Genomic DNA, 271,853 nt, shown 5'->3' with positions numbered 1-271,853 from the left:
GTGAGGTAATGCCATTGGTGAGTGTCCCCACCACATGGTCTCCCTGCAGCACAGGCCACCAGGTCAGCCTCTGCACGGGATTCCAGAGGCAGCTCCCCCTGGCCTGGGCCTGGCCTGAGAATCGTGTGTGTGTCCATCACACGAGACCACGTGTGGCAGCTCCACGGGCAACCACAGATCCACAGCTTCTGCCTTGATGGCCGGGGGTTAAACACTCTGTGCAGTGGGCAGGGTGGTTGTGGATGAGCTGTGAGTCCCTCCATGAGTCCCATAGCTGGGTCCCCAGTCCAGCTCAGGCTCATGTCCCCAGCAGCCTGGGCCTACTTGGGATGCCTGGACAAAGCCGCTCAAGTCTCCCCCATCCCCAGCAACCACTGCCTGTACTGGCTCAGCTCTCTGGGTACACTGGGGGTATCCCCCATTCTGGCCTCCTGAGCCCCCCACCCACTCACTTTGTGGAAAGGGGCTTCTTCCCCAGCAGAGGAGCACAGTCTGGGGCTGTCTCTGGTCCTCCCCACACTCTGACACCTCCTCACTCGCCCCATCGGTAATCATGAACCCCAGGATCTACAGGAGGGAGGCAGAGCCCTGCCTGGAGCCTGGGGTGGGGCAGGAGGTGGGGCTCGGCTCCTCTTCTCAGCACGGAAGTGGGGTCCACTCCCCTCCCAAGTCCATCTCCACTATTGACCTGCCAGGCTCCAGGACAAAGGCTAAGTCACTGTTCCTTGGAGTCTCAGTGTCCCCATCCACATAACGAGGTGCCTTCCCCTAGAACCTCCCTGCTTCCTGGGGCTTTTCAGATACATGAAGTCACCATCCCGAATGAGCCATCTGCAGCCCAGGGCTGGTTCTTCTGGTTGCCGCAGGATGTGAGAGAGAGCTGAGGCAGTGGCTGCCAGGGGGTGGCAGGATGTGTGGTGGGGCCTGGTGTGAACAGTGCCTCCCTCCTGCCCTCCATGGCGCCACATTTGGTGCCAGGCAGCCGGGGGACGTCAGCCTCTGACGGAGCACAGCCTGCCCTTGCTTTGAGTCGTGCAGATGCCGCTACAGGCACGAGTCCCCGACTCCAGGCAGCCGTCTCCCCTGCAGAGAGAAATATTCTCCTGGCATGTCTTAGCTCCAAGGTTCAGGGAGGGCCTGTGACCAGCCCAAAGTCACCCATACCCCAGTGGTCAGTACCCACCCCCATCACTGCCCTCTGCCAGTCCCAAACGCCCCACCACCCAGGCTCAGAGGGCTCTGGCTGCTCCCATTCTCCTCAGGCCTGGGTCCCACCCCCAGCCTCCAGGCACCAGGAGAGAGAGGGTGTTTGGGGGCCCTGGTCTGATTCCACAGCAACAGAGACACCCCAGGTCCAGTGACGGGGTGGAGGCACCCTCCTCCCACTAACCCTCTCCTTGAAGAAAACCAGGAAAGCAGCCCAAGCCGCCCAGCAGTTTCCGGATTTACTAGAAGGAAGATTTCCAGGTGTCAGGCTCACCTCCCACACACTGTTACCCATAGCCATCCTTGCCGCCACCAGCAAGAGCTGGGGCTGGTGCTCAGAGGGTGTGCTGGGAGCCGCTGGAGCAGGACTGTTCCTCCTCCTTTTCCTAGGAGACAGTTTCTACCCCCCCCCACCAGTTGTCCCTAGGTGGGGAACTAAAGAGGGTCCAGACCACCAAGGACAGTGGCACTGCTCCCTGGGCACAGCCGCCCCATCTGCAGTGCCCCCCACCCCACCCCATCCCCATCCTGAGCACCAGCTGACCCCTGAGAGAGGCCCCTCCCTTTCTCCCACAACTGCCTGGGGTCCGACACCTTCCCTGAAAACGCCAGCCTCCTGCTCAGGTTCCTGGGGTGGGGCAATGGGAGCCCCTCTTAGGGATTTCCTGAAACTCACACAGGAGTCTGGGCCCCAACCACCCAGCCTGCCTTCCCCCACACACACCCCTTCATGTTTATCCCAGCCCTTGCCCACTTCCTGCCCGATGGGGGTAGGGCACAGCCCACAGAATGGGGAGGAGCAATTGACTGAGTGAGTCATCTCTGAGGATTCAGGCTCCCACACCTGAGATCTTCCCATCCATTTATGGATGAGAAAGCAAGGCTCAGTGAGGGGAAGTGACTGCCTAACTTCCCAGGGTCACAGAGCTATTCACAGCGCAATCAGAGGCCACCTAGGACCACTCCACCCCGAGTCTAGCGAAACCTGGACCACCCCCTGAAAATCACCAGCCCCTGGGAGATGCAAGCATCTTTATGCTGATCTAAGCTGACCCCTGACCTCCAAGTCAACAACAGCAGGTGTCCAAGCACCGCCTCCCCTCACCCTCACTCCTTCCCAGTTCACCCTTCTGTCCCTAGTGCCCACTTCAGGGTCCAGAACAAGGACACATTTCATAGCTGGGTCAACAAGTTTTATTGGTATCAGGCAGAGAGGCAAGGGGAAGGGACTGAAGTCGGGGGCTGAGGCTGGAGAGGCCGGAGACTGCAGGGCAGATGGGGCAGCTTCCTCCCTGCCTCCTGGGGAGCTGCCGGAAGGAGCTGAGTCCTCAGTGGGTGGTCTGGTGGACCTGCTCCCGGGAGGAGATGACCTTGCCGTCCTGGACCTCTTCCACAATAGTACGCACCTGGCGGGTGGTCACCGCTGCAAAAAAAGCAGGGGCTTGAAAGTGGGTAGGGGCTAGGAGACCCTTGCTTACCCCCAAGCCCCCATGGACGGGAGCTGGCTCTCTCCCTAGGCCTCCCACAGCTGCTATGAGAGCCTCCACTGGCGCCTCGACATCACACTGCACGCACCTCCCCCCTGCCCCTGCCACCGCCTCCCTGCCATCCCATCCCTCTGCTGGTGGCCCTGTGTGTCTTGCCTCCCCAGATGGGTTATTTGATCATGACCCACTGTGTCCTGCCAGAGAGGATCCTACATGAAACCCATCTCCATTTCGCTGCAGGCTCCAGGACATAGATTTGCTCCCATCTCCCTCATCAGACTAGGATCTCCAAGATAAAAACCAGGTCCCTGTCTCCTCCATTAGACTAGGAACCCTGGGGCCAGGATTGTATCTTCTCCATCAGACTGGAATCTGGGGGACAGGGACCATGACCCTGTCTCCCATCAGGCTGGAGTCCCCAGAGACAGGGCTGCTTTTGCTCATCTGAAAGCTGCCAGCAGCAAAGAGCATGAGACCATGTTCCTATCTTCCCATCAGTTGACAATCTGCAGAGCTAGGACCTGTCTCATCCATCAGATTAGGATCTCCAAGGTAAGGACCAGTTCCCTGCCCCACCCCGATCAGACCAGACAGTGTCTCTCTCAGTTAATCCTTTCCTGAGCATCAACCCTCAGTGCTAATGGGTCACTTCTCCCACCCCTGCTGAGGGCCAGCCCTCAACTCCTGGAGCTGCTGGGGACCCTGCTCCAGCCATGTGCAGGTGGGCTGCCTGTCCCATGCACCCAACCCCCAGGGCCTCAGCCACCAAGATGCTTACGTTCTTTCTTGTACTGAGTCAGGCTGAAAAAAAAAACACAGACAGGAGATTAGATGTGGGTCTGAGAGCCCCATCCCTGCCAAAAGGCCCCCCAGCCCTGGCCCCAGGCGCCCCCACTCACTGGGCATCCTCGCCCTCCAGCAGGCGGCGGTAGGTGGCGATCTCCTGCTCCAGCCGCGTCTTCACATCCAGCAGGATCTTGTACTCCTGGTTCTGCTGCTCCATCTCACAGCGTAGCTGGGCCAGCTGCTCCTCCACGCTGCCGATCAGCCCCTGGATCTGGGACAGCTGCACACAGTAGCGGTTCTCTGTCTCTGCCAGGCTGCCCTCCAGGGATGCTTTCTGCAGGAGGGCAGGAAGACCAGGGTCAGTGAGGATGGTAAGTGCCCTCCTCTGGGCCCACCCCCATGCATAGTACTGTTCCCACCATGCTGAGCTGGGACTGCAGCTCGATCTCCAATGCCTGCACGGTGCGCCGGAGCTCTGAGATCTCGCTCTTGCCGCTCTGCACCAGCTCGCTGTTGGTGGCCACCTCGTGGTTCAGCTCTTCTGTCTGCAGACAGGACACAGGAGAGGACAGTGTGAGCCTGGATCCCTCTCCCAAGTCAGACCTCCTCCCAAATCTGACTGTGGAGAGAGTGGTTCCTTCTCAGCTTCCCACATCCCAAACCCAGAAACATGTCATTTGAAATGTTAGTTTTGTATGGTTAATCCCTTTGTATGCATGTGGGAGGCACAGACCAGAAACTTGAGAACCAGCCAGAACGTGCAGCCTAGCTCTTGGTGCTAGCTCCTGACTTCTTGAGGGAGAGGTGGGAACTCCCAAGGTCTTTATCCCCTGCCTTTATTCTGTGGGGACTCCCTATCTCCCTGCCCATCCTCCAGATCCCAGCTTGAGCTCAGCTCCAGGTCTGTGGATGCAGCAGGTAACTCTGCGGTCCATACAGCTTGCTGAGGAGGGGGCACCTCCGAGACGTCTGGCGGTGGGCTTACTGCCAGTGCCAAGGTCCCTGAACCCCAGCCCCTAAGAGAGACCTCTGGCCTGCAACAGCCCTCACCTTGCTGAAGAACCAATCCTCGGCATCCTTGCGGTTCTTCTCTGCCATCTTCTCATACTGATCACGCATCTCATTGAGGATGCGGCTCAGGTCCACGCCTGGGGCAGCGTCCATCTCCACATTGATCTCACCGCCCACCTGGCCTCGCAGGGCATTCATCTCCTATGGAAAAAGGGGGTGTGGGTGTGAGCATCTGGGCCCGTCCTGACCTCTCACTCCCAAGCCTTCCCACACAAGGGAATCACACTCCCCACAAAGACCCCTCCTTTCTTCTGCCTCTGCTCTATCTGACCCTCTAAATGACTTTTATTCATCTGCTCTGTATCGGCCCTGGCTCTGCCATCGGACTCTATCTCCCCCATTAGACCAAGGACTCTCCAAAATAAAATCTAAGTTTTAGGCCTATGCCCCAAAAAGTTCCCCTCTAATTTCCAGGCTTCTGGGTAGGTGTCCAGATTTGAGAGTTTGAAATGGGACAAGAAGGAGACTTCCTTACTTATCCCCTGCCCTGATGAGAGAGGCCAGAGCAGGTAGGGGACACTTCTGTGGGCCTGGGGAGGTTCCTTGGATGCAGAGGAGCAGTGTAGTGTAAAGAGGAGTCTGCCCAGCACGCTGGACCCCAGGAATGAGGACTCTGCAGACAGGGTGGCACTCTGAGGTGACTAATCCCAGTGCGCCTGCTCTGCTCTCTCCCACAGCCTCAGCCATGACCCAGCCCCAGGGCTCCACCACCCACTCCTCAGCCTCTTTGACCTTCTGCCCCAGCCACCTCACCTCCTCGTGGTTCTTCTTCAGATACACCAGCTCCTCCTTGAGGTTCTCGATCTGCATCTCCAGGTCAGCTCTGGCCAGGGTCAGCTCATCCAGCACCCTGCGCAGGCCATTGATGTCAGCCTCCACACTCAGGCGCAGGGCCTGCTCTGTCTCAAACCTGCCATGGGAACCAGAGACTTCAGCCCAGACTGCTGGGACCTGCAGGTCCAGGTCCTGGCCACTCACCTGCCTTCACTTTGCCAGGACTCTAAGGGTTTCGGAGGGTTGATGAGAGGGTGGATTGGAGATGAATTCCAGCCCTGGAGTCCTGGGACCACCACAGGGCCAGATCCCACGCCCACCGGCTTCCTTACTTCTCTCTGCCTTCTCTCCCTCTCTTATATTCCCTGCCTAAGCCCAGCAACCTTCAGAACTGGCTGCCTTTGCTGCATCCTGGACTAAGGAGTGGGGTTTCTAGGACTGCCTCACCCTGAGCTCCTGCACCTTCCCACAAGCAACCCAGGAGCCCTGAGATCCTCCCCGAGCTGGTCCAGGCTGCCCACTGGCCAGGACTCACTTGGTGCGGAAGTCATCAGCAGCCAGGCGGGCGTTGTCGATTTGCAGCAGGATGTTGGCATTGTCCACAGAGGCTGTGAGGATCTGAGGAGACGGGAGACAGTTGGGCCATCGGATGGGGGTGGCTGAGTCCACACCAGGGTTCTTAGCAATCTTCCTGCCTGGGGGCCTCTCTTCCCGCCCAGCCTCTCCCTTGCCCCATGCTGTCTTATTGGCAGAGGAGGGGCAAGCAAGAGTCTGAAGGGCCAAAAGATGCCTCTACTCCACCCCCCACGCTACTCTCAGTACCTGCCTCCTCCACCAGACCCCTATGCCAGGCTCAGCCTTAAAGGAGAAGAGACAGCTGGCCGGCAGTATGAGGCAACCAGAAAAGAATGGGAAAGTGTCCCCAGGGCAGAAGCTGCCCCAGAATCTAGGAACCTGGGAGGAGATGTGGGCAACCCCTCGTTTTACAGTCGGTGAGCGGGTACCCCTGAGAGGCTCCCCACAAAAGGAGGTGAAAGGAATCCTCACCAAAGAGTGGTTCCAAATCAGAAGTCAGGACCCCTCCTAATCCTTAACCCTGGGCTCCAGCCAGCAGCCCTGCCCCTGGGGTTTGCTGATCCCATCTTAAGGGACGGCAGGAGAAAGGAGAAGCCAGAAAAATCCCCAAATAAGGCACACCAGAGGGCTTCCCCACTTAAGGTCTCGCCCCTTCCTTTCTGCCTCCCCCAGCAGCAGGTGCTATCAGGAGCTCACTCAGACACACCCACTCCGCATCGCCCCAAACGCCCTCCTGCTGACCCCTGCTCCAAAGGAGCAAGACACCACACAGCCAGCGGCCATGCGCCCAGCCCTGCATCTGCGTCTCCCACCTCATCCTACAACCTCACCAAGTGGAGAAGCTCCACGAGGAAGCGACTCAGGCTCTGAGGGACTCCACGAGGCCTGTTTGTTCGTGACTCAGAAAAGGGGGATGTGGGCCACACAGGATCCCCAAGGCAGGTTCCCAGAAGCTAAGCCACAGCCAAACCACCCCTGGCTCCCTGAGACCCTGTGGCTGGATGCCAGGCCTTCAGCCAGGGCAGGAGATGGGGAGAAGTCCTGCCCCAGAGAGCCCTCCCACCAGCAGGCCTTACCTTGTTCTGCAGCTCCTCGATTGTCTTGTAGTAGTGGCTGTAGTCACGGGCGGGCCCCGGGGCCTGCCTCTGGTACCAGTCACGGATCTTCACCTCCAGCTCAGTGTTGGCCTCCTCCAGGGCACGTACCTTGTCCAGGTAGGAGGCCAGGCGGTCATTGAGGTTCTGCATAGTGGCCTTCTCACCTCCAGCCAGCAGCCCATCAAAGCTGCTGCCGTAGCCGCCCCCAGAACCAAAGCTGTAGCAGCTGGAGTAGCTGCTGCCCCCGAGGGCGCTGCCCAGGCCACCGGCAGACGCCAGCCTGCAGGAGCCGCCACCCAAGCCACCAGACAGCCGGCAGGAGGTGCGGGACGAGCCGCCACCCAGGCCAGAGGAGCCTTTGATGGAGCTGGAGGAGGTGAACTGGCGGATGGTGGTGGTCATGGCGGCGGCAGGAGGCAGGCACACAGCAGGAGTGCTGGAGAGGAGAGGGGACCCAAGGTGTGTATGGCCGGGGTTCACCTCCTTCCTTTATAGGCACCAGTGGGCGTAGCGATTACAACAGGCTTGCTCCTCTGTTTCCATTCCCCTGGGCTTTCATCACCACTGGCCGCCCGCCAGCTCCCAGGTGGCTGGGGGCCCCTCTCCCCGCCCATCATCGGGAATTTGCCTCATTTCTCAAATCCTCGTGCTGGATGCTGTGCGCGTGCATGTGGGTGCCTCTGGTCTCAGGTCTGTCACCTGTGATTCAGGCGGGCCCTCCAGCTATGCTTTCCCATGACCTAATACGGAGAAGAACAGAAGGCAGGACGTCACCGTCCCCAGGCCCTCCCAGGCAGCCACCACCCCAGCCCAGCCTGCCTCAACCACGTCTGGTAGAAAAATGGGTTGCGGAGTCAGGTGGCCCCCTAAGTTACTGTCTTTCATCCCACACTGCTCTATCCACAGTGCTGGCCTGGGGCTGGGTGTGGGGGAGGCAGAGGGGACCAAGAGCCTATCCTGCCTTGGAAACTGAACCCAAGCCCACCATGTCCACCTCACAGCACAAAAATGCCATCAAGCCTCAGAAACCAACCCACATCGCAGATAAAGAAACGGGTGCCACTTAACATCCCGGCTAAGCTGGCTAACATCCTTCCCGCTTATCTTGCCACAGCACCCATCCCCCGGGAACCCCAGCCTCGCTGGCCCCTTCTGCAGAGCCTGACACCCAGAGATGTGCTCCAGGGGCCGCAGTTCCATCCGGTCAGTTTCTGACCCCGCCCCATCCCTAGAGCCCTTGGTAACCCAGTCTCCTCTTGTAACCCTTTCCCTGGGTTGGGGGTCCTGGGCTGGAGCAGGCAAAGAGGGGCTCAGCTATAGGATGGAGATGTGGTGGGCTGTGGGGGAGTGCTGTGCTAAGAGATGCTCTAAACCAGCTGAGGGGGGATGCCCTTTCCACTCCCCTCATCAGTGTGTACCCCAAGAGACCTCAGGGTAAGGTGAGGGTCATTTATCTCAGGTCTCAGCCCACTGAAAACCTGAAGGACACTGCCCAAGAAGAGGCTCTTATTGAGACTCCAGTCAGCCCCCTCCCCACTCCAGGCTCCTCAGGTGGGCCATATGCCCCACCCCACAGCCCCACCCTGCCCTGCCCACCACCCCAAGCCCGGCCCTGGGTCCCAGGGTCCCGCCAGGCCAGCTGGGTGGAATGTGGTCATGCTTCAGACTGCCGATGGCTTCCAGGTCCCAGACAGGCCCAGACAGCCCCACCAGCAGCCGAGAGAGATTCCTCAATAGCCCAGTGGCTGCCAAGCCACCAAAGCAAACAGGACGCCCCCTACGCGCACACGCACGGCAGCCACCCCGCCCCACACACACCCCGATCTGGGCAGAGCCGGTCTGGTTTCCTGGGCTGTGTCGCTGCCACCCCCTCTCACTCATCAGTGCCATGGACCACTCCTTCAGAAGCCCTCTCCCACTGAGCCCCTCTCCTTCTGCTCTTGAACCCTGCTGAGGCAGGGAGTGCTCCCTAACAGGTGTGGTCCCTGGAAAGTCTGTGTGCCCCCCGCTGAGGGACCATCCACAGGTGACAGGAACTCAGGGGCTAGTTCTTAGAAATGTTTCCCAGTAAGAGGAACTGTCTCATCTCTCCACCTTTAATCCTCCTCCTCCTCCCTGCTCATCTTCCCAGGAACTCCAGACCTGAATGGAGTGGGTAGAACAGATTGGCAGGTGACAAGCCGATACCCAAACACTCAATAAACCCTCCACCTCTCCCAGTCCCTCAGCCCACACTGCCCCAAACCAATGAACAGACCAGATCACATGAGGCATTGAACTTGGAGCAAAGCTTTAATAGCAGGCACTGGACAAACCCAGGAGGCCTCCTCAGTGACGGGCTGCAGAAAGGAGATGCAGAAAGGCAACAGGTCATGGACCAGGGCCCAGATGGGCACTCGGGGCATGGCAGTAGCATGCTGGGAGCTGGAGCTGATGGCTCTGCTGTGGCCCTCGAGGTGGGGCTGCCCACAGAAGAAGACCACCTCTCCAACCTGCACTTCCTCCACGATGGCACACCTGGTGGCTGGTCACCGTGGCTGCAGGTGATGGAGGAGGAGGGCACAGGGAACAACAGGCAGGAGTTCTTCCCCCTTCCTGCCCCCCAGCCTGTGGTCCCCCCAGTCTCCCACACAGAAGGGTCCTCAGCCTCTCCCCTGCCTTGGGGTCCAGACAGCAGGACAGGGCAGCTTCTTACCTTCCCAGGTGAGCTGCAAGGAGCACGGGAACCAGGGATGCCAGCCAGCCAGGCCCCTGCAATCACTGCGGGGGGGAAGCAGGCCCTGGCAGAGGAGGTGCCTCCAAAATGGTGAGAAATCACATCTGGGAATGCACAGAAACTAGCACAGGCCCAAGAATCAAAGGGCACAGGTTCAGTACAGCAGGAAGAAGAAAAAGAAACAGCACAGCGGCAGACCCAGCGGCAGACGCAGCAGCAGGCCCAGTGGCACTCTGTGGCTACTCACCAGGATTTACAAGGAGAAGCTGAGCAAGTGGTTTTCCATATCCCAGAAGGCCCAACGAACAGACCCAATTAAAGCAGGAGAGACTGTGGTTAGACTATAGATGAACTTCACCATTTTAGGGGAGCAAAAGCTGCAATGTGTGACTAAGCATGGAGACTCCAGGACACTCTCGACTGGGCGCCGGATAGACCTTCCCAACTGCAAAGCCGAGCACCACCCCCTGTGTGCCTCACCCTGTGCTGATGGTATCACCACCCACACAGTCACCGGAAGCAGAAACCCAGGGCCATCAAAGCCCCCTCCTTCACGTGTTCACCTGACACTATTGAGTCCTGACTGTGAGCCCCGCTCACCCCGAGATCCAGGCATCCGGCCCTGCTGTCTTGAGCTATAGCCTCTTCTGCATGCACCACCTTCCTTCCCCTGCCCTCCGTAGGACTTCTCCGTAGGGACCCCTGCTCCAGCACCCTGACACATCTCTCCAGCCCCACCCTGGCCCCTCTGCTCCATTTCTCCCTCTGCAGCCAGAGTGAATGTTCTAAGATACCTTGATGTTCATTCCCCTCCTCTGCTCCAAATCCCCCTGTGGCTCCCCATTGCCTACGTGATCCAATCCAGGTGCTTTAAATTGGCATTCGGGGCTCCTCAGTCAGACCCCAGCCTGCACCCTCAGTTTCACCTCCTGGAAACCCCCAAAGGTTCCCACATTCATACCTCCTGGACTTCGCTGGTGCTCAAACACCAACTTCTCCCTGGGTGAAGCAGGCCCCCAGCCCACCCCAGCAGGTACCCAGGTGCACACTCACTGGGCATCCTCAGCCTCCAGCAAGCAGTGGTAGGTGGCAATCTCCTGCTCCAGCCACGTCTTCAAGTCCAGAAGGACCTGGTGCTCATGGTCCCAGTGCTCCATGTCGCAGCAGGGCTCACACAGCTGCTGCTCCATGCTTCTGATGAGCCCCTGAAGCTGGACCAGCTGGGTCCTGTATCACACCTCTGTCCCCACCAGGCTCCCCTCCAGCAATGCTTCCTGTGGGCCAAGAGATAGGTGGTGGGGTGAGACAGAGCTGGAACACTTCCCCCACGGCAGAGCATTAGAGAGAGGCCCCCTGTGTGGGGCTGTGGGTGCTGCCAGCACAGTGCGGTGGTAATGCACCCAGCCACTGAGTGTGAAGGGACAGGCTGGGCGGGGACTCTGGTTCTCCAAGCAGGGGTCTACGAAGTTGGGCTCACCCTGGGGTGACAGGTACAGGGCAGGGAGGGGACAGAGGCCCTCCCTTGCTGAGTTGGGATGGCTCAGCTTCTGCGCAGAGCTGTGGCGCTCCATATCGCTATCCTGCCACTCTGCAGGGCCTCTGTGTGGCCCCCTTGAAGTTCAGCCACTCTCTCTGGAAGGCAGAGTAGGCCACACGGGTTTAAGGAGGCTTTCAGAAGTGGGGCACAGGAAAGGAGCTGCTCCTGAACCCTCACCTTCCAGAACCTCTCCTAGCCCCTCCCTGGCCTCTATGGGACCCCAAAGGCACCTGCACACAGAGACCCTCTGCACCCATGCTGGAACTTGGAGAATTCGCCCTGCTCTGCGGTCATTTGCCTTAGTTATTCCTACCAAACTGCAGCACCTCAAACACAGGCACTGGGTGTTATGTAGTCTTTTTGCGCCTATTGCTGTCCGTGGGACACCAGAGACACACAGTCTGTGCTTGCCAAGGGTATGTGTATGTATTCAGATACACACGTCCTGCAAACAGCTGTGGCGGAAGCCCGAGACCAGGCTTGCAGAGACCTGGATCTCTTTTGCAGGCCACAGTGAAGGGCTGTGTGAGCTTGAGTCCTCTCTGAGCCTCACATTTTGCATCAAAAACATGAGCAGCTGGTCCAACTGGTTTCCAAAAGTCCTTCCAACTGGGATGGCCTGTGGCTCTGCTAGGGTTCCAGCTGCACCAGCATGCAGCACATGTGTGCACACCTGCTTACACACGGCCACCCACCACGCTGCAGAACCCGTGCTCGGCATCCTTGCAGCTCCTCTCCACCAATTCCTTGTCCTGGTCACATGTCTCATTCAGGATGCAGCTCAGGTTCACTCCAGGCACAGTGTCCGTCTTCGAACCAACCTCCTCGTCCACCTGACCTCGAAGGGCACTCATTTCCTGGGCAGAGAGGACAGCAAGAGGTCATCCAAGGCCATCCTGGGGAAGACCCTGGGGCCTGCCTTCTCTGCCTTGGAGAGAGAGGTACAGGTAACAGACAGACAGACAGACAGACAGACACAGGCCAACGGCTCCTCACCCTGAAGTTGAGGGCGGATGTCGCCATTTCTCAAACATACAGGGCTGTGAATATCAACAACCTCCCCCAACACTTACTGAGACTTGGGAGTGGACTTCACCCTCCGCAACGTGTGCTAAACCTCACGAGATGACAACCCCCTGGCACGGACGACCTCTCTCACTGCCCTGACCTTACTCCCACCACTGCCTTTACCCACCATCAACCCCACAGCACAAGCATGGGGAAAGCAACCCTATGCTGTGCCAGGTCCGTTGGGAAATGTTAATCTGCTGCAGGAAAGCAATTGTATCATGAGCCTCAAAGCCAGGGGGAAATACCTCCCGGGTGTGCTGCTACTCTGGGAATAGGCTCCCCCGGCTCAGAACAGCACAGCACTCGGCCGAGAAGGAGCCACTGGACAGGGCCATGGAAGGTCTCATGGCTGCCCCAGCAGGAGCTAGGATCTCTACCCTTGGATTAAGTCTTGGAGTCCCTGGGGGCTAGAGCCCTCTACAAGAGAGGCAGGAGAGGGGGCAGAGAGGTGGGGTGGATATGAGTCAGATAGACCCTGTGCAGCCGTGGATAAATCCCTTCCCTTCTCTGAGTCTCAGTTTCTTCACAGGTCAAAAGGAGGAAAGAGTATCTTTCTCCCAGCTGTTGCATTGGCTGAGATTGTGGCCGTGAGTCATGTGTAGTGCTGGGCAGAAGTTCTTTGTTTTAATGACTATCACTGTCATAATTGATTATAATTAACATTGTGTGATCTTACACTGAATTACTCATTCGTTAGTTAACTGCGGTGAGCTGAGCCTCAAGGGACAAATGAAGTGTATTTGGGAAGAGGGGCTCCTCCAGGCCTCACCCAGGGTTCTCTGAGGGTCAGGGCTAGGAGTCCACAGGAGATGGGAACTGGGCTGAAAGCATGGCCTGGCCCAGGGAGGTTCTGGGGCCCCGGCCTCACTTGCTTCCAGGTGAATTTCTGCTGCGTTCCCTGGGCGGGCCTCACCTCATGGTTCTTCTTCAGGTAGTCCAGGTCCTCCTTGAGACTCTCCATCTGCATCTCCAGGTTGGCCCCAGCCAGGGTCAGCTTGTTCAGCCTCTGGGGCAGCTCCAGAGACCCAGACTCACTTGGTGCAGAAGTCATCGGTAGCCAGGTGGGCATCGTCCTGCTGCAGCCAGCACGAAGCTGGAATTACCAATCATAGCCGCCAGGATCTGAGAGAGATGTGGGCTCCATGAGCAAACATGCCCTTGGCAGCCTCCAGGACGCCCTGCAACACCCTTCTTGCAGCCTTTTTGGTAGTGAGCCAGGGTGAGGGTAATGAGAGTCCCCGTGGTCTTCTCTGAGCACCCTCCTGGGAATTTCATGGCCTAAACTGCATAGGCCTCGCTCCCTCTTCCCCAACTAAATTCACCTCTAGGCTCAGCTGCCACCTCCTCCAGAAAGCCCTCCTGGAGTCCCTTTCCGCGTTTCTTTTCTGGGCCATATCTACTCCCTATTCCAGATTGTGAATGTATACCTATTTCTAAGACTTGTTTGGTTATTTCCTCCCCTACTGGACTCTGAGCTCCAGGGTAACAAGACCATGTCTGTTTCATTCTCTTTGGAATCCCCAGCCCTGGGCACAGTGCCCTGGCCCAGAGTTGGCCCCCAGTGTTTGTTAGTTTAATTAAGTGATTTGTTAATTAATTAATGAGGTTATGACTGGCCCCACCTCAAACCCAGGGCAAAGCTTTCTTTTCCTCCAAGGTCATCTGGGTGGTTTCAGTTCAAACACGGAGGGAGGGGCCCAGAAGGAGCAGAAGGTTGTGCTCTGGTTTCAGCTGCTATGGTTGGCATGGTTGGAAATGCCCAAGAGGGGTTCCAGTTGAGGCCACGGGCATGCCAAAAAGAGCGAGCCCCTCCAATCACCCAGAGGTTGAAGCTGGGTGAAGACGCACGTGAGTGTGTGGAATCTGGACTTCAGTGATGCTCAGGACTGACCGCTCAGGACCTAAGAGGGAGAAGTCCCAGCACACTAGGACCCCGCCAGGCTCATCCTGCACACCCGCTCCCAGACCCCACCCAAGGCCCTAAGTTCTGTGACCCGGGGTCAGGCTGAGCCAAGGCCAGTGTGTTACCAGCATCCCCTCCTCTGCCTCAGTGGGCCCACCTGCATCCGGCCAAGACCCACCCAGCCCCCACCTCCTTGCTCAGGAGGCTTTGGTGGCACAGCAAGGGTCGGCTGTGAAACCCGGGAGAGTGTGTGTAGGGTGACTCGAGGCAGATCCCCAGTGCATGCTACGCTGCGGGGGTTGATGATGAGGCGCTGGCTGACCCCAAAGATCAGGAGCACTGACTCACCGGGGCTCCCCTAGCTTCCCCGCTGCCAAGACCAACCCCAATATCTGATTTGGCACCTCCAGTATCTCTGATTCCAAGGGGAAATTGCAGGCATTCCCACCTAGTGGAGGTTCTGGGCAGGAGCAGGCAAAGCCCCTCGTAGGCAGCACCAGGCCTGGCTCTCCACCCAGGAAACTGGGCAGGCCTAACCGCTAGGGCCAGCTGGGCCTAACCTGGCTCCCACCTAGCTCCCCTGGTTCCCCTGGCTCCCCTGGCCCCCCTGGTTCCTCTGCCTCCCCAGGACCCCCTGCCTCCCCTGCCTTCCCTGGCACCCCCCGACCCCCCGGCCACTGTACTCATCACTTGCACCCCTCACCTGCCACTGGGGGCTTTGCTCTATAGGACCCTCCAGAGCAGGGTTTGTGCAGAGGATACTAGTGGTCATGTTTACAGCATGCCAAAGCTATGTTCTTAGAGGTCATGACGGAGAGTGTATGTGGAGGAGTGATATGTGTGGTGTTTATGTGTGTGTGGTGTGTATATATATATGTGTATGTGGTGTGTGGTACGTGGGTGGTTGTGGGTATATATGTATGGTGTGTGTGTAGTATGTATGTGTGTGGTGTGTGTACCGTGTACGTGCATGTGTATGTGATGTGTGTGGGGTCTGTGTGTGGTGTGGGGGGTTGTATGTGTGGTGTGTATGTGTACATGTGTGTGTGGTGTGTGTGCCTGTGGTGTGTGGTGTATGGTGTGTGGGGGGGGGTGTATGTGGTGTGGCGTGTGTGGTGCGTGGTGTGATGTGTGTGTGGTGCATGTATGTGTGTGTGATGTGTGTCGTGCATGTATGTGTGTGTGGTGTGTGTGTGATGTGTGTGTGGTGCATGTGTGTGTATGGTATGTGTGTGTGGTGTGTGGTGTGTGTGGTGTGTGGTGTGTGGTGTGTATGGTGTGTGTGTGTGATGTGTGTGGTGTGTGGTGTGTGTGTGGTGTGTGGTGCATGTGGTGTGTGGTGTATGGTGTGTGTGTGTGGTGCGTGTGTGTGGTGTGTGTATGCTGTGTGTGTGTGGTGTGTGTGGTGTGTGGTGTGTGTGAGATGTGTATGTGATGTATGTGTGGTGTGTGTGGTGCATGTATGTGTGTGTGTGATGTGTGGGGGTGTGGGGTCTGTGTGTGGTGTGGGGGTTGTATGTGTGGTGTGTATGTGTACATGTGTGTGTGGTGTGTGTGGTGTGTGTGCAGTGTGTGTGATGTGTGTGTGGTGTGTGTTCCTGTGGTGTGTGGTGTATGGTGTGTGTGTGGGGTGTATGTGGTGTGTGTGGTATGTGGTGTGTGTGTGGTGTGTGTGATGTGTGTGTGGTGTGTGTGCCTGTGGTGTGTGGTGTATGGTGTGTGGGGGGGTGTACTTGGTGTGTGAGTGTGGTGTGTGTGGTGGTGTGATGTGTGTATGGTGCATGTATGTGTCTGTGATGTGTGTGGTGCATGTATATGTACGTGAGATGTGTGTGCAGTGTGTGTGTGATGTGTGTGTGGTGCATGTGTGTGTATGGTATGTGTGTATGGTGTGTGGTGTGTATGGTATGTGTGTGTGATGTGTGGTATGTGTGGTGTGTGGTGCGTATGGTGTGTGGTGTATGGTGTGTGTATGGTGTGTGTGTGGTGCGTGTGTGTGGTGTGTGTATGGTGTGTGTGTGGTGTGTGGTGTGTGTGTGAGATGCATATGTGACGTGTGTGTGGTGTGTGTGGTGCATGTATGTGTGTGTGTGATGTGTGTGGTGTGTCTGTGTATGTGATGTGTGTGTGGTGTGTGTGTGGTCAGTGAAGTTGGTCATGGTCTCCTGTTCACCCCCCTCCACAGCAGGGCATGTGCCATGTCAACGCTGGAGCCAAACCCCCACCCAGGTTGCAGGTGTAGCCACCCCTGTAGCCACCCCACAAGCCCACCAAAAAGCAGGAGGAGGTGATCAACATGTTGCCGCAGCTGCTGGCTCCCAGGAGGCTGGGGGCCCAAAAGGCACCCCCAAACACTGACAGGTGACATCCAGGAGGAACCCCCCCAGGTGTACACAGGCCCTTGACAGAGCCAGAGGTGGAAAGCCGGCAGATGCTGGTGCTGGTGACAGCCAGGGTGTCCATGGGTCAGGTAAAGGGTCTGGGCTGAATGGAGCCCCTGGGTATCCATGTATAGCCAGGCTGAAGTGGGGCTGGGACCCTGGCCCTTGAAGTTTGGGTCAAAACCCTAGAAGTGTACTTTGCCTCCATCCTAGCCACGCAGGGCCTGGGGTGGGCTGGGCACATTGAGTGCCTCCCCAGGAGCCCCTCTATAGCCAGAGCCCAGCCTGAGCACCAGAGCCTCTCAGTGGTCCACTGTCTGTTCAGAAACACAGGTGGTGGCCAGGCGCAATGGTTCACACCTATAATCCCAGCACTTTGAGAGGCTGAGGCAGGTGAACCACCTGAGGTCAGGAGTTCAAGACCAGCCTGGCCAACATGGCGAAAGCCGTCTCTATTAAAAATACAAAAATTATCTGGGCATGGTGGCAAGTACCTATAATCCCAACTACTCAGGAGGCTGAGGCAGGAGAATAGCTTGAACCTGGGAGGCGGAGGTTGCGGTGAGCCGAGATCGCACCATTGCACTCCAGCCTGGGCAACAGTGTGAGACTCTGTCTCAAAAAAAAAAAAAAAACAAAATGGTGGTACTGGGATTGCAGCCTGGGGTAGGGTGATCCTCCATCCTCAGCCAGTTAGGAGGCTGAGCTCATTCTTGTGGGGAGTCCAGAGAACCCACCCCTGGGAGCCAGCACAGGCACGGGACAGGGCTGCACAGGCCCGGAGTGGGAAGCTGGCCGGGCCCCCCACCCAGCATTCCAGGGCCCAGGGTGAGGGTGGAGAGATTGGGGCCTGACATCATCCCCCAGGTACAACATGGCCATGGTGGAGACCCCCAGTCAGAGGAGGCAGAATTAGCCTCTGACCTGTGGAGCCCCACTTCTTGGGATTCTTCCAATTCCGCAGAAGAGACACAGCCCACAGGTTCACGGAGCCCTGTGTCTGAGGGAAACAGATGCGGCCTCCGAACTAAGGGAGCTCTGGACCCAAGCCTTTCAGTAAGTCAATTCCACGGCCTCTGTTCGTTCCCTCATTTGTACAAAGGGGTCAGTCTTGCCTTCTAAAGTCTTTGAGGGAATCTGGAGAGATAGTGACATCAGTTAGGCTCTAAAAAACAGGAAGCAGGGGTGGGGCTGGGAGCAGGGGTCTGAGACCAGAGGGTTAGGGCAGCCTCCCTGCCCACGCGAACCTGAGGAATGTCAGTCCAGAAGGGTCCTGGAGGAGGGGAGGGCAGCCCAGGAAGAGCACAGAGGAGCAGGACCTTGCAGGAGCCACCCTGAGGAACGGCCCCTGCAGGAGAGCCGCATGATCCGCAGCCTGGCGGCTGGTACTGCTCCAGCAACAAGGAGATTACCAGCCTAATCTCCCCAGCGCTAATGATTTAGGCACTGCCAGGACACCAGCGTCTGCACCGGGCCTGTCTGAATGTGGAGCTTCCCAGGGCGGCCAGGGCCCCAGGAACAGGAGAGGGGAGGGAAGCGCATGGGTGGCCTGGGCTCTCTGCCCACACGTGGGGACAGGGAGGGAGTTGGGTTTTCCATGTGGCCCAGAGCTCCTAGATGAGGCCACACTGATGGAAAGACTTCCTGCTCAGCTAGTGGGTGGTCTCTCACGGAAAGTGCCAGCTGGGAGTGGCAGGAGGTATCTGGAAGAGAGTAGTTGAGTCCTGACTTTATCTACTGCTCCCGCCCAGCCTGTGAAGGTACTGGGAGGGGAGAGGGGAGGGCTGGAGGTTCAAAACCAAGGCTAGAGAGCAAGGTCGACCAAGGACGGAAGCTCACACCTGTAATACCAGCACTTTGGGAGGCCAAAGTGGGCAGATCACCTGAGGTCGGGAGTTCGAGACCAGCCTGACCAACATGGAGAAACCCCATCTCTACTAAAAATACAAAATTAGACAGGCGTGGGGGCACATGCCTGTAATCCTAGCTACTCAGGAGGCTGAGGCAGGAGAATTGCTTGAACCCGGAAGGTGGAGGATACAGTGAGCCAAGATTGCACCATTGCACTCCAGCCTGGGTAACAAGAGCAAAACGCCATCTCAAAAAAAAAAAAAAGAGAGAGAGAGCGAGCAAGGTGAGACCACCATGAGCATGAGGTTAGACGTCTGGAAGGACTTCCTAGCAATCCAGGACTGTCTTCCCGGAGGAGAGAGACCCAGTAAAACTTGTGCTCACCTGAGTGGCCAGTCAGGGCTGCCCAGCAGGCACTCACATGTGAAGAGACGTGAACAACAACACGAAACAAAGGCCCTCCCCACCCCCTGCTAGAGCTGCTCCTACGAGCCCCTCCCTTCCCAGGCCCTGTCCTCGGCCTCACTCTGGGCTCAGAAAAGAGACTGCCCTGCCTGCCTACAGCAAATCTGGGGCAGAGCCAGGGCCCCAGGGAGGGGACCAGGCTGGGAGAAGGGTGCCGCCGCCCCTCTGCCTCCCAGCCCTAGATCCCAGCCCTCACCCTGCCTGGGAACCCCACTTCCAGGGTACCCAGACCTTAGTCTTGAGGCCTGATTTGAAGGGGCAGAGAAGTTTATTAACCTTCCTTCTGCCTCCAAAATCACCAAGGGCTCCAACCCCCACTACCACCATTTGGCCCCGACAGGCTTCCTCACCCCAACAGGCTTTCTGCTGCGGACCTGCTCCTCTTCCTCTCTGGGCCTCGGTTTCCTCATGCCACTGACTCCCAGGCCACTTTGCCTCTCTGCTCATTAGAGGCTCTACTGCCTGTGACTCCCCCTCAAGCCCCCAACCCAGAGAAGCCTGGTATGCTGAGGACAGGACAGGCCAGCCACACAGGAGGGCACAGCTCAGATCTCAGCACAGAGATAGAAGTGGGACCCCAGGAAGGCCTCCCCAGCTCTCCAGAGCACGGGGCCAACCCCTGGCCAGGGCTAGGAAAATGCGGACCTTCCTCCTGAGACCCAGAGCAGAGTACCTCGAGGACACCCAAGCGCAGGGCACTTGAGCAGCGGGCAGAGGCCGGTGTTGGCATCAGAGCCGGGCCTGGAGCCAGGGCCTCAGCAGCTCCCACCCTCCCAGCCGGAAGGCCTGGCAGGGGCCGGCTAGAGGGCCACACAGAGGTCCTCTGAGCTGTGGCGAATCCTGTCTGGGCCTGTCCTCCACCCCCGGCAGGGAGAGGTCTCTGGCAGCCCAGCAGCATCAGCAGCTTGGCCCGCATGGAAGAGGAAGAGGAGGAGAGGTCCAATGGCTCTTGCAGCCCCAGAGGCTGCTGGAGTCACGCGCAGGTGGGAGTGGTGGAGGCCCAGAGAGGTGGCTGGAAGAACTCGAAGCTTCCCCCCACTGCCCCAGGTGCCAGCCCAGCCTTGACTCCCCCTCAGTCTCTGCAGAGAGTGCAGAAAAGCCACCATGCTGGAGAGCACAGCACAAACCGGACCTGCCTGGAATTTGAGCAGGGGTAGGGTTTAGGGACAGTGTCCCCTGATATCGCCCCTATTATGTTGTGGGGAGGCAGAGGGTGTAGAATGAACTGGGGCCTTGTGAACAGATGATCTTCAATAGATGCTTTCTTTTTTTAATAGAGATGGGGTCTCACTATATTACCCAGGCTGGTCTCAAGCTCCTGGGTTCAAGCATCAACCTATCGCCTGGCCAATAGGTTGATACATCAATACACCAATAGGTGTATTGATGTTGACAAGATCTGGCCAGGCTTGGTGGTTCACACCTATAATCCCAACTGGGAGGCCGAGACAGGCAGATTACTTGAGATCAGAAATTTGAGACCAGACTGGCCAACCTGATGAAACCCCGACTCTACAGCCAGCATGGTGGCAGGTGCCTGTAATCCCAGGTGATTACAACCTCCAGTCAGGAGGCTGAGGCAGGAGAATCGCTTGAACCCCGGAGGCGGAGATTGCAGTGAGCCAAGATCGAGCCACTGCACTCCAGCCTGGGTGACAGAGCAAGACTCCATCTCAAAAAAATAAACACAAAAACAAAAAGACAAGGTCGTGCCTCGTCTGCCCAGCTGGCCTCAGCTCCTACAGACCCCCTAAGCATTAACTGTCGACCCTTAGGATGATGCCCACCCCACAGCCCTGCCCAGAACCAGGCCAGGCTGTATGCAGCAGGTGCTATGTAAGTGCTTGCTGACTTGTTAGGATCAAGGAGCCTGGGCGGTGACTGCGGTGGAGACAAGGTCCCAAGAAAGGGACATGGCCACTTACCCTTTCCCCCAAGGAAAAAGGTCAGTGGCAGGTGGTCAGGGGAAGTGAGAGGCCCAGGAGCCCGGAACGGGCTGCCAGCTGAGACCTTGGCTTGGCTGATGAGGAGAGACCTCAGAGACCCTCATTCCATCCCTGGTCTCCTGTCACTAGGGCCTGGTGGGCTCCTTTCCCTTCAGCCCTCAGATACAGAGCCCCTGTCTCCTGCAGGAACTTGGACGCTCACAGATCTCCTACCCCTGGCCCAGAATCCCCTGAGACGCGCACCCTCACCCAGCCACACCTGCTGCCTCCGCCTCCACAGGCGGAATCCCGCTTCCTCTATTCTGTTTCCTGCCTCTATCCTGAGGCCCCAGGCAGCCCCACCCAGATCCGCCCACTAATGGTTTGTGTCTGACTGCAAAGGGCCCCGCCCTCCACCTTCCCAGGGCCCTGGGAGATTCGGGACATTGCTGGGTGCCCTGAGTCTCCGCCCCAGTTTGAAGAGATAGGGGCAAGGGGATCCCCCAGCACCCCCTGCACACGCAGAGCTTGTCCAGGGGCTCCCCTATCTATGGGCGAGTGGACCCAGCCTTTCTTCCCCTCTACGCCTCCCAGTCGCCTCTGACTGGTTTCCAGGAACCCTTGGCCTGCGGCGGATCAAAGACACAGGATACGGACACCCAGAAGCACCCCACCCTTCCAGGCAGAGTCCTTCCCAAAAGAGGTCCTAGAGGACTGGATGCCCCAGATGAGGCCGGCAGTGGGGCGGCAGGAAACAGCGAGGGATGGAGGGAGGGAAATCTGGGGACAGTGGGAATGGGTGGAGAGGAACTTGTGGACAGGAAACCCAGGTCTGGGGGTCACCTGTGGGACCCCTCACTGCCTCTCACCAGCTGAAGACTCCAGCTTGACCAGATGGCTTGGTCCCTCTGCCTTTCCCTCCATCTTTTCCCTTCCCCACACGGCTCCCTTGGCCTGAGAGATGCATGGGGGTGGGTGAGAGGTAGAAACTCCCGTGGGTTCCCCTTGCAGGCCTGGGGCTCACACCCCCTCTTCACTCTGCCTTGCAGCCTGGCGTGGGAGCCTTGAGAGCCTGGGGGAACGGGAAGTCAGAGACACCGAGGGGGCTCCGGACTCCTTCCCACCCTGCAGACCCCAATGTCCCTACCACACTTCCCTCCCTCACCCACCTGCCCGCTGGCTCCTCCCTCCCCAGCCTGGGGAGGCCAGTTTCTCCCTGCTGATTGGCACTCATTTGCACCTGCTCTGCAATGCTCTTAAGTGGCTTTCTCCAGGAGCAGATGCAGCCAGTCTCCCCAAAACAGACTCTGTGTCTCTCCCCTCAAATTGGACGCTTCCTCAAGGTAACAACCGTGTCCCCCCTCAAACTGGGGGCTCCCTTGACATGGGGGCTCTTTCTCCCCAATGTGAAGGGGGTCTCTCAGCTCCTTGTCCAGGTGCTGACCACCCAGCCCACCACAGGCACACATGACTGACTGACAAGGGAGGAGAAGCAAGGCAGGGAGGACTGGGAAAGGAGGACCAGGGAAGGGAGGACTAGCTAGGCAGGACCAGCAGAAGGAGGCCTAGGGGAGGAGGATCAGGGAGAGGACTAGGTGAGTAGGACCAGTGGAAGGACGAGGGAGAGCGATCAAGGGGGAAAGGACTAGGGGAGGGAGGACCAGGGGAGGAGGACTAGGGGAGGGAGGACCAAGGGAGGAGGACTAGGGGAGGGAGGAGCAGAGGAGGAAGACTAGGAGAGGGAGGACTGGGGAGAGAGGACTAGGGGAGAGAGGACCAGGTGAGGAGGATGGGGGAGAAAGGACCAGGTAAGGAGGATAAGGGGAGGGAGGAGCAGAGGAGGAGGACTGGGAGAGAGAGGAGCAGAGGAGGAGGACTGGGAGAGGGAGGACCAGGGGAGGAGGACTGGGGGAGGGAGGACCAGGGGAGGAGGACTAGGTGAGGGAGGAGCAGAGGAGGAGGACTAGGAGAGGGAAGACCAGGGGAAGAGGACTACAGGAGGGAGGACCAGGGGAGAAGGACTAGGGGAGGGAGGAGCAGAGGGGGAGGACCGGAGCAGAGGGGGAGGACCAGAGCAGGTCGTCCTCTATCCTTTCCAAGAGCAAAACAGGAGGACAGGGCAGGAGCATTCCTTTGCAGAGGCCTGGGCTCCGGGGAGTGCTCTGCCTCAGCCCCAGCCAGCCATCAATGCTGCTTCCTCCTTCCATGAAGCTGAGCTGCCCTCCAGGCAGCCAGGGCCAAGCTCCTCCACTACACTCCTGCAGTTCTGTGATCCATGCTGTCTCTGCCTCAGAACCCAGGGGCCCTAGGAGCCTTGTTATTTAGCATTTCCAGATGACACGCTTTTTTTCAGCAAGGTTTCGTGGGGAGGAACCAGAGCTCCTAATCTTCACAACCTGCAGGGGCAGGCACTGTGTTAGCTACAATCACACTCTATGACATCATGAAAAGAGCTCCAAGCTCCAAGAACCTGGGGTCAAATCTGAGCTCTTGCCCCAGTGTGGTCTTAGGCAAGTCATTTTACTTCCCTTAGCTTCAAATCCTGCTTCTCTGCAAAATGAGGGGACTAGACTTTCTTTTTTTTTTTTTTCGAGATGGAGTTTCACTCCTGTTGCCCAAGCTGGATTACAGTGGTGCAGTCTCAGCTCACTCCAACCTCCGCCTCCCAGGTTCAAGCCATTCTCCTGCCTCAGTCTCCAGTGTAGCTGCGATTGCAGGTACACACCACTGTGCATAGCTAATTTTTTCTATTTTTAGTAGTGACAAGGTTTCACCATGTTGGCCAGGCTGGTCTCGAACTCCTGACCTCCAGCAATCTGCCAGCCTCAGCCTCCCAAAGTGCTGGGATTACAGGTGTGAGCCACTGCACCTGGCCGGGACTAGACTTTTGTGACAAATTCTTCATGGGATTCAATTAATCAATATGTAAAAGTAGCTAGCACAGGCCTTGTGGTAACTAGCGGTTTAATAAAGCTTCTATGACTTCAAAGGCTGGCTGGGCAAAGGCTCCATGCCATGAGAAGTCATCCCACCCTGCCTGCAGAAGGCAGAATAACAAACCCCAAATATGTCCATCTCTCAACCCCCAGAACCTGGAAATATGCACCTTATAGAACAGAAAGGACTCTGTGGATGTGAGGCCAATGGTTCAGGAGGGATCTTTTTTTTTTTTTTTTTTTTTTTTGAGACAGAGTTTCCCTCGTGTCACCCAGACTAGAGTGCAGTGTCTCAATCTCAGCTCACTGCAACTTCTGGCTCCCGGGTTCAAGGGATTCTTCTGCCTCAGCCTCCCGAGTAGCAGGGATTAGAGGTGCCCACTACCACATCCAGCTAATTTTTTGCCTTTTTAGTAGACATGGGGATTCACTGTGAAGACCAGGCTGGTCTCAAACTCTTGACCTCAAGTGATCCATCTGCCTCAGCCTCCCAAAGTGCTGGGATTACAGGTGTTAGCCACCGCATTCGGCCACAAGGGATCTTAACAGGAAGGAGATGGGAGGTCAGGGCCCCAGATGGAGATGTAACCAGAGAAGCAGAGGTCGGGCTGATGCTCGGCCTGGAGCCAAGGAGTGCAGCAGCCTCCAGAAGCCGAAAAGACAAGGAACAGTCTACCCTGAAGCCCGCAGAAGAAACACAGCCCTGCTAACACCTCAGTCTTAGCCCCCTAAGACCCATTTTGGACCTCTGGCTTCAGAATTATAAGAGAATGAATGTGCGTTGCTTTACACCCCAAGTTTGTGGTAATTGCTACAGCAGTAAAGGGAAATGAATGCGCTCCCCTAGCCCATTGTAGCACCAGGGTGCTAGCCTCTCACACTCTTGTTAGAATTATTGGGAGGCAGGGCCAAGCATGGTGGCTCATGCCTATTATCCCAGCACTTTGGGAGGCAGGGGTAGGCAGATCACCTGAGATCAGGAGTTCAAGACCAGCCTGGCCAACATGGTGAAACCCCGTCTCTACTGAAAATACAAAAATTAGCCAAGCGCCTATAGTCCCAGCTACTCAGGAGGCTGAGGCAGGAGAATCACTTGAACCCAGGAGGCAGAGGTTACAGTGAGCCAAGATCGCGCCATTGCACTCCAGCCTGGGCAACAGGAGCAAAACTCTGTCTCAAAAAAAAAAACATTAATCCTTTTATTTAATGTAATAATTAATGTAATCCTTTACAGCCAAAAGATGGTTTTCTGTTCCTCTTTGGACATACTACAAGGTCTGACTCAGTGCTTTATACACAGTGGTTGTTCTATTGATGCTTGCTGAGTGGATGCAGGCAGTAAGAGCCCAGAATTGGACCTCATTCAGCACCTAATTGTTGTGTTCATTGTGTGCAGTCACTGACGGGGCTGGGTGCTCAGAATTCAGTACTGAGTCAGCCGAACCCTGCCCTTAATGAGAGCAGGCCGTGAGTGAGACAGACACAAAACAGTGCAGCGCAGCGCAATGTTACTCGCGCAGTGACAAAGGTAGGTGTGTACAGGCACCTTGGGAGGCCCAGGGAGGGAGCAACCCATTCAGACCAAGCCACCAAGGATAGTTTCTCAGGGAGGGACAGCACAACTGTGTTTCGAAGCCAGGGCAGCACTTTGCCAGGCTGAGAAGACGTGGTGGAAAATTGTCCAGGTAGAGTCGGAAATGCACCTGGTATATTAGGGGAACACCCAGAGACCCACGGCTGCATCAGCGTTTCTAGGGGAATGCAGTAGGAGTGCTATGGAAAATGGATCCTGGGCTGGGCACAGTGGCTCACGTCTATAATCCCAGCACTTTGGGAGGCTGAGGCGGGCAAATCATGAGGTCAGGAGTTTAAGACCAGCCTGACCAACATAATGAAACCCCATCTCTACTAAAAATACAAAAATTAGCCAGGCATGGTGGTGCTCACCTGTAATCCCAGCTACTTGGGAGGCTGAGGCAGGAGAATCACTTGAACCCGGAAGGCAGAGGTTATAGTGAGACGAGGTTGTGCCACTGCACTCCAGCTTAGGCAAAAGAGAGAGATTCCTTCTCAAAAAAAAGAAAATGGATCTTGCAAAGAAACGCATTTCTTTATCTCCTGTTTGTTGAGCGCTGTCCCAGGCTCTGGGAATAAACACCACACACTGCATTTTTGCTCTCGTGGAGCTGACATTCTAGCAGGAGAAATGGACAATCAACAAACCAGTGTATGATCCATTGTCCAAGGAAATGCAAAGGGGACGATGAGTGCTTTGGGAGGCTAGAGAAGGCCTCTTCTAGGTGACAGTTAGGCAGGAACTGAACTGTGGGAAGAGCCAGCCATGTGCAGGGAAGGACACCCCAGGCCAAGTAACAGCTGGTCCAAGGGCCCTGAGGCTGGACTAAGGTATCCCTTTTGGGGACCAGAAAGAAGGGCCAGTGTGGCTGGGGCTGAGCAAAGGGACAGAGTCAAGCCACATCAGGTCAGAAATGGGCAGTGCTGAGCAGAGGGTCCAATCCCTGATGTACAGAGCTGGCCCCTGGGGTACTCTTGAGATCAGAACTAAGTAGTGTGGTGACCTCCAGCCCCATGGGCCTGGGAGCCTCACATCCTCAACAGACAGCTTTTGTTTGCTTATTTCACTGCAAACTTCTCAGAGCCTGGAACAAGCCAGTGCACACCATGACTCTCCATGACACAGTGTTTCCCAAACTCATACGGACATGGAGCCACTTTCAAGAGAAGCTGGTGGAGCTAGGGTTCCTGGGAACCCATTTTGGGAATCTCTGGGCCAATTCATAGGTCGTACAAGTGGAAGAAACGACTGGGACAAAGGTTGAAAGGAAGACACCATGACAGGGAGCCGAAGAGTCCAGACTTGCTCCTCCGAGCACGGCTGTTTTCTCAATGTGTCTATTTGTATAGACTTTAATCAAACAAAAGGGATATTATCAATATCTCCAATGCCTCAGTCTCCCGGATAATAATATCCCTTGGAGAGCCACCTCATTCTTTCTAATCCATCATGACCATGAGCTACAATTTATTCATTTACTTCATCCCTGACAACCCCCTCTCTGGTCTCCAAGGCTTTTTGCTCTTCCAAGCGATGGTGTCATCAGCCTCCCTGAACATAAAGCATGGTGAATTTTTGCAAATATATCTTCAGGGGAAATTTTAGCAGTGGGATGACTGGGTTAAAGGGTAAATCCTTTTTCACTTCGAGCGCTATTGCCAAATTTCCTTCCAGAGTAAAATGAAATGATAAATGGAGTTTGCTGTAAAATACTCTTACTTTGGCCGGGCGTGATGGCTCACATCTGTAATTCCAGCACGTTGCGAGGCCAAGGCAGGCGTATCAGAAAATCAGTAGTTCAAAACCATCCTGGTCAAGATGGTGAAACCCTGTCTCTACTAAAAATACAAAATATTAGTCAGGCATGGTGACACGCGCCTGTAATCCCAGGTACTTGGGAGGATGACGCAGAGAATTGCTTGAACCCAGGATGTGGAGGTTGTAGTGAGCCAAGATCACGCCACTGCACTCCAGCCTGGGCCACAGAGCGAGACTCTGTCTTAAAATATATATATACATATATATATGTATACATATATATACACATATGCAATGGTGGGATCACTGTTCATGGCTCACTGCAGCCTTGATCTCCTAGCCCCAAGCGATCCTCCCATCTCAACCTCCTGAGTAGCTGGGACTACACACATGTGCCACCTTACCTGGCTAATTATTGTATTTTTTGTAGAAACAGGGTCTCACAATGTTGCCCAAGCTGGTCTTAAACTGCCAGGCTCAAGCCGACCCTCCTGCCTTAGCCTCCAAAGTGCTGGGATTATAGTCTCTCCCTCTCCCTCTCTCTCTCTCTCTCTCTCTCTCTCTCTCTCTCTCTCTCTGCTCTCTCTCTTTCTCTCTCTCTCTCTCCTTACTCCCCTCTCTATCCTTCCACCTACTGCCATGGGATGACGAAGCATGAGGGCCCTTGCCAGACGCAGCCCCATAACCCTGGACTACCCAGTCTCAAAGTAAATCTCTGTCCTCTGTTAAATCACCCAGTCTCAGGCAGGCACGGTGACTCATGCCTGTAATCCCAGCACTTTAGGAGGCCAAGGTGGGCAGATCATGAGGAAAGGAGTTCGGGACCAGCCTGGCCAACATGGTGAAACCCCGTCTATACTAAAAATACAAAAATTAGCTGGGGGTGGTAGCGCACTCCTGTAATCCCAGCTACTCAGGAGGCTGAGGCAGGAGAATCACTGGAATCCGGGAGGCGGAGGTTGCAGTGGGCCAAGATCCCACCACTGCACTCCAGGCTGAGCTGCAGAGTGAGACTCCTTCTCAAAAAAAAATCACCCAGTCTCAGGTGTCCCATTAGAGCAGCACAGAACAGGCAAAGACCACATCCTTCCCTATATTTTGTGGTTGCTTCTTGTTCTCCTTCCTGTTTCTTAAGAACTGGCTTTTCCTATCCTTTGCCTGTTTTTTTCTGGAGTCTTGTCCTTCCTGGCTTATGTGAGCTTTTCATGAACGTAGGAAGAGCCCTTGGCAAGGTGTTGTAAATGCATTTTCCCAGTTACTTCTTCATTTTCCAACTTTGTTGATAGGTCTTTCTCCATACAAACAATTCCCTCAGGCCAAATTCATTCCTTCTTTTTGCTTCTCTGGGCATTGAGTAGTTTGAAGAAGGAGCTCCCTTTGGTGGCAGTGTGAACGCTGGATAGGGCAGAGCCAGCCCCAGGGCTGAAGGGGTGGCCTGGGAGAGGGATGTGAGGTGAGGATGGGACCTATGGCCGACAGGGAGCCAGGCCTGAGCGGGGATCAGCAGGATGACTCTGTGTTTTCTGGGTGGGTGGGTGACATCACTGAGTAGGACGGGAAGCTAGGACAAGCAGAGTTCACAGAAACACAGCAGTTCCTCTCTCTGAAGCACGTCTCACCCTACGTGGTCACACCTGTTTTTATAGCTGACTCCCCTTCTAGATGTGAGGCAGGGACCACGCCTCCTTTTCTCTGTCCCCGGAAATGTCCATGGTAAATAGTGCCCAATAACTGCAGGCACGAACACATGAATGAACAAATTAATAAATGAATGACTCCAGCACTTTGGGAGGCAGAGGAGGGCAAATCACCTGAGGTCAGGAGTTTGAGACCAGCCTGGCCAACAGGGCGAAACCCTGACTCTACTAAAAATATAAAAATTTGCCAGGTGTGATGGCACACGCCTGTAATCCCAGCCACTCAGGAGGCCGAGGCAGGAGAATAGCTTAAACCCGGGAGGTGGAGGTTGCAGCGAGCCAAGATCATGCTGCTTTACTCCAGCCTGGGGGACAGAGCGAGCCTCTTTCTCAAAAAATACTATTAATTTTAAAAAAGTAAATGACTCGAGTATGTGGTTCCTCTGTCCAGGTAGAGATGCTACAAGGTGGAAGGCAGAATTCACAACCAAAGGGACTTTCTCCTCCCCAGTCGCCTCCCCCAGTAGTTGATGGGGCTGCCACACCTCAAGCCAAGCAGGGGACCTGGCAGTGTTCACCCGCCAGCTGCGTGGACGCCCATGTCTCTTTACGGCAGAAGAGCAAGGGTGCATCTGGCCCTCAGAACTGCAGGATGCACCAGCAGCGATGGAGAAGGCTCCTTGGATGCGGCAAGGTGAGGAAGGAGACCAGACAAGCAAGTCCTCCTCCCAGAGGCAGGGAAGCAGGAGCATGGAGTCACCAGGGAGGCAGGAGGGGCAGAGCCCTGAGCTAGGACCCAGGAAACTTCTAGAAAGGCTGGTTGGCATTAGGGTCCTGGCCTGGAGGAAGACCTCCAGGGCAGGTTAGGAGGGCCAGTCACATCTCCCGGGGTGATTTCACAGTCCCACCTGGGGACAAAAGGATGGAAGCATTGAGCAGACAGATGCCTGACCCGGCAGCAGGAGAAACGGATACATGGAACCCTGTGGGGCTCCCACCTCATGAGGCCACTTCTCCTCACCCCTGTGGTCAGTGCCTCCCAAGGGGCAGGCACCAGTGCTCCCCATGGAGACCCCAGGCCCAGCCACCTTCCGAGGCTCATGCCCTGTTAAACAGGGACACGCTCCGGCCGCCCGAGAGCCCCAAATCTGTAGCAGGAGCGCCCTCTGCTGGCCACCCTGGGTAGCCCCCACCTCTGCGCTGCAGTCTCGGAAGGAGCCCGCGAGGCTGGGGGAGGAAGGGAGGGCCCCTGGAGACCCATCCTACACCTGCGCTGTTCAAACCGCTCCTTCTCCCCCAGGGTCCTGACTCCTCTTCGTCATCTTCAGCTCCACCGTCTCTAGTCCCTTGACCGCCGCAGCACCAAGCCCCGGCTCGGCTGTGTCCATGCCTCTGCCTCCAGGCGCTTGGACCCAAGATTCCCTTCTGAAGCTGACCCGCGCTGTGTATCTTCCCCCAAACCCCCACCTCCATCTCAAAAAAGCCCTTCCCTGCCTTTGGCACCTCTCCCTCCCCCACGCCCACCCGCTCAGGTCCCCCTGTTAAATATTAGCCCAAAAGACAAACTTCCTTCCAGCCTGGCCGGCCCCGAGTCCGAGGGTCCCTGGATCAGACACGCTCCACCTGCGGGGACCTCTCCCTCCTGCCAACTCCTGAGGAGCGGCAGCGGCTTCTGGGCTTCCCACGCGGGATGTGACATCCACAAGGGACACAATACAAACGAACGAGGGGAGAGTCCGTGTGGCACCTGTGCATGCCCACAGGTGGATGTGCGTCCAGGCGAGTCCTGCAGGTGTGTGCACAATGACTGCGCCCACCCCTCTGTGGGGTCTCGCCACGGTAAACTGGGTGGGCTCCATCTCACCCAGGCTAGGGCTGAGCAGGAGGAAGCCGCGGCCTCGCCCCCAGAGGGCAGCACTGAGCTGATCTGGCACGACTGAGTTTCCCATCCAGGGCCTGGAGGGGAGGACTTCAGATCTGAAAAGGAATGCCAGGAATCGAATCCCAAATCCAGGCTAGCGGTTACACTGCGGGCAGAGCGCGAGGCGTACCTCGAAGCCAAAGTGTCTAAAATTGGGCAGTGGATTCACAGATGTTTGTGGTGCCTTCATTCTTAAATCCTACTCATAGTTTGTAAATATTATTTCGAATCTATTCGGTATTACACTTTTTATAAAAGAAAGGCCTCTGAGCTCTCTCTAGAAAGACACTCATCGCTTGGTAAACTCTCCTGGAGCAAAGTGAGCCTCCAAGCCCCCAGATCTCCCCCAGAGCCCCCAGAATGCAGAAGGCTCTGAGTGTCTCTGGGGTTGACTGTGGCTTTGGGGAAGGGGAGAGCCTGGACCCAAGTATCTCTACTGCCCTGAGCGCCAAGTCAGCACTCCTGCAGGATCACTCGCATGTCAACACGCAGCTCACACACTCACACTCCCAGATTCACACACAGGCCCATGCCCACAGATCGATACATACACACTCATACACACACGTTCACTCACAGCTCACAGGCACACTCATAATCTCAGATTCACACACAGGCCCATGCTCACAGGTTCACACACACACATGCTCAAAGACATATACACACATTCACACATAGCTCACATGCACATTCACACACACGTTGACACTCAGACACACACAGACTCATACACGCACGTTCACACACAGCTCATATGCACATTTACACTCCCAGATTCGCGCCTGGGCTCATGCTCAGATTAATACACACATTCACCCATAGCTCACATGCACATATACACACACATTGACACTCTCAGACACGCACAGACTGATACACACACGTTTGCACACAGCTCATACGCTCCCAGATTCACAGCCAGGCACATGATCACAGGCTGACACACACTCATACCTATTCAAACGCAGCTCACATGCACATTCACACACACATTGACACTCCCAGATGCACACACACACCAGCACATGCTCACAGACTTCCCCATACACTCACACTCACAGGCTCACATCCACACTGTCACCCACTCATGGACACACTTGTGCAAACTTTCACACACACCACCTCTCACGTGTTCACACCTTACACATTCACACAAAGACGCCATTGCCACGCTGACCTGTTCATCTTACATCCTCACCAGAAGAGAGGAGGGGCTTGTATCCTCCCTGATAACAAGAGAGATTTCTAGACTCTTCCCAGGAGACCGCAGCCCCAAGGTAGAGGAATGTTCCTCCCAACCTGGAGGAAGCAAAGTCGGGGCCAGGACTGGGCCTCAGAGGAGCTCCCGGGCCTTCCTGCACCCACTCGCTGGCTCATCCTCTCACTCCCCGGCTGGCCGTACAAAGGAGGGCCTGGCCTAGGGATGTGGCAGAGGACACACAGCAGGCCCTGATTCTGGGGAGTCCCCGACCTCACAAGGCATGGTGGAGGCCTGAGGAAGCCTCCCTGTGGGAGGGCCCATGTGGGGTCCCTGACCCGGCCCAGGAGGTGGGACAGCTGGGGAAGGGATCCAGGAGGGTCTGGCACAGCAGCAGACACAGGAGCTGCTGGCCTTCCAGGCAGGGTGATGGGCACATGCCACGGCAGGGGGCACCCTCAGGAAAACTTGAGATTCCGGGCCAGGGGAGCTGGCCGAGTAGGCAGGGGGTGGGGCTGGGCCTGGCGAGATGGTCAGGGGCCTGCCTGAGGCCCTGCGTACCACACGAGGGAGCTGGCCCTTGTTCCTGAAAGCCACGAGCAGCCCAGATTGACTGCACAGGACAGGAGACGACACAGCTGCTCTGCAGAGGCGCCCAGCCTGTACCCAAAACCTGCAGAACGGGCAGGTGCTCCTCAGCCTCCATTCCAGGAGCAGAGCAGGCCAGGAGCCCACCACTGGCTCAGGGAAGCCCCCCAGGTACAGCCATGTTCCTCCCTGACTCAGGACAAGGTCGCTGTAAGTGACAGAGGGTCAGTCTGTGCAGACCCGGAAGCACAGGGCACTGAGACCCGGTATCCTGAGGAAACACTGCCAGCTTCTCCCAAAGATCCCTCCCCAGCCAGCCTGCTGGCCCCAGCCCAGCCAGGAGTGAGGGCAGTGGGGGTGCCCCACAGGAGGGAGCAGGGGCTGGGGAAGCCTGGTGGGGCAGAGCTGGGACAGCTGGGCAAAGGGCTGGGCCCCGGTTCCAAAACGAGGGCCCGTTCCTGTGTGAGGGAGGGTGGGGCCACTGCAGTCTATACATTCCAGGTGCTGCGGCTCCCACCCAGCCAGTGCCAGCCTGTTCTCGCCTGTTCCCATGAGGTCCCAGGCTGCCCTGGGCCCAGCTCTCAGGGCCAGCTCCCAAAATCCTTCAGGGTTCAGACTCTAACTACAGGGACCCCAGTGCAAACGTCCAGAAGCCCACCCCACAGAGACAAGTGCCTTCCCCACCAACACACATGCACTCACACACCCACCAACACACACACTCCACCACCAACACACACACACCCCACCAACACACACCAACACATACACACCACACCAACACACACACCACCAACACACACCAACACACACACCCCACCAACACACACACTCCACCAACACACCCATATACACTAACACACACACCACTAACACACACTACCACCAACACACACACCCCAACACACACCCCTCCAACACACACCACCAACACACACACCCTACCACCAACACACACTACCATCAACACACACACCCCACCACCAACACACTACCACCAATACACACACCCACCACCAATACACACTACCACCAACACACTACCAACACACACCAACACACTCCACCACCAACACACACACACCACCAACACACTCCACCACCAACACACTCCACCACCAACACACTCCACCACCAACACACACACACCACCAACACACTCCACCACCAACACACTCCACCACCAACACACACACACCAACACACTCCACCACCAACACACACACACCAACACACTACCACCAATACACATACCCACCACCAATACACATACTACAACCAACACACACACCTCACCACCAACACACACTACCACCAACACACACACCCCACCACCAACACACTACCAACACACACACCAACACACTCCACCACCAACACACACACACCACCAACACACTCCACCACCAACACACTACCACCAATACACATACCCACCACCAATACACATACTACAACCAACACACACACCTCACCACCAACACACACTACCACAACACACCCCCACCACCAACACACTACCAACACACACACCAACACACTCCACCACCAACACACACACACCACCAACACACTCCACACCACACACACACACACCACCAACACACTCCACCACCAACACACACACACCAACACACTCCACCACCAACACACACACACCAACACACTACCAATACACATACCCACCACCAATACACATACTACAACCAACACACACACCTCACCACCAACACACACTACCACCAACACACACACCCCACCACCACACACTACCAACACACACACCAACACACTCCACCACCAACACACACACACCAACACACTCCACCACCAACACACACACACCACCAACACACTCCACCACCAACACACACACACCACCAACACACTCCACCACCAACACACACACACCACCAACACACACTACCACCAACACACACTACCACCAACACACACACTCCAACACACTCCACCACCAACACACACACACCACCAACACACTCCACCAACACACACCCCTCCAACACACACCACCCACACACTCCAACACACACACCTCACCACCAACACACACTACCACCAACACACACACCCCACCACCAACACACTACCAACACACACACCAACACACTCCACCACCAACACACACACACCAACACACTCCACCACCAACACACACACACCACCAACACACTCCACCACCAACACACACACACCACCAACACACTCCACCACCAACACACACACACCACCAACACACACTACCACCAACACACACACTCCAACACACTCCACCACCAACACACACACACCACCAACACACTCCACCAACACACACACCCCTCCAACACACACCACCCACACACTCCAACACATACACTCCACCAACACACATACACACTACCACTAACACACACACCCCACCAACACACACTACCAACACACACACACCCCACCAACACACACCTCTCTAACACACCAACACACACTCCAACACACACCAACAACACACATACACACTACCACCAACACACACACCCCACCACCAACACACCTACCACCAACACACCTACCACCAACACACACTACCACCAACACACACACTACCACCAACACACACACCCCTCCAACACACACCACCCACACACTCCAACACACACACTCCACCACCAACACACATACACACTACCACTAACACACACACCCACCAACACACACTACCACCAACACACACACCCCACCACCAACATACCTACCACCAACACACACCCCACCACCAACACACCTACCACCAACACACACCCCACCACCAACACACACTCCACCACCAACACATACTACCATCAACACACACACCCCACCACTAACACACATACACACTACCACCAATACACACACCCCACCACCAACACACATACCCCACCACCAACACACACTACCACCAACACACACACACCACCAATACACACACACCCCACCAACACACGCTACCAACACACACACCACCACCAACACACAATCACCACCAACACACACTCCACCACCAACACACACATACACACCACCAACACATATGTGTGTACACACTACCACCAACCAACACACAATCACCAACAACATACACACCCCACCAACACACACTCCACCACCAACACACACATACATACCACCAACACATATGTGTACACACTACCACCAACAACACACATGCACAGACACACAAACCTCAACACACACACACATCACCAACATACATGCACTTACATACACAAACACACCCCACCAACATACACACACATGCATGGACAGATACATACACTACACACACCCCACCAACACACATGCACACACACACCAACACATATGCACACACACTATTAACACACACACCAACACATATGCACACACACTATTAACACACATGCACACACACACACTGAGCCATCCTCAACCACAGGACACAGGCAGAGCGGGGTTTTCAGGAGCTGGGGCACTTCCTTCCACTGCAGGCAGCACCAACCGTCAGGACAAAGTGCTACCCTCTTGCCACAGGCCCTGGACAGAGGAGCCGGGAAGGCAGCCCAAGTCCCTAGAGATTCCTGGGAATGGCACACCCCAGGGCTCAGCCAAAGAAAAGCTGGGGAAGTGGGGAGCTGCCCCCAGAAAGAGAGGCCAAGGGGTCTCTGCCCAGCCTAGGAGGGCTTGTCCACTACTGCTCTGCAAGGAGCTAGGTGGGGCCAGGGGACAGCACCTACTCTGGTCCGCACTCCCCAGTCCTGCTGCCTGGAGCCTGCTGCCCTCAGCATGGAGGCTGTGCTAGATGCCCAGGCCCGGCGTCCTGCCTCATCCCTCAGCCTCTGCTCCCACAGCCCTGCTGTCACTCGTCCTGACCATGCAGGACAGAATTCCCACGCCCACCCTGGGCAAGGGGCCAGGAACTGCTGGTTCCCACCAAGGCTTGGGAAGTGATTTTGGCAGACCAAGCCACCCTGGGCCCGCCCTGGGCCCATCACAGGTTCCCAGGAAACAGCTGGGCCCTCCCTGCTTTGAGGCATGACAGAGGGGACAGCCCTGGGCTGTGCTCATAAAACGCTGAGGCCTCAGAACTGGGCAACAGGGAGGCAAGGGCCCCCCAGGGGCGGCCGCTGGTGTGATTGCAACCCTGGCCCTGCCAGCAGCCCTCCAGGAAGAGGCTGGAGGGAGCAAGGTTCCCAGATCCCAAACTCGAAGTTTCCTTCCTCAGCCACCAGCCAGGAGCCGGGCCAGACCACGGAGTGGTGGGGAAGCTGCAGCCCTAAGCTGGGGGGTCCTGTGGTGGAAAGACCCGGTCCCAGCACAGCTCAGCTCAGGTCCCAGCACACATCTCAGGCTCAAGGTCACAGTCCATCCACCAAGAATCCAGAGCTATTCAGCTGGATTTGGTGGTGCGCACCTGTGATTCCAGATGGAATCACAACCCAAGAGGCTGGGCTGGGAGAATCGCTGGAGCCCAGGAGGGCTGCATGAGCTGTGATGGCGTCACTGCACTCCAGCCTGGGTGACAGATGAGACCCTATCTCAAACATTAAAAATTTTTCTTAATTAAATGAAAAAAAGAACCCAGGGACACTGGGAAAGGGAGCTCCTACTCCACTTCACAGTAAAGAAAACAGAGGCCCAAAGAGAGGGAGCAGCTGGGGGAAGGAATTTCACTGCGGTAAGTGGCGAGGACTGACCTTGACCAACCCCACACAGACCCCTTCCAGCCCCAGGTGCCAGCGAGACAGCCCAGCTGGGGTGTGGGGGAGGCAGGGCCGAATGACAAGGTATCAGCAGCAGCCTCCAGAGATGGGGACCCCAAAGGCACAAGGTCCCACTCAGAGCCTCTGCCCCAGGGCCCCACCTGGCACCGAGCTCCAAGCTGCTTAAGACAAAGGCCTCCCTTAGAGGCTGGAGGCCGCAAACAGAACATGCACCCCTGCCGCCCTGGCCACTGCAGGCCCTCGCCACCACCTCGGCTCTCAGAACCTTTCATTCTGCCCCCAGCATCACTGAGCAATGACCATGACCACAGCTCCAAACCACAGGCTGTCCAGGGCCTCGGCCTCCAGCAATCCAACTGCAGAGGCGAGAGCGGGCTGTGAGGAGGGGTAAGGAGTGGGCACCCCAATTTCCCTGGCCATGTAGGAGCTGGGGCTCTAGCAGGCTGACCCCACCACCACCACCAGCCTGCACCCTACCCAGCAAGGACATGCAAGGCAAGCAGTTCCCACAGCTCGTTCCTGGCCGCTGCCAGAAGCTTCCTTACAAGGCGTGAGCATTAAGCTGGCTCAGGGCAGGCGGGGGCCTGGGTGGGGCACAGCACACCTGGCTCAGCCAAGCCCAGACGCACCCTGCGAGTGAGGAATGCAGACGCCGCCCGGGCTGGCCCTGGGAAAGTGGCCGCCCTCGGCTCCGGCCCAGCCCTGACTCAGCCTAGGTGGGCCGGGAAAGCTGCAGCCTCAGCAGGAGCCGATCTCCCACCCCACCCTCCCTGCTGGCCTGCCTAGGATGGAACCAGGGGACAGGTCCTGAGAGGGGACTGAGTAGAGGCCAAACCCCCTTGTCTGAGGACTTGGGAGAACAGCAGGCACCGAGTGAGGACTGCCCTTCTCCTGACTATCCAGGGGTCCACCCACAGCACGTCTCCCCAGAGGCCTGAGCCTCAGTTTCCTCATCTGTAAAAGAGGGCTAGTGATGTCCCTGCCCACAGCACAGGGCTGCGGTGGTGGAGGAGGTCCCCAGGAAGCATTTGACAAGCAGACAGACCCTCCAGTCCCCGCTGTGCCTGAGAAAGAGGAGTGTCTGCCAAACCCCGTGAAGCCAGGTGACCCCATGCTCTAGCCTGAGCAGATGACTCCATCATCCTCTGTTCCTGTCTTTGCATACGGCCTGTTCCCATACGGCTGTTCCGAACTCCCCAGGACAAGGGCTGTTCCTCCCCCTCTGACTAGTGGCCTGTTTCCCCTCAGACAAGAGGCTCCACAGGGACCAAAACTCTTTCCTCCTTGCTCTCTTGCCCCACAGTCCCATGCCCTGCATGGCAGAAACCACAGGCCAGTGAAGGCCAGAAAGACTGCCTGTCCCCTCCTGGTGCCACCTTACCTCAGCCTCCCAGGCCCTGACATTCACCTCCTTGCCCACCCAGCCAACACCCAAACAGGATAATGGAGTGCCTCACAGGGCCACCCAGACCCTCAGGATCGGAGGCAGAGCCCCCCCAGGGCTGGCGCTGGAAGAATCTCTCATCCCTCCCTGACTGCAAAGAAAGGGCCCACAGGCCTCCCTCCCTGAGCCCTCCCTGAAGCCCCCTCTGGTCAGAGAGGACATTCTCCCCCTGCCCTCCCTTCTCTGCTGTAGTTCAAACACAGACCCTCTCACCCCAGCCAGCCCTTCCCCACCCTCCAGGCACACAGCCTTCCGGCTAGAGCAAGGGCTGAGGTTGGGGCCTCACAGCCAGAGGTGCTGAGACAACAGCCCTGGCTTCCCTGTGCTCACTCGGAAGCTCCTGGGGGGTTGGAGTGGAGGAAAGGGTCCCTGGGTCCCCAGGCCCACAAGTGGAGGCTGCCCCTGCCATGTCCCCTCCCCCAGCCAGGCTTCTCCCAGCAGGCGCAGGGCATGCAGGCTCCGGCTGGGGCGCAGCGTTGGCAGGACAAACAGTCTCCAGTGCTGGGTGTTTGCCTCGGTTGCCAAGCGGGGGGGCGCGAGGGGCCTGGCTCCCTGCCATGTTTGGGCCCCGGGCTAAAGGCGTGGGTGGCAGGGAAGGCGGAGGATTTGGGGTGGGGAGGCTCACTTCCCGCTCCCAGGGCCGGAGGGCAGGGCGGGCAGCTGCAGATCCCTGGGCGGATTCAGACCTGCACCGCCTGGCCTTTCTGCTGGCTCTGGGAAACTCAGTCAGGCCAGGTAGACACGCTGGGGGCAGGGCAGGCTCCCTTACTGCTCATAGGGGGCTGGGGAGTCAGGCACTGCTGTGGGTGTCCCAACCTTCGGGACTGATGGGTGCCATGGCCTAACTCAGGCCACCTGGGCCCATGAATTTGGGCAAGTCACTGCCTCTCTCTGGGCCTCAGTTTCCCCATCTGTATAGTGTCAGTCCCACAACAGCCTCCTTTGTTTCCTCCTCCAGTCATGAGCTAGGCGGGTGGATGCTGAGTGGTAGAGAAGCTGGGCACTGAGCCGGGAGTCAGGACCAGCCTCGGAGCCATGGCTGGAAGGGCTCAGTACACATCCGGACGGCCCTACTGCCCTGCTTGGGGCTGGCACGCAGCAAGTGCCCGGCTGAGTGCAGGAGCCCAGGCTGTGGTCAGGAATGGCCAGGCCCTTTCTCCCTCCCCCAGCAATGATGAGAGCCATAGCCCAGGGAAGCCCCTGCCGCCTTCTGCTCCCAGGTCCCCACCACAGCCTCAGCGTGACTGGCTGTGGGCTGGAAGTCGGGAAGGCAGGACCAAGGCCAGCCCAGCAGTCAGGGAGCACACGGCCTGTACAGGAGGCTGGAAGCCAGCAGGGCCACAGAGCCGGCCCTTGTTGATGGGGCAGGGATGGCTTGGGGAGGCTTGAATTGGGGGGTGTGGGGGTGCAGGTAGGGAAGAAAAGAAGAGGACTTGAGATGGTGGCCAGGCAGTGCCACAGAGCATAGCAGTTCGGGCCTTCCACGGGGAGGGAGGAAGGTGAGGCCAAGAGATGGTGGAGGGAGGGGACCACTGGCCTCGAAGACTGGCCAGAGAGAGGGAGAGTGAGCAGTGCCCACACCGTGAAGACGTCTGCCCTGGCCCTGCTGGTGGCCCTGCTGTGCACAGAGAAGCCCCAGGGTCTGTGCTGCCACCAGTGCTCGGTGGCCCCAGCCTCGCACAGAGGCGCCTGCACTGCAGCCACGTGTCCCTTTCCTGACAGGGTCTGCGTCTCTTGGGGTATGAGAGACACAGGAAGTCTGGGTCCCTGTGGAGTCTGGGAAAGTGAGTGAGGAATGGGCTTTGTCTCCTCTCCTGCCCCAAGAGTGACGCCATCAATTGGAATGTGCAAGTTCTGGACACCTCTATGAGTGCCTCCTTGAGCTCCTCTATGAGTTCCTCTGTGAGCTCCTCTGTGAGTCACAAGAGGGACCTCTGTAATGCAGGGTCCTGGTGGCAGGCAGCACCTGGGCTCTCCCTTGGGGCCCCTGCTCAGCCTGGGTTCTGTCCCTCTCTAGGCCCTGCAGTGACGGCCTCTCCTGTCCCCCTTACCCCACGGTCCCCCTCTGTCCCGCTTTGGGCCCACTTCCACACTAGCTTACAGGAATTCCAGTGTGGCTTTTCAGCCTGGAGTTTAGGGGAAGACTGTGGTGGGGCAGAGGAGGGGCTCCCCCATCAGGGGCCTCTGACACTAGGCGGGTCCCTGCAGCGGACTCGGAATCCCTGCTTGGACTCACCATGCTGTCCAGGCCCAGGGCTTTCAAACCCTGCATCGCCACCTCCTTAAACGGCCTCAGAGCCAGCGGCCCTGCATTTGCATTCTGAGCCCTGTACCACAGGAGGAACACAGGCCAGGGGCAGGAGTCGAAGGTTCCGTCTTACCCAGCCAGTAACTCAACACACTGACCACTCCAGACCTCTGTGCAAGCAAGGAAGAAACCCAGAGCTTTGGAGCCCTGCAGGCCTCCCACACGGGGCTGGAGCTCCCCCGTCTCAAGGTCAATAAGCACTCAAAAACAGAAGGGGAGAGAGAGAGGCACAGAGAGACAGCAGGGTCCAGTCTCCGAGGGCCTTGTGACCAGGTTGAGACATGGAATGGGGGCCGCTGAAGGGGGACGGGAAGGACTGAGCCCAGGCAGGAGCAGCTCGGCACCCCACACGCAGACACGGCCTCTGGGCCCTGACCACTGCTCCGGACACCCCCAGGAAATGCCAAGACCAAGATCTCTGCTTTGTGCGCTTTGGGTAAGTGCATGAGCTCATGGCAGTCGGATCCAGACCTGCCTCCCAAGCTGCAAGAAGCCTGCCCGTGCAGGAGCACCAGCCACCAGAGGACGAGCCTGGAGCTCGGGGCCAGGAGCTGAGGGTCCTAGGCAGGGCGGGGCCTCCAGGGTATGGACAGCAGTAGGGTCCCCGCCACTGTGCTGCTTGCCACGTGCAGCAAACAACGAATCCCAGGAGGCCAGATATTCTCACTTAGCACCCAGGAAGCTGGAACTCTGGATTTGTATGGGAAGCCTCCCAACGCTTCAAATTTGAGAACTAATTCCAAAATAGCACCCTGTGCAGGCCAAAGGCCAGCCTCGGAGCTCGTGCGGGCTGAGGAACAACCTCACCCAGGATCCCCTTTACAAAAAAGTAAAGTGAGGCCCAGGCGGGATGGGCCTGAAACCAGCTGGGATCAAGTTGGGCCAAACCCCAGGCCCTGCTGCTCCCATGCTCTCCCGGCAAGGTCCCCCCAACCTGTCCCACTGTGCAGACCCCAGCCCTGCTGAAGGGGAAGGCGTGGGGGTCCCCTCACGAACCCCACACACCCAGCAGGCCTCTGCTCTGCACACTGCTGGGTCCCGAGCTCTCCCACACCCTCTGACTGATCTGACCTGGCAGCTGCCAGAATTGCCTTCCCCACTTTACAGACAAGGGAAATTGAGGCCAGAGGGGCAGGCCATTGCCCAGAGTCCTTCTCTGCCAACTTCCATATGGTGGGGACGGGGCCATGTGCCACCTTACAAGTCTCTGTAACTCAGGCGGCAGGAAGGCCCCAACTTGCAGGGGAGGGAGGGGGCTGGCAGGGGTGAAGCAGGGCCAGGCTGGGCATGTCCAGAGCAGCTCAGCATGTGGCCCCAGTCCAGAGAAGCCAGGCCTCTGCCTCCCGCTCCCCAAGCCTGAAAAGGTACTTAGCAAAGACCCAGATGGCCTCAAGGCCGGGTATGAACCACAGACAAGAGGAGGTAGCACCAGGCTGCAGAGAACAGGGGAGGGCGGCGTGCTGAGGACCAGAGGGTGGCCGTGCCTCACACCCACTCCCACCCAGGGACCCTTGCATCCCACTTCTAGTCCTGGGCCGCAGCAGGGGCATTATAATGCTGTCCTTCTGGGTGCCTGAGGGTGGGGGTAGTAAGGAGAAACGTCCCCCTCCAGGTGGCCAGTGCCCCAGGCCCCCTGGAGCACCTCAGAGATGGGGAGGTTGGACCCACGTGCCCAGCACCGCCCTGTGCCAGGTCCCACGTCAGGAGCCACAGGAATGGTGGCTCACAGTCCGGAAGCGAGGAGAGTGAATCAATAGAACTCAGTCCAGCTGAAATTGACCAGGGCCTTCACCGCAGAGGATGGCAGGGGCGCGGGGAGAGAGGCACCTGGAGAGGGCTTCCAGCCGGGGAATGAGCATGGGCTCTTCCTGGAAGTTAGTTCTGGTCTTTTTCCATTTTTTATGCAGAAAAAGGCACATATAATTGCTGTACAACTCAGCGAATGTTCACAGGCTGACCCGCCTTTGTAACCAGCGCCCAGATCACCAGGTTGTCACAGGAACACAGGGGAAAGGGTGTTCCAGAGAAGGGCCACTGAGGATGGAAGGCAGGGAGGTGGGAACTGCCCAGCCCCAGCAGATACCCAGAGCCAGGAGGACCCAGCAGGCCTCTCTCCTCACCCAGAGGATGGGTGCTCAAATTCCAGACCTGCTCCAAGAAAGACCTCTGTGGCCCTGAAGCCCCCAGCGCCCCCGGCCCGCTGTCCAAACCACCATCTCCCCTCCACAATCCAGCCTGCGCCTCCTACTGCACCAGAGAGATATGCTAAGCACATGCAAATGTATGCAAATTAACACCGGCTGCCTGAGTCCACTTGGGCAGCAACCAGAGTGAGTGAAGAAGCAGACCTCCAAACAGGTGACTAGCCCTGCCCCTGCCCCTGCCCCATTCCTCCCCCGGTCCAAACCCCCACACCCTCTCCCCAAAGTTCTGACCACCTGCCCGTCCCTTCCTCTATTCATTTAACTTTGATTCACTCCAGGCCCTGAAGTGAGCGCCAGAGGGCTGAGCGCCCACCTGCCAGGAGCTGACGGTGAGCAGGGAAGGGGGCACAGACTCGGTCACCGCTCCCCAGGAAGAGCCAGCCTCAGGACAAAGCTTCCAAGCCTCAGAACAGCAGGTGCTGACCTCAGTAGTTGGGGACATGGCCTGACACTCTGCATGTCTCACCGGGTCCCAGGGGACACCAGGCTGCGGGTCCCAGGCCACACCCAGAGTAGCCAGGAGTAAAGGAGGTGCAAGCGAAGTGGCCCTAGGAACGAGAAGGGCCGGGGGACAGGCAGGGCCAGACAGTGGTTCGGGGTGCACCTGGACCCAGGTCCCAGCTCTGCCTCCTGCCCATCTTGGCGTGTTGCTTCCCATCCCCCAGCCTCAGAGCCCTCAGCCCTAAGGCACCACCTGTAACAACTGCCCCCATGTCACCAGGTCCCAGAGGCTTCGGTGAGACCACCTGGCATAAGGCCTTGTGGCTCCTGACACGCTGCAAGCACTTGATAACTGGGAGACTTTTTTTAAGTCAAGGTCTACTGGGAAGGGGCATGAGGGAAGAGTCTGGGATGAAGGAGATGTTCTTTGTCTTGATTGTGGTGGTGGTTCCTTGAAAGACATCAGGGACAGGGGATTCGCTAGGAGGGACTGCAAGAGCAGAGGCCTGCAGTAGCCAGGATGCCACCAGGGAGGACAGATGACAGCTAACCTTCACTGAGCACTTTCTACCAAGTGGAAGACAGCCAGGGACCAAAATCTGAAGGACAGAGTCCCATCCCGCCCCCTCCCCACTCCAGGGGTGGCAGGAGAATGCAGTCATGTAGTTCCTGCTGTGAGCTCCTGGGTGGCTGCCAACACCTACCATGAATTGAGCACCTCCTTTGGGTCAGGCACTGGTTTGAGACTTCATCTAGTCAGAGCCACCTTGCCCATTTTGTGGGGCCCCAAGAGCTAAGAATGATTTTCACATTTTTAGGTAGTTCTTTTAAAAATCAAAAGAACAGGGCCGGGAGCAGTGGCTCACGCCTATAATCCCAGCACTTTGGGAGACCAAGGCGGGCAGATCTCCAGGTCAGGAGATTGAGACCATCCTGGCTAACATGGTGAAACACCATCTCTATTAAAAATACAAAAAAATTAGCCATGCGTGGTGGCATGTGCCTATAATCCCAGCTACCTGGGAGGCTAAAGCAGGAGAATTGCTTGAACCTGGGAGGCAGAGGTTGCAGTGAGCCGAGATTGCACCACTGCACTCCAGCCTGGCAACAGAGTGAGACTCCATCTCAAAAAAAAAAAATCAAAAGAACAGGCTGGGTGCAGTGGTTTAGGCCTGTAATCTCAACTCCTTGAGAGGCCAAGGCAGGAGGATCACTTGAAGCCAGGAGTTTGCCTGGGCAACAAAGCAAGACCCCCCACCTCAACAAGAAAATGTTGAATTAACCAGACATGGTGGTGTGTGCCTGTAGTCCCACCTACTGTGGAGGCTGAAGTGGGAGGATCATTGAGGCCCTGAAATTTGAAGGTGCAGTGAGCTAAGATCGTGCCACTGCACTCCAGACTGACTGATAGAATAGGATTTTGTCTCTAATAATAGTAATAATAATAAAGAAAGGAAAAAGACAGCTAGGCATGGTGGCTCATGCCTGTAATCCCAGCACTTTAGGAGACTGAGGTGGGTCGATCACTTGAGGTCAAGAAATTGAGACCAGCCTGACCAAAATGGTGAAACCATCACTACTAAAAATACAATATTGGCCGGGCACAGTAGCTCACACCTGTAACCCAGCACTTTGGGAGGCCAAGGCAGGCAGATCACCTGAGGTCAGGAGTTTAAGACCAACCTGACCAACATGGAGAAATCCCGTCTCTACTAATAATACATCAATTGGCTGGGCATGGTGGTTCATGTCTGTAATCCTAGCTACTCAGGAGGCTGAGGCCCGAGAATCGCTTGAACTCAGGAGGTGGAGGTTGCAGTGAGCCGAGATTGCACCATTGCACTCCAGCCTGAGCAGCAAAGAGCAAAACGCCATCTCAAAAAATATGTATACAATATTAGCCAGGCATGGCAGTGCACGCCTGTAATCCCAGCTACTTGGGAGGCTGAGGCAGGAGAATTGCTTGAACCCGGGAGGCAGAGGTTGCAGTAAGCTGAGATTGCACCATTGCACTCTGGCCTGGGAAACTCCATCTCAGAAAAATAAATAAATATAATAAAGAACGGAAGAAGAACAACAGACTTGATCCTCCATATCCATGGATTCAATCAACCACAGATGGACAATATTCCAAAAAACAAAATTGTGTCTGTACTAAATATGTACAGCCTTTCTTTTTCTTGTGGTTATCCCCTAAACAATATAGTATAACAACTATGTACACAGCATTTACATCGTATGAGGTCTTTTGAGTAATCCGGAGATGTTTTAAAGTAGACAGAGGATGTGCGTAGGTTATATGCAAATACTACTACATTTTATAGCAGGGACTTGAGCACCTGCAGATTTGGGTATTAGGTAGAGGGTCTGGAATCAAAGCCCCACGGATCCTGAGGGATGGCTGCGTTTTCTGACAACTGAACAGCCACCCCCATGCGCCCCCGGGTTGTCCCACACCGCAAGGGTAGTGCTTAGCAGCTGCAATAGAGGCCTTATGGACCTTCACAGTTTGCCTACAAATCCCATAAAGTAGGGGTCAAGTCCCCGTTGTACAAAGAAGAATAAGACACCACCCAGCCTTCCTTCCCTGCTGCTGTTAGGACCTCCCCCTCCAGACCCACTCCTGATGGGACAGACCCAGGCCCTCTTAGTCCAGCAGGTACACCTGGCCGACTCTGCCGCACCGGCTCACATGGAGGAGCAGCAACGCCCCCTGCCGGTGGTCAGGGATTGGCCAGCGCCCTCTGAGCCCGGACTCTTAGCTTCTGCCACCACCTGGTGGTCATTTCTGGAAGCGCAGCTGGGAGCCCAGATCAGTGAGCAAAAGCTCACGTGGGTTCCAAGAGCGGCCCGGTTGGTGCATCAGGTGTAGCAATGACCAGCGAGCAAAGTAGTCCAGGCAGTGTTTGAAGCCACCAAGCCAGTGCCCACTGAAAAAGTTTCACTTCGTGTCTTTTTTTTTTTTTGAGCTAGAGTCTTACTCTGTGGCTCAGGCTGCCGCGCAGTGGCGCCATCTCGGCTCACTGCAACCTCTACCTCCTGGGTTCAAGCAATTCTCCTGCCTCAGCCTCCAGAGTAGCCGGGATTACAGCCGCCCACGACGCCGTCTAATTTTTGTGTTTTTAGTAGAGACGGGGTTTTGCGGTGTTGGCCAGGCTGGCCTCGAACTCCTGACCTCAGGTGATCTGCCCACCTCAGCCTTCCAAAGTGCTGGGATTACAGGGTTGAGCCACCATGCCCAGCCCTTGCTTATTATTTGATCAGTGAGAAAACATCTGACAGCTTAAATGTTTGCTAACTGTGGCTGTGAATCTGTAACCCTGGGAAATTGATCAAAGACCATGAACTATGGCCAAATGATGACGGAGGGTATGTGACGGTCAGCTGACGTAAGTCCCTTCCCTTACGTGCATTGGTTCATTTGGCCTTGAGTACCTTCTTCATTCTTTCTTATCTTCATTCATTACTCATTATTTCAGCAAACTCTTCTTGAGCATCACAGGAAGTGCTGTGCCAGGTGCTAGAGAAATACTTGAGAACAGGCAAAGCAGCCCTGCCCCCCAATAATTCACAAGATGTGATGCGGCATATTTGGAGGGGCAGAGAAGCCACTTAGGCAGCACATACAGGCAGCGACTTGACCTCATTGGGTGTCATGGAAGACTTCTGGTGGCCTGAGAATGGGTCGTCTAGCCGACAGGGTGGCCCAAAGGTCCAGAGAGGAGGAGTGTACCCAGAAAGTTGCTGAAAGAAGGACTGACCAGCAGGAATGCAGAGGATGATGGGGAGAGAGCGTGAGGTAGAGCTGGAGAGAGAAGGGGGCTGAGCCAGGCAGAGCCTCCAATGCTGGGTGAATCTGCAAAGTTAAAGCATCTGCTCTTGCTCTGGGGCAACGGGCGAGGTGGGGATCTGCATGTCCTAGGAGGAGGCAGAGCACTTTCTCCTCCTTCATAGAACCCCCTCTGTGGCCGGGCAGCTCAGCTGGCTGGAAAGTTCATTCTGAGATGTAATTGATGCCCTCTCTGCCCACAGGCTCCTGAGGCATACACACAGGTGGAGCTGCTTCCCGGCCCCCAGCACAGCCCCTCACCCTGTGATAGCCTCACGGCCTGTTCTCTGGCAGAAGCCCTCACACAGGGTAGGCGGGAGGGCACTCGGTGTGAATTCCAGCTCACTCCCTTGCCAGCTGTGTTGTCTTTGTCTCTTACTTAACCTCTCTGAACCTTCATTCTCTCCTCTGTAAAAGATGGATCACTGGCTTCGGGGCTGTACATGTGAGAGGGGTGTGTTAGGAAGCACTTAGCATCTATTGGGTATTCAGTGGTGACAAGAGAGATGATGACAATGACATGGCTTGTCCCCAACTGACCTTTTCCAGAGAAGCTCCCATCAGTCGGTGTTCTGCATTTTTAAATGTGCCACCAGGGCAGGGCCTGGCAGCTGGAGGCTGTAATCCTGGCACTTTGGGAGACTGAGGCTGTAGGATCACTAGAGCCTAGGAGTTTGAGACCAGGCTGGGCAACATAGGACTAATTAAAAATTAAAAATTAGCCAGCCATGGTGATGTGCACCTGTAGTCTCAGCTACTCAGGCAGCCACTGCAGGACGATCACTTGAAGCCAGGAGGTCAAGTCTGCAGTGAACCATGACTGACCCACTGCACTCCAGCCAGGGCACCAGAACAAGATGCTAGCTCAGGAAAAAAAAAAGAGAGAGAGAGAAAGAGAGAGTACCACTAAAAGCTGAACCGTGTTCTGGGGGAGTAGAACCCTTCCCTTCTCTGAGCCTCAGTTTCCCCATACATAAGAGAAAGGAATCACATAAGATGGCCTGAAAAGCTGCCACCAGTTCTAATGCTCTCAGGTCCCACTCTCTGACCTACCCGGGACACATGGAACCACCATAATCAGGGCTCTCTACTCCTCATAACCGAACCAAGATGGCCTTCACAACTTGCTGCTGCCCCTGGTTCCTACCCCACCCCTCTGCCCACTCTCCCCTCACATACCTGGCCCCTCCTTCCCCACACAGCCCACCTACCTTCACAGGGAGGCGGCAAGACACCCCTGCCAGCCTAGGAGGGTCAAGATCTTAGGACTCTACTTTTTCCAGGTCTGGTATTTGCCTACCCGCCCCCACACCACCCCCAAACCCACACACACACACATACTCTCACACTCACACTCACACACATTCATACACACACTCATACACGCTGACACACTCATACACCACACAGTCACACACTCACACTTACACTCCCACACACATACACAATCATACACACACATACACACACGCATTTATAGCCCCCTTAGGGACAGCCGCCGTGTCCGCTGTAGTTTAGCCCTGGATTCACCATGGCTTCGACATCATCGGCCATGAGCCAGGTTCGAGAATATGGCCCCAAACAGCTCTTGCTCCGTTCAGCTCCCCACCTTGCCAAGGTGCGCTGGCTCCCCGTGCTTCCTGCCCTCAGTCTGGCTCCCTGCTCTCTCCGGGCAGGCGGCCCCTCCTCAAGCTCCCCCAGCCCTGGGCTGGCCTCTGTCACTGGCATCGTGGGTGCGGGTTCTCCGGGCAGGCACCTCGCTCTCTTTACTCCCAGCACAGGGCCTGAAACTTGTGGGTGTTCAATCGCCCTAGTCTAATTAATTAATTAATAGACGAAAGAATATGTGGTAGTTACAGACAAACCCACAATGCCACACAGGGCACCGGCCAACAATTGAAGATGGTGACAGCTCCCCCTCCCCCAGCTCCCCAGCGTAGCCTTCCCCCATCGCAGCCAGGCCGAGTCCCGCACGGCCGAGCCCGGGTGTGGTGCTCGCGGCGCCCTCTGCTGGCCAGGCTCCCGGCCTGGTCCTGCGCACGCGCGCCGCGACCCCGGGACCAGCCAGGGAAAAGGCGCGATCTGGGGCCCTCCCTCCGCACCCCCTTGCCCCGGGAAGCCCCAAACCCAGGTCTTTGACCCTCATGGACATCCTTTACCCTTCCTCCCTCCTGCTCCCTCTGCAAACATCTTAGGCATCCCTAAATGAGCACCACTCCTCGCCTGCTCTCTTAGCTGGTCTCCACGTGAGGTTAGAACTGTCCAATGCTGGCACGGGACGAAACCTTAATGATAATAACTATGATGTTGGTGGCAGCTACTGCTGAGCAGGCACTTGGTGGTTACCTTAGCAACCTGCAACCATCCAGGAAGTGCAGCCCCTTCCTTCACAAGCGGCAGCTGCAGCCAGAGGTGTGCAGGGACTTCCCAAGGTCACACAGCAAGAATCTTAAGAAACCCGGGGTGTTGCCTCTGCCTACATGGAGCTAGCGCTGCCTCCAGAAAAGGGGACAAACGGGCCTTGAGATGGGAGCAGAGCGCTCTGGGGTCCCAGAAACCCCCCACACTCTGGGGCTTCAAATGTGCAGCGAACGTGGCTGCACTTCGGGTCGTTTGTCCAACCCATCATTTGCCTTTGGAAAAACTGCAGGGGACGTGGGGGCCAGAGAACTGGGAGACGAATATTGGTATGCATCTGCCACGAGCACATTTGGCACGCTCTGTGACAGGCCCTTTCCCGTTACACAAGACCTCTGCCCAGGACCGCAGCGCAGAACCAGGACCCGAACCCGCCGACTCCCTCCCCAGTGCTCCTTCCTCCCCTGCAAGTTCTCTGTTGGAAAGAGGACCACGGGGAAGGGAAGGAAACGCACTCACTACAGGACTTCAGCTCTGCCCCTGGTGCCCCTTCCCCAGCTCTAAAGTCCCCAGCCCTGGAGAGAGGACCCTCCTGCACAACATCTCCAGGGGACCGGGTTTGCCCTTAGGGCCGAGAAACGTGGAAGAGGGCAGAGGGTGCGCCTCGGTACAGAAACCCGGTCTGTGCTGCCATCCTGTGGCCATTGCCGGAAGTGCGCCTGTCAGGCCGCTCTGCATTGAACCTGAAATGCCGGGTAACCCTTGGGTTGAGTGAAACCGGGCCCCGTGCTGGGGCTACAAGGGTCATCGAAAGGGACAACATGCGGCCTGTGCCTTGAAAGATCTTACAGTCCGGGCCGGGCGCGGTGGCTCAAGCCTGTAATCCCAGCACTTTGGGAGGCCGAGGCGGGTGGATCACGAGAGGTCGAGACCATCCTGGTCAACATGGTGAAACCCCGTCTCTAGTAAAAAATACAAAAAATTAGCTGGGCATGGTGGCGCGTGCCTGTAATCCCAGCTACTCAGGAGGCTGAGGCAGGAGAATTGCCTGAACCTAGGAGGCGGAGGTTGCAGTGAGCCGAGATCGCGCCATTGCACTCCAGCCTGGGTAACAAGAGCGAAACTCCGTCTCGGGAAAAAAAAAAAAAATCTTACAGTCCGGTGGGATGGCCTTCAAATGACGAGATCCAAGACAACTCAGCGCCAGATCCCGCTCAGAATAGAATGCCGTGCAAAGGTTCCAAAAGATGGAGACAGCCTGCCCCGAAGCCCTTCCTGCAGCAAGCCAGGTGGTGACTGTGCCTTATGGGGCAGGCGGAGATGAAGGAAGGCACTCCGGGTCGGGGGGACCAGCCTGAGCAAAGGCACAGAGGCTGGAAACACAGACACTCAGAAATCTAGCTTGTCCCCAAGTCTAGGTCAACTATGAAGGGAGAGCAGCATGGCCAGGTCTCCAGTGCCCAGGTAGAAAGTTTCACTCAATCCTTCAGGCCATGGGGCCAGCAAAGGTCTTTGAGCAAGCCAGCAGCCTGACCAGAAGTCTGTCCAGGAAAACAGCATGATAGCTGGGGAACTGGGGAGTGAACAGGGCAAATGGGTGAGGTTTCAGAGCAACTGGGAAGGAAGGAGAATGGGAGGAGGCATGAGCAACGCAGATGGTGGTGCCACTGGCAGAACTGGGAAGTCAGGGGTCACGCAGGGGAGGACTGGGGTTTGAGTTCCTGGCAACCCAGAGTAACCAGAAAGAATACACAGTAATTGCTCACGTGTACAGGCTTTTTGGTAAATAAAACACTTTAATCTATACATGCATTTGACTCATATTTGTTTTTGTTTTTGTTTGAGATGGAGTCTTGCTTTGTCACCCAGGCTGGAGTGTAATGGTGTGATCTCAGCTTACTGCAACCTCTGCCTCCCAGGTTCAAGCAATTCTCATGCCTCAGACTTCTGAGTAACTGGTACTATAAGTGCATGCCACCATGCCCAGCTAATTTCTGGGTTTTGGTTTTTTGTTTTTTGTTTTAAGATGGTGTCTCGCTCTGTCACCCAGGCCGGAGTGCAGTGGCGCAAACTGGGCTCACTGCAACCTCTGCCTCCCAGGTTCAAGCAATTCCCCTGCTTCAGCCTCCCAAATAGCTGAGATTATAGGCACCTGCCACCACTCCCAGCTAATTTTTATATTTTTAGTAGAGATGGGGTTTCACCATGTTGGTCAGGCTGGTCTCAAATTCCTGACCTTGTGATCCACCCGCCTCAGCCTCCCAAAGTGCTGGAAACAGGCGTTTAGTAGAGATGGGGTTTCACCAGGCTGGTCTCAAACTCCTGACCTCAGGTGATCCACCCACCTTGGCTTCTCGAAGTGCTGGGATTACAGGTGTGAGCCACCATGCCCAGCCCCAGAGATGTTTGTGGGTCACTGAGCTGCTGTGAGTCTAACACCCTCTCTGGAGAAAGATCTGGAAATATAAACCCATAAGAGATGAACTGAACTAATGTGCAATTTTAGGAACCATCTTTTTTTTTTTTTTGAGCCAGAATCTCTCTCTGTCTCCAGGCTGGGTGCAGTGGCACAATCTCTGCTCACTGAACTCTCCGCTTCTCAGGTTCAAGCGATTCTCCTGCCTCAATCTCCAGTAGCTGGGATTACAGGCGCATACCACCACACCCAGCTTAATTTTTTGTACTTTCAGTACAGACAAGGTTTCACCATGTTGGCCAGGATGGTGATCTTGCCCACCTCGGCCTGGGATTACAGGTATGAGCCACTGCACCCAACAGGAATCTCTTTTAGAGCTTGTCAGAAACAAGTTTGCTGCAGAAGAAAGGAATGAGAGACCCAAGGGAGCAGGAAACAGAAGTTGGGGACCATGTAGGGCGTTGAGAGAGAGAAGGGGAGCAGCAGAGACAACAGCGAAAGAGCTGCCCATTAACATGGCCAGAGGGTAAGAGGCCAGGCCCTGGCACTAGGCAGCTCCCTGTGCCAGTCACAGTTTATTAGGAGCTGTGTGTCCTTGGGCTGGTTACTTACCCTTTCTGAGCCATTTCTCTATCTCTAAATGGTGATAATAAAAGTACCTGCCTTGTTGACTGATATGATGAACTAAGATTGGTGAGAGAATCTGAGAGAGAGTCATCGAAGACAAGAGAAGTTTCAGAAGTGACTGGGTGAGAGAGGGGAGGACCTTTCATGGGCTGCTGGAGGAAAGGTGAACCAGTCTGCCTCTGCAGGTCAGTGAGGTAAATACCTTAAAGATAAGCTTATCTGGACAGGGCCTAGCACTTTGGGAGGCCAAGGCGGGTGGATCACGAAGTCAAAAGATCGAGACCATCCTAGTCAACATGCTGAAACCCCGTCTCTACTAAAAATACAAAAAGTCAGCTGGGCACAGTGGTGCGCGCCTGTAATCCCAGCACTTTGGGAGGCTGAGGCGGGTGGATCACATGACGTCAGGAGTTCTAGACCAGCCCAACCAACATGGAAAAATTGCCTGAACCCAGGAGGCGGAGGTTGCAGTGAGCCGAGATCGTGCCATTGCACTCCAGCCTGGGTAACAAGAGCGAAACTCCGTCTCAAAAAGAAAATAGATAAGCTTATCTATTCACCTGGATACCCCACATCAAGGACTTTGTCCTAAGAAACCCTGAAGGATTTTCATGTTGAATTATTCACAGGGATGTTCACCCCATGGCTGCTGAGAGAACTGAGGGTTGGAAACAATTAAGCTGCCCCATAAATGGCGACTGATACAGCTGGGCGCAGTGGTTCATGCCTGTAATCCCAGTACTTTGGGAGGCTGAGGCGGGTGGATCACATGATGTCAGGAGTTCTAGACCAGCCCAACCAACATGGAAAAACCCCATATCTACTAAAAATAGAAAATTAACCAGGTGTGGTGGCACATGCCTATAATCCCAGCAACTCAGGAGGCTGAGGCAGGAGAATCACTTGTGAACCTGGGAGGTGGAGGTTGCAGTGAGCTGAGATTGTGCCACTGCACTCCAGCCTGGGCGACAGGAGAGAAACCCTGTCTCCAAAAAAAAGGTGCAGGGTGGGGTGAGGGGAGGAGGTTACATTATATTATTTCTGCCACATCCAAAGGAAAATTACGTAGCCAGTCAAAAACATTGTTGTAGAATTATGTTTGTCAGTATAGAAAGAGGTCAAGACACATCTGTCACCCTTTTCAAACGAAAATTTTAAAACTTGCACCAAAGTAGAACAAGTGATACAACAGGCCAGGTGGAATGGCTCATACCTGAAATCCCAGCACTTTGGAAGGCCAAAGCAGGAGGATCACTTGAGTCCAGGAGTTCGAGGCCAGGCTGGGCAACACAGCAAGAACCACCCCCCATCTCTACAAGAAATTTAAAAATTAGCTTGGTGTAGTGGTATGCATCTAGGATCCCAGCTTCTTGGGAGGCTGAGGTTAGAGAATTGCTTGAGCCCAGGAGGCTGAAGCTCCAGCAAGCTGTAATCACACCACTGCACTCCAGCCCAGGCAACAGTGCAAGACCCTGTCTCAAAAAGAAGAAAAAATGATATATAATGAACTCCCATGTGCCCGTCACCCAAAGCCAACAATCATCAAGTCATAATCAATCTTACACCCTCACCCCCCTCCTTCCTCCCCACACATAATATTTTCAAACAAATCCCACACGTCATATCATTTCCTCCATAAATATTTCAGTATGTAGCTAGCATATAGAAACTCTTTTTTTTTTCTTATTGTTTTATTTTTTTTTTAGATGGGGTCTCACTCTGTCATCCAAACTGGAGTGCTGTGGCGCCATCTTGGCTCACTGCAACCTCCACCTCCCAGCTACTTGGGAGCCTGAGACAGGAGAATCTCTTGAACCCAGGAGTTTCACCATGTTGGCCAGGCTGTTCTCAAACTCCTGACCTCAGGTAACCCACACCCTCGCAATCCAAAGTGCTGGGATTACAGGTGTAACAAAACCACATGCAATTATCACACCTAAAATAATTAATAATTATTTCACAACATGATTAAATATAGTATTTACATTTCTAACTCTCATAAATAATAATTTCTGTGTTTGTTTTTATTTTTAGTCAGGATTCAAACAAAGTCCACACAAAGAGCTGTTCTACGCACCGTAAGTCCTTCGAGCTATGCATACCTCCTCCATCACATCTCTTTCCCCCTTGCAATTTGTTGAAGAAACAGATCATTTGTCCTCTAATTTCCACCATGCGGAGTTTGCTGATTGCATTCCTCTGGTGTGGATTCACCTGTTCCTCTGTCCTCTGAATTGCCTGTAAATTGACAGTTAGTCCTGAAGCCTTGATCAGATTCAGGATTTCCTGCTCCTCCTTCTCCACAGGGACAATTCACAGGTGATGCAGGAAGTATGTTGTTTCTCTTTTTGTGACTTTCGATGATAGATGCCTGGGTCCTTTCATTCATTCACTAGGGTTGGGAAAAGGTTGACAATCAAATTGCATAATTTATACTTATTTTATTTTACTTTATTTTATTTTTTGGAGACAAGGTCTCACTCTGTCACCCAGGCTGGAGTACAGTGAGAGAACACAATTATGATTCACTAAAGCCTCGACCTCACAGGCTCAGGAGATCCTCCAACCTCAGCAACCCTAGTAGCTGGGACCACAGGCATGTGCCACCATGCCCACTGTATTAGTTCATTCTCGTGCTGCTGATAAAGACATACCTGAGACTGGGCAATTTACGAAAGAAAGAGGTTTAATAGATTTACAGTTCCGCATGGGCTGGGGAGGCCTCACAATGATGGCAGAACAAGAAGGAAGTCACGTCTTACATGAATGGTGTAAAGACAGGCAAAGAGAGAGAACTTGTCCAGGGGAACGCCTCTTTAAAAAAACCATCAGGTCTCGTGAGACTTATTCACTATCAAGAGAACAGCATGGGAAAGACCTGCCCCCATGATTCAGTTACCTCCCTCTGGGTCCGTACCATAACATGTGGGAATTCAGTATGAGATTTAGGGCCAGGCACAGTGGATCTCACCTGTAATCCCAACACTTTGGGAGGCCGAGGTGCGTGGATCAAGAGTTTGAGACCAGCCTGGCCAAAACATGGTGAAACCCCATCTCTACTAAAATACAAAAATTAGCTGGGTGTGGTGGTACGCTCCTGTAATCCCAGTTACTTGGGAGGCTGAGGCAGGAGAATCACTTGAACCCGGGAGGTGGAAGCTGCAGTGAGCTGAGGTCGCGCCACTGTACTCCATCCCGGGTGACAAAGCGAGAATCTGTCTCAAAAAAAAAAAAAAAGAATTGCTGAAGATGGGTTTTTGTTTTTTGTTTTTTGTTTTTTGTTTTTTTTTGAGACAGAGAGTCTTGCTCTGTCACCCAGGCCAAAGTGCAGTGGTGGGATCTCAGCTCACTGCAACTTCCACCTTCCAGGTTCAAGTGATTCTCCTGCCTCAGTCTTCCAAGTGTAGCTGGAATTACAGGCACATGCCAGCACACCCAGCTAATTTTTGCATTTTTAGTAGGGATGGCGTGTCTCCATGTTGGTCAGGCTGGTCTCGAACTCCCAACCTCCAGTGATCCGCCCGCCTTGGCCTCCCAAAGTGCTGGGATTACAGGCCTGAGCCACCACACCAGGTCTGAAAATGTTTTTCCAATCCTGAATTCCAATGGAACGACTGATGCCAACCAGTTTGAAGACTCCCACGGAGGAATCAAATTAGCATGAGAATGCAGCTTCTTCATCTCCCTGTCACATTAATTCACCTTGCACCAATCAATGATCAGTTCCCTCCAAGACCCTTAAAATTCCTAGCCCCAAACTCCTCAGGGAGATGGATCTGAGGCTTCCTCCAGTTCCCTCATCCAGCAGCCCTACAATTAAACCTCTTTCTCTGCTACAACCCAGTGTCTCAGTTACTGACGTGCCATGTGCACATGGAGCAATAAACCTATTATGGTTATAACTTGTGTCTAAGTGAAAATGAATTATCTGGGGAGACCGTGAAGAGGGCTGCCTACAGATTGACACAGCACAGGGCAAAGGAAGACTCATAGAATTTGGCATCTTCATAAATCTACACATAACCAGATGGAAATAGGCCAGGATGGGGCCTGGTCATCTCTGGGTGGTGACTGATTTAACAGGTGATTTTTCGGTTGCTTTGCTACTTTTAAAATTTTTATGCAATAGGCATCTCGATATTGAGATATGATACGAAAAGCATGTTTGGCCGGGCGCAGTGGCTCACGCCTGTAATCCCAGCACTCTGGGAGGCCAAGGTGGGCGGATCACCTGAGGTCGGGAGTTCAAGACCAGCCTGACCAACATGGTGAAACCCCGTCTTTAAAAAAATAAAAAAATTTTAAAAAGCATGTTTGATCTTGAGCCCCAGGTCCTGGCAGAGAGTCCTAATCTAATATAATAAATTAATATTGTCATTTTTTTCTTTTTTTTAATTGCATTTTAGGTTTGGGGGTACATGTGAAGAACATGCAAGATAGTTGCATAGGTACACACGTGGCAGTGTGATTTGCTGCCTTCCTCCCCTTCAGCTATATCTGGCATTTCTCCCCGTGCTATCTCAATATTGTCTTTTGTCCCCAGCTCCTGAAATATCCCTGGAGCAACAAAAGTAAAAGGAACATCTTTTGTTATCAAAACAAGCCCCTTTCAACCACACAGGAGTTTAAGTTAATGAGTAACTTTTGGAAAGCCCCTAAGGAGGGGACTGGATGCCAGGGGAACCAAGGATGTGGTTAGAGAAGTGGAACTTTGAGCCCTACCTCCCAGCCTCTGGGGAGGAAACAGAGACTTGAGATTCAGTTTAATCACCAACAGCCAATGATTTAATCAATCATGCCTACATAATGGAACCACCATAAAAACCCAAAGGACTCCAGCACAGTGGCTCACGTCTGTAATCCCAGCACTTTGGGAGGCCAAGGTGGGCAGATCACCCGAGGTCAAGAGTTCAAGACCAGCCTGGCCAACATGGAGAAACCTCGTCTCTACTAATAATACAAAATTAGCTGGGTGCGGTGACATGTGCCTATAATTCCAGCTACTCAGGAGGCTGACACAGGAGAATCACTTGAACCCAGGAGGCAGAGGTTGCAGTGAGCCAAGACGGTGCCATTGTACTCCAGCCTGGGCAAGAAGGGCGAAACTGTCTCAAAAATAAAGAAACCCGAAGGACCCATCAAGGTACTGGGAGGATGGTGCACACGGAAGCACATCGAAGCTCCCCACACTTCTCCACGCCTCACCTGTGCGTCTCCTCCATCCTGCCAGCTTTGTGTTTGTTGTTTTGGGGTTTTGTTGAGACAGTGTCTCACTCTGTCACGCAGGCTGGGGTGCAGCAGTGCAGAGTCAACTCACTACAACCTCCGCCTTCCAGGTTCAACCAATTCTCCTGCCTCAGCCTCCGGAGTACTTGGGATTACGGGTTCCATGACACCACACCGGGTTAAGTTTTGTATTTTTAGTAGAAACGGGGTTTCACGATGTTGGCCAGGTCGGTCTTGAAACCCTGACCTCCAGTGGTCTGCCCGCCTCGGCCTCTCAAAGTGCCGGGGTTATAGCAATGACCCACCGCACCCAGCCATCTTGCTATTTATGAGTTGTTGTTGTTTTTTTTGAGACAGAGTCTCACTCTGTCACCCAGGCTGGAATGCAGTGGTGCAGTCTTGGCTCACTGCAGCCTCTGCCTCCTGGGTTTAAGCGATTCTCCTGCCACAGCCTCCCAAGTAGCTGGGATTACAGGCAATGACACCCCACACCCAGCTAATTTTTGTATTTTTAGTGGAGACAGGGTTTCATCATGTTGGCCAGGCTGGTCTTGAACTCCTGACCTAGGGATCCACCTGCCTCAGCCTCCCAAAGTGCTGGGATTACAGGCATGAGCCAGCACACCTAGCCCTGAGTTGTATTCTTTAATAATAAGCTGTCAGTCTAGTAACTCATCTATTTTCCTGAGTTCTCTAGCAAACTATCAATGCAAGGAGGGGGGTGTGGGAACCGCTGATTTATAACCAGTTGGCCAGAAGCACCTAAGTGCAGACTCGTGGCTGGCATTGCAGTGGAGCAGTCTTCAGGAATCAGAGGCTGCGTAAGCTTTGATCACCACTGCACTCCAGCCTGGACAACAGAACAAGACTCTGTCTCTAAAAGTAGATACACAGGCAGGTAGGCAGGTAGGTAGGTAGGTAGATAGAGAGATATTAAAATGTAAAGATGAGGTGGGGTAGTGTTGTAGAGTTAAGCCATTAACCTGTGTAATCTTGCGATAGGAGTTCTGAAGGACTGGTTTTGCAAGGTACAGGTCAGGAAGACCCCTCTGATAAAACAAGATGTAGTAAAGAAGCCAGCCAAAACCAAGATGGTAATGAAAGCGACCTCTGGTGTCCTTACTGCTTATTTTATGCTAATTGTAATGTATTAGCATGCTGAAAGACACCCCCACCAGCGCCATGACAGTTTACAAACACCATGGTAATGCCTGGAAGTTATCCTATAAGTCTACAGGGAGAGAAGCCCTCAGTTCCTGGAATTTCCCACCCCTTTCTCAGAAAATTCATGAATAATCTTCCATTTGTTTAGTATATGATAAAGAAATAACCATAAAAATATTAGAATGCCAAGGCAGGTGGATCATTGAGGTCAGGAGTTCAAGACCAGCCTGGATACCATGGTGAAACACCATCTCTACCAAACATACAATATATTAGCCAGGCATGATGGTGCGCACCTGTAGTCCAGCTACTCAGGAGGCTGAGGCAGGTGGGGGATTGCTTGAGCTTGGGAAGTCAAGGCCTCGATGAGCTGAAATTGCACAGGACACTCCAGCCTGGGGAACAGGAGTGAAACCTTGTCTCGGAAATAAAAAAAAATTTACCATACCTCTGATAGCAATAGGAGGCAGATAAATTCCTAGGCAGACAGGGATGGGTACACAGTTAAACTCAATCTTCAAGCCAACAGCAGTCTAACGCCTGAAAACCAAGCTATGAGTTCGGATAAATCCACAGACCATATTGAGAGCTCCCGCTCCCCTCGGCATGCTCTCTCCTGATTGGTCCTTATCCTTCACCTATTTTGCATATACCTATTCTTCCCTGATTGGTCCTCTACACTTTCATGCCTATTTCCAAATGGTGCTTTTTCAAGCATACCCACACACCAATCACCACACACTACCCCATTTCAAGCCTATAGACACCCCTAGACTTGGCCGGGTGTGGTGGCTCACGCCTGTAATCCAAGCATTTTGGAGGCCAAGGAGGGCAGATCACCTGAGGTCGGGAGTTCAAGACCAGCCTCACCAACATGATGAAACTCTGTCTTAAAAAAATTAAAAAAAAAAAAAACACCCCTAGATTCAGCCTCATGGCCGGCAACCCATCCTTGGGTCCCCTCTCACTGTCAAGAGCTTTTCTGTCCCTCAACAAATTCTACTCTGCCTTACTCACTCTCTGGTGTCCACATACTTCATTTTTCTCGGTTATAGGACAAGAACTCTGAACTCATTGAATTACGGGGGGTAATAGAGCTGTAACACTTCTTAGTAATTTTCCACGAACCTCCCTACCCTGATCCTTGGCTATAAATCCCCAATTTTCCCTATTGTAGAGACAGTGGAACCCAATCTCTCTCCCCTACTACAAAACCCCAATGTAATAGCTCCCAGTGAATAAAGTCTTCCTTCATCTTTAACAAGTGTCATAAGTAGTTTTTCCTTTAACCCCACACTGACCTGGGCAGGGCATTCAGCACTTCCCCAAGCTCTGGGAAGGGAAACCAGGAGTGAGTACAAGGATGTCTACATGGGGCCCTGGACCAGACCCGGACAATCTTCCATAGCAGGCACACCTTCAGGTTAAGGGCACAGGCTCTGGATTTGAATTCCAGCCATGCAACTTACTGGCTGTGAACTTGCAAAAACGATTCCACCTCTCTATGATTCAGTGTCTTGGTTACCAACAAAGCTGGCCCCCCAAAAATGGAGCCTTTCCCTGTTACTACAAAAGCAATATGCGAAACTGAAAGTGAGTGTCGCAGAGTGCAAGCTTCACTAGACGGCCATGGAATGGAGAAGTGGGAGCTTGGGCTGAGCTCCTGAGAGCCAGGAAGTCACAGATAAAGGGCAACTGTAATAAAAAGATTGGGTATTAAAAGCAAGCAGAGGGGCTGGGCGCAGTGGCTCACGCTTGTAATCCCAGCACTTTGGGAGGCCAAGGCAGGCAGATCACAAGGTCAAGAGATCAAGACCATCCTGGCCAACACGGTGAAACCCCGTCTCTACTAAAAAAATACAAATATTAGCTGGCCGTGGTGGTGTGCACCTGTAGTCCCAGCTACTCGAGAGGCTGAGGCAGGAGAATCGCTTGAACCCAGGAGGCAGAGGTTGAAGTGCACAGAGATCATGCCACTGCACTCCAACCTGGCAACAGAGCGAGACTCTGTCTCAAAAAAAAAAAAAAGAAAGCAGAAGATATTCATTTATTGTCTGGGAATAGGTGGAGAACTTGAAATTGGAGTGCCATCTTCCTTTCTGTGCTTTTAGGGTTTCTTCCTGTCTTTGTCACGGTGACTGTTAACTGTCATGGTGCTGGCGGGAGTGTCATTTAGCACGGAAATTAGTTATAATGAAGTTAAGACGTTCTTCAGCAGTCATGTGAGCTGTCTGCCAAGGCAGCTCATGTGGGCACCACCCACACATCTTAGCCAGTTTGGGCAGGAGGGGGAGCTTTTGACCTCAGGCATCCTGTTTCCTAAAGATAAGCAGAATTAAGGCAGGGCAGAAATTCACCTATGACACGCAGGCATTACACTGGGTAACATCCTCATCTATAAAAGAAAGTAACAATTCTCGCCAGGCACAGTGGCTCACACCTGTGATCCCAGCACTTAAGAAGGTTAAGGTGGGCAGATCACCTGAGGTCAGGAGTTCAAGACCTGCCTGGCCCACATGGCAAAACCCCATCTCTACTAAAAATATAAAACTTAGCTGGGCATCGTGGTGGTTGCTTGTAATCCCAGCTACTCAGGAGGCTGAGGTGGGAGAATCACTTGAACTCAGGAGGCAGAGATTACAGTGAGCCAAGATCGTGCCACTGCACTCCAGCCTGGGTGACAGAGCAAGACTCCATCTCAAAAAAAAAAAAAAAAAAAGACTGAACCGTGTTGATCTCTCTGACCCATTTTCAAGCTCCTCAAAGGCAGAATGTGCCCATCACAGCACCTGTCAGTCAGGGCTTAGCCATGGTTTTGTTCAAATAGAGGAATTAAAATCCAAAATGTGTTTGAAGCCAGGGGTGGCAGCTCACACCTGTAATCCCAGCACTTTGAGAGGCCAAAGGAGGATTGGTTGAGCCCAGGAGTTCAAGACCAGCCTGGGGAACATACTGAGACCCTGTCTCAAGAAGAAGGGAAAAAGCAAGGGAGGAAAGGAGGGAGAAAGGGAACAAGAAAGAAAGAGAGAGAGGGAAGGAAGGAGGGAGGGAGGGAGGGAGGGAAGAAAGGAAGGAAGGAAGGAAGGAAGGAAGGAAGGAAGGAAGGAAGGAAGGAAGGAAGGAAGGAAGGAAAGAGAGAGAAGAGAAGGGGAGGGGAGGGGAGGGGAGGGGAGGGGAGGGGAGGGGAGGGGAGGGGAGGGGAGGGGAGGGGAGGGGAAGGGAGGGGAGGGGAGAGGAGAGGAGAGGAGAGGAGAGGAGAGGAGAGGAGAGGAGAGGAGAGGAGAGGAGAGGAGAGGAGAGGAAGGAAAATAGTTTGAGTCTCATGCTATGTGCTGCAAGACTGTCCACAGCAGCACCAGCCTCCCAGACTCACTCTCCAAACATGCATGACACTTCGGGGCTCTGGAGAGAATGGGGTGCATGTCCTGAATTGCTGGCCTCCATCAAGAAAACAGATCACCCCTTTATGAGGGAAGAATCATCCCAGAGGTTCCTTGCTCAGGAATCCTGGTCCATCTTGGGTGGCCAGGCAGCTTAGCAAGAAGTGGGCCACTACCACCACCCTGCCAGGTCTCTGTCTGCAGAAGGACTAACTTGTCAGGATTCTGCAAGTTGTCAGGGACAGCGTTTGAAACACTCAGCTAAGCTCGTAGCAAGCGCCCAACCACTGTAAAAAATGAAATAAAATGTACCATGCAAAACTCCTCTCAGGAAGAGTCTTACCTATGTTAGAGGGACGGCTGCTAAGCTGTCTGGGGCAAAGGATGAGATCGATGCCCCCACTACCCTGGCGCATGCTCAGGTGGCAGCATCTGTCCGCTAGCCAGCAGGAGGGTCAGCTTGGGCTAGGCTAGTGAAAAAAGGAGAGAACTTCACCTTCTTGGCCCAGAAAGGGAGCCAGTTTGGGTGGGTAAATACTCAGTAAGCCACTAGAGGAGGAAAAAGTCCCCTCCACACACCCCAGCCAGGCTTTGGTACAGATGACCGTCACTAAGCTGTCTTCTAAACTGGGAGCAGGAAGGGAAGTATGCTAAATCACTGGGAACTAGAGAGGGTGGAGGAGGGAGCAGGAGACCAGGAAATGAGGCAGGTGGTGGCGGAGGAGAAGGCTGGAAAGAACAGCCATTCCTGTGACCACAGCCTGCCACGTGTGCGCCAGCGGGCATGCTTCAGTCGATCCTGCTGAGCAGAACTGTCCTGTAGGAACAGAATGCACACTGCACATGCAACTTCAGATCTCCCAGGAGACACATTTCTTTAAAAAGAAACAGGTGAAATTAACTTAATAATATACTTCAACCTAATAGATCCCAAATATTCTTCTCTTAACAATAACCCATACAAAAAGTATTGTGAAGGCTGGGGGCAGTGGCTCATGCCTGTAATCCCAACAATTGGGAGGCTGAGGCAGGTGGATCGCTTGAGCACAAGAGTTTGAGACCAGCCTGGCCAACATGCTGAAATATACAAAAATTAGCCAGGCTAATTAGATGGTATATGCCTGTGATCTCAGCTACTCAAGAGGCTGAGGCAGGAGAATCGCTTGAACCCAGGAGGCAGGGTTGCAGTGAGCTGAGATCATGCCATTGCCCTCCAGCCTGGGCCATAGAGCGAGACTCCATCTCAAAAACAAAAACAAACAAAAAAGAAACAGGTGAAATTAATGTTAATATTTTTTTAACCTAATAGATCCAAAGTATTCTTTTTTTTTTTTTGAGACGGAGTTTCGCTCTTGTTACCCACGCTGGAGTGCAATGGCGCGATCTCGGCTCACTGCTACCTCCGCCTCCTGGGTTCAGGCAATTATCCTGCCTCAGCCTCCTGAGCAGCTGGGATTACAGGCACACGCCACCACGCCCAGCTAATTTTTTGTATTTTTAGTAGAGACGGGGTTTCACCATGTTGACCAGGATGATCTCGATCTCTTGACCTTGTGATCCACCCGCCTTGGCCTCCCAAAGTGCTGGGATTACAGGCGTGAGCCACTGCGCCCAGCCCTCTCCTGCAAAATATTCTTATTTCAATAAATTATCCACATAAAAAGTATTGTGAAGTATGGGTGCTATGGCTCACCCCTGTAATCCCAACAACTTGGGAGGCTGAGGCAGCAGATCACTTGAGCCCAGGAGTTTGAGACCAGTCTGGCCAACATGCTAAATCCCTGTTTCTACAGAAACACAAAAATTAGCCAGGCATGGTGGCACGCACCTGTATTCTCAGCTACTCAGGAGGCTGAGGTGGGAGGATCACTTGAGCTGAGATAGAGGTTGCAGTGAGCCGAGATCACACATCCTGGATGACAGAGCGAGACCGTCTCAAAAAAAATAAAATTTAATAAAAAGCATTGTGAGGTTTTACAGTTTTGTTCATTCTTCAGGGCCCTGTGTGTTTTTACACTTACACTGCAGCCTCATTCAGACTGGCCCCATTTTCAGGTTTCAGAGGCCACATGTGGCCTGTGGCTGCTGTGGCCCTTTGTTGGATTTAATCTGGGGAAGATGGGTGGGTGCAAAGATGGGTGGGTGCAGAGGATAAGGGAAGCTGCCCAAAGAGGCATTTCCAGGTGACACATGCTTGCGGCCAGAGCTGCATTCTGGGGACAACTTAGTGCTGGGGGTTGTGCAGAGGTGTGGCTGAAAGGGGACCAGACCAGCAGGGTGTCCCAACTGGTGAGGGTTGTCACCACACAGCACCAGCCCTCTCTGCATTTCCTCTTGTCCTCCTGCAGTAAAAGGAAAGGACTTGATGAGTCTTGCTGCTCAATTGCCAATGGATGAACTCTTGGAGACAGCCCTTATATGAGTTACATTAGCTTAAAAAAATAAAATGAGGCCAGGTGTGGTGGCTCAAGCCTGTAATCCCAGCACTTTGGGAGGCCAAGGTGGGTGGATTACAAGATCAAGAGTTCAAGACCAGCCTGGCCAAGATGGTGAAGCCCCATCTCTACTAAAAATACAAAAAATTAGCAGGGCATGGTGGCACATGCCTGTAATCCCAGCTACTCAGGAGGCTGAGGCAGGAGAATCACTTGAATCCAGGAGGTGGAGATTGCAGTGAGCCAAGATGGTGCCACTGCACTCCAGCCTGGGCAACAGATCGAGACACCGTCTCAAAAAACAAACAAACAAAAAAAGGCCAGGAGCAACGGCTCACACCTGTAATCCCAGCACTTTGGGAGGCCAAGGCAGGTGGATCACAAGGTCAGGAGTTTGAGAACAGCCTGGCCAACATGGTGAAACCCTGTCTCTACTGAAAATACAAAAATTAGTCTGGCATGGTGGCCTACACATATAATCCCAGCTACTCGAGAAGCTGAGTCAGGAGAATCACTTGAACCCAGGAGGTGGAGACTGCAGTGAGCCAAGATCATGCCACTGCACTCTAGCCTGGGTGTCAAAGCAAGACTCCATCTCAAAAAAAAGTTTCCCCCATGTCCCTTCCCAGCATGTGCCCTAGGCAGGTGTGAAGAAGTGATGTATTGCCAGCAGAATCCCGGCTGATGCCTGACTTACACATCTCACAATTGACCCTGTGCAGGCTGCAGGTGAAGCTGTAGCAGACCCAGGTCTCCCTCTTCTTCCAAGTGGTAGGAATAGCAGCCTTCATTCGCTGACATCTTCTATGTGCATGGGAGCGGGGGAGGGGGAACTATTCTAGTCACTTACTTACGTAGGTGGTAGGTCCCAAATAAGAAATGAAAGAAATACAGCATTCATTGGACTTGCTTTAAATCAAGTGAGATTTTTGCCAATTAACATCCTGCTGGGCTGCTCAGAAATCCAGCCCTGGATATGACAGGGGCTCCAGCCCTCCACAGGATTCTCTCTCGCTCACGGGGTTTTCTGGAGCACCAGAGCTGCAAGGAGCCCCTAGACCAGATCATCCATCTGCCTCGGTTACCATGGAGATGTCTATTTCTCCAGAGGATGCAATCCCTTCCTGGAGAAAGAGTCTGCTGCTTCTGTGCCACGTTGGTGGCCTTGGAGAATCTTATTGAGGGTCCCAAGGTGTCCCACACAGCCATGCTTTTATCACATCCCAAGAAACACCATGGAGAGGTGCCTACCTCTGCCCCATCTCATTCGGAGGGTTCACTCCTGTCCTCTGCTGCTCTCTGAGGCTCCCTCTCTCCCTTCCCCTCTGAGAAACTGGCATAATCTATTTAGTGGTTTCATAACTTTACATTTTTATCCTGCTGTACATAGCCTCCTCTTTAAATCCCCTCAAGAGCCTATGAAAAGGGCATTATTGTCTGTGTCATACAGAGGAGAAAATGCAGGCTGGGAGGGACTAAGTTTACCAGGCAGCAAGATAGAAAGATATTCAGATACAGACACTCTGGAGCCTGTGCTTTGTACCCTGACCTTGGCTGCCCAGGTGACAGCACCTCAGAGCCAGGAGCATGGTAATAAAGAAGCCAGCATTAACAGCAGGCATGCATGTCATTTTTTTTTTTTTTTTTTTTTTTGAGATGGAGTTTCACTGTTGTTACCCAGACTGGAGTGCAATAGCACGATCTCAGCTCACCACAACCTCTGCCTTCTGGGTTCAAGCAATTCGCCTGCCTCAGCCTCCCGAGCAGCTGGGACTACAGGCGCGCACCACCATGCCCAGCTAATTTTTGTATTTTTAGTAGAGACGGGGTTTCACCTCGTTGACCAGGATGGTCTCATCTCTTGACCTCGTGATCCACCAGCCTCAGCCTCCCAGAGTGCTGGGATTATTGGCGTGAGCCACCGTGCCCAGCTGCATGTCACTTTCAAACTAATTACTCCTGGCTCCATGATTATTCTCCTCAAGGTCCTGGGGCTGGGACAACCTCCCACACTGGAAGGTGGACTTTGGAAGACCCTTCTGGAAATGCTCCCAACCTGGGAGAACAGAGCTTCAGACTTTAGACCTGGGAAGAGATCACCCAGTTCTCCTTTTATGGGGCATACAACTGAAGCCCTGAGGGGTAAACCAGGTCACCCACAAAGCTGGTGGCAAGTCAAGAACTGAGTCTCAGTGTGGTGGCTCACGTCTGTAATCCCAGTACTTTTGGAAGGCTGAGATAAAGGCTTACTTGAACCTAGGAGTTCAAGACCTGCCTGGGCAACATAGCGAAACCTCATCTCTACCAAAAATTTTAAAAATTAGCTGGACGTGGTGGCACATGCCTGTAGTCCCAGCTACTCAGGAGGCTGAGGCAGAAGGATTGCTTAAGCCCAGAAGTTCAAGGCTGCAGTTAAAAGCTATAATGGCACCACTACACTCTGGCCTAAGTGACAAAGCCAGACCTTGTCTCAAAAAAAAAAAAAAAAAAAGAACTGAGTCTTGGCCAGCCATGGTGGCTCATGCCTGTAATCTCAGCACTTTGGAAGGCTAAGGTAGGCAGATCACTTGAGATCAAGAGTTCAAGACCAGCCTGGGCAATGTGGTGAAACCCCTTCTCTACCAAAAATACAAAAATTAGCCAGGGATGGTGGCACCTGCCTATAATCTCAGTTACTCAGGACGCTGAGGCAGGAGCATAGCCTGAACCCAGGAGGTGAAGATTGCAATAAGCCAAGATCATACCACTTCACTCCAGCCTAGAGGAAAAAGTGAAATTCTGTCTCAAAAAAAAATTTTAGTATAACAAAATATTGTGTGCACACTGGAAAGGACAACTCCGATTCATTCATTCACACTCTCCCCAAACTCTCTCCAGCAGACCCACATTTGTGAGTGTAAAGGTTCCCAAGTTGGCAGGCTGGGGCCATCGCTTCTCAAACAGGGATGCCCATGAGACTGGGATGCCCATGACCCGGCCATGGTTCCTCCTTCCTGATGTCAAGGAAACTACACTATTAATCAAGTTTATTTAGTAAATACAGAATCAATTCAGAAGACAAGTAGGAAAAAAATAAAAAAGAATCAAAACAAACTATCAGGCCAGGCACAGTGGCTCCTGCCTGTAATCCCAGCACTTTGGGAGGCCAAGGTAGGGGACATCACTTAAGCCCAGAAGGTTGAGGCTGCAGTAAGCCTAGATGGTGTCACTGCATTCCAGCCTGGGTGACAGAGACCTTGTCTTTATAAATGTATCTATATATACACACATATATATACATATGTATATCAGGTACACCTAGCTTTTCCTCCCTCAGAACTTTTCCCCTGGCAGGCACATGCCCTGCCGCACAGTGGACTCCTTCCTACCCTCTATGTCAGCTGGAATGTTGCCTCCCCAGAGGCCTTCTCTGACCACCCCGTCTGAAGGAGCCCAGCCCTGTCACATCACCTTGTTTATCTCCTTTATGGAACCTATCACAATGTCATTATCTGTTTTTTTGTTTGTTTGCTTGTTTTTTGAAACACAGAGTCTTGCTCTGTTGCCCAGGCTGGAGTGCAGTGACACCATCTCGGCTCACTGCAGCCTCCTCTTCCAGGGTTCAAACAATTCTTGTGTCTCAGCCTACCGAGTAACGGATTACAGGCACTCGCCACAGCATCTGGCTACTTTTCGTATTTTAAGTGGAGACGGGATTTCACCAAGTTGGCCAGACTGGGTGATCAACCTCCTGATCTCAGGTGATCCGCCCTCATCGACCTTTCAAAGTGATGCGATTACAGGCGTGAGCCACCACGTCTGGCAACCCCTGGTCTCTTTTCACCACTGTACTTACCCCTGCAACTAAGAGTGTTGAAATAAATAAACTGAAAGCAAGAAAGGTTGACTGCTTTGAAGGAAATATTTCATCTAAACTCTGGAAAGGCTCTACTCCACACAAGCTGTGCGACATAAAGGACACCCTCTGGTGCCAGAATTATTCTCAGGGGGGAACTCAGAACCAGTTACTATCCCTTGAACTCATGCCAATGAGCTGGGCACACTTTTTCCTTAGATGGATTAATCTAATCTAAATGAAAAATTTAGATTAGATTAACCCACTTTAGAATACTCTAAGTGGCAATCTAAATTATGCAGTTACCGTTTTGATTATATTATTCTATTTTGATTAATCAAAGTGCCGCCCTAAATCCCGCTGTGGCTCAGCAGTAGGGTGGGTAGGTAGGTGGGTTTGACACAGCGGGGATTTGTCCTGTTTGGGAGGTTCAGCATCTAAATCCCCTCTAAGGAATGTCCATCTAACCTATGAAACACCCCTTTTCGAGCAGGCGGCGATGCAACAGGGTCAAGAAAGTGGAACGTACCGAAGGACACAGTGCGTAGGCGCGCTCGAAACCTTGGCCGGTTCTTTCGACAGCCCAGACACCGTCTACCCGCACTGCGCAGGCGCCGAGGCAGAGCAAGCTTTCCCTCCCCCTCCCACCTCTCCTAGAGTCAAGAGGACGCCCTCCGGCCGCAGACTTCCTGCGCAAGCGCCATCCCGTGTCCCCGCCCTCGAACCAATTGGAAGCGGCGCTGCTTGGGCGCCTAGGGCACGACGCCGTGGGTGGGGTCGGGACGTGAGGGCAGCGTGCTGGCGTCACAAGGGCGGCTATATAAGTGAACACAGGCACCGCCCCTCTGCCCCAGTTACTGAGCCGCCGCCGAGGACTCAGCAGCCTTCCCCTCGAGCCCCCTCGCTTCCCGACGTTCCGTCCCCCCCTGCCCGCCTTCTCCCGCCGCCGCCTTCCGCAGGCCGTTTCCACCGAGGAAAAGGAATCGTATCGTATGTCCGCTATCCAGAACCTCCACTCTTTCGGTAAGCTACGGGGAAGGTCTCAGGCTCGGGTGGAGCAGCCGGGCCTTCCGGGCCGGGAGACGGGTTCCGGGAATCTGCCAAGCGCTTCAGGCCTTCGTAAGCTCGGGCAGGGAAAAGATGTCCAGGGTTGCAGGGCAGCGGGATCGAGGCCTGGGCCCCGGGGTCGGACCCTGAGTGCGACCGGAAGGAGCGGGCGGGAGATCAGCGCTTGGGCGGGCCCGGCGTCTCGGTGGCGCATTTACTAATGGCTCCTGGATCTGTTCAGGCCACACCCGCCCTTCCCACCACCCTTGCGTCCCGTCCGTTACGTCACTAGCCGTTGTCACGGAGCTGAAGGGAAAGGCGGTGCCAGCTCTTAAGTGGCAGGCGTACGCACCAATGGGAATGAGAGGCTTGGCCCCGCCTCTGGAGCGTTGGTTCCGGCGGATTGCATCAGCCGGGTGGGGCACCGCCTGCCAGCCCGGGCTCCCTCGACACGTGATCGGCTTCCCAGGCAGAGAGGGAGGCTCGGGCGTTCCCTGAGTCTGAGGAAGCCGGCCGTCCCTGACTGACCTGCTTAGGGAGAGCCAGCAAATAACTCATTCGGCCTCCCCCAAGCGCTGTCGATTTCAGTGTTATTTTCTGCACACACAAAATATCTGGGGGGATGGCAGTTGCATCTGAGCCTTGACAGCTCTGAACGAGTTTAACCTATCTTTTCAGACCCCTTTGCTGATGCAAGTAAGGGTGATGACCTGCTTCCTGCTGGCACTGAGGATTATATCCATATAAGAATTCAACAGAGAAACGGCAGGAAGACCCTTACTACTGTCCAAGGGATCGCTGATGATTACGATAAAAAGAAACTAGTGAAGGCGTTTAAGAAGGTACGTCTTAAGTGAGATTACAGAAAAGTCATAATGGATTTGTCCACAAGGGGGTGCCCGCTGTGTTGTATTGTTAGCAGAGGGGTATAAATGCATTCAGGCTCTTGCTTGGCCTAATTTGTTTTGTTTCCTTTGTGCTTGCAGAAGTTTGCCTGCAATGGTACTGTAATTGAACATCCAGAATATGGAGAAGTAATTCAGCTTCAGGGTGACCAGCGCAAGAACATATGCCAGTTCCTCGTAGAGGTGAGTTCAGTCACTCTTGATTGTACTCCTCTACTGGTAAATTTTAGATCCTATTAACTTCTGCTGGGGACATAAAAGTTGGCTGAAGCTGAGCAAAAGCACAGTTGGGTTTTAAAGTACATAGACTTACGGTTTTTTGTTTTTTCGTTTTGTTTTTTTATAAAGGTGGGGTTTCACCATGTTGGCCAGGATGGTCTCGATCTCTTGACCTCGTGATCCGCCTGCCTTGGCCTCCCAAAGTGCTGGGATTACAGGTGTGAGCCACCGCACCCAGCCAACTTACTTCTGTTATATTAAAAAAAAGGCAGAAGGGACTTGACTGCCTTCGATTTACTGTTTGTGTGGATCTACTTTACAAATGCAGATTTCAATAGTACACAGACATCTTGCAGAATAAGCTAGATGCTGGCTTGTTTCTGCATTTGTTAAGGATATGAGGTTTTAAAATTTAATTTCCTGAGTATTAATACTAAAATACTATATTATACCCCTTGATATAATTGAAGAGCTTTCAGATATCTGACGAGTCTCATTCTCTAATTCAGAATCTTGGAAGGCACTGGGTGTTCAAAAAAGGTGGATCTTAACTGAGGACCCTCCATTGAACCATTGTGTGCACCCCTGGCTCTTGGGCAGTGTAGTAGCAGGAAGGCAGGGTTGTTGCTATTAGAAATGGAGGCTTTAACGCTCCCTGTCCACCATCTAAAACTTTGCCTTTTTGTTTTTTCAGATTGGACTGGCTAAGGACGATCAGCTGAAGGTTCATGGGTTTTAAGTGCTTGTGGCTCGCTGAAGCTTGTGAGGATTTCCTTGCAATGAGTAGAATTTCCCTTCTGTCCCTTGTCACAAGTTTAAAAACCTCACAGCTTGTATAATGTAACCATTTGGGGTCCACTTTTAACTTGGACTAGTGTAACTCCTTCATGCAATAAACTGAAAAGAGCCATGCTGTTTAGTCTTGAAGTCCCTCATTTAAACAGAGGTCAAGCAGTAGGTGCCTGGTAATGTCAAGCTTGAAACCAAGGAGTACCATCATGTTTCAGCCAAGCCCAGAGCCCAACAGACAACCATGGCCAGAAACTCCTCCGCTCTCCCTCTGCAGAGTTCCCTGCCCTAAGAGAATGTTACCACCTGAACAGTCAGTGAATCTGAGAGGAGAGGATGGGGTAAGGCAGCACCAGCAACTGTACCACTAGAAGGGAGCCTTTGGTGGTAGAAGATCCCCTGGTGTCTCCAGCCTGACCTGGTCAGAGTTCAGAGAGGCCCCCTTCCCTCTAGTGAGATGATAGGACATCTGGCTTGCCACAAAGGTCTTTTTGACTAGACGTATCCTAGCTAAGAGATGTCCAAACATCAGAATGTGTGGCCAACCTTCTATCAGAGTTAAACTTTTGACAAGGGAACAGATCTGAAAGTGATGAGTCATGTAGCTAGCTGTAGAGCTTGCACCTTAATAGCAGTGGCTGCCTAATGCCATGTGAAGTAACAAACTGGTTTTTGGTTTTTTTCCCCTTTCAGTTTTAATGTTACGTGTAATGTATTTAAACCCTTATTTAAATAAAACTTGTTTTCAGAAATACCTGACTTGCAGATTCTATTTATATATAGTCGATCTTGTGAATATAAAGGAACCACAGAAATGAGCAGTGGTGGGTATGTCTATACCCACAGCTTCTCAATAGGGCCTGAACTTGGCCAAGAAAACCTTTATGAGTTTGTCCTTCTCTGGTCAACTATTTTTATTTTTCAACCTTTTTTTTTTTTTTTTTTTGGTCTCTTGTTTTGAGATGGAGTGCAGGGACACAGTCACTACAACCTCTGCCTCTCGGGTTCAAGCAATTCTCATGCTTCATCCTCCCTAGTAGTTGAGATTATGGGCACTAATTTTTGTGTTTTTAGTAGAGACAGGGTTTAACCATGTTGGCCAGGCTGGTCTCGGACACCTGACCTCAAGTGATCCCACCTGCCTCGGCCTCCCAAAGTGTTGGGATTACAGGCGTGAGCCACCCTGCTCACCAGGTCAACTATTTTTGCAAGTATTTACCCAGAGTCATGCTGTCCTGTTTATCAGTGTCTTGGAAGAAGGGGCTGCATGGCTGAGATTCTTGGCTGCCAACAGCCTGAATGACACAGTGGTCTCTGGGCTATCAATGTTAGCTGTGGAGGAACTCTGATAGAGTAGATTGCTTGGAAACCTTGGAGCCCCCTCAGTAACAGCCTTGGTTTAAGGGCACAGAAGGAAGGAGATGCAGGCTCTGTAGCAAGGACAGTCATGCTGTGCGTTAAGATCCACAAATTGCTAGGAGTGTGTACTCTGGGTAGTGAGTTTATAGTATTTGAAGAGCTGAAGTTAAGTGTTGGGAGGCCATCCCTCACAAAGGACAATGAGTGGCAAGTAAAAGACCAAGTTCTGATCCTGGGTCCGTTAATTTAGTTTAAAAAGTTCTCCCGCGCTGGGTGTGATGGCTCACATTTGTAATCCCAGCATTTCAGGAGGCTGAGGAGGGTGGATCATCTGAGGTCGGGAGTTCGACACCAGCCTAACCAATGTGGAGACACACTGTCTCTAACTAAAATTGGGTGGATATGGTGGTACATGCCTATAATCCCAGCTACTCGGGAAGCTGAGGCAGGAGAATCTTGAACCCAGAAGGCGGAGTTGCGGTGAGCCAAGATTGCACCATTGCACTCCAGCCTGGGCAACAAGCGAAACTCCGTCTCCATTAAAAAAAAAAAAAGCCAAGCGTGGTGGCTCACCCCTGTAATCCCAGCACTTTGGAAGGCTGAGGCAGGTGGATCACCTGAGATCAGGAGTTCGACACCAGCCTGACCAATATAGTGAAACCCAACCCTGTCTTTAAAAATAAATAATTCCCAGCACGCATATCTGGATATAGTCATGGGCTTTCTAAGGATGCTTCATTCAACAATGAGCCTCATACATAGCTGTGATACAATAAGATTATAATACTTTTTGGGGGGTGGTTTATTTGGGGTTTTTTTGTTTCTTTTTTTTTGAGATAGAATCTTACTCTGTTGCCCAGACTAGAGTGCAGTGACATGATAAATATTTTGTTTTGAGACTGTTGCTCTGTCGCCCAGGCTAGAGTGCAGTGGTGCAATGTTGGCTGGCTAACCTCCGCACCCATGGCTCAAGCAGTTATGTGCCTCAACCTGTACCTTTAATGTGTTCAAATACGCAGATACTTAACATTGTGTTACAGTGGCAAGCTTATGTATGGCTTTGAATGTGGCCCAACACAAATTATTTTTTCTTTTTTTTTTTAATTCACGTGGGTGCAGGTGGGCTAAGGCTAAAAAGGGCGTTAGCTTTTTTTTTTTTAAACACAAATTCTTAAACTTTGTGAAAACATGAAAATTTTTTTGGCAGTTTTTTTTTAGCTTATCGACTATTGTTACTGTATTTTACGTGTGGCCCAAGGAAGCCAAAAGATAGGACACCGCTGGCCTATAACATTCAGTAATGTGGTACAGGTTTGTAGCCCAGGAGCAACAGGCTGTGCCAGACACCCAGACGCGGAGCAGGCTGCGCCATCCACACCCAGGCGCATAGTAGGCTGTGCCAACTTAAATTTGTGTAAGTACATGATAATGTTCACAGAAAACACAACAGGCCAGGCGCAGTGGCTCACGCCTGTAATCCCAGCACTTTGGGAGGCCGAGGCAGGTGGATCACAAGGTTAAGAGATCGAGAGACCATCCTGGTCAACACGGTGAAACCCCGTCTCTACTAAAAATACAAAAAATTAGCCGGGCATGGTGGCGCATGCCTGTAATCCCAGCTACTCAGGAGGCTGAGGCAGGAGAATTGCTTGAACCCAGGAGGTGGAGGTTGTGGTGAGCTGAGATCACGCCATTGCACTCCAGCCTGGGTAACGAGCAAAACTACATCTTCAAAAGAAAAACACAACATCACCTAACGATGCATTTCTCAAAGCATATCCCCACCACAGAGTAATGCAAGACTACTAAGTTTACTACCAGCCCATTTTGTAGATAAAGGTATAAGGGGTGAGTTAGGTTAGAGGCCAGGTCAGGAAACCAGGTGAGGTGTGGAGGAGGGCTGGTGAGAGTCTGAACCCGTGGCAAGCGCCCTAAAACTGGGTGATTCTTGTGTTGGAATACCACAGACTGCATAATGGATAGAGATGCATTTGGCTCACAGTTGTGGAGGCAGGGAAGTCCAAAGGCATGGCACTGGCGTCTCGTGAGGGCCTTCTTGCTGCATCATAACATGGTGGAAGGGCTGGAAAGCAAATGGGGGCCAAATCTATACTCCTGTTGTGGGCCTACTTCATTCATGAAGGCAGAGCCCAGGACCTAATTACCTTTTAAAAGTCCCACCTCGGCCAGGTGCAGTGGCTCACACCTGTAATCCCAGCACTTCAGGAGGCTGAGGCAGGTGAATCAGTTGAGACCAACCTGGGCAACATGGCAAAACCCTGTCTCTACAAACAGTGTAAAAGTGAGCCAGGCATGATAGCACATGCCTGTAGTCCCAGCTACTCAGGAGGCTAAGGAAGGAGGATTGCTCCCAGGAAGCCAAGGCTACAGTGAGCTGTGATTGTGCCTCTCAGCCTCCCGAGTAGCTGGGACCATAGGCGTGCACCACCACACCCAGCCAATTTTTGTAGAGACAGGGTTTAGACGTGTTACCCAGGCTGTTTCAAACTCCTGGACTCAAGCAATCTGCCTGCCTTGGTCTCCCAAAGTACTGGGATTACAGGCATGAGCCACCACACCCAACCATCATGCCTTCTTAATTATACTTTTCTTCATTCAGCCTGAGATAGGTTACATCAGTTGGATGAGGGTGCTCACCAACTTCCTCAGTTCTTTTTTTGTTTGTTTTTTTGACAGAGTCTTGTTCTGTCATCCAGGCTGGAGTGCAGTGGCACAATGTCAGCTTACCGCAACCTCCACCTCCCAGGTTCAAGTGATTATCCTGCCTCAACCTCCCACGGAGCTGCGACTACAGGCTTGCACCTCCACGCTTGGCTAAATTTGTATTTTTAGTAGAGATGGGGGTTTCTCCATGTTGGTCAGGCTGGTCCCAAACTCCCAACCTCAGGTGACAGAGTGAGACCCTGTCTCAAAAAAAAAAAGGCACCCCACCTTCCAATAACTGTTCCATTGGCAATTAAATTTCAACATGGGTTTTGGAGGAAACATTCAAACCACAGCAGTGATTCTAACCCCAACATTAGGAACTTGTTGTGTGAAAGGTCCTACAAAACTGGTCTGTTTCATGAACACAAAATAATTTAGCACTTAGCTCCAAGGCTCCAAGTACAGTGGCATTGTTCAAAATAGTTGGGTGATACTTTCAAATGAGTAAGATTTGACCGTAAAGTAGAAAGAAGGGCTTTTCACAGAGGAAGCTCTAGAACAAGGCTGGAGGCCAAATGCACAAAAGACCACAATCAAGATGAAACAGTAAGAGAAGAGAATTCCTTCTATGCTGTAGGTTGTGAACGCTAGGCTGTTCCATCTCATGCTTTTTAAGGCCCTCCAGTTCTCTAGGATGGGATTATTCCAAGTTAAACCATCAACATCTATTAAGTCAGCTCTGTGGAGCCAAGCAAAGCAAGTATCTGTGAATGTAAAACTGAGGAAGTTGACCAGATGTGCTGTCTCATGCCTGTAATCCCAGCACTTTGGGAGGCCGAGGCGGATGGATCACCTGAGGTTGAGAGTTCGAGACCAGCGTGACCAACATGGAGAAACCCCATCTCTACTAAAAATACAAATTTAGCCGAGTGTGGTGGCACAAGCCTGTAGTCCCAGCTCCTTGGGAGGCTGAGGCAGGAGGATCACTTAAACCCAAGAGGCAGATGTTGTCATGAGCTGAGAATGTGCCATTGCACTCCAGCCTGGGCCATAAGAGTGAAACTCCATCTCAAAAAAAAAAAAAAAAACCTGAGGAAGTTGGTAAGCACCCTTATCCAACTGATGTAACCTATCTCAGGCTGAATGAAGAAAAGTATAATTAAGAAGGCATGATGGCTGGGTGTGGGGGCTCATGCCTGTAATCCCAGCACTTTGGGAGGCCAAGACAGGCAGATTGCTTGAGTCCAGGAGTTTGAGACCAGCCTGGGCAACATGACTAAAGCCCATCTCTACAAAAAGTACAAAAATTGGCCAGGCATAGTGGTGCACGCCTAAGGTCCCAGGTACTCAGGAGGTCAAGGTGGGAAGATAGCTGGAGCCCAGGAGGCGAAGGTTGTAGTGAGCCAAGATCCCACCACTGCACTCCAACCTGGGTGACAGTTAGACACTGTCTCAAAAAAAAATATTGTCTCCACTTGATGGTTGAGAAAACCATGTGATGTGGACATTCCCAAGGTTAGTAAGTTGTGGAGCCTCATCTACAACCCCAGACTCCCCGTATGCCACTTCTCCCTCCAGCTGGACCTGCACATTCACAATTATGTGACTCATTTTCCCGGCAGAGCAGGAGCAGAAATAAATAAATAAATGCTCATTTTTACAGAGATTGTTGAGTGGTTGGTATCTACAGTACACTTGGGGCATGTCAGGCAGACCCCCTGTACTCAGGGAGCTGACTGCTTGATAGGCAGATGTAAGACCAGCACACAGCCTTGATACAGGACAGAAAGGGACCCAAAGAGCCACAGGTTCTCAGGACTGGGAAATCTTCCCCACGCCCATCTGCAGCCAAGCGGGCCAGGAGGGCTTCACAAAGGAGATGCTGTCTGAAGCCAGGCATTTCGAACAGAGAAAAAGAGTTACACTCACCGGTGAAAAGGCACCTGGAAGACTGGCTGGGTGCAGTGGCTCATGCCTGTAATCCCAGCACTTTGGGAAGCCAAGGCCAGCGGATCACTTGAAGTCAGGAGTTTGAGGCCTGCCTGGCCAACATGGCAAAAACCCGTCTCTACTAAAAATAAAATTAGCTGGATATCATGGCGGGCAAGATGGTGCCACTGCCTTCCAGGCTGGGTGAAAGAGCCAGACTGTGTCTCACAAAAAAAAAAAAAACCAGCCGGGCATGGTGGCTCTTGCCTGTAATCCCAGCACTTTGGGAGGCCAAGGTAGGCAGATCACGAGGTCAGGAGATGGAGACCATCCTGGCTAACACTGTGAAACCCCGTCTCTACTAAAAATATCAAAAAATTAGCTGGGTGTGGTGGTGTGAGCCTGCAGTCCCAGCTACTCAGGCGGCTGAGGCAGGAGAATCGCTTGAACCTGGAAGGCAGAGGTTGAAGTGAGCCAAGATCGCACCACTGCACTCTAGCCTGGCTGACAGAGCCACACTCTGTCTTTAAAAACAAAAAAAAGGATTGACTATGGTGAAAAGTTCCCTCAGCTGCCTGCTCCTTAGTCCCCCTCTCCCACCCCGAGACCCCCAGCCCTCCTGTTCCCATCCCCACCCCCTGCAACAGCCACACACTGGGACAAACTGAGTGTTTCTTAAAATGACATGAAGACAAAATGAAAACTGGTCAGCTAAAACTGCACAGAAAGCTACAAAAGAACTTTAGAACCTATTCTAGTTGCTGTCAGCTCTGAATAAGCCAGAAAAACACATAGCATATTCGGAGAACTGAACCAGACCTTCTTCCTTATTTAGCAGCCTCGATGGCGCCCCCTTGTGGTAATAGTGTAAAAACAATTTACAGTGCACAAAGCTTTCCAATTTTGCAATTAAGAGCTCCTTGACCTATTTTTAACTTCTTTTTTTTTTTTTTTTTTTTTTTTTTTTTTTTTTTGACAGAGTCTTACTCTGTTGCCCAGGCTGGAATGCAGTGAGGTCTCCTGTTAGGCACCCGCACCCTTGCTGCCCCCTCCTGTTCAAGCCTCTCATTTCTTCCACTCTTAGGGATTGTCCTGACTGTCTCCTTTCCCTTGGTGGTCCCACCCTGTCATGACTTCGTTTATGTCCTCAGTGTTCCTGATCCTAAGGTTCTATGTCCAGCCATGACTTCTCGCCCAAGTTCAGACTCCATCGCTAGTTCTTTGTTGTGTTCATTCATTCATTCATTCACGCCCATGGAGCACTCATTCTGTGCAGGCGCTGTGCCAGGTGTGGGGGCCCAGTGGAGCAAAAGAAACCACACTCCTCACTGGGTTTTCAGTGCTGCAGTCGGGGAGTCAGATGCTAAACCAATCATCATATAAATACTGAATCATTTCAGCTGTGTCTAGAAGCGGCCACATTTGGGCCTGTGACAGGGAGAGGCACAGTCTCTCTTCTTCCTGCTCTTTTTCCTCCATATCACAATTATATGACTTATTGATAGGGCAACATTATAATTTGTTTGTTTGATTTTGCCCATCTTTCTCCACAAGAACATAAGCTCCATGTGGGCAGAAACCTTTGTTCAGGGCTGTATCCCACTGCCTCCAAGAGTATCTGGCACATACTAGGTGCTGAATAAGTATTTTTTGGGTGAATGAATGGATCAGACTATGAGAAGTTTCAAATTGACAGTTACCCTCTATAATTATGTGACTTGCTAGGGCCAGGCACGGTGGCTCACGCCTGTAATCCCAGCACTTTGAGAGGCCAAAGTAGGCGGATCACTAGAGGTCAGGGATGCAAGACCAGCCTGGGCAACATAGTGAAACCCCCATCTCTTCCTTTTTTTTTTTTTGAGACAGAGTTTCACTGTTGTTACCCAGGCTGGAGTGCAATGGCACGATCTTGGCTCACCGCAACCTCCGCCTTCTGGGTTCAAGCAATTCTCCTGCCTCAGCCTCCCGAGTAGCTGGGACTACAGGCGCGCACCACCATGCCCAGCTAATTTTTGTATTTTTAGTAGAGACGGGGTTTCACCATGTTTACCAGGATGGTCTCGATCTCTTGACCTAGTGATCCACCCTCCTTGGCCTCCCAAAGTGCTGGGATTATAGGCGTGAGCCACCGCACCCGGCCCCCATCTCTTCTTAAAAAAAAAAAAAAAAAAATTTTTTTTTTTTTTTTTGAGGAAGGGTGGAAGGCAGGAAGGCAGGAAGGGAGGAAAGGAGGAAGGGAGGGAGGAAGGGAGGGAGAGAAGGGAAGGAAGGGAATCAGGCAATGAGAGAGACATTGCCGACCTGGATCTAGAGGTCTACAAGTTGATTTCTTGTTTTCTTTTTTTTGAGAGAAGGAAAGAAAAAGAAGGAGTGGAGAAGGAGAAAGAGGAAGAAAAAGAGGGAGAGAGAACGGAATGTTGCTTTATTCTAAAAAAAAATGGGTATTAATAATGGCCAATCAATATTTCATTTAAACCTATGAGTAGGTATGATGTGGTATTGACAAGAATGTATATTTTGTGTATTTAAAGTGGAAAGCTCTATAAATATTTATTAAGTTTACTTGTTCCAGATCTGAGTTCCAGTCCTGGATATCCTTATTAATTTTCTGTCTCATTGAGTCTAAGTCTCTATGTATCTGGGTGTTAGGATCGTTTGCTCTTGTTGTTGCATTGATCCTTTTACCACTATATCTTTGTTGCTTTAAAATCTATTTTATCAGATACGAGAATTGCAACTCCTGCTTTTTATTTATTTATTTACTTTTGCTCTCCATTTGATTGGTAAATCTTTCTCCATCCCTTTGTTTTGAGTCTTTGTGTATCCTTGCATGTGAAATGGGTCTGGATGTAACATGCCTTTGGGTTTTGGCTGTATCTTTTGATTGGGGGATTTAGTCGATTTAAATTTAGGATTACTGCCATTTGATGTTAACTGGCTGTTTTATCCATTCGTTGATGTAAATTCTTCTTTATGTTGATGCTCTTTACTTTTTGGTATATTTTTAGAAAGGCTAATACTGGTTGTTTCTTTCTATGCGTAATGCTTCTTTCAGAAGCTCTTGTAAAGCAGGCCTGCTGGTAATAAAATCTCTGAGTACTTGCTTGTTCATAAAAGATTTTATTTTTCCTTCGGTTGTGAAGCTTAGTTTGGCTGGATATGAAATTCTGGGCTGAAAGTTCTGTTCTTTAAGGATGTTGAATATTGGCCCCCACTCTCTTCTGGCTTGTAGAGTTTCTGCTGAGAGATCTGCTTTAAGTCTGATAGGCTTCCCTTTGTGGGTAACCTAACCTTTCTCTCTGGCTGCCCTTAGTATTTTCTCCTTCGTTTCAACCCTGGTGAATCTAACGATCATGTGCCTTGGGGTTGCTCTTCTTGAGGAATATCTTTGTGGTGTTCTCTGTATTACCTGGGGTTGAATATTGTCCTGCTTTGCTAGTTTAGGAAAATTTTCCTGAATAATAACCTGAAGAATATTTTCCAGCTTGGATTCATTCTCTCTGTCGCATTCAGGTACACCTATCAAACGTAAATTAGGTCTTTTCACATAGTCCCACATTTCTTGGAGACTTTGCTCATTCCTTTTTATCCTTTTTTCTCTAATCTTGTCTTCTCATTTTATTTCATTAAGTTGGACTTTGACCTCTGATATCCTTTGTTCTGCTTGATCAATTCGAGTGTTTAAACCTGTGCAGACTTCTTGAAGTTCCCATATTGTATTCTTCAGTTCCATTAATTCACTTATATTCCTCTCTAAATTGTCTATTCTCATTAGGATTTCGTCAAACCTTTTTTCAAAGTTCTTAGTTTCTTTACATTGGGCTACAACATGTTCTTTTAACTCACAGAAGTTTTTTATTATCCATTCCCTGAAGCGTGATTCTGTTATTGGGATGCACTTGTTCTCCATCAAGCCTTGTTCCCTTGTTGATGAGGAACTGTGATCCTCTTTAGAGAGAGAGGCGTTCTGATTTTGAGTATTCTCAGCCTTTTTGCGCTGGTTTCTTCCCATCATTGTAAATTTATCCAGGTGTCGTCTTTGTAATTACCAACTTTCAAATTAGGTCTGTGAGTGGATGTCCAAGTTGTTAATTCCCAGGGCTGAAATATGAGCAACGCACTGCGCCGGCCAAAACAGCGGCGTTAAGACTGATGATGCTTTTCTGCCTGGGAATCTCCAGTCTGGCTTCCTTCTTGAGTCCGTAATAGGTGAGTCTGCCTTCCCGGAGCTCCAAACGTCGGTCAGAAGGGGAACCAGTCCCATTTACTCTGCACCAAGAGCTGCCGCGCTGAGGTGGCAGCACAACCACTGAACCAGACACAAGAGTCGCACTGGCGACCCGTGCCGCTCCTCCACTGGGAATCTTCTGCTCCGTAAGTGACCAAAATTTGTCTGAAAGTGTGGCATCCTCTTGTTCTCTGCGCTTTCACTGGGAGCTGCAATCCCGAGATGTTAGCGATCAGCCATCTTGGATCATTCCCCCCAAAATTTTTTTTAATTATGTGACTAGGCCAAGCACAGTGGCTCAATACCTGTAACCTCAGCACTTTGGGAGGCCAAGGCGGGTAGATCACGAGGTCAGGAGTTTGAGACTGGCCTGGCCAGTATGCTGAAACCCCGTCTCTACTAAAAATACAAAAGAATTAGCTGGGCATAGTGGCACATGCCTCTAATCCCAGCTACTCAGGAGGCTGAGGCTCGAGAATTGCTTGAACCCAGCAGGCAGAGGTTGCAGAGAGCCAAGATCACGCCATTGCATTCCAGCCTGGGCAACAGAACGAGACTCTGTCTCAAAAAAGAAAATAAAATTATGTGACTTGCTCTCTCTCCTTTGCATCCCTACTTGATAAAGCCAGAGGGAAAGGCTGGAATTGCATCAGTAGTTCTCAGAGTCTGGAGACAGTGTCAGTTGCCTGGGGTGGGGGTGGGAGAGAAGAGATGAGTGATACTGGTATCCAGTAAGAAGAGGTCAGAGATGCTGCTGAACATCCTGTGATCCACAAGGCAGCCTCTTACCCCACATAAATAACTATCTGGCTCAAAATATCAACAGTGCTGAGGTTGGGAAACCCTGGGTCACATGCACCTCCAGGAACTGTCATAAAGCTGGGCGAGTTTTCAGCGTCACCCACATGACTGTCTTCTGTCTTTCCCGCAGCCAAGCAGCTGCCATCTCTCTCAGTGAGTCTCAAGATTTTTTGGACCCAATGATCCTTTTCCCTGTTATATCAGCAATCTAGAGGACCAAGTTGAGAATTTTAGATGTTTTCCATCATATTCCTGGTGTATGCTAGGAATTTTATTTTATTTATGTATTTATTTTAAGTAGATAAAGACAGGGTCTCACTATATTGCCCAGGCTTGTCTCAAACTCTTTGACTCAAGTGATCCTCCTGCCTTGGCCTCCCAAAATGCTGGGATTACAGGCATGAGCCACCATGCCTGGACTATGCTAGGAAGTTTAAGTAAAAGATAATTGGTTGGTAAATTATATGATAGGTTCTTCCTTCTCTAAAGTACATTTAAAGTATAATCAGTGGTAATCATACCATTCCAAGATTATTTTGACTTTTGTCCATTTAAAAAAATGACAGAAAGCTGAGTGTGCTGGCTCACGCCTGTAATCCCAGCATTTTGGGAGACTGAGGCGGGTGGATCATGAGGTCAGGAGTTCAAGACCAGCCTGGTCAAGATGGTGAACTCTCATCTCTACTAACAACTATAAAATAATTAGCCGGGTGCAGTGGCAGCCACCTGTAATCCCAGCTACTCGGGAGGCTGAGGCAGGAGAATCACTTGAACCCAGGCTGCACTCCGGCCTGGGCGACAGAGTGAGACTCCATCTCAAAAGAAAAGTGACAAAACAAAACAGCATTGTTCATTTGCTTATTTATTTATTTATTTTGTAGATCTCCCAGGGACTCGCTAATGAAATACTGTATATTTTCCTGGAAGAAGAAAGCAAGCCAGTGTGGTGGCATGTACCTGTAGTCCCAGCTACTCAGGAAGCTAAGGCAGGAGGATAGCTTGAACCTAGGAGTTTGAGGCTGCAGTAAGTTATGATCACACCAAGGCACTCCAGCCTGGGAGACAGAGTGAGATCCTGTCTCAATAAAAAAAAAGAAAAATAAAGTGTCAAATAAATTGAAAGTGATATTGCGTCATGTTTGGTTATGAGAACACATTGCTATTAGAATGCAGATTTAGGCCGGGGGTGGTGGCTCAGGCCTGTAATCCCAGCACTTCAGGAGGCCGAGGCTAGTGGATCACCTGAGGTCAGAAGTTTGATTTTTTTTTGAGGAGTTTTGCTATTGTTGCCCAGGCTGGAGTGCAATGGCACCATCTCAGCTCACTGCAACCTCTACCTCCCGGGTTCAAGCACTTTTCCTGCCTCAGCCTCTCCAGTAGCTGGGATTACAGGTGCCTGCCACCACACCCAGATAATTTTGTATTTTTAGTAGAGACAGGGTTTCTCCATGTTGGTCAGGCTGGTCTTGAACCCCCAACCTCAGCTATTCCACCCACCTCGGCCTCCCAAAGTGCTGGGATTGCAGGCATGAGCCACCTCACCCAGCCTGAGGTCAGGAGTTTGAAACCAGCCTGGCCAAAATGGTGAAACCCTGTCTCTAATAAAAATTGGGGGTTGGGGAAAAAAGAAAAATAAAAAATAAAATAAAATACAAAAATTAGCCGGGCATGGTGGCAGGCGCCTGTAATCCTAGCAGTGGCAGGAAAATCACTTGAACCCAGGCAGTGGAGGTTGCAGTGAGCCGAGACTGTGCCACTTGAACAGTCTCTGGGCAACAGAGCAAGACTCCATCTCAAAAAAATAATAATAATAAATAAATTCTGCTAATTTTATGGTATAAACTGCTGCATCTCAATTTTTTTTTCCTGAGACAGTCTGTCACCCAGGCTGGAGTGCAGTGGTTCACTGCAACCTCTGCCTCCTGGATTCAAGCGATTCTTGTGCCTCAGCCTCCCGAGTAGCTGGGATTACAGGCTGGCACCACCACACCCCACTGATTGTTTTTGTTGTTGTTGAGACAGTCTTGCTCTGTCACCGGGCTGGAGTGCAGTGGCAGGATTTTGGTTCACTGCAACCTACACCTCCCAGGTTCAAGCAGTTCCCCTGCCTCAGCCTCCCAAGTAGCTATAGACACGCACCACCAAGCCCGGCTAATTTTTTGTATTTTAGTAGAGATGGGGTTTCACCATGTTGGCTAGGATGGTCTCAGTCTCCCGATCTCATGATCCACCTGCCTCAGCCTCCCAAAGTGCTGGGATTACAGGTGTGAGCCACTGCACCTGGCCTAATTTTTGTATTTTTAGTAGACGTGGGGTTTCACATGTTGGCCAGGTTGGTCTCGAACTCCTGACCTCAAGTGATCCACCCACCTCAGCCTTCCAAAGTGCTGGGATTACAGGCATGAGCCACTGCACCCAGCTATAACAAACTTTTTTTTCAAGACAGGGTCTGGCTCTGTTACCTGGGATGGAGTACAGTGGTGTGATTACAGCTTGCTGCAACCCCCGCCTCACAGGCTCAAGTGATCCTCCTGCCTCAGCATCCTGAGTAGCTGGGACTACAGGCATGCTCCACCATGCCTGGCTAATTTTTGTATTTTTGGTAGAGATGGGATCTCGCTATGTTGCCATAGATCAACCCAGGCTGATCTTGAACTCCTGGGCTTAAGTGATCCCATGTGTTAGGATTATAGGCATGAGCTACTGCACCTGGTCTTCAAACTCTTTGTTAAAACGAAGACTGATTCAGTAGGTCTGGGGTAGGGCCTGAGATTCTGCATGTCTATCAAGCTCCCAGGTGATGCTGAGCAGCAAAATCTTTGGTTCTGTCTCCAAGGTGGGGAGTCATAATCTCTCTGCATCTGTCTCCCCTGTGCTTGTTTCCTCCTAGTTCACAGAAATGGAGCGAGGATCAATAACTTGACACACAAAGGGCGTCATGCTTATGCTCAGTCGTCACCTATTTGTCAGCCTCTGCGCTGCCTCTGCTTCCTGTTTTTAACTAATTGTCCATTATGGGTGTAAATTAACCATAAAGGACTATGATTAAAGACAATTTAAACTGTCCAATGACCTGGGCTGCTGTGACTGGGTGATGGCTGGCGATAGTGGCTGTGGATGGAGGGACCCACTACGGACATCCGAGTGCTGCGGGGTCCCAGCCGCTCCGTGTGCTCCTCCTGTCCAACGTGCACTCTGTTTTAAGGGAAATTTTTTTATTTTGCTTTTTTTCGAGTTGGAGTCTCGCTCTGTCATCTAGGCTAGGATGCAGTGTCCCCATCTTAGCTCACTGCAACCTTCTCCTCCTGGGTTCAAGCCATTTTCCTGCCTTAGCTTCCTGAGTAGCTGGGACTACAGGTGACCACCACCACACCCGGCTAATTTTTGTATGTTTAACAGAGACGGGTTTTACCATATTGGTCAGGTTGGTCTCGAACCCCTGACCTCAAGTGGTCCGCCTGCCTCAGCCTCCCAAAGTGCTAGGATTACAGGCTTGAGCCACCGCACCCAGTCAATATTTTCTTAATCTCAATTTTTTTATATTAAATCCTCTTTCTCATGTCTAACCCCATGTGGCTTCTCGTTTGAATGATTACCCTTGCCACATGCTTCTCTGCTTTATCAAAAACTCCAGTTTTCAATTTTGTTTTGTTTTGTTTTGGTTGGGTTTGGTTTTTGAGACAGAGTTTCACTCTTGTTGCCCAGGCTGGAGTGCAGTGGTGTGATCTCGGCTCACTGCAACCTATGCCTCCCAGGTTCAACTTCTGCCTCAGCCTCCCAAGTAGTTGGGATTACAGGCATGCACCACCACACCTGGCTAATTTTGTATTTGTAGTAGAGACAGGGTTCCACCATGTTGATCAGGCTGGTCTCGAACTCCTGACCTCAGATGATCCACCCGCCTCAGCCTCCCAAAGTGCTGGAATTACAGGCAGGATCCACTGTACCCAGCCTTTTTTTGTTTTTTTTGTAAGTAGAGACAGGGTCTCACTATCTTGCCCAGGTTGGTCTCAAATTCCTGAGCTCAAGTGATCCTCTGACCTCAGCCTCCCGAAGTGCTGGGATTATTGTCATGATCCAGCGTGACTGGCCATGAATACTTTTTAATGCTCTAAATTAGATTTGGGTCAGGTGTGGTGGTTCACACCTGTAATCCCAGCATTTTGGGATATCAAGAGGGGCAGATTGCTTGAGCCTAGGAGTTTGAGACCAGCCCCAGCAACGTGGCAAAATCCTGTCTCTGCTAAAAGAAAAAGAAAAAAGCCAGGTATAGTGGTGTGTGCCTGCAATCCCAGCTGCTCATGAGGCTTACAGGGGAGAATCACTTGAGCCCAGGAAGCCGAGACTGTGCCACTGCACTCTAGCCTGAGCAACGGGAGTGAAAGAGACCCTGCCTCAAAATAAATAAATAGATTTGGCACCCTCTCTTAGGTTTTTTTTTTGTTTTTTGGTTTTTTTGAGACAGATTCTCACTCTTGTCACCCAAGCCAGAGTGCAGGGGTGCGGTCTCAGGTCACTGCAGCTTCCACCTCCCAGTCAAGCAACTCCCCTGCCTCAGCTTCCCCAGTAGCTGGGGTTACAGGCATGTGACACCATGCCTGGCTAATTTTTTGTATTTTCAGTAGAGACAGGGTTTCACCATGCTGGCCATGCTGGTCTCAAACTCCTGAGTTCGTGATCCGCCCACCTCGGCCTCCCAAAGTGCTGGGATTACAGGTGTGAGCCACAGTGCCTGGCCCTCCTCTCTTAGTATTCTTGTGGTCTGTCATATTCTAGTTACTCCGTGGTTTTCATTTCCTGCTTGAGTGCTATTTGAGAGGGTGGGGTTTTTTTTTCTTTTTTTTTTTTTAGAGAAGGAAAGAAAAAGGAGTGAAGGAGAGGAAGAAAGGAAGAAAAAGAGGGAGAGAGAACGGAAATGTTGCTTTATTTTTAAAAGTGGGTATTAATAATGGCTAATCGATATTTCATTTAAACCTATGAGTAGGTATGATGTGGTATTGACAAGAATCTATATTTTGTGTATTTAAAGTGGAGAGCTCTATAAATATTTATTAAGTTTACTTGTTCCAGATCTGAGTTCCAGTCCTGGATATCCTTATTAATTTTCTGTCTCATGGAGTCTAAGTCTCTATGTATCTGGGTGTTAGGATCGTTTGCTCTTGTTGTTGCATTGATCCTTTTACCACTATATCTTTGTTGCTTTAAAATCTATTTTATCAGATACGAGAATTGCAACTCCTGCTTTTTATTTATTTATTTACTTTTGCTCTCCATTTGATTGGTAAATCTTTCTCCATCCCTTTGTTTTGAGTCTTTGTGTATCCTTGCATGTGAAATGGGTCTGGATGTAACATGCCTTTGGGTTTTGGCTGTATCTTTTGATTGGGGGATTTAGTCAATTTAAATTTAGGATTACTGCCATTTGATGTTAACTGGCTGTTTTATCCATTCGTTGATGTAAATTCTTCTTTATGTTGATGCTCTTTACTTTTTGGTATATTTTTAGAAAGGCTAATACTGGTTGTTTCTTTCTATGTGTAATGCTTCTTTCAGAAGCTCTTGTAAAGCAGGCCTGCTGGTAATAAAATCTCTGAGTACTTGCTTGTTCATAAAAGATTTTATTTTTCCTTCAGTTGTGAAGCTTAGTTTGGCTGGATATGAAATTCTGGGCTGAAAGTTCTGTTCTTTGAGGATGTTGAATATTGGCCCCCACTCTCTTCTGGCTTGTAGAGTTTCTGCTGAGAGATCTGCTTTAAGTCTGATAGGCTTCCCTTTGTGGGTAACCTAACCTTTCTCTCTGGCTGCCCTTAGTATTTTCTCCTTCGTTTCAACCCTGGTGAATCTAAGGATTATGTGCCTTGGGGTTGCTCTTCTTAAGGAATATCTTTGTGGTGTTCTCTATATTACCTGGGGTTGAATATTGACCTGCTTTGCTAGTTTAGGAAAATTTTCCTGAATAATATCCTGAAAGGTATTTTCCAGCTTGGATTCATTCTCTCTGTCGCATTCAGGTACACCTATCAAACGTAAATTAGGTCTTTTCACATAGTCCCACATTTCTTGGAGACTTTGCTCATTCCTTTTTATCCTTTTTTCTCTAATCTTGTCTTCACGTTTTATTTCATTAAGTTGGACTTTGACCTCTGATATCCTTTGTTCTGCTTGATCAATTCGAGTGTTTAAACCTGTGCATACTTCTCGGAGTTCCTGCATTGTATTCTTCAGTTCCATTAATTCACTTATATTCCTCTCTAAATTGTCTGTTCTCATTAGGATTTCGTCAAACCTTTTTTCAAAGTTCTTAGTTTCTTTACATTGGGCTACAACATGTTCTTTTAACTCACAGAAGTTTCTTATTATCTATCTTCTGAAGCCTGATTCTGTTAATGAGATGCACTCGTTCTCCATCAAGCCTTGTTCCCTTGTTGATGAGGAACTGTGATCCTCTTTAGAGAGAGAGGCGTTCTGATTTTGAGTATTTCAGCCTTTTTATGCTGGTTTCTTCCCATCATTGTAAATTTATCCAGGTGTCGTCTTTGTAATTACCAACTTTCAAATTAGGTCTGTGAGTGGACGTCCAAGTTGTTAATTCCCAGGGCCGAAATATTAGCAACCCACTGCGCCGGCCAAAACAGCGGCGTTAAGACTGATGGTGCTTTTCTGCCCAGGAATCTCCAGTCTGGCTTCCTTCTTGAGTCTGTAATAGGCGACTCTGCCTTCCCGGAGCTCCAAACGTCGGTCAGAAGGGGAACCAGTCCCATTTACTCTGCACCAAGAGCTGCTGCGCTGAGGTGCCAGCACAACCGCTGCACCGGCCACAAGAGTCGCACTGGCGACTCATGGGGCTCCTCCACTGGGAATCTTCTGCTCCGTGAGTGACCAAAATTTGTCTGAAAGTGTGGCATCCTCTTGTTCTCTGCGCTTTCACTGGGAGCTGCAATCCCGAGATGTTAGCGATCAGCCACCTTGGATCATTTTCAAGAGAGTGGCTTTTTAAATTTCAAACAATTGATGAGAGAGCAGTTCTTAGTTAAGGTGATATGTGTGCTGTTGCTCACAATCTCCTTTTCACTGAGGCTTTCATATTGTGGATTTAAATGGTGGCCATTTGAAATCACGTTTTATAATGCAATTAGCTATCACGTGATTTATAGCTATTCGAAGTGTGATTTTCAGACAAGCAGCATCAGCCTCACCTGGGGTTTTATTAAAAATATATAATCTATCTAGGCACGGTGGCTCAGGCCTGTAATTCCAGCATCTTGGAAGGTTAAGGCAGGTGGATCACCTGAGGTCAGGAGTCCAAGACCAATCTGGCCAACATGGTGAAACCTTGTCTCTACTAAAAATACAAAAATTAGCTGGGCATGGTGGCAGGCTCCTGTAATCTGAGCTACTTGGAAGGCTAAAGCAGGGGAATCGCTTGAACCCAAGAGGCAGATGTTTCGGTGAGCTGAGATCACACCACTGCACTTCAGCCTGGGTGACAGAGTAAGACTCTGTCTCAAAAAAAAATTGTGTGTGTGTGTGCATGTGTGTGTGTTTGTGTAAACTGTCACTGCATGCTAAATGATAAAAACAAATAAATAAATAAAAATGCAGAATCTGTCAGGATCTAAGAGAAAATAAATATAAAAAATAACGGGCCAGGTGCTGTAGCTCATACCTATAAATCCCAGCCATTTGGGAGGCTACGGTGGGAGAACCACTTGAATCAAGAGTTCAAGACCAGCCTGGGCAGTATAGGGAGATCCTGTCTCTACATATATGTGGCTGGAGTGTTGCCCACTCCAGCCTGGGCAACAGAGCAAGATTCGTCTCCAAAAAAAAAAAAAGAAAAGAAACTTCCCCCATGGCCCCTTGAGTCTGCCGTCTGTCACTCCAACCTCACTCCTGTACTCAATAGACAACAAAATAAAGGGAAGAGAAGGAAAAAAGACCCTCTTGGTCACCATTGTGCCCCCAGGGTCAGCACAGTGCCTGGTACAAAGCAGGCACTTGGAAAATTTGTGTTGAGTAAACAGATGCATGAATGAATGAATGAATGAGAAAGTGAAAAAATGTGGTCTCTAAGCAGGGAGGAGGGTCTGAGATGACGTGCCCTGGTGGAGGGGCTGACCCAGAATGGGGTGACAGATCCTCAGTGATGGAGAAAAGGACGGAAGGGGGACTTAGGCATCTGTTCACGGTGAGGAAAAGGGGGCTGACATCACATGACCTTGGGAGTAAAAGAAAAATAATTCCTCACAGTTGCCAGGCAACAACCAAGCTGCAGAATATTAATTTGCAATTGAATCAACTGGTCACTTTTGGAACTTTCCTGTCAGTTTTTGCAGGGAGTGGGAGACCAGAGCTCAGGAAGGGGTGGGAGTGGCCTGGCAGGGACCTGGGACCAGTCTGGCAGGTTCAGAAGCAGGACAGCAGCAGCAATCTACATGTATCACACATAACTGAGATGACAAACCCCAGGAGGGCTAGGTGGGCTGGGAGGAGCTGGACAGTGGAGGAGCTAGAGGTCATAGTGAAGACAGGCTCAGCAGAACGGGGCTTCTGGAGAGGGTGGGAGGAGAGGCTGTTGGCCAAGAAGAGGCAGCAGCACAGCACATGGAGTCCAAGACCCCAGGGGTCCCCAGCTCAGCTCCCTCACCTCCTACCTGCAGGGCCGGGGGTGAGCCACTCAGCCTGGAACACACCCAAATAAAGACTCCTCTCATTCGAGACCAGCCTGGCCAAAATGGTGAAACACCAGCTGGCGTGATCTTGGCTCATTGCCATCTCCAGCTCCCAGGTTCAAACAATTCTCCTGCTTCAGTCTCCCGAGTAGCTGGGATTACAGGCATGGGCCATCACACTCCGCTAATTTTTTTGTATTTTTAGTAAAGATGACGTTTCACCGTATTGGCCAGGCTGGTCTTAAACTCCTTACCTTATTATCTGCCTGCCTTGGCCTCCCTAAATGCTGGGATTACAGGCATGAGCCACCACGCCCAGCCATGAAACACCATTTCTACAAAAAATACAAAAAGAAATTAGCCAGGCATGATGGCGCTTGCCAGTAATCCTAACTACTTGGGAGGCTGAGGCAGAAGAATCACTTGAACTCTGGAGGCAGAGGTTACAGTGAGCCAAGATCGCCATTGCACTCCAGCCTGGGTGACAGAGTGAAACTCCATCTCAAAAAAAAAAAAAAAGTCTCCTCTCATCTTCTCACAGAGGAGCCTTTAGGATTATTTTTCCCAGTTAAAAACACTGTTAGGCCAGGTGCAGTGGCCCATGCCTCTAATCCCAGCGCATTGGGAGGCCAGGAGGGAGGATCACTTAAGACCAGGTGATCCAAATACGAAGCCTGGGCTGACAACCACTGACTGCTTCGAAGGCACAGGTGGGCATCAGAGGAGAAAAGGAGATAGGAGGCTCAGGAGAGAAGCGGAAGCCAGAGCAAGGGGAGCCGTTACTCTCTGTCCTCGACAGCTGAGCCTGGACCCAGGGGTGGTGGGAGGCAGCTCCAGCCCAGTCTCGAGCAGCTGGCAGGCTGCTGCCCTCGTGGTCCTGCCACATCACCACTCTCAGACAGCAGATGAGGCCAGAACCCAAGAACCCACCTCGCCCTACCCAGTCCCCTACCCCAGGGAGGCAGGGTCATGGGTGCCCACATTGACACAAACACCTTCCAGGTGTCACTGTTTGTCCCCAAAACCATCACATCCTCCAAAGCCCTGGTTGCCTGGGCCAGAATGATTGAGCCGTCATCAACCTCTTCTTTTTCTGCCATCAATAACCAATTAGGAAGCCAAGGCACTGCCTGCCCGACAGCGGTTTGCAGCTCAATAGTGATCTGTTTCCCAAAGCCAGGTCTGGCAGGCAGGAGCATGCCCAGGTCCACTGAAAAGCCTCTCCCTCCTCAGGGAACAGGCTGTCCTCCATGGTGGACCCTTGTTGTTCTGTTACTTTTTGCCCCTCAAACCTAAATTCCATCAAAGCAATGAAAGGGTCTTTCCTGTCACCTTTTTTTTTTTTTTTGAGACAAAGCTTCACTCTTGTCAAGGCTGGAGTGCAATGGCACGATCTCAGCTCACTGCAACCTCTGCCTCCCAGGTTCAAGCGATTCTTCCACCTCAGTCTCCCAAGTAGCTGGGACTACAGACATGCACCACCATGCCCAGCTAAATTTTTTTTTTTATTTTTTGTGGGATGCGGTTTCAACATGTTGGCCAGGCTGGTCTCAAACTCCTGACCTCAGGTGACCCACCCGCCTCAGCCTCCCAAAGTGCTGGGATTACAGGTGTGAGCCACCGTACCCAGCCCTGTCATATTCACCTCCTATCCCCAGGCAGCCTCATCTGTACCCTAGCTCACAGCAGGTGCTCAGTAACTGGAATTTGGAGTATTTGGAAGATCAAAATACCTCAAACAACATCTCTCTTCATTGTATTTGAAAATTTACATGCAAATTCATGCTGGGCCAGTTTTTACAAAACAGAAACCTTCACACAGCTGTGACCCCTTGTATCCATTTTGGATTGCTGCCATAAATCACCGCAATATAGAAGCTTAAAACAACACCAACACCAATTCATTCTCTCACGGTCCTGTAGGTCAGAAGTCCTGGTACAGAGTGGCTCAGGGGGTCCCCTGGTTCAGGTCTCCCAAGGCCACAGTCAGGTCAGCAGGGCTGTGGTTCTTTCCAGAGGCTCCGGGAATGAATCCACTTCCAAGCTCCTCCAGGTTGTTGGCCAAATTTCATTCTTTGTAGTTGTGGGGCTGACGTTCCTGTTACCTGGCTGTAGGTGGAGAACCTCTCAGCTCAAGGCCACTGCATCCCTCATCCTGTGGCCTTCCCACCATTTTCAGACCAGCGACTGCCTGTAGAGTCCTCATAACTCCAGCTCTCTGACCTCACCTTCAACCACATCTCTTCTGCCTCTAGCTAAAGAAAGTTAAGAGCTGGCTGGGCTCGGTGGGCCTGTAATCCCAGCAGTTTGGGAGACCAAGGCAGGTGGATCACGAGGTCAGGAGATCAAGACCATTCTGACCAACATGGTGAAAGCTCATCTCTACTAAAAATACAAAAATTAGCTGGGCATGGTGGTGCACCTGTAATCCCAGATACTTGTGAGGCTTAGGCAGGAGATTCGCTTGAACCAGGGAGGCAAAGTTTGCAGTGAGCCGAGACTGTATCACTGCACTCCAGTCTGGTGACAGAGTGAGACTGTCTCAAAATAAAAAAAAAAATGAGCCAGGTGCGGTGGCTTACACCTGTAATCCTAGCACTTTGGGAGGCTGAGGTGGGTGGATCACCTGAGGTCAGGAGTTCAAGTCCAGCCTGGCCATCATGGTGAAACCCCATCTTTAAAATAAATAATAGGTTCACACTAGCACTTAGGTCCTAGGATCACGGTGAAGAGTGACTACATTCATTTATGCTAAGAGCTTATCAGGGCCTGGTACACAGCATTGTCATCATTGTGATGACAGGGGCAGGGTCCACACACCTGCACCCTGGAGGGGGATGGAGACGGGTCCCAAGATTTGGGATCTGGTCTTCAATTTGGTAGGCCCAGAAACAGAAATTTCTGCTCACCCAGCTAGTCGGTGTGAGAGCCACGATTCAAACCCTGGACTCGCCAGTTCCAAAACCCCCTCCAGGAGGTCTGGCCTCCATAGACTGTCCCTGCTGCCTCTTTCAGTGGCAGTTAGGCTGGTGTCCCTCTGAGTCACAGCTGGCAGGAGGGAAACCCTTGGATTCACAGAGTGATGCTTTTTAGGGAATTACCCTCCTTGAAGCCTTGGAGGAGGAGAATTCCCCAAGTGTACAAAGCGTGTGCACAGACCTTGACACCTTTTCCTTCACTGCAGCCCTGTGAAGTAGGAATGAATGATTCCTATTTCACAAGTGTGGTTAACTGAGACCCAGAGAGGACAGGGAGAAGATGCAAAATTGATTAGATACCTGCGATGCTCTCTGGTTTTTGTTTTTTTTTTTTGAGACGGAGTTTCGCTCTTGTTACCCAGGCTGGAGTGCAATGGCACGATCTCGGCTCACCGCAACCTCCGCCTCCTGGGTTCAGGTAATTCTCCTGCCTCAGCCTCCTGAATCGCTGGGATTATAGGCATGTGCCACCATGCCCAGCTAACTTTTTGTATTTTTAGTAGAGACAGGGTTTCACCATGTTGACCAGGATGGTCTCGATCTCTTGACCTCGTGATCCACCTGCCTCGGCCTCCCAAAGTGCTGGGATTACAGGCGTGAGCCACCGCGCCCGGCTCACTGTTTGTTTTGTTTGAGACAGTCTCTCTGTCACCCAGGCTGGAGTGCAATGGCACCATCTCGGCTCACTGCAACCTCCACCTCCCAGGTTCAAGCGATTCTCCTGTCTCAGCCTCCCAAGTAGCTGGGATTACAGGCACACACCATCACACCCAGCTAATTTTTGTATTTTTAGTAGAGACAGGATTTCACCATGTTGGTCAGGCTGGTCTCGAACTCCTGACCTCAGATGATCTGCCCACCTCAGCCTCTCAAAGTGTTGGGATTACAGGCATGAGCCACCACACCTGGCCAAATGCCTGTGATGCTCTGAGCACTGTGCTGAGTGCTTTATATACATCACCTTCACGAGACCCTCCTCCCCAAGTTACTTTCCTCTTTTCCTAGAAGAGAAAACAGCTCAGAGACGGGGAAAAATTTGCTCAAAGCTCAACAGCTGGAAAAAGACAGGACCAGGAAACCCTTCCTTTTCCATCAGACAAGGTCCCCTTGTGAAGAGAACGTGTAGTCCATGACTGGGAGCTCCTTGGGGTCCAGGGTGCTCATCTGTGATGCAACCCCTGCCCTGCATGCCTGGTAGGGTCTGCAAATAGTGACATTCTAACCATTGCCTGTGAAATGGGAGACATGCTTTTTTTTTTTTTTTTTTTTTTTTTTTTTTTTTGAGATGGAGTCTCACTCTGTCGCCAGGTTGGAGTAGAGTGAAATCTCGGTTCACTGCAACCGAGATTCAACCATCTTCCAGGTTCAAGCAATTCTCCTGCCTCAGCCTCCCAAGTAGTTGGGACTACGGGTGCACGCCACCACGCCCAGCTAATTTTTGTATTTTCAGTAGAGACAGGGTTTCACCATGTTGGGCAGGAGGGTCTTGATCTCTTGACCTCATGATCTGCCCACCTCCGACTCCCAAAGTGCTGGGATTACAGGCGTGCACCACCACGCTGACTGACATGCTTCTATTTGGTGAAATTGCCATCCTTTGTGTAACCAGTCTGGGAGGAACAGCCAAGGGGACATAACCCCCTTCACGGGCACAAACTGAGTCTTGGGCTCTGGTACAGCCAGGGTTCTGCTGAAAGTGTATCATTTCCCATTACTACTGCAACACTCATGTCTTCATTCCCCTGGTATATGAGCATAGCTACACCCCCCACCTGTCCTCCCAAGCCCCTCAAAGTCCTTCCATCTCTGAGATGCTGTGATTCAATTAATTACCACCAACGTCTGCACCGCTTTTTGTCATTTTCATTTATCCCATCTGCTGACTCACTGTGTCCTGCTCTGGATTAAAGTGGTTATTCACAACAGTTATTCAGCCATCCGTTGCCATGGACACCGCACAGCCTGCTTCCTTCATCACCCATCAATTCTCAGCAATGCTGGCTGTGAGCATGGGTACCACTGCCAGTACCAAAACCCAAGGGGCATCAAAGTCTCCCAGAAAAGGAGGGGGGCCTGATGACGCATGAACAGGAGCAAAATCTCTGCTCTCAATGGTGGAAAAATCAAAAACAGCTCATTACATCTGGCCAAACCATGTGGAGGCAGCAGGTTATCAAATAAGTCAACAAGGCACCATTTTATTTTCTGGTACATCTTTGGCAAATGCTTTAGTCTGTTTGGTAACCATTGGAAGGTATATTTCCATACTGAAAAATTGTTATGTAGATTACTAGCTCCCCTTGAAAGCAAAACGAAGGCGCCTTGAAAGGCAGGGTCCTCTGGGAGTTGGCTCTGCGTAGGGGGTTTGCGAGTGGTGGGGGCATGGGCAGCCAACTAGGAGACGGTGGGGCAGCTGCCAGCCAAACCCAGCCCAGCACAGGCCTGAAGGAAAAGGCGGCACTGAGGGTGTTCCATGCTAGGGGGAAGGTGAAGGGGCTTCAGAGGTGACCAGGATGTGAGCCACTGGAAGGACAAAACAGGCCATCAGCCCACAACCCATTGCTCCTGGTAACACGTTGTATTTGCAGAGTCCAGTGGAGGGGACGGGGAATCAATACATCACCCCACATTCATACACTCCCTGCTCATCAAACATCAGCGGATGGTGAAATCCACTTTCCCTGATTCTAAGGTCATTGGGTTCACTCCCTCACCTACCACCACCCACAAGGGTCCCTATGTAGTCCGAGAGATGAGTGCCAGACCCCTGACCCCCAGGATATGGTGGGGAGCATTGCTCCTGACCTAGGGAACTTGGTTCCTGCCCTCACCCTGCTCCAGCACCTCACCGTGAAGGTCAACTCCTCTATCCTTCCCCTACATCCAGGAGACTGACCGACACTAAATGACAGGGCGGTGCCGGGTGATGGGCTATACCTGTGCCCCACCCCATTCCTCTCGCCTGGACTCATATGACAGGGTGGGGCGGAGGGGCACAGTTGGGAGGGACCATGAGGGTTTTATAAGGCAGGTCTAGAGCACCAAGCAGAGCAGAGACCTGCGAGACACCAGGCCTGCTACACCACACACCTCTCAGCTCTACAGGTAAGAAAACCCAGGTTGAGAGGGGAGAGGCTGGGAAGTGTGTTGACAGGCCCTCTCTCTCATCAAGGTATTGGGCTACTGGCCAGAGTCTGAGGCTCACCCCTTGGGGTCTCCAGAGCTGGGACTCTTTCTTTAGCCCAGGATGGAACTAGGTCGTGGCTCTAAGACCCACCCCAGTATTCCCAGCCTTGCCTTCCACCTGCCCTTCTGCCCCAGCCGGGGCCCTGCCCTTCATCTCTCGCTTCACACTCATCCCAGCCCTGGGAGGTGAGGAGGACTGGGGTTCTTCTCCTCTCTCAGTTGAGAAAACTGAGGTCCAGAGACAAGATGTGACTTGCCCAAAGTCTTTAGTTGTATTAGGCAGGGCTAGGATGGGAATCCACGGCTTCCAGATCCCATTTCAAGCCCTTTCCTAGACCTGTGCCATCCAAAAGAATGTCCCATGATTCGGGAAATGTTCTTTATCTGCACTGTTCAATATGGTAGCCACTAGCCACGTGTGCTCTTGAAATGGGGTTAGTGTAAGGGAGTAATTTTTTTTTTTTAGATGGAGTCTCGCCATATTGCCCAGGCTGGAGTGCAATGGCGCAATCTCTGCTCATGGCAACCTCTACCTCCCAGGTTCAAGCAATTCTCCTGCCTCAGCCTCCCAAGTAGCTGGGATTACAGATGCCTGCCACCACCCTGCTAATTTTTTATATTTTTCGTAAAGATAGGGTTTCACCATGTTGGCCAGGCTGGTCACAAACTCCTGACCTCAAGTGATCTGCCTGCCTCAGCCTCCCAAAGTGTTGGGATTGCAGGCATGAGCCACCGCACCTGGCTGTCAATTTTTAATTTAATCTATGTAAATGTAAAGAGCCACATGTGGCCATGACACCGAATAACACATGTGGTTAGCATTTGACAGCACAGCTCCAGATCACTGATTTTTCAAATCTTCAGCAGCAGAATTCTTTGCTTCCAAATAAAACCTAACAGAACCTCATTATGAAAAACCTGATGGCTAGGCATGGTGGCTCATGCCTGTAATCACAACACTTTAAAAGGCTGAGGCAGGCAGCTTGCTTGAGCTCGGGGGTTCCAGACCAGCGTGGGCAACATAGTGAGAACTTGTCTCTACTAAAAATAAAAACAAAAAAATTAGCTGGGTGTGGTAGAGCATACCTGTAGTCCCAGCTACCTCAGGAGGCTGAGGTCAGAGGATCTCTGAAGTCCAAGAGTTTGAGGCTGCAGTGAGCCAAGATCATGCCAGTCACTGCATTTCAGCCTGGGAGACAGAGCAAGACTCTGTCTCACAAAAAGAAAAGAAAAAAGAAGCTGGGCATGGTGGCTCATGCCTGTAATCCCAGCACTTTGGGAGGCCGAGATGGGCGGATTACGAGGTCAGGAGTTCAAGACCAGCCTGACCAACGTCGGGAAACCCTGTCTCTACTAAAAATGTAACAATTAGCTGGTGGGCGGGGATGGTGGCAGGCACCTGTAATCCCAGCTACTCAAGAGGCTGAGGCAGGAGAATCACTTGAATCCAGGAGGCGGAGGTTGCAGTGAGCCGAGATCATGCCATTGCACTCCAGCCTGGGTGACAGAGCAAGACTCCGTCTCAAAAAAAAAAAAAAGAAAAACTTAAAAGCAGTATAGTATTTTATCAATACAAATGGATTCTGACAAGAGAAAATTTTTATCATTTTCTTATCAAAGAATGATAAAAATGATAAATCAAAAAATGATTTATCAAGCCAATCAGAACAGTGACACTAAAATAATGCAAAAATAGTGAACCCAGGGAACAGGTGACCATTTAAATTTTATGTTTGTTTGAGATTCCAGTTTTCTTCTATATTATGTTTTCCCCAAACTTGATTCATCCTGATACATAATTGCTAATGGTGACAGTTTCATTTTTTATTTATTTATTTTTTTTTTGAGACGGAGTTTCACTCGTTACCCAGGCTGGAGTGCAGTGGCGCGATCTTGGCTCACCGCAACCTCCACCTCCTGGGTTCAGGCAATTCTCCTGCCTCAGCCTCCTGAGTAGCTGGGATTACAGGCACGCGCCACCATGCCCAGCTAATTTTTTGTATTTTTAGTAGAGACAGGGTTTCACCATGTTGACCAGGATGGTCTCTATCTCTTTACTTCATGATCCACCCGCCTCAGCCTCCCAAAGTGCTGGGATTACAGGCTTGAGCCACCGCACCCGGCTCTAGTTTCATTTTTTTCTTAATTCTTCATTATAATCACAGGATATTCCCCAGGAGAACCTTTCCTCTGAGGGCTGCACAGAAAACAGTGTGATCTGGCCAGGCACGGTGGCTCACGCCTATAATCTGAGCACTTTGGGATGCTGAGGTGGGCAGATCACCTGAGCTCAGGAGTTCAAGACCAGCCTGACCAACATAGATAAACCCCATCTCTACTAAATAACACAAAAAAATTAGCTGGGCATGGTGGTACATGACTGTGATCCCAGTTACTCAGGAGGCTGAGGCAGGAGTATCACTTGAACCCGGGAGGCAGAGGTTTTGGTGAGCGGAGATTGTGCCACTGCACTCCAGCCTGGGCAACAAAAGTGAATGCTGTCTCAAAAAAACCACCAGTGTGACCCGGCCAAGTTCTGAATGTGCCTCAGTCTCCAAAGTGAAAGTATGTGGTCTGTAACACAGATGGATGTCTATGTCCCTTTGGTATTACTATTTAAAAGTTTAACTTTTTGTTTTGGTTTTTTGAGACAGGGTCTCACTCTGTTGCCCAGGCTGGAGTACAATGGGGCAATCTTGGCTCACTGCAACCTCGCCTCCCCGGCTCAAGCGATCCTTCCACCTCAGCCTCTTAAGCTGGGAATACAGGTACATGCCACCACGCCCGGATAATTTTTGTATTTTTTGTAGAGATGGGCTTTTGCTATGTTGCCCAGGCTGGTCTCAAACTCGTGGGCACAATTGATCCACCCTCCTCAGCTTCCCAAAGTGCTGGGATTACCATGCCTGGCCTAAAAAGTTCACTTTAAATAACAAGTCTTGGGCAGAGCACAGTGGCTCACATCTGTAATCCCAGCACTTTGGGAGGCTGAGGGGAGGATCGCTTGAGCCCAAGAGTTCAAGACCAGCTTGGGAAACATGGTGAAACCCCGTTTCTACAAAAAATACAATAAAATTAGCTGGACGTGGTGGCAGAAGCCTGTAGTCCCAGCTATTCTGGAGACTGAGGAGGGCGGATCACTTGAGGTCAGGACTTCAATACCAGCCTAGCCAATGTGGTGAAACCCCATCTCTACTAAAAATAAAAAAATTAGCCAGGCGTGGTGGTGTGCACCTATAGTCCCAGCTACTTGGGAGGCTGAGGCAGGAGGATCACTTGAACCCAGGAGGCAGAAGTTGCAGTGAGCGAGATCCCACCACTGCACTCCAGCCTGGGCAGTAAGAGTGAAACTGTCTCAAAAAAATTGCAGACTCATCAGCAGATAGAGGCCTGGAGCCACACGGTTCAGTCCCCTGCCTCTGGGCCTGTGTGGGGACAGCCCCACCCTTAAGCTGGGCCGTTCTCCCCTTTGCAGACAAGATGCAGCGACTGTGTGTGTATGCGCTGATCTTTGCACTGGCTCTGGCCACCTTCTCAGAAGCTTCTTGGAAGCCCCACACCCAGCGGCCACATGCACCCTTAGGTACTGGGGCCAACAGGGACCTGGAGCAACACTGGCTGGAAGATCAGGGCCCAGCCTCTCACCACCGAAGGCAACTGGGACGCCAGGGTCCCCCACACCTGGTGGCAGGTAGGAGCTGCTCACCGCCCTGCTTGCCTCACCCGGCCAGGTTTAGCCAAGGTCTGCCCAGACTGGCCCTGACCTTGGTTCCTGGAGGGTAGGCACCTTTCCCTGTTCTCACCTCTCTCACCTCCTCAGACCTGTCCAAGAAGAAGGGCCCATGGGTGGAGGAAGAAGAAGAAGCCTATGGATGGATGGACTTCGGCCGGCGCAGTGCCAATGACGAGAACCAACAACCCTAGAACCAAGCTGCAGAGCCCAGCCATCTCCTACCCCACCCCAGCCCTGTCACTGAAAAACAAATCAAAAATAAACTAGTTGCCTGTAATCCCAGCACTCTGGGAGGCCGAGGTGGGCGGAACACCTGAGGTCAGGCGTTCAAGACCAGCCTGACCAACATGGTGAAACCCCGTCTTTAAAAAAAAATTAAAATTAAAATAATTAATTAATAAACTAGTTTCCAGTGGATCAGTGGACTGTGTCAGTGCTGCAGGGAAGAGGAGGGGGATTCATCTGGGGGTGAGGCTGCAGCAGGGAGGAGAGCTGAGTGCCTCTTAGGGGCAGGGACCCTTACTCTGGCTGATTCTCCTTGGGTTCCCTAGAGCCCCACACTGAACAAGAATCCACAGGTGTGAGTGGAATAATAGATGGTAGGGTTCAGAGCCACAGTAAGCTTTTTTTTTTTTGAGACAGAGTTTCACTCTTGTTACCCAGACTGGAGTGCAATGGTGAGATCCCAGCCTCCTGCAACCTCCGCCTCCCAGGTTCAAGTGATTCTCCTGCCTCAGCCTCCCAAATAGCTGGGATTACAGTTGCCTGCCAACACACCCTGCTAAATTTTTTTTGTATTTTTTAGTGGGGATGGGGTTTCACCATGTTGGCCAGGCTGGTCTCAAACACCTGACCTCAGGTGATCTGCCTGCCCAGGCCTCCCAAAGCGCTGGGATTACAGGAGTGAGCCACTGCACCCGGCCTCAGAAGCAGCTTTTTGAAAGATCAATCAAGCTGTGTCACTCTCAGTTTTAATCTTCTAATGTTTCCCATTGCACTTAAAATACAACATGAATTCCCTACCACGGCCCTGAAAGCTCGCCCTGAGGTTCCCCTCCACTCTGTGTCACGTGGCTTCCTCCCCTTCCTCCTCATCTCCTTTCCCTTACGCAGACATGCCTTGTCCTCTCCTGCTCAGAGCCTCCGACCTTGCTACTCCCTGTGCCTGCAACGCTCTTCCCCAGGCACGATACAGTGGGCTCCCCTTTCCTCCTCAGCTCTTGGATGAAATGCCTCTTCCTGAGAGACGACCCTTTCTGCTCTTCACCCTTCACACATAGAGCCAGTTATTCTCTACCACAGGGCCAAATAAAAAGAAAACGATCAAGCTTTTTAAAGAATGAATGCTAGTTTTATTCAAAGTCTTCCTGAGGACTATAGATTGAGGCCTCCAGCCCAGGAGCAGGCTGTGGCACAGTGTTTCAGTCCCCTGTTTATATATAGCCGGGGGCTGCCGGGGGAGGTTCCGTGTGTGCACAATCCCGTCAGACTTGCTCAGAATTACATGAGAGCAGAATCACAGCAAGGTTTGGGTGTCAGAGTACATCTGGCCACACCTAGATCACAGAGCCATCATTGCTAACTCCGTCAGATGTCATCCTGGAAATGTTACATGTCAGAAAAGGCAGGGACTAGGATCGTTTCTCATTTAAGAAATGTGAAGACTCAAGCCAGGTGTGCAGTGGCTCACATCTGTAATCCCAGCACTTTGGGAGACCAAGGAGGGTGGATCACTCGAGGTCAGGAGGTCGAGACCAGGCTGGTCAACAAGGTGAAACTGTCTCTATTAAAAATACAAAACTTAGCCAGGCCTGTGCCTGTAGTCCCAGCTGCTCAGGAGGCTGAGGCAAGAGAATTGTTTGAACCCGGGAAGCAGAAGTTGCAGTGAGCAGAGATCATGCCACTGCACTCCAGCCTGGGCGACAGAGCAAAACCCTCTCTCAAAGAAAAAAGAAAAGAAGAAATGAAATGTGGTGACTCAGGCAGGAGGCGTTGGGGGCTTTGGGCTCTCTCCTGTGCTGTCTTCAAAGCATCTTTCTGGAGAACTGCCTACAGTCGGGGTCTTTGTGAAACTGCGCTGACGAGCAGAAAGAGGCAAACACGGCTTCTTGCCGTCTGCTGCTTTGTCTCACGACAGCACAGTCCTTTCTTCAGAGCACATTTCACAATCTGTAGCTGTTTTCCTGGCCAGTGTTATCGTCTGCCTCTCTGGCAAAACAGGAAACTGAGCATGAGGACCACATGTCCCTCCTCCCTTCTTATCCCCAGTGGCAAGAATAGGAGGAACCCAATACATATTTGTAAATATGTATCGGGATCACGCCCTTTGAGAGGCCGAGGAGGGTGGATCACCTGAGGTCAGGAGTTCAAGGCCAGTCTAGCTAACACGATGAAACCTCGTCTCTACTAAAATACAAAAATTAGCCTGTAATCCCAACTACGTGGGAGGCTGAGGCAGGAGAATCGCCTGAACCCAGGAGATGGAGGTTGTGGTGAGCCGAGATCTCACCACTGCACTCCAGCCCAGGTGACAGAGTGAGACTTGTCTCAAAAAAAAAGAACCTCAGGGGGAAGTGATGGGTCTATGTTCATAGAGAAGTGATGAGTGGAGGTGCTGAGGCAGCGAATGAGGCAGGTAAGGGAAGCATGTGAGAGTGTGAGGGCAAACCCCTCCCAGCTACAGGAAAGGCCACGCCTATGGGCAGGGGAGGGCCCCAGCCATGCACCTTTCCATAAAACACATGGGATCTGAGTTCGTCCTCCTTAGAGATGTTCTGAGCTCCTCAGCCAGGGTCTGCTGGAAACCAGGAAGAGTCTCCTATGGTGGAGAGAACAGACATTACCAGAGGACCTCCAGCCATGATCTCAGGCACAGAAGGGAACTGGGATCTCAATGAGACACCAAAGCTGAGACACAAGCACAGAGGCAGAAAGGTGGGCAGCCAGGAGAGGGTCCTTACCACAGGCATGCTGTACGGGCAGTGGGTGGCAGACCAGTGGATACCAGAGATTGCTGAGGATCTTCACCTCCTCCTGTGTGTCAATCAGCATGACCCCACAGTCCATGTACTTCTCCTGCAGGTCTTGCAGCTGGGAACCCACCCACAGGCTCTGCTGGGACCCAGGCCCACCCTGTCCAGCACCTCTGCCTAACCGCTCTCAGGCTGAGGCCAGAGGCCCAGGCTCTGGACTCCAAGTGCCATGTGGGGGACCCAGGGGAGGTCCCTGCATTCCACGTCACTTGAACCTTAAAGGAACTGCCACCTGCTGGGCTGTGCCAGGAACGGAGGGGATGGAAAGGGATAAGACTCAGTCCCTGCTAATCTTCTCCAGAGTCAGGTAGCTGCCAAGGGCCTAGGGTCCGCACTCTGGGCCAGAGGCTCTCCAGGGTGGGGGCAGGAGCTGGAAGGGAGCCTCGCCTCTTCCTGGAGCTGCATCTGGATTTCCTTCTCTGAAGCCAGCTGCTGCTACAACTTCTCAGTCTCAGCCCCATACTGGAAGGACCAAAAACCAGTGAACCCCCATCTGAGGCTTCCCCACTCGGGACACGCCCTGCTTCCAGCAAGTCTCTCCAGGCACATCATTGAGTCCTTGGCAGCCTGTGAAATGAGAAGTCACTCGGAAGGAGGGCAAAGAAGGCAGGGGAGTCACATGGCCTGGTTCCCAGAAGGATCTTCTCCAGGCCTTGGTCCCTCCTCAAACAAGGGGTCAAGATAAGGGCCTCACGGAGGTCTCCTCTAACTCTGACTCTGACACAGAAAAGGACCTTGGGCCTGGTGGAGCCAAGCAGAAGCAGGGAGAAGGAAGCTAGGGTCACACGGGGCCACGATAAGAGGGTTCCACACAGGCCTGACTCACTGTCAGCACCCCTGCTACAGCTTCACCACCTGGGCCTGCAACCGAGCCACCTCCTTCTGCTGCCATTCATAGTTTTCCAGTCTCAGCACCAGCACCTCCGACAGCTCAGCCATCTGCTGGCTGGCCTCCACTGGGGAGGGCAGAGGACAGGTCCACCCTGGCGCTCCTGGCCTTCAGGGCCCAGCTCTGACCCTCCCAGATGCCTCTGTCTGCCCCACCCTCGGCTGCTGGGCTGTGCCAGCAGGTCCCACAGGGCTTAGCAATCCTCACTCAGGTTTATTCAAGAAATGTTCATTGACTGATACTGAGCAGGGCACCAAGGTAAGTGGTCAACAAGATCCAGCCCCACAATGAGGTCAAGTTGGTGGGGAGACAGACCACAGTCACGCATACAGGGCATGATGGGCAAATGTCAAGGGCGTTTGGGGAAGAGGCACCACAACTACAGCACCCAACCCAGACCTGCAGGGTATAGGAAGGATTCCTGGAAAAAGGAACCACTAAACTAAGACCACAGGGCAAGTGAAGCTCAGCCAGGCAATGAAGGGAAGATGGCCAGGCACAGTGGCTCATGCCTGTAATCCCAACACTTTGGGAGGCCAACACAAGCAGAATATGAGGTCAGGAGTTCAAGACCAGACTCACCAACCTGAAACCCCGTCTCTACCAAAAATACAAAAAATTAGCTGGGCGTGGTGGCGTGCAAACCCAGATACTCAGGAGGCTGAGGCAGGAGAATTGTTTGAACCTGGGAGGCGGAGGTTGCAGGGAGCTGAGATCATGCCACTGCACTCCAGCCTGGGCAATAGAGCAAAACTCCATCTCAAAAAAAAAAAAAAAACACCAGTAGTCCCAGATACTACTCGGGAGGCGGAGGCAAGAGAATCACTTGAACCCAAGGAGGCAGGGGCTGCAGTGAGCAGAGATTGCACCACTGCACTCCATCTCGAAAGAAATGAGGTCTTGCCCGGCTGCCCAGGCTGGAGTGCCATGGCAATTCACAGGCGCAATCCTATTACTGATCAGCACGGGAGTTTTCACCTGCTCTGCTTCTGACCTGAGCCAGTTCACCCCTCCTTAGGCAACTGGTGCTACTCCACTCCCTGGACCATCCTGACCCCGTCGGCATAGTCTCTACAGCCCAGAACTCTCAGGCTCAAGCAATCCTCCCACCTCAGCCTCCTGAGTAGCTGAGACCACAAGTGGGAGCCACTGTACCTGGCCAGGTTTGGTTTCAGAAAACTCAATGGGGCTGTGTGCAGAAGTTCCTAGTAGGGAGGGAGTAGAGGCAGTGTGAACAGTTGAGAGGTATCCTGGGCTAAAGGCAGCCAGAGCGGGAGGGGAAAAGAGATTTAAGCCATTCCTAGGCAGTAAAAGAAACAGAGCTTGGCGACTGGTTCCTTCTCCAGTAGCCTGGGGACCAGCGGGGCCATTCAGGGAGTTGCAGAGTTGGGGGGGCAGGAAGTTCAGGTCTGGGGTAGAGGGAACAACAGGAGTTCCGCTGTCGCCACTTTGTATCTGCATCTCACCAGCTACACTGAACTCATGCACAAACACTGCCCTCACTCATCTTCATAAACACAGCACCTAGGACGGTGCCAGGTGTAGCCACTGTCCTGTGCATGACTCTGAACTGTCCCAGCCCTGGGTACCTGGTCTCTGGCAGCTCATGGCTCCCTCCTGACTGCCCCAAATAACAGGAGACAGACTTGGAAGAGACCCACCACTTTTTTTATTTGAGATAGAGTCTCGCTCTGTCCCCCAGGCTGGGGTGCAGTGGCATGATCTCAGCTCACTGCAACCTCTGCCTACCGGGTTCATGTGAATCTAGTGTCTCAGCCTCCTGAGTAGCTGGGACTACAGGAACATGCCACCAGCCGGGACTTTCAGTAAAGACGGGGATTTACCATGTTAGCCAGGATGGTCTGAATCTCCTAACTTCTGATCTGCCTGCCTTAGCCTCCCAAAGTGCTGGGATTACAGGTGTGAGCCACCACACCCAGGCTTTTTTTTTTGAGATGGAGTCTTGCTGTGTCAGAGACCCACACCTTCTGTATAGCTCTTTATAGTTTGCACAAAGCACTTCCTCAGCTGTTGACACTTAATCCTCATAAACCCTGGAGAGATCAGTGAGGCTGAGATAATTCATCCCCATTCTAAAGACAAAGATTCAGAGAGGTCAAGGAATGTATCCAAGGTCACACAGCTAGGAGTGCCAGATCTGGGACTTGAACTTGGATCTCCATACTCTGAATCCTGAGGTCTCTTCTCTGCTCCTTGGGACAGCCCCCCACCTCGAGTGACAACATTACATACAAAACTGTTCCATACATTCCAGAATAAGCATCTGTTCCTCATCCTCAAGGGTGTTGAGCTGAGAGGCCTGGAGGGAGGGAGAGAGGAAGGGACAGGGAAGTCAACACCCCCTGCTAGCCGGACACCCTTCTCCATCCTTACCTCTTCTCTCAGCTGATAATTCTCCTCCTCCAGCAGCCTCAGCTTCTCCCGCAGGGCTTCCAGCTGCAGGCAGTGGTGCAGGTGCAGCAATGTCTCCTTTGAAGTCCTGTGGGGGGAGGAATGGGAGTCAGGGTGCAGGGAGTGGGGCTTCCCAGTTCCCAGCCCACCCAGGGCCTCCCCACCAGGGCTAAGGGGAGTGTTCTCAATTCGTTCCAGCAACCCTGCCGCAAGCACATTGCCTGTGTCCCTTCCAACAAATGAGGAGCCGGGCATGGTGGCTCATGCCTATAATCCCACCACTTTGGGAGGCTGAGGTGGGTGGATCATGAGGTCAAGAGATCGAGACCATCCTGGTCAACAAGGTCAAACATCATCTCTACTAAAAATACAAAAATTAGCTGGGCATGGTGGTGCGCGCCTGTAGTCCCAGCTACTTGGGAGGCTGAGGCAGGAGAATTCCTTGAACCCATGAGGCGGAGGTGGCGGTGAGCCGAGATCGCACCATTGCACTCCAGCCTGGGTAACAAGAGCAAAACTCCATCTCAAAAAAAAAAAAAAAAAAAAAAAACAAATGAGGAAACTGAGGCTCAGAGAAAGGACTCGCAGGTGCAAAGGCAGGAACTCACGGCTTGGGGGCTTCACAGGGATGAGCATGCTGTCTTCCTCTGCTTCCTCTTCTTCCTGTTTCTCATCTTCTGCCTCCTCTTATTCATCCTCATCCTCATCATCAGAATCTGAGTAGAGCTGGAGGAGGTCATCCCGCAAGTTCACCTGATGTCTGAGGTGTAAAATCTGGCAGGAAAGGAGAGGAGCCATGGGTTGGCAGTGGGCAGGGGCAGGAGAGGGTCCTGGCATGAGGGGGGTGGACTGACCCCTTACCTCCCCACCCAGTTACCTCCACCCTGGCTGAGCCCAACAGGGCTTCCAGCTTGCTGTTCTCCTCCATCAAAACACTGTTCTGTTTCACCAGGGACTGGCTGATGCAGGCTGCAGTATTCAGGTCTCTCTCTCTCTGCAAAAGGACCCTCACTCATAGGTAATACTCTCCCAGCGTCTAGAATCTCCCAGACAGGTGGGAGAAGCTGGGGGATACACAGGGGTCAGAGGGAGGCTAGGCCCCTAAGAGAACCCTCCCCATCCCCTAGTTCTCTTGGGTACTAGACCAGAGTCTGCCATTAATCCACTGTGGAACCTGACTCAGTTTCCCCTCACAGAAAAAGCAGATCAGATCAGATTGGCTCTAAGAGCTCTTCCAGCCTGAACATCCCACACTGGCCTGTCTTCCATAAGAAGGACCCCTAGCTGGGCCCCCAGAGAGACAGCCAAACAGGAAATAAACAAGACCCCCACCCCTACAGGGCAGAACTAGAACGAGGGCCTGCCTGACTTGGAAAGGCAGTACACACCTCCTCCAGCAAATACAATATCACTTTGCTATCTTCCTGGGTGATCTTTTTGGCTGGGGAGGTAGGTTAGGAAACAGTGCGGGTGGGGAAGAAAGGCCCAGGCAGGTCAGGAAAAAGGAGCAGATGCCATCAGCAACTGCGGGTTTCCGGTCCTATCCTCAGGTCTCCTCCAACAAGGGTCATCAGGAAAAAAGACTGGGCTCCCCTCCTGCTCCCAACATCCTCCTCTTACCCCTCAGCACTCAACACTCCCTTCCCTGCTCCCAGGGCCAAGTGGACTGGGGCTCTTTTTTTTTTTTTTTTTCCTGGAGGAGCCTGGATCAATTAATGGGGTCACAGTCCTCCAGGCTCAGGAACTGGGCTCTCCGGACACCTGGGTCCCTGGCACCTAGGAGAATGGAGACAGCCAAGGGAAGTACAGCCTCAGACTGGCTCATCACTCCCTACCCAGAAGACAGTGCAATGGAGTCTCCTGGGTCATACAAACAGACGCAGCCACTCACGCTGCACCTGGAGATGAAGATTCTCCAGCAACAGATTAGGGTGCATTCGAGCCTCTAGTCCCAATCCAGAAATCTCCCCCGAACCACAGGAGGATAGAAGAAAAGAGAAGGGGCGGGGTGAAGGGCACAACCTTGCCCCCAAACCCGCAACCAAAAGCTGGGCAAAACCCACCCCGCCTCTCCATCGCACTTGAGCCCTTTCGGCCAGCGCATGCTCAGAGCTCGCCGGGCAGTGCCCTTCCGCAGCGCCCCGTCCCTCTCCTAGCACTGCAGTAGACCCGGGAGAGGGGCGCTGAGGGGACGCAGATCTGCCGCAGCAACAAGCGCGTGGAGGTGGGTGGGCAAGAGTGCAGGGCCCATGGCCGCTGGAGGTCGCCATGGACACGCGATACCACCAACTGACAGAATTGGGCAACAGTTGATTCAGATTCTCAGCTAATATTCTCAGGTCTGGAGTGGGCCTGAGCGCTTTAATACGAAGCCCCGGGGCCAATGGGTCCTCACCTCTCTTTGTTTATAGAACACTGAAACTTCAGTACAGTTGGTAAGTTCCAGGAAGACGAGAACTCTGCACTACTTTAACTCCAGGGTCCAGAACAGTCTGCAATCTAGCAGATGCTGTAAAATTTTTAATTAAATACTGAACTCCTGTAGGGCAATGATTGTGTTTTTATTCATTCCTAGCACTTACTATAGTGTTTGGTGATTACAGTGGCTGCATTTGTTTAAAGCTCTTTCACGGGTTTTTTACAGTGTAGAGCTTAACCTGCCTATTCCTTTTCCCAGATCAGGAGAAATAGAAAGTCAGGAAGTTGCACACAGTTAATACCTTGCGTTTTCCCAAGGGCAGGTATGAAATCCAAAACTGCTGCAGAATTAAAGGTATGTATGTGGGAAAGATGGAGAGAGACCCAAACCCCAGATAATAAAAGCAGGATAGATGTGGTCATTAAGATGGAGAAGCCAGACTGGATTCTAAGCAGGGACTAAGAAGGGGAAGCAAAGTGGAAAGTTTTCCCCACTCTCCCTTCCCTACTAAAGCCAGAAGCCAACATCTACCATTAGCCTTTCAAAACTGGGTCCCAGGATCTTGGTCTCCAGGAGGTCATAAAGATACACACAGGGACACCAGAAGCCACCTACAGATTTATTAAACTATTTCCTCTGAGTCTCTGGGCAGTCAGCAGGGATGTAAGGCGAAGTGGCAATAGCTGAAGGGGCCTGAGCACAGCTGGTGCCGGGAGGGGCCGACAGGGACAGGAAGAGGAAGAGATTTAAATATCCAGGGCGGAAAGCCAGTTAATGGGTCTCCTTCATCTGTTTTTGTATTTTGTGTAGCATCTCCTGTATCCGCCGGAGCTGGAATAGGTATAGGCATAAAATTGGGCCTTTTTGGAGAGTCCTTTAGTATTGGGGAAGTGCCCCAAATTTCTAATCCCTTAAGCCAGGACCTTGGTAGCCCTGAGGTATGATGGAGACCCTGGACAGAACCACCTATTGACCTATCCAGGACCCAAACAGGCAGCAGAGCCAGGGATCTTTCTATTACCAAACCAAGAAATACCAATGTTGATGATCAAACAGGGGACCTTCCCTATACCCCATACTGCTCTCACCTCCTCATCTTTCTCTCGGATAAGCTTCTCAGTTTCTGGATCTGACCCTGGTGGGACAGCAGGGATGGGGAAGTCGGTACCACTCTCTCGAGTCAGTTTGCTAAGAGGAGAGAAGGGTTGGTAAGGCTAGGAGGACCCCAGTACCCACTTAGATTGGGCCTATAGAAGAACAAAAGAAAGGTTTAGTCTCACCCAAGGCTAGGCTTGGGATCCCCCTGCCACCTTGTCCTGGCTTCTGGTCATACTTGCGATTCCGTTCCTTCACCAGGCGGGTTATGCTCTGGATGCACTGTGCCCGGTAGTTCTCATAATGTGTCTCCCGCGTCACATCCTTCAGGTCCTGCATGTGGGTACGCACCAGCATTGTCCTCAGCTTCACAAAGTCACAGTGCCCTGGGTTTTCCACTGCATAGCAAGGCTAGGGGTCAGCCAGAGGCATAGGTAGGGGAGAGCCACTGAGGGGCAAGGAGATACCCTGGTCACAGGCTCAGTGCTTTACCTTCCACGATGCCCCAGGGGTAGAGTCGGCCCTGAACTCGCCGCCCTCTGGCCTCTACTACAGTGTTGCTGCCAATGACTGCAAATGGGATGCTTTCCTGGAAGAGGTTAGGGGTGCCTGTCAACACCCTCTGTTCTCACCTGCTTCTTTCCACCTGTATCGTCATCTTCTCTGCTTCACTCTGGAAAGCCAGGGTCCTTTCCCACCCTGATAGCCTGACTATAGAATTCTACTCCCTTTTTCTACCCAGAAGAAACAAGATGGGAAGGGGATGCCCTAGAGTGGTCCCACCTTTAGGGCTTGATTCTGCAATTTGAAGTCCTCATCCTCATCAGAGTCACAGTCTGGGAATTGATAGATCTTGATTCCAAAGTGCTCAATCTCCTCCCAGATCTGGCAAACAGATGAAGGGCCCACAGTTCTGGGGACCACATCCTTTCTAGAAGCCCACCTGATCCCCTCCCATCACCAGCTTCCCTCACTTTGTGTTTCTTGCAGTCCACTTCCGCCTTAGCCAGGATAGGCACGATGTTGACCCGCTGATGCAGGGCCTTCATGAATTCAACATCCAACGGCCGGAGCCTGGAGAACAGGAATCTGTGACTACCTGCTAGTGGCAGCCCTGCCCCTGGGCTCTTGGCCTGTTCCCTTGACAGCACCCGGTGGTGCCAGGAGCCTCAGGCTTGGACCATACCCGTGGCCGAAGGGTGAGATGAAGTACAGGCAGCAGTGCACCCTGTTGTCTTGGATGTTCTTTCGGTTCAAGCCACTCTCATCTCGGAAATACTGCTCAAACTGCTGATCAATGTATTCTGCCACAGGCTTCCAGCTGGGGCAGGGACAGACAAACAGAGAAACTGTGAGCGTGGGCGCCACCTAGTGAGCTTTGGGACTGCAGAGAAGTAGCCCCTCCCTGAGCAGTGTTTTCAAGACGTTGTTATTCCCTGGCTTGCTTTACCACATCTTCAGGGAAATTCCTGAATGGGATGGTGTATACCTCGTTTTGATACAAAAGCCTGAGTACTCAGGCAGAGTTTAATAAATACTAGTTTGATGACAGGAAAAGGGCCCAGGTGATCAAACAAAAGAGTAAGAATAGGCTGGGTGTGGTGACTCACGCCTGTAATCTCAGCACTTTGGGAGGCCGAGGAGGGCGGATCACTTGAGGTCAGGAGTTTGAGACCATCCTGGGCAGTAAAATGAGGCTCTGCCAAGTGTCTTGAAAAATAATAATAATCACAGTATTAAAACAAAAAGGGGACTAGGCATGGTGGTAGCTCATGCCTGTAATCTTAGCATTTTGGGAGGCCAAGGTGGGAGGACTGCTTGAGCCCAGAGGTTGAGGCTGCAGTGAGCCATGATTGTGCCACTGCATTCCAGCCTGGTGAGAGAGTTGGACCCTGTCTCAAAAAGCAAAACAAAAAGATTAGCTACCCTTTATTGAGCACTTACTATGTGTCTGGAACTATTCTATGAATTTGTGCTTAATCTAAGAATCCTCAGAGGCAGATATTAGTGTCGTATCTAAGAGGTGAGAAAATTGAGGCAGAAAGGCTAAATAAACTGCCCAAGGTTATACAGCTAACACATCTTAGAGCTGGGATTCACACCCAGGTGGTCGGGCACTACAGAATTTACTTTTTATTCTTTTTGACACAAGTCTCATTCTGTCACCTAGGCTGGAGTACAGTGGCATGATCTCAGCTCACTGCAACTTCCACCCCCCAGGCTCAAGTGATCCTCCCACCTCAGCATCCCTAGTAGCTGGCACTACAGGGGCAAGCCGTGCCTAGCTAATGTTTACATTGTTTTGCAGAGACAGGATTTTACCATGTTGCCCAGGCTGGCCTCAAACTCCTGACCTCAGTCAACCCACCCAGGGCTTCCAAAGCACTGGGATTATACCACACCGGGCCCACAATTTACATTCTTTACTAGGTGGGTTATTCTGCAAATACCTGGTAGTATTCAGGTTCTCCTGGAGAATTCTGGTCATTTTGAAACAATTTCACAGCTTTAAGGTATGTTTCCATTGACTCGAGTTTGGCTTTGCTGGAACCAAAAACGAAGATGAACAAAACAACAGCAAAATGCAGTGAGAAATTTATTTACTTACTATTTTTTTCAGACTAGGTTTCACTTTGTTGCCCAGGCTGCAGCAGTGCTGCAATCACAACTCACTTCAGCCTTGACCTCCTGAGCTGAAGCCATCCTCCCACGTCAGCTTCCCAAGCAGCTGGGACTACAGGCACACACCGCTGTGCCTGGTTAATCTTTTTTACAAATGTTTTGTACAGATGAGGATCTTGTTTATTTGACTAGGATAGTCTCAAGTGATCCTCCTGCCTTGGCCTCCTAAAGGGCTGGGATTTGGGGTATGAGTCACCACACCCTGCCAATAAATTTATTATTTTTAGAAACAGGGTCTCACTGCTGTCACCAAGGCTGGAGTACAGTGGTGCCATCATAGCTCACTGAAGCTTTGAACTCCTGAGTTCAAGTCATTTTCCCGCCTTAGCCTCCCAAGTAGCTTCGATTGCAAGTGTGTACTGCCACACCTGGCTAGTTTTTGATTTTCTTGTAGAGATGAGGGTCTTGCTATGTCTCAAACTCCTGGGCTCACAAGATTCTCATGTAATCCTCCTGCCCCAACCTCCCAAAGTGCTAGGATCATAGGTATGAGACACTGGGCCTGACTCCAGTAAGGAATTTTGAAATCTTTGGGGGTAAGGGTACTGAATTCCAGTGATGAGCAAGAAACAAATACTATTTACATACTCATTTACATTTCTCTTTCTCCTAACCCTTGAGACTGTACCATGTGAGAAAGCCCAGACTACCCAGAGAAACCACAGGAGGCTGTTTTGCTTGACAGTCTTACCGAAGTCCCCAGCGGACAGCTCATAATTTGCTGTCAGACATGCAAGCAGAACAACCTTCACGATTCCAGGCCCTGCCTTTCAAATCTTGCAGCTGAGGCCCAAGACATGAAACAGAGATGAGCTGTCCCCACTGTGTCCTGTCTGAATTACTGACCCACTGAAACCATGAGCTAATAATTATTGCTCGTGCAAGCCACTAACTTTTAGGATAATTTGTTACACAGGATCACTAAAACCTCAACTCAAGATTAACATGCAAGAAATGAGGCAGTCCTAGTCATTTCTACTTTGAATGTTCTACCAACTCAAATGCAGAAGTTTTGCATGTTTGGGGGCTCATTCATCAATTGTGCTGTTTGATTCACTAACATAATAATCTGCCCCCACACTGAAGAATACTAGAATATATCCTCCAAATACATATCGAAACTTAGAAATGAGCAACTCAACAATGATCACTCCACTAGAGATTAAAAAGATCTTACTTTTTAAATAGCAGCGTTATGAAATATCAACATATCCTGTTTTGTAGGTACCTTCTATTTCAATCTAAGCAGTCAACACATGAGTAGTCAAAATTCCTAGTTAATCAGGTTACAAAAATATTTAGAACCTGTGGTCCTATGCTGTTTTTTGCAAAATTTTGTTCTTCTGCTTCTTTAGATAGATAGAAGACTGATTCCCAATCCCCTTTGTCTGACAGCTCCTCTACTCTTGGTTGTAGAAGGGAACTGCTGTGAATATGTTTAAGGCTGACTTCCATTAAACTGCAACCTCTGACCCCTACGTGGAGGTGGAGTTAGCCATCATTATGGGGAAACAGTCAAGTTAGGATAAATGGTTTGAATAATTCCTTTAAATTGCTTTCAATGGGTCACAGAGAGCTAGGGTTTGAGGACACAACACTCTTTAAAGACATCTGATGTTTACTTGACAGTTGTTTCAACAAAATATAATAATTTTGTGAATACTAAATAACATGTATAAGGTAGTAATTTATAAAGTATTATCAAACACATTGGAAATGTAACACATTTATTCTAATGATCTTTTATCTTCTTACCTGTATGTTCTAAATGTTTTAATGTCACATTGTCAACAGGGAAAAAGCTGAGGATAGCACTATATTCCAGACACATGCTTGATACTGTAGTTCAATTAGCTATAGATAATTGTGAAACTCCACTTCCAAAACACTCAACAAACTTCCCAGCCACTCCAACTTGCCTGAGGTGCTATATAAGGGATACACAGAAATATACACAAATTAGCAAAGATTATCTGAAAACTATAAAATACAATTTCTAACCAGTACTAGCAATGGTGAAGGAATGCAATCCTTCATTGTTCTTATGAAATATCAACTCATTCTGGTTTTGTGGGTATTTAAGATAAGGAGTCAACAGAAGAATTGTTCAATGTCACTGTTAATCAGGGTAGAAAAGGCCTGAAAACTCAAGGTGGCTACGATTAACATTTTCATGTCTTTGAAATCAGGGAAAAATCAGCTCAATGGTGTGTCTGTTTAGCTGGAACCCCCTTTTCTTTCTTTTAGAAACAGGGTCTCACTCTGTTGCCCAGGCTGGAGTGCTGTGATGTGATCACAGCTCACTACAGCTTCTAACACCTCAGCTCTAGCAATCCTCCAACCTCAGCCTCCTTGTAGCTGAAACTACAGGCATATGCCACCACACCCAGCTAATGTTTAAATTTTTTTTTGTAGAGACAGGGTCTTATAATGTTGACCAGGCTGGTCTTGAACTTCTGGCCTCATTGATGTTCCTGCCTTGGCCTCCCAAACTGCTGGGATTACAGGTGTGAGCCACTGTGTGCAGCCTCTTATTCTTTCTTAGCAGTGCATAAAACAGTTGTGTGTTTGCTAATCACTGATTGCATTGTAGACTTAATGAAACACTAGTAGACAGATGAAGCTGTATATTCAATTAAAAAATTATATACTGGCCATAAAAATTTTCAAATTATAGCTACTGGCCAAAATGTTTACAGCATCTTAATTACATGCAAATTCCATTTTGGTAGAATTTGTTAACATGTAGTTTCAAACTTAATTCCTTCTAAAATTATTTTTCTTGGTTATTATACTATCAAGTAACCCAACCAGCTACTGCCTTTTCTAAATCATAAAATGGTCTCAGACTGGTACAGGGAGAGTGAGTAAGGAGGTGACTAAGAGTGAACTATCCTCAATCTATGAATAATATTAAGCCCAAACTTTTTTTTTATAGTTATAGAAACTCAAACTTTAAAACGTAAAGATGTTTCCTTACATTTATGGTTATATTTTTTAGGATGAAAGAAATGCAGATTAGCTATTACAAACCAAATGCTGCTTTCATAAAAAAAGTACACGATTACTCTTATAAGGATCACAAATAGAAAAGGATCTCAAAAAAGTAAAATATTCAATAAATGTAAACATACATAATAGACTAACTTTTTTAACAATAAACTGTCAAAAACACATAGTAATAGTGTTAGGAAAAAACAGCCGGTGAAAGCCAAAAAGCAGCATGAATTTTCAGGATGCCTAAAGTAAAGAACTGATTACTCTAAGAACATAATGGGGTATTTCTTTTCCTTTAGGAATAATCCTGCAATTCCCAATTTATTTCTTGATCTTTTGGTGCCATATACTGAATCAATAATTTCTCTAAGATGCTAAATTCTTTTCTAATTAGGGAAAAAGGATCAATACTAAATGCTGAAAGGGAGGCATGATCATTTCCTTACCTTGTGGAGTATCCTGAAAGCCTTCATATTAATAATCTAACCAAAAATGTTGAGATTGGGATCTGAATTGGGATTATATGTGGAACATTTTCCAGGTACATTCATTTAACAAAATAGAACTTAATCACTAAAGTTGGTAAAAGCCACACATTCAGGAAGAAGAGTTACAAATTATTGTTCACTAGGAAACCCATGAGCCTATGTATTAATATGCTTAAGAAGCTCGGTGTATGTATTAAAGGTCTGCAGCCAGAATTTTAAAAATTATTAGAAAAGGTTTTTACATAATCCAGAGAAATGTTAAAACAGCAACAGAAAAATCTGATATATCACATTTCTACAGTCCACGTTTTTGAAAGCATTACTTAGTAGGGCAACAGTTTCTAATGGGCAAATAATTCAATTAAAGAAGATACAATCAACTTTTGTTAAACATTTTTTTAAATTCATGTAGAAAAAATTTAAAAATCATGTAGTCAAAAGTATTTACTGAGGCAAAAAGGCACTAATAAGGTATAATAGTTAAGAGAATGAACTCAATAATCTGACTGCCTGGGTTAGAATCTTTGTACTACTCAGCCCTCTGACCCTTTATTAAGTCACTAAATTTTACTGTACCTTAGTTTTCTCAGAGTTAAAATGAGGATAGTAATAGTACCCATCTCACAGTCTTGTTGTGAGGACTAAATGAGCTCAAAAAGAAGAGAACACAGAGAGAACGATCCAAGATGGCCGATCGCTAACATCCCGGGATTGCAGCTCTCAGGGAAGGCGTGGAGAACTAGAGGACGCCACACTTTCAGACAAAGTCTGGTCGCTCACGGAGCAGAAGATCCCCCAGTGGTGGAAACACACGAGTCGCCAGCGCGACTCTCGTGGTCGGCGCAGCGGTTCCGCCGGCATCTCGGCGCGGCAGCGCTCGGTGCAGAGTAAACAGGACCGGTTCCCCTTCTGACCGAGGTTTGGAGCCCGGGGAAGGCAGAGTCGCCTACTACAGAAACAAGAAGGAAGCCCGACAGGAGAATCCTGGGCAGAAAAGCACCATCAGTCTTAACGCCGCTGCTCTGGCCCTGGGAACTAACAACCTGGACGTCCACTCAAGAGACCTAATCTGAAAGTTGGTAACCTCAAAGACGACAGGAGGATAAATTTACAATGACGGGAAGAAACCAGCGTAAAAAAGCTGAGAATACTCAAAGTCAGAACGCCTCTCCCTCTAAAGATGATCACAGTTCCACATCAACAATGGAACAAGGATTGATGGAGAACGAGCGCCTCCTGATGACAGAATCACTCTTCAAGGAATGGATAATAACAAACTTCGGTGAGTTAAAAGAACATGTTGTAGCCCAACGTAAAGAAACTAAGAACTTTGAAAAAAGGTTTGATGAAATCCTATTGAGAATAGACAACTTAGAGAGGAGTATGAGTGAATTAATGGAACTGAAGAATACAATACAGGACCTCCGAGAAGTATGCACAGGTTTAAACACTCGAATTGTTCAAGCAGAAGAAGGGATATCAGAGGTCAAAGTCCAACTTAATGAAATAAAACGTGAAGAAAAGATTAGAGAAAAAAGGATAAAAAGGAATGAGCAAAGTCTCCAAGAAATGTGGGACTATGTGAAAAGACCTAATTTACGTTTGATAGGTGTACCTGAATGCGACGGAGAGAATGAATCCAAGCTGGAAAATACCCTTCAGGATATTATTCAGGAAAATTTTCCTAAACTAGCAAAGCAGGTCAACATTCAACCCCAGGTAATACAGAGAACACCACAAAGATATTCCTCAAGAAGAGCAACCCCAAGGCACATAATCGTTAGATTCACCAGGGTTGAAACGAAGGAGAGGATACTAAGGGCAGCCAGAGAGAAAGGTCGGATAACCCACAAAGGCAAGCCTATCAGACTTACAGCAGATCTCTCGGCAGAAACTCTACAGGCCAGAAGAGAGTGGGGGCCAATATTCAACATCCTCAAAGAGCAGAACCTCCAGCCCAGAATTTCATATCCAGCCAAACTAAGCTTCACAACTGAAGGAAAAATAAAATCTTTTATGAACAAGCAAGAACTCAGAGATTTTATTACCACCAGGCCTGCTTTACAAGAGCTTCTGAAAGAAGCATTACACACAGAAAGAAACAACCAGTATTAGCCTTTCTAAAAATACACCAAAAAGTAAAGAGCACCAACATAAAGAAGAATTTACACCAACAAATGGATAAAACAGCCAGTCAACATCAAATGGCAGTAACCCTAAATTTAAATTGACTAAATTCCCAATCAAAAGACACAGCCAAAACCCAACGGCATTTTACATCCAGACCTGTTTCACATGCAAGGATACACAAAGACTCAAAACAAAGGGATGGAGAAAGATTTACCAACCAAATGGAGAGCAAAAATAAATAATAAATAAATAAAAAGCAGGAGTTGCAATTCTTGTATTGGATAAAATAGATTTTAAAGCAACAAAGATTTAGTGGTAAAAGGATCAATGCAACAACAAGAGCTAACGATCCTAACACCCAGATACGAGACTTAGATTCAATGAGACAGAAAATTAATAAGGATATCAAGGACTCGAACTCAGATCCAGAACAAGTAAACTTAATAAATATTTATAGAGCTCTCCACTTCAAATACACAAAATATACATTCTTGTCAATACCACATCACACCTACCCATAAGTTTAAATGAAACATTGATTGGCCATTATTAATACCCAATTTTTTTCAAAATAAAGCAATATTTCCATTTACTCTCCCTCTTTCTCTTCCTCTCCTTTACTTATTATTTTTTTTTCTTTCCTTTTCTCAAAAAAAAAGAAATCAACTTGTAAACCTCTAGATCCAGGCCGGCAATGTCTCTTTCATTGCTTGATTTCCTTTCTTCCCTTCCTTCCCTCCCTCCCTCCCTCCCCACTTCCTCCCTTCCTTCCTTCCTTCATCCCTTCCTTCCTCCCTACCATCCTTCTTCCCTTCCTTCCTGCCTCCCCCCCCAAAAAAAAAAAAAAAAAAAAAAAGAAGAGAACACAACAGATTTCTTTGATTTATTAGTACAAAGTAAATGCTATGTTTGTTGTCATTACTATGATAACTAGTATGATGTGGCTAATGTCAGAGACCTGAGGATGAAGTAATGAACCCAAATCCCTGCTCTCATAGGGCAAATGGTAGTGCTGTGCTAGGCATTATGTAAATTTCTTTTCATAAATCATCTTTTACAACAGTATCACAAACTCTTGATTAAGATTTTGTTGTTCCTATTGCTACTACAGATGAAAAAAAACAGAGCCTTAAAGAGGCTATAGAAACCCAATAATATGGAGAGGGGAGAAGATGGCGCTGTAGGACCAACTCAGGATTGCAGCTCCCAGTGAAAGCACAGAGGGTGAGTGGATGCCGCATTTCCAGATGGATCTTTATTACCTACAGACCAGGAGATTCCCAGGTGTAGGAGCCCCATGGGCCACCAGCGCAGCTGTTTGGGCTGGTGCGGCTGTTTGGGCCGGTGCGGCTGTTTGGGCCGGGGCCACAGCGCAGTGGCACTCTGTACAAAATACACTGGTTTGGTTGCCCTGTTAAACCAGCAATTGGAGATTTCGGAAGGCAGATTAGCACTTTCATCTGATTAAACGGGACTTAAACAGAAAGCCAGGCCAGGAGATTCCCAGTCAGCAATGTTGTTCCAGCTGGCGCAGTGGGTCACTGCACAGGAAATCACATAGATCCCAGTGCCCTTTCAGCAGGCGACTGGAATACCTGGGAGAGAGTCAACCGTTCAACTTAAAAAATAAAAAGGGGGGGCTCTGAGGCAGGGAGCCAGGTGATCAGGCTCAGAGGGTCCCACCCCCACAAAAACAAACAAAACAGCAATTGGATACACTGGGGGCTGAGAGTTTCACGGCAAGCACAGCTGAACCCAGGACGGTGCAGCTCAGTGGGGGAAGGGCATCCACCACTACTGAGGCACTCAACCCCTACGGAGGTACTCTGCCATTGCTGATGCAGCCTGCCATTGCCAAGGCAACCCGCCATAATAGAGAGAGTCTGACACTACAGAGGCAGGCCACCATCACCACGGCAGCTCTAACCACACCCATATAAACAGGACTATAGGGAATTACACATGGCAGCAGGGCAGAGCCCATGACAGCAGGGCGGAGCCCAGGGCAGCAGGGTGGAGCCCATGAAAGCATGGTGGAGCCCACGGCAGCTCAGCATAGCCACTACAGGCAGGCAGTGATTAGACTGCCTCAATGCTGGGCAGGACAGTTCAAGGGATACTCATAAATAAAGCCCTAACTCCCCAGGACAGAGCACCTGAGGAAAAAAAGGGGCTTTATGAGTTCTGCTGCAGCAGACTTAAACATATCTGCCTAGCAGCCCTGAATGAACAACGGAGCTCACAGCTCAGCACTTGAGCTCCTATAAAGTACAGACTGTCTCCTCAAGTATAAAGTACAGACAGTCTCCTCAAGCAGCTCCCTGACCCCCGTATATCCAAAGAGTCACCTCACAAAGGACTAATCAGACTGACATTTGGTGGGCATCATTCAGGAACAAAGATAACAGAAGAAGAAACTGGTAGCAACCCTCACAGTTCCGCAGCTGCTACAGGTGTACCCCAGGCAAGCAGGGCCTGGAGTGGACCTCTGCAGTCCTACAGCAGAGGGGCCAGACTGTTAGAAGGAAAACTAAGAAACAGAAATATTTCATCATCAACAATCTGGACGTCCACTCAGAGACCCAATTAGAAAATCAGCAACTACTCAGATGACAGGTGGATAAATCCACAAAGATAGGAAGAAACCAGCACAAAAAGGAGGAAAACACCCAAAACCAGAACACTTCATCTCCTACAAGGGACCACAACTCCTTACCAGCAAGGGAACAAAGCTGGACAGAGAATGAGTGTGAGGAAATGACAGAATCAAGACTTCAGAAGGTGGGTAATAAGCAACTTCCATGAGCTAAAAGAACATGTTCTAACTCAATGCAAAGAAACTAAGAACCTTGAAAAAGATTTAAGGAAATTATAACAAAAATGGACAACTTAGAGAGAAATATGAGTGAATTGAAGGAGCTGAAAAACACAACATGAGAACTTTGCGGAGCATGCACAAGTTTCAACAGCCGAATTGACCAAGCAGAAGAAAGGATATCAGAAGTCGAAGATCAACTCAATGAAATAAAACAAGAAGCCAAGATTAGAGAAAAAAGCACAAAAAGGAATGAACAAAGTCCCCAAGAAATGTGGGACTATGTGAAGAGACCTAATCTACATTTGATAGGTATACCTGAATGTGACAAAGAGAATGAATCCAAGCTGGAAAATACTCTTCAGGATATTATCCAGGAAAATTTCCCCAACCTAGAAGGCAGGCCAATATTCAAGTCCAGGAAATACAGAGAACACCACAAAGATATTCCACAAGAAGAGCAACCCCAAGGCACATAATCATCAGATTCACCAGGGTTGAAATGAAAAAGAAAATGCTAAGGGCAGCCAGAGAGAAAGGTTGGGTCACCCACAAAGAGGAGCCCATCAGACTCACAGCAGATCTCTCAGCAGAAACCCTACAAGACAGAAAAGAGTGGGGCCAATATTTAACATCCTTAAAGAAAAGAACTTTCAACACAGAATTTCATATCCAGCCAAACAGCTTCATAAGCAAAGGAAAAATAAAATCCTTTGCTAACAAGCAAGTACTCAGAGATTTTGTCACCACCAGGCCTGCTTTACAAGAGCTCCTGAAAGAGGCACTACACATAGAAAGGAACAACCAGTACCAGTCATTCCAAAAACATACCAAATGCTAAAGAGCATCAACAAAATGAAGAATCTGCATCAACTAATGGGCAAAACAGCCAGCTAGCATCAAAATGGCAGTATCAAATTCACGCATAACAATATTAACCCTAAATGTAAATGGGCTAAATGCACTAATCAAAAGACACAGACTGGCAAATTGGATAAAAAGCCAAAACCCATCGGTGTGCTGTGTCCAGGAAACCCATCTCACATGCAAGGACAAACAAAGGCTCAAAATAAAGGGATGGAGGAAGATTTACCAAGCAAATGGAGAGCAAAACAAAGCAGGAGTTGCAATTCTTATCTCTGATAAAATAGACGTTAAAGCAACAAAGATCAAAAGAGACAAAGAAGGACATTACATAATGGTCAAAGGATAGATACAACAAGAAGAGCGAACGATCCTAAATATATATGGACTCAAAACAGGAGCACCCAGATATATAAGGCAAGTTTTTAATGACTTACACAGAGACTTAGACTCCCACACAATAATAATGGGAGAATTTAGCACTCCACTGTCAATATTAGATCAACCAGACAGAAAATTAACAAGGATATCCAGGACTTGAACACAGACCTGGAACAAGCAAACCTGATAGACATTTACAGAACTCTCCACCCCAAATCCACAGAATATACATTCTTCTCAGCACCACATCACACCTACTCTAACGTTGACCACATAATTGGAAGTAAATCACTCCTCAGCAAATGCAAAACAACTGAAATCATAACAAACAGTCTCTCAGACCATAGTGCAATCAAGTTAGAACTCAGAATTCAGAAACTAACTCTGAACCGCACAGCTTCATGGAAACTGAACAACTGGCTCTTGAATGTTGACTGGATAAACGATGAAATGAAGGCAGAAATAAAGAAGTTCTTTGAAACCAAAGAGAACAAAGACACAACATGCCAGAATCTCTGGGACACATTTAAAGCAGTCTCTAGAGGAAAATGTATAGCAATAAGTGTCCACATGAGAATAGTGGAGAGATCCAAATTTGACACCCTAATGTCAAAATTGAAAGAGCTGATGGAGTAAGATCAAAAAAACTCAAAACCTAGCAGAAGACAAGAAATAACTTAGATCAGAGCAGAACTGAAAGAGATAGAGACATGAAAAACCCTTCAAAAAATCAATAAATCCAAGAGCTGGTTTTTTGAAAAGATCAACAAAATAGACCACTAGCCAGACTGATAAAAAAGAAAAGAGAGGATAACCAAATAGATGCAATAAAAAACGATAAAGGGGAAATCACCACAGATTCCACAGAAATTCAAACCATCATCAGAGAATATTACAAACAACTCTATGTACATAAACTAGTAAACCTGGAAGAAATGGATGAATTCCTGGACACTTGTGTCCTCCCAAGCCTAAATCAGGAGAAAGCTGAAACTATGAATAGACCAATAACAAGGTCTGAAGTTGAGGCAGCAATTAAGAGCCTACCACACACAAAAAAGCCCAGGTCGAGATGGGTTCACAGCCGAATTCTACCAGACACACTAGGAGGAGCTGGTACCATTCCTTTTGAAACTATTCCAAATAATCCAAAAAGAGGGAATCCTTCCCAAATCATTTTATGAGACCAACATCATTCTGATACCAAAACCTGGCAGAGACTCAACAAGAAAAGAAAAATTCAGGCCAATATCCATGATGAACATAGATGCAAAAATCTTCAATAAAATACTAGCAAGCCAATTGCAACAGCACATCAAAAAGCTTATCCACCATGATCAAGTAGGATTCATCCCGAGGATGCAAGGCTGGTTCAACATACACAAGTCTATAAATGTAATTCACCACATAAATAGAACCAGAAACAAAAACCACATGATTATCTCAATTGATGCAGAGAAGGCCTTTGACAAATTTCAACAGCCCTTTATGCTAAAAACCCTCAATAAACTCAGTATTGATGGAACGTATCTCAAAATAATAAAAGCTATTTATGACAAACCAACAGCCAATATCATACTGAATGGGCAAAAACTGGAAGCATTCCGTTTGAAATCTGGCACTAGACAAGGATGCCCTCTCTCACCACTCATATTCAATATAGTACTGGAAGTTCTAGATAGAGCAAACAGGCAAGAAAAAGAAATAAAGGGCATTCAAATAGGAAAGGAGGAAGTCAAATTGTCTCTATTTGCAGACGACATGATAGCATACCTAGAAGACCCATCTCTCAGCCCAAAAACTCCTGAAACTGATAAGCAACTTCAGCGAAGTCTCAGGATATAAAATCAATGTGCAAAAATCACAAGCATATCCTATACACCAATAACAGACTTAAAGAAAGCCAAATCAAGAACGAACTGCCATTCACAATTGCTACAAAGAGAATAAAATACCTAGGAATACAACTCACAAGGAACTTAAAGGACCTCTTCAAGAAGTACTACAAACCATTGCTCAATGAAATAAGAGAGGACACAAACAGATGGAGAAACATTCCATGTTCATGGTTAGGAAGAATCAATATCGTGAAAATGGCCATACTGCCCAAAGTAATTTACAGACTCAATGCTATCCCCATCAAGCTACCACTGACTTTCTCCACAGAACTGGAAAAAACCACCTTGAACTTCATATGGAATCAAAAGAGAGCCCGCATAGCCAAGTCAATTCTAAGCAAAAAGAACATAGCGGGAGGCATCACACTACCGGACTTCAAACTATACTACAAGGCTACAGTAATCAAAACAGCATGCTACTGGTACCAAAACAGAGATATAGACCAATGGAACAGAACAGAGGCATCGGAGGCAACACAGCATATCTACAACCATACAATCTTTGATAAACCTGACAAAAACAAGCAATGGGGAAAGGATTCCCTGTTTAATAAATGGTGTTGGGAAAACTGGCTAGCCATGTGCAGAAAGCAGAAACTGGACCCCTTCCTGACACCTTACACTAAAATTAACTCCAGATGGATTAAAGACTTAAACATAAGACCTGGCACCATAAAAACCCTAGAAGAAAATCTAGGCAAAACCGTTCAGGACATAGGAGTAGGCAAGGACTTCATGACCAAAGCACCAAAAGCACTGGCAACAAAAGCCAAAATAGACAAATGGGACCTAATCAAACTCCACAGCTTCTGCACGGCAAAAGAAACAGTCACTACAGTGAATCGGCAACCAACAGAATGGGAAAAAATTTTTGCAGTTTACCTATCTGACAAAGGGCTGATATCCACAATTTACAAACAACTCAAACAGATTTACAAGAAAAAAACAAACAAGCCCATTCAAAAATGGGCAAAGGATATGAAGAGACACTTTACAAAAGAAGACATACATGAGGCCAACAAACATATGAAAAAATCACTGGTCATCAGAGAAATGCAAATCAGAACTACATTGAGATACCATCTCACGCCAGTTAGAATGGCGATCATTAAAAAATCTGGAGACAACAGATGCTGGAGAGGATGTGGAGAAATAGGAACACTTTTACACTGCTGGTGGGAGTGTAAATCAGTTCAACCATTGTGGAAGACAGTGTGGCGATTCCTCAAGGACCTAGAAATAGAAATTCCATTTGACCCAGCAATCCCATTACTGGGTATATATCCAAAGGACTATAAATCATTCAACTATAAGGACACATGCACACGAATGTTCATTGCAGCACTGTTTACAATAGAAAAGACCTGGAACCAACCCAAATGCCCATCGATGATAGACTGGACTGGGAAAATGTGGCACATATACACCATGGAATATTATGCAGCAATAAAAAACGATGAGTTCGTGTCGTTTGTAGGGACATGGATGAATCTGGAGAACATCATTCTCAGCAAACTGACACAAGAACAGAAAATGAAATACCACATGTTCTCACTCAAAGGCGGGTGATGAACAATGAGAACACATGGACACAGGGAAGGGAGCACTACACACTGGGGTCTACTGGGGGGAATAGAGGAGGAACCGTGGTGGGGAAGCTGGGGAGGGATAGAATGGGGAGAAATGCCAGATGTGGGTGAAGGGGAGGAAGGCAGCAAATCACACTGCCATGTGTGTACCTATGCAACTATCTTGCATGTTCTGCACATGTACCCCAAAACCTAAAATGCAATAAAAAAAAAAGAAAGTTGAGAAGGACATATGACATGTTAAAAAGAAGTGTTTCTTTTTATGAGACAGGATATTGCTCTATAGCCCAGGCTGAAGTGTTGTGGTCCCATCACAGCTCACTCCAGTGTCAAACTCCTGGGCTTATGGGATCTTCCCACCTCTTTCCCAAAGCACCTGGAACTACAGGCACATGCCACGATACCCAGCTCATTTTTTATTTTTTGTAGAGAGAGGATCTCATTATGTTGCCCAGGCTAGGCTCAAACAATCCTCCCACCTCAGCCTCCCAAAGTGCTGGGATTACAGGTGTGAGCCACCATGTCCAGCATAAAAGTGGTTTCTTGCTGGGCGCAGTGGCTCACGCCTGTAATCCCAGCACTTTGGGAGGCCGAGGCGGCTGGATCATGAGGTCAAGAGATTGAGACCATCCTGGCCAACATGGTGAAACCCCGTCTCTACTAAATACAAAAATAAAATTAGCTGGGCATGGTGGCGCATGCCTGTAATCCCAGCTACTTGGGAGGCTTAGACAGGAGAATCGTTTGAACCCACGAGGCGGAGGTTGCGGTGAGCTGAGATGGTGCCATTGCACTCCAGCCTGGGTAATAAGAGTGAAACTCCGTCTCAAAAAAAAAAAAAAAAAAGTGGTTTCTTTCTGCAAGTGGTATAATCAGTGAATTACTCTTAACTTCTTGAAATTTTACATCTTTTACAGGATCTTAAAGCATATATTGCCTTGAGTTCATCAAGGATATAACCATGGTTCTTAGAGTTTACTACAGAAAGGAAAACATGATTTCCACAGGCATGGTCTCCTATTCCTAGCCCAAAACACAGGAGACTGTTTGCAGGGAGGTTGCTGTTCTTCCTATGAACTTTATCACTGAACTAAAGATTGATTCTCAAAATTCTGAAGCCTTAGTGGAAGGGCAAACACTGTTAAAAGCAGTTCTCAAGTATAATAAGAAATGATGTACACTTATTTTTAGTATATAAAAGATACTATTAGGACCTTTCAAATGTAGAGGAAGACAAAATGGCTGTCAGAAGTTAAAATACTTCTAAGGTCAGAAGCTATTATCATTGAACAGAATTTCAGAAATAAACTAGTTCCCATCGCTACTAATTCTTCTCATCATTGACCTAAATTGGAATGGAAAACTCTGCAATGACCAAAATTCTATCTTTATAGCCAAAACTTGGGGGAGGAGGGTCAGGTACAGATAGAAGAAAGAGAAAGTTTTTGTTTCTAAATATATTTTCCAGGTCAATATCTGATTTCCATCTCTAACATCAGGGAGTTGCTCTAAGCCTGAAAAATTAATGTTGGGTACATAATTACAAAGTGCGTTTAAAATGATTTCCAGCCAGGCATGGTGGCTCACGCCTATAATCCCAGCACTTTGGGAGGCCAAGGCAGATGGGTCACGAGGTCAAGAGATCGAGACCATCCTGGTCAACAAGGTGTAACCCTGTCTCTATTAAAAGTACAAAAATTAGCTGGGCATGGTGGCACATGCCTGTAATCCCAGCTACTCGGGAGGCTGAGGCAGGAGAATTGCTTGAACCCAGAAGGCAGTGAGCCGAGATCGTGCCATTGCACTCCAGTCTGGGTAACAAGAGCGAAAGTCCGTCTCAAAAAAATAAAAAAATAAAATAAAATGATTTCCAAAAAGTGGAGGCTTTTCATTTGTCCTATTTGTTTGTTAGATTAGATGTCATGATTAAATTAATCAATAATTACACTTCCTTAAAAATACTAATGTGCGTGTGTCTGTGTGTGTACTAAGATATTCTTACTGGCATAATTCATCATATTAGGATATACTTAGGGATTATCTTCTCCTATAAATAAGTACACTAACCCATCAAACACATGGATGGAGAGAATGAGGAAAAGCCAGGAGCAGAGGAAATCAAAGTTAACAAAGGCCGTAAGCACTCAAGACCTGATTTCTTGTTTATCTTAATTACTGAATAGACCACAATTCCATAGCTTTAGTCAATGAGTTACATAACATTCTTAAGCACAACTTTAAAGAAGAGTCTTTCAAGCTTGTTTTATTCATTTAATTCACCATAAATTAGGAATTTGTGGCTCCAGAAATTCCTCAGACAGAATCTTTATTCTAGGAGCCCTTAATATGTTTATGAAATAATTTTTTTACATATCTAAAAACTTGATATTTCAGTTCTGTTTGAAGTTTAGCACAATCTCACGTAGTTCATTGAACAGTAACTTCTTTTTTTTTTTTTTTAGACAGAGTCTTGCTCTGTCACCCAGGCTGAAGTGCAGTGGTGGTATCTCAACTCACTGCAACATCTGCCTCCTGGGTTTAAGCAATTCTCCCGCCTCAGCCTCTTGAGAGCTGGGACTGCAGGCATAAATTGTCCTAAATTTGACAAGTGAGAGCTCCAAGGTTTGGAAGATATTTATAATAATCAAATGTATATATGACAAAACATGATGAGTTTGGGGGACATAAAACTCTAAAATGTAGACCATATAATTATATATACATTATATATTTTATTTCATTTTCTTTTTTCTTTTCTTTTTTGAGATAGGGTCTCGCTCTGTCACACAGGCTGGAGTGCAATGGCAGCATCTCGGCTCACTGCAGCTTCCACCTCCCAGGCTCGAGTGATCCTCCCACTCCCACCTCAGCCTCCCAACTAGCTGGGACTATAGGTACAAGCCACCATGCCCAGGTTAATTTTTGCATTTTTAGTAAAGACAGGCTTTCACCATGTTGGTCAGGCTGGTCTGGAACTCTTGACTTTGTGTGATCCGCCTGCCTTGGCCTCCCAAAGTGCTGGGATTACAGGTGTGAGTCACCGGCCTGGCCTCTTTTCAAGAGAGTGGTTTTAGCTATGATTTCCCGTAATACCTGGGGGTCAAAAATGTGTTAATCATCAAATGGTACCAAAAAGAAATGGTTTCTACTTTTAAATAACCTATATTTTAAGATGATACCAAAGAGTACCCTTCTAATCAATTGTGATATAGCTGGCCTAGAATTAGAACCAGTACAATGCCATTTTAAAATGGAAAAACTGTTTCCATTCTCCTCACAATGACTACTAGCCATGGCTTCTGTAAACTACTAAGATTACCTTGCAAAATGTAAAGAGAGGACAAGCTGCATACTTTCTCTTATCTGTAACTGCCAGAATTGCTGGCCTTTGTTTACCAAAGTAAGCACCCCCAGATAATTCCATCCTGGCACCAAGTAACCTAAAATTATGTGGACCCCACACCTGTCCAAATAATGTATAAACTAATGTTTACCTTGACCTCTGTAAACCACTTAAGTGGCAATCAGAATGACAAAAGTCCCCTGGCCTTGGAATATCTGGAGCCCCCTCACCCTCCTCTCAGCCTAGGAGGTGATTGACAGCTTTCATTCCCATCTCCGTTCCTCGCCCCCACTCCCAAGGTGGTTTTGTGGGTATAAAAAGGTCTTGTCACTCTTCTTTCTCTGCCACGGGTTGGAGAGACGTGAGTCCTCCGTGGTCACCGGCAATAAACCCTGCAATTTGGTATACTTTTGTTCTGGTGTTGACTTTCTGTGCTAAGTTCAATGCAACACAATGGTATGATGAAGTCAACTAAACTGTCAATTTTTTTTTTTTTTTGAGACGGAGTTTCACTCTTTTTACCCAGGCTGGAGTGCAATGGCGCCATCTCGGCTCACCGCAATCTCCGCCTCCTGGGTTCAGGCAATTCTCCTGCCTCAGCCTCCTGAGTAGCTGGGATTACAGGCACACACCACCATGCCCAGCTAATTTTGTGTATTTTTAGTAGAGATGGGGTTTCACCATGTTGACCAGAATGGTCTCGATCTCTTGACCTTGTGATCCACCCGCCTCGGCCTCCCAAAGTGCTGGGATTACAGGCTTGAGCCACCGTGCCTGGCCCTGTCAAATTTTTTTTTTTAAGAGGGAGTCTCACTCTGTCCTCTATCATCCAGGCTGTAGATGCAGTGGCTCAATCTCGGCTCACTGCAACCTCTACCTCCTGGGTTCAAGCAATTCTCCTGCCTCAGCCTCCTGAGTAGCTGAGATTACAGGCACCCACTACTACACCAAGCTAATTTTTGTATTTTAGCAAAGATGGGGTTCACCATGTTGCCCAGGCTGGTCTCAAACTCGTGACCTCAAGTGATCTGCCATCCTTGGCCTCCCAAAGTTCTGGGATTACAGGCGTGGTCCACCAGCCGCAGCCTAAACTGTCAAGATTTTTTTGCAAGACAATTATTAAAAACAGCCATCATTACAAATTAAATTATAGCTGGGCATGGTGGCTGAAAAAATATTTTCTACCACGCCCAGCCTGAAAAAATATTTTTAAAAAAGACAAGAAAAACAGCTTGTGCTAGGTTTGATGTGTACCTGCTCTCTCAGTTACTTAAAAAGCTGAGGCAGGAGGATTGCTGGAGCACTGGAGTTCAAGGCTGCAGTGTGTTACAATCTCTCCTGTGAATCATCACTGCACTACAGCCTGGGCAATATAGTCAGACCCCAGGGAGGAAGGAAGAAAAGAAAAACAGCTTGTAGGTAGAATGTTATCCTCTGTGGAAAATTGTGTAAGAACATCTTATAATAATATACAAGGGCAGTACTGGCTTTTTTTCTTCTTCTTCTTCTTTTTTTTTTTTTTTTTGTGATATGGAGTTTCACTTGTCACCCAGGCTGGAATGCAGTGACTGGATCTTGGCTCACTGCAACCTCTGCTTCCCGAGTTCAAGCAATTCTGCCTCAGTCTCCCTAATAGTTGGGACTACAGGCAACCGCCACCACGCCCAGCTCGTTTTTGTATTCTTAGTAGAGGTGGGGTTTCACCATGTTGGGCAGGGTGGTCTCAAACTCCTGACCTTAGGTGATCCACCCCCCTCAGTCTCCCAAAGAGCTAGGATTACAGGCGGGAGCCACCATGCCTGGCCAGTACTGGCTTATTAGTGAAGTCAGTGGGCTATGGAATAAGCAAGGAGCAAAAAAGATGCCAAAGAAATGATGAAAGATAGAAAAATAATCTTAAGGCCAGGCACGGTGGCTCACTCCTGTAATCCCAGCACTGTAGGAAGCCGAGATGGGATAATCACAAAGTCAAGAGATCAAGACCATCCTGGCTAACATGATGAAACCCCACCTCTACTGATAATACAAAAATTAGCTGGGCATGATGGCACAGGCCTGTAGTCCCAGCTACTGGGGAGGCTGAAGGAGGAAAATCACAGTCACCCAGCTGGTGAGTGGCAATGCAGGAAAAGAGCCCAGGTTTGGCTGACTCCAAAGCCTGTGCTCTTCCAACAATGCCACCATGCTCCTTAGAAGGGCCAGTGAGACAATAATGGAAAGACAGGAGAAAAGAGAATAAGCCAGAAACAAAGCTATAGCTAGGAAAATAAAGCCGGAAAACATGAGGTCAGGGAGAAAGAGAAGGGAACCCCAACTTTTTATATACTTTTTATTTTTTGAGGCGTCATCTCACTCTGTCACCCAGGCTGGAGTGCAGTGGCATAATCTCGGCTCACTGCAACGTCTGACTCCTGGGTTCAAGTAATTTCTGTACCTCAGTCTCCCAAGTAGTTGGAACTACAGGTGCGCATCACCAAGCCCAGCTAATTTTTGTATTTTTAGTAGAAACAGAGTTTTACTATGTTGGCCAGGCTGGTCTTGAACTCCTGACCTCAAGTGATCCACCTGCCTTGGCCTCCCAAAGTGCTGGGATTACAGGCATGAGCCACCACGCCCAGCCTCCAACTTTTTAAAAGACATGATCAAGGAGAGCTTTGGAATAATCCCACCTTGAACTTCACAGGGATTTTAGCTTAGGGGTAGGAGAACAATACAGAAACTCACGTTGATGACAGAGTCCTTGAATTTGATATGCAGCCGGTAGTTACAGATGGCAATGAGGGCATCGGCTGCCTGGCCCAGGAACTCTACTCACTCGCCCTGCAGCACTGTGAAGGGGACCAGTCAAGGGGCAGAGAAACCCTCAGTCCAGAAGTGAGTGACCGCCTCATCCTCCTCTACAGCCTCTGCTCTGTGGAATCGCCTCTGGAAAAGCTCTGGAAATGGTGGACCAAGGCAGGAGAGGAGAGTACGCTCCACAGTGAAAGCACCAGGCAACAGCTGAAGAGGAAAGCTGCCTTTCCTTCCCTGGGGCCAACAGCTCCAGGATATACAGACAAACCCTCCTCCTCCTGAGACCACAGAGCAGGAAGCCAGAGCTCCAGTACCAGATCCCCTTGAAGATATTTGGGGGAAGGGAGGATTTTTTTTAACTGGACAGGAAGCCCCATCTATCCTGGCCCCCAACTCCTCCTTACCTGAAGATTCTCCTCCTCCTTCACTAGTTCCTTGCGGGGGAACAGATCCTTGGCCTGGAGGCCCGGGGGGGGGGGGGGGGCGTCCTCACCCTGTAGGAAGGCCACAGTTCTAAGTCACCAAGCTCTGCTTAGCCCATGAGGTTCATTCTGCTCCTCTCCCCCACCAAGAAATCCACAGACAACCACACACACACCTCTAAAGGTTCTGGTCACCAGAGGAGGGAAAAGAGACCTGCCTTGGTTGGAGACAGGTAAGCGTGAAATGGAGAGAGTACTCAAGCTTATTAAGCCTAAGGAAAGAGTGAGGCCCCAGGAGGAATTGGGAACCTGCACTCTTCAAAGAAGGACTCTCCTTTACAACCAACATTTCAAAAATGGAGGAGAAAACTAAGAAAAAGAAACACTCTTTTCCTTAGACCCATGTAAGGGTAAGGCAGGAATGGGGATGGGAAAGTGCTGTCCTGAGGAAAAGGAGCCAGGTGTGGCAGCTGGTTACAGAGAGGAGGGAAATTAGGCCCCTGTAGCCACTGAAGCTTCAACCTGGTGGGTGAGGAAGACAAAGAGGAGTGGGTGGGGGGATTCAGTCCCATGCCTCTAGTGGGCCTTCACTGATGCTTTCAAAAGGAAGATGTGTTTAGGAGCTGGGCTTATCTTCTTGTTAGGCCCACACTGCTGACAAGGCCCCATTACCTGCCAAGTAACCTACTCCGCCTGCTAATCAGGGGGGAATTCCTGAGGAATACCCACGGCAAGAAGAAGGAACTCCCCGCCCAACCACCAGGGAGGGGACCCGAGGGGATCCACGGGCCTGGGAGGAGCCAGGAGACCCAAGGACAGCCAGGGGAGAGAAAGAGAGAGGAGGCCTGGCAGACACCACGGGGAAGGCGGGGACAGCTGAGAGGACAGATGGGGGAAGCTGGGAAGGAGCATCAGCCAGCGCGGGAGGGCAGGACCGGGAATGATGCAGAGGTAAGGAACCCTGCAGAGGGAGGGAAGATGGAGAAGAGAGGTGGTGGAAGAGAGAAGGGACTGGAGCCCCAAGCCAACGAACAGAACATCTCGCGCTCCCTGACCAGCCCCCCTAACATCCCTTGCAGCCTACTGGCCACATCCCACATCCCCAAGCAAGGATACAGTGGGTGGGACCAAGATGGAGAGGCGAAGGTAAAGGGATGTACCCCCGCAGGGCGGGGCCTGGAGATCTGCAGTTAAGGGCAGTGGCTGCGGGGCCGGGATGGACCACAGAATTTCCATTCCTGGCCTTCGACCATCCCCGGCACCCAAAGATTGAAGCAAGTCCAAGAAATAAGAATTAACCCACCTTCCCTGCCCCTAAACGTTCGGGGTCGGGCCAGAGGCCATGGGAAGGGGGATGGGCTGAAATCGAGGGCTGACCCTGGGGTAGGCTGTGGGCACAAGCAAGCGTCGGTCTCCTAGGCACCCAAAGGCAGGGTGAGCACTTACGAAGCAGCTAAGCATGGAGCAGGAGACGCGGGCAGTCAGGCTCCTAGTCACGGGCGGTCTGGGCCAGCGCACATGCCCCCGGAGCCGCTGCGCTGCCCGCCAGCCCCGGGCGCCCGCCGCATCCCGGCTGCGGGGACCGCCAGGTGTAGCTGCGGCGGCCAGGAAGTGAGGGCGCTGGTGGCGGGCCCTCAGCACGGCTCCCGCACGCTTTTCACAATGGAGCGGGCCCAGCTCCGCCCTCCAGCTCGAGCGCGGAAGGGCGGGGAGCTGGGCGAGGGGAAAGCCCGGGACGCAGCGGGAAGGCGGAGGCTGGGGGGCGGGGGGGGGGGGGGGGGTCCACGAGCCCCACCCACAGCCCCAGGCTCCTCCCTCCCCGGGACCCTGGGCCTTGTCCGAGGGCGTACCCCACTCCATGGACCTTTAGGGGCTTTCAGGAATCTGGGCTATGGGACCGCCCAGACAGACGGCCTGGAGCAGAAAACAAGACCGTCTACATCTTCTCATTTACCTTTTTTCCAGGTGGGCCACCCTATGCCCTCTTAGAAACCCATCCCCATGCCCTCCCCTCCTCTCTTAAGTTCCCCCGACACCTGCTCTGGATCCCAAGGTGGAGCTCACCTACCCACAACCCATTTGCTTCCTCCTTTCACTCCAAAACCACTACCCACCATGCCCCTGCCCATCAGGGTCTTTCAATCCTGTGACTTGGCTAAACCCTTCTTTCCCCTTAGGATGGTGCCAGATTAGTCATTCCATGCTCCTGGAAAGGGAAATGAGCTTTTTATTCCAATACCCCTACCAAACCCAACTCCTTCAGCTCCATCTCTCCCTTGTTTCACATTCTGATCTCTGGGTAAGAAAGTCCTTCTTCAAGGAGAAAGGATTTCTTAGTCTGGGAAAGAGAAGAGCTGGAAGTATGGACCACAGAAGTTATACAAAAACGAAACTTGAAACTCAGGAGCAGGGGAGTAGAGAGAGTTGGGTAGAGGGCCAAGGAATAAGGAGCAGGAAGAAGGGGCTCAAAATATCACCAAGAGTCACAGAGGGAGCTCACTGGAACCCCAAACTTCCTGCACCTGGTAACTTTCAGACACCAGGGCTTTTGTCTTGTCTGGGGGAGAAGGGAGGAATAAAAGAAAACCTGACATTTTATTAAGCATCTACAATGAGCCAGGCAGTTTCTAACTACCTCACTAAAACTTTTCAAGCCCTCAAGAAGGAAACCATGTCCTGTCTTACTGGTGAGACTTAAACTTCGAGAGAAAGTATTCGGTTTACCTAAGTGGTGTGCTAGGATTTGAAATCAGATGAAGCTGACTCTGAAGCCAATGCTCTTTTCACACTATCCCAGAAGAGAAAAGGGCAATCTGTTGGTGGGAGCCCAAACCAGCAGGCTTTCTGAGAAGAGACCGAACCAATAATGCACACACCAAATCCACATCTCTATGGAAGGGAGGGAGGGAAGGAGGAAATCCTCTCATCTACTGAATTATTTAACCTGCCGCTAAGCACAAAGGACACCCAAAAGAAACTGAAGATAACACCAGGTTAAGGGCCTGGTCTGAGCCAGGGCCTATAGCTCTCTAGGCCTTTCCCATCTCACTGCCTCCTCCTAGCTCTCAGGAACTACGGCGTTCCCTGGACTAGGGGTGAGAGAAGGGCAGTTACAATTAATGGAAAATTCACAGGATCATTGTAAACTACCTCTAGTGACATTCTGGGCACCCTGAAGATGCTATCCTGTTAGATATTCAGTCAGCTGTCACCTGTAGTGGCTTAACAGCAGCACCCTGGAGCTGGAGAAGCCCCACAGTTTTGGTGAAGTCACTCCTGATATAGCATCGACAATATTCAAAGGACCCACCAGAAGTCCAAGGATCCTGAGATAAAGAAGTCCTGGCTTTTCAGACCAGAACACAGAGATCCTGCCGGGGACGCAAGAAAAAAAGAGGAGGGCTGTTATGAAGAGTTAATAGAGCCAGTGTGGGCAGGTAGTGTCAGGAAAGTGTGAGGCATAGAACATGCAGAAAAACATTTCTAGAAGCTTCCAGTCCCAGTGCTGAATACTGGCTAATGTTTTGCAATCTGAAGAAACCCTAATTTATCTCCAGGGCAGATGAACCTGTTTAGGAGCTGAACAGGGTAGCCTGGAGCTCAAGGTCTAGGAGAGGTGGGGCAGCTTCACAGAGAAAGACACAGGGATTACAGAAAACACAATGGCCTGAGGAAAGAAAGAGTACTCACCATTCCACCATGGCAAGGGTCCTGGCTGCCTGCTTCTCACTGTAAGAAGACAGAGGAACATAAAAGTAAAGAGCCCCATCAACACTACCATGGAATCAACAAATGCTACCCATCTACCTCTGACCTTCTCTACACCATATTCTTCTCCCTTGCAGAGACCCTAGTCTCTCCACAAGTCACCATACCAGAGAGAGGCAACGGGAGCTACAAAGGGAGAAAGCAACAAGTGATTCTGCAGGGCATAAAGTCAGCCACAAGGTTCTGGAGCAGGAATGAGTGTCATCCAAGATTATTCACCAGAACTCAGGAGTCCTGATTCCCAGATGCAGAGGGAGAACACTTCTTTGTGGGACAGCAGAACTGCCAACTCTGAAGAGACAAAGGCTGACCAACTTGGGCAAAGTGGCAGTGGCTGAAGGGACATGAATCCACAGGAATGTTTTGCCAGTCTCTGAGTCTCGGAGTAGTACCTACCTGACCTGTTTACTGGGGGCAGAGTCCAAAGTGGGACAAGCGCGGGGTAGGGGGAGACCACAACCTGTGATCAGAGGGCAGCAGGGCTGCACAGGCACAGGTCCTGCTGAGTGTACTTGACACCAAGTTGGGTGGAGGTTATGGAGAGGAGCCCACACAACAGGAATAGAATCAGGCCAATTCAGGCCTTGGAGTCAGCATCTGTCCAATGAGCCCAAGTAACAGGGATTTCAGGATGGGGCCTCCTAGGCTTACTTAGGAAGCCAGGCCCAGGTTTCACTGACACTTTCCTTCATGCCTGCTATCCTCAGGGGCAGTACAGCAGAGCCCTATGGGAGACTGCGGGGATAAAAGCCTCCATCTGTGGTCCTGCCCACCTCCCTGTTCACAGTACCCTCTTCCCTAGACCACTCTCCCTCATGGGGGAACCGGCAAGAGGCAAGCCAGAGGTGCTGCCTCACCGCCCACTGACACGCAGCCCCAGGGAACGAAGGGAGGGTAGGAGGGACAAGGATCAGGCCTGAGAGGCCCAGGGTTTTCAGGCCTAGGAGATCTGGTCCCGGGGGGCGGGCCAGGTTGGCAAGGGAACTCAGGTGCCCAGGTCCTAGGGGCGGAGCCTAAAGACTCGGAGGCGGAGCCCCAAATGACAGAAGGCGGGACTCAGGAAAACCTGTGGGGGCCAGGGCGGAGCCGGGAAAGACGTGGTCGCTGCGGTTCCCAAGCTCGCAGTGCAAGGGGCACGGTGACTCACCCAGGCGGCGCCCGCCCGACCCTCCGAGGCCCCGCTCTAGCCACTTCCGTCTCCGTAGCTGCTGAGGCCGCGCTGTCCCGACCCCACCACGGTGTTCTTCTCCTCAACCAATTATATCTCTAGCCTGTGCCCGCCCTGGCCAATAGCCTCGCCAAGTCCCGCCCTGCCCCCAATCACACAGCCACCGCCCTCACTCTCGAGGCTACTCATTGGTCGAGACGGGCAGACGCCCTCCCAGCCTTTAGCCAATCGGATGCCGGAAGACAAGACTATACCTGGAGGGAGGAGGCGCGGCGCCGGAGAAGAGACGCGACCAAGGGGAAATCACAGCGCGTCCTTGCGGTAGCCAATAGGAGAGCAGTAAAGAGGGGGCTGCCGACTACAGCTCTGGGGACCGGAAGTGGGGGCGGCTAGTCGCCTACTGGTAGCGCAATTGGAGGCGGGCAGTGTAGGGTACAAGCCTAAAGCTACTTCCGGCGATGGACCCGCCCTGGAGGTCCTTCTCAAACAGATCCCCAGTGGCACCTCAGTTTATCCATTCCCGTTTTGGTTTCGCCGCTGTCATCCGGTCCCAATGCCAGAATAGGAGGAAAACCTGCAGGCTAGGAGAGAAGGGAGGGCTAGGCCTGAGGTTCCATCTTGGTCAACTCCGACTGGCTGGGATTTCCCCCTTCCTGTGTCTGGTTGGGTTCCTCCAACACTCACTGTGTATCGATAAACGACCCTGCCGTTCTTCACAACCTGCGTTGTGCTGCTAGTCCTGAGTGAAGAACTCTCATCCGAGAGATGGAAAATCTGGATCTGAGACTGCCAGTAACTAGCTGCGGCCTCCTAGTCAGTAAAGGGAAGGGAGACCAGGACGCTCCCAAGGACCCAACTTATAGCCCCTCCCTTTCTTTCTTGTCCGGGGACCCAGAACAGACCACAAGACGGAGGGTCCCCTGGCACAAATCAGGGGACCAGAGCGGAGGAGGAGATGGGGAAGGGGCGACCAGACAGGCGCCGCAGTGACATTGCGGGGGTGGTGGACGGTGACACTGAGTACCAGCGGGACCGGGCGCCTGGACCCAGCGGGGCCACTTCCTCCCCGGAGTTGCCCCAGTCCCCACCCGGTCCAGGTGCAGGGTTTACCTTCCTCCAGCTCCCGAATAGAGGCGGCGCGCTCAGGGCCGGACACCCCGGGTTGCTGGCCAATGTAGGCGGCTGGTTGACCAGACGCCCGCTGCCTTTCCAGACCCCAGGCCAGTGGCCCGGGGACCAAACGGCCCTTGGAATACGAACCGGGTCCGCGGCGCGTCCGAACTGTCGGGCACAGACCGGGCATTCCCCTAGATGGCCGAGAATGCGGACGCTTGCCGGGCTCCTGCCTTGGCTCCAGCCTCGGAAGTCGGACGAGCTTCGGTGCGGGCATCCGAGAGGCACTGCGATCCAGAGGCGGCTGGGGATCCTGCTCTCGGTGCAGCATCCCGTACCTGCGGCGGCGCAGAGGGCTCCGGAGTGGGACTGGCTGAGGGCGAGGGTGCAGAAGTGAGTGCTGCTCGGCCCCCGGTCCGAGTCGCGGCCCCCGCAGGCTCCCAACGCCGCTGCGTCCCGACCGCCTCTGGCGCATCTTGACTCCGCCGTCCACTCCAGCAGCGGGACCTTTATAACCTGCCCAGGGGGCCCGCCGGGCCCGACCACGCTAGGGGTGGGGGCCGCCGAGAAGCAACTAGTGGCACGCGGGACTCAGAGCCGCGCGGGAGGGGAGCTAGTGGTGACGGAACAGAGCACCGTAAGAAAAGGAGGGCAAGAAGGCCGAGTGCAGGTTCCGGATGGTTCCGAGTTGGGCTGGAAACGAAAGATTTCTTCTCCCCTCTCCATTTCCAGAGAATGGTTCTGCCCAAAGCCGCCGCTGACCTGGGACTCCCGAGCCCGGACTGGGCAAGTCCCTGGCTGGGGGCAGCCCCTTCCCGGCTCCCGTGCCGGGGCTTGGGCTGCCTTCCCTGGTGTAGAAGCTGCCAACCCGACATTGTGCTTATGGTCTGGGGTGGCCAGTGCATGAAGGCAGGGTTGCATCTTTCTCGATTGACTGGGCGAGACATTCCAAACTCCAGTGAGCTTCCAACGGGCTGTCCCGCCTGGCGCTGCAACCCCGACCCTCGCGTTCACACCCCCGTGCTCGCGCCACTCTACGTCTTCCATTTGATTGCGATTCCTGGTTCTTCACCTCACTTCCAACCCTAATTCGCTTTGCCCTCCTCTTGCCAGGTTGGCGAACCCCTGTTCTCCTGGGGAGACGCCGCTTAAAAGTCTCCCTGTGGCGGGGCGCGGTGGTTCAGGCCTGTAATCCAAGCACTTTGGAGGCCAAGGCCAGCGGATCACCTGAGATCGGGAGTTCAAGACCAGCCTGGCCAACATGGTGAAACCCCGACTTTAAAAACATTTTTTTTAATGTTTAAAAAGAAAAGAAGATAGGAGTTTAATGTAGAGAGTGGACACATGTATTGTGCGGTGCTGCTGGGCTGGGTCAGGCAAAGACTGAGGACAGAGACTAAGCTTAGCAAGCTGGGGTCACGGGCAACCTTGGTGAGCTGGGGTCATGGACAACTTCAGCAAAAGCAGTCTTGCAGGGCAGGGCATAGTGGTTCACACCTGTAATCCTAGCACGTTGGGAGGCCAAGGCGAGTGGATCACCTGAGGCCAGGAGTTCGAGATCAGCCTGGCCAACATAGTGAAACTCCATCTCTACTAAATACAAAAATTATCTGGGTATGGTGGCACATGCCTGTAGTCCCAGCTTCTTGGAAGGCTGAAGCAGGAGAATTGCTTGAATTCAGGAGGCAGAAGTTTCAGTGAGCCGAGATCGCACCACTGCACTCCAGCCTGGGCAACAGAACAAGACTCCGTCTCTAAAACAAAAAAAAAAAAAAAAAAAAAAAAGAGTGGTCTTGGTGGTGGAGGTGAGAGAGATCAAAGAGGGGTGAAGAAATAATGGGAGGTAACAAAATGAAAACACAGAGGAGGCTGTGCACTGTGGCTCACACCTAGAATCCCAGCACTTTGGGAGGCTTAGGAGGGTGGATTGCTTGAGCTCAGGAATTCGAGACAAGGCAAAACCTTGTCTCTATAAAAAAAAAAAAAAATACAAAAATTAGTTGGGCATGGTGGTGCATACCTGTACTACTTGAGGAGCTGAGGTGGGAGGTCACCTGAGCACAGGTCGAGGCCGTAGTGAGTCTTGATCATACCACCGCACTCCAGCCTGGGTGACAGAGCAACACCCTGTCGGGAGGGAGGGAGGGAGAGAAAAAACAGATTACAGAAAACTGTATTGAAGAAATCTGCAAGAAGGGAGAGCTGGAAAAGGGCAAAGGAGCTGAAGGAGGATGTTCGTGCTGGGGGGTATGTTTTGAAGATAGGGGAGAGGACAATATGTTTACATGCTGATGGAACTGTTCCCTCAGGGAGGAGAAAACAGGTGCAGAAAAGAGAACCCATCTCCCAGGATAATTCTGGAAATGAAGGAACTTTCATAACCTAACCTGTTCTCCATCTTGTTCAAAGTGTGCATGTTTTCTGTGGTTTCTTTGTCAGTGGAAAGCTTGAAGGAGACACCACCCCAGTGTTTGCTGCGACAGTGAGGTTGAAGCACAGGAGGAGGTGGCTGTTTGGGCATGAGCACAGCCCAGGCTTCGTGAGGCTGCAGCGCCGCAGGCTCTGCTGAGTGGTCCTCCCACAGCCCAGCTCCTTGGACAGTCTGTGCCTCAGACATTTCTGAAGCCCCAACCACCAAGCACAGAACAGGGCATACAGAAGAAGCCTATTAGATTCCTGCTGAATCGAACTGTTCCTGGCCCACGAGGAAGCAGCCCTGGGAACCCCCTGGAGAGTTTGAGAGAGAAGAAGAAGGCAGTGGGATGGAGAAGAGATGAAGTCAGGACTCTCTGTGTCCTCCGCTCTCCTAAAAGCTCCCCCAGTAGTCTGCCCCTCTAGGTCAGTGCACCGGCAGCCTGCAACTCTGGCTATGGGCACCAGAGGGCAGTGCCAGCCCACACACCTCCACACATGGCTTCCTCACCTACAGGCTCAGTCGCCCCACAGCAAGCGCAGTAGGGATGGTGACTACATTTTACAGATGGAGAAACCAGGGCTCGGGGCCCCGACATACTGGAAGTACGAATTTTGGCCTGGCTGACAGATGTCTGCCTTTCCACGGCCTAGGGCTGTCCACGAGACCGGGGTGGTCTTTGATCCAGGCCTCTCAAGTGGTTTTTCGCTGCCCACCACCCACTCCCTTCCCTGCTGCTGCTGTAGGGAGAGAAATCAGACACAGCAGAGACCCTCGGGCTCCTGCCCTCCTTCCAAGTGTGCACCCACTGACCCTGCTGGACCTGAAAGAGGACAGGAGGGCGCAGAAGATTTGCCAGGCTGCAAAGCCAGACCACCCCCAACTAATTGTGCACAGCCCCCTGAACCTGGGCACAGTCACTCCAGTGCTCAGCCCTGGGCAGCATACAGGTGGCTCAGGCCCCTCCACCACCTCCCCCCCTGACCTGACGCTGGAAAAAGCCACCTGGAACAGGGTATGTCATAGAGCCAGGGACCTGGGTGGGGCCAGGAACTGGGATTACTTTCTGCAGGGGAGCAGGGTGGAGGGGCACCCTGGACTAGCGACAGGGGAGACCTCCTCAACCCCGCTGCAGTCCTGCTGTCTCCTGCAAGCCTTTCGAGGGCCCTCCTCCCTCTCCTGTGGTGGTCTCTGATCCAGGCCTTCCCCTCCAGAACCAGGCAGTAGCTGCCATAGTTCCCCACCCCCACCCCAGGACCCAGGCACAGTCCCTCCTCACATCAGTGGAGAATGGGGAACTGGAGGCCTGAGGCCCCTCCACATCCCCAGAGGTTCCCTTTAACTTTTCTTTTTCTTTTTCTTTTTTTTTTTTTTTTTTTGTGACGGAGTCTCACCCTGTCACTTGGGCTGGAGTCTGGAGTGCAGATCTTTGCTCACTGCAACCTCTGCCTCCTGGGTTCAAGTGATTCTCCTGCCTCAGCCTCCCAAGTAGCTGGGACTACAGGCACCCACCACCACGCCTGGCTAATTTTTGTGATTTTTTTTTTTCTTTTACTCAAGCTTACAGTCTATTGTGGGATAATCTTTGTATTTTTAGTAGACACGGGTTTCACCCTGTTGGCCAGGCTGGTCTCGAACTCCTGACCTCATGATCCGCCCACCTCAGCCTCCCAAAGTGCTGAAATTACAGGCATGAGCCACCATACCTGGCCGCCTTTAACTTTTCTACCCTTCCCAGAGAGTGCAGCCCAACTCCTGGGCCACTGAGCGTCTCTGGCCCAGAGCAAGGAGTTAGGGAGGTACTGGGGGCTGCTGGGGGCCTGAGACCTCTGCCTGCTGTCTTCTAAGGCTCCCTGCTGGCCAGGACCAAAAGAGAGAGGGAAGGAGAAAGGGGACAGAGAGCAAGTGCAGGGGCTGGGGGGAAGGTGGGCAAGGGCAAGGGCTGAGGCAGCCAGGACCTCAGGTGGAGAGTGCTGGGACCCACTCTGAAGTTCCTCCCTACCTGGGGGCTCCCATCCTGGACAAAGGCCATGCCCCCACCATGCAGGCTCACTCCTGCTCTTGGTTCTAACATCTGACTCCTCCTGTGAGAAGCCCTCCCTAGTGGGACTCAGCTGTGTTAGGTCCTCTATGCCACTTGGGGCCTCTCTGTGTCCTCCCATCTGCTGACATCCTCTAGAGACTCTGCCCGTTCACAGGGTAAGATGATGTCATTGACAAGATGATCTGTTTAGTAGCAATGAGAGCAATATCTGTTTTGCTCACCTCTTATTCTCAGAACTCTAATGAGGTGTCCAGTAAATATTTGTTGAATGAACACATCAGTGGATTCTCTGGGTATAGACAGTGGGAGTAGTCATCACCCTGGGGAAGTGACTTCTGAACAGGGTGAGAGCCTAGGACTCTGGACTCCCAAACCATGGCTCCTCATCCCCTGGCACAGGTGAGCCCTACCAGGAACCCTCCAGGGGCACCTGTGGCAGAGGGTGGAGCCTGGCCAGGACATGAGCCACAGCTCCCCCAGGAGTGGCCCTCGGCACAACCAGGTGCCCACTTCTTCCCTAGAGCCCTCAGCCCAGCCCCACTCCTTTCCCCAGGGACCAGAGCAGGAGGCCTAGGCTGGCCTAATAGGGAGCTGTGTCCAGCAGGTCCACAGTTCCCTGACCTGAGAAGCTCTGTGGGAAGCCGTGGGGAGTTGGGGGACCACAGCACCCACTGTGAAGAGGGCAGGACCATCAGTCACGTCCAGCCTGCTGCACAGGCAATGCCAGGTGCTGGAAAGCCTCAAGTGATGTTCCCTAGCTCCTTGGCCTCCCCAAGCTACCTCCAGGCTCAGGTGTCATCAGGGATAACACTAAGGAGCCCTTCGCTCCCTAACCTTTGTCCCCACTGTCAACAAGTGCCTCTCATCCCTGTGTCCACATCCAGGCTCTGAGCCCTTCCAGGGATAATTTGTAGGGTTGGGGACAGACAGAGGGAGAAATGCACATTTACTGAGACCTGACTAGTTGCCATGCTTTGGATGTATTTCATTTTATCATCACTGGAAGGAAAAGAATATTACTGTGTTATAGATTAAAAACAGAAGCCCGGAGAGGTCAAGCAACTTATCCAAGGCCACATAGCCCGGAAGTATCAGGGAGGGAAGATCACAAAGTCTTGTCTTACCAACAGCCTATGTGCTGCTGATCGTGGCCTCCCAGATCAGAGAAGGAGCTGGGTGACCCTCCCTCTTCTGCACCCTGGGGCTGCCTGTGCTCACTGGATTTGCTTCCACATAACAGTAATTATGAGCCCACTGTTAGGTCTTATAATTTAGTGTAGTAACAAAGACCCTCATATATTACTATATCACAAATTTTTAATTGCTTTGATAACTTTTTTTTTTTTGAAACGAAATCTCTCTCTGTCGCCCAGGCTGGAGTGCAATGGCATAATCTTGGCTCATTGCAGCCTCGACCTCCCAGGTTCAAGCGATTCTCTTGCCTCAGCCTCCTGAGTAAACAGGCTACAAGTACACCACCATGCCCAGCTAATTACTGTATTTTTAGTAGAGATGGAGTTTCACCATGTTGGCCAGGCTGGTCTCGAACTCCTGACTTCAGGTGATCTGCCCATCTCGGCCTCCCAAAGTGCTGGGATTTCAGGTGTGAACCACCACACCCAGGCTTTCCTTTTCAATATTATGTATTTTATATTAGGCATTTTTTTTTCTTTTTTTCAAATTTTTTTCTTTTTTAAGACGGGGTTTCACCATGTTGGTCAGGCTGGTCTTGAACTCCCGACCTCAGGTGATCAGCTCGTCTTGGCCTCCAAAGTGCTTGGATTACAGGCATAAGCCACCACGCCCAGCCTATATTAGGCATTTTAAAACACTATTCTGGCTTGTCATGGCGGCTCATGTAGCTAATTTTGTATTTTTAGTAGAGATGGAGTTTCACCATGTTGCTTAGCATAGCTGGGTGTGGTGGTGCAGGCTTGTAGTCCCAGCTACTCAGGAGGCTGACGTGGCAAGATTGTTTGAGCCTGGGAGGTAGAGGCCTCATGATTGCACCACTGCACTCCAGCCTGGGTGACTAACTACAGACTAGTGACTGAGCAAGACCCTGTCTCACAGAAAAAAAAGAACAGTGCTGGCTGTGGCTGCTATTGGTGGGGACAGGCACAGACAGGCCTCCCAGCAAGGGCTTGGCCAGGGAGTCTACAAAGTGCTATGTGCAGGCACAGGGAGGCAGGTGTTCATTCCCCTGGGGGGAGGGAGGCAAGAGGGCTGGGAGCGGGACCCGGAGGGTGGCTGGCACCAGTGACCACTGAGTGAGGGTTCCAGGCATTCCAGCCGCTCCAGGCCAAGCCTCCGAGATCTCCTCCCCACAGATGTCCTATTGCCAAGCCTTGTCCCCCAAGGTCTGAAGACCTGAGGACTTCTGGGAGACTTGGGTGACTGTATCCAGGCCCTTCCGTGCACCAATTGCCAGTTGCTGCAGAACCTCTCCCATCACCTTCAGGCAACGATGGCCCTCCTGCCTCTGCCCGATACCTTACTTAGCACAGGGCCCAGCAGTGACGGGAGCTCAATACAGTGGCCACGAACTTCTAGACAGCCTCATCCTAGCAAAGTCTGTGCTGTCTTTGGTACATTGCCTGGTCTCTCTGTCTCAGGGACCCCTTTCTTTTTGTTGTTCGTTGTTTTTGAGACAGTTTCACTCTGTCGCCCAGGCTGGGGTACAGTGGCACTCTCAGCTGCCAGTGAGTACTGCCAGTGTGTACAATCTCAGCTCACTGCAACCTCCGCCTCCTGGGTTCAAGCAATTCTCCTGCCTCAGACTCCCGAGTAGCTGGGATTACAGGCAGGCGCCACCATGCCCAGCTGATTTTGTATTTTTAGTAGAGACCAGGTTTCTCCATGTTGGTCAGGCTGGTCTTGAACTCCTGACCTCAGGTGACCCACCCACCTCAGCCTCCCAAAATACTGGGATTACAGGCATGAACCACCGCATCCAACCTAATTTCTTTATTTTTAGTAGAGATGGAGTTTCACCATGTTGGCCAGGCTGGTCTTGAACTTCTGACCTCAGGTGATCTGCCTGCCTCGGTCTCCCAAAGTGTTGTGATTACAGGTGTGAGCCACCGCGCCCAGTCCCACTTCTTGTTTAATTGACCTTCATATTGCACAGCTGGCAGGGCTGTGGCACTTGAGATTACGCAGTAAAGCACCCAGTGAGAGCTCAACAAATGGTAACAGCTATTGTTAATATGATTATTAAACAACAGAGTTGGCCAGGTGCAGTGGCTCAGGCCTGGAATCCCAGCACCTGGGGAGGCCAAAGCAGGTGGATAGCTTGAACCCAGGAGTTCGAGATGAGCCTGCACAACATGGCAAAATCCCATCTTAACAAAAATACCCACAAAATTAGCCAGGCACAGTGGCCCATGCCTGTAGTCCCAGCTACCCAGGAGGCTGAGGTGGGAGGAACACTTGAGCCTAGGAGGCAGAGGTCGCAGTGAGCCATGATTTTGGCAAGCCAGCCTGGGTGACAGAGTGAGATCCTGTCTCACAAAATACAAGTGTCGGGTAGGAGTGGGGAGTCAGTGGCTCATATCTGTAATCCCAGCACTTGGGAGGCAGAGGCAGATGGATTGCTGAGTCCAGGAGTTTGAGAGCAGCCTGGACAACATAGAAAGACCCCCAGGTGAAGGAAGGAAGGAAGGAGAGAGAAAGAGAAAGAAAGAGAGAGAGAAAGAAAGACACTTAGGCAAGACACTCAAACTTCTCTGGTCTCCAAAGTGAAATGAAAGGAGAAAGCCGGGCACAATGGCTCATGACTGTAATCCCAGCACTTTGGGAGGCTGAGGCGGGTGGATCACCTGAGGTCAGGAGTTCGAGACCAGCCTGACAAACATGGTGAAACCCCATTTCTACTAAATACAAAAAAAAAGAAAAAATTAGCCAGGTGTGGTGGCTCATGCTTGTAATCCCAGCTACTTGGGAGTCTGAGGCAGGAGAATTGCTTGAAGCTCGGAGGTGGAGGTTGCAGTGTGCAGAGATCATACCATTGCACTCCAGCCTGGGCAACAAGAGTGAAACGAAACTCTGTTTCAAAAAAAAAAAGAAAGAAAGAAAGGAGAAACGTCTCCAACCTCAAGGTTGTTAGAAGGAAGGCACTTACTTAGCACAGGGCCCAGCACAAGGAAAGCTCAGTCTATGATGGGCATGATCAGTAAGTGTCACCTGTCCCTGGCTCTCCAAGAATGACCTAGGACAGATCCCCACCTTCCAGAACAGGTCACAGCTGGCTTGCAGTTAAAATCAATCAGGGGTTCCCACCCCCATCTTTTGTAGAATCAAATTCACAGACCTTGGCCTGACAGACAAGGGCCTCCCCATTGGACTTTTGCTTTGCTTTCCAGCGTTGTTTCTGGCTGTCTCACCGGTTCCTCTCCCAGGCTGGACACGTCAACCCACTGTCACTTCTCACACCCTCCCTCTAGGAAGGTCAGATCCCCATGTCATCGCTGCTGCAGCTGCCAGGAATGCCAGTGCCTTCCCTGGGGCCCAGCAAACACCTCCTCCCCGAATCTCACTCACTCCCTCTTCCTGGATTGGAATGACCCTCCTGCCTCCAGCGCCCAGACTCCGAGCTCAATGCTCACTCTCACACTCTTCTGCGGTTTCTCACTGGAAGACAAGAATGTTGGGCATCTCTATTCCCAGGACCTTGAACCGAGGCTGGCAAAGAGCAGCCCTAGGGACACATTTGGTGAAAAAAATGAATGAATGACCAAGGAATCTAGCCAAGGCAGTGCCCATGGCTTTTCTTGGGAGACATGATACTTCTATCAATACAAAGTAGGTGCCATGGTTAATTTTATGTGTCAACTTGACTGGCACGAGTGCCCAGATTAAACATTATTTCTGGCCATTCATGGTGGCTCACGCCTGTAATCCTAACATTTTGGGAGGCTGAGGCAGGCAGATCATTTGAGGTCAGGAATTTGAGACCAGCCTGGCCAACGGTGAAACCCCGTTTCTACTAAAAATATAAAAATTAGCCAGGCATGGTAGCATGTACCCATAATTCCAGCTACTCAGTAGACTGAGGCACAAGAATTGCTTGAACCCAGGAGGCAGAGGTTGCAGTGAATTGAGATTGTGCCATTGCAGTCCAGCCTGGGTGACGGAATGAGACTCTGTCTCAAAATCAAACAAAACCATTATTTCGGCCAGGTGCGGTGGCTCACGCCTGTAATCCCAGCCATTTGGGAGGCTGAGGAAGGTCACTTGAGGTCAGGAGTACTTATTATTTTGTTTTAATTGTCCTTTTTTTTTTTTTTTTTTGAGACAGGGTCTTTGTATATTTAGTAGAGATGGGGTTTCTCCGTGTTGGTTAGGTTGGTCTCGAACTCCTGACCTCAGGTGATCCTCCCACCCCCACCTTGGCTGCCCAAAATGCTGGGATAGCAGGCGTGAGCTACCTCGCCCAGCTTGAGACAGGGTCTTGCTCTGTCACCCAGGCTGGAGTGCAGAGCAATCAAAGCTCACTATATGTCATTCACAGCTTCTCAAAGAATGAAAAAACAAACAAAAACAGGAAAGCCCAGTACATCCTTGACCTCCTGGGCTTCAGCAATCCCCTCATCTCAGCCTCAGAGTAGCTGGTACCATAGGTGCCATCCATGCTGGGCTAATTCTTTTTTTTTAAAATTTTTTTGTAGAGACAAGCTCTCACTCTACTGCTCAGACTGGTCTTTTTTTCTTTTCTTTTTTTTTTTTTTTTGAGACAGAATCTTGCTCTGTCCTGCAGTGGCACAATCTCGACTCACTGCAACCTCTGCCTCCTGGGTTCAAGTGATTCTCCTGCCTCAGCCTCCTACTAGCTGGGACTACAGATGTGCACCACCATACCCAGCTAATTTTTTTTTCTTTTTTAAGATGGGGTTTCACCATGTTGGTCAGGCTGGTCTTGAACTCCCAACCTCAGGTGATCCGCCCACCTTGGTCTCCAAAGTGCTTGGATTATAGGCATGAGCCACCTCGCCCGGCCCCCAACTAATTTTTGTATTTGTAGTAGAGATGGGGTTTCACCATGTTGTCCGTGCTGGTCTCAAACTCCTGACCTTAGGTGATCCACCCACCTTGGCCTCCCAAAGTGCTGGGATTATAGGCATGAGCCACTGCACCCACCAATTGTCCTCTTTTACACCAAGTGATGTGCTTTCTGGGATGAGGTTGTGTACATGTTTTCATTTTTTGCTGGTTTGACTTTAATGACTTATTTATTTTTGAGTAACTTTTAAAATTGACGCTTTTCTATTTTTCTTTGTGAGCAAGGTCTCACTGTTTCCCAGGCTGGTCTCAAATTCTCGGAATCAAGTGATCCTCCCACCTCAGCCTCCCAAGTAGCTGGGACTATAGGGCCATGCCACCACACCTGGATTAACACATTTTTTTTAAATTTTTTTATTTTATTTGAGACGGAGTTTCACTGTTGTTACCCAGACTGGAGTGCAATGGCACGATCTCAGCTCACCGCAACCTCCACCTCCTGGGTTCAGGCAATTCTTCTGACTCAGCCTCCCGAGTAGCTGGGACTACAGGCATGCACCACCATGCCCAGCTAATTTTTGTATTTTTAGTAGAGACGGGGTTTCACCTTGTTGACCAGGATGATCTCAATCTCTTGATCCACCCACCTCAGCCTCCCAAAGTGCTGGGATTATAGGCATGAGCCACCGCGCCCAGCATACAAAACATTTTTTTAAATTAACCAGGCATTGTGGTATGTACCTATAGTCTGTAGTCCCAATTACGCATGAGGCTCAGGCAGGAGGATCACTTGAATCCAGGAGTTCGAGGCTGCAGTGAGCTGTGATCATGCCACTGCATTCCAGCCTGGACGACAGAGCAAGACTCTATTTTTTTTTTTTTTTTTTGAGGTAGAGTTTCGCTCTTGTTGCCTAGGCTGGAGTGCAATGGCACGATCTTGGCTCACCGCAACATCTGCCTCCCAGGTTCAAGTAATTATCCTGCCTCAGGCTCCCGAGTAGCTAGGATTACAGGCATGGGCCACCATGCCCATCTAATTTTGTATTTTTAGTAGGGACGGGGTGTGTCCATGTTGGTCAGGCTGATCTTGAAATCCCGACCTCAGATGATCTGCCCTCCTCAGCCTCCCAAAGTGCTGGGATTACAGGTATGAGCCACCATGCCCAGCCAAGACCCTGTCTCTTAAAAATGAACCAAAGAAAAAACCTCTGATTCTTATTGAGGGGGGCACTGTGTGCAGTTAAAATACTCTCCATTTCCCAGCTCTCTGCAGCAAAGGATGGGCATGTGACACATCTCAGGCCAAGGAACAGATAAGTCCCCAGGGTGGATGTCCCTTCTGAAAATCAAAAAGGCAAAAACTTCCCAGGAAATTGCCCATTGCCCTTTCCCTGATTCTGCCTATCTGGAACCCCTGGACTTTCTCATTTCATCCTCACATTAGGTAGATTGAAGAAGGTACCATCCTCATCTTTTTTTTCCTCAGTCTTCTCACTACACATTTTTTTCTTTTTTGAGACGGAGTCTCACTCTTATTGCCCAGGCTGGAGTGCAGTGGTGCAATCTCAGCTCACTGCAAACTCCACCTTCTGGGTTCAAGCAATTCTTCTGCCTCAGCCTCCTGAGTAGCTGGGATTATAGGCACGGACCACCACACCCAACTAATTTTTGTTTTTTGGTTTTTTTTAGTAGAGATGGGGGTTTCACCTGTTGGCTGGTCTCAAACTCCTAACCTAAAGTGATCTGCCGGCCTTGGCCTCCCAAAGTGCTGGGATTACAGGCATGAGCCACAGCGCCTGGCCTCATCCTTATTTTACAGGTGAGGAAATTGATGTTCAGGGAAGCGAACTGACTTTCTCAAGTTTGCAAGACTCAGGTAGCTCCTCCCTGAAAACTGAAGTGGCCAACTCACTGCATTGAATAAGTTTCCCATTTTGGCCAGGCCGCCAGGAAGCTGAGATCCTACAGTCAATCTAGCACTGCCCCTTAGCATGGGGACTTAGCTGTCTCCTTCCCTTTGTCCTCACCACTTGTCATGAAGCTTGAGAGATCAGTCCTTTTCTATAGGCTGCCTCTAGCTCTCTTTTGGAAAGCTGGGGTGGGGAAAATGGTGGTAGTGTGGTGGTTCTCTCTCTTCACTGGCTTCTCCAGATCTTCTCTCCACTCTGCGCTGGGCGGTGGGCTCTGGTTTCTGCTTGGGCAGGGCCCATAGGGAGCTCTGGTACAGGGGAGTGAGGTCACAGCCTTCCCTTGTCAGAGAAGACTCATCCACAGGATCTTGTCCCAGGGAGCACTCCCCCTCCTCCCAGGCTCAGGCCAGAGGTGATATTGCTATGAATAGCCTGGCACCCTGTCCTCTCCCTTGCTCTTTCCTATACCTGCCCAAACCTTTGCAAACTGTTCCCTTACCACACTCTCCTCAAGTCACCCAATTCGAGTGTTTCCTGCCAAGTCCGGAACACGAAGCGCACACAAAGGGCTCCATTGGTTGGGTGTGGTAGCTCACGCCTGTGCCACACTGAATGACAAGTTACCAAAACAAGTCTTAAAAATAATTTACCGTCAGCCACAGCAACTCATGCCTGTAATCCTAGCACTTTCAGAGGCTGAGGTAGGAAGATCACCTGAGGTCAGGCGTTCAAGACCAACCTAACCAACATGGAGAAACCCCATCTCTACTAAAAATACAAGGAAACTAGCTGGGCATGGTGGCACATGCCTGCAATCCCAGCTACTCGGGAGGCTGAGGCAGGAGAATCATTTGAACCCAGGAGGTTGTGCTCACCGAGACAGCGCCATTGCACTCCAGCCTGGGCAACAAGAGTGAAACTGTCTCAAAAAAAAAAAAAAAAGAGGAACCAGTCTGGCCTCCCTGAAGTGGGGGGGCTCACCCCCATTTCCCTCTTTCCCCTCCTCATCCTACAAGCGCATTATCAGGTTAATCCACTCTGGCTCCTCCAACACTCCTGGCTTCCCAACTCGCCTCTTCTAGTCCTTCCCACATGCCAGGCAGCCCTGAGGACCTGCAGGACCCAGCCTCAACTTCCCCATCCCACTCCCCTCAACAGCTTCCATTGCATCTGTGTTATTTTTATTTTCTATGCTTTGGTCTATACAAAAAAACCAATAACCAAAAACATAAAGCGATAATAATAAAACTCTCTGCTGGGATCTCCCCTGGCCCCCTATACCATGTGCAGGAGATGGAGGGGGGTCTGAAACAGGAAGGGGAAGAGAAAGCCCCTCACCGCACACCAGAGGGGTCAGCCAAGAGCACTTCTCAGGGTCAGCTAGGGCAGCTGTGTGGGTGGGGCCGGGGCGTGAGGGAGCTGTCCCCAGAGCTCCCCGGGGAGTGAGGTGGGCAAAGCCAACTAAGCATCCTGGAGAGTTTCCTGGAGCGGGTGACTCACTCCGTATCTCCTCCCCATCTCCCTGGACGGTCCCTGAACTTTTCAAGAGAACCTTTGGATTTCGGGGGTTTGGGTCTTGAATCTGGGTCCTGGAGACCCTGGGGGCTTAGGGCAGTTGGTTGGCGGAGTTTGGTGAGAAAAATCAGACCCAGAAGAGGAACCAAAGCCCTTCCGGGCCCAGACAGCTGGAGACAGGGAGGCTGGCGTGGGGAGTACGGCTGGGGGAAAACACGGTGGGTGCTTGAGTCTGAAGCTTTAGTGGCCAGGGCCACGGGGGCGGGGAGGGGGTGTCAGGCCCTGGACCCATGCCCAGGACAGAAAAGCAGGAGCAGAACACTATCCCAAGAAAGACCCTACGGAGGACCTCTGGAGGCACGGGGAGCAGCAGGAAGTGGCGCCCTGGCTTCCCCAGCTCAGGCACTTTTCTGTCTCGCCCCAATCGCCTGCATGGAGAGCCTCAGTTGAGGAACTGCACCTGTTGGTGGATGGGGACAGACAGGGGTCAGGGGCTGGGTGGATCTGTCTCCCCAGAAGTTCATGCCACTCTGTGTCACCTACCTACCACCCCCAGAAGGGGCCAGCAGGAACAGGACACCCACCCCCGCCAAAGACACAAGAAGAAGGCAGGCTGGGGCACGCCTCACTTGGGGAAGCTCAGCAGCAAAAGTTCCCCCAAAAAAGGAGCTTGGGTTTTAGTGGGGAGACGGGAGGGCCTCCAACAGAAGGAGGTTCTAGAGAGGAGGAAAAGCCTGAAGACAGGGGGCCGTACTGGGGCCAAGCCGCCTAGGCCAGCATGTGGTCTGCAGGGGGGTACGGGGGCCTGAGGCCATCGCTGTAGGTGTCGATGGGGTAGTCTCCATCCACGTCCAAGTGCATGTCCAGGGGGTCAAGGGGCACATCGCTGGAGTACATGGGACGGTAGGTGGCATCCATGTCTGGGGACGAAAAGTAGAGCTCTGTCCAAGTGTCTGCCAGCCGCTCTGCAGGGGGCATTCTGCCCAGCCCTCACCCACCTCCTCCCCCCATGCCCACCAAGGTGGGCCTGAGACCCTCCCCAAACCCCACACCAGGGCACCTAGACGCCACACAGCAGTTGCCACCGGTCCTCTGGCCCTGCGATAAAATATTGCCCCCTCACACCCACACACAGCCGACCAGGCTCTCCAGGGTCCTGAAGAGCGCAGCTCACACTTACCATCTCCATAGGGCTCATTGATGGGGATCATGCTCTGGGCCTGAAGGAGAGAAACGTGAGTGGAGACATTTGAAAATGTAGGCTCTGGCTGGATCTCAGCTTAGGGGGAGGGAGAGATGCTTCTAAAAAAGAAAAAAAAAAAGGGGGGGTGGGCCGGGCATGGTGGCTCATACCCGTAATCCCAGCACTTTGGGAGGCTAAGGCAGGTGGATCACCAGGTCAAGAGATCGAGACCATCCTGGTCAACAAGGTGAAACACCGTCTCTACTAAAAATACAAAAATTAGTTGGGCATGGTGGCGTGCACCTGTAGTCCCAGCTACTCCCAAGGCTGAGGCGGGAGAATTGCTTGAACCCAGGAGGCGGAGGTTGCGGTGAGCCAAGATCGTGCCATTGCACTCCAGCCTGGGTAACAAGAGCGAAACTCCTCAAAAAAAAAAGGGGTGGGGCCGGGCACTGTGGCTCATGGCTGTAATCCCAGCACTTTGGGAGGCCGAGGCGGGTGGATCACTTGAGGTCAGGAGTTCCAGACCAGCCTGACCAACATGGTGACACCCTGTCTCTACTAAAAATACAAAAAAATTAGCTGGGCGTGGTGGCACATGCCTGTAGTCCCAGCTACTTAGGAGGCTGAGGAAGGAGAATCACTTTAACCTGGGAGGCAGAGGTTTCAGTGAGCTGAGATTGTGCCACTGCACTCCAGCCTGGGCGACAGGAGTGAGACTCTATCTTGAAAAAAATAAAAAAATAAAAAATAAATAAAAGAGGGGGCCAGAGAAAACAGAGCCCTTGGAGGAATAGAGCATGATGAAATGGGGTCACCTAGGCCCCTGATGTACTCATGTCCTCAGTGCTCCAGAGGGAGGAGGGTTCCCCATTCATGGGGTGGGGGCTCCTGCCGGACTAGAGCAGCTCAGGGGAGGAGGGGAGGAGGCAGAGGACTCAAGAAAAGACTGCCCATAGCCTATCCAGCACCTCCACACAAATTAGGAAAAGGCACTCCCTCCTCAAACACTGTATACTCATTTGGGCAAAATAAAAATTGGCACTTTGTGGATATATGGTTCAACCTACCTCCATCTGCTAGGAATTGTTATAAATGATCAATTACAAAATAAAGATCTAGAAAGTTGACAGGAGTAGAAGCCCCTCTAAAAGCGCTGTCCTTGGGCAGTACACAACCTACACAGCCATCTACTGCAGTCCAGCCTGGGATACTTCCAGCCTCCCGGAGAGAAGAACCTAAGATACTCCCAGTCTCCCAGCCAGAACAACCTAGGATACTCCCAGCCTCAGGCAGAACGGCCTAGGATAATCCCAGCCTCCCAACCAGAACAACCTAGGATACTCACAGCCTCCCAGGCAGCTGGGTCATGCTTGAAGAGGGAGTTGGTGAGCTCCACTGACACACGCTTCCGGTAGTCTGGGTTCTTGTCCTCGGAGATTCGGAACAGGACGGCAGCAGCATAGGTGGCTGAGCAGAGAAGAGAGGAAAAGCCAGGTCAGACGGGTGCCGGCCTCCATCATGGCTGGGGGAAGGGGACCCAGTCTCCTCCCTTCCTCCAGCTCACCAGTGCCCTCGTTGCGGGAGTGCAGCAATTCCATGAGTGGGGCTGAGGCCCCCTCTGCATCAATGGCGTCCGCCGCCTCCTTGTCCTGGGCCAGCTCACACAGCACCCCGGCGGCCACGCGCTGGATGTTCTCCACCGATGAGTACAGGAGCTGGGGACAGGGGACACGGGAAGTAAGGGAGCAGTGGAAAGGGATGAGGCAGGCTGGACAACACAGCCCACAGCCCTGCCCACCTCCACCCTGTAGCAATTCCAGAGTGGGAAATGGGCCCTCATCACAGGGTGTTACTGCTTTAACTGGGCTGAGCGTTGTTTATGGACTACTTTGAAATTACCCGTGTTGCTGCCTCATCTAAGCATTGGAATCTAGTGTCAGTGACCTCAATGACATGAGAGATGTTAAACTCTTTTTTTTTTTGAGACGCAGTTTCACCCCTGCTACCCAGGCTGGAGTGCAATGGCATGATCTCAGCTCACTGTAACCTCCACCTCCTGGGTTCAAGTGATTCACCTGCCTCAGCCTCCCAAGTGGGATTATGGGAACCTGCCACCATGCCCAGCTAATTTTTTGTATTTTTGGTAGAGACGTGATTTCACCATGTTAGCCAAGCTGGTCTCAAACTCCTGATCTTGTGATCTGCCCGCCTTGGCCTCCCAAAGTGCTGGGATTACAGGCGTGAGCCACCGTGCCCAGCCTAAACACTTGTCTCTTATGGTATTTGCACATATTCTCCCAGTTTACTGATTTTTTAAATGCTTTTTTAAGGTTCTTTCTGAAATACAGATGTTTTTCATGTTTATGTGATTGAATCTCAAGGTGTTTTTTCTTCCATTTGTGATCTCTCTCCTCGCTTTGATGCTTAGAAAGTCATACCAAGCCAGGAGGTTGCTAAGTAGTCAATCCCGGTATGTCCACTTTCCTCCAAATTCCTCCAGAGACCTCTGGATGCCTGGTCCAGGCTTCCCAAATCTGGGACCTTGCCCTCTAAGCAGTGGTGGGGGAACCTCTCCTGCCCACCTGCCCCAGACTCACCTGCACAAACAGGGGGATGGTGTTGAGCCGGAAGATCTCCATGCGGTTCATGGGGTCCCGCGCGAGGATGTGCAGGGCTCCAGTGCAGCCCTCCACAATCTCCTCCATCCTCACACCGTCCTGCATGGAGAGGCAGGGGGCATGGGACGGGTGCCTTGGACATGGTCACAACTCTTCCCGACCCTGACAGCTGAATCAACTTCACAGGCACTTGGAATTGGTATCCCTTGCAACTGATGTTCCCATTCACACACATACCCACAGAGGATACCCTGACCTCCCAGGAAGGCTGTCACAGGCACCAACAGCTCACATACCGTGTAGGGCTGCTGTGTGCCTGCAGCCACGTGGCGCTGGGCATCCTGGTGGGCCTTGACCAGCAGTTGGACGAGGCGGGGGATGACTGCTGCCTCCTGCAGGGGGGCATGGTTGGCTGGGCACAGGGCCAGATTCCTGATCAAGCCGATGGTTGCCTGGCAAAAAAAAGGGGCAGGGATCAGGGGCACTTCTTGGACATCTGAAGGATCCCAAGGTTCCCAGCTTCAGGTATCCCCTCCCTCCTTCACCTTTCCCCGAGGCCAGACACAGGCATACTGAAAGATCTCCAGAGAATGAGACCACCCCAGCCATGTCACTTACTCCACAGGATCTGGGGGTGCTCACAGCTAATTCTTTTTTTTTTTTTTTGAGATGGAGTTTTGCTCTTATAGCAGGTCTGCTGAATTGGGACCTGCAGAGGGGTGTGTGTGTGTGTGTGTGTGTGTGTGTGTGTGTGTGTGTGTATAGAGAGAAAGAGAGATTGTTTATTTGTTTGGATTTTTCTTCAGTTTTTTTTTTTTTTTTTGAGATGGAGTTTTGCTCTTGTTGGCCAGGCTAAAGTGCAATGGCGAGATTTCGGCTCACTGAAACCTCCACCTCCTTGAAATCTCTAAGCAATTCTCCTGCCTCAGCCTCCTGAGTACCTGGGATTAGAGGCATGCACCACCAGGCCCAGCTAATTTTCTATTTTTAGTAGAGACAGGGTTTCTCCATGTTGGTCAGGCTGATCTCAAACTCCTGACCTCAGGTGATCCGCCCACCTTGGCCTCTCAAAGTGCTGGGATTACAGGTCTGAGCCACCGAATCTGGCCGCCTTTTCAATTTTTTTGTAAGAGGTGAGTGTCTCACTATGTTACCACCCAGGCTGGTCTCAAACTCCTGGCCTCAAGTGACTCTTTTGCCTTCCCCTTTGCTTCCCAAAGTGCTAGAACTACAGATGTGAGCCACAGCACCCAGCCTCCTGTTTTTCTTTTCTTTTAAATGATGGGTTTTTGCTTTCATTCTTTTAAATGATGGGTTTTTCTTTTAAATGACGGGTTTTGCACCCAGGCTGGAGTGCACTGATGCAATCATAGCTCACCGTAACCTCCAACTCCTGTGCTCAAGTGATCCTCCTACCTGAGCCTCCCCAGGAGCTGGGACTACAGGCGTGCACCACCAGGCCTGGCTAATTTTTGTTGTTGTTGGCTGGGTGCGGTGGTTCACACCTGTTATCCCAGCACTTTGAGAGGCCAAGGCAGGCGGATCTCCTGAGGTTGGGAGTTCAAGACCAGCCTGACGAACATGGAGAAACCCTACCTCTACTAAAAATACAAAATTAGCCGGGCCTGGTGGTACACACCTGTGATCTCAGCTACTCCGGAGGCTGAGGCAGAAGAATCTCTTGAATCCGCGAGGCAGAGGTTGCAGTGAGCCAAGATTGCGCCACTGAACTCCAGCCTGGGCAACAAGAGCAAACACTCTGTCTCAAAAAACAAAACAAAAAATTTTTGTTGTTGTTGTTGAGACAGGTCTTGCTATGTTGTTAGGCTGGTCTCAAATTCCTGGCCTCAAGCAATCCTCCTACCTTGGCCTCCCAAAGTGTCAGTATTACAGGCGTGAGCCACTGTGCCTGGCCCTGGAACCTGCAGCTTAATGAAACTCAGTTGCACTTTGAACTCTGAGCTCTGCCCTAGGGGATGGTGGAGCTACAAGACAGAAGAAATATGGAATTTTGGGGCAGAGCCACTGTTGAGGTCTAAACTGTTACATGAGAGAGAAATAAACTCTCTTATTCAAGCCACTGTATTTGGGGCTTCTTTGCTGCTGCAGCTCTGCCTATGCCGACACAGCACGTACGCCTGCCACAGGGAGCTCCTTCCCAACGCCTAACTGCAGTACCTTGACCAGCGGCCACTGGTTGGGCTGGTTGAGCAGCTTCACGATGGCTGGGATGCCATAGTTGAGACGCACAGAGTTCTGGGCCATCTCGGCCTCAGGGTGGCGGCTAGTGAGATGGCGCAAGGCACAGATGGCAGGCTCCGTGATGTCGTCCTTGTCACCCGCACGCAGGATGGCGTGGATGAGAGCCTCCACTCCGCTGTTCTGTGTCACCAGTGTCTTGTTCTTGCTGTTGTTACATGTGAGGTTGGACAGCGTGCCTGTAGCACAGGTGAGCACATTGACGTCATCCACGCTCAGCTGATTCACCAGAATCTTCAGCACACTCTCCAGGCCCTCCTGCAGGGAAAGAAGGGTCGGGGGAGTCAGGGAGCAGTCAACTCTAGGGGGCCTTCTCAAATATGTCCGAGGGGAGCAGAATGAGCTAAAAGGGTCAGCCCTGCCTGTGTGTGCCCGGGAACTTTCATCCCTATGACCTGCCACACCCTGTGAGAGGATGTTACTATCCCATGCTGCAAATGAGGCAATGAGGCTCAGAGAGGTTGGGGAACTTGCCCACAGACACACAGCTAGTGGCTGGATCTGAACCCAGGCCTGGCTCTAAGCCCAAGGCTCTTCCCTCCACCTCATCAGCCTCTTCCTGGGGCCCTCAGACCCATGAAGAACCATCCTCGGTCCAAAGTACAGTGGCCAAGAAAGGCCTCAAGACCAGGAGGCAATTGTTGAGGGGGCCGCATGCTTCAGTGGCCCAGCTGAGCCACAGCTAATTGCTTCTCACCTTTCTGCACCCTCACTACTGCTCCACCACCCTGGAGCCCTGAGCCAAATCCACATCCAGGAAAATCACTAACTCAGACGTCTCACTTCTCCCAGAGAGACATGTGGGCCTTGCTGTGGGATAGAAAAACCCCAGCTTAAAGATGAGGGTCTTCAAGGCATTTCTATAGTCTCAGCCACAAGAAAGACAGAATTAGAGCCTCCAGTCCTCCCACAGTACCTAAGGTCGGATGCCCAGACAGGAGGCTGGATGGGGCAGCTTAAGAGTCAGCCCCAGGCCCAGACATCTCTCTCACCTGCTTGGTGGCCACGTCCGAGAGGTTGCGCAGGGTCCACAGGCAGTTCTGCACCAGGCGGGGGCTGTTGCTGGTCAGGTGCTTGCCCAGGGCCTGCATCCCACCTGGGGCAGGGACAGGGGTTCCATCAGCCATGGGGAAGCATGGCTGATTGAGCCTGGCAGCTGGGCAGAGCCCCCCCCTACCAGTCACCCTCAAGGCCATCACACTCACCCGCCTCAACAATGGCAGGCTTATTGCTGGGACACACAGACAGCACCTTGAGCACGCGACTGGTGGTCCAGAGCAGCTTCTCATAACTGTAGTTACGCATGATCTGCACAAGGGCCTGGGGCCCACCATTGGCCAGGATGATCAGCTGTGGGTGAAGAGGGAATGAGTATGAGATGGACAAGGAATATGACTGGGAACAAGGAAGGGCAAAGCAGGAGACAGAGCTGTCATCACTAAGCTTCAGCTAAAGCAAGAATCATTTGGGTTTTTTTTTCTTTTAATGTATTTTTTTCTTTTTCTTTTTTTTTTGTGAGACTGAGTTTCGCTTTTGCTGCCCAGGCTGGAGTGCAATGGCACAATCTCGGCTCACTGCAACCTCCGCCTCCAGGGTTCAAGCAATTCTCCTGCCTCAGCCTCCCGAGTAGCTGGGATTACAGGCATGAGCTACCACGCCCAGCTAATTTTGTATTATTAGTAGAGACGGGTTTCTCCATGTTGCTCCGGCTGGTCTTGAACTCCTGACCACAGGTGATCCAGCCGCCTTGGCCTCCCAAAGTGCTGGGATTACAGGTATAAGCCACCACACCCAGCTGTATTTTTTTTGTTTTTATAAAGATGGGGGTGGGGTCTCGCTATGTTGCCCAGGTTAGTCTTGATCTCCTAGCTGCGAGTGATCCTCCCACCTTGGCATCCCAAAATGCTGGGATAACAGGTGTTGGCCACCACACCCAGCCAAACACCCAAATAGTTTTTTTTGTTTTTGTTTTTTGAGATAGCGTCTCCCTCTGTTGCCCAGGCTGGAGGAGAGTAGTGCGATCTCAGCTCACTGCAACCACTGCCTCCTGGGTTCAAGCAACTCTCATGCCTCAGCCTTCCAAGTAACTGGGATTATAGGTGTGTGCCACCACGGCCAGCTGATTTTTGTATTTTTAGTAAAGATAGGGTTTCATTATGTTGGCCAGGCTGATTTCAAACTCCTGACCTCAGGCAATTCACCCACCTTGGCCTCCCAAAGTGGGATTACAGGTGTGAGCCACCATGGCCAGCCCACCCCAATACTTTCATGACTGTTACACAAGCCAACATTTTGGAAAATAGGATAATACCCAGTGCTGACAAGGATGTGGCAAAACTGTATTCATATTCATACCCATTACCAGTTATAGCACTGGAAATTAGTCCAGTCCTTCTGGAAATCAATCTCGCCATTTGGGTAAAAGCCTAGAAGTGTTAAAAATCTTTAACCCCATTGATGAGAATTGTTTCCACTCTTTGACAAAGGCCATATGCCCAAAGATGGTCATTACAGCATTGTTTATCAGGCTGGGGACCAGGCACCATAGCTCACGCCTGTAATCCCAGCACTTTGGGAGGCCAAGGTGGGCAGGTCACAAGGTCAGGAGATCGGGACCAGCCTGGCCAAAATGGCAAAATACCCTCCCTCAGAATAAAGCCTGAAATGAAATAATGCTATCTGTAGCCTGGGTATGGTGGCTCATGACTATAATCCCAGCACTTCGCTGAGGCAGGAGGATTCCTTGAGGGTAGCCTGGGCAACATAGCAAGACCCCATCCCTACAAAAAATTTCGTTAGCTCAGGCACTAGCTCAGTCGTGCTTGCCTGTAGTCCTCAGAGGACTGCTTGAGCTCAGGAGTTTGAGGTTGCAATGAGCTAGGATCATGCCACTGCCCTCTAGGCTGGGTGACACAGTAAGACCCTGTTTCAAAAAAGAAAGAAAAGGGAAGAAAGGAAGAAAGAGAAAGAAAGAAGAGAGAGAGAAAGAAAAGTTTTCTATCATTATTAGAGGATGGTTTTGAGGAACATATAGCAAAAAAATAAATTTTAAACATCATCCAACTGGGTATGGTGGCTCACGCCTGTAATCCCAGCATTTTGGGAGACCAAGGTGGGCAGATCACCTGAGGTCGGGAATTCGAGACCAGCTTGAGCAGTGTGGATAAACCCCATCTCTACTAATACAAAATTAGCCAGATGTGGTAGCACATGCCTGTAGTCCCAGCTACTCAGGAGGCTGAAGCATGAGAATTGCTTGAACCTGGGAGGTGGAGGTTACGGTGAGCCGAGATCACATCATTGCACTCAAGCCTGGGCAACAAGAGCTAAACTCCATCTCAAAAAAACAAAAACAAAAACATACACATCATACAGGCCAGACCAGGCACAATGGCTCACACCTGTAATCCTGGCGATTTGGGAGGCTCAGATGGGCAGATCACTTGAGCCCAGGCATTTGAGACCAGCCTGGGCAACATGGAGAAACCCCATCTCTATAAAAAATAAGCCAGGGGCTGGGTGTGATAGCTCATGCCTGTAATCCCAGCACTTTGGGAGGCCGAAGTGGTTGGATCACGAGGTCAGGAGTTTAAGACCAGCCTGGACAACATGGTGAAACCCATCTCTACTAAAAATTCAAAAATTAGCTGGGTGTGGTGTTACATGCCTTAAATCATAGCTACTCAGGAGACTGAGGCAGGAGAAGCACCTAAACACAGGAGGCAGGTTGCAGTGGGCTGAGACTGCGCCACTGCACTCCATCCTGGGCAACAGAGCAAGACTCCATCTCAAAAAAGAAAAAAGAAAAAAAAACAGGCATGGTGGCATGTGCCTGAAGTCCCAGCTACTTGGGAGGCTGAGATGGGAGGATCATCTGAGCCCAAGAGGTCAAGGCAGCAGTGAGCCCTGATCACCACTGCACTCCAGCCTGTGTGACAGAGTGAGACCTTGCCTCAAAATACAATAATAATAATGATAATGATAATAATAATAAGGTTGGCATAGTGGCTCATGCCTGCAATCACAGCACTCTGGGAGGCCTGGGTGGATCACCTGAGATCGGGAGTTTTTTTTTTTTCTTTCTTTTTATCAATGCATATTTGCAAAGAGATTGGGAGTTTAAGACCAGCCTGACCAACACGGAGAAACTCATCCCAACTAAAAATACAAAATTAGCCGGGCGTGCTGGCAGGTGCCTGTAATTCTAGTTACTCAGGAGGCTGAGGCAGTAGAATCACTTGAACCCAGGAGGCAGAGGTTGCAGTGACCTGACATCGCACCACTGCACTCCAGCCTGGTCAACAGAGCAAAACTCCATCTCAAAAAATAAAAAATAGGCTGGGTGCAGTGGCTCACGCCTGTAATCCCGGCACTTTGGGAGGCTGAGGTGGGCGGATCACAAGGTCAGGAGATCGAGACCATCCTGGCCAACATGGTGAAACCCCGTCTCTACTAAAAATACGAAAAATTAGCTGGGTATGGTGGCGCATGCCTGTAATCCCAGCTACTCAGGAGGCTGAGGCAGGAGAATTGCCTGAACCCAGGAGGCGGAGGTTGTAGTGAGCCGAGATTGCGCCACTGCACTCCAGCCTGGTGCCTGGCGACAAAGCGAGACTCTGTCTCAAAAAAATAAAATAAAATAAAAAATCAGGCAGGAAACAGATGCAACGTTGCAGACTGTTAATGGTGACAGGGATGTGCACACATCTGTAATATGCCCACAGAACAGCTCTTAAGGAAGCGCATTGCAGTGACAACAGTGGCTGTATGAGGATGAGTGATTTTTTTTCCTTATCCTCAAAACAGTAATTGTGAGCAATTCAGTCGCATGATGGAGCAGGTATAGCCGCTCCTATATCTCATCTCAAAGGAGTAAGCAGGCAACAGCCTGAGGCTGCGCAGGATGGAAGGTGACACAAGGGTGGGCTTCAGGCCTCGGGAGGGCTGGGGGACCTACCTTGCTCTCCTGGTTGCCGTAGGCCAGGAGCTGCAGGCAGTCGGTGGTGATGGCTAGGAACTTGGGGTTGTTCTTGTTGAGCAGGGGCACCATCTTCTGCAGCCCATCGGCCAGGCGCACCGCCATCTTGGCACCCTCCTGGTACAGGAGCAGGTTGTGCAGCGTGGTGATGGCATAGAACAGGACTGACTCCACGGGGGAGCTGGGGGATGGGCAGGGCTTAGTATGCTGAGGCTCCACATGTCTCTGGCATACATGTGAACCTGGCATGGGTTTCCACCTCCCCCAGGTAGCCTCCCCCATACTGACGCCCCTCTGGAAATATCCCTTTGCAAAAATCTCATCATTCCTTGAGCCTGCCCTGCTCTTAAGCATGAAGCAAACAGCACCTCTCTTCTCCCAATTGGGACAATGACTCCTCCTGCTTCTGAGCCCCCAGCCCTGTGCTGAGTGCATAGCAGGTCCCCTACAGATCCCTACTAAGTAACTACTACATGGAAGGCCACATATTAAAGAGGGCTTGCAAGGCATCCAGAGGGGAGTGAAATCAGTATCTCCCCTCAGGGAACTCCCAGCCTGGGATGGGGATGAGAAATGAGGCCAGGCATGGTGGCTCATGTCTGTAATCCCAGCACTTTGGAACACCAAGGCATGTGGATCACCTGAGGTTAGGAGTTTTGAGACCAGCCTGGACAACACGGAGAAACCCATCTCTACTAAAAATACAAAAAAGTGGATGGGCATGGTTGCTCACACCTGTACCCCAGCACTTTGGGAGGACAAGGCAGGCAGATCACAAGGTCAGGAGTTCGAGACCAGCCTGACCAACATGGTGACACCCTATCTCTACTAAAAATACAAAAAAATTATCTGGGTGTGGTGGGGCACACCTGTAATCTCAGCTACTTGGGAGGCTGAGGCAGAAGCATCGCTTGAACCCAGGAGGCGGAGGTTGCAGTAAGCCAAGATCACACCACTGCACTCCAGCCTGTGTAACAGAGGGAGACTCCATCTAAAAAAAAAAAATTGCTGAGCATAGTGGCAGACAGCCTGTAATCCCAGCTGCTCAGGAGACTGAGACAGGAGAATCGTTAGAACCCGCAAGGTGGAGGCTGCAGTGAGCTGAGATCATGCCACTGCACTCCAGCCTGGGGGACACAGCGAGGCCTCATCTCAAAAAAAAATTAAGAAACGAGGCCAGTAAACATTTTGTAGGAGGCCAGGAAAGATAAAGTGTGCTAGGGACTTTGCATATGCTGTTCCCTCTGGCTGGAACATTCTTCCTTCCTCTACACTAGCCAAACGCCACTCATCTGTCCATCCCCTACCATTAAGCGATTCCACCTCTGAGCAATCTCAATGCTCTTCTGCCACAGCCTGTGTCATATCCTGATCATTGACCTGCTGTTTACATGCCTGTGTTCCTCGCTGGGCTGTGAGCCATTGAGCACCAGGATGGGGCGTGCTTATACTTGGCACATGGGAGGTACTCAGCGGGTATTTATGGGAGCTCAGGGAAGAGAGGAGAGAGGCCCATGTGAGAGGGGGTCTTGGGCTCCTGCAGCGAGCAGGGATGGGTACCTGAGCATGCGGACTAGAGCAGGGATGCCGCCCGACTTGAAGATGGCGAGCAGCCCCTCCCGGTGGTGGGAGAGGTTGTGCAGGATGCTGGTGGTGCAGCGGGCAGTGTCCAGGTCACTGGTGTTCTGCATGGTGCGCACGACAGCTGCCACCAGCTGGGGAGAACCCATCAGGGCCCGCCGCGATGCTTCCTTCTTCGACAGCTGGTTCACAATCATGGCCGCCTTGGTCACCACTACCTGGAGGGCAAAGGCAGGTTTGGGGAAGTGAGCACTAAGGAGGGCCTGGGATACCCTTCCCTCACAGCGCTGAGGAGGACCCCAGTCAGACTCCTCACACACAGGAGGGGCCCAGGTCATGACCTCCCTCCAGCCCTATAATGCCCCCACCCCCACCCAACCCCGCCTCGCAGGGACCCTCACGGACCGGGTCCTCGTCGTTGAGCAGCTTGGTGAGCTCGGGCAGGGCGCGGGTGGCCAGCTCGGCGTCGTCCTGGTAGTTGATGAGATGCACGATGGCCGACTTGAGCAGCTGGGACGGCTCAGCCAGCCGCTGCAGGTTGGTGGCCTGCCCCTCCACCTGGGTGGCCAGCAGCAGTGAGCTGTCCTCGCCTGACATGCCAGGGCACATGGCCTCCCGCACCCGCTTGGCTCTGGCTGTGGTGGACATCTGGTATTCCAGGTCACCTGGCGGCCATGGGGACAAGGACTGAGTGTGGGCGGGTAGGCTGGGCGGACACTGGGAAGCAGGGCAGGCTGCAGACAGCCCCACCTGGGCCATATGGGCCACCTCCCACCCTGCCCAAAGCCCCAGCACATAACTCGCCATTCTACCTCTCACCAGGGACCTGGGGAATCGCCATCACCTCGGTAACCTCATCTGTAAAATGGATCCCACACACTCTGTCCATCATGGGATTTTCTTTTTTTTTTTTTGCACACTTATTATGTGCCTGGCAGTGAATTTAGTGCCTTTCTTATATTTTCTCATATAATCAGACAACAACCCTCAAGGTAAGTACTATCAATGGCTCCACTTTACAGATGGGAAAACGGCACAGAGGGGTTATTAGGCAGCCTGACTCAGGGACCCAGACCCCTACTCATTCTCCTCCCTTACCCATCAGGTCTTTTTCAACTCCGAAACCTCAGAGTCTAATTACACCCTCCTCATCTCCAGTGGTAGCAACCCTCCCACTATACAGGCAGACAAACAGAGGCCCAGAGAGCCACCAACATCACACAGCCGGTCAAAGGGAAAGTCAGGGCTGTGGGTTTAGAGAGCAGGAGCTGGGTCCTCAGCTGAGACATCAGGTTCCTCTCTAGCTTCCATCCCCTGGGTGGGCCTGGGAGTGCCACAGGTAAGCACCCAGGCAGCCACACCCTGGCAACTGTCCTGATGCCCCCAGCAGGGGGAGGCAGAGGTTCTACCCTCTAATTAGTCAGGAAGGAGGAGAGATCTTTGTGGCTTTCCTACTTGAATGCTGTACTTTTTGCTACCAACGCAGTGCCTGGCCCTGCCCAGCCAAGAGGTCCCTACCACCCCTACCACCTCTCAGGGAGGAGACCAGCGTGCAGGGGCTGAGCTTCGTAGAGCCCCACCAGCCAGAGTCCACCCACACTGCTTCTAGTGCCCACAGCCCACCCGCTGGCATTTTCAGGACCCTGGAGGCATCTGTGGCTAATGATCCTAGAGTCTAACTACTCCTCTCCCTGAGAGGGGCAGGGGAGCCTTGGGCTGGCAGGGCACCCCCATCTTGGGCTAAGCCCCAGAGTTGAGTCAGTCACTCCTCCCGTAGCCTCAGCCTACCTGCATGTCAGCAGCAGAGGCCTGGTCTCCCTCCAGCCCCAAAGAGGGTCCCTGAGGCTTGAGACCTACACCTCCTCTACCCAAAGGGGAATCCCTGGGGGGTTCCTGGGGCATATGGGCCTGGCTCTCTCATAAAACATGAGGCTCCTGGAGCCAAAGAGCTGTGTCCTCCCTGTCATCCATGGGCTCCCTCCTCATCAGATTCTTTTTTTTCTTTTTTGAGACAGAGTCTCACTCTGTCACCCAGGCTGGAGTGCAGTGGCACAATCTCAGCTCACTGCAACCTCTGCCTTGCGGGTTCAAGCAATTCTCCTGCCTCAGCCTCCCAAGCAGCTGGGACTACAGGCACTCGCCACCATACCCAGCTAATTTTTTTGTTTTTAATAGAGATGGGGTTTCACCATGTTGGCCAGGCTGGTCTTGAACTCGTGACTTCAGGTGATCCGCCCACCTCAGCCTCCCAAATTACAGGCATGAGCCCAGCCTCCTCATCAGATTCTTCTGTTCACAGAAGGCAAGGACTATGCCTCTTCCTTCAGACTGGGGGCACCCTGAGGGCAGGGTCTATGCCTTCCCCCCCGACTTTTTTTTTTTTTTTTTTTTTGAGACAGAGTCTCGCTCTGTCACCAGGCAGGAGTGCAGTGGCGCAATCTCAGGTCACTGCAACCTCTACCTTCTAGGTTCAAGTGATTTTTCTGCTTCAGCCTCTCCAGTAGCTGGGACTAGAGGTGCATACCACCATGCTGGGCTAATTTTTGTATTTTTAATACAGACGGGGTTTCACCATGTTGGCCAGGATGCTCTCAGTCTTTTAGCTTTGTGATCTGCCCATCTCAGCCTCCCCAAGTGCTGGGATTACAGGCATGAGCCACCGCACCCAGCTTATGCCTTCCCTTTCTACCGGCGGTTCACAGAAGAGGATTCTGCAGCCCTCCCAGATGCAGCCTCCTGAAGTAGCTGCACCTCCTCCTTCAGACTGGGTGGGCCCCTGTTAGCATGAGCTGTGCCTCCTCCCTCAGGCCAGGAGCCTTCCCACAATCTGCCTCCTTTCACTCTGGCCTCTCTCCAGGACCCAGGCAGGTTTTCTACCCCATGGAGAGTCCCCAGGGGTCCTGACCTTGGCTCGGGGGCACCCCCTGGGTGTAGGTGGTGGTCTTCTTGAGAGTGTACTGGCGCCCACAGGCCTCGTCCTCCTCCATGATGCCCTTGCTGCTGACGGAGGGCACACAGGTGTTGGCACCTGAGTGGATGCCCGAGTCGTAGGTGTATGTCTGCTGCCACTCAGTCACCTTGATAGGCTGTTCCATCAGATTCATCACCTCCATCGTGGCTACTGGGGGCACAGAAGAGGTCGTCAGGAAGCAGGAAGTCAGCTGGCCCCAGTGGGGCACCCCAACACCTTGCCCAGCTCCCAGCTTCAACTTATCCCCAAGTCCTGCCTGTCTTCCCACATCATCACCCTGGCCCCAGGGGTTCCATGAGGGTGCAGCAAGGGATGAGGGGAGTGCCCAGAAGGGTACCAGGCCCAGGGAGGGGCTGCCCATGATGAGACACCCTGGGAGCAGTGAGCCCCAGGGGTGCAGCTGTGTGTGAGTCCTGGGCTGTGTCTCTGACCTCTCAGAGGGATGAGCCCCAAGGGCAGGGCAGTAAAGGACCAGCTGTCACCAGCAGCCCCTGCTCACTCACCTTGCTTCCCTGACCCAACTCTCCCAGGGGCAAGAGAAGGCACTCAGGGCCTCCAGCAGCTTCTGAGGTCCCCTGGACCCACCCTCAACCCCTGGGACTCCCTGGGAAAGGCTGCTGGGAGGAGGCACCCAGCCCCTGGGCAGGAAACTGGGTGGGGCAGGGAAGCTGTCTGACAGGTTTCTCTGGAGCGCCCCAGGCTCCCTCCGAGACTCCAGATTTGGCTTTCCTACAGGTTGGGCAGGGTCCTAAGTGGCCCCAAGGCCCAGGCCCTAAGGCCCCTTCTCTCCCAGCCCTCCCAGCCCCTAGAAGCCTTTTTGAGTCCGTGGAGCAGTTCAAATCTCAGCTTCTCACTACTGGGGCAATTCCCCTCTCCACGGAAACTCAGTGTCCTCATCCATAAAATGGGGTCACACCACCTCCCTCAAAGGTGGTTGCGAGGATCAGGTGCAGCGCCTGGTGCATAGCAGGTGCTCAGAGGCCACGGCCATTACCATCAGCACCGCCTCTCCTCCAGAAGTGCTTCCTCACCTCCTGGTCTCCCCGAGCCCAGGCTAGGGATCTGGGGTGTGGCAGGCCTCTGGGTGTCACTGCCATCAGGGACCCCTCTCTCTCTCTGCAGAAGTTTAGGGGCACCTGAAGGTTAATGAGTAGCAGGACCATACTTTGTACTAGGGAGGTGAACTTCCCACTTGGTCTGTGTTTGGCTCCACTGTCCTGGGAACTGACCTGCAGAGGTCAGCGGCTGCGGGGAGAATGGACGCCGTGATCCCATGAGGGCCTACTACGAGCCAGATCTCTCACAGACACTGTCATACTCATGAGTGGGTTTCAAAGCATATGCGCTGTTCCTCCCACATACAGATGCAGAAACTGAGGTAGAGCTGCCAGGTGCGGCAGCTCATGCCTGTAATGCCAGCACTTTGGGAGGCTGAGATGGGTGGATCACAAGGTCAGAAGTTCGAGACCATCCTGGCCAGCAAGGTGAAACCCTATCTCTACTAAAAATACAAAAAAATTAGCCAGGCATGGTGGCACCTGCCTATAGTCCCAGCTACTCAGAAGACTGAGGCAGAAGAATTGCTTGAACCTGGCAGGCGGAGGCTGCAGTGAGCCAAGATTGCACCACTGCACTCCAGGCTGGGTGACAGAGCCAGACTCCAACTTGGAAAAAAAAAAAGAAATGGCATAGTGGCAGAGTTGGGACTGGGACCAAGCATGGGTGTGAGGGGCACTGAGTTCTATGGCCTTTACATATCACGGCACAGCCTCAGTGAGTAAGCAGAACTCAGGCTGGTCCACCCATGAAGCCAAGCAGCACCTGGGTTGTCTCACTGTGATGGGGACCAGGTGAGGGTGAGGGTGGTGTGGCTAGGCAATCTGGCCCCACCCAGGAACAAAGATCACCAAGGATAAGTCTCCAGGAGGATGACAAATGCTGCTGCAGGTCTCCCAGCCTTTTATGGCAGGCAGCCATGAGCACACCTGGAGCGGGCAGAGGCAGGGGCCAGGCTGGCTCCCAGTTACCTCCTTCCCTCTCCTCCCGCCATCCCGAGTGACTCAGAGTTTCGGGCTGAGGCCCAGCACGGTGGATCACCTGAGGCCAGGAGTTCGAGACCAGCCTGACCAACATGGAGAAACCCCATTGCTACTAAAAATACAAAACTAGAGACTGTGGTGAGGGAGGGTAAAAAAAAAATACAAAACTAGCCAAGTGTGGTGGTGCATGCCTGTAATTCTAGCTGCTCAGGAGGCTGAGGTAGGAGAATCATTTGAACCTGGGAGGTAGAGGTTGCAGCGAGCAGAGATTGCGCCATCGCACTCCAGCCTGAGTAACAAGAGCAAAACTCTGACTCAAAAAAGTTTCATGATAAACAGAAGCTGGTCCGCAACCCCAGACAGCAGGCTCTGGGCCGCCAGATGTGCACAGTTACTTCCCAGGCATTCGCAAGTGCAGCTATTTCAGGAGGAGCCCCCAGCCCCCAGCAGCAGAGGGGAATGGCCACAGGCAGGAAACGGGGGTTGGGGAGCCCAGTGAAGGCAGAAACAGGAAAATCCTGCTGGGCGCTCCTCATGCCCTGCTGCCTTCCCCAACCACCCCCCTGTCCCAAGGGTGGGTCCCAAGAGAGAACAGAGGAGAGTTTGGAAGAGAAGCTGGCCCTGGGGAGGAGGGAGAAAACCAGACATCCATGCAGGAGAGAAGGAAGTAAACACGGCCGCAGTAACCCTCTGAATATTGCTCTGCTGGGCTCAAGGCTGAGCGACATCTGGACGCTGCTGGACATCTGCAGCTCTGGTCAATAAACACACTGCATCCCAGCCAGAGGACTCTCCTCCGTAGACACTGCCTAACCCTGGGGCTGCTCAGCTGAGCTGGAGGGGAGTGGGCCTCAGTCCAAACCACAAGGGTCACCCCTCGCCAGCCTCACATCGAAAAGGGCCACCACAGTCAAGGCGGGCCGCAGGCGAGGAAATTCCTCAGCAGGCCCCTCACCACCCCCAACAGCCCAGGTCTGCCGCCAGGAGACTGCTGAGGGCTGGATGACTGTCCAGGGAGAGGCAGAAGCCACAGGATGCCATGGGGGCGGCAGAGCACCCAGTGGCCTTTATTATTAAATGAATCTCATTCTTCCCTCAAAGCAACCCTGGCAGATGTTTTATTATTTCCAATTTTTTCCTTTCTTTTGTGTGTGTGTGTGAAACAGAATCCCACTCTGTCGCCCAGGCTGGAGTGCAGTGACACGATCTTGGCTCACTGCAAACTCCACCTCCTGGGTTCCAGCGATTCTCCTGGCTTAGCCTTCCAAGTAGCTGGAACTACAGGCACACACCACCACACCTGGCTAAGTTTTGCATTTTTAGTAGAGACGGGGTTTTACCATGTTGGCCAGGCTGGTCTTGAACTCCTGACTTCAGGTGATCCGCCCACCTTGGCCTCTGAAAGTGCTGGGATTACAGGTATGAGTCACCGCGCCCGGCTTTATTCCCAATTTCTAGGTGAAGAGGCTACAGCTGCACACTGACAAAATGGCAGCACTGGTGGCAGGACCAGCATCCAGTCCACCAGAGAAGCCTGAGTGGGGCTGAGCCCTCTTGCCAAGGGGAGGAGGGGACCAAGGCGCTTGCAGATGGACGAAGAGCATCCAGCTGCGTCAAAAGTCCCAGGTTCAGGCCGAGTGCGGTGGCTCACACCTGTAATCCCAGCACTTTGGGAGGCTGAGGTGGGCAGATCCCAAGGTCAGGAATTTGAGACCAGCCTTGCCTACATGCTGAAACCCCATCTCTACTAAAAAGTACAAAAATTAGCTGGACATGGTGGCACAGATCTGTAATTCCAGCTACTCAAGAGACTGCGGCAGGAGAATTGCTTGAACCCTGGAGGCAGAGGAGGTTGCAGTGAGCTGAGATCGCACCACTGCACTCTAGCCTGGGCAACAGAGCGAAGACTCTGTCTCAAAAAAAAAAAAAGTCCCAGATTCTAGTCCCAGTTCTGCCACAAACTTGCTGGGTGTCCCTGTGTCCCTGGATCTCAAAGGAACATTGATGTCTAAGATTCCAGGAATACAACACCAGGATTCCCACGACAGACAGAAGAAAGCTGAGGGTGGACAACGTCAGAGTTGGGAAGCAGTTCAGAGAGAGGATACACACCAGAAACTCCTCCTGAGGAAGGCACTGGGGGAGCTGTTCCTGCAACAGGGAGGCTGGAAGTCAGACCTCAGGCAGGACAGTCAACCAGCCCCACCCCTCTCCTTACCTACTACCCAGGAGGACAAGGGAACTTCTCTCACAAGAAACGAAAGTGCTGGTTTTACAGTTCCTAGGGTGGAGGGGCCACACCCAGTCGGTCCTGTCCCTCTCCACCCTGGACCCGGTGTCAGACCTTCTGCAATGCCCCCGGACAGAGCCAGGGTGGAAGCAGGAGAGACAGACGCCGGCCCTACCCACTCACCCCAGCCAGGCAGGGACAGAGACAGGGCGGGTTTCTGAGTTGAATGGGGGGCCTTTGTTTAGAGCGTGCTCTATTGTTAGCAGTGCAGGAGGAAGAAGCCAGCTCAAGAGACTGCAGGGACAGCCCAAGGACAGGAAGAGGGGTGACAGGCCCTGGAGAGGGGGTACAGAGGACCCTTCCCCATCGGGCCCAAACCAGCTAAGAGTGTGAGCAAGTAATGAGGCTAGATTGGGTGCACCCCTACCCTTCATTCCTGCCTCCTCTGCACAGCCAACCCAGAGCGCTGGCACCCGGCACCCTAGGTCCAAGGCCGTCCTGGCAGAGTGTGGGCCAGCTCTGACATTAAAAATAGCCCCACCAGAGCTACACCAGGCTCCTTCCCCAGCCAGCACCTGCCAAGGACAGTCAGCACAGGCACAACCAGGCTGGACTGCAGGGCACCAAGTGCAAAGACCACAGCTGGAAATAAGGACAGGAACAGGTCACCCCAGAGGCCATGCTGGAAGCAGGCTCAGAAACATGGCATTTGGAGACAGAGGAGCAGGGCAGAGCAGGGCAGGGCTGGGTCCCCCAGAGGTTCCTTAGGCCAGAGGCTAGCACCCTGTGCAAACATGGGTCCCCAGGCTCAGACAGTGACAGAGGATGCACGCAGGATTTGGAGTGAGGAGAGGGGTCCTTCCAGCCCCAGAACTCACTGGCTATGCCCTTGGGCAAATTACTCAATTTTCTTAAGCTTCCTTTTCTCATCTGTAAAATGGAGATGATCAAGTGACTTCTTTTGTCACTGTGACTCTGGAAGCCCTCCGTCCACAGGAAGGGCATGCATTCTCATACTAGAAGAACAAAGGTGGCAGAGGAGGCAAAAGCCAGCTGATGCAGTGGCTCATGCCTGCAATCCCAGCACTTTGGAAGGCCAACGTGGAATGATCATTCGAGCCCAGGAGTTTAAGACCAGCCTGGGCAACATAGTTAAGACCCTGTCTCTACAAAAAATAGCCGGGGCCGGGCGTGGTGGCTCACACCTGTAATCCCAGCACTTTTGGGAGGCCAAGGCAGGCGGATTACGAGGTCAAGAGATCGAGACCATCCTGGCCAACATGGTGAAACCCCGTCTCTAAAAAAATAAAATAAAATAAACTAGCCGGGCATGGTGGCACGCCCCTGCAGTCCCAGCTACTATTTCGGAAGCTAAAGCATCACTTGAGCCCAGGTGATTGAAGCAGCTGTGAGCCAAGATCACGCTGCTCCAGCCTGGGTGACAGAGCGAGACTGTCTCAAAAAAAAGGTGAGGGCGGCACAGAGACCTGCCTGGCGGTCTGTTTGGGGGCAACCTGGCTGCTTTCTGACCCCTGAAATGGGGACTTGGTAGGGAGCTGCCTCCCAGGCCCTGGGGAGGCGGAAGGAACATGGCTGAGGAGCAGAAGGGGAGTGAAGCTTTGCTCAAGCCAGGTGGAGACACGAGGCTGCCCCCGTGAGTCCATGCTGCCTCCTGCAAGCCAGGGGCAGCTGCACAGCCAGGCCCCCACACAGCAGTCCCAGGGGGAGGCTGGGCTCAGCGGGGTCTCCACCCCCACCTTCCCCGTGCTGTCCCTGGCTCCCGCTGAAGTCTGGCCAGCAGTTCCAAGCACAGACACAGAGACTCTAGAAAAGTGCAGAGAGACAGACAGGACTGCTTCCCTTGAGAGCCTGTCTCCCACTCAAGCTGGGGCTTCCCAGGGAGACCTCTACCCTCTGGCTGGCAGCTCCAGGAGGGAACTTCCCGCAGACTAGAGCTTCTCTGGCAGACACTGTGGTCTCCATCAGCAAAGTGGTCCATTTCAAGAGCACAGAACTGAAGCAGGAGCTGTGTCAGAGAAGCTGGTCTTAGGCTTCCGGAGGAAAACCCTCACTTCCAGTCTGGAGGGCAGCCCGGGCTGTGGCCTGAGGATGAGCTGGGGCTGGGGGAGGCTCGGGCCTGCCGACCCAGCTGCTGTTTGTTTTCCTCCTTCTGGGCTCCTTCCCAAAGCAAACAACAAACCCGGCTGGGAAAATGAAGGGGATTTGTAGGAGAGGGAAATGCCACGGCCAAGTGGCTCTACCCAGGCACCTCTATGCTCCCTTGGAGAGGGCTCCAACTGGAGCACCATTCCCTGCTGGTGACCCCCGTGGGCAGATTCCCAAACCAGCTGACAACCCCAAAACGGGACTCCTGGGAATGGAAAAACACTTCACCCAACACCAGGAAACAACAGTAAAAGGCTGACATGTGTTGGTGACGTACAACACACAAGCACTCTCATTCCGCTGCCTCCAACCACCGCCAGTGGGGGCTGGGGCAGCCCGGGGTTCACGCGCAACCCATTCTTCAATCACAGCAGCTCCGGCCCCAGCTGACTGACACCCACTACCTGGGGAGTGATTCTGCAGGGTGTGATTCTGCAAGGATCCCTACATGACCCTCTTTTGGGACAACCTATCTGTTTATTATACAACACATGCTGGAAAACCAGGATTGGAATAAAGGTTTGGCTAAAATGCATTACTGTAGGCAGGGTGCAGCGGCTCACCTCTATAATCCCAGCACTTTGGGAGGCCAAGGCAGGTGGATCCCTTGAGCCCAGGAGTTCGAGACCAGTCTGGGCAACATGGCGAAACCCTGTCTCTACAAGAACATGCAAAACTTATCCGGGCATGGTGGCATGTGCCTGCAGTCCCAGCTACTTGGGAGGCTGAGGTGGGAGGATTGCTTGAGCCCAGGAGGTGGAAGTCGTAGTGAGCTGAGATCGTGCCACTGCACTCCAGCCTGGACAACAGAGTGAGATCCCATCTCAAACAAACAAACAAAAACTGTTACTATATACAGAGCATGAGCTCGTCAAGATCAAGGCTCACGAATAAAAGGATGCCAAGGAAAGAGGAAGCGACAAGGAAAGTTGCCTTTTAGGATTATGGGCAATTTTTTTCCTTTTCTCTTAAATGTTTCTAAACTTCCCAGTTTTTGTTTTTGTTTTTGTTTTACAATGATCAGATATTACTTTTCTTTTCTTTTCTTTTTCTTTTTTGAGACAGAGTCTCGCTCTGTTGCCCAAGCTGGAGTACAGTGGCACAATCATGGCTCATTGCAGGCTTGAACTTCTGGGCTCCAGTGATCCTTCCGCCTCAGCCTCCCAAGTAGCCAGGACCACAGGCACATGCCACCATGCTCAGCTAATTTTTTTTTTTTTTTTTTTTTTGAGACAAGAGTTTTGTTCTGTCGCCAGGCTGGAGTGCAGTGGGGCGATCTCGGCTCACTACAACCTCTGCCTCCTGGGTTCAAACGATTCTCCTGGCTCAGCCTACCAAGCAGCTGGAACCACAGGTGCACACCACCATGCCCGGCTAGTTTTTTGTATTTTAGTAGAGACAGGGTTTCACCATGTTGGCCTGGATGGTCTCGATCTCCTGACCTTGTGATCCACTCGCCTCAGCCTCCCGAAGTGCTGGCGTTACAGGCGTGAGCCACCACATCCGGCCTTTTTTTTAATTTTTAAAGAGATGGGAGCTTGCTATATCACAGACTGGTCTCAAACTCCTGGCCTCAAGCAATCCTCCTGCCTCAACCTTCAGAGTGACTGAGATTACAGGCCTGAGTCACTGCCTCCAGCCAGATACTACTTTCTCAATCAAGGGAGAGGAGGAGTCTCCCCTAAAGAAGCAGCTTATTGATTGCCAAGCCCCTATCCCAACTCTGCCCTGGTCCCTGTCACTGTCTCCATAGTGGGGAAAGACACAGAAAGTTGAGTTTCAGCTGGGTGTGGTGGCTCATGCCCATAATCCTAGCACTTTGGGAGGCTGAGGTGGGAGGAATGTTTGAGCTCAGTACTCCAAGACCAGCCTGGGCAACATAGCAAGAACCTGTCTCTACACAAAACTTTAAAAATTAGCTGGCATGGAGGTGCATACCTGTGGACCCAGCTACTCAGGAGGCTGAAGTGGGAGGATCCCTTGAGCCCAGGAGTTCAAGGATGCAGTGAGCTATGATCATACCACTACACTCCAGCCTGAGCAACAGAGTACCTACCTCAAAAATAAAGGAAAGGAGGCTAGGTGTGGTAGTTCACGCCTGCAATCCCAGCATTCTGGGATGCCAAGATGAGTGGATCACTTGAGGTCAGGAGTTCAAGACCAGCCTGGCCAACATGTTAAACCCCCATCTCTACTAAAAATATAAAAATTAGCCAAGCCTGGTGGTGGGCGCCTGTAGTCCCAGCTACTTGGGAGGATGAGGCAGGAGAATTGCTTGAACCTGGGAGGCAGAGGTTGCAGTGAGCCTAAATCGATCCAGTGCATTCCAGCCTGAGCAACAGAATGACACTCCATCTCCAAAAAAAAAGAGCCTGGGCATGGTGGCTCACACCTGTAATCCCAGCACTTTGGGAGGCTGAGGTGGGCGAATCACAAGGTCAGGAGTTCGAGACCATCCTGGCCAACACGGTGAAATCTCATCTCTACTAAAATACAAAAAATTAGCCACGCATGAGGGCGGGGAGAAGAGAGGAGGAAAGAAAACTGAGCTTCCTGCCCTGAGGGCCCCGAAGGCCAAGACACCAGGAGGCTGAGCACGGGGGAGTGGTCCTCGAGCCGTCCCTTCAGATCTGGCAGAGAAAGTCGCCGCACAAGGAGATACTCCATGTCCACAGATTCAACCACGTCCCAGGAGAGGCCTCTCAGTGTCACTTGCGGAACACAAGCCCTGGTGGCCTGCCCAGCCACACTGCTTTTCCTCTTCACAGGGGTCATGGGGCCAGCTCACAGATGCTTCTCCCTCTCACTGCCAGGCTGCTCTTCCCGCAAAAGATTCAAGATAAGGAGTCTCCCCAAAGGGCGGTGATTCCTGCCTGGCCTCCCTGCCAGACAGGACGGCCCTCATCAGAGAAGAGTCAATGCTGCGCCTCCGCCTCTCCCTCTTACCCCTCAACTCAAGATCTGTCTGTAGAAGGCAGAAAGCCCTTCCTCCCATCTAGGCTTCGTCCCTTCTGTAAGAGCATCGTGCTGTAGCTCTCATGTCCTCAGGGGAGGCGGAAACCTGCAACCTCATGCCCTCTCGGTAGCAGTCAGTCAGCAGGACAGGGTGCATTCTCTTTTCCTCTGTCTCAAGTCCCATTAGCCTTCTCCACAATCAATCATCCCCAGGCCCAGGGTCCCCACCTGCCCTCATGGGATGCAGAATGGTAGTGGCAAGCTTGGTACTCCGGCTGCACCATCACATAAAGAGAACCCATTTCCCAGACCCCAAATCCACGCCCATTCTGGTGTCAGATGTCCAGCTGGCAGCAACGCCAGAACCAGGCAGGTCTGGAGGACAATCTGACACCAGCTCCTCCCTAGAGGGCCAAGGCTCTGGCTGACAGGCAGCACGCATGCCCCCTACCTCCATCACCAGAAAGGCCCTCCCGGCAGCTGCCTATCTCAGGTCTCTTGGGCTCCAGAGCAGAGGACAGCCAGTTCCCCGTCAAGAGCAGCCTGGCAGCACTGCCTGGCCCACTCCAGCAGGGCATTAGCCCAGGCCTAAATCAGACTCCCGTTTCTCTCCACTCCCCACAGAGCAGCACCCCGTTATCTTGGCACAACCCCAGCCTCCAGCAAAGCAGGCAACTCCCACCTCTTACACAGGGACAAGCCCAAAACACCCATGGTTCTACCTAAGTCAAGCTAGGAGGCAGCACAGCTTTGACCCCGGCCTCCTGTTTCCTGCTCAACCTCCTCCCAACACTCACCACAGCCCTGCCTTACGGAGAAGCCTCCTCCACTGGGAACTAAAGATCAAGCCACTGGGGAGGTTTCAGAGGGCTGCTGGCCGGGACAGGTATCACTCGTGCCTACCAAACCTGCCCTACATTCACCAGCCACATTCTTTATTCTCTTCTCAGCCAGAGGCTCTCAAAAGGGAGTGCAGAAACTTCCACTCACACCTGTAATCCCAGCACTTTGGGAAGCTGAGGCAGATGGATCACCTGAGGCCAGGAGTTCGAGACCAGCCTGCCCAACGTGGCAAAACCCTGTCTCTACTAAAAATACAAAAAATTAGCCAGCCATGGTGGCCCGAGCCTATAATCCCTGCTACTTGGGAGGCTGAGGCAGGACAGTCACTTGAACCCGGGAGGTGGAGGTTGCAGTGAGCCGAGATTGCACAACTGCACTTCAGACTGGTGACAGAGCGGATTCCATCTCAAGAAAAAAAAATCCTTTTCAGAGCTACATGAGGCAATACGGCAGGATGGGTTCTGGGCTTGGAATCAGGGCCCAAATGCCAGTCTTGGTGCTGCTTGGGTCTCACTGTACGACCCTGGGCAAATTACTTAAGTTCCCTGAGTTTCAATTTCCTCATCTGTAGAATGGGGATAATGATACCCGCTTCTTTTTTTCTGAGACAGAGGCTCACTCTGTAGCCCAGGCTGGAGTACGGTGACACAGCTCACTGCAGCCTTGAGCTCCCTGGACTCAGGTAATACTCCCACCTCAGCCTTCCCAGTAGCCGGGACCACAGGCTTGCACCACCATGCCCAGTTAATTTTTCTATTTTTTGTAGAGACAGGGTTTTGCCATGTTGCCCAGGCTGGTCTGGAACTCCTGGGCTCAAGCAACCTGCCCCTCTGGGCCTCCTAAAGTGCTGGGATTACAGGTTTGAGCCATCGAGCCTGGGCAGCCTTAAGTTTGAAGTGAGACTAGCTAATGAAAGTGCTTGGTTTCTGTAAAGTCTTACCTTGATCTTGAGTTACCATTTGTCAAGTACTTACAGGGCAGATAGGTATTAGTATTCCCATTTTGACAAAGAGGTCACTGAGGCTCAGGTAATGGAATGAGGGACAGAGGTGGGTCTCAAACCCAGCTCAGTTCAAGCCCAAAGCCCTGTGCTCAGAACTGCCCCACCATCCCATCTCTCCAAATAAACAGTCCTTCTGTAGACTAGTCAATGGACCGATCTCATCCTAAAGTGGCTCCAGGAAGGGAAAAAGGCTGGCAGCCCTAGCCTGTCTTTTCTTGTTCCTATGCACTGAATTCTCAAAGCCTCAGCCCTGGCATTCCAAACAGAAGTTCCAGAGGGAATGGGGTGGAGCCAGGGTGCAGGGGAGGGGTGGAGTGGGTTCGGGAGGGCTCAAGTCACCCAAGCTGGGCTCCATCTAGCAAGAAATGACTAACTGGATCCTATCTTCTCCTCCTCCCCCGCGCCCCCAGTCCAGTCAGTGGCCAGTTTTCACCAGGCATCTCCTAGCAGTACTTCCTCAGTAGTATCTTTTCATCATAGCCACAAACCAGATTAGCTAAACTAATCATTTAGCCAACACAATTACAATGCCCTCCCCTCCTCCACCTTGGCACGGAGAAGAGGGAAAGCAGGTTATTTTTGCCCAAACTCCGTGCCCTGTTGCTCCCCAGAGGCAGGCAGCACCCCTTTCCCCAGCAGAAAAGGATCTGAGTTCCCACACTGGCTTCCCCCTGGTCCAGGGCTGTGCATGATCCCCACCCAGGACAAAGGGGCTGAGTCTGGCCCCCCAGCCTCAATCCCCCATCTACAGCAAAGAAAGAGGTGGCAGGCTCTTCCCCTCCAAGCACTCTCGATCCCCAGTTCTGCAATCTTTCTCCCACCCCCAGGACTGAGAGAGAACCCAACTCTTATATTCCCTCTCTGTTCCCAAGGCTGGGCTCCAAATCCTGCAAAATGACCGCACTTAGGACTTTTTAAAACCAGGGTAGAAAGCCTGGTGACGACCCCCAATTCTGGAGGCGGGGTCTCAGGAAATTGGGAGTAGGGAAGGAGGTGGGGGCGGTGGGGGGGGGCATTCACCTCTCCTGAGGGAGTCTAACATTGAAGAAACCTTCCCCTCCAAAAGCCTTTCTCCAGTCTCACTTTCCCTGTCAAATTCTTTCAGGAAAGGGGATAGGAAAGGTCTGCCCAGGCCTCCAGAAAGCATGCACCTTCATAATTCAGAAATCAAATGGAAGGCAAGCCCCACAGCCTCATGCTCTTCTGCCTCAATTACCAGCCAGCTAAGTAATGTGGGGGATGGGGTAGAGAAAAAAAAAAGACAAGAACATCCATTCCCCCCACCTTCCTAGCTTGGCCCAGCCCTGCCCCACCCCCATTCCTGGGGAGGGGGCAGAGCTTGAGAAAGAGCCACTCACGCAGGCCATGTCTGAGGGGGTGTGGTGGTCCCCGGAGGCAGGAAGAGAAAGAGAAGGAAGAAGCTGCTTCCCCTCTCGGCCCTTTCCACCCACCCCACCCCGGCCCCCACCTCAGGCCCCTGGGGCGCAGCTAACAGGATGGATGTGGGGGCAGGGAAGCCAGGGTCAGAGCGCAGGCAAAGGCCCAGGTTCAGCCGGGGGCCGGCTGGGGGAGGGGACTTTGCACCAAGAAGGACCTCCTAAGCCTAAAGGAAGTTCTGGGCAAGGAGACGGGAAAACCCCCAGAGAACGCTGCTGTGAATACTTCCTCCTGCAAAGTTTGTTTTGGGTGATTTTTCCAACAATAAGAGGTTAGAAAAGAAGACGATTCCTGTTCCCCTACCAACACTCTGGCAGCCACAGCTACTGGAAACTGGGCCAGGTGACCCTGAATGCTTCACTCGTGCACAGACCCCTCCCCCCAGACCGAGCCACGGGTGCCAAACACCAGCTGGACACTGGGCCGAGCCGTGCACCAGCCCCCACTGTCACTCCATCCCACCTCTGCTGGAGAAGCCAGAGCCGGGCACCCACTGGAGTGGAGGGAGGCGCCGCAGGTAGTATCGACGAGGCTCCGGGAGCTGGAGGGCTGGGCCTCTGGACTCCGTGCGCTCACCTGCTCGGCAGGTGGGGCCAGCGTCACTGGGAAAATGTGCGCTCGGCCCCCACAGTTGGGCAAGCTGGGCGCAGACAATAGGGCCCCACCCAGGCCTGGGGGAGTAGAGAGGGAGGGAAAGCGAGGATGACGCGTGGGGTGGGGTGAGGGTGGCCCCAAAGAGACCAGCGGCAGCAAGTTTCCCAAACGGTAAATTACTGACTGCAGCGAGAGCCCTGGGACGCAGTCAAAGCAGGGCAAAGTCTCCCCCTCCAGCTCAGGACGAGAGTCAGGGACGCGGCGTCGGGCGAGCTGTGCGGGCCCCGGGAGGGGCGCGACCCCCGAGGCATCTGCCCGGAGCCCTCCCGCCCTGCTCAGATCTCCCGCTCGCGGAGCTCCTAAGCGCGCTCGGCCCGAACCGCGCGCCCCCCCAGTCGCCGCGCCCAGGACCCCAGCGCGCCCCCTGCTGCCAGTGCAGGGTGGCGCTCCATGGCACCCGCCCTCACCTGCCCAGAGACTGCTGGGACCGGCCCCGCGGCCGCTCGCCACCCCTTCTCTCCCCATCGATACCTGTCCTCGATCGCCCGCACCTGAGTCTGGGGCCTGGCCGGCCGGGTAGAAATCGGGCCGGGGTGGGAGCCGGCGCGGACAGCGAACTGAACTCGGCGCGCTCGGGCGGCGGCTGCTCCGGACTCTGGCCAAGGCAGCAACTCAGTAACCGAACAAAAGGCGAAGAGACCTGACAGCCAAGCCACGCCCCTCGCCACCTCGAAACTCCGCCCCTGGGGGAGACGCCCACCCGCTGATGCGAGCTCACTGGCTGTCTCGCCTGACTGTCCCGTCAAGGGGTGGAGCCTCGCGTCCAGTCCTTCTCCACGGCCGCCTCTGTTTATCCGCTTGCCATTGGCCCCAGGGACTGCCAGTCGGCTCTAGGGATGGACTCTAACTTGAGATCTCATCCTAACACTTCACCAATTGGCAGATAGAAAGTTACTTTCTCCTGATTGGGCAAGGGACTGTCAGTAAGACTAAGGAAAAAAACCAATGGAAGGTATGGGGTGTGTCTTGCCCCACCCTTGCTCTGAGCAGGTGAGACTCACTACTCTCCCCTTCCCCCTACCTGTCCAACAGGTAAGTCAGGGGATACCAAGGGAAGGGACAGACGCCTTCACCAGCCAGCCAACTCAGCGTCAGGCATGATGCTTCTTTGGGCTTATTCATCCTTGCCCCAAAGTGGTAATAACATATTTGTATGGCATTTCATAGGCTTTGTGCTGGGTTGGGATTTTTTTCCCCAAAGATGGAGTACTTCTGGGATTCAGAATTAGAAGGCCAGGGTTTGTGTTTTGCCGCTTACTATGACCTTAGACAAGTTACTTCACCCTTCCCGCTGTTTCTCCTCATCTGTAAACTGGGTACATTAGCCATATCTACCTCACTGGAGTATGTGGGGATTAAATGAAGTCAGGTTTGTGGAAGCACTCAGAAACTGATAAAGATTAGAATTTAAATTAATGGTATGGGTTTTTTGTTTTCGTTTTTCTTTTTTAATTCTCGTGACAGCTCTGAAAAATAGGACTAGAAAATGATCCTCATCGTAAAGATGAAGAAACCGAGGTTCAGAGAAATCACAAAACTACAAAGTGACACACCCCAAGCTAGAACCACCTTCCTCTCATTTGAAGGACCACCAAATCAGCTGTTCCCCTCATGGAAGAAGAGCATAGACATAAAATGTCAAGGCAGTGGGGAAGGGGCAGAGAAAAGGCACAAGATAGAGACAAGATAGAAAAATTGGAGGTGAGATAGAACAACTGCTTGGCCCAAAAATACAGTATTGGTGTCAGGAGGCTTTGGTGGGCTTGGAAACATCAAGCTGCAGATCTGAAGGAAATCCAGCCCTAGCATGAAAGAAACAGGGCAGGCGGGGTGCACTGGCTCACGCCTGTAATCCCAGCACATTGGGAAGCCGAGGCGGGTGGATCACCTGAGGTCGAGAGTTTGAGACCAGCCTGGCCAATATGGTGAAACCCCGTCTCTACTAAAAATAGAAGTTAGGCTTTCATGGTGGCAGGCACCTGTAATCCCAGTTGCTTGGGAGGCAGAGGCAGGAGAATTGCTTGAACTTGGGAGGCAAAGGTTGCAGTGAGCCAAGATCCTGCCACTGCACTCTAGCCTGGGCATGACAGAGCAAGGCTCCATCTCAAACCAAGGAAAAAAGAAACTGGGCAGCATACCCCTCCACGGTGGGAGAGCCTGGAGTAGAGATCAGAAAGAATTTCTCAGCCAGGTGTGGTGGTTTGTGCCTGTAATCCTAGCACTTTGGGAGGCCAAGGTGGGCAGATCACTTGAGGTCAGGAGTTTGAGACCAGCCTGGGCAGTGTGGTGAAACCCTGTCTCTATTAAAAATACAAAAATTAGCCAGGATGGTGGTGGGCACCTGTAATCCCAGCATTTGGGAGGCAGACACAAGCAGATCACCTGAGGTCAGGAGTTCGAGACCAGCCTGGCCAACATGGTGAAACACTGTCTCTGCTAAAAATACAAAAATTAGCCCGGTGTGGCAGTGGGCATCTATAATCCCAGCTACTCAGGAGGCTGAGGCAGGAGAATCGCTTGAACCCAGGAGGCAGAGGTTGCAATGAGCCAAGATCATGCCATTGCACTCTAACCTGGTGACAGAGTGAGACTCTGTCTCAAAAAAATAAGAACTTCTCATAGGCAGCTTAAGAAGACAAGGACACTTCCTTTCTGTAGTTGATGATGTGAATCCTGCTTATGCTGCTGGTGGCTGTATGGTGTGTCAAGGGCCCTACAAACATTCCTTCATTCAGCACTTGAGTATTGAGTGTCAACTGTATGTTAGGCACTGGTGAATACAGAAAGTAAAACCTGGTGACACAGAAAATAAAAATCTCAACCTTCACTGAGCTCATAGAATGATATGCAGAAGGAGCCTGTGGGTGGGTGCTGGGGGAATGGTGGTTTAGAAAAGGGTCCCCCATTTGGGCCGGGCGCGGTGGCTCACGCCTGTAATCCCAGCTACTCGGGAGGCTGAGGCAGGAGAATTGCCTGAACCCAGAAGGCGGAGGTTGCGGTGAGCTGAGATCGCGCCATTGCACTCCCGCCTGGGTAAACAAGAGCGAAACTCCATCTCGGGGCGGGGGGGGAAAGAAAGAAAAGAAAAGGGTCCCCCATCAACAAAGCTCTACAGCCTCAAAGCTAGCACACAGGATGGGCTGGATGAAGGTACCTTAGCAGCATCCTTGACCATTTTCCCCACTGGAGAAAGGACTGGCAGCTGAATATTCTCCCTTCTGAAGTCACGCCATCCAAGAGCAGGGCCAGGGACATATGGACATCCCTGGACTAGTGGCCATCCCATACCCAGAGCCACTGCCCTTTGCTTGTTTCCCCAACTTCCCCTCCTCTAGCTTACCTCCCTATCTTTATCCCTGCCTTACCCCTGCCCCATCCACCTGCTTGTCACCCTGTCACATAGAGCTGTGGCCAGGCCACAGCTGGGGAGAGAAAGGGCTCACAATCCTGAACTGCTGAAGCTGCCGGGGTTTCATTTCTTCCCCCTCCTGCCCATCTCCCACCTTCCCATTTCCACACAGGCACACAAACATACTTCCCGGCCCCAAGCCTGGCCTAACTCCTTCCCATTTCTCCTGACCTCAGCAAACAGGCAGGGTAGGGCTGGTTGACTGCAGAGAGGGGTGGAGGAGCCCATGTGGGTGGAGGAGCAGAAGTAACGCTTCAGAATAAAGCCTGCGCTGTGTGTGTGTGTGTGTGTGTGTGTGTGTGTCCCCAGAACATGTTGCAACACACCAGCCCCAGAGCTAAACACACAGGTTGGGACTGGTGGAGGCACTACCACAGCAGCAGCAAAGACTGGGATTAGAGCTGAGTCCCTCCTCCCAGATCAAGTGATTCTCTTCATATTTATTAAGCACCTACTATGTGCCTGACAGGCACTGAGGATTCATCTGTGTCTGAGAATACAGAAAAGAATCAGAAGTCACATTTCCTAGCATCAGCTGTCTGCATAGGGGATTTGGTCTCTTGGGAGGGGGAGGTATGTAGGGATAGGATTGGGGGTTGCTCTGACCACAGTCTCCCCTGTAGCTTGAACTTGAAGGAAAGGCCCCAAGGTCATCTTATCCAGTCCCCTGCCTGCAAACCTTTAAAGGTAAGAATTCTCTGTATGACAAAGGTCCAGGAAAGAAGAGCCTGCGGCCTCCCTTATGGTGAATGCCCCCGTCTCTTTGTTCTAATGTCCAGACTCGATTACTATTCCTGCAGTTTCAACTCCTTCCTCTTGCCCAGAGCTCAGTGGAAGCAGAGTCCGTGCGCTGCCAAAAACACATATGGTTAACTCAACCTTGCGGCTTGCTAGTGCTTCAGAGTAGAGAATGTAAGGGTACCACATGGCCCATCCCAAGCTGCTGCAGAGACAGAAGTAACTGGCGCAGAGGGGTTCAGTGAGGGGCTGTGGAAGGGAGACTCGTTTCTTGAGGAGGGTGCACACCTTCAGCCAGTGTCCAGGACCACCAGGCCACTGTCCTCTGCTTGTCTCACAAGCCCATCATCTTCCAGAAGGCCTCTGGGCCATACAAGGAGATGGTACAGTTTCTGTTCTCCCTTCAAACATAGTCCTTAGTCTGTGGGGGCCCTTTCCCCAGAGATAGGCAGAGATTTAGATCTACGCAAGCCACATACACAAACATAGATGCACACAAAACCTTCTATGCTCACACCTCAGGGATATACACTTGCGGATGCAGATTCAGATACACAAACACCAGCTTTCTCTCTCCAACACACACACACGCGCGTGCACACACACACACACACACACACACACACACACACCTTCTTCCCACCTCTTCAGCCTCAGGTAGCCTAAGACATGACCACTTATATAAAGGGGAGCCCAGGGTAAACAGCTGTGTTGCCAAACTTCAGGCTGATCATGATACCTTTTCATCACCCATAGCCTCTTTCCCGGGTCTTGCAGCAGCAGAAAAGGAAATCACACAATGGGAGGTTCTTCCCAGATGGCAGACTTGGAAGAAAGGCAATGCAGAAAGCTAGAGGCACCTTGGGCGTGAGCCATCTCTCAGCCCAGAGGCAAAGCCATCCTTTTTTTTTTTTTTTTTTTTTTTTCTTAGAGACAGGGTCTCACTCTGCTGCTAAAAATAGAGCACGGTGGCAAAATCACAGCTCACTGTAGCCTCGAACTCCTGGGCTCCCCCCTGCCCCACCTCAGCCTCCTGAGTAGCTGACCATAGATGCCACCACTCCCAGCTAATTTTTTTTTTTTTTTTGTAAAGATGAGGTCTTGCCATGTTGCCCAGGTTGGTCTGGAACTCCTGGTTTCAAGTGATCCCCACCTTGGCCTTTCAAAGTATGAAGATTAGAGGCATGAGCCACCACACCTGGCCAGAGCCATCCTAGACCCAGGGAAGAGGATTTCTCTCCAGGTCCTAGCCTTTAAAAGGCCTCCACACTAGCCCTCCTGGGGTTACCCTCTCCACACAGGGGCAAAGGGACAGAGGAGCCTGCAAGGACTTCACATCCCTTCTAGACCACATTCCAGGGACAGTACCAGCAACTCTGGAGTTCCCGCCCAGCACTGACCTGACTTTTAGGTCTGCAGGTCCCTGGCTCTGGTCCTTCTCCCCAGAAGCACAGTGGCACCAGTGCTACAGTATATGGACACACCTGGGCCAAACTAGGGGCATAAAAGGGGGCAGTTATGGCTGGGATGGGGAGATAGAGGCAGCATGGACATGTGGGCTAGGGAATCTCCATGCATGGGCTGGAGGCCCTTGTGACGCAGGCAGAGCTGGAGGTGGGAAGGAAAGGGAATGGCCCAGCATTCTGCACGGGCTGCCGCACCCTGACAGTGAGAACCTGGGACTCCGTCATGGACTTTCAGGTCATCGTGGGGGTGTGTCTGTCAAGGTACATTGGACCTAGCAGTTTGGGAGCGTGCTCCATTTTTTTGTTTTTGGGGTTTTTTTTTTTTTTTAAGATGGGGTTTCACCATGATGGCCAGGCTGGTCTTGAACTCCTGACCTCAGGTGATTCACCCACCTTGGCCTCCCAAAGTGCTAGGATTACAGGCGTGGGCCACCGCGCCCGGCCTTGGGGTTTTTTTTGAGCCAGATCTTGCTCTGTCATCCAGGCTGTAGTGCAGTGGTGTGATCTCGGCTCGCTGCAACCTCCCTCTCCCAGGTTCAAGCGATTCTCGTGCTTCAGCCTACCAAGTAGCTGGGATTCCAGGCACGCACCACTATGCCCAGCCAATTTTTGTAATTTTAGTAGAGACATGGAGTTTCATCATGTTGGCCAGGCTGGTCTCCAACTCCTGACTTCAGATGATCTGCCCGCCTCGGCCTCCCAAAGTTCTGGGATTACAGGCGGGAGCCACCACGACTGGCCTGGGAGTGTGCTGTGTAACTTACCTGGATCTATGGCTTGTGGTCTCATTTGTACTCCTGCCCCTGCCCACTGGCTTTGGGGGTGGTGCCTCATTCAGGGGGCCCTCTTCAGGGCTCGGGGAGGACACAGCTGCAGAAGAGCCTGCCAGCTCCCAAACTCTGCTGGCAGGAGTGGGCCCAAGCATGGCCAGAAGCTGGGAAGGAAGCAGGACGGTGCAGGGCCCTGGAGGGAGGCTGGGGGGGTGATGGTCTCCTGCCTGTTTTCCTGCCTGTCCAGGGAGGGGCCTTGAGGCCAAAGGCTGCCCACAGCCTGGTCCTATGGGCGTGTATCTCTTAATTACAGACGTAGCTCCAGCGACACTTTACTGCAAGGAGTGTGGGTGGGGATGGAATGTCAGAAGGAAAACAGGAGGTAAGAAAACAGAGATAGGACGGGCCAGAAATAGCACAGGCCAGGGTGAGACAGCAGCGGCCAGTGGTGCTGGAGGGAGAGGCTGGAGGAGGCTGTCCGGACTCTCCAGAGAATGCCTGTCCCAAGCTGCCCCTCCTTACCTCCCCAAGCCCAGAAAGCTGCAACTCCAGGACTGCTGTCATCTAGATCCTGCTCTGGAGCCAGTTCGCCGACTCTCTAAGCGACATCTTCCTCCTGAGTGGTTTTGGAGGTGGGGAGGGGTGACTGAGCCCTTGCCACCTGAGTCACCTGCTTCCTGCTCCTGGTCTGGGCGACTCCACACACAGGCTAACACAGCTGGGGCCCCACCCGCCTTGCCAGCCTGCAAGCTCTTCCCAGAGCCAGGAGAGATGCCTGCCCTGACAAGGCGTGATTCCCATGGAGAGGCCATCTCTCCCACGCACACACACAGCCGGAGGCAGCCGACTCTCCCCAACCCGTGCAGAGCTTTGGGAAGAGGAAGAAGGCATAGTCTAAGCAAAGCCCCCTTTTACCCGCATCTATGAAGAAACTAAGGCTGGAGCCAGAAGAGGGACTTCCCTAAGATCACACAAGCAAATTCCTGGCAGGGCTGGGGCTTGAACCTTGGTCTTTGCCAGCCAGTTCACCTCCCCCACCAATGTAGGTCTCTTTCCAGCCCAGGGAAGGCAAAGGCAGGCAACAGTCGGGGAGTAGACTGAGAACCGATTTTGCCGGCTGGATTTTGTCAGCCCGAGGTGTGACTCCAGGGGAACTTGGAGTTAGAGAGCCAGGGCTGGGGGAGGGGTGGGCAGCTCTTCGAGGTCAGCGACCAAGGCCTTCTTTCCTCTAAGCTGACAAGTGGATGGAACTGCCCAGAGCCTCCGCCCGCGATTGTGCAAAGAGACCCTTCCCCACCCCCATCTCTCGCCCTCCCGCCCTCTGCCTCCCACGTCTCTCTAAGCGCTGGACTCCACCTGGCTGAGAACTGGGACAGGACTCGGTGGCCCTTAGCCTTGTACTTTCATCCCATCTTTCTCAGTCCCATCCCACAGCCCCCGAGGAATTTGAAAGTTGAGATCCTTGAATATTTCATCAGCACTTAAGCCTCCCGTGAAAGCAGCAGCCAACTTACAGCTCATAGAGCATTTCTGGCCCCAGCAGAGAACCTGGAAGCAGCCAGGGGGAGGGGAGGGCGCGTGGGGGAGGGTGAAGCCTGGGCCGGGGCCGCTGATAAGGGCAGATGAAGAAGGCTGCTGGGACCAAAGTGTGTGAGCTGGGGAAAAGGGGCTCCAAGGCCGGGGACAGTTCCGTTTTTGAGGATACAGATGTATTTTAAAATAAGCAAACTGTCATTATCAAAATAATTGTGCTCGAGGTTAAAGTCATATGACAGGGTTTTCTGACTTCAATCCTGCTCCTGTCTCTGTGACTGGGTTGATAACCTCATTCAGAGATAATGTAAAAAATTTTAATGGGAGGGGTTTTTCAAGGGCTGCAAGGCCCTCAAATGACTCCCTACTGCCTGGGACCAGGGAAGAAAGGCCAAATTCCCCAGATAGATTGGCTGAATCTTGCCTCTTCCCAGCCTCCTCCTCCAGGAAGGCCAGGAGGATTTAGCCAAGTAGTCAAGGGAAAAGAAAGGAATTTGTCTTGGCTACCCCTTCTCTCACCCCAGAAACACAATATCCCACCTTTATTCTGAAAAAAGAAAGGTGAAGTCTGGGCATGGTGGCTTACAGCTGTAATCCCAGCACTTTGGGAGGCCGAGGCGGGTGGATCACAAGATCGAGACCATCCTGGTCAACAGGGTGAAACCCTGTCTCTACTAAAAATACAAAAATTAGCTGGGCATGGTGGTACGCGCCTGTAGTCCCAGCTACTCAGGAAGCTGAGGCAGGAGAATTGCTTGAACCTGGGAGGCGGAGGTTGCGGTGAGCGGAGATCGCGCCATTGCACTTCAGCCTGGGTAACAACAATGAAACTCCATCTCAAAAAAAAAAAAAAAAGAAGAAGGCTGGGTTCGGAGGCTCATGCCTGTAATCCCAGCACTTTGGGAAGCTGAGATGGGTGGATCACAAGGTCAGGAGTTCAAGACCATGAAACCCCGTCTCTACTAAAAATACCAAAATTAGTTGGGCATGGTGGCAGGCACCTGTAATCCCAGCTATTCGAGAGTCTGTGGCAGAAGAATCACTTGAACCTGGGAGGCTGAGGTTGCAGTGAGCTGAGACCTCGCCACTGCACTCTAGCCTGGGAGACAGAGTGAGACACCATCTCAAAAAAAGAAGAAGAGGAAGAAGAAAATGCACTTAATACAACTAATTATATCATGCCTTAGTCTAGCCTACCTCAGATGGACTCAGCACACTTCAGCCTACAGTGGGGCAAAATCGCCTAACACGAAGCCTATTTTATAAGAACTTGTTGAATATCTTGGCCGGGCATAGTGGCTCACCCCTGTAATCCCAGCACTTTGGGAGGCCAAGGCAGGCGGATCACTTGAGGTTGGGAGTTCAAGACCAGCCTGGGCAACATGGTGAAATCCCGTCTCTACTAAAAATACAAAAAATTACAGGCTTGGTGGTGGGTGTAATCCCAGCTACTCCAGAGAGTGAGGCAGGATAATCGTTTGAATCCAGGAAGTGGAGGCTGCAGTGAGCCAAGATCCTGCCACTGCACTCCAGCCTGGACAACAAGAGCGAGACTCTGTCTCAAAAAAAGAAGGAAAAAAAAAGAACTTGTTGAATATCTCATGTACCGTATTGAATACTATACTGAAAATGGAAAAAGAGCGCGGTTGTTTGGTTCCTCGAAGTACAGCTGCTACTGAATGCTTATCACTTTTATACCATCCTAAATTCGAAAAATCCGATGATGAATCATGAATCATAAGTAGGGGACTGTTGTACAGTATCCGAATGTGGAGGGAAGGGTAAACAATCAATCTGATCCTCCCAGCTACCTCAGTTTCCCCACCTGAGTCACGGGCATGAGGTATTCCCATCCCCAGGGCTGTTTGGGGGACAGAAGAGATGCTATCCAGGCACCCTGGCGCCAGCTGGGACCCAGGCAGGTAGTGATTATGGGGTGATGTGTCCACAGGTCAGACCTGGGGTTGAGGATGGGGCTGGTACCAGGGGGCTGTCCCCAGCCCTCAGCACACACCCATCTAATTCCCAGGTCATCTTGGAACTTGTGAAGGGAGCTGGGCAGGGCTGCGCCAGCCTTGCTTACAGTGAGCCTCAGCCCTGGGGCCCCAATCCAGACTCTCTGGGCCTCAGTTTCCCCATCCACAAAACGGAAGCCATCTGCCAGGGATACCCCTAGAGACAACAGAAGGCCTGAAGCAAGCCCCCAGAATGGGAAACTTTCCGGGAGCTGAGCCCTGTGGCTGCTGGGACCTCCCCAGTCAGGTTGAGCTATTGGTTCCAGCAACAACTGGCCACAGCCTTCTCACATCGGGGAGGGGCCACTCTTTGTCCCCAAGGGAGATTCTGTTCTCCCGGAGACAGAGCACCAGAGTGAGACTTCAAGAACTACTTTTCCTTTTCCTTCCTTTCTTTCTCTTCTTTCCTTCCTTCCCTGCTTGCTTGCTGTTCTTTCTCTTTCTTTCTCTCTTGCTATTTCTTTCTTTCTTTTTTTCTCTTTATTGAGAAGAAGTCTCACACTGTCACCCAGGCTGGAGCATAGTAGCACGATCTTGGCTCACTGCAACCACCATCTCCTGGGTTCAAGTGATTCTCCTTCCTCAGTCTCCCGAGTAGCTGGGATTACAGGTCTGCGCCACCACATCCAGCTAATTTTTGTATTTTTGTAGAGATGGGGTTTCACCACGTTGACCAGTCTGGTCTTGAACTCCTGACCTCAGGTGATCCACCCATCTCAGTCTCCCAAAATGCTGGGATTACAGACATGAGCTGTGCCCAGGAACAACTACTTTTCAAATCTAAGAGTGGAACTTCTTCTGCTGGAACTTACTAAATTTGCAGGGAGCCCAGGGGACTCCCTCCCACCTCCTCAGTCTTCACTCTCAGGATTCAGGAAGTTGTTAGTCTAAGTGATCCCAGCAACTCTGTCCCAGGCTCCCCTTCATTCATTTCTTCCTTCTTTCCTCCCTTCCTCCTTTCTTCCTTTTATTTTCTTTCCCCCTCCCTTCCCACTCCTTGCCTCCTTCAGCAAGCTGAGCTGTGGAATTATAGGGGATTTTTTTTTTTGAGACGGAGTTTCACTGTTGTTACCCAGGCTGGAGTGCAATGGCGCAATCTCGGCTCACCACAACCTCCGCCTTCTGGGTTCAAGCAATTCTCCTGCCTCAGCCTCCTGAGTAGCTGGGACTACAGGCGCGCACCACCATGCCCAGCTAATTTTTGTATTTTTAGTAGAGACGGGGTTTCACCTCGTTGACCAGGATGGTCTCGATCTCTTGACCTCGTGATCCACCCACCTTGGCCTCCCAAAGTGCTGGGATTATAGGTGTGAGCCACCGCGCCCGGCCAATTTTTTTTTTTTTTTTTTTTTTGAGACTTACTTTGTCACCCAGGCCCAGGCTGAAGTGCAGTGGCCTATTCTCGGCTCACTGCAACCTCTGCCTCCCAAGCTCCAGTGATCCTCCCACCTCAGCCTCCTGAGTAGCTGGGATTACAGGCACACACCACCATGCCCAGCTAATTTTTTGTATTTTTAATAGAGACGGGATTTCACCATGTTGACCAGGATGGTCTCAATCTCTTGACCTCGTGATCCACCTGCCTCGGCCTCCCAAAATGCTGGGATTACAGGCATGAACCACCGCACCCGACCCTGTCTTTTTTTTTTTTTTTTTTTTTTTGAGATGGAGTTTTGCTCTTGTTGCCCAGGCTAGAGTGCAATGGTGCAATCTCAGCTCACTGCAACTTCCACTTCCCAGGTTCAAGCAATTTTCCTGCCTCAACCTTCCAAGTAGCTGGAATTACAGGCACGCGCCACCATAACCGGCTAATTTTGTATTTTTAGTAGAGATGGGGTTTCACCATGTTGGCCAGGCCGGTCTCGAACTCCTGACCTCCGCCCCCCAAAGTGCTGAGATTACAGGTGTGAGCCACTGTGCCTGGCATAATTTTCCTATTTTTTGGTAGGAAAATTACCATGTTGCCCAGGCTGGTCTCGAACTCCTGGGCTCAAGTGGTCCACCCACCTGAGCTTCCCAGAGTGTTGGAATTATAGGTGTGAGCCATGGTACAGGGCCATGTAGGGGATTCATCTCCACATCCTGCAGCCCTCCATCTCCTCTCCCTGGCCCCAGCTAACAGCCTAAAATACCAGGTTGGCTGGGCGAGATGGCTCATCACGCCTGTAATCCCAGCATTTTGGGAGTCCAAGGGCTGTGGCTCATGAGGTCAGGAGATTGAGACCAACCTAGCCAACATGGTGAAACCCCATGTCTACTAAAAATATAAAAATTAGCTGGGCATGGTGGTGGGTACCTGTAATCCCAGCTATTCAGGAGGCGGAGGCAGGAGAATCACTTGAACCTGGGAGGTGGAGGTTGCAGTGAGCTGAGATCACACCACTGCACTCCAGTCTGGCAACAGAGCAAGACTCCATCTCAAAAAAAAAAAAAAAAACCAGGCCAACCCCTATGAGCAGGGCATTCTCCTCCTTCTCTGAGCAGCACTGATTTATCGAGAAAATGTCCAAACCCAGCTCAGTCACCCACCACCTCAAGGAACCCTGGACAAATTGTCTCTTATTCCTCAGCCCCACCTGGAGTGGAGGGGAACTGACATCTACATCTCAGGACTATTTTAAGGGTTATCAATAATTTCTCAAGAGGCCTGGCATGGTGGCTCATGCCTGTAATCCCAGCACTTTGGGAGGCCAAGGGAGGAGGATCACTTGAGCCCAGGAGTTTGAGACTAGCTTAGGCAACACAGCAAGACCCTATCAAAAAACAAAAAAATTGGGCTGGGTGTGGTGGCTCACGCCTGTAATGCCAGCACTTTGGGAGGCCGAGACGGGTGGATCACAAGGTCAAGAGATCGACACCATCCTGGTCAACATGGTGAAACCCCGTCTCTACTAAAAATACAAAAATTAGCTGGGCATGGTGGCGCGTGCCTGTAATCCCAGCTACTCAGGAGGCTGAGGCGGGAGAATTGCCTGAACCCAGGAGGCAGAAGTTGCAGTGAGCCGAGATCGCGCCATTGCACTCCAGCCTGGGTAACAAGAGCAAAACTCCGTCTCAAAAACGAAAAAAAAAAAAAAAAGAAATGGAGACCATCCTGGCCAAATGGTGAAACCCTGTCTCTACTAAAAATACGAAAAATTAGCTGGGTGTGGCGGTGCACACCTGTAGTCACAGCTACTTGGAAGGCTGAGGCGGGAGAATCGCTTGAACCTGGGAGGGGGAGGCAGAGGTTGCAGTGAGCCGAGATAGTGCCAGTTCACTCCAGCCTTGTGACACAGTGAGACTGTGTCTCAAAAAAAAAAAAGAAAGAAAAAGAAATTAAGTGGGTGTGCCAGTATGTGCCTGTGCTCACCGCTACTCGGGAGGCTGAGGTGGGAGGATGGCTTGAGCCTGGAAGGTGGAGGCTGTAGTGAACCATGATTGTGACTGCACTGCAGCCTGGGTGACAGAGCAAGATACTGTCTCAAAAAATAATAAGCTGCCAAGTGCCTGGCACACAGTAGGCACTTAGGACAGGTGGCAGCTCTGATTTCCTTAGGATGGAGTCTTCCTGCAGCATCTCTCCAAGTCTGGTCCTACTGCATGAGGCCAGCCTCCCCAGAGCCCTTCTGGTCATCCCTAACCTACCCATTATACCAAGATTCTAGGACTGGTGAGGTGCTGGGTGGGGTGTGGGAGCAGATGGGGAGGTGGCCGTCAGGGTCAGAGGTGTGGCTTAGGTGAAGCTGTCTGGATGGGTGGAATCGGGACAAAGGGCTGGAGGGCCCCAGAGGGCCCACACTGGGACTGACTGGGAGTAGGTCTCACCGGTTTGGGGAGCTGACTGGGCTATGGGGAGACGCTGGCATCTGGGGAGGCAGGAGGGGCTGGCGGCTCCCTGGGAAAGGGGAGCTGAGTAAGGCAAGGCTGAGCCAGTGGCCTGAGCTAAAGGGCTGAGTGGTGCCTAAGAGGGGCGGGCCTCCTCCGTAACACACAGGCTGCTTCACCCCACACTCAGACACCACGCTCAGATGCGCACTTGCACAGCTACCCACACACTTCAATCGCAACCCCTCCGCGTCAGATCCTTTCCCACCTCCGCATCTGCCGGACCGTCTCCTTTGTACATTCTGCCGTTTTTTGTTTACAGCCCGCCTCCCCGCCGGCACCTAAGCCCATGTGGGCCTGGCGTTTGGCCTGCTCCGTTCGCTCTTCCATGCCCAGTGCCTCAAGATGCTGGCACATAGTAGGTACTCAATAAATATGTGCTGACTGAGTGAATGAATCCCTCTAAAAACACATTTCTTCCCAACACTTTGGGAGGCCGAGGCAGCTGGATCACCTGAGGTCAGGAGTCTGAGATCGGCCTGGCCAACACAGCGAAACACTGTCTCTACCAAAAATACAAAAATTAGCTGGGTGTGGTGGGCACCTGTAATCGCAGCTACTCGGGAAGCTGAGGCAGGAGAATCGCTTGAACCCAGGAGGTAGAGTTTGCAGTGAGCTGAGATTGAGCCACTGCACTCCAGCCTGGATGACAGAGCGAGACTCCATCTCAAAAAACAAAACAAACGAAAACACCCTCATTCTTGCACACCCGCAGGCACACATTCACACCCAGACCCGCACATCCACGCAACACAAGCATGCGGGCACTTTTAGACCCACACCCAGCCGTCCAGATTCCAAAGCTCCTGCTCATGGCAGGTTCACATCTGCGCAGACATGCAGAAGCACATCCCGCTCCCCACCCTCTAAAGGTCCAGCCCCTCCCAGAAACGGGCTGGGCCTTGGACCTGACAACACAGCAGCTTGAAAGAGGTGGGGTGGGGCAGGGCCACTGTGCACCCGGAGGCTGTCAGGAAAGGCTACCACTGCAGATGTGTTTCCCTATGGGGGAAGGAGTGAGGTCACCGAGCCCTCAGCCCTTTTTCCAGACTCAGACTCTGCCCTTCCAGCTCCCATCCTGACCAAACCAAAGGCCTAATGGAGGGGTTTGGGGTGGGGCAGGGAGTCCTCCTGGGCACAGAGGTGGACAGGGCCCAGGCCAGTTCGTCTGGAGAGAAGGTAGGGGTGGGGCAGTGAGAACCTGCCTTCCCAGCCCTGACTCCACCTTCAAGTAGGAAGACACCTCGGCCGCCCTGCCCCCGGGAAGCTGGAAATGTGGGACAGAGCTGTCACCCGGATGGCCTTGGCCCTGGGTTCCTCCCAGAGAGACCCCCTTTGCCCCACCTACCTGCTGTGGTATAGGGGTGGGTATCTGGCAGTGGGTCCCAGGCTAGGAGGTAGCCACCAGATACCGTCATTGCCCGCACACTTCCAGACCCTCTACCCCTGGAACCCATGTAAAATCGGTCAAGAGGGGCCTGGCTGTCCCACCGCACCCCAAGAAGCCCAAAGTAATCAAACCACATCCCTGGGGCTCCTCTGGCTGTGAAGCTGGGGCCCCAACTCGGCTCTGGAATGGGGGAATAGGGCAGCGGCAGGGCCACTTCCCTCTGACTCTAAGGAAACTGCGTCAGTAAATGCCCAGAAAGTAAACACCAGGAGCAAATGTCCTTGGCCCCCTCCCACACTTGCCACATTCCCCGAGGGAAATGATCCTGAACTAGGAAAATACAGGACTTTCCATCTCAGAAATCGGAAACCACCGTCTTCCCAGGCCTGGGGAGGACTATGTTTTCATGCCCCCTAGCGGCGGGTCTGCAGAGTGTCCGCAGAGTGTCCTCTTACGCCCCCTGGTGGCGAGTCTGCACACTGCATCCTCCCTCACACAAGCCTCAGACTCGGGGCACCCATGCCCCCTCACCCCACATTTTACAGATGAGGGGGCATGGGTGCAGAGAGAGGGAGGGAAGGACTTGTACTGTCACAACTGAGCTCCGCGGAGACTGGACCGCAAGTGCTATCACTCATTCAACAGCACTTATTGAGCACCTACTGGTCAATAAACATTTATTGAACCACTAGACTCCTAGTCCAGTGCTCTTCAGGACCCTGGAGGACCCTCTGCAATTCAGTCTGAGACTCCAGTCAGCAGATGGAACCTTCTCGTCCAGGAGACTGTCCAGGTGAGGGGCTCAGCGGTGAGGAGGGCAGATCCCGTCAGCCCACTTGCCAACCTGCAATGCCACCACCATCCTGTGGTCCAGAGATACAAAGAGGCAGGATGGGTCTGGGGCGCAGTGCTCACGGGTGGGGCAGGACAGGGGTCCGGTCAGTGTATCCATCTTTTTTTTTTTTTTTTAGACAGAGTATTGCTCTGTTGCCCAGGCTGGAGTGCAGTGGCACAATCTCAGCTCATTGCAACCTTTGCCTCCCAGGTTTAAGTGATTCTCTGGCCTCAGCTTCCCGAGTAGCTGGGATTACAGGCATCTGCCACCATGCCTGGCTAATTTTTGTATTTTAGTAGAGAAGGGACATCTCACCATGTTGGCCAGGCTGTCGAACTCCTGGCCTCAAGTGATCCACCCACCTTGGCCTCCCAAAGTGCTGGGATTACAGGTGTGAGCCACCGTGTCTGGTCCATCTTGTTTTTTTTTCTTTTTTTTTTGAGATGGGGTCTCCCTCTGTTGCCCAGGCTGGAGTGCAGTGGCATGGTCTCAGCTCACTGAAACCTCTGCCTCCCAGGTTCAAGCAATTCTCTGCCTCAGCCTCCTGAGTAGCTGGGATTACAGGCGCCCACCACCACGCCTGGCTAATTTTTTATATTTTTAATAAGAGATGGAGTTTCACCATATTGGCGAGGTTGGTCTTGAACTCATGATCCACCTGCCTTGGCCTCCCAAAGTGCTGGGATTACAGGTGTGAGCCACTGTGCCCGGCCCCATCTTAAGTTTTTTTTTTTTTTTTTTTTAAAGAGGTTTCACCATATTGGTCAGGCTGGTCTCGAACTCCTGACCTCAGATGATCCGCCCGCCTCAGCCTCCCAAAGTGTTGGGATTACAGGCGTGAGCCACCGCGCCCGGTTCCATCTTAAGTTTTTAATAAATAGTTCTTGCTATTAATTTAAGATGTTCAGGAAAAAAAAAAAAAGGTCTTGCTGCTGCTCAGGCTGGTGAGGGTGGGGCCATCAGGCCCAGGGTTCCCAAGCTCGAGGGGTGTGAGATGTCCCCTTCTCATGCCAGTTCAGGCTCTGGCTCTGAAAAGGAAAGGAGAAAGCACTGGGGTTGGCCCCCACCCACTCCCAGTGGGTGTCCAGGTGCTATCCTGATGGGAAGGGGGTGAGGCTCCCCAGGAACAGGTGTCAGCTGCCCCCAGCTCCAGTGGGGTGTGCTGCACCTCCATCCCCAGGTGGGACAGGGGCGGCCAATAGGCTGCAGGCCCCTGGAGGAAAGGCTCCAGCACCCACACACACCATAAGTTCCGGAGCCCAGCAGGTGAATGTTTGTTCCCAACTTCCATCCCAGGCTGCATCCCCATCCCCCCAAGAACTTGTCACTAACCAGCCTCAGCCTCATCACCCTTGGCATCCGGCTCCTGCCACCAGTCAGCATAGATGCTCTCCTCGTAGTCACCCTCCCCTTCAAACTCGGTGTCAGATGGGGCGTCCTTCGGCTCGAGGGGTGGTTCTGTCTCCTCCAGTTCCATCTAGAGCAGTGCCACAATTGTGGGAGAAACTGGGTCACGGTAGGCCCAAACCCATACAGGCTCCCTTCCTGGCCAATGGGACCTCCCTTCCCACTTCTTGGTCCCCAAAGCCCCTCCCCTTCCCCAGTCTCAAGATCTAATGAGAACATTCTGAGGATGTCTCCCAAACTGCCCCTCCCTGAGTGGCTGCACAGGGCACCACCGGTAGAATTTGGTGTCAGCATAAACATCACCTCGGCACAGCCCCACCTTTTAAGCACAAATACACTGGCGAGAATCTTGCTGGTCCCTGCATAATGTTTGCTCATGCTGTTTCCCTGCCAGGAACTCCTGCTGTCCCCTGTGCCTGTGCAGCCCGCACTGATTCCTCCAAAGCCAGGCATCAGTTCTAGGCTGAGCCCTTGCTGGTAACCCTGGCTGGGCTGGAGACCTCCTCTGGTGCTGCATGCTGCCCTCTCCAGCAGCAGATTCTACCTCCCCAACTAGACTGTGAGCTTGGGAAAGGGACCATGACTTTCACTAACTTATTCCAGCCCCCAGTCTGGTGTCTGACAAACCACACAGAACAAGCGACAGCCCTCAAAGCAGCTGCCATAGGCCAGGTGTGAGCAGGGGCTCACATCTGTAATCCCACCACTTTGGGAGGCCGAGGCAGGTGGGTCACTTGAGGTCAGGAGTTCAAGACCAGCCTGGCCAACATGGTGAAACTCCATAACTCTACTTAAAATATAAAAATTAGCTAGGTATGGTGGCACATGTCTGTAATCTCAGCTACTCAGGAGGCTAAGGCAGGAGAACTGCTTGAACCCAAGAGGTGGAGGTTGCAGTGAGCTGAGATGGCGCCACTGCACTCCAACCTGGGTGACAGAGTGAGATTCTGTCTCAGTGGCTCAAGCCTGTAATCCCAGCACTTTGGGAGGCCGAGGTGGGTGGATCACGAGGTCAAGAGATCGAGACCATCCTGGTCAACATGGTGAAACCCCGTCTCTACTAAAAATACAAAAAATTAGCTGGGCATGGTGGTGCGTGCCTGTAATCCCAGCTACTCAGGAGGCTGAGGCAGGAGAATTACCTGAACCCAGGAGGCAGAGGTTGCGGTGAGCCGAGATCGCACCATTGCACTCCAGCCTGGGTAACAAGAGCAAAACTCCGTCTCAAAAAAAAAAAAAAAAAAAAAAGCACTGCCATTCACTGTGCACCTACCAGGTGCTGGCTCTTTATCAAGTGCTTTACATACTTGATCTCAGCCAGGTGCGGTGGCTCACGCCTGTAATCCCAGCATTCTGGGAGGCCAAGGTGGACAGATCACTTGAGTCAGCAGTTTGAGACCAGCCTGGCCAAAAATGGTGAAATCCTGTCTCTACTACAAATACAAAATAAAATTGGCTGGATGTGATGGCACGTGCCTATAATCCCAGCTACTCAAAGGCTGAGACCAGAGAATCTCTTGAACCCAAGAAGCGGAGATTGCAGTGAGTGGAGATTGCACTCTAGCCTGGGTGACAGAGCAAGATTTCGTCTCCAGTAAAAATAAAAATACACACTTGATCTTAATTTTTTTCTTTTTTAGACAGAGTCTCAATCTGTTGCCCAGGCTGAAGTGCAGTGGTGCCAGCTCAGCTCACTGCAACCTCTGCCTCCCGAATGCAAGCGGTTCTCCTGCCTCAGCCTCCTGGGTAGCTGGGATTACAGGTGCCCATGACTGCCTGGATAATTTTTGTATTTTTAGTAGAGACAGGATTTCACTATGTTGGCCAGGCTGGTCTTGAACTCCTGATCTCAGGTGATCCCTCTGCCTCGGCCTACCAAATTGCTGGAATTACATGCATGAGCCACCATGCCTGGCCAGATCTCGTATTATTCTCATCACCACAATATGAGATGGGCATGATTCTCCCCATTTAATGGATGAAAAAACAGAAGTTTGAGAGGTTGCCCGACACTTGTCTGGAGGCCACCCAACTGGTAAGTAGTGGAGCCGGGTCTGGCTAGCTCCTCATCCTGGGTGCTGACAGTGTAGATTCTGCTCCCCACCCCCATGTTTAATGGGTGGGGGTGTGAACAAATGAGAGGATATATAAATAAGCACTGAGCAGCAACACCTCAGAGAAACTCAGGCTGTCAAACCCTCACTCGGAATCTGTAATACACTACAGTCCTCTGGTCCTGATGCCCTGCATTCATTCATTCACTGGTTCATTCAAACTGTTTCTGAGCCCAGGCTCCATGCAGGGCATGGGAGAGCTGGGAGAGCAGGGAATACCCTGGCCCTGTGTCCTGCAGTGCGGTCCTCCTGGAGACTGGCTGGAGAAGGGGGCCAGGCCTCAGATGGACCAGGACTGCAAATCATCCAGGTCCAGGCCACAGGTGGCCAGGAAAGTACACAGAAGCACTGCTAGCCCAGAACAGAGAGCCAGGGCATGCAGCAAGGACTTCCTGGAGGAGGCACCATGTGAGCTGCACCTGGGAAGAGCAGGATTAGGACATGTACAGCAGGAAGCATGAGAATGCTCAGGCTGGGGAAGGAAGGGACGGTCCAGACAAACCTCTCTGCTTCACAATGGCTGACCACCAGGGGCTGGGGCTCAATTCTGGCACACTGGTGGCCCCAGGAAAAGCCCAAAGCATCCCCATCACAGCCCAGTCCTGGAAATCAGGAGGCACTCACCTCATCATCTGACTGCAGGTACATGTGGGTGAACTCCAGCAGCTCCCGCAGCTCGGCGGTCTGGTTGTGGTAGAGCATGGCCTCCTGGAAGGAGGGAAGGATGGGTCAGGGGTGAGCCATACCCTGCTGCCAGATGGCAAGAAGCCAGAGCTCCTAGGATCTGGGCCCACTGGCCCTCTTCCAGCTCAAGGATCAGGGAACGGGTATCAGCTCACAAGCTAATCAGATCATTGTGACTGTCTGGAGCACTGGGTTAAGGATTCTGAGGGTCTGGTGAGAAAGAATCCCTCAATTGATTAGCAATGTCTGCCACTGATAAAGAAAGCAGGAGTGGTACCATGTGTCCCGTATTTGCCAACCTTGCCCTCAACTCCAAGGGGTTTTCTCAGTTGGTTACCTAGTGGGTTCCTGGGGAGGAGGGACAAAGCCCAGCAGTGAGGGTGATGAAGGTGGGGAGGGGAGCAGGCAGGAGTGGATGTGTACCCTCGCACCTCCCACATCTGGACACTGCTGAGGGGGGCAGTACTACCCCCATTTTGTAGGTGAGACAATAGATTCGAAAAGGGAGGTAGTCTTCCCAGGACCACAGAGCAGTGGGGCTGGGCTCGAACCTCAACTCATATTTATATATATATATATATTTTTTTTTTGAGGTGGAGTTTCGCTATTGTTACCCAGGCTGGATGGCGCGATCTCAGCTCACCGCAACCTCCGCCTCCTGGGTTCAGGCAATTCTCCCGCCTCAGCCTCCTGAGTAGCTGGGATTACAGGCACGCGCTACCATGCCCAGCTAATTTTTTGTATTTTTAGTAGAGACGGGGTTTCACCATGTTGACCAGGATGGTCTCGATCTCTTGACCTCGTGATCCACCCACCTCGGCCTCCCAAAGTGCTGGGATTACAGGCGTGAGCCACCGCGCCCGACGTTTTTTTCAAACTGCATGTCCAGCAAGTGCCCCAGAAAGCAGTGCCCACCTCCCGGGGCTGGAAGTCCTCCTCTTCCAGGCCCCAGCGAGCCCGGTGGAAGCGGTAATACACCAGGTTCTGCTGCATGACGCTGTCCTTGGGGTCGAAGAGCATGTAGCTGGCGGCACTGCGGGCAGCCTGGCGCACATCATTCACTGCAGCAGCACAGGGGTGAGGAGTTGCTCTGGCACTTACCCTTCAGTGTCAACTCCAGCTCCCAGTTCAGTCCAGCGCTCCTGCCACCCAGCCACCTCCCAGAATAGCTACTAGGCTCCTTACCCCACCCAAGCATAATGCCAGCTAGCATGTAGTGGGCACTGACCTTGCACCAGGCCCTAACTCATTTAAGCCTCACTATCATTGTCTTTTTATTTTTATTTATTTATTTAAAAAAAATTTTTTTATTGCATTTTAGGTTTTGGGGTACATGTGCAGAACATGCAAGACAGTTGCATAGGTACACACATGGCAGTGTGTTTTGCTTCCTTTCTCCCCTTCACCCACATTTGGCATTTCTCCCCAGGCTATCCCTCCCCACCTCCCCCTATTTGTTTATTTTTGAGACAGAGTCTCACTCTGTTGCCCAGGCTAGAATGTAGTGGTGCAATCTCGGGTTGCTGCAACCTCTGCCTCCCAGGTTCAAGAGATTCTCTGCCTCAGCCTCCCAAGTATCTGGGATTACAGGCACCTGCCAACATGCCCAGCTAATTTTTATATTTTTAGTAGAGACAGGGTTTCACCATCTTGGCCAGGCTGGTCTTCAACTCTTGACCTTGTGATCCACCTGCCTCAGCCTCCCAAAGTCCTGGGATTACAGGCATGAGCCACTGAACCTGGCCTGTCTTTTTATTTATTTTATTTTATTTTATTTTTTGAGACGGAGTTTCACTGTTGTTACCCAGACTGGAGTGCAATGGCATGATCTCGGCTCACTGCAACCTCCGCCTTCTGGGTTCAAGCAATTCTCCTGCCTCAGCCTCCCGAGAGCTGAGACTACAGGTGCGCACCACCATGCCCAGCTAATTTTTGTATTTTTAGTAGAGACGGGGTTTCACCTTGTTGACCAGGATGGTCTCGATCTCTTGACCTCGTGATCCACCCGCCTCGGCCTCCCAAAGTGCTGGGATTATAGGCGTAAGCCACCGTGCCCGGCCTATTTTTTATTTTTATTTTTATTTTTTGAGACGGAGTTTCGCTCTTGTTACCCAGGCTGGAGTGCAATGGTGCAATCTCGGCTCACCGCAACCTCCGCCTCCTGGGTTCAGGCAATTCTCCTGCCTCAGCCTCCTGAGTAGCTGGGATTACAGGCACGCGCTACCATGCCCAGCTAATTTTTTGTATTTTTAGTAGAGACAGGGTTTCACCATGTTGACCAGGATGATCTCGATCTTTTGACCTTGTGATCCACCCACCTCAGCCTCCCAAAGTCCTGGGATTACAGGCATGAGCCACCGAACCTGGCCTGTCTTTTTATTTTTTAAGACAGGGTATCACTCTATCACCCTGGCTGGAGTGCAGTAGTGCCATCATGGGTCACCTCAGCCTTGATCTCCCGGGCTTAGGTGATCCTCTCACCTCAGTCTCCCAAGTAGCTGGGACTACTGGCACACGTACCACCACACCCATCTAATGTTTTGTATGTTTTTGTTTGTTTTGAGACAGGGTCTTGTTCTGTCACCCAGGCTGGAGTGCAGTGCTGTGATCTCGGCACACTATAGCCTCCGCCTCCTGGGCTCAAGCAATACTCCCACCTCAGCCTCCCCAGTAGCTGGGACTACAGGCATGCGCCACCACTCCTGGCTACTTTGTTGTATCTTTATAGAGACAGGGTCTTGCTATGTTGCCCAAGTTGGTCTGGAACTCCTGGGCTCAAGCCATCTGCCTGCCTGGGCCTCTCAAAGTGCTGGGATGACGGGCGTGGACTACCGCACCCAGACTGCCTTTTACTGTCATCCACATTTTACAGCCAAGAAATCTGAGTCACAGAGAGGTTAGCTAAATTGCCCAAGCTCACACAACTGGAGAATGATGGCTCTAGGGAATTAGAAGCCCTCAACCTCTCCAGTATCTGTTCCCAGGAAGGGTCTCCCAGCCCCTTTGTTCTCAGCCCCTCTGCTCAGATTCCTGGCTGTCTGAATTTTGGCATCTCTGAGTTACAGGAACACTGCAGGCTGTCCATCTCAGTCCTGGTGGATGCCAGAATCTCTCCAGTGAGGAGAGCCACAAGTCCTGGTGCCACTTTTTATTAGTCATGAGAGTAATAGTCCCTTGCCCTCTATAAGCCTCAGTTTCCCCATCTGAAAAATTGCGTTACAGGAACACTGCAGGCTGTCCATCTCAGTCCTGGTGGATGCCAGAATCTCTCCAGTGAGGAGAGCCACAAGTCCTGGTGCCACTTTTTATTAGTCATGAGAGTAATAGCCCATTGCCCTCTATAAGCCTCAGTTTCCCCATCTGAAAAATTGGTCCATCAATGCCAGCTGGTTTTGATGAAAGGACCACATAAGTGCCTTGTAAACTCTCAAGTGTTGGTGGGGCATGGTGGTTCACAACTATAATCCTAGCACTTTGGGAGGCTGAGGTGGTGGATCACCTGAGGTCAGGAGTTCAAGACCAGCCTGGACAACATGGTGAAACCCCATCTCTACTAAAAATACAAACATTAGCTGAGCATGGTGGCGGGTGCCTGTAATCCTGGCTACTCAGGAGGCTGAGGCAGGATTATCACTTGAACTCTAGAGGCAGAGGTTGCAGTGAGCCAAGATCGTGCCACTGCACTCCAGCCTGGACAACAGAGTGAAACTGTTTCAAAAATAAAAATAAACTGTCAAGTGCTCTGCAGTTGTTGGTTGCCTAGTCATTTGCCCAAGAGACCCTCTACTTCTCCCTGAGGCTCCTGTCTGTTCCCACTCACAAGCATCTCACCTACCCCAGACTCTCAGGGTGGCTTCCCCATGTCCCCACCACCCCTAGCCTTTTCTCCTATCATCTAGTATCCTCGATACTGAAGGAAAGCTTCCCACAATTCTGGGAGGCACCCATGCAGTCCTCTCCCTTATCACCTCTTCCCCTGCCCAAGCCCACCCAGGGGGCTCACACTTGTAGTAGGCAAACTGCAGGTAGTGGTACATGGTGGCCACGAACTTGTCCACGAAGAAGCCGCCCACATTGGGGGTCAAATTGGCCTCACAGTCCACCTTGCACTGCAGGGACTCTGCAAAGAGATCTGGGGGCGGGAAGGAGCAGTGAGAGGCTGGCATTGCCATGAACAGCTCCCTCCCCACAGTGGAGAAGACTCCAGATCCAAGCTCTGCCTACTGAGCCAGGCTGCTGGTCCAGAAAATGTGCTGCTGTTGCAATCACAGGGGAGAATGTGTGTAAAGTGCTTGCCACACTATACCACAAATGATGGTGAGAAAGATGACTGTGGGCTGAGCTGCCTCACCTCCCCCACCATTCAACCACCACCCCAAGCCAGAGGGAGTCAGGGCATTCTGGGAGAACAGAGGTTAGGTCCAGAAGTGGGGCAGAAGTCCAAACAGAGAAGCTAAAGGACAGTACTTTTTTTTTTTTTTTTGAGATGAAGTCTCGCTCTGTCATCCAGGCTGGCGTACAGTGGTGTGATCTCTGCTCACCGCAACCTCCACCTCCCAGGTTCAAGCAATTCTCCTGCCTCAGCTTCCTAGCTGGGATTACAGGCGTGTGCCACCATGCCCAGCTAACTTTTGTATTTTTGGTAGAAACGGGGTTTCACCATGTTGGTCAGGCTGGTCTCGAATTCCTGACCTCGTGATCCACCTGCCTCGGCCTCCCAAAGTGCTGGAATTACAGGCCTGAGCCACTACACCTGACCAAGGAAGTCCTTTCTGCCCCTGCTCGAGGGACCCCGGGGTTAGAGATCCTAAGACTAGGTGTGATTTCTGGTTACCAGCTGCTTTCTGCACACGCCTGCCGGGCTACTTCTCACCGCAGCACCTTTGCACCTGCACCGCCCTCTGTCTGGAAGGCCTGTGAACCCAAGCTTCCCTGACCCTTTAGGGATATCACTGCCTTTCCACACTGATCCAGCTCCTTGAACACTCCCAGCTGGGGCCCCTGTACCCATCGTCGTTCTCAGCAGACCGAAGGCTCCCTGAGGGCTGGAACAAAGCCGTCCTCCTGGCTGGCTCCTCCGCATTTGCAGTGCTCCACGTGCAGGGAGGGGACATCTGCCTTACCGGGCCTGTGGGTGATTGGACCGCCCACCATAGTCTGGATGGGGGATACCTGCTATGGCCGGGTAGAAGTCCTTGAAGTCCACCTGCTCGTGGGCCCCTTCACAGCTGGCCAGACACCGGGCAAAGACCGCCAGGTACTCTGCCAGGGCCCGCTCCATGTCCTCCGTGCTGCTGCGGAAATCCCCGCTGTTGTAGAGCTTCACAGCCCGGAGAAACACGGCCTGGAGGGGGCGTGGCAGAGGGAGTTAGGGCGCCCCCATCATCCCCCCTCCTCTACAAGCCCTATCTGCAGGATCCTCCTCCTGCCCTCCACCCCACCTCGTAGGGCTGGGCCTCTAGGTCCGTCAGGGATTCGTCGGCGACGTCGACCATCCCCCTGTAGTAGCTGAGATACTTGGCGGTCAGCTCGTGCTTCGGGTTCCTCTGGAGGAAGGTGTAGGCCGCCGCCACCGCCTTCTCCAGCCGGTTAGCCTGGTCGGGGGGTAGGGGGTGAGGGAGCGGGTCAGTAGGGCCGGAGTTCGCGGCCCGGAGCGCACAGCGGGCTTCGTGACCCGGGTGAAGGCAACGCTCCTCCGACGGATCGGTGGGGAGACCCGAGGCCCAGCCCGAGACGGGACCCCAAGTGGGGGCGGACGCCCACCTTGAACAGCGCGTAGTGCAGGTACTGATAGGGCAGGCGGCTCTGGAAGTCGCGCAGCAGCTGCCGCGGCGGGTAGGGCACCTGGAAGGCGGGCAGCGTCCGCTTGCAGCGCCGCAGGCAGGCGGCGCGCTCCAGGACGCGGCCGAAGAGCCGCAGCTCACGGGCCCACTCGTCCGCGCGGCCGCCGTCGGGGCCAGGCGTGGGCGCGGGCGCGGGCCCGCTGCAGTTGGCGTGGCAGAAGGCCTCGCTGTCGCGCAGCAGCCGGTGCAGCCGCAGCGCAGCCTCCAGGTAGCGCGCGCTCTCGCGCCAGCTCTCGCCCTTGTACTGCTCCAGCGCGTGCCCGTAGGCGGCGGCCAGCGGCATCAGATCCTCGGGCGGGAAGCCCCGGAAGCTGTACTTCTCGTACTGCGCCCCGACGCTGCCCAGCAACAGCCACAGCAGCCCCCACGCCGCCCGAGCCATGCCCGCCGCGCCGCCGGCTCTCCCGAGCTGAGCTGCCGCCCAGCGGACGGAAGGGGCCGGGGCCCGCGGCGCGCCCGCTGGGTCTTAGCGCCACGCACGAGGGCGGCGCGGCGGGGCGGGGCGGGGCCTGGGTCGCGAGGTCTCTCCTCTTTTTCCCCAGGGTCCGATAGTGTCCTGAGTCCTCTGCGTCGGCCCGGGCTCCTGCCTTGGGGATGCCCCTAGGCAGAGAGTGAGTCGGGGAGCGCTTCCCGCCAGAGATGGGGAGCCTAGAAAGCCCCTCCCCGCCCAAACACAGTGCCCCCTCCTGGGATCGGGACCCTGAGCGCGGGCCTGGGCCGCCTCCTCTACGCTGCCCACGCGAGGGGGAAGCCCCGGAGCCGGGCAGGCCGTCGCTGCGACCTCCTGCACCCTCCGAGTGTCTCCCCGCCCACGTCGGAGCCACACACCTACTGTCACCTGCACACCTTCCGCCGCCACCGCCACCGCCACCCACTCCTCCGTGTCCGTCACGTCCCAAGTCACAAAGCCCTTTCTGCAGTCCAGCCTTTGCGGGGCCAAGCTGCTCTTCCCTGGAGAGGCCGTCCCTTGGAGCACAGTTGGGGTTGACGGACGAGCACGGAGATGCCTCTCACACTCCGCGGCTTTGCCACCCACCTGGAGGGGACTAGAATTGGAGGTGCCCGCGAAAGAAGCAAGGGGCGCCTCCGCCCGGCTTTAGGACCCGGGGGCTCCGGAAAAAGACACTGAACTTTTTTTTTCCCTTCGGTGTCCACTCAGACTTCTCATCTTTCCCGAGCCTCCCTCCCTGGCCAGGCCCCAGGTCTCGCAGCCAGGGTTGGAGACGGGGGAGGGAGGACTCGCAGTTCTTTGTGGTGCCTCCCTCCAACTCTAACTTACTCAGCCTGACCCCCTCCTCCTGTTGCACCCCGCCCCGCCCCGCGCCTGTCCAGCTCAGTCTTCCCAGCCCCCATTCCACGTGGACCAGCCAGGGCGGGGGTAGGGAAGGAGGACAGGAAGCTGGGAAGCCAGTTCTGGGAGGCGGGGAGAAGGAGGTTGGCGGCGGCTCCCTCGCTCGCCCTCACTGCTGGCGGTCCCAGTCTCAGGCACCATGTTCCCCGCGGGCCCCCCCAGCTACAGCCTCCTCCGGCTCCCTCTGCTGCAGTTACTGCTGCTGGTGGTGCAGGCCGTGGGGAGGGGGTTGGGCCGCGCCAGCCCGGCCGGGGGACCCCTGGAAGATGTGGTCATAGAGAGGTACCACATCCCCAGGGCCTGTCCCCGAGAAGTGCAGATGGGGGATTTTGTGCGCTACCACTACAACGGCACTTTCGAAGATGGCAAGAAATTTGACTCAAGGTAACCCGGCTTGGGCGCCCCGGGATTCACCACTCCATCCCCTGAACCCGGGGTCCGGTTTCCTAGTTGCCTCCTTGAAGCTCTGCATCCTAGTACTCTAACGGCACCCTTGGGGCCTCCAGACATCCATCTCCCCAAAGATACCCTCCTGCCCCCACTTCCAAACCCTCACTTCTCAGAGGACCCCCTCCCCCACCCCCAGACGGAGTTTCGCTCTTGTTACCCAGGCTGGAGTGCAATGGCGCGATATCGGCTCACCACAACCTCCGCCTCCTGGGTTCAGGCAATTCTCCTGCCTCAGCCTCCTGAGTTGCTGGGATTACAGGCACGTGCCACCATGCCCAGCTAACTTTGTATTTTTAGTAGAGACGAGGTTTCACCATGTTGACCAGGATGGTCTCGATCTCTTCACCTCTTGATCCACCCGCCTCGGCCTCCCAAAGTGTTGGGATTACAGGCTTGAGCCACCGCGCCCGGCCCTAGAGGACCCCTTTTCTTTCACACAAGCTCTCCACATCCCGGAAAGGACTCGATAATCAAGGTGAACCGCCCTGTGTTGTTAACAGGGCTGTATTTAATGGCATGATGAAGAGGGGTGTTCTGGTCTACAGTGTTGGGGGAAAGGGGATGGTCCTTGCTGCCTGAGAATCCTGGGGTGGTCTATCAGCCTGGAACCCCTACTTTTCCACCCACCCTGACTCCTTTTTTGGCTCCACTCCATTTTCAGTGCCTTTGTGGTTAGAGAAGAGGGAATAGAACTTTTTTTGGAGAGGGTGGGAGTTTTCAGCGGTCGGTGGGCAGGGACAAAGGCGGGTGGGCATTCTAAGAAGGCAGCCGGCTGGACCTGGGGGTAGGGCATGGCTCCCTGCGGGGGCCCTGTCTGTCTACGTGTCACACAGTTGGATATGCCACCCTGGGCTCCTCGGAGGAGTTTCATACCTTCCTCTCTGGTACTCCTGGAACCCTCACCTCTCTCCATTTTAGGTAAATCAGGCCAGAGGCGCAGGCCGCCCATTTTGCCAGCCTTGGGGTTTGTGAGGTGGCCTCCTGGTCTGATCCAGGACTTTGGTCTGCTCCAGCAAGTCCACTTTTGTTAGTGGGGACAGGACAGGGCAGTGTGCCAGCCTCAGGGGTAAACCTAGGGTCCCAGTTACATACGGACCCCATAGCACACTGAAAGAAGTCAGCCTTAGACCCTCCCCTGAAACACAAAACTCAGCCCACAGGAAATTAGTGGCCATGACTTTGGAGGCAGGCAATATTTTGGGGTAAGCATACAAACTCTAAGAGTCCCAAAACCCTAGTTCAAATCCAGGCTATGACCATGGACAGAGAATTTTGTCTCTTTAAGCATCGCTTTCCTTATCTGAAAAAGGAAGACAAAAACAGGACCTACTTGCTAAGGCTGATGTTAGAACTCAAAAGAGATGGATGAATGAATGTGGGCTTCTCACAGGGCCTGGCAGTCCTCCAGCCAGTTCAGCACACATTAGCATTGACCTTGAGGAGAACCAAATGACCTGATGCTGTTTAAAGCATAGAAACTTCATGCAGAGCTTAAGGCTTTGTAATAGCACTGGGAAGGAAACACATATAGGAAGTAGTCAGGAGCGCAGCCCTGAGCCCTTGAGTGCTGGAAGTGAGGCAGGGGTTGGGATTTGGGGGTTGTCTTCCCTGGTAGGGGCTCTGGGGGCCCAGCTCATCAGTATTGAGCTTGGAGAACTTTTTTTTTCTCTTTTTTTGAGACAGAGTTTCGCTCTTGTTACCCAGGCTGGAGTGCAATGGCGTGATCTCAGCTCAACTGCAACCTCCGCCTCCTGGGTTCAAGCAATTCTCCTGCCTCAGCTTCCCGAGTAGCTGGGACTACAGGTGCGCACCACCATGCCCAGCTAATTTTTGTGTTTTTAGTAGAGACAGGGTTTCACCATGTTGACCAGGATGGTCTCAATCTCTTGACCTTGTGATCCACCCACCTAGGCCTCCCAAAGTGCTTCGATTATAGGCGTGAGCCACCATGCCCGGCCTGGAAAACTTTCTTAACCAAATGGCCCCTTCAATCAAAAACAAAAACAAAAACAAAAACCTCCCATCCTTACTTTACTTCTGAAAACTTAAAATAAAATTAAAAGTGTATATAGCCAGGTGCGGTGGCTCATGCTTGTAATCCCAGCACTTTTGGAAGCCAAGGAGGGTAGATCATGAGGTCAGGAGTTCAAGACTAACCTGGCCGAGATGGTGAAACCCCATCTCTACTAACATTACAAAAAATTAGCCAGGTGCGGTGACAGGTGCCCGCAATCCCAGCTACTTGGGAGACAGAGGCAGGAAAATCGCTTGAACCCAGGGGATGCAGGTTGCAGTGAGCCGAGATTGTGCCAATCTCGGTCAACACAGTGAGACTCAAAAAAAAAAAAGCGTATATAATTGGCTGGGTGCAGTGGCTCACTCCTATAATCCCAGTACTTTGGGAGGCCCAGGCAGGCAGATCACTTGAGGCCAAGAGTTTGACCAGTCTGAGCAACATGGCAAAGACCACCCCGCCTTATGAAAAATACAAAAATTAGCCAGGTGTGGTGGTGGTGGTGCACCTGTAATCCCAGCTACTCGGGAGGCTGAGGCAGGAGAACCGCTTAAACCAGGGAGTTGGAGGTTACAGTGAGCTGAGATTGCACCACTGCACTCAGCCTGGGCAATGGAGAGACTCCATCTCCAAAAATACTTATGTAAAAGTAAAAATAAATACATTAATTAAAAGTGTGTAACTAAAAACAAGCAAAAGCCATGGCACTTTTAGAACAGGCCTTTTCAAAATGTGAAAGCAATCCTCACCCCATCTCTGCTCTCTTTTCCTGGGCTTTCCATCTCAGCTGACTACACATTAGCTGTGTGACCTTGGGCAAGGCACTTAGTCTCTCAAGTCTCCATTGTTCTCATAAGAAAAATGAGAACAAGAATCCCCACCTTACAGGGGAGAGAAATAGAGAATGTAAAATGCCAAGCATTTAATTGCATATGGTGAGTGCTCAGTACATGCTCCCCTGCCGCTCCGTGCTGTACCTACCACTCCCCACTTGCTGTCAGCAAATAGTAGCAGCATTCAGGCCCATGCATCCCACCCTCACCCCATCCCAGGGCAATAGCCGCCCCTGGCCTCCTCAGGACCTTGCCTTTTGTAACAGCCTGTTCTCTTAAGGTAGGTGACATGGCCAACCTAGGACGGGGACTTGAAAAGGAGGAGAGGAGAGGCCAGGTGCGGGGGCTCATGCTTGTAATCCCAGAACTTTGGGAGGCCGAGGCGGATGGATCACGAGGTCAGGAGTTCAAGACCAGCCTGACCAATATTGTGCAACTCCCTCTCTACTAAAAATACAAAAATTAGCTGTGTGTGGTGGTATACACCTGTAATCCCAGCTACTCAGGAGGCTGAGGCAGGAGAATTCTTGAACCCAAGAAGTGGAGGTTCCAGTGAGCTGAGATCACGCCACTGCACTCCATCCTGGGTGACAGAGCAAGACTGTGTCTCAAGAAAAAAAAAAGGAGGTGAGGAGCATGTGTGCATATTGACACCTGGTGTAGCGAGAGGCAATTGTGTACGTGTGTACAGGTACACCTGTGCCACCGTGGGCAGTGTGTGTTTGTGCCTGAGGTCACTGTATCCCATCTGTCCCTCCTCCCCAGCTATGACCGAAACACCTTGGTGGCCATCGTGGTGGGTGTGGGACGCCTCATCACTGGCATGGACCGAGGCCTCATGGGCATGTGTGTCAACGAGCGACGACGCCTCATTGTGCCTCCCCACCTGGGCTATGGCAGCATCGGCCTGGGTGAGAAGGGCTGGGGCACAGGCTAGGGATGGAGGAGCCCAGGAGGAATGACTAACCCAGTGTCACACTATGCACACAGTATGAAGAGTGGCAGCTCTGGGCCGGGCGCGGTGGCTCAAGCCTGTAATCCCAGCACTTTGGGAGGCTGAGGTGGGTGGATCATGAGGTCAAGAGATCAAGACCATCCTGGTCAACATGGTGAAACCCCGTCTCTATTTAAAAATATATAAAAAATTAGCTGGGCATGGTGGCGCGTGCCTGTAATCCCAGCTACTCAGGAAGCTGAGACAGGAGAATTGCCTGAACCCAGGAGGCGGAGGTTGCGGTGAGCCGAGATCACGCCATTGCACTTCAGCCTGGGTAATAAGAGTGAAACTCCGTCTCAAAAAAAAAAAAAAAGAAGAGTGGCAGCTCTGGCTGGGGCCGTGGCTGACATCTATAATGCCAGAGTTTTGGGAGGCTAGGGTGGGAGGATTGCTTGAACCCACAAGTTCCAGACCAGCCTAGGCAACATAGCAAGACCCCGTCTCTACAAAAAAATTAAATAAATTATCCAGGTGTGGTGGTGTGTGCCTACAGTCCCAACTACTCAGGACTTGAGCCTGGGAGTTCAAGGCTGCAGTGAGCCATGATTATGCCACTGAACTCTAGCCTGTGTGACGGAGCAAAACCCCATGTTTTTTTGTTTTTGTTTTTTTGAGACAGGGTCTCAGCCTGTTGCACAGACTGGAGTGTAGTGGTGTGACTTTGACTCACTGCAACCTCTGCCTCTGGGCTCAAGCGATCCTCCCACCTCAGCCTCCCAAACAGCTGAGACTTCGGGCGCACACCACCATGGGTGGCTAATTTTTTTCTGTTTTTAGTAGAGATGGTGTTTCGCCATGTTGCCCAGGCTGGTCTTGAACTCCTGGGCTCAAGCCATCCGCCTGCCTTGGCCTCCCACAGTGCTGGGATAACAGGCATGAGCCACTCTGACCAGCCCACTAGCTCTTAAAAAACAAACAAACAAACATAGTGGCAGCTGTATGCCTGGTTTGGGTCTCCTGGTTCGGGATGAGAGGAAGGCCCCTGGCTGGTATCCTGGTTGGCAGAGCACATCTCTGAGACCTCCATGCTGCTGTGCCCTCATAGCAGGGCTCATTCCGCCGGATGCCACCCTCTACTTCGACGTGGTTCTGCTGGATGTGTGGAACAAGGAAGACACCGTGCAGGTGAGCATCTTGCTGCGCCCGCCCCACTGCCCCCGCATGGTCCAGGACGGCGACTTTGTCCGATACCACTACAACGGCACCCTGCTGGACGGCACCTCCTTCGATACCAGGTAAGGGGCCAGAGGGGAGCCCTGAGGCACTGGGGACTGTGGCATGGGGAGCAGGAGTCCAGCCTGCCTCTCCCACCCCCACCTCATTTTCTGCAGCTACAGTAGGGGCGGCACTTACGACACCTACGTCGGCTCTGGTTGGCTGATCAAGGGCATGGACCAGGGGCTGCTGGGCATGTGTCCTGGAGAGAGAAGAAAGATTATCATCCCTCCATTCCTGGCCTATGGCGAGAAAGGCTATGGTGAGGGTGGGCAAGGAGTCAAGGGGAAATTCTCCAGAAGGGGGAAAACCAGGCCTCCACATTACAGTTGCTCAGGTTGTATACTGCACAATGGCATCCAGCCAAGGATGCAAGGCGGGATAAACTCTACCCTTGGTGCTCGTCTCACTAAGAAGGGGTGCTTTATTCTGATTCACACGAAGGCTCGGTATGAGCTGGTGGTGGCCCTGGGGAAAACCCAGGTCAGGCCTTACTGGAGGAGCAGGAAGCAGGGCTGCTGGTGGACGGGAAAGGGCTCTGGAGCAGGGCTAGTGTCTCCTTGCATGGTGCCCAGGGAGCCTTCCTGAGTCAAGAAGGAGCTTGCTCTCCACCTGTATGGTTCAAGACCTATCCCTTCCCCAGGGACAGTGATCCCCCCGCAGGCCTCGCTGGTCTTTCACGCCCTCCTGATTGACGTGCACAACCCAAAGGACACTGTCCAGCTAGAGACGCTGGAGCTCCCCCCGGGCTGTGTCCGCAGAGCCGTGGCCGGGGACTTCATGCGCTATCACTACAATGGCTCCTTGATGGACGGCACCCTGTTTGATTCCAGGTCCGGAGGGTCTTAAGGTGGGAGGGCAGGGGCTGGGCAAAATGTGGAAGAAGCTGGGTGGGCACTCTGAGCTGCCTGGAAGGGGAGGGCCCCTTTGACTCCCTTCCTGGCCCTCCCGCCTTGTTATTGCAGCTACTCCCGAAACCACACCTACAATACCTATATCGGGCAGGGTTACATCATCCCCGGGATGGACCAGGGGCTGCAGGGCGCCTGCATAGGGGAGCGCCGGAGAATTACCATCCCCCCACACCTTGCCTACGGGGAAAATGGAACTGGTAGGGGCATTCCCCAGCCACCACCTCAGCTCCTCCCCTGAACTGCCCCTCATGGCCAGGCCGCCCCCCATCCCTACTCCACAGTGGGATTCTAGCCACCACGCTACCCCACTCATCACAGAAAATGCATGCAGCTTACATCTGGTCACTCTGATTCCCGCCACACAGACTTCATCAATTTCCTCCAGGGTGGCGTCCCACTTCTCCCTTCCCTAGTGGAGAAGGGCAGCCAACTCCTGAGTCTGGGGAGGGAGGGTGGTTGTGGAAAAACAGAAGCAGCATACCCCCAGGACCCAGCTGTGCTGGGAGCCTCAGTGTCCTCACCTGTAAAATGGACAAGCCATGCTGATCCGCAGGGTAAGTTACTGGGAGTTTGCAAGACGGTGAGTGGAAAAGAGCTTTCTAACTGGAAAGCCGCCTCCCCCTGCCCCTCACCCCAATGAGAGTGTGTTAGAATTCACTCTGGACAAACATCCCATCCCATCCTCCTTCGGCTCCCCAGGGCCGGGAATGGGTATTAGGTCTAGGGGCCCCCATGGAGAGACTTCAAGAAGCCCTTCCTGGTGCTCTGAGCTGACCGCACTCCCTGATTCTGGCCTCAGGAGACAAGATCCCTGGCTCAGCCGTGCTCATCTTCAACGTCCACGTCATTGACTTCCACAACCCTGCGGATGTGGTGGAAATCAAGACACTGTCCCGACCATCTGAGACCTGCAATGAGACCACCAAGCTTGGCGACTTTGTTCGATACCACTACAACTGTTCTTTGCTGGACGGCACCCAGCTCTTCACCTCGTGGGTCTGGGGTGGGGCCGGGGCTGGGCACGTGGGTGGGCTCAGGCATGGGGAGTTCTCCTCACAGCACCCTGACACCTGCTCCTCCCTCTTGGTCCTTGAGCCCCAGGGGAGCTTTCAGGCTCCTGCTGCTTCTTTCAGTCCCATTTCAGAGCCTGTCGGGGAACCATGAGATGAGATTCTCTGCTTCACGGGGAGGGAAGGTGAAGCCAGCAACTGTGGGAGAACTGCTCTTTACATTTCACAGAGATGAAACTGACATGGGAGCCATGAGCCCTCGAGGCTATATTTTAGGGGCAGAGGCGAGATGAGAAGGGAACCCCACATCTGCACCGCTGGGCCCCTGCACTCTGCTGCATGGCCCAAGTCACCAGTGGGAGCAACTCCAGAACTGAGCGCTTGTTCTGGGCCCACCTCAGAGAGAGTGGGGTACACACTGACAGGGCACAGGGTGGCTGCTGACCCGGGCATCTGCTCTCCCCCCAGGCATGACTACGGGGCCCCCCAGGAGGCAACTCTGGGGGCCAACAAAGTGATCGAAGGCCTCGACACAGGCCTGCAGGGCATGTGTGTGGGAGAGAGGCGGCAGCTCATCGTGCCCCCGCACTTGGCCCATGGGGAGAATGGAGGTGAGGGGATGAGAAAAAAAGTAATGTTTTTTTTTTTTTTTTTTGAGATGGAGGTTTACTCTGTCACCTAGCTGGAGTGCAGTGAGTGACATGATCTCAGCTCACTGCAGCCTCCACCTCCTAGGTTCAAGCGATTCTCTTGCCTCAGTCTCCCAAGTAGCTGGGATTATAGGCACCTGCTACCAGGTCCAGCTAATTTTTGTATTTCTAGTAGGGATGTGGTTTTGCCATATTGGCTAGACTGGTCTTGAACTCCTGACCTCAGGTGATCCACCCACCTTGGCCTCCCGAAGTGCTGGGATTACAGGCGTGAGCCACCGTGCTCAGTCCGAAACTGTGAGACTGGCATCCGTCCCTGTTGCTCCTGCCCATTGTGGGCCTGATGGCTGGCGGGAGGAGTCAGGAATGCCTGCAGGATGGCTCCTTAAACATCCCGTGCCCCACTCTCCAGCCCAGCACCAAGAGGGAAAACAGGCCTGTGGGCTGGGAAGCAGCAAAGCAAGGCCCAGACTCTGGCCTGACTGGGACCCCTCCCTCCTCTCCCGCCTTCCATCCAGCCCGGGGCGTCCCCGGCAGTGCTGTGCTACGGTTTGAGGTGGAGCTGGTGTCCCGGGAGGATGGGCTGCCCACAGGCTACCTGTTTGTGTGGCACGAGGACCCTCCTGCTAACCTGTTTGAAGACATGGACCTCAACAAGGATGGAGAGGTCCCTCCAGAGGAGGTGGGTGAAGGTTCAGTCTAATTACCATGCTCACGAACTCCCCCAACCCAGGAAGCATCTAGGAAGAAGGCATCCCTCTTCTGGCCTGTCCACCCGCCATTGTGCTCCTGCCTGTGCTGAGTCCCATGCCTCAGGCTCCTCGTCCCTGCCTTCTGGGAACACATGTAGACTGTTCCCTACCCAAGCCCAGGCACGGACTATCCCCGTGCCATGCCTCCACCCCCACCCTCACCAGGACTCCAGCACCAGTGCCCTTCCCAGTCCTTCCTGAATTGCCGCATGTGGGGCAGCCTGGGAAGAAAGAAAAAGAAAGCACTCACTGGCCTCCACCCAGGGCCCCTCCCAAGGCCATGATGCTCACTCCCCTCTTCCCTGGCTCTCCCCTCCCCCCAGTTCTCCACCTTCATCAAGGCTCAAGTGAGTGAGGGCAAAGGACGTCTCATGCCTGGGCAGGACCCTGAGAAAACCATAGGGGACATGTTCCAGAACCAGGACCGCAACCAGGACGGCAAGATCACAGTCGAGGAGCTCAAGCTGAAGTCAGATGAGGACCAGGAGCGGGTCCACGAGGAGCTCTGAGGGGCAGAGAGCCTGGCCAGGCCTGAGACACAGAGGCCCACTGCGAGGGGGGCATGGTGCTGGGACTGACCTGCTGACAGTCACCCTCCCTCTGCTGGCATGAGGTCTGGGAGCCATCTAAAACGGTGGCAGAGGAGACATTTCTGGGGTTTCCACCACCCTGGATGAAAATCCACAGTACAGACCTCTGTGCTGTTTCTCTTCCAACCCCAAACCCCTTCCTTAAAATGTTTGGATTTGCAAAGCCACTTTGGGGCTGGTGGAGCCTGGGGTTGGATAAGGCCATGGCTCGTCTCTCACCGTACCTCCCCTCCACGTCACTAGCACAGCTGGGCTTGTTGTCTGTTTCCCCAAACTTTCTCTTTATTTGTACTTGTCACCCCCACTCCCCGACCCCATTCCTCTCTGTGACAGCTCCCCAGGATGCCTTTGCCTTCCTCCCCAGCTCTGACTGGCTCCCGGGGAAGGGGCAGCTCCTGGAGGGCAGCCCTACCTACCCCATGCCCTTTGCTCTTCTTCCTCACCTCCAGTGGAGGCTGAGCTGACCTTGGGGTGTCGGAGGCTAGGAATGGGCTGTAGGTAGCTCTTCATCCCTAAAGAAGGCGCCTTTCCCTAAGGAACCGTGGAAGAGGAAGAAAACAAAGGGTGTGTGTGAGGGAACCTGCTTGGGTGGGTGCGAAGGCTATGAAATCTTGGATTTGGGGCTGAGGGGTGGGAGGGAGGTGGGCAGAGCTCTGCACACTCAAAAGGCTAAACAGATGTCAGTCCCTTTTTCCTTTGTTCCAAATAAAAGATTAAACCAATAGCCTTAATTGTCTTTTGGAACAGCTTGAGGGGCCAGCGGAAGTGGGGGTTGTGGAGAGTTCCCCACATTGGGGAAGAAGATAAGCCAGGCTGTTTCCACGGCCTCATTAGCTCTAGACAGATCAGGGGCTCCCCCTCTGGAGGTTTCCTGCCTGCCCTGGGCCTAACCTGGGGCTTTGCTGTGGGAAGGGAGCCCTGGTCTGTGGAGGGGGTGAATGTGTAGAGGACAGAGGCCTGCTGCAGGGTGTGGAGTGATGATCCTCATCCCCTAATTGTCCCCATCGAATGGGAAAGACAAGGTCCCTGACCTCAAACTCAACTGACAAAGCTCAAGGATTAAATTAAAGCACACAGGTCAGATTATCCTTTTCTGTCGATCATTTCCAATACTATGTTCCCATCTCTCCCTGCTCCTGGCCGCCACCTGTTACCACCTGCCCATCCTCCTTCTTGCTAGGGGAAAGGTAACTGAGTTCAGATCTCCACAGTGTCTTGTAGGAAGACTTCAGCCACCAGCCAGGCCATCTGCTCTTGCTTGCCTGGGATGACCCGGGCCTTCTGAGGACAGGTGGGGACTTGGGAAAGAAAATGACAGGACTGGACTCACAGCAAACTGCCTCCGTCAGCACTTCTTGCCCAGAGTCCCCTAAGAGACCTGACTGTTCCACATGGCCAGTGACTGACATTCTCTGGCCTCAAAGCATCCAGAAAGCTCCTTGATTGAAGTTTTTTTTTTTTTTTGAGACAGGGTCTCAATCTGTCTACCAGGCTGGAGCGCAATGGTGCTGTCTTAGCTCACCGCGATCTCTGCCTCCTGGGTTCAAGTGATTCTCCTGCCTCAGCTGCCCCAGTAGCTGGGACTACAGGCATGTACAGTCTCACCGTGTTGGCCAGGCTGGTCTCAAATTCCTGACCTCAACTGATCTGTCCACCTCAGCCTCCCAAAGTGCTGGGATTACAGCATGAGCCACTGTGCCAGCCAAGAAAGCTCCTTGATTGCAGTCTGAAAGTAGTTACTGACCCAGCCTCAGATGGTAACCACTCCCTCCTCCCAAAACCTAATGAAATAGGCCTGAAGCAGAGAAATGCAACAAATGGCATGGACTTTGGTCAGAAACATTTGAACCCTGGGTCTAGCTCCTAGCTACGGAGTTTGGGCAAGTTACCCATCCTGTCTGAGCGATCTGGCAGGGTCATTTTGAGGGTCAACTGGCAGGCACCCAAGTGCCCAGAGTAGCACCTGGCACACAGTAGGACTTCAGTTAACATCTCCATTACCTTCCACTTCAAATCTGCAGAATGACACAACATTCCAACAGCTAGCCAAACTGCAGGAAGGGGTGATTTCCTCTAAAGTTAAGAAAATGCTGAACTGACTCTTTTTTTTTTTTTTTCACCATGTTGGCCAGGTTGGTCTTGAACTCCTGACCTTGTGATCTGCCCGCCTCAACCTCCCAATTACAGGTATGAACCACTGTGCCTGGCCTTTTTTTTTTTTTTTTTTTTTTTGAGACATATTCTCACTCTGTTGCCCAAGCTGGAATGCAATGGTGCGACGATCTCGGCTCACTGCAACCTCTGCCTCCCAGGCTCAGGTGATTCTCCTGCCTCAGCCTCCAGAGTAGCTGGGATTATAGGCGCCTGCCACCACGCCCAGCTGATTTTTTGTATTTTTAGTAGAGATGGGGTTTCACTATGTTGGCCAGGCTCTCGAACTTCTGACCTCATGATCCACCCGCCTTGGCCTCCCAACGGCTGGGATTACAGGAGTGAGTCACTGTGTCCCGCCTGAACTGGCTCTTCTATATTTTTTCTTCAAAAAGTGCCCTAGAGAGAATCAGCTAGTTCTTGACCATCCAAGTCAACAGGGAGGGAAGAAGGGAAAGAGACTGTGAAGTCGGCCCAATAATGCAAGACCACAGTGCATACATCACTCATATTTCACCACAGCACAGCCTCCCTCAGGGCCCTGCTCTAAATTCCCCTTTTCAGGTCATCCACTTTACTGTCCATGACCCCTAAGAGGAGGGGAAAGGAAAACCTAGGGCACGAGGGAAAATCTACACCCACACGCATCCTCCAAGGGAGCCCTGAAGAGGGGATGCTCAGGGTTGCCTCAACCCCACCAATCCCAACAGAATTTCAAGTTTGATGGCTGCAGCAGAATAAAGACAAACCCGTGTAGGCTAGAACATACCCTTTCAGCCCTGCCCTGAACCACACAGACACCATCAGGCTATGCTCAGACCGACTCCCAGGATGATTTGTGGCGGTTCTCAAACCGTGTTCCGTGGAGCCCTAGAAGCATCATGCGACATGTGCTCCCAGGGCCAAGAGGTCCAGGTTCTACCCCCACCCACATCTCCTAAATAAAAACAGCTGGTTTTTCATTTTTCAAATTTTGGTCTGTTTCACACATTACATTTGTTTGAAGAACAATTTCCCACATTTAAAAATTTTGAAAAAAAAAAAAAAAATCCCTGGACTAGACGATCCCTAGAGCACTGGCAGGTTCACCAGGAACAGTGGTCCCAGCTATGGTCCCATGTTCACCAGGAACAGTGCTTGTGCCCTGCCATGCGACGGGGCCCCTCAAACCTCTGGTGATGAACACGCTCAGGGAAAGGAGGACGGAAGGGCATGAAAGGACCCAGCTGCTGCTGGCCACCCTGGCCTCTGCTCTGTGTTCACAGGGGAGCGGACTCTGGGGAGGTGCCCCCTCCTCACCCTGGCCCGAAGGCCTGGCTGGAGCCTGTGCCCTCAGGGGCCTTGCATCTCCAACTGGTCCCCCTGGCGCAGGATGTGCTGCAGCAGCCCGTTGACCACATCCAGCGTCTCGTCCTTCTCCAGCACGATGTCATAGGAGTCCATGTAGCGCTCCCGCCGCTCCTCCACCTGCCCCGGGTGAGAGGAAGACACCTGAGGGTCCCCAAATGCCCTGCCCTCCGAAGTTCACTCTCAAAGCCCCTGGGGCTGGGGAGGAGGGCATTCAAGCAGCAACTCCCAGCTCCCTTTTGAGAGCCAGAGGAGTTCAAGCTTACGGGACCTGTCCTTCAGAGACAGATGAGGAATGGGCATGGGCTATCACAATTAATCCCTGGGTCAATATCAAAGGACAGTAACAAGGAATAAAAACAAAAGACCAGATGTTGCCACTTTGGAAGGCCAAGACAGAAAATCATCTGAGCCCAAGAGTTTGAGACCAGCCCAGGCAACATAGCAAAACCCCATCTCTACAAAAATTGGCCAGGCATGGTAGTGGGTGCCTGTAGTCCCTGCTGAGGCAGGAGGATCAGTTGAGCCCAGGAAGTCAAGGCTACACTGAGCCAAGACTCCAGCATGGGTGACAGAGTGAGGCCTTATCTCAAAAAAAAAACCCAAACAAATGTTGCCTCTAATCCATCTGGACTGAATTTTCTTTCTTTTCTTTCCTTTTTTTTTTTGAGACGGAGTTTCGCTGTTAGTACCCAGACTGGAGTGCAATGGCACGATCTCAGCTCACTGCAATCCGCCTTCTGGGTTCAAGCAATTCTCCTGCCTCAGGCTCCCGAGAGCTGGGACTACAGGCGCGCAACACCACGCCCAGCTAATTTTTGTATTTTTAGTAGAGACGGGGTTTCACCTTGTTGACCAGGACGGTCTCGATCTCTTGACCTCGTGATCCACCCGCCTCGGCCTTCCAAAGTGCTGGGATTATAGGCATGAGCCACCACGCCCAGCCGTATTTCCTTTCTTTCTTTCTTTTCCTTTCTTTTTCCTTTTTTCTATCTTTTCTTTCTTTTTCTCTCTCTTTTTCTTTCTTTCTCTCTGTCTCTCTCTCTTTCCTCTCTTCCTCTCTTTTTTTGAGATAGGGTCTTACTGTACTGCCTAGGAGGCTGGAGTGCAGGGGCATTATCTTGGCTCACTGAAGCTTCGACCTCCTGGACTCAAGTGATCTTCCCGTCTCAGCCTCCTGAGTAGCTGGAACTAGAGGCAAGCTAACCACAACCAGCTAATAATTTTTGCTGTTGCTGTTGTTGAGGCAGGGTCTCATTATGTTGCCCAGGCTGGTCTTGAACTCAAGTGATCCCCCTGCTCTGGCCTCCCAAAGTGGTGGGGTTACAGGCATGAGCAACGGCACCTGAGCAGGCCCCAGTTTCATCCAGCTTAAGCATCCTGGCAGGCTCCAGCGCCTGCAGCTATGGGGAAGCACCCTGGCAGCCGCCTAGCTTCACCCCATCATATTTGGGCCCCTTTATGACAATGTTGCTTTCACCCCTATCAGTCCGTGATCTGTTCTTATAATTTCTCTTCTCTAAATTATAAACCCATGTCCTCAGTACCAACATTTCCCATTGCAATCAGGCCTTCCAGTATGATTTAGAAGGACTGGTAATCACCCCCACTGTGTCTTGAACTCTATCTCCTTAGGCAACTTACTCAATCCCAGGCCTCAGTTTCCTTATCTGTAAAATGAGGGTAACAGTCACTACCTTAAAGGGTTATCATACAAATCAAATGAATTAATTACCATGAAATGCTGAGAAGAGTGACTGTGCACTAGACACTCAGTAAATTGAGGCTAGGGGCCAGGCACGGTGGCTCATGCCTGTAATCCCAGCACTTTGGGAGACTGAGGCAGGAGAATCACTTGAACCCGGGAGATGGAGGTTGCAGTGAGCCAAGATCGTGGCACTGCACTCCGCCTGGCAACAGAGCAAGACTCCATCTCAAAAAATAAATAAATAAATTGAGGCTAGGATGCCATGCCGGCCTGATCCAATCTCTGTCAGGTCATGTGGTAAGGCAAACCTGTAATCACTGGGTCTGTTTCCTATGAGATTATGTGCTCCAAGAGAATACAGCTTGTATCTTCCTTCTTTACCCAGTGTCTAGCATATAGAAGGTGTTCAAAGGTGGTGCAGTGGCTCACGCCTGTAATCCCAGCACTTTGGGAGGCTGAGGTGGGCCTCAGGTGAGGTCAGGAGTTTGAGACCAACGTGGCCAACATGGCGAAATCCCATTTCTAGTAAAAAATATAAAAATTAGTCAGGCCTGGTGGCAGTCACCTGTGGTCTCATCTACTCAGGAGGCTGGGGCAGGAGAATGGCTTGAACCTGGGAGACAGAAGTTAACTGTGAGCTAAGATCACGCCACTACACTCCAGCCTGGGCAACAGAGCAAGACTCCATCTCAAAAAAAAACAAAAAAGAAAAAAAGAAAAGAAATGTGTTCAAAGGCGTTTGTTACTGGGCATTCAAAGAGAAGAAAGCCATGAAGAGGAGCAGCCAGGTCTTCTACCCACCTTGTCATTCAGGAAGCCAATCTTGAGAATGTTCTGAACACCAGGAACCCCATCAGCCATGGTGAGGTCCCCGATGGAGTCTCCCAACAGGATGACATTGGTTTTGCCCTCAAGTTGCTGGAAGTAGCCAGAGTTCTCACACACAGAACTGTTCTTGTTGTATGTGTGTATGAGCTGGCCCTTAAATCCCTGGAGAAAACCCTAAATAATGAAGACAAGAGACAGATGGAAGGGTTGCAGGGACCCATGCAGCACCAGTTCCCACTGTCTCGGTCACAGAGAAAAGGGAATCCCAAAAGTGATAGATAATGCCAATGCTTCATTGTAACCTCAACTGGGGCCCAGGGGCCCGACTTGGCCTGCTTTTGTAAATAAAGTTTTATTGGGATACAGCCAAACTCATTTGTTTACATGGTGCTATGGCTGCTTTTTGTGCAATAACGGCAAAGTTGGGCAGTTGCTACAGAGATACCATGGCCCACAAAGCCTAAATATTGACGCCAGGGCCTTTTACAGGATAAGTCTGTAATTCCTAGTTTAAGGGCACAGGAGCCACCCGATATTACAGTTCATCTGTTCTGGATGCACAAAGCTGTGATATCAATGCCGCTCAGGTTATATGTGTGTTCTGCTCAGCTGTGGGCTACATCCTCACTGCAGATCCATGTGATGAAAATTCCAACCATCAGTTTTATGGGGAAAAAAGTCAGAACGTGGATGAGTTACAGCACCCACCTCTGGCTTGGGAAAAGCAAATCAAAGCCCAAGCCTTTCAGGACTCAGGATGGCACAAACCCCATGACAGTGGTATGGGGCAGGGCAGGCCCATAAACTAGGTACTCCAGTGCAGAGAGTTGACTGTCAGGCAAAAAGCAAAGAGAGAGGGTCCTTTGAAAGGTTTGGGCCGGGCGCGGTGGCTCAAGCCTGTAATCCCAGCACTTTGGGAGGCCGAGGCGGGTGGATCACGAGGTCAAGAGATCGAGACCATCCTGGTCAACATGGTGAAACCCCGTCTCTACTCAAAATACAAAAAATTAGCTGGGCATGGTGGTGTGTGCCTATAATCCCAGCTACTCAGGAGGCTGAGGCAGGAGAATTGCCTGAACCCAGGAGGCGGAGGTTGCGGTGAGCCGAGATCGCGCCATTGCACTCCAGCCTGGGTAACAACAGTGAAACTCCGTCTCAAAAGATTGGTTTGTTTGTTTGTTTGTTTGTTTGTTTGTTTGTGAGACGGAGTCTCACTCTATTGTCCAGGATGGAATGCGGTGGTGTGACCTCAGCTCACTACAACCTCCTGCCTCAGCCTCCCGAGTAACTGGGATTCTCCTGCCTCAACCTCCCGAGTAACTGGGATTACAGGCACCCACCACCATGCCCAGCTAATTTTTGTATTTTTAGTAGAGATGGAGTTTCACTATGTTGGCCAGGCTGGTCTCGAACTCCTGACCTCAGGTGATCCACCTGCCTTGGCAACTTGAAGTGCTGGGATTACAGGTGTGAGCCACCATGCCTGGCCAAAAAGTAACCTGTAAACAACTGCCTAAGGGTGAAGAAGCCAGCGTGTTTTCCCTCCCCTTCCTCCCCAGGTTAGGGTTCGTGCAGAGTAAACCACCCTGGCTGGTGGTCCCCACCCCTCATCCTTTCTCAGCCCAAACAGGATCTGGCTCACATCTTCATTAAAATCCATGTAGTTAGACACGATGTGGATGTTGGGGTGGAACACTTGCATCTGTCGGATAATTTCCTCCAGGATATCACCAATGCCCGCAGAAAAGATGAAAAGGGGAATATTGTTACGGTAGAGTGTGTTGAAGAAGGTCTTGTATCCTTCCCTGAAAAGAGATCAGGAATTCTGAAATGGCACTGCCTCTACTGCTGTTCTTTGTTTCCTACTTCAGTTATTTGTGTTTTGGGTTTTTTGTGAGACAGGGTCTCGCTCTGTTGCCCAGGCCAGAGTGCAGTGGCACAATCACAGTTTGCTGCAACCTTGATCTCCCGGGCTCAAGTGATCCTCCCGCCTCAACCTCCCAAGTAGCTGGGACCACAGGTGCACACCACCACATCTGGCTAATATTTTTATGATTTGTAGAGATGGGGTTTTCCTATGTTGCCTAGACTGGTCTCAAACTCCTGGGCTCAAGCCACCCACCTACCTTAACCTCCCAAAGTGCTGGGATTACAAGCTTGAGCCACCACACCTGACAGGTTACATATTTTTTTTTAAACTTTTAGGGTAGACATTATGGCTCATGCTTGTAATCCCAGCACTTTGGGAGGCGAAGGCAGGATCTCTGGGGTCCAGGAGTTCAAGACCAACCTGGGCAACACAGGGAAAACACATCTCTACAAAAAATTTAATTAGCCAGACATGGGGGCCTGCACCTGTTGGGAGGTTGAGTCAGGAGGATGGCTTGAGCCCTGGAGGTCAAGGCTGCAGTGAGCCAGGATTGCACCACTCCACTAAAAAAAAAAAACCTTGAAAAAAAAAATTTAGCCAGGCGCTGTGGTTCAAACCTGTAATCCTAGCACTTTGGGAGGCCGAGGTGGGTGGATTGCCTGAGGTCAGGAGTTCAAGACCAGCCTGGCCATCATGGAGAAACCCCATCTTTAAAAAAAAAAGGGGGGGGGGGAACATTTAAAATTGAGCGGACTCACACCTGTAATCCCAGCACCTTGGGAGGCCAAGGCAGACCAGCCTGGCCAACATGGTGTAACCCCATCTCTGCTAAAGAAAAAATACAAAAATTTGCTGGGAGTAGTGGCGAGCACCTGCAATCCCAACTTCTTGAGATAATCACTTGAACCCAGGAGGCAGAGGTTGCAGTGAGCTCAGATTGCGCCACTCCCCTCCAACCTGGGCAAAAGAGCGAGACTCCATCTCAAAAAATAAAATAAACCATACAATATATTCAATAAGTGGTTAAAATGTGCTAATCCTAAGTGTTCAGCTCAGTTGCTTCTGATATACATATACACCCATGTAACTAACTAGCGTAAGCCTCCCTCGTGGTCTCTCCCAGCCAGTATCATCCCTCCCATCAATTAACTTTGCCTGTCCTTGAACTTCACATAAATGGACTCATACACAATGTACTCTTTTGTGCCTGACTTATTTTGTTCAATACAATGCTGGGTAGTTTATATATTTTGCATGGAATGAGTTTATTCTTTATCACTGCTACACAGCATTATTCCATCATATAAATATGCCATAATTTTTCTACCCAGCTTCCTCTTGATAGACAATTGAGAGATTTCCAGGTTTGTTTGTTTGTTTGTTTGTTTTCGAGACAGAGTTTCACTCTTGTTACCCAGGCTGGAGTGCAATGGCGCCATCTCGGCTCACTGCAACCTCCACCTCCTGGGTTCAGGCAATTCTCCTGCCTCAGCCTCCTGAGTAGCTGGGATTACAGGCACGCGCCACCGTGCCCAGCTAATTTTTGTATTTTTAGTAGAGACGGGGTTTCACCATGTTGACCAGGATGGTCTCGATCTCTTGACCTCATAATCCACCCTCCTCGGCCTCCCAAAGTGCTGGGATTACAGGTGTGAGCCACCGCGCCCGGCCTGATTTCCAGGTTTCAGCTGTTATGGATACGGCTGCCATGAATACATGCTGTGCATGTCTTGTAGTGGCTACGTGCCCTCCTTTTTCTGGGGTATATACTGGGGAGAGACGCTGTTGTAGCAAAAGGTAGGCATGTTTTCTGTTGCTGTCCATACAACCAGGCAGCTAGCCTGGGCACCTTCACTAGGGTGCACCCACTTCCATCCTGGCACTTACTGGGTCAGCACATCTCCACTGTCTTGGTTTTTCAGGAACTAGCCAATCTCCCCAATTAGGATGCACAACCCTTGAGGGCAGGCACCCATGTCACTCCTTCCTTTATGAGCCCTGGTCCCTCCTCCAGGAAAGAAATCTCCAGCAGAGACAGCCGTCCAGTAATGATCAAGGGTCCCAGCCTAGCCAACTCCCAGTCGCCATGAAGAACACCAGTCACCAGGGGGACCCCAAAAATCTTTGACCATTGTGAAAAATGAGCTAGACGTGGTTTGTTCTCGGAGATGGCTCCCTGGCCATCTTGCACCGCATCCACTAGCTGCTGACTCTTTCCTAGCAAGGCAGAGAAATCCTTTAGCTGTAACACATCAGTTGTTCATAGTGACATGTCTCTTCCAGCCCTTTAAACAACTAACTCCTCTCTACTCTCGTTATTTTTTTTTTTTTGAAAAATACAGTTTCAAATAATCTGGCAGAAATGTTCTCCAGAGCAAGACACTTACCTGAGCATTGCGTTGGACTCTCGAACCACCTGGGCTATCTGAAACTTCTGAATCTTCTGCTGACATAGGAGATTGTGCGCTTTGGTCCACCTAGAAACAGACACCCCACAAAACCCCACATTCAAGTCACTCAGGTAAATCAATCATCCTTTCCCTTTACAGAGCCAAGTCCTCTCTGATAGCATTACCAACAGAGGCCTCATCTTTTTGCACAGGGCCACTTCTTGAAAGATGTTAGCTGTCCTTAAAAGGAAGAGAGTGGCCAGGCATGGTGGCTCATGCCTGTAATCCCAGCACTTAGTGGGATCAAGGCAGGCAGATCACCTGAGGTCAAGAGTTCGAGACCATCCTGGCCAACATAAGGAAACCCCGTCACTGATAAAAATACAAAAAGTAGGCCGGGCACGGTGGCTCACGCCTATAATCCCAGCACTTTGGGAGGCCGAGGCAGGTGGATCACGAGGTCAGGAGATCGAGACCATCCTGGTCAACAAGATGAAACCCTGTCTCTACTAAAAATACAAAAATTACCTGGGCATGGTGGTGTGCACCTGTAGTCCCAGCTACTCAGGAGGCTGAGGCAGGAGAATTGCTTGAACCCAGGAGGCGGAGGTTGTGGTGAGCTGAGATCGTGCCATTGCACTCCAGTCTGGGTAACAACAGCGAAACTCCATCTCAAAAACAAAAACAAAAACAAAACGAAGAGTAGCAGGGCATGGTGGCACAGGCCTGTAGTCCCAGCTACTCGGGAGGCTGAGCCTGGAGAATCACTTGAACCCAGGCAGTGGAGGTTGTAGTGAACCAAGATTGCGCCACTGCACTCCAGCCTGGGTTACAGAGTGAGACTCCATCTCGATAAAAAAAGGAAGAAGATGAAGAGATGAAGAGAATGAGAAAGCAACCCAACAGAGACAAGTGTGAAGCAAGCTGACCGCTTAAGTCGAAACTTCTGAATCCCTTCCTCCGTGACCCCTCTATCTGGAGGACTGGGGCTCTGTTCAGTGATGAGGGTTGCTGTGCTTTGAATGTGTCCCCCAAAGTTCACGTGTTAGAAACTTGATCCCCAATGTGGAGGTGTTGAAAGATGGGGCTTAATGGGAGGTGTCATGGGGGCACCATCCTTATGAACAGATTAATGTCATTATCACAGATCCTTTTTTTTCTTTTTTGAGAGTTTCACTGTTGTTACCCAGGCTGGAGTGCAATGGTGCAATCTCAGCTCACTGCAACCTCCGCCTCCTGGGTTCAAGCAATTCTCCTGCCTCAGCCTCCCGAGTAGCTGGGACTACAGGCATGAACCACTATGCCCAGCTAATTTTTGTATTTTCAGTAGAGACAGGGTTTCACCATGTTTAGCAGGATGGTCTCGATCTCTTGACCTCGTGATCCACCCGTCTCAGCCTCCCAAAGTGTTGGCATTATAGGCGTGAGCCACTGCGCCCGGCCCACAGATCCTTATAAAAAGAATTCCTCTCACCTGGCGGGTGGCTCACACCTGTAATCCCAGCACTTTGGGAGGCCGAGGCGGGCAGATCACGAGGTCAGGAGATTGAGACCATCCTGGCTAACATGGTGAAGCCCCACCTCTACTAAAAATATAAGAAATTAGCCGGGCATGATGACACGTGCCTCCCAGCTACTTGGGAAGCTGAAGCAGGAGAATCACTTGAACCTGGGAGGTGGAGGTTTGAGTGAACTGAGATTGCGCCACTGCACTCCTGTCTGGATGACAGAGCGAGACGTCTCGAAAAAATTATAATAATTCCTCTTTCTTTCTTGTGGGAAACCCCCCATATAGGCACCGAGGAATGAGAGCGAAGCAGAACCCTGGCACAGTTAGGGCTTGAATATCTCACTTTATTGTGTTACTACTCAGCTATTTCCCTTTATATAATCCTTTACATAATCATATATTAGTTTATAGAAATAGGGCTTGACGAATCCCTTTATATAATCCTCTCTATATAATCATATAATAGTTGATAGTATGAGTGCCTAAAGAACATTTCCCGGGGGCGGGCTTGCGGGCTGGGGGCGTCTCCGCTGCCTAAGGCTCGCTCCGCGGTGCAAGATGGCGGACATCTCCCTGGAAGAGAGGGACATCTCCCTCATCAGGAAGTGCGGGACGGCGGCGAAAGGACGGCTTAATGCCAGACCGGGAGTTGGAGGTATCCGATCTCGAGTTGGGATTCAGCAAGGCCTTCTCAGCCAGTCAGCACGCACAGCCACCTTCCAGCAAAGATCTGATGCCCGGCAGAAGATTGGCCTCTCAGATGTCCGGCTCAAACTGGGAGTCAAGGATGCTCGGGAGAAGTTTTTGCAGAAAGATGCCCGGTTTCGGATCAAAGGGAAAGTACAGGATGCCAGAGAGATGTTGAACTCTCGCAAGCAACCATGGTGCCCCAGAAGCCCCGCCAGGGCGCTGATGCCAGGGAGATCAGCTTGAAGAGGAGTTCACCTGCTGTCTTCATGAACCCACCCATCGGGACAGTGACTCCTGCCCTGAAGCTCACCAAAACCATTCAGGTTCCACAGCAGAAAGCCATGGCACCACTTCATCCCCATCCTACTGGAATGAGAATCAATGTTGTCAATAACCGCCAGGCCAAAAAGAATTTATATGACCTGGATGAAGAAGATGATGGTATAGCTTCCTCCTACTAAACAGATGAAGTTTGCAGTCTCAGGTGGCTTTCTCCATGAGTGGCTGGGCTAAGCAGTTCCAAGCTTTCCTCCCTCTTACCAAAGTGGTTCAGAATGATGCATACACAGCTCCTGCTCTCCCCTCCTCTATTTGAACCAAAGCCTTGACCAACATGTCCCGGACACTGGTGAACAAGGAAGAACCCCCCAAAGAGCTGCCACCTGCTGAGCCTGTCCTCAGCCCATTGGAAGGCACCAAGATGACTGTGAATAATCTGTTCCCTCGAGTCACTGAGGAGGACATTGTTGAGCTTTTCTGTGTGTGTGGAGCCCTCAAGCAAGCTCAGCTGGTCCATCCTGGGGTAGCAGAGGTGGTGTTTGTGAAAAAGGATGGGGCCGGGCGCGGTGGCTCAAGCCTGTAATCCCAGCACTTTGGGAGACCAAGGCGGGTGGATCACAAGGTCAAGAGATCGAGACCATCCTGGTCAACATGGTGAAACCCCGTCTCTACTAAAAATACAAAAAATTAGCTGGGCATGGTGGTGCGTGCCTATAATCTCAGCTACTCAGGAGGCTGAGGCAGGAGAATTGCCTGAACCCAGGAGGCGGAGGTTGCGGTGAGCCGAGATCGCGCCATTGCACTCCAGCCTGGGTAACAAGAGCGAAACTCCGTCTCAAAAAAAATGAAAAGAAAAAGGACGATGCCATCACCATCACTGCATACAGGTGTCTGGATGGGCAGCCAATGAAGTGCAACCTTCACATGAATGGGAACATTATCACCTCAGACCAGCCTATCCTGCTGCGGCTGAGTGACAGCCAGCCCCTCAGTGAAAAAGGAAAGCGAGCTGCCTTGCAGGGTGAACTCTGCCTCCTCCTCCAACCCCCTGCCAAAGTGGACCCTGACACCATCCTGAAGGCGCTCTTCAAGTCCTCAGGGGCCTCTGTAACCACGAAGCCCACAGAATTCAAAATCAAGTTTTGAGCAGGGGAGTGAGGCAGCCAGAAGTGGGGGCAGAGGAGGGTGGCTCTGTTTCCCCAAGGCAAAGCTTGTGACCAATGGGCCATCGGACTGGAGACCCCTGAGCGTGGGCAGGGTCGCTGGGGTAAAGCGCTTCCTCACTGGATGGAACCCGCCTTTCTGTGCTGTGTTCTGCCCTGTGCTCTTCTCTGTTAACGTTTCCTGTAATATGTTTCTTCTCCATCTCATCGCCAAGGTAGGCTTGTGTTTTTCAGAGCATGTCTCCCCCAGCCTCAGCCCCAGGTGGATTTTTTATTTGGAAATGGTACACTAAATTCTCTGGGTGGCTTTCTTGTGGCCCCATAGGATGCAGGGCAGGGGCTGTCTGAAGGACCCTGGTTTTCCCAGGGGCCACGGGCTGCCTTTCCTTTGTGTACATTAAGCTTTTCAAACAACACGGGATGGAAAGCCCTGCCATCCTGACGGGAACCGGGGTGGCCTGAGAGCTGTGCCGCTCCTCTGTCTGGTCAGTGGAGATGCCTGGATGGGGAGCAGTTCTCAGACCTCTGGTCCTCTCCGCATTAGCTCCAGGCCTCACTAGTGGCAAGGGCAGGATGAAGCCGCACCTCTGGGAAGAGTCTGTCCAGGAGGAGTGTGCTTGGCTTGGAGGCCCACACTGCCTCTGCCCAGAGGTTGTTTTCCAGAGTTCACCTTGCCCTTGAGTTGTGCTGAATGCCCCACCCCAGGTCTTTTTCCCTTCTGGGTGTCACTGCTGGCAGGGGGGTTGTGTTGGAGCCCTCCTGGTTCTCACCTAGCCCGGCACTCATCACGCCCCTCCCGGTCCTCACCTAGCCCAGCACTCATCACACCCCTCCTGGTTCTCACCTAGCCCGGCACTCATCACGCCCCTCCCGGTCCTCACCTAGCCTGGCACTCATCACACCCTGGTTTTGGTACAGCTGCTAGCTCTCCTCTGGTTGGGCCTTTCAAAGGCTCTACCTCCCATTCTGCAACACGGGAAGGGGGAGGCTGGGGCTTATTTGAATGCAAGAGGTCGGTTTGCTCCTGGCTCTCCAATTCTAGCCTCAGTTGTCTACAGGACAGTGGTCAGGGATGCCCAGAGGCATATATCTAGCTGCCACCCAGAGTTCCCACTTTTGTGAGTGATCCATCCGTCCATGACCAGAGGGATAATTTTCTGTCTTGGCAGAGGAGGAGGAGTCAAGGGAACAGGGCAACTCTACGAGGCAAGCTGTTTCCCCAGCATAGGCACCGGCAGTGCTTTCTATAGCACAAAGCTATAGAGCCCAAGGGCCGTCCCTGAATTACCAGGCCAGTGTTGCCTCTGGTGTCACTGAGTGGTCCTCTGCTGGACCTGAAGGGTCCTTTGTTGGAACTGAAGGGAATCCAGATTGGCAGAGCTGGAGCCAGTTGGGGAGCACGATTCTCGGTGCTCTGCAGAATCAGTCGCAAGTGCTGGGAAAGGTACATGCTGGAGACAGAGTGCCCAAGACTTGCTTGAGGCTAGCCCAGTGAAGAAGAACCCAGAAAGTCATGTTTCCAGAGGTCAGTCTGTCAGGCAGGAAGGACCAAGGGTTTGAACCTAGCTTCAATCCTCAGGCTCTGAGCTTGCCCAGGCCAGGAAAGGCCAAGGAAGGGGCCTGGTGGTGCTCCACTTCCAGTTCTTTAAAGATGCTGCTTTTTATTCTCTTAATCCCTTCAAGTGGGTGCAGACTGACTTCTAGTTAGCAGCTGGAAGACATTCCTCCTACACTTTACCTTTTCTGGCCCAAGAGAGCACCCAGAAGGCAGTAGGACCTGGTTTTTCAGGTACCAGGAATGGGGCTCACTGCTTGGACTTTGCTTAGGGTTGGGACGGTAAATATCCTGCCACGAGGCTTTACCCTCCCCTCTAATCCCAAAGCTGATATATTCTGGTTGTCACAGAGTTTCACTGAGCCCAGCTGCAGCCATCTGGAGCTGTGCTGTAGGTGATCATCTGGTACATTGAGAGGACCTGTTTGCCTCCTCCACTGTATAAGCTGTCACCTAGGGAGACAGGGAAGAGAAGGTGGTGGGCCAGTCCTGTGTCCTCCTCCACCTCCACTTCCCATGCCCCTACATTACCCATCTGTGTTTCTTGTGCAAAAAGAGAGGAAGAGGCATTAAGGGATGAAGGATGATTATGTATTACTTATCCATTTCTGAATAAACATTTGTTATTCCTAAAAAAAAAAAAAGAATATTTCCCTACATATATACCTATAATTATATCTTAGTTCATATCGGAGGAATGCCTAGAGTGGACACAGTACAGAGCATGAATTAAGGAATAAGCAGCTTATAATCGGAGGAATGCCTAAGAGCAGACACCGTGCAGAGCATGATTTAAGGGACAAACAGTTATGCCAGGACAACAATCCATGGCCCAGGCGGCAGCGTTCAGTATCGTAAAGATGCCCGCTGTATGGCAGGCTTGGGGCAAGAGCCACTCCTCCTGATAAAGGAGTTGTAGGACCTTGCTCCAGTTCTTGTGGAAGGCTGCCCTCAGACTGGCAATCCACCTTGGTGACTGAACTTTATGAGCTCTTGCTACTGTGCTGCTCGAAAAGCATCTTCCTGTAGTACCCGTTGGAAGCTGCCAGAAGGTGGCGGTAACCTTGACAGCTCTGTCACTGCTATGTGACTTAAAGCATTTCCCATAAATCTTCTTAGAAGAAGTTTGCCCATAGATAGAAGTATTGCACACTGCACCCTCTTCACTGCGCACGGCCCACCTTCAAGCCTTGGTGACCTAATGGGGGTGGACCCCTTACTGCACACGGCCCTTGCCTTCATGAGAATGGGCCCCTTGCTGTTCACTGTCCACCTCCTAGCCTAGGTGACCTAATGGGGGTGGACCCCATGTTTTATTGCTCACGACCCTATCACTATCCTTAAAGATGATTTCACTCACTGCCCTGCCCCCTAACCTACACACAATAAATACTCATGCTTCTGGACATTCGGGGCCTCGCCTGACTCTGCTTATAGGTGGCGTGGCCCCCTGAGCCCAGCTGCGTTTTCCTTGTACTTCTGTGTCCTGTCTCTTTATTTCTTGGATCCTGCACCTCAGCACAGCATAAGGCTCACCCCACGACCCTGTGGGGCCCTCAGCCCTACACTTTCTCTCTCCCCCACTCTCTTTGCCTTTCTACAGTGAGATAATACAGCAAGAAGGGCCTCGTCAAATGCCAGCCAGTCCTTCAAATTTGGACTACCCTGCTTCCGGAACTGTGAGCCAATAAATTGCCATTCATTATAAATTACCCAGTCTAGGCTGGGTGCAGTGGCTCATACCTGTAACCTCAAGACTGGGAGGCCAAAGTGGGAGGATCACTTGAGCTTAGGAGTTGAAAACAGCCTGGGCAACATGGTGAGACCCCATCTCTACAAAAAACAGAAAAAATGAGCCCAGCATGGTGGTGCGTGCCTGTAGTACCAGCCACTTGGGAAGCTGAGGTGGGAGGATCGCTTCAGCCCAGGAGGTCAAGGCTGCAGGGAGCCACAATCATTGCCACTGAACTCAGCCTGGGCAACAGAGAAAGACCTTGTCTCAAAAAATAGAAAAAATATGTAAATTACCTAGTCTGTTATTCTGTGACCACAGCACAAAAACAGACTAAGACCAGAGTCACTTCCGCAAAACACTTATCCCCTGAAACCAAGGGTCTTTAACTTACACCAAGGATTCTCTGAGTGTCTCCACTCCAGCAGCAGCCACAGGAGCTCTGGGTTCATCTGAAAGGTGTGTTCCAACGGCTGGACTAATAGCATTAAGTTAAGCCCTCAGTAAAGTAAGGGAGCCTGTCATCTCATCAAGGGTTTGGAAAAATATGCCCCTCTCAGCCCACTTCATCTCTAGGGCCCAGAAGCTTTTCTCCACCACCATCACTCACCATTCCACCATATGAGGTAGCTTCTCCTTGACGGTCCGGTGTGGGTCGATCTCAATTGGGTAATAGTGGTGAAGGAGCGCTGTGAGCTGGGATATCCAAATGGGAGAAAGGCCATTAGTCTACATCAAGTTCTCCCCAGCAAAGTCAGCTTACTGTGAGAAAAAGGTCACCTATAAGAGGCAACTTTGTGGCTGGGTGTGGTGGCTCACCCCTGCAATCCCAGAGCTCTGGGAGGCTGAGGCAGGTGGATCACTTGTGTTCAGGAGTTCAAGTCCAGCCTAGCCAACATGGCAAAACCCTGTCTCCACTAAAAAATAAAAAAATTAGCAGGTGTAATGACACGTGCCTTTAATCCCAGGTACTCAGGAGGCTGAAGAATGAGAATCACTTGAACCCAGGAGGCGGAGGTCACAGTGAGCTGAGAGCAGAGATCACACCAATGCACTCCAGCCTGGGCAACAGAGTAAAACTATGTCTAAAAAAAAAGATGCAACTTCATGTAAGAGAGTATTATATAAAATTTTCTTGAAGTTTCCCTTTGGGGACATGTCACTTATAAGACCTAAGTTTCTCTTCTCTTATTATCTTGCAACATAATTGCTCAATACACTCAAATTTTTACCTATTTGGTGAAGTCCAGGGAGCACCTGGACCCACAGACCTGGTCATTCCTTTGTACTCACCCTGCAAGTAAGGATTGCTTGAGCTCAAGAGTTCAAGACCAACCTAGGCAACATAGTAAGACCCCATCTCTACAAAAGTTTTTTTCTTTTTTTTTTTTAAAGAGACAGGGTCTTGCTATGTTGCCCAGGCTGGAGTACAGTGGCTATTCACACGTGCTATAGGCACGATCCCACTACTGATCAGCATGGGAGTTTTGACCTGCTCCGTTTCTGACCTGGGCCAGTTCACCCTTCCTTAGGCAACCTGGTGGTCCCCTGTTCCCGGAAGGTCACCATATTGATGCCGAACTTAGTGTGGAGACCCAATTGGCATAGCGCACTACAGCCTAGAAATCCTGGGCTCAAGCGATCCTCCCACTTCAGCCTCCTGAGTAGCTGGGACTACAGGCACGCGCCACCGTGCCCGGCCTCTACAAAAATTTTTAAAAATTATCTAGGTGTAGGCCGGGTATGGTGGCTCAAGCCTGTGATCCCAGCACTTTGGGAGGCTGAGGCGGGTGGATCACGAGGTCAAGAGATCGAGACCATCCTGGTCAACATGGTGAAACCCTGTCTCTACTAAAAATACAAAAAATTAGCTGGGCATGGTGGCGCGTGCCTATAATCCCAGCTACTCAGGAGGCTGAGGCAGGAGAATTTCCTGAGCCCAGGAGGCAGAGGTTGCCGTGAGCCGAGATCGCGCCATTGCACTCCAGCCTGGGTAACAAGCAAAACTGTCTCAAAAAAAAAAAAATTATCTAGGTGTAATGGCACACACTTATAGTTCCAGCTACTAGGTAGGCTGAAGCAGGAGGATTGCTTGAGCCTAGGAGGTCAAGGCAGCAGTGAGCAATGATCAAGCCACTGCACTCCAACTTGGTGACAGAGTGAGACCCTGTCTCAAAACAAAGAAACAAGCTCTGCCATTTGGCTGTATGACCCTGGGTAAGTTGCTGAACCCCATAATGTTCAAATCTCTTCTAAACTCTATAGCCAACAGTTAGCATAATGTCCAGTTCCAACCATTAATCATTATATGTCCTGGCCAGTAAGGAAAAGCTTTCTTAATGTATTTAAACTAGATCCTCCTTAGCAAAACAACACTTTTTAAAAACTTAATTTTCTGCTGGACACGGTGGCTCATGCCTGTAATCCCAGCACTTTGGGAGGCCAAAGCGGGCAGATCACAAGGTCAAGAGATCGAGACCATCCTGGCCAACATGGTGAAAAGCCATCTCTACTGAAAATACAAAAATTAGCTGAGTGTGGTGGCGCGTGCCTGTAATCCCAGCTACTCAGGAGGCTGAGGCAGGAAAATCGCTTGAACCCAGGAGGCAGAGGTTGCAGTGAGCCAAGATCAAGACTCCACAAAGCAAGACTCCATCTCAAAAACCAAAAAACTTAATTTTGTAAGGTCTCTCTACTGGCATCTTTGGTTCCAACCAGGAACCATCTGAAGAAGCATATGACAGCCATTTGTGAGCAAAGGACGGGAGCAACCCACCTCTTTCCGACACTCCTCACTGATGATCTTGCTATTATCCAGTATATCTGGAAAAAGAGAAAACTCCTTTTACTTGTCCCTTAGAACCCATCATCTTGTCAAGCCCAACAAGGGAAGCTAGTATGTGACTTACTGTAAGAGGAAGGGCATCGCTTTCCATTATATGCAAACCTGCTCAAGGTCATGTCAAAATCAGAAATCACCTATAAGGCAAAAGAAAGATGATGCCTAATAGGCACCTTCTAGTGTGGCCCTGCCTCAGCCTGGGGGATGACTATGGAAATCAAAACAGTTCGGTGGCCAGAATATAGGCAAAGTCATAGGGGAGTTACCGAGAGACAGAGAGGAATAGGGAGAAGGTGATCATAATTAGCACCCCTGTTAACTCCGAGGAAAACGCAGTCTCCTAGTGTGCGGGTGAGGGTGAAGACTCAGGATCCCTCTAACTCCTTCAATATCAGGTCCTCCCTAAGAGATCTGCACCATTACGACCCATCTGGACATCTTCAACTTATTGGGGAGCCGCTGGCCTACGGAGGATAAGGCCCCAGGTACCGGTTTGGGGAGCCTTCTGTCCAATTAGAGGAAGCAGCATGACCAGATTGAGAAATTTGAAGTCTAGGTTTTAGGACAGGCGAACCAACCCGCTCTCGTTCAAGCTCCCGGCCATTTCTTGGGGCAGAGAGCTAGCTGGGTCCGCAGCCGAGAAAAGCGGGAAGGCCCAATGGATAGGAAGCCGCCAGCTGCCCCCACCTCTACCAGAGGTACCTGTAACCGGTCTCCGCCGCCCTTGCATAGGGCGCCCACGATCTCCTGCACTCGCCCGGGCTGCCGCATCAGGACCGTGGCCTTCATCAGGGCGCTCACCTGTCCAGAGACCCGAGAGAACCACTGACCCCCACGCTGCGATGGGCCCGAGGGGAGCCCGGGGCTCACTCAGGCGTGCGTGTTAGGCTGGACCGGGGTGCGCCCGGCGGCCGCTACTGGCCTGGGTGGAGCGGCGGTGCCTCGGCTACCCGCTGGGGGAGCTCTGAGTGCCCCAGGAGTCGGAGTCGGGGCCCGCCCCACGCCGGATGCTTCCTCCCAGCTCACCTCCTCCGCCATCCCGTTCCTGGTCCGCTCGGCGGCGCGGGGGACAACGACAGCCGCGCGGCCGCACTGCGCAGGCGTCGTTTCCAGCTAAGAGCCTGGGCGGGGGCGGGGGGGGGGGAATCGGGGGCAGGGCAGGGGACCGGGGGCGGGGCAGGGGACCGGGGGCAAGGTGGGGGCGGGGGGCCGGAGGCGGAGCAGGGGACCAGGGGCGGTGCAGGGGACCGGGCGCAGGGGGGGGGCGGGGCGGGGGCTGGGGGGGCGGAGGCGGGGCAGGGGACCGGGGGCGGGGCGGGGGCGGGGGACCGGAGCGGGGAGGGGCGGGGCTTAGAATTGAGCGGTACCAGAGCTAGCAGCGATCTGGGTGTGCTTGCCTGATGCGCTAGGCAAACTGGCGGAGGGTTCTAGTAACTGTGAAGAGAAGGGTGAAGGTCCCAAGGTGTTAGGGTTACGTGGGTGGGTAGGGTTCTGCCACTCTTTGTGGAGAAAAAACCTTGCCAAGCGTGGTCATTTCCAGGCTGAAAGTTTGTGTGGCAAAAACATGTCTCGGGCCAGGCATTGTGGCTCACTCCTGTAATCCCAGAACTTTGGGAGGCTGAGGCAGGAGGATCGCTTGAGCCAAAGAGTTCGAGACCAGCCCTGGCAACATGGCAAAACCCCGTCTCTACAAAAAATATAAAAATTAGCCGGTCGTAGTGATGAGCACCTGTAGTCCCAGCTACGCCGGAGGCTGAGGCGGAAGGATCACTTGAGCCTGGGAGGTCCAGGCTGCAGTGACCCGAGATTGCACCACTATATTCCACCCTGGGCGACAGATGACACACTGTCTCAGAAACAAAAACAGAAAAACACACGGCAGGATGGGAGGAGAGATGAAGGAGCCATAAACCGAATTCAGTTAAATCACCCAAAAGGTGCTCTGTCAACTAGGCCATTCCTCATTCCAGAAGAAACTGAGTGACTAACCCATCTAGGGGCTGGGAGACCCGGGACAGCGTTCTGAAATGTAATCATCGTTGTCTGGGCAAGGTAGCAAGCACCTGTAATCCCAGCTACTTGGGAGGCTGAGGTGGGAGGATCACTTGAGCCCAGGAGGTCAAGGCTGCAGTGAGTTATGATCACACCATTGCACTCCAGCCTGGGTGACAAAGAGACTCGTCTCTAAAAAAAAAAAAGAAATTTGCCAGGCGGGATGGATCACACCTATAATCCCAGCACTTTGGGAGACTGAGGCTGGTGGATCATCTGCAGTCATCAGGAGTTCAAGACCAGCCTGACCAACATGGTGAAACCCCATCTCTACTAAAATATAAAAATTAGCTGGGCATGGTGGTTCATGCCTGTAATCTCAGCTACTTGGGAGACTGAGGCAGGAGAATCGCTTGAACCTGGGAGATGAAAGTTGCAGTAAGCCAAGATCAGGCCATTGCACTCCAGCCTGGGCAACAGAAAGAAACTGTCAAGAAAGAGAGAAAGAGAGAAAGAGGGAGGGAGGGAAGGAGGGGAGGAAATAAATAAATTTAATCGGAGATCGATCCAAGATGGCCGACTACTAACAGCTCAGGATTGTAGTTCCCAGTGAAAGCCCAGAGAACGAGACGACGCCACACTTTTAGACGAATTTTCGTCACTCACCGATTAGCCGATTCCCAGCGGAGGAGCCCCACGGGTCGCCAGCGCGACTCTTGTGGCCGCCACAGTGGTTTTGCTGGCGTCTCGGCGCAGCAGCTCTTTATGCAGAGCCAACGGGACTGCTTCCCCTACTGACCGCAGTTTGGAGCTCCAGGAAGTCAGAGCCACTTGTTGTGGACTCAAGAGGGAAGCCAGACCAGAGATTCCCGGGCAGAAGAGCACCATCAGTCTTATCGCTGCTATTTAGGCTGCCACAGTGGGTTGCTCGGATCCCAGCACTGGGAATCAATAAGTTGGACTTCGACTCAGAAACCTAATTAGAAAGGCGGTTCATCTACAATGAAGGGAAAAAAACAGCCTAAGAAGGCCAAGTATACTCAAAATCAGAACCCATCAGCAACGGAACAAGCCCTGATGGAAAAGGACTCATCAGCAACCGAACAAGCCCTGATGGAAAAGGACTCATCAGTAACGGAACAAGCCCTGATGGAAAAGGACTGTGTTCCATTATCTGAAGTAGGCTTTAAAAGGTGGATGATAAGAAACTTCTGGGAGTTAAAGGAACTTGTTTTAACCCAATGTAAAGAAACTAAGAACTTGGAAAAAAGGTTAGATGAAATGTTGAAAAGAATAGACAATATAGAGAGGAATACAAATGAACTTATGGAGTTGAAAAATACAACACGAGAACTTAGTGAAATATGTACAAGCTTAAACAGCCGAATGGATCAAGCAGAAGAAAGGGTATCAGAGGTCGAAGATCAAGTTAATGAAACAAAACGACAAGACAAGAATAGAGAAAAAAGGATAAAAAGGAATGAGCAAAGTCTCCAAGCAATATGGGACTATGTGAAAAGACCTAATATACGCTTGATTGGTGTACCTGAATGTGATGGAGAGAATCAATTCAAGCTGGAAAATACTCTCCAGGACATTATCCAGGAAAATTTTCCTAATTTAGCAAAGCAGGACACTATTCAACCCCAGGCAATACAGAGAACACCACAAAGATATTCCTCAAGAAGACCAACCCCAAGGCACATAATTGTTAGATTCACCAAGATCGAAATGAAGGAGAAAATATTAAGGGCAGCCAGAGAGAAAGATCAAGTTACCCATAAAGGTAAGCCTATTAGGCTTACAGCAGATCTCTCAACGGAAACCCTACAAGCTAGAAGAGAGTGGGGGCCAATATTCAATATACTTAATCAACAGAACTTTCAGCCCAGAATTTCATATCCTGCCAATTTAAGCTTTACATTTGAAGGAAAAATAAAATCTTTTAGGAACAAGCAAGCACTCAGAGATTTTATTACCACCAGGCCTGCTTTACAAGAACTTCTAAAAGAAGCATTATACACAGAAAGGAACAACCAGTATGACCCTTTCTAAAAATACACCAAAAAGTAAAGAGCATTAACATAAAGAAGAATTTTTATCAACGAAAGGACAAAATAGCCAGTTAATATCAAATGGCAGCAACCCTAAATTTAAATCGACCAAATCTCCCAATCAAAAGATACAGACAAAATCTAACGGTATATCCAAAGATATACATAGACTCAAAATAAAGGGTTGGAAAAAAAAAACGTACCAACCAAATGGAGAGCAAAAATAAATAAATAAAAAGCAGGAGTTGCAATTTTCACATTTGACAAAATAGATTTCAAAGCTACAAGGATACAAGGGTAAAAGGATTAATGTAATAATAAGAGATCTTAACGCCCAGATACATAAGACCCATAATGAGATTTAGATTCAACGAGACAGAAAATTGATAACGATATCCGGGACTGGAACTAAGATACAGAACAAATAAACTTAATAGAGCTCTCCATTTTAAACACACAAAATATTCATTATCCACAAAATCTAACGATATATCTAAAGATATACAAAGACTCAAAACAAGGGGATGGAAAAAAACTCACCAACCAAATGGAGAGCAAAAATAAATAAATAAAAAGCAGGAGTTGTAATTCTCACACTTAATAAAATAGATTTCAGAGCTACAAGGATGCAAGGGTAAAAGGATTAATGTAACAATAAGAGATCTTAACACCCAGATACATAAGACACATAATGAGATTTAGATTCCACGAGACAACAAATTGATAATGATATCCAGGACTTGAACTCAGAGCCAGAACAAATAAACACAATAGAGGTCTCCATTTTAAACACATAAAATATGCATTAACCACTTTAAACACTCAAAATATTGATCGGCCATTATTGAAACCCATTTTAGGAATGAAGTAATATTCCTTTTTCCCTCTTTTTCTTTTTTTCCCTTCTTTTTCTCTTTTTCCCTCAAAAAAAAAATAAATAAATTTAATCGGTTTTACTTTTCCCTTCAGCCTCAAGTGACTTGGATTTCCTTGAGTTCAGTGTCTAGGGAGCCAAGTGCTGGGTGGCAAAAGGTAGATGGATGTTCCAGGGATAGAGACCTGTATCAGGTGAGTAACAGGAGCTGGAACCAATAAACACTCAGATGGTGCTAGTGGTCACGGTTCTGTTCTGGGTTTGAGAACACAGAAGGAGGTGTGAGGTGCTTTTCAGCCTAAGTGGGGTTGGGGGGAGGAGAGAAGGAAGTGGACAAGGCCAGGAGGCAGTTCCAGAACCTGAGAGCACAATCCTGCATGATCTCACTGCAGGCCCAGGATTCTGGAACTTGGTCTGCCTGATAGGCCCTATAGATGTAGTAGGGAAAAGGAGCGACAGCTGGCTAAAGGGGCCCCCCACAACCCTCCCCAACACTCTAGGAGAGCAACCTCTCTCCGCTGGTCCCGGGGTGCCATGGAGATGGAGAGCATGGCGGCCTCCACACGTTTCCACCAGCCTCACATGGAGAGGAAGATGAGTGCGATGACCTGTGAGATCTTCAACGAGCTTAGGCTAGAGGGCAAGCTCTGTGACGTGGTCATCAAGGTCAATGGCTTTGAGTTCAATGCCCACAAGAACATCCTCTGTAGCTGCAGTTCCTACTTTAGGTATAACAGGGTTGCCAAACTAAGCCAAAGGGGCAATTGGGCTCTTTTTGAGACACTTTGATCCCTTTTCTCTTTCCCACCCCACCATCTTAACTGTAGGGACACAGTCAAGGCTCTGGACTCCTTGAAAAAAATTTTTTAAGCCCGGCACAGTGGCTCATGCCTATAATCCCCAGTACTTTGGGAGGTTGAGGCGGGCAGATTATGAGGTCAAGAGTTTGAGACCAGCCTGACCAACATGGTGAAACCCCATCTCTACTAAAAATACAAAAACTAGCCAGGCATGGTGGTGCGAACTTGTAATCCCAGCTACTCAGGAGAATTGCTTGAACCTGGGAGGCAAAGGCTGCAGTGAGCCGAGATTGTGCCACTACACTCCAGCCTGGGTGACAAAGCACGACTTCATCTCAAAAAAGATTTTTGTTTGTTTGTTTTATGTTTTTTAGAGATAAGATCTCACTCTTTTGACCAGGCTGGAGTGTAGTGATGAATCATAGGTCACTGCAGCTTTGAACTGCAGGGCTCAAATGATCCACCTACCCCAGCCTCCCAAGTAGCTAGGTCTACAGGCACATCCCATTGCATCATGCTACTTTTTAAATGTTTTGTAGAGATGGAGTCTCACTGTGTTGCCCAGGCTGGTCCTGAACTCCTGGCCTGAAGCAATCCTCCTGCCTCAGTGTCCCAAAGTGCTGGGATTACAGGTGTGAGCCACTGTGCCTGGCCAGCTCTGTGGTCCTTGAGCCTGCCTAGCTCCTTTGCCTTCTGAAGAGGCATGACTAGGGTCAGGGCTTTTCTCTTTGATTTTTCTGTCTGTTTTGTTTTGTTTTCCCTTTTCTTTTGCTATTGAGAGATCTAATTTTTCTTTCTTTTTTTTTTTTTTTTTTTGAGATGAGTCTCACTCTGTCACCCAGGCTGGAGTGCAATGGTGCAATTTTGGCTCACTGCAACCTCCGCCTCCCAGGTTCAATCGATCCTCCACCTCAGCTGGGATTACAAGCGCCCACCACCATGCCTGGGTAATTTTTGTATTTTTAGTAGCAACAGCGTTTTGCCATGTTGCTCAGGCTGGTCTCAAACTCCTGACCTCAGGTGATCTGCCTGCCTTTACCTCCCAAAGTGCTGGGATTACAGGCATTAGGCACTGCACCTGGCAAGATCTGATTTTTCTTTTCTTTTCTTTTTTTTTTTTTTGAGAAGGAGTTTCGCTCTTGTTACCCAGGCTGGAGTGCAATGGCGTGATCTCGGCTCACCGCAACTTCCGCCTCCTGGGTTCAGGCAATTCTCCTGCCTCAGCCTCCCAAGTAGCTGGGACTACAGGCGCGCACCACCATGCCCAGCTAATTTTTGTATTTTTAGTAGAGACGGGATTTCACCATGTTGACCAGGATGGTCTCGATCTCTTGACCTCGTGATCCACCCGCCTTGGCCTCCCAAAGTGCTGGGATTATAGGCGTGAGCCACCGCACCCGGCCCCTCTATTATTCATTAAAAGAAAATTATTGAATGCCTATTTTGTTACAGGCACTCTTCTGGATACTGAAAAAACAATTGGCCAGGTGTGGTAGCTCACGCCTGTAATCCTAGCACTTTGGGAAGCCAAGACAGGCAGATCACCTGAGATCAGGAGTTCAAGACTAGCTGGTCCAACATGGTGAAACCCAGTCTCTTCTAAAAAAATACAAAAATTAGCTGAGTGTGGTGGTGCACACCTGTAATCCCAGCTACTCAGGAGGCTGAGACAAGACAGGAAAGTTGCTTGAACTCAGGAGTCAGAGTTTGCAATGAGCCAAGATCATGCCATTGCATTCCATCCTGGGTGACAGAGCAAGACCCTGTTTGAAAGAGAGAGAGAGAGAGAGTGAGAGAGAAAGAAAAAAGAGGAAGGAAGGAGAGAGAGAAAGAAAAAAGAGGAAGGAAGAGAGAGAGAAAGAAGAAAAGGAGAGAGAAGGAAGGAAGGAAGGAGGGAGGGAGGGAAGGAGGGAAGGAAAGAAAGAAAGAGAGAGAAAGATTCCTGTTCTCACGAAGTTTATCCTCTAGTAGGGGGAATGTGCATTAAATCAGTAAAATGCATATCAGGTCATCATAAGTGCTTGGGAAAAAAAGAAAAGGAAGATAAAAAGTAGTGAGTGGCCATTTTATTTTATTTTATTTTTTGAAACAGAATCTCGCTCTGTCCTCCAGGCTGAGTGCAGTAGCATAATCTTGGCTCTCACCGGAAACTCCGCCTCCCAGGTTCAAGTGATTCTTCTGCCTCAGCCTCCCGAGTAGCTGGGATTACAGACGTGTACCACCATGCCTGGCTAATTTTGTATTTTTTGTAGAGATATGGTTTTTCGACATTCGCCAGTCTGGTCTCAAACTCCTGGCCTCATGTGATATGCCTGCCTCGGCCTCCCAAAGTGCTGGAATTACAGGTGTGAGCCACTGCCCCCTGCCCCATTTTAAATAGGATTGTTAGAGAAGGTCTTGCTGACACAGTAACATTTGAGCAAAGACTTCAAGGGGATGAAGAAGGAAGAAATATGCAGCTGTGGAGGAGCCTTCCAGGCAGCGGGAACAGCAAGTACAAAGGACCAAAGTTGGAAGCAGCTCTGGTGTGCTTCAGGAACAGCAAACGGGCAGGCAGGGCTGGACACAGAGTGAAGGGCAGGTGGGAGAAGACAGGGTCAGAGAGGTATCAGTGGTCCAGATCTCAGAGGCCCTAAACATTCCCTGGGTAAGAACTTTGCATTTTACCCTGAGTAGGAAGGGAATTTAGTGGAAGATTACAAGTAGAAAAGAAACATAAACCTAGCCGGCATGGTGGCTCACGCCTGTAATCCCAGCACTATGGGAGGCCGAGGCGGGTGGATCATGAGGTCAAGAGATCGAGAACATCCTGGTCAACATGGTGAAGCCCCATCTCTACTAAAAATACAAAAAATTAGCTGGACATGGTGGAATGTGCCTGTAATCCCAGCTACTCAGGAGGCTGAGGCAGGAGAATTGCCTGAACCCAGGAGGCGGAGGTTGCGGTGAGCCGAGATGACGCCATTGCACTCCAGCCTGGGTAAACAAGAGCGAAACTCCGTCTCAAAAAAAAAAGAAAGAAAGAAAACAAACATAAACTTGTAAGAATTACTTTGTCTGCTGGGATAAACTATATAAACTCTAGACTGGGTGCAGTCGCTCACGCCTGTAATCCCAATGCTTTGGGAGGCTGAGGCAGGAGCATCACTTGAGCCTAGGAGTTCAAGACCAGCCTGGGCAATAAAGGAAGACCCTCCTCCCCTCCCCCGCCAATCTCATATTTTATATATATATATATTTTTTAATGGAGTCTTGCTCTGTCACCAGGCTGGAATGTAGTGGTGCAATCTTGGCTCACTGCAACCTCCACCTCCCAGGTTCAAGCAATTCTCCTGACTCAGCCTCCCAAGTAGCTGGGACTACAGGTTTGCACCACCAAGGCCAGCTAATTTTTTTATTTTTAGTAGAGACAGGGTTTCACCATGTTGGCCAGTATGGTCTTGATCTCTTGACCTTGGGAGCTGCCTATCTTGGCCTCCCAAAGTGCTGGGATTACAGGTGTGAGCCACCGTGCCAGACCAAACAAAAAAAATTTTAAGTCTACCAACTCTAGAGTTGTCAAGGGCAGAAGCAGGGAGATCAGTGAGGAGGTTATACCTGGTATTCTACGCAGGAGAGGATGACTTGGACCAAGAGGTGAGAAGTAATCAAATTCTGCATCAAATCTTGCCAAGTTGTTTGAATGATACTTATTTTAAAAGTACATTGTTCCTAGCACTTTGGGAGGCTGAGGCAGGTGAATCATCTGAGGTTGGAGTTCAAGACCAGCCTGACATGGAGAAACGCTGTCTCTACTAAATATACAAATATTAGCCAGACGTGGTGGCTCATGCCTGTAATCCCAGCTACTTGGGAGTCTGAGGCAGGAGAAATGCTTGAACCCAGGAGGCAGAGGTTGTGGTGGGCCGAGATTATGCCATTATACTCCAGCCTGGCCAAAAAGAGCGAAACTCTGCCTCAAAAAAAAAAAAAAAGTACATTGCTCAAGTTTAAATTCCTTAAGCGAGGCAGGATTTGGTGGACCATTGGTTGAGATAGAAAAGACCTGGGTCTTTTGACAGAGTCTTGCTCTGTCACCTAGGCTGGAGTACAGTGGCACGATCTCAGCTCACTGCAACCTTCGCCTCCCAGGTTCAAGCAGTTCTCCTGCCTCAGCCTCCCGAGTAGCTGGGATTACTGGTGCACTCCACCACACCCAGCTGATTTTTGTGTTTTTAATAGAGATGGGGTTTTGCCATGTTGCTTAGTATGGTCTCAAACTCCTGACCTCAGGTGATCCACCCACCTCCACCTCCCAAGGTGCTGGGATTATAGGTGAGTCACCGAGCCCAGCCCAAGAGACCTGGGTGTTGCTCTCAGTTCTAGATCTTAATTTCTCCATCCACAAGGTAAGAATGGCCAAAGTCAAAGTTGTTGGAAAGTTGTTCTTCTTGTCCACTGTATATAGCACATGCCTGCACCCCACTTGTCAGGCCGTTTCTAATGTACTCGCCCAGCAGGAGAGAAATGCGTCAGTGGCTGCTGGTTTCTTTCCTTTTTCCAGAGCTTTGTTTACAAGCGGCTGGAACAACACTGAAAAGAAGGTATACAACATCCCTGGCATTTCCCCCGACATGATGAAGCTGATCATCGAGTATGCGTACACCCGGACCGTGCCTATCACACCAGACAATGTGGAGAGACTGCTTGCTGCTGCAGACCAATTTAACATCATGGGTATTGTCAGGGGTTGCTGCGAGTTCCTCAAGTCGGAGCTGTGCTTGGATAATTGTATCGGCATCTGTAAGTTCACCGACTACTACTACTGTCCTGAGCTGAGGCAGAAGGCCTACATGTTCATACTGCACAACTTCGAGGAGATGGTGAAAGTCTCTGCGGAATTTTTAGAGCTCTCAGTCACTGAACTGAAGGACATCATCGAGAAAGATGAGCTCAATGTCAAACAGGAAGATGCTGTATTTGAGGCCATTTTAAAGTGGATTTCCCATGACCCCCAAAATAGAAAGCAGCACATTTCAGTTTTGCTTCCTAAGGTCAATGTTCACTCTTGATTCCTTTATCCCAGAGAGATTGTCCTAAAAGCAAAATTCAGACATATAACAGATCCCAAGGCTGTATCTACATGTCCTTAGATAGAAGGCATCTACTATTCTCTGGAATTTTGCAACAGTCATACTGGTTCTTTTTACTTCAGTTATAGTCTTTGACCAAAATCCTTCCTGGTGGTGGGGGAAGGAGAGCGTCTTTTTTTTTTTTTTTCTATGCAGTCTTGCTTTGTCACCAGGCTGGAGTGTAGTGGCGCAATTTCGGCTCACTGCAACCTTTGCCTCCAGAGGTTCAAGCAGTTCTCCTGCCTCAGCCTCCCGAGTAACTGGGACTACAGGTGCACGCCACCATGCCCAGCTAATTTTTGTATTTTTAGTAGAGACGGGGTTTTGCTATGTTGGCCAGGATGGTCTCAATCTCTTGACCTCGAGACCTGCCTGCCTTGGCCTCCCAAAGTGCTGGGATTACAGGCATGAGCCACTGTGACCGGCACAGAGTCTTCAGAATAATTCTAGGCGGGGTGTGGTGGCTCACTTTGGGAGGCCAAGAAGGGAGGGTTACTTGAGCCCAGAGTTTGAGGCCAGCCTGGGCAACATAGGGAGACCCAGTCTTTACATAAAATATTAAAATTAGCCAGGCATAGTGGTGCATACCTGCAGACCCAGCTACTGGGTGGGAGGCTGAAATGGGAGGATTGCTTGAGCCTGGAAGATCAAGGCTGCAGTGAGCCGTGATTGCCCCACTGCAATTCAGCCTGGGCAAGAGTGAGACCCTGTCTCAAAAAGAAAAAGAATTCTAAAGGGGTGAAATTCAGCGTTTTTTCTTTCTATGAATTTCTCCATACCCAAGGTAGAAGTTGAATTAGAAACCAAATTATGGGCCAGGCGCGGTGGCTCAAGCCTGTAATCCCAGCACTTTGGGAGGCCGAGGCGGGTGGATCACAAGGTCAAGAGATCGAGACCATCCTGGTCAACATGGTGAAACCCCGTCTCTAGTAAAAATACAAAAAATTAGCCGGGTATGGTGGCGCGTGCCTGTAATCCCAGCTACTCAGGAGGCTGAGGCAGGAGAATTGCCTGAACCCAGGAGGCGGAGGTTTCAGTGAGCCGAGATCGCGCTATTGCACTCCAGCCTAGGTTACAAGAGTGAAACTCCGTCTCAAAAAAAAAAAAAAAAAAGAAAAAGAAACCAAATCATGGCCAGGCACAGTGGCTCATGTCTGTGATTTTAGCATTTTGGGAGGCCAAGGTGGGCGGATCACCTGAGGTCAGCCGCCAACATGGTGGAACGCTGTCTCTACTAAAAATTCAAAAATTAGCTGGGCGTAGTGGTGCATGCCTGTAATCGCAGCTTCTTGGGAGGTTGAGACAGGAGAATCACTTGAACCCAGGAGGCAGAGGCTGCAGTGAGCAGAGATTACGCCACTGCACTTCAGCTGGGCAACAAAAGTGAGAATTAGTCTCAAAAAATAAAAAACAAACAAACAAAAAAACATGAGCATTGCACACTACTGTTGCCAGTTGGTGCTAATAAGCGTTAGTTTACATATACAGACACAGTCAATTACTGAACAAGTACCGTGGTTTTTCCTGGTGTAATAGCATTGTCCAGTGGCCAAGGAATGGAATTTCTCTGTGGCCACCTGAGTTGCCTTCTATCTAGCTCATTCTCAACTTCCAAATGTATATACCACTTCCCCGAAATGACTATTTATTATGAGACAGTGTCTCACTCTGTCACCCAGGCTGGGATGCTGTGGTATGATCACAGTTCACTGCAACCTCTACCTCCTGGGTTCAAGTGATTCTCAGGCTTTAGCCTCCAGAGTAGCTGGAACTACAGGCGTGTGCCACCATGCCTGGCGATTTTTTTTTTTTTTGAGATGGAGTTTTGCTCTTGTTGCCCAGGTTGGAGTGCAATGGCATGACCTCAGCTCACTGCAACCTCCGCCTCCCGGGTTCAAGCGATTCTCCTGCCTCAGCCTTCCAAGTAGCAGGGATTACAAGCATGCACCACCACACCGGGCTAATTTTTGTATTTTTAGTAGAGATGGGGTTTCTCCATGTTGGTCAGGCTGGTCTTGAACTCCAAACCTCGCGATCTGCCAGCCTCGGCCTCCCAAAATGCTGGGATTACAGGCACGAGTCACTGTGCCCAGTGGCAAATATTTTTTTTTCTTTTTTTTTGAGATAGAATCTAGCTCTGTTGCCCAGGCTGGAGTGTAGTGGGGCAATCTCGGCTCACTGCAACCTCCACCTCCTGGGTTCAAGTGATTCTCCTGCCTCAGTCTCCTGAGTAGCTGGGTGGCACTTGCCACCACACGCAGCTAATTTTTGTATTTTTAGTAGAGATGCAGTTTCAGCATGTTGGCCAGGCTGGTCTCAAAACTCCTGACCACAGGTGACTTGCCAGTCTTGACCTCCCAAAGTGCTGGTATTACAGGTGCTAGCCACCCCGCCTGGCCCCAACTTCTGTATTTTTAGTAGAGAGAGGGTCTTGCTATGGTACCAGGCTGGTCTCAAACTCCTGGCCTCAAGCAATCTGCTGCTTCGACCTCACAAAGTTCTGGGATTATGGTGGGAGCCTCAAAATCGACTATTTAAACTGTGACTTATACATTTCAAAAACAAACCAAAATATTTCCAGCAATTCAAAGGCAGACTATAAAATGGGGGTTAAGGATATGGGATTTCCTGGCACCCTCACCTCGCCTGAATGACTCTGCATTTGCTTCTTAGGTTCGCCTGGCCCTAATGCATGCTGAGTACTTCATGAACAACGTTAAGATGAATGACTATGTCAAAGACAGTGAGGAATGCAAACCAGTCATCATTAATGCCCTAAAAGCCATGTATGACCTCAACATGAATGGACCCTCTAATTCTGATTTCACCAACCCACTCACCAGACCCCGCTTGCCCTATGCCATCCTCTTTGCAATTGGTGGCTGGAGTGGTGGAAGCCCCACCAATGCCATTGAGGCATATGATGCTCGGGCAGACAGATGGGTGAACGTTACTTGTGATGAAGAGAGTCCCCGTGCCTACCATGGGGCAGCCTATTTGAAAGGCTATGTGTATATCATTGGGGGGTTTGATAGTGTAGACTATTTCAATAGCGTTAAGCGTTTTGACCCAGTCAAGAAAACCTGGCATCAGGTAGCCCCAATGCACTCCAGACGTTGCTACATCAGTGTGACAGTCCTCAGTAATTTTATTTATGCCATGGGAGGATTTGATGGCTACGTGCGTCTAAACACTGCTGAACGCTATGAGCCAGAGACCAATCAATGGACACTCATCGCCCCCATGCACGAACAGAGGAGTGATGCAAGCGCCACAACACTTTATGAAAAGGTAAAGGACCAGGGTGGGAGGGTGCAAAGTACAAGCCCAGAAATGATGCTGTTCTTTTTTGGGGTGGGTGAAAGATGAAGTGGCAGTATTCACTTTGCAGTACTCATTCTTCCTTCAACTAAGTGACCCAGCTACAACTGTCTTATTTTGCTTATTAAAAAGTAATGCGGCCGGGCCCGGTGTCTCATGCCTGTAATCTCAGCACTTTGGGAGGCAATGGTGGGCAGATCACTTGAGGTCAGGAGTTGGAGACCAGCCTCGCCAACATGGTGAAACCCCGTCTCTACTAAAAATACAAAAATTAGCCAGGCGTGGTGGCGCACACCTGTAATTCCAGCTACTCAAGAGGCGGAGGTTTAACTGAGCCAAGATAGCTCCACTGCCCTCCAGCTCAGGCAACAGTGAGACTCCAACTCAAAAAATAAAAAATAGGCCAGACATGGTGGCTCATGCCAGTAATCCTAGCACTCTGGGAGGCCGAGGTGGGTGGATTGCCTGAGCTCAGGAGTTCGAGACCAGCCTGGGCAACATGGTAAAACCCGGACTCTACTAAAATACAAAAAAATTAGCCGAACATGGTGGTGTGCGCCTGTAGTCCCAGCTACTCGGGAGGCTGAGGCAGGAGACTTGTTAGAACCCAGGAGGTGGAGGTTGCAGTGAGCTGAGATCAGACCACTGCACTCCAGCCTGGGTGACAGAGCAAGACTCTGTCTCTAAAAAAATTAATTGAGATTGTACGGACTGGGATTAAGTGTCTCCTACCACCACACACATATCCTTTCTTTCTATTCCCTAGAGGTGGAAATTTTAATAATCTTGGAACTCTTCACACAGGTCTACATATGTGGTGGGTTTAATGGAAATGAGTGCCTGTTTACAGCAGAAGTGTACAACACTGAAAGTAATCAGTGGACAGTCATAGCACCCATGAGAAGCAGGAGGAGTGGAATAGGCGTGATTGCTTATGGAGAACATGTATATGCAGTAAGTTGATCTAGTACTGCAAAAACACACGCACATATTACCCCTAGATTTTGTATTAGTAAATGGGTTTATGCTACTATTGTGAAGTATTTGAAGAGCTTTTTTTCATGGAAGAGGGAGTTATGAAATCACGGGTACCCCCACAAGGGCCTCCTCAGTGCATAGAATCAGTGGTTAGCGGCCAACGGTGTTTCTTTTGCTATCCACAGGTAGGTGGCTTTGATGGAGCGAATCGCCTCAGGAGTGCAGAAGCCTATAGCCCAGTGGCTAACACTTGGCGCACAATCCCCACTATGTTTAACCCTCGTAGCAATTTTGGCATTGAGGTGGTGGATGACCTCTTGTTTGTGGTGGGTGGCTTCAACGGCTTTACCACCACCTTTAATGTGGAGTGCTATGACGAAAAGACCGATGAGTGGTATGATGCTCACGACATGAGCATATACCGAAGCGCTCTGAGCTGCTGTGTGGTACCAGGGCTGGCCAATGTTGGGGAATATGCAGCTAGACGGGACAACTTCCCAGGATTAGCACTGCGAGATGAAGTAAAGTATTCTGCTTCAACAAGTACCCTACCTGTATGAGCCCCTTCATTTAGCTAATAAAAAGTCTAAGCAGTAAGAATTAATTCTTTTTTTTTAAATAAATGCAGTGTTTAAACTTTGAAGAATACTGGAAAATGTTCAGCTGAAGGGAGTGATGGTTGGATGAGGGAGCGGGAGGGAGGGAAGAAGGCAATGATATCCAACAGTGCACAATTAAAGAAGAAAAATCACATGGTACAAACCAGCTTTAAAGAAATATGTTTATTTAAAACTTACACTGAGACAATTAGTAGCTTTAACAGAGAACAAGATAGCTTCAAGAACATAAAACGAGCTATTTTACAAAGTAATGTCTCAAGGTGTTCTAAATACTACATCTCCTCTGACTTAAAAGGAGATAGTGAAGATTATATTTTCAGTAGAGTAGGGACCTGGATACTACTAGTCCAAAAAACTCACTGCATCAACTCAAATTAAATGTTTATTTTACAAATAACGAGCCCAAGCAGATGGATCATAAAATCTTCTAACATCTAGCAAGCACTACTTTCCACGAGTGCATATGCAGGAGGATTAAGTTAACAAGTGCTCTACAGTCTGTCTGTGCTTCAACATAAGACATTTGTAGTGATGGTCACAAAGTAAGACAAAAAAAGCCCCACAAACAGCAGTGGTTTTGCTAACTAATTAAATTCCTTGAAGCAAAATCACTACTAGGTTATATTACTGCTATTATATTACATCACTCAACTATGAGCTGTTCTGTTTCCAATGACCAGAACATACATTACAATAACAAAAACAAAAAATGGACTATTCTCAAGAAAGTAACAAACCGGAGTGATGAACTGTGCCAAAATGTTTCAGAGTTTAGGTGAGATTGAATTGCTTCTCAAGTATTTTACAGTTAAAGCACCCTCTGATATAGACAGAGTACTTGCTTTACAATAATGTATACTTTCAAAGACATGAAATGTGGCCAGTATACTATATTTAAACTTAATTTGAGAAAAGTACCAAAAAAGAAGTCCCTTTAGTTATGCTTGATTAGACCAAATAACTAAAATATACAATTCAGCTCATTTGTCTACATATATAGTATAGTGTTGATATTAGAATTACCAAACAGAAAATGAATTTTAAACATACCACATGCTACACTAGTCAAGAGGTAACGAGGAAAATGAGCCCTAGACACTGCCTTACCAGCAGCCTGATGGGTTTAAAAACAAAAGCACACAAATCTTCCATAAACACTATCTTTCCAGCTTCAAATTTCTGTTCCATATTAAAAAAAGTATATTTAAATTTTTTGGTCCCAGAAATACTATATAAAACCAGGTGATCAAAACAAAACTGATGTCATGAATTTTAAGAGTTTTTAGCAAAAAAGTTATTTTTGAACTGGCACAGCAAAAGCAAAGTTGAATATCAAGATACACAAGACTAATCATGCAAACAACTGTAAGTGGGATGTGTTACTTAAACACTAAGCTCATGACTGACATTCTCAATATACACCACTGATTTTTTTAAGCCATGGTGGGGTAGATACAGTTCAAGGATACCCATTCTAAGATATAAGTAGCCTCACTCAAAGTTATATATACTTGTTATTTTTTGGTATAATGACTTCCTCTCTCTTCTACAAACATAAGCAAAAGCAACAGCAACAAAACAAAGGTTTGCTTGAACACACCATTAAGCTGTCTTTCTAAAGTCATGTTTTTAACGGCTTACATTACCAAAAACCATCTTTTAAGTTTTCATCAAAAAGGAAATTTCTTTCCCAAGGAGCTATTTTAGGCCTGATCTTTGTAATTAGAATCTTTCCAAATACTCTGGCAAGTTATTTCCAGTTTAGAATTTCAGAATGTCAGCCTTGAACAATTTAAGCAAATCTGGTTTCTTTCCTTATTAACAAGTTAGTTAGAATATTTCAGAAACACAAGTTATTGATGTGAAATCACACATGTGAATTCAAATATAAAAATCAGAAATTCCAGAAAACCTGCACACATCAGCATGCAATGAAGGACTTACCCCTTCTTTCAGCCATGGCCTAGGCTGCCTGCTAAGTTAAAAAACAACAGTTTAAATCAAGGTTTTAGAACCAGACTTTGCCTAAATCTTATGACTTACAATTTTTGTCACACCATGTGAAAAAAACAGAACCCCACGAAAGACTTGGTAATGATTATCTCAGAAGACAACTCTGAGAACAAAAAACAAAAACACATCACACCCTTCTAGTGAAAAACTATCGTAGTGAGATATTAAATTATTTAAACATAAGAAAAGGAAGTTTGCTAGCATAGTCTATTGGAAAGAAATGAGAACTTTATTCAATGAGCTTCACTTAATGATTCACTCTTACTTGCATAGACCTCTCACAACTAGGAATTAGTGCTTCTCAGAATTCAAATGGCTTTTATTAAAGTGACTACAAAGAAATGGAAATTGAGAAAAGGGTAGTGGTGGGGTAGGATAATGTATCTTTATATGTAGAAATAGATTTGCAATTTCCCACACCCACTCCAGTCTAAATTAAAGGGATTTAAAGTTGATTTTCAACTTTAACACATCACACATTTATTAAAAACTTTTCTCCTAGGCAGGGATACTAATTTAAAAATTTCAAGTTCTTAGTATAGACCCAAGAGCTAAAACTATTAGTCTTGCAGCAAATAGCCAAAATTTCTGGTTGTGCTTTTCTCTTTCGATATTTGATCACTAACAAGGTTAACTATAATGGACTAGGAAAAAAAAATGACTGAACTTGGAATTTGACTTCTAGAATGGTATTCCAAAATGTCTAAGAAGGTAAAGACATTCCTTAAGAAACAGGATAAATCACCGGGCAGGTGGCTCTTTGGGAGGCCAAGATGGGAGGATTGCTTGAAGAAAGGAGCTTAGGACCAGCCTGACCAATAAGGTGAGACCTCACAGCTTAAAAAATAAAAAATAAAAAAAAGAAAACTACATTGCAAACTGTTAGGAATCCTTTATATTAACTGAGCACTAGGAGTCAATTTGAGGCCGGGCATGGTGGCTCACATCCGCAATCCCAGCACTATGTTCCCCAGGCTGGTCTTGAACTCCTGAGCTCAAAATCTGCCCACCTCAGCTTCCCCCAAAGTGCTGGGATTATAGTCGTGAGCCACTGTGCCCAGCCCACAATCTTTAGGAGCCAAAATTATGTACCCAAATTTGGTATCCTAGGCTCAAGCAAAGTTTAAAAGTGTAGAGCAACTAGATAAAATATAACAATCAGGGCCAGAAATAATGCTTCTCTTTAGCAACATTTCTCTAAATTGTGGCTTCTTTCCCATTTTGAAAAAAACAGTTTTTGTAGAAAGTAATAATGGGCCAGGTGTGGTGGCTCAAGCCTGGAATCCCAGGACTTTTGGGAGGTTGAGGCGGGGGGATCACCTGAGGTCAGGAGTTCAAGACCACCCTGACCAACATGGCAAAACCCTGTCTCTACTAAAAGTAGAAAAATTAGCCGGGCGTGGTGGTGGGCGCCTTTAATCCCAGCTACTCAGGAGGCTGAGGCAGGAGAATCACTTGAACCTGGGAGGCGGAGATTGCAGTGAGCCAAGATTTTGCCACTGCACTCCAGGCTGGGTGAGGAGAGCAAGGCTTTGCCTTAAAAAAAAGGCCGGGCATGCAATCCCAGCAGTTTGGGAGGCCGAGGCAGGTGAATCACTTGAGGTCAGGTGATTGAGAAAACCTGGCCAACATGGTGAAACCCTGTCTCTACTAAAAATACAAAAATTAGCCAGGGGTGGTGATGCACACCTGTAATCCTATTAGGGAGGCTGAGGCAAAAGAATCACTTGAACCTCCCGGGAGGCAGAGGTTGCAGTGAGCTGGGATCGAGCCACTGCACTCCAGCCTGGGCCACAGAGTGAGATTCCATCTCAAAGGCAAAAAAAGGGAATATTGAAAATTCTATATAATATGCATTAGAGCAAAAATTAAAATGGAAGGCATTGAGTGTAGATTGTCATAGGCATTATTTACACTCATTAACACATCCTCAAATTATCCTGCAACTCCTGAAAAAGGTGTTTAAAAAATGTTTTAAATGCCTTTCTCAGTCTACACTAATACTTTTCTTCTTAGAGAAACAAAGTTCACATATGTGACCTTCTGTGTATTTAGTCAATCAGCTAAAGAGCTATACTTATGCCAACTATCCTCACCTCAGACCAAAGGCTTAAAGTCTGTAAACAGCTGCTAATGAAAAATATTCAAAAAATGCATGAGCCAATCACAAATTTCTCATCAGTCACATCTTCTAGAAATGAAAATGGCATTTCTAGATAAACATAAGAAAGTATCAATGCAAACATTCTCAAACCATCTTGCTGAAATATTGAGCATTTTCATCCAAATTTCAGTCTCACTATTGCACATGCCTCCTGCAGATGAGGGCTCAGTGCATAAGTCCGATCTTGCCAAAACCAATCATTTCATGAAAAATGAGAAAGAATATCAAAGTAAATGTGCAAATAAAATTGGTGCTTAAAGCATGTTCAAAACATAAGTCCCCAAGACAAAGGAGTTATAACTCGTTGGCAGAAAAACAGCCAAGCAACTACACCTGACTTTCCCATTTGTCTTTAATAAGATCTTATTTAGCTAGCACAAACAAACCAAAGACAAAGATTGCAAGTTAACAAAATGACCATGTATTGAACTGAGTTTCCCATTCTCTAGTTTTAACTGTATTTCCTTTATATGGGGTAACAACCAGTTCAGGTAGAAAATAAGTTATCGACATACTTTTTCAAGTAACAGCCTGGATATCTTCAGCTTCACGAAACGGGTATAACAGTTTTGAGCTGCACACTTGAGAGAGCCTAGCATTCAATCTGAGAGCTTGGCACTCGCCGCATGTTTAGGGCGTGACGATGTATCTCTTGCATTTGTCTGATGCGGTCCTTCTGCCACATTAGGTTTTGAGGCATAGGATATCTCTGTGTGCCATGCAAGTATCGGTAGGGGATCCTCACGTGACAAGCAGTGGCTCTACAACGAGGTTGTGGCATAGGAGGAAGCAGCATCCACCTCTTCCTCTCCGCACAATATCGGTAGGCTTCTTTCCGATACTGTTTATCTATATCATCACTGTTTTTCCAGCCTCCAATAATGAAGACATCATCTTTGTAATAGCAAATGGCTGCTCCTTCGATGCTTAGGACTTCTGGAGGCAAGCTTTCAAGGATCTCATCAGATACCTGGCTGGCAATTTTTCTTACTGCCTCTTCGTTTTCTAAACAATAACTCTTGGGACAACATGATGCTGTCTGATAAAAGTTTGAATTGACCACAGACATTTGGAAAAAGCAGTAATTGTCAATAAGTGGCAAAGATTCCACATCTTGCCACTGTCGAGTCTCTGTATCATAGCAAGTAATTACAGCCTTTAGTCCATCTTCAGTGTCCCGGTCCACAGGAGTGCGGGCGGCAATGTATACAAACCGGTCTTCAATGCCTAGTGCTTTGACATCTCGAAGAATCTTTGGTGCCGATTCCAAGTTGTGCCATTTATCAAGCTCAGGATTATAAACAGTCACATCTTTAAAACCAGGACTAAAGTTGCCATGTCCTCCAATGCTATAGAGCTTCCCTTTGACTTCTGTTAGCCCAAAAGAATGCTTTCTTGTCATCAGACTACAAACATGTTCCCATGTATTCAAATTTGGGTTATACCTTTCTACAGTTTTAGCAAACCCTGGCTCCATTGATCCTGCAACATACACGTAGGATTCTGTTACTGCAACAGCATGTCCATCGAGGTGATTATGAATATGTGGCAGGTTTACCCATCTGTCCTCATCAACAAAATACCCCACACATTCACTTAAATAGTCTCCTCCTTCTGACACACCTCCAATAACCATGATCACATCCATATTTTGCCCATAACGAGGCAGTAGTGAAACATGAGAAGTGGGGAGCTGGAATGTGCCAGATTGTATATTCTCAGCTCTCAGAGCATGCCTCTCCACTGCATCAGCCACCAACTTGACGCAAACTTCATTATTGGCTACCAGCCTCTCTGGTTTGACATGTCGTGTAAGGTAGGTAGGTTTCATCTGGGACAACCTGAGCAATTTAAAAAGTTCTTCGAAGTATCTCTCTCTCTCTTCAGCATTTCTCTGAACCCATTTCAAAACGGTTTCAAAGAGAACTTCTTCAGAATCAACCGTAATTTCCAAATCTGAAAGCCAGTCTCTAATGAGATGGAAAGGTAATGTATAAAATTCTTCATCCTGAATCACTTTGTGGAAATTTCTCCGTATCATATCAGCAGCCTTCAGAGCAAGTTGGCTCAGGGTGTACATGTGGGCTAAGCTATGAATTGCCACACAATTTGAGAGATGAAGTTTTTTCTTAAGAAATTCTCCACAAAATTCTTTTAAACGAATTAGTAGAAACCTAAAATCAAGAAAAAGGGAAGATTAATTTTTCAAATGTACATATTTCATGTGGTTACTTTTTTCTTTCTTTTTGAGACAGAGTCTCACTCTGTCACCCAGGCGGGAGTGCAGTGTTGTATTATCGGCTCACTGCAACCTCTGCCTCCTGGGTTCCAGCAATTCTCTTGCCTCAGCTTCCCAAGTAGCTGGGATTACAGCTACTTGCCACCACATCCAGCTAATTTTTGTATTTTTAATAGAGGTGGGGTTTTACTATGTTGGCCAGGCTGGTCTCAAACTCCTGACCTCAAAATGATCCGCCTGCCTCGGCCTCCCAAAGTGCTGGGATTATAAGTGTGAGCTACCATGCCTGGCCTACATTTTTTTTTTTTTTTTTTTTTGAGACATAGTCTCACTCTGTTGGCCAAGCTGGAGTACAGTAGCACCATCTCAGCTCACTGCAACCCCTGTCTCCTGGGCTCAAGCAATTCTCCTACCTCAGCCTACCAAGCAGCTGGGATTACAGGCATGTGCCACCATATCTGGCTAATTTTTGTATTTTTAGTAGAGATGAGGTTTCACTACGTTGGCCAGGCTGGTCTTGAACTCCTGACCTCAGGTAATCTGCCCACCTCGGCATCCCAAAGTGTTGGGATTACAGGTGTGAGCACCCTACCTACCCACAGCCTATGTTTTTCTTTCTTTCTTTTTTTGAGATGGCGTTTCACCATTTTGGCCAGGCTGGTCTTGAACTCCTGACCTCGTGATTCACCTAACTCGGCCTCCCAAAGTGCTGGGATTACAGGCTTGAGCCACCTTGCCCAGCCCATGGCCTACGTTTTTAAAAATATTATTATTATTATTATTTTAGAAATGGGGTCTCACTATATTGTCCACACTGGTCTTGAACTCCTTACCTTAAGCAATCCTCCTGCCTCTGCTTCCCAAAGAGTTTTTGGATTACAGTTTATGAGCCACTATACCCAGTCTACGGTCACATTTTGAGAGAATCTAAATTATATATATTGAAATGGTTAATCTCACTTTGTAAAGAAAACCTGAAAGAAAAAAAAAACCACCACCAAATTAGAAAATATTGTGCTGGAAAAGGATGTTTAAAAGCACATATAGGCTGGGTGTTTGGGAGGCTGAGAATCACTTGAGCCAGGAGTTCGAGACTAGCCTAGGAAATGTGGCAAAACCCTGTCTCTTAAAATACAAAAATTAGCTGGGCTTGGTAGTGGGCGCCCAGTTACTCAGGAGGTTGAGGGAGGAGAATCGTTTGAACCTGGGAGGCAGAGGTAGTGAGCCGAGATTTTGCCACTGCACTCCAGCTTGGGTGACAGAATGAGATTCTAGCCTCAAAAATAAAAAAAAAAAGGACGTACAGAGCTGGGCATGGTGATGCATGCCTGTAGTCTCAGCTACTCAGGAGGCTTAGGCAAGAGGATTGGTTGAGGTCAGGAGTTCAAGGTTCTAGTGAGCTATAATCGTGCCTGTGAATAGCCACTGCACTCCAGCCTGGGCAACAAAGCAAGACTGTCTTAGACTGTCTTTAAAAAAAAAAATACATAGGCTGGGCATGGTGGCTCATGCTTGTAATCCCAGCACTTTGGGAGGCCAAGATGGGCAGATCATGAGGTCAGGAGTTCAAGATCAGCCTGGCCAACATGGTAAAATCTCGTCTCTACTAAAAATACAAAAATTAGCTGGGCATGGTGGCAGGCGCCTGAAGTCCCAGCTACTTGGGAGGCTGAAGCAGGAGAATGGCTTGAACCCAAGAGGTGGAGGTTGCAGTGAGCCAAGATTGTATCACTGGACTCCAGCCTGGGTGACAGAGCAAGACTCCATCTAAAAAAAAAAAATATATATATATATATATATATATATATATATATATATATATATATAAATCATATTTGTATAAGATATATTTAAGGTATTATTTATATTATAGTTTATATAATTACATATATGTGAAATATAAATATATAAACATACACACATATATATGAAAACACAAAATGGAATTTTTATTTTGGGAGACAAGTTTTTGCTACGCTGCCCAGACTGGAGTGCAGGGGCTATTCATAGGTGTGATCACAGTGAACTACAGCCCCAAACTCCTAGGCTCAAGCAATCCTTCTACCTCAGCTTCCAGAGTAGCAGGGACCACAGGCACATGACACTGGATCCAGCTGGAGTTTTTTGATGGTTTTTGTTTTTTGAGATGGAGTCTTGTTCTGTTGCCAGGCTGAAGAGCAGTGGCACAATCTCAGCTCACTGCAACCTCTGCCTCCTGGGTTCAAGGGATTCTCTTGCCTCAGCCTCCCGAGTAGCTGGGATCACAGGTGCACACCACCATGCCCGGCTAATTTTTTGTATTTTTTAGTAGGGATGGGGTTTCACCATGTTAGCCAGGCTGGTCTCAAACTCCTGACCTCAGCCTCCCAAAGTGCAGGGATTAAAGTACAACAGTCCCAAACTTTATTTTCACTTTAATTTGTCCCTGGCAAAGCAATTCCCTATCCAAACTTGTCTTTGCCGTTCTTCCCTAATTCCTTGCTAGCCACCAGCCTCATGTTTTTTGTTTGTTTTTGTTTTTTTTTTTTTTTTTTTTAGAGACGGAGTTTCGCTCCTGTTACCCAGGCTGGAGCGCAATGGCGCGACCTTGGCTCACTGCAACCTCCGCCTCCTGGGTTCAGGCAATTCTCCTGCCTCAGCCTCCTGAGTAGCTGGGATTACAGGCACGCACCACCGTGCCCAGCTAATTTTTTGTATTTTTAATAGAGACGGGGTTTCACCATGTTGACCAGGATGGTCTCGATCTCTTGACCTCGTGATCCACCCGCCTCGGCCTCCCAAAGTGCTGGGATTACAGGCTTGAGCCACCGCGCCCGGCCGTTGTTTTTGTTTTTTTTTGAGACAGAGTCTCACTGTCACCCAGGCTGGAATGCAGTGTGGAATCATGGCTCAGTGCAGCCTCAACTGCAGTATCGACTTCTTGGGCTCAAGTGATTCTCACCTTTACCTCCCAAGTTGCTGGGACTACAGGCACACGCCACCACACCCAGATACTTTTTTTTTTTTGTAGAGACAAGGTTTTGCCATGTTGCCCAGAATGGTCTCAAACTCCTAAACTCAAGCAATCTGCCCACTTTAGCCTCCCAAAGTGCTGAGATTACAGGTGTGAGCCACCACACCCAGTATACCAGCCTCTTTTAAAATGAAAGAGGGTCTCAGTGAAAGGACCTTATGGTATAAAGTAACAGCCAGGCAGGAACTTGTTGGGGGGGTCTTTTCAGTCAGATATCAGAAGAAACAGGCTTTCTGCTAGAAGTTTTATTTTATTTTCAAATTTTTATCCAGGAGCATAGATTCAAGATACCCTGAGTAGATATACTCCCTGTGTCAGAGGTTTTAATCTCATCACCAGAGCTTTTTCTCTGGGCAGCCAGAGGGGATGGAGTACTCAGAAGATTTGTCCTGAACTGGGTTCTCACTAAAGCAGGGATGCCACACAAACTCAAACATCTGAAGAAGCAGGATATAACACAAAAACACAACAAAAAAACATGTGTAGAGGCTGGGTGCAGTAACTCAGGCCAGGCACAGTGGCTCAGGCCTATAATCCTAACACTTTGAGAGACTAAGGCAGGAGGATCACTTGAGGTCAGGAGTTCAAGACCAATCTGGCCAAAATGGTAAAACCGTGTCTTTACTAAAAATAGAAAAATTAGGCCAGGCTCAGTGGTTCATGCCTATAATCCCAGCACTTTGGGAGACCAAAGTGGGTGGATCACCTGAGGTCAGAAGTTCAAGACCAGCCTGGCCAACATGGCAAAACCCCATCTCTACTAAAAATACAAAAATTAGCCAGGTGTGGTGGCATATACCTGTAATCCCAGTTACTTGGGAGGTTGAGGCAGGAGAATCACTTGAACCCGCAAGGCGGAGGTTGCAGTGAGCTGAGATCGTGCCCACTGCACTCCAGTGACAGTGAGACTCCATCTCAAAAAACAAAAACAAGGCCAGGCGCGGTGGCTGAAGCCTATAATCCCAGTACTTTGGGAGGACGAGGCGGGTGGATCACGAGGTCAAGAGATCGAGACCATCCTGGTCAACATAGTGAAACCCCATCTCTACTAAAAATACAAAAAGTTAGCTGGGCATGGTGGCATGTGCCTGTAATCCCAGCTACTCAGGAGGCTGAGGCAGGAGAATTGCCTGAACCCAGGAGGCGGAGGTTGTGGTGAGCCGAGATCCCGCCATTGCACTCCAGCCTGGGTAACAAGAGCAAAACTCTGTCTCAAAAACAAACACACACACAAAAAAGACCCCACAAAAATTAGCCCAGCATGGTGGTGGGTGCCTGTAGTCCCAGCTACTCAGGAGCCTAAGGCAGAAGAATTGCCTGAACCTGGAGCAGAGGTTGCAGTGAGCTGACTGAGATCATGCCACTGCACTCCAGCCTGGGGACACAGAGAGACTCCATCTCAAAAACAAAAACAAAAACAAATGTGTAGGTTAAAAACAAAACAAAGTGATTTGGCATGTAGCTGACTAAATATTGTCTGCTCACCTAAATTCATTTAAAGGTAAATTAAAAAAACCCCACAATCGTTTCAGACAAATTCTTAAATCTGGCAGCAATCGGCCTGAGGATAGCCAATTTGAGACCACTGCTTTAAAAAGACTAAGTCCCCAGAACTAAGAAAAACCTTAAAACAAGATTAAGAATCACTTCATCAGTTTAGGCCTCTCTCAATTCAGTAACCATTTGTTATTAGTGACTGTGCTTAGTAACTATCTTAACTATAATATGAAGATGAGTAAGTCAGGCTCCCTTCACCCTTTTAAGGGAACGTATCATTTTAGAGATAAAGCAAAGACAAAGTGGAGTGGTAAAGGAATATAGTGGCTCCCAGACATGTCTGGGTGCCAGCATCACCTGATTCCCAGGCTGTCCTGGGCTCCTAGTTTTAGCACACACTCCAGGTAATTCAGAGACATGTTCCCATAGGTGTCTGGAAGCAATGCTTCATGAAAATAGCTGTCCTATACTAGGCATCTGTCATGTGAGGGGCATCAGGCATATTCTATTATTATATTTCTGATCCTTACAAGTGCCCAGTGAGGCAGGCATGATCATCAACAGTCAGAATGCATTTAGGGGTAGGGGTAGAGGGTCCTGCCTCAGAGCTGATGGGAAGATTAAATGTGATGGCTGGTTGCAGGGCACGTCAAACAGTGCCTGACAAAAGCCAGCTGCTTAGCCTCTGACAGATTGAGAGATGAGTTTTGAGTAAAATGCCTGGAGTATCCTATCCTCTCTTCTAACTCCCCAGTAGAGCAGGGGCAAATCTGTCAAACTCAAGATCATATGACAGAATCAAACATAGCTTGGGTGAGTGCAATGACCCTTTTCCACCCATTTTCAGCAACAACCCTCTCTCCCTCAGAGCTATGCTCAGCCCACTCCACCTTCTCACTGATGACCCAGCCTCTTGAGAAAACAGAAACAATCAGGCAGGAACTTCATCTTCCCATCACCAATCTGCCAGCAGCTGTACCCTATAATCTGCCTTTGCAGTCCAACCTTTCCAATTTTAATATGGATTCTATACTGAAACAGAGTATTTCACCCAAAAATATACTTCTTTGACATATTCAGAGGGGACGAAAGCATAGGACTCGCTTTGAAGAGCTGTCTTTTGTGGGGGAGATTTGTATCTGTAGAGAAAATCCACATTAATGAGGTAAACAGGCTTTCTCTGAAGCCCCCCTCTTATTCAGATCTAGGAAAGATGCACTCACAGGAAAAACTAAGGAAGCTAATGTCCGACACTTTAAAGGTCTGACAGAAACTTTTCCCACAGGATACATCTATTCTTTGTGACAGCTGCTGCCTGTGAGGTTCCACCTGCCTAACAGGACAGTCTGTGGTGCCATGCTTTCCTCTCCTGGCTCTCCCATAACCTGTCTTGATGCACTCCAAGTCTCCATTCTTTCTGTAACCACAGGATGGTCTACAAATTTCAGTCGTGCCTTAGAGTTTTCTTATTTTGTCTGACTCTTGAGCACACATGTGCCTGTAATAATCTTACACTTTTCTCTGTCCTATAACCTGTCTTTTAAGAATGTCAGCTGTGTTGCCGGACGTGGTGGCTCAAGCCTGTAATCCCAGCACTTTGAGAGGCCGAGGCAGGTGGATCATGAGGTCAAGAGATCAAGACCATCCTGGTCAACATGGTGAAACCCCATCTCTACTAAAAATACAAAAAATTAGCCAGGCATGGTGGCGTGTGCCTGTAATCCCAGCTACTCAGGAGGCCGAGGCAGGAGAATTGCCTGAACCCAGGAGTCGGAGGTTACGGTGAGCCGAGATCACGCCATTGCACTCCAGCTTGGGTAACAAGAGCGAAATTCCGTCTCAAAAAAAAAAAAAAAAGAATGTCAGCTATGACCCTTTATGATAAAGAGGAAAGGGATCACTCCTCTTCCATCCCTACAGTTCCCTTCTTGGTTGCAATGACTTTACTCCTGCAATCACTCCTCTGCTCCTGTAACATCAATTACTCCTCTTCTACTGAATCATTTTCAGCAGCACACAAACATGCTCTAGTATCTCTTACCTCAGTGGGATTGCCTCCCCCCAAAAAACATTTCCACATTTGTACCATTTTTCTGATCCTCTTTATAAAGCAAAGCTTAACTAGCTCTTGTCAATGGCATCAATGACCTGCAACCATCACTTATGGGTTGACAGAGTTGACATGACTGGCTACTCCCTCCTTGACATCCTTCCTTGCTATGTTTCCAAGAGATCAGTCTCCTTCTTTTTTTTTTTTTTAGACTGACACTCACTCTGTTGCCTAGGCTGGGGTGCTGTGGCGAAATCTCAGCTCACTACGACCTCCACCTCCTGGGTTCTAGCAATTCTTCTGCCTGCCTCAGCCTCCCGAGTAGCTGGGATTACAGGCACCTGCCACCACGTCCTGCTAATTTTTGTATTTTCAGTACAGACAGTTTCATCATGTCGCCCAGGGTGGTCTCGAACTCCTAGTCTCCCAAAGTGCTGGGATTGGAGGCATGAGCCACCTCACCCAGCCAGCTCCTCTTTCACATTCTAGAGAACCCCAGGGTTCACTCCCTAAGTAATACCATCCAGCCCCATGGCTTTAGTTACCATTTATATGCTAATTTCCCCAATATGTATCTCTAGCTCCCCTGTGCTTATATTCAACTGCCCCAGGCACCTCCTTAACCAAATCCCAACTCCTGATCTTCCTCCCAGACTTGCTCTTCTGCAATCTTTCACATCTTAATAATTCCATCCTTCCAATTGCTTGGGTCGAAAAGGTAGCAGTCTTTTCCCCTATATCCCACATCAAATCCAGCAGCAAATGCATCTCATCTACTTTCAAAATACATCTAGAACCAGAGCACTTCTCATCACCTTTACTTCTCCCACCTCAAACCAAGCCTCCACCACCAATGACACAACCACCTACAGTCTCTCTGTGTCTGCCCTTGTTGCTCCCTCCTCAATGCCATATCCTTTGTTCTTTTTTTTTTGAGACTAGAGTCTCACTCTGCTGGCCAGGCTGGAGTGCAGTGGTGCAATCTCGGCTTACTGCAACCTCCCGCCTCTCAGGCTCAAATGATTCTCGTGCCTCAGCCTCCCCAACAGCTGGGATTACAGGCAGGCCATCACGCCTGACTAATTTTTGTATTTTTTAGTAGAGATGGTGTTTCACCGTGTTGCCCAGGCTGGTCTCAAACTCCTGACCTCAAGCATCCACCCACCATGGCCTCCCAAAGTGCTGAGATTACAGGCGTGAGCTACGGTGCCTGGCCGCCACATCCTTTTTCAACACAGCACTATTCATCAAATCAGGCTGCATCATTCCTCTGCCCCAAACCTTCCCATTTCAATCAGAATAAAAGCTCATGTCCTTCCACAGGTCATCAAGGCCCTATGGGATCTGGATCCATGCCCATTACCATCCTGGGGCTTCTCCTATTCCTCTCACCATGCATCCCTTTGACACAGCCATACTGGCTCCCGCTGTTCTCTAACACACAGCAAGCTCCTCCTCAGGGCCTCTGTACGTGTGTCCCCTACCTGACACACGCTTTACCTCCCTCTTTCGGTTCTGAGCAAAACGTCTTGTTCAAGAGGCAGTCTTCTATCTACCCAGTTTGAAAAACACCTCCTCTCTCCCAGCACTTTCTATGTACTCCCCCCATGCTTTATTTTACTTATTTACCGTCCGTCTACCAACCGAAGTGCGATAAGGAAAAGGACTTTTGTCTGTTTTGATCACTGCTGAAACACTAGTACCTTAGAATCCTGCATCTGAGTGGATGCGTTTTGTTAACGAATCTGTAAGATGATAATTGCCAAAACAAACGCCTCCCCATCTCTATAAATGGTATTACCTGCCTTCTAACCAGTCTCTGGAGCATCCATTCCTGCTCCCTACAATCCATTTACAACAGTGGCAGAATAATATTAAAATACTTAAATCAGATCATTTCTTTACCCAGCTTCCTACCACACTCAGTGAAATCCAAAGTCGTTATTCCAACGCATCTCACGCATCCTTTTCCTCTTCATCCACTAGACAGTCTCACTGGACTGTATTTTAAGGCTTTTCTTTAAGCCAAACTGGATCCTGCCGGAGGGCCTTTGCGTTGTCTGTAATGTTCATTCCCCATCTTTGCACGATCAGTTATTTTTTGACATTTAGAGGTCAGTCGAAACGTCACCTCCTCAGAAAGGTCTTTATTCAATCCGTATCTTTTCACTACTTTTGAACGTCACCACAACACTTAACACATACTGACTTTTCTTTTCATCACCTTTGTCCCACCACCTAGTTAGCATCTGAGCTCCCTGGGTGCGGGGCGCCCTCGCCTGACCTGCGGGTGCATCCTCCTCGCCCAGCGCAGTGGCTGCCCCCCAGCAGACGCTCAGCGAGTGTGAAACCAATGCGCCCACTCAGGACTTGCGGGGCTGCCGTGGCAGGCACTGCCCGCCCGTCCGCTGACGAGCATCTCCCCCTCTCCGCGCCCGCCGCCCTCCGCGCTCCCGCCTCCCTCGCTTACCTGTCGGCCAACTCCAGCACCTCGTGCACGCTGCCCGTGCTGACGCGGATGCGCCCGGTGTACATATACTCGATAACGGCTTCCACTGTGTCGGGTTCGGGCCCCGGCTCAGAGCTCCACTTGCGCATCTCCACCCGTCCCGAGCGGGACTCGGAAAACTGGCCCGACAGCAGGGGCGTGAAGTACTCGGTGGCCGCGGCCAGTACCGAGCGGTGGGCCCGGAACTCGCGGCCTCCAGCCCCGCCGAAGCACAGGGTAATGTCGCAGAAGAGGCCCTGGCGCCGCTGCTCGTTCTGCCGCCAGGACAGCTCTGAGCAGTGAGAGCTGCACTCGAAATCCTCGGCTTCTGGGCCCGGATCGCCCCCGCTCGCCTCCATGGCAGAGATCCCCGGCCCAGGCCCGAAGTCCACCGTGCCGCTGCCTCGGACTTCCGCAGCCAGTCCTGCCGAGCCGGCGGCGGCAGTCTCCATGCTCTCCATCTCCAGCACCTGAAGAGATGCAGCCGCGGCGGCCGCCGCCGCTGCCGCCACTGCCGCGGCCGCCATCTTGACGCTGCCGCGCCCGGCCTCCGCAGCCTTGGAACGATGTGGCCGTTTGGTGAGACAGAGAGGGATTCTGGGATTAAATAGTGCGCGCGGGGCGGAGCCGGGTCGCCCGCCGACTGCGCACGCGCCACCTCGCCTCCCGCAGCCCCGCCCACCTTGGTGAGGTTCAGCTGTAATCGTCTACCAGTCGGGATGACTTCGCCCCAGGCCCCTTACCAGGACATCGGGTGCGAGGAGGGCTCGCTCCCTTTCCTTGGGTAGCATGCTCTCTGCAGTCATTTTGTCGAGTAAAAGCCACTTTAGATCATCATCCGTTGTTAAAGCCTTAAGTGACAATACAGGATTTTTATAAGATTGAGTCCTAGCTAAGTGGATGAGGGGTGAATGAGTTACCTGTTACCCCTAATTTATCTTCTAAACATGGGGATATTACCTACTTTGTAAGCTCACGGAGAGGATTCAATGAGATAGTACTTAAACCAAGTGTTCTGCGTAGTGCTTTGGTTCATAGTCAATGATTGTATATCCTTGACTATACAAGATTAATTTAAAAGCCAATTTGGGCCGGGCTGGGTCGCTCACGCCTATAATCCCAGCACTTTGCGAGGCCAAGGTAGCTGGATCACTTGAGACCAGGAGTTCCAGACCAGCTCGGACAACATGCGAAATCCCGTCACTAATAAAAATACAAAAATTAGCTGGGCACGGTGGTGGGCGC

General features: G+C 51.1%; 13 protein-coding genes, 2 long non-coding RNA genes and 1 pseudogene across 39 annotated transcripts; 6 read left to right on the top strand and 10 right to left on the bottom strand.

Moving 5' to 3' along the window:
* Nucleotides 1-2,377: 2,377 nt before the first annotated feature.
* KRT17 (keratin 17) lies at nt 2,378-7,460 on the bottom strand. The gene is made up of 8 exons (XM_002748616.6): nt 6,977-7,460; nt 5,860-5,942; nt 5,304-5,460; nt 4,530-4,691; nt 3,899-4,024; nt 3,593-3,813; nt 3,472-3,494; nt 2,378-2,629 (listed from the first exon to the last, which is right to left on the bottom strand). The coding sequence occupies exons 1-8, from the start codon at nt 7,397-7,399 to the stop codon at nt 2,535-2,537; spliced, it is 1,290 nt and encodes a 429-aa protein (XP_002748662.4). The 5' UTR covers nt 7,400-7,460; the 3' UTR covers nt 2,378-2,534.
* Nucleotides 7,461-9,259: 1,799 nt separating this feature from the next.
* On the bottom strand, nt 9,260-19,595 carry LOC144582619 (keratin, type I cytoskeletal 17-like). Its single transcript, XM_078373624.1, has 5 exons — nt 17,530-19,595; nt 13,235-14,222; nt 11,946-12,107; nt 9,693-10,987; nt 9,260-9,534 (listed from the first exon to the last, which is right to left on the bottom strand). Exons 2-4 carry the CDS (start codon nt 13,388-13,390, stop codon nt 10,946-10,948), a joined length of 360 nt encoding a protein of 119 aa, XP_078229750.1. The 5' UTR covers nt 13,391-14,222; nt 17,530-19,595; the 3' UTR covers nt 9,260-9,534; nt 9,693-10,945.
* Nucleotides 19,596-25,235: 5,640 nt separating this feature from the next.
* On the top strand, nt 25,236-30,913 carry LOC118153760 (uncharacterized). The gene is made up of 3 exons (XR_008481547.2): nt 25,236-25,314; nt 29,209-29,447; nt 30,054-30,913. It is a non-coding gene; the product is annotated as an uncharacterized LOC118153760 (long non-coding RNA).
* A 23,588-nt stretch (nt 30,914-54,501) lies between these two features.
* On the bottom strand, nt 54,502-69,465 carry LOC108590288 (uncharacterized). Its single transcript, XR_001909739.5, has 2 exons — nt 69,399-69,465; nt 54,502-55,221 (listed from the first exon to the last, which is right to left on the bottom strand). It is a non-coding gene; the product is annotated as an uncharacterized LOC108590288 (long non-coding RNA).
* Nucleotides 69,466-69,716: 251 nt separating this feature from the next.
* On the top strand, nt 69,717-72,581 carry EIF1 (eukaryotic translation initiation factor 1). Its single transcript, XM_002764017.7, has 4 exons — nt 69,717-69,892; nt 70,595-70,758; nt 70,903-71,004; nt 71,735-72,581. Exons 1-4 carry the CDS (start codon nt 69,862-69,864, stop codon nt 71,777-71,779), a joined length of 342 nt encoding a protein of 113 aa, XP_002764063.1. The 5' UTR covers nt 69,717-69,861; the 3' UTR covers nt 71,780-72,581.
* A 28,540-nt stretch (nt 72,582-101,121) lies between these two features.
* Nucleotides 101,122-101,737, top strand: GAST (gastrin). Its single transcript, XM_078373625.1, has 2 exons — nt 101,122-101,340; nt 101,470-101,737. Exons 1-2 carry the CDS (start codon nt 101,130-101,132, stop codon nt 101,571-101,573), a joined length of 315 nt encoding a protein of 104 aa, XP_078229751.1. The 5' UTR covers nt 101,122-101,129; the 3' UTR covers nt 101,574-101,737.
* A 974-nt stretch (nt 101,738-102,711) lies between these two features.
* Nucleotides 102,712-104,819, bottom strand: LOC144582817 (huntingtin-associated protein 1-like). The gene is given in 5 exon segments (XM_078375420.1): nt 102,712-103,590; nt 104,109-104,200; nt 104,343-104,391; nt 104,393-104,540; nt 104,750-104,819. Coding segments are annotated over 5 exon segments (405 nt in total). The 3' UTR covers nt 102,712-103,544.
* Nucleotides 104,820-106,952: 2,133 nt separating this feature from the next.
* HAP1 (huntingtin associated protein 1) lies at nt 106,953-138,634 on the bottom strand. The gene is given in 15 exon segments (XM_078373621.1): nt 106,953-107,623; nt 107,698-107,803; nt 108,324-108,351; nt 108,354-108,489; nt 108,593-108,709; nt 111,223-111,322; nt 111,468-111,627; nt 111,722-111,818; nt 112,013-112,114; nt 112,204-112,303; nt 112,416-112,550; nt 113,680-113,773; nt 115,667-115,838; nt 137,322-137,360; nt 137,446-138,634. Coding segments are annotated over 12 exon segments (1,194 nt in total). The 5' UTR covers nt 113,718-113,773; nt 115,667-115,838; nt 137,322-137,360; nt 137,446-138,634; the 3' UTR covers nt 106,953-107,548.
* Nucleotides 138,635-139,067: 433 nt separating this feature from the next.
* LOC144582618 (uncharacterized) lies at nt 139,068-140,164 on the bottom strand. Of its 2 annotated transcripts, XR_013535676.1 has the most exons (3): nt 139,678-140,164; nt 139,252-139,377; nt 139,068-139,148 (listed from the first exon to the last, which is right to left on the bottom strand). XR_013535676.1 is itself a non-coding variant. In XM_078373622.1 (2 exons), the coding sequence occupies exons 1-2, from the start codon at nt 140,153-140,155 to the stop codon at nt 139,108-139,110; spliced, it is 519 nt and encodes a 172-aa protein (XP_078229748.1). In that variant the 5' UTR covers nt 140,156-140,164; the 3' UTR covers nt 139,068-139,107. The 2 variants fall into 2 exon arrangements, 1 of the variants encoding a protein (XP_078229748.1); XM_078373622.1 differs by lacking the exon at nt 139,252-139,377.
* A 13,047-nt stretch (nt 140,165-153,211) lies between these two features.
* On the bottom strand, nt 153,212-189,487 carry JUP (junction plakoglobin). Of its 18 annotated transcripts, none has more exons than XM_078373613.1 (15): nt 182,890-183,096; nt 169,090-169,305; nt 166,590-166,849; nt 166,164-166,402; nt 164,583-164,784; nt 160,831-160,975; nt 160,618-160,721; nt 159,545-159,883; nt 157,663-157,818; nt 157,346-157,465; nt 156,313-156,463; nt 156,094-156,215; nt 154,743-154,782; nt 154,317-154,482; nt 153,212-154,022 (listed from the first exon to the last, which is right to left on the bottom strand). In XM_078373613.1, the coding sequence occupies exons 1-14, from the start codon at nt 182,945-182,947 to the stop codon at nt 154,331-154,333; spliced, it is 2,304 nt and encodes a 767-aa protein (XP_078229739.1). In that variant the 5' UTR covers nt 182,948-183,096; the 3' UTR covers nt 153,212-154,022; nt 154,317-154,330. The 18 variants fall into 18 exon arrangements, with proteins under 18 accessions (XP_078229739.1, XP_035156437.1, XP_078229745.1 ...); XM_035300546.2 differs by having other exon boundaries at nt 182,954-183,096; XM_078373619.1 differs by having other exon boundaries at nt 169,090-169,302; nt 182,954-183,096.
* Nucleotides 189,488-199,355: 9,868 nt separating this feature from the next.
* Nucleotides 199,356-208,959, bottom strand: P3H4 (prolyl 3-hydroxylase family member 4 (inactive)). Of its 2 annotated transcripts, none has more exons than XR_013535673.1 (8): nt 208,474-208,959; nt 208,152-208,304; nt 207,883-208,054; nt 206,714-206,842; nt 203,526-203,771; nt 202,651-202,734; nt 199,838-199,982; nt 199,356-199,533 (listed from the first exon to the last, which is right to left on the bottom strand). XR_013535673.1 is itself a non-coding variant. In XM_002764016.8 (8 exons), the coding sequence occupies exons 1-8, from the start codon at nt 208,933-208,935 to the stop codon at nt 199,511-199,513; spliced, it is 1,314 nt and encodes a 437-aa protein (XP_002764062.2). In that variant the 5' UTR covers nt 208,936-208,959; the 3' UTR covers nt 199,356-199,510. The 2 variants fall into 2 exon arrangements, 1 of the variants encoding a protein (XP_002764062.2); XM_002764016.8 differs by having other exon boundaries at nt 203,626-203,771.
* Nucleotides 208,960-209,962: 1,003 nt separating this feature from the next.
* FKBP10 (FKBP prolyl isomerase 10) lies at nt 209,963-220,051 on the top strand. Of its 2 annotated transcripts, XM_078373608.1 has the most exons (11): nt 209,963-210,288; nt 210,652-210,829; nt 213,967-214,112; nt 215,244-215,433; nt 215,530-215,675; nt 216,057-216,246; nt 216,379-216,524; nt 217,127-217,319; nt 217,806-217,948; nt 218,506-218,669; nt 219,063-220,051. In XM_078373608.1, the coding sequence occupies exons 3-11, from the start codon at nt 214,025-214,027 to the stop codon at nt 219,246-219,248; spliced, it is 1,446 nt and encodes a 481-aa protein (XP_078229734.1). In that variant the 5' UTR covers nt 209,963-210,288; nt 210,652-210,829; nt 213,967-214,024; the 3' UTR covers nt 219,249-220,051. The 2 variants fall into 2 exon arrangements, with proteins under 2 accessions (XP_078229734.1, XP_002764059.4); XM_002764013.7 differs by lacking the exon at nt 210,652-210,829.
* On the bottom strand, nt 219,746-240,468 carry NT5C3B (5'-nucleotidase, cytosolic IIIB). 4 transcript variants are annotated; one of them, XM_035300537.3, is made up of 10 exons: nt 240,421-240,468; nt 240,097-240,195; nt 239,462-239,531; nt 239,329-239,375; nt 237,163-237,248; nt 229,621-229,710; nt 227,006-227,168; nt 225,337-225,537; nt 222,780-222,947; nt 219,746-219,860 (listed from the first exon to the last, which is right to left on the bottom strand). In XM_035300537.3, exons 1-9 carry the CDS (start codon nt 240,430-240,432, stop codon nt 222,813-222,815), a joined length of 903 nt encoding a protein of 300 aa, XP_035156428.2. In that variant the 5' UTR covers nt 240,433-240,468; the 3' UTR covers nt 219,746-219,860; nt 222,780-222,812. The 4 variants fall into 4 exon arrangements, with proteins under 4 accessions (XP_035156428.2, XP_035156430.2, XP_035156429.2 ...); XM_035300539.3 differs by lacking the exon at nt 219,746-219,860 and adding an exon at nt 222,333-222,350; XM_035300538.3 differs by lacking the exon at nt 219,746-219,860 and having other exon boundaries at nt 222,436-222,947.
* LOC100404643 (polymerase delta-interacting protein 3-like) lies at nt 230,205-233,390 on the top strand (annotated as a pseudogene). The gene is made up of 2 exons (XR_013535674.1): nt 230,205-232,659; nt 232,974-233,390. The product of XR_013535674.1 is annotated as a polymerase delta-interacting protein 3-like (transcript).
* A 4,276-nt stretch (nt 240,469-244,744) lies between the features above and the next one.
* KLHL10 (kelch like family member 10) lies at nt 244,745-258,024 on the top strand. Its single transcript, XM_035300532.3, has 5 exons — nt 244,745-245,042; nt 249,658-250,147; nt 252,899-253,516; nt 254,351-254,500; nt 254,710-258,024. The coding sequence occupies exons 1-5, from the start codon at nt 244,849-244,851 to the stop codon at nt 255,082-255,084; spliced, it is 1,827 nt and encodes a 608-aa protein (XP_035156423.1). The 5' UTR covers nt 244,745-244,848; the 3' UTR covers nt 255,085-258,024.
* On the bottom strand, nt 255,292-271,186 carry KLHL11 (kelch like family member 11). The gene is made up of 2 exons (XM_002748621.6): nt 270,591-271,186; nt 255,292-261,495 (listed from the first exon to the last, which is right to left on the bottom strand). The coding sequence occupies exons 1-2, from the start codon at nt 271,133-271,135 to the stop codon at nt 259,914-259,916; spliced, it is 2,127 nt and encodes a 708-aa protein (XP_002748667.1). The 5' UTR covers nt 271,136-271,186; the 3' UTR covers nt 255,292-259,913.
* Between the last annotated feature and the right edge of the window lie 667 nt (nt 271,187-271,853).

Source organism: Callithrix jacchus, chromosome 5 (genome assembly GCF_049354715.1).
Source record: "Callithrix jacchus isolate 240 chromosome 5, calJac240_pri, whole genome shotgun sequence".
NCBI classification, from domain to species: domain Eukaryota; kingdom Metazoa; phylum Chordata; class Mammalia; order Primates; family Cebidae; genus Callithrix; species Callithrix jacchus.
This window is presented reverse-complemented; position numbering and strand designations above follow the sequence as displayed.

What these genes read in the sequence shown, in the direction of transcription:
- NT5C3B (XM_035300537.3), bottom strand. An exon ending in GCGATGCCCTTCCTCTTACA is followed by an intron (nt 239,376 to 239,461) that starts GTAAGTCACATA and finishes CTCTTTTTCCAG; the next exon opens with ATATACTGGATAATAGCAAG. An exon ending in CTACCTCATATGGTGGAATG is followed by an intron (nt 229,711 to 237,162) that starts GTGAGTGATGGT and finishes GTCTGTTTCTAG; the next exon opens with GTGGACCAAAGCGCACAATC.
- FKBP10 (XM_002764013.7), top strand. Translation starts at nt 210,044, where the DNA reads ATGTTCCCCGCGGGCCCCCCCAGCTACAGCCTCCTCCGGCTCCCTCTG. An exon ending in CTATGGCAGCATCGGCCTGG is followed by an intron (nt 214,113 to 215,243) that starts GTGAGAAGGGCT and finishes GTGCCCTCATAG; the next exon opens with CAGGGCTCATTCCGCCGGAT. An exon ending in GGCACCTCCTTCGATACCAG is followed by an intron (nt 215,434 to 215,529) that starts GTAAGGGGCCAG and finishes CATTTTCTGCAG; the next exon opens with CTACAGTAGGGGCGGCACTT.
- JUP (XM_078373610.1), bottom strand. Translation starts at nt 182,733, where the DNA reads ATGCCTCGGGGGTCGCGCCCCTCCCGGGGCCCGCACAGCTCGCCCGAC. An exon ending in ACGGCAACCAGGAGAGCAAG is followed by an intron (nt 160,976 to 164,582) that starts GTAGGTCCCCCA and finishes CTTCACCCACAG; the next exon opens with CTGATCATCCTGGCCAATGG. An exon ending in CCATCCCCCTGTTTGTGCAG is followed by an intron (nt 156,464 to 157,345) that starts GTGAGTCTGGGG and finishes CCCTGTCCCCAG; the next exon opens with CTCCTGTACTCATCGGTGGA.
- LOC144582619 (XM_078373624.1), bottom strand. Translation starts at nt 13,390, where the DNA reads ATGCCCACCTGGCTACCGATGACTTCTGCACCAAGTGAGTCTGGGTCT. An exon ending in ACCTGAAGAAGAACCATGAG is followed by an intron (nt 12,108 to 13,234) that starts GTGAGGCCCGCC and finishes CTCTCTGCCCAG; the next exon opens with GAAATGAGTGCCCTTCGAGG. An exon ending in AGCACGGGTTCTGCAGCGTG is followed by an intron (nt 10,988 to 11,945) that starts GTGGGTGGCCGT and finishes CTTGGCCCACAG; the next exon opens with GAAGCATTGCTGGAGGGGAG.
- EIF1 (XM_002764017.7), top strand. Translation starts at nt 69,862, where the DNA reads ATGTCCGCTATCCAGAACCTCCACTCTTTCG. An exon ending in CCAGAACCTCCACTCTTTCG is followed by an intron (nt 69,893 to 70,594) that starts GTAAGCTACGGG and finishes CTATCTTTTCAG; the next exon opens with ACCCCTTTGCTGATGCAAGT. An exon ending in TAGTGAAGGCGTTTAAGAAG is followed by an intron (nt 70,759 to 70,902) that starts GTACGTCTTAAG and finishes TTGTGCTTGCAG; the next exon opens with AAGTTTGCCTGCAATGGTAC.
- GAST (XM_078373625.1), top strand. Translation starts at nt 101,130, where the DNA reads ATGCAGCGACTGTGTGTGTATGCGCTGATCTTTGCACTGGCTCTGGCC. An exon ending in TCCCCCACACCTGGTGGCAG is followed by an intron (nt 101,341 to 101,469) that starts GTAGGAGCTGCT and finishes TCACCTCCTCAG; the next exon opens with ACCTGTCCAAGAAGAAGGGC.
- P3H4 (XM_002764016.8), bottom strand. Translation starts at nt 208,935, where the DNA reads ATGGCTCGGGCGGCGTGGGGGCTGCTGTGGCTGTTGCTGGGCAGCGTC. An exon ending in CTTCTACCCGGCCATAGCAG is followed by an intron (nt 206,843 to 207,882) that starts GTATCCCCCATC and finishes TCCCGCCCCCAG; the next exon opens with ATCTCTTTGCAGAGTCCCTG. An exon ending in ACCTGCAGTCAGATGATGAG is followed by an intron (nt 199,983 to 202,650) that starts GTGAGTGCCTCC and finishes GCACTGCTCTAG; the next exon opens with ATGGAACTGGAGGAGACAGA.
- LOC144582618 (XM_078373622.1), bottom strand. Translation starts at nt 140,155, where the DNA reads ATGCGCCAGAGGCGGTCGGGACGCAGCGGCGTTGGGAGCCTGCGGGGG. An exon ending in TATTCGGGAGCTGGAGGAAG is followed by an intron (nt 139,149 to 139,677) that starts GTAAACCCTGCA and finishes CTTCTCTCCTAG; the next exon opens with CCTGCAGGTTTTCCTCCTAT.
- KRT17 (XM_002748616.6), bottom strand. Translation starts at nt 7,399, where the DNA reads ATGACCACCACCATCCGCCAGTTCACCTCCTCCAGCTCCATCAAAGGC. An exon ending in GCTGATGACTTCCGCACCAA is followed by an intron (nt 5,461 to 5,859) that starts GTGAGTCCTGGC and finishes TTCCCATGGCAG; the next exon opens with GTTTGAGACAGAGCAGGCCC. An exon ending in TGCAGTCCCAGCTCAGCATG is followed by an intron (nt 3,814 to 3,898) that starts GTGGGAACAGTA and finishes GCCCTCCTGCAG; the next exon opens with AAAGCATCCCTGGAGGGCAG.
- KLHL10 (XM_035300532.3), top strand. Translation starts at nt 244,849, where the DNA reads ATGGAGATGGAGAGCATGGCGGCCTCCACACGTTTCCACCAGCCTCAC. An exon ending in AGCTGCAGTTCCTACTTTAG is followed by an intron (nt 245,043 to 249,657) that starts GTATAACAGGGT and finishes TCCTTTTTCCAG; the next exon opens with AGCTTTGTTTACAAGCGGCT. An exon ending in ATGGAGAACATGTATATGCA is followed by an intron (nt 254,501 to 254,709) that starts GTAAGTTGATCT and finishes TGCTATCCACAG; the next exon opens with GTAGGTGGCTTTGATGGAGC.
- KLHL11 (XM_002748621.6), bottom strand. Translation starts at nt 271,135, where the DNA reads ATGGCGGCCGCGGCAGTGGCGGCAGCGGCGGCGGCCGCCGCGGCTGCA. An exon ending in GTGCTGGAGTTGGCCGACAG is followed by an intron (nt 261,496 to 270,590) that starts GTAAGCGAGGGA and finishes TCTTGATTTTAG; the next exon opens with GTTTCTACTAATTCGTTTAA.